At 48.8% G+C, this 286,526-nt stretch overlaps 3 protein-coding genes and 5 long non-coding RNA genes across 16 annotated transcripts; 3 read left to right on the top strand and 5 right to left on the bottom strand.

Annotated features, from left to right (window-relative positions):
• Positions 1-46: 46 nt before the first annotated feature.
• Positions 47-14,164, top strand: LOC147363962 (uncharacterized). Its single transcript, XR_015133948.1, has 3 exons — positions 47-6,986; positions 8,944-9,071; positions 13,870-14,164. It is a non-coding gene; the product is annotated as an uncharacterized LOC147363962 (long non-coding RNA).
• A 37,628-nt stretch (positions 14,165-51,792) lies between these two features.
• LOC147363961 (uncharacterized) lies at positions 51,793-69,568 on the bottom strand. The gene is made up of 2 exons (XR_015133947.1): positions 67,838-69,568; positions 51,793-53,057 (listed from the first exon to the last, which is right to left on the bottom strand). It is a non-coding gene; the product is annotated as an uncharacterized LOC147363961 (long non-coding RNA).
• A 25,063-nt stretch (positions 69,569-94,631) lies between these two features.
• On the bottom strand, positions 94,632-125,295 carry LOC147363960 (uncharacterized). Of its 2 annotated transcripts, none has more exons than XR_015133943.1 (3): positions 124,848-125,295; positions 123,046-123,364; positions 94,632-96,984 (listed from the first exon to the last, which is right to left on the bottom strand). It is a non-coding gene; the product is annotated as an uncharacterized LOC147363960 (long non-coding RNA). The 2 variants fall into 2 exon arrangements; XR_015133944.1 differs by having other exon boundaries at positions 124,899-125,290.
• An 18-nt stretch (positions 125,296-125,313) lies between these two features.
• Positions 125,314-148,439, top strand: VASH1 (vasohibin 1). Of its 4 annotated transcripts, XM_086319498.1 has the most exons (7): positions 125,314-127,007; positions 134,866-134,954; positions 136,337-136,393; positions 137,968-138,042; positions 140,717-141,098; positions 142,944-143,056; positions 144,233-148,439. In XM_086319498.1, exons 1-7 carry the CDS (start codon positions 126,705-126,707, stop codon positions 144,303-144,305), a joined length of 1,092 nt encoding a protein of 363 aa, XP_086175624.1. In that variant the 5' UTR covers positions 125,314-126,704; the 3' UTR covers positions 144,306-148,439. The 4 variants fall into 4 exon arrangements, with proteins under 4 accessions (XP_086175624.1, XP_086175625.1, XP_086175628.1 ...); XM_086319502.1 differs by lacking the exons at positions 125,314-127,007; positions 134,866-134,954 and adding an exon at positions 136,931-137,003 and having other exon boundaries at positions 136,351-136,393; XM_086319499.1 differs by lacking the exons at positions 136,337-136,393; positions 137,968-138,042 and having other exon boundaries at positions 125,363-127,007.
• A 3,716-nt stretch (positions 148,440-152,155) lies between these two features.
• ANGEL1 (angel homolog 1) lies at positions 152,156-224,112 on the bottom strand. 2 transcript variants are annotated; one of them, XM_086319496.1, is made up of 11 exons: positions 219,690-224,112; positions 175,064-175,178; positions 170,134-170,712; positions 168,523-168,749; positions 167,992-168,061; positions 166,983-167,416; positions 164,564-164,690; positions 164,144-164,254; positions 155,512-155,581; positions 154,825-154,988; positions 152,156-154,121 (listed from the first exon to the last, which is right to left on the bottom strand). In XM_086319496.1, the coding sequence occupies exons 2-11, from the start codon at positions 175,164-175,166 to the stop codon at positions 153,961-153,963; spliced, it is 2,046 nt and encodes a 681-aa protein (XP_086175622.1). In that variant the 5' UTR covers positions 175,167-175,178; positions 219,690-224,112; the 3' UTR covers positions 152,156-153,960. The 2 variants fall into 2 exon arrangements, with proteins under 2 accessions (XP_086175622.1, XP_086175623.1); XM_086319497.1 differs by lacking the exons at positions 175,064-175,178; positions 219,690-224,112 and adding an exon at positions 174,023-174,214.
• On the top strand, positions 189,209-219,882 carry LRRC74A (leucine rich repeat containing 74A). Its single transcript, XM_086318897.1, has 13 exons — positions 189,209-189,245; positions 190,744-190,872; positions 193,727-193,899; positions 196,976-197,083; positions 198,118-198,214; positions 201,520-201,569; positions 201,924-202,005; positions 206,284-206,369; positions 206,838-207,032; positions 209,762-209,857; positions 212,321-212,467; positions 216,202-216,309; positions 217,184-219,882. Exons 1-13 carry the CDS (start codon positions 189,209-189,211, stop codon positions 217,505-217,507), a joined length of 1,632 nt encoding a protein of 543 aa, XP_086175023.1. The 3' UTR covers positions 217,508-219,882.
• A 1,590-nt stretch (positions 224,113-225,702) lies between the features above and the next one.
• On the bottom strand, positions 225,703-232,458 carry LOC147363956 (uncharacterized). 2 transcript variants are annotated; one of them, XR_015133946.1, is made up of 3 exons: positions 232,334-232,458; positions 228,705-228,840; positions 225,703-226,275 (listed from the first exon to the last, which is right to left on the bottom strand). It is a non-coding gene; the product is annotated as an uncharacterized LOC147363956 (long non-coding RNA). The 2 variants fall into 2 exon arrangements; XR_015133945.1 differs by lacking the exon at positions 232,334-232,458 and adding an exon at positions 231,711-232,169.
• An 18,075-nt stretch (positions 232,459-250,533) lies between these two features.
• LOC147363955 (uncharacterized) lies at positions 250,534-285,539 on the bottom strand. Of its 3 annotated transcripts, none has more exons than XR_015133608.1 (3): positions 284,991-285,539; positions 269,072-269,242; positions 250,534-264,132 (listed from the first exon to the last, which is right to left on the bottom strand). It is a non-coding gene; the product is annotated as an uncharacterized LOC147363955 (long non-coding RNA). The 3 variants fall into 3 exon arrangements; XR_015133609.1 differs by lacking the exon at positions 250,534-264,132 and adding an exon at positions 279,314-279,480 and having other exon boundaries at positions 268,731-269,242; XR_015133607.1 differs by lacking the exon at positions 250,534-264,132 and having other exon boundaries at positions 268,731-269,242.
• Positions 285,540-286,526: the final 987 nt, after the last annotated feature.

Genomic DNA, 286,526 nt, shown 5'->3' with positions numbered 1-286,526 from the left:
CACCTGATGCAAAGAACTGACTCATTTGAAAAGACCCTGATGCTGGGAAAGATTGAAGGCAGGAGGAGAAGGGGACAACAGAGGATGAGATGATTGGATGGCATCACCGACTCAATGGACATGAGTTTGAGTCAGCTCCAGGAGTTGGTGATGGACAGGGAAGCCTGGCGTGCTGCAGTCCAAGGTGTCGCAAAGAGTCAGACACAACTGAATGACTGAACTGAACTAAGTGAAGGAGAGAGACCCACTTGGGCCAAAAAAACTCTTTCAAGGGGGCCCGGAGCAGGCAGGAGAGATTGCAGCAGAAACAAGGAAGGCAAAGGCCCTTGGAGGAAAATCAAAGTCCCCTTCAGTCTGGGCTCTCTCCTCCTGAGCCCTGGGAAGGGAGCTGGGGACTCTGGGCCTGTTGGCGACAGTGAGTGACTGCAGGGTGAGCCCTGGGGAGGGGGCCATGCCAGCTCCATTATGTTTATGGCCCTGGCTTGGCGGGTTCCCAGGGCAGTTCAGGGGGTGGCTGAGTGCCAGGTGCGGGGCTGGGGAAGGCAGCACCTGCAGGGTTGGGGGGATGAGGGAAAAGACGGAGGGAGGGGTGAAGTGGGGAAGAGGGAGAGCGGGACAGTGAGTATGTAAAAACTAAGCCCTGGTTGAAAGACTGTTTCATTTATTTTAAAGAAAGAATTAAGGATGCTGCTTGAGAAAAAACAGAGGAGAACCGAAAATAAATAAATAAATAAAAGGCCAAGACAGAACAATAGACAGAAGGACAGGAGGGGACAGGAATTAACAGGGCTGGGCACCAGATAAGAAGGGGGTGCATCTCAGAGGAGGCGGAACTTGCTTGAGTCTCAAAGAATGGCTTTGAACTTGGCTTTCCTGACCCCAAAGGCCAGACTCTTCACCAGGCCACTGGCTGTGCCTAAGACATCGTGCAGATGGAAGCAGAGAGGGAGGTTCTGGGGACCTGATGGGCTGAGGGCAGAGAGGCCCTGGGTGGGAATCACCTGAGTCAGGGAGGAACTTGGTGACCCCACGGCAGCACTGGGGACCAGCCCGGATCAAATGCCCTCTGCGGGTTCTCTTCAGCCTGTGCTGGTAACTTCCATCCCTGGTGGAACTGCCCTGCCTCTCTGCCTCCGTCAGGTGGGGCACTGCCTAGAGGTCAAGGGCTCTGGCTCTAGAGTTAGAGTGTCCGGATCCAGATCCTGGCTCTGCCATGTCAGATAACTACTTAAATCCTTATGCCTCAGTTTTCTCTTATGGAAAACAAGGGTAATGATAGTTTCCATCTAATGGAGTTGTTATAGGTACTCAACGAGGTGATGTATGTAGCGTGCTCAGAAGCAGCATTGAATAAGTGCTCAGCAAGGTTAGGTGCCATTAGATAATTCTCCTCTAGCAACATTCTTATACTGTTATATTGGGCAATGTGCCCAACTTAAAAACTACATTTCCCAGCTTTGCTCACATTTGGGACACTAGCTGGGATGTTGTTGTTCAGCTGCTCAGTCATGTCGGACTCTTTGAGAACCCATGGATTGCAGCATCTCAGGTTCCCCTGTCCTTCACTATCTTCATTATGTGAGTGTGCTCAAACTCATGTCCATGATGTCAGTGATGTTATCTAACCTTCTCAACCTCTGCTGCCTCCATCTCCTTTTTCCTTCAGTCTTTCCCAGCATCAGGGTCTTTTCCAATGAGTCAGTTCTTCGCATCAGGGGCCAAGGTATTGGAGCTTCAGCATCAGTCCTTTCAGTGAATATTCAGGGTTGATTTCCTTTAGGATTGACTGGTTGGATCTCCTCGAAATCCAAGGGACTCTCAAGAGTCTTCTCCAGCACCACAGTTAGAAGGATGGGGAAGCCTAGTATGCTGCAGTCCATGGGGTCGCAAAGAGTCAGACATGACTTATCGGCTGAACAACAAACAATTAATTAAATTCTCTGTTCAATTTTTAAAGGTTACTTTCCATTTACAGTTACGACATAATGTTGGCTCTTTTCCTCGTGTTGTACAATACATCCTTGAACTTATCTTACACCCAATAGTCTGTACCTTCCGCTTCCCCACCACTAGTAACCACTAGTTTGTTCTACATCTGTGAGTCTGCTTCTTTTTTGTTATAGTCACTGGTTTGTTGTATTTTTGGATTCCATATATAAGTGATCATACAATGTTAATCTTTGTCTAACTTATTTCAGCATAATGCCCTCCATGTCCATTCATGTTGCTGCAAATGGCCAAGGTCTTTTTTATGGCTGAGGAGTATTCTGTTGTACATCTCTGTGTGTATGTATGTGTGTGTGTGTTTTGATATATAACACGTCTTCTTTACCCATTCATCTGTTATCTGTTGATGAACACTTAAGGTTGTTTCCGTACCTTGGCAATTATCAACAATGCTGCTGTGAACACTGAAGTACATGTATCTTTTGGAATTAGCTTTTCGGTTTTGTGGATATACACCAGGAACGGAATTGCGGGGTCGTATAGCGGTTGGATTTTTAGCTTTCTGAGAAGCCTCCGCACTGCTTTCCACAGTGGACGCATCCGTTTACAGTCCCACCAACAGAGTCCGGGGTTCCGCCGTGTTCCTATTTCTTACAGCCACCTGTGGCCAGAGGCTTCCGCTGTATGCTTACTGTACTGGACAGTGCAGACATAAAACTCTTCCACCATCATAGGGAGTCCTGTTGGACAGCACTGGAGATAAAAGCTGGGGAGGGGAGCAGAGTCTCAGAAAGAAAGAGGTCACATTCCTTCACTTCAAGAAAACAACTAAGTGGAGAGCTAAGTCTTGAGCAGAAAGCTAGAAAAGCTGTCTTTCCTGTAGCCTTGTCCTTACAGTCCAGGAACACACAGTCCCCTGAGACAAGGGCAAGGGGAAAGGATTGATTGCAGTCAAATGCTCCCCAAAAGGCCAAGTCACTTATAAGGTAAATAAAGTCAAATTGTCATCGGACTTTTCAACAGCGATACTTGGTCAGTATATTAAAGATATGCCAGGACAGTAAAAGTGAGGAAAGGATGTCCCATCCATACAAACTGAGAGCCAAGCATGAAGGTTGCAGACACACTTCTGAATATCTAAAAAAATCCCCATGGATCCCTCCTAAGGATTCTGCTAAAAATGAACTAAGACAATCAAAATGATCAGAGAAACCATGGCCGAGGCTGGAGATGAGCATGCAAAATGCAAATATATTTAATGTACAGAAACATATGCTTAATATACAAACGTGGTTTTTTTGGCTGCACCACACAGCATGTGGGATTTTAGTTCCCCATCTAGGGATTGAACCCATGCCTCCTGCAGTGGAAGCGTGGAGTCTTAACCACTGGGCCAATAGAGAAGTCCTATATAAATGTAATTTTATGTTTACATAAATGCATATAAATACAGTCAAATTATCAAAAAGAAGGGAAGAATGTGAAGAGTATCTGAAAACCAAAATAACATTTCTGATTGCCTTAAAGGTCTTAATCAGGAGGAAGAAGCCACTGCAAGGAATGAATAGGGGGTCACTCTGACCTTCCTAGTCTGTCACCGTGGTCACGTAACTTCTCTGACGCTCGATTATCTCAACTGGAAGATGGCGAGAAATAAAACCTTCCTTGCCTAACTGGCACTCAATAAATATAAAATTTTATTATCCTAGGACCTGGAAAAAATACCACATTGTAGAGCCGAAGAGACTGGAGGTTTTAGCCAAGGTGTGTGAGCGGGAGGAGATGAGGATGCAGCCAAGCTGCTCAAGCCTTTTGCTTGTCCCTGGAAGACGTGAGCCCTAGCCACTCTGCAGGCTGGGCTAAGATGCGGGAGATGTGGGTTGCACCAGAAATGCGGGGAGACATGCTAGGGAAGTGAGCCCCCAGGGACCTCGGAGGAAGCATGCAGCTCTGTAAGGACAGGAAACAAGGCAAGCTGGGGGCCAAGGATGGGGTGGAAGAGAAGGGCTAAGTCAGAGGTTAGAAACCCAATTGGCAGGCTTCACATCTGAGGCTGGGAAAGCTTGTCTGGAAGGGGAAAATCAAGTAGGGGGTAGTCACTGGTTGGGGGGGCATACATAGGAGTCACAAGGTCAAGTAGATCCCGTAGACACAGAGGAGGCAAATCTAGCTTTGTGCTGATTTCAGAGACACACCCCTTCTCCTTTCCTAGCAGGTTAGAGGGGGGGAGGATGGGTGGGTGCAGATGACCCACTTACATACAAGCTAAGTCACATCCACCAAAGGCACACCCAAGACGTCCAGAGAAATGTGGACTCTGGGTCCCTACCCTCAGGGACCTGTGATTCTGGGAAGCTCTGGGGTTGTGCTAGTCCCTGACACTTGGTCATATAAAGTTTGCCCACGGACCCATCACGGCTTCCGTGTCCCTGACTCCCGCTCCAAAGAACCCTGCTCTCCATTTGTCAATTTTAAGTGATAATTTCTATTCCATCTGATACATATTATAAGAATATAAACAAATGCCTCTCCCCCTATCGGCGCCATAATCACTTTCTTTTATAGCTATCATTTATTACAGGACGACAGATGGCCAGTTCACAGAATTCCAAAGAGGCTACCCGCCGGCCAGTCACCTGGGAACACGGGCACATTTACGTTTCTCCAAAACAGATGGGAAAGGGAGGGGGGCAGAGGGGCAGATTCCTGTCAAAACTTTGGGGCTTTCCAAAGTACGTTTCTTCTGCTTTTCCCTTTTCCCCTCTGCCTTTCTCACAGATGGTACATATAGGCCTCTCGTCCCTTCCAAACCTCCTCAATCCCTCCTATTCATCCATTTCCCATCAGCAGCGACTGAAACTACCAATATGGTGACTTTGATGGGTGGAGACTGGGTGAGCTCTTGGCAGACCAGCTTCTGGGGCCTTCCAGGGCCTGCAGTGCAGTATTTCAGCATCCCTCCTGGCTTGTTATTTGGGATTCAGGCTGAGGTCAGAAGCCAGAGGAGCTTCACAGAGGGTAGATGCTGAGTTTGATTCTCAACGTAATGGCCTACCTATGGGCATGACTTTGAATGGACAGAAAGCCAACATGCCCCCACGTTTTCATCTGAGAGGGATATTGACCAAAACTAGAACCCTGATCCTGACACTAGCATCTGGGCAAAGAAGAGATTATGGACGGTGGCAGTGTGTGAAGGGATGTGGACATCTAGATGAAGTTCTCCAGAGAGGCCTGGGAAGTACCACAGATGCAGAAAATCTGTAGGAAAAGCGGGGTGTGGGTCTCCTTGCTGCCATTAGGGTATGAGGAAGGCTTGCCAAGGCAGAAACAGTGCAGTGTTTAGTAAACAGGAACCTCCCTGACTTGGCGGGGGGTCTCTCACATTCCTGAGCAGGTCTTCCATTCTAGGGGTGTTGATCCACTAGTCCCCAAGGAGTATTTTGAGAGAGCAGACTTGAGGAAGATGATTTCTGCTGTCGTGTACAGGATAGAGGGGAATAGGGAAGAATGGAAGCTGCAACAGGGGCCCACAGGGGCAGCTGGTGTGGTGGGGGTGGGGGAAGCGAGACCATCTGTGAGCCACACAAAGAGGACCCCTCCGGGCTAGAACCTGGCGGCAATGTGGGAGACCTGGGTTCGATCCCTGGGTTGGGAAGATCCCCTGGAAGCAGGCATGGCAACCCACTCCACTATTCTTGCCTGGAGAATTCCATGGACAGAGGAGCCTGGCGGGCTACAGTTCATGGGGTTGCACAGAGTCGGGGAAGACTGAGCGATTAAGCACAGCACGTTCACCGCACACGTAAGACCTGAAGCCCGGCAGGCGGTCTGTGCTCAAAAGATAGTTACTGAAGGAGTGAAATCCTGCTAATGGCTGACATGTACTGTGGGTTTCCTCTCTGACACTGAGCTGGGGAATAAAGCTAAAGGCTCAGACAGCAAAGAACCCGACTGCAGTGCAGGAGACCAGGGTTCGATCCTTGGGTTGGGAAGATCCCCTGGAGAAGGAAATGGCAACCCACTCCAGTATCCTTGCCTGGAGAATCCCATGGACGGAGGAGCCTGGGTGAGCTACAGTCTACGAGGTCACAAAGAGTCAAACACGACTGACTAACACTTTCGCTTTCACTTTCGGTTTGAGCCCTTCACACACATCACCCTGGCGATGGTCTGAGAGTTCAGTGCTGTTCTTATAACCATTGCACAGAGGAGGCAATGAAGCTCACAGCGCAGTTGGAGGTGGAGCTCGTTGTGACCTTTCTTCAGTCTGACTCCGGAACCCGGTTGCTCACTCCCCTCTGTTCTCCTTGGAATCTCCTGAGAACATATTCTAATTACCTTTTGACAGACGAAAAGGCTGAGGCAGAAGCTGAGTGCTGGCTTCTGGTCATACAGCTACTTAGTGACAGAGAGAAGGACTAGCCACGAGATTTTCGACTCTTCTTTTCCTGTTCCGCTGGGTTGCTGAGTAGGGGCACACAGTGGACTGAGGCATCTCCTGGCAGGTTTGGAGATGCCTCGGACAAGGTCATTACCCTGATGGCACTGATAGTGAGAGAGGGCAGGGCATGGACCCAGCCCCTCAGCTCCTGCTCTGTGCTTCCCGGTGGGTTAGCCCCTGTACCTCTTATTTAAAACCTCCAGTAGCTCCAGAATTGTGAATTCTCACTTCTGTTCACAAAGTCAGAACCTGGGGCAGGGAAAGGCTCGCAGCTGGTTCGGGCACTGGCACTCTGCCAGACTTTGGAGCCACCCCTTCTGTGGCTCAGGGCTCCTTCTGCAGGTTCAGAGTCAGTGTGGGAGGCAGGGCTGGGGAGCGGCGAGCCTGCAGGCTTCTTCCATACACCTGCAGCGCGCGTCTGTTTTCACATGGTGCTCTTAATTTCAGACAGGTGTGATTTGGGGCGGAGGGGTGAGCAGGAGGGAGGCAGAAGCTCTGGGTACAAGCATCCCAGTCCAGTGGTGGAGACTTAAGAAAAACCCGGCACTGTGTCCTTATGGACCTGGCTTTCCAGACAGTGCCTAGAAGGTGGAAGGTAAGTGATGAAAACTGCTGTGGGTGCCTCCCAACTCAATGAACAGAAGCTGGGAAATAGCACTGCTTTGGGAAAAACTGACTTCCTTTAATAATTTCCTCCAAGTTTCCTAAGCCATTTTCTCCTCCTAACTCCATCTGTCTCATCCCTTCCTGCCAACCTCAGGTTTGTCCTACTCGAACCATTTCAGAGGTTGGAGTATAAAGTGAAAGTCACTCAGTCATGTCCAACTCTTTTGACTCCATGGACTATACAGTCCATGGAAATCTCCAGGCCAGAATACTGGAGTGGATAGCCTTTCCCTTCTCCAGCGGATCCTCCCAACCCAGGGATTGAACCGAGGTCTCCCACATTGCACGCAAATTCTTTACCAGCTGATGATCCTTAATTTCAACACTGGTCAACTGAGAGGGTTTGAGCCCTACCAAGTTCTGACAAGCTCTCCCCTAGCCCAGAAACTTTGGGCAGAAGCCCAAGGCCTTGATCCACTGTTCATGTTGGCCCTGACTGGTTGTGTGGCTCAGGATGAGTTACTCACAGCCCCAGTTAGCTTGCTTATTATAAGATGCAGACACAGATCCTCAGAGATGTTGTTGGCTTGGTTTCTGACCACCACAATAAAACAGATACTGCAATAAAGTGAGTCACATGATTTTTTTGCTTTTCTAGTACATATGCATAAGAGTTGTTTACTGTACTGGAGTCAATTGTGTGCAATAGATGTCTGAAAAACACCTTATTGCTGAAAAATGCTAACCATCATCTGAGCCTTCAGGGGATCATGGGAGGAACATCAAATATTACTGATCCCAGGTCATCATAGCAAATATAATAATCATGAAGTCACTCGAAATAGTGTGAGAATTAGCAACATGAACAAATGCTGTTGGAAAAATGGAGCCAATAGACTTGCTTGACACAGGGCTACCACAAACTTTCAGTTTGTAAAAAAATAAAAATAAAAAACCACGGTACCTGTGAACTGCAGTAGAGTGAAAAGCAATAAAAGAGATGCTTGCAGTCATAGTGTTCTCTTCTGTGGATGCGTGTGAAGGTGACTAACAAAGAACAGCACCTGTGTGTGCAGAGCTGGCAGGGCTTGTGTTCTCTAAATGCTGGTTGGTGCCGGTAAGTGAACTAAGGAGCCATACCTAAGGAGTGGCTTCTTCCAGAGCTATTTAGACCAGGACACAGAATCTCTCAGCAGAATTTCAGGCATCAGTAGGCAATTGAGAGGCAAGGAGAGCTTTCTGGTGATGGTCAATTCATATTGCCCAGCAGCCCTGGCCTGAAGATGGGTTACTATGTGTAATAACAGTGGTTTGCACTTAGAAGCACTTCCAGCATGCTGGCGGTGTTCAAAGCCAAGGCTCAGCAGACTCCAGCCCCTGGGCAAAAGGGGGCCGCTGTCTGTTTCTGTAACCCAAGCTTTACTGGAACACTGCCACACTTGTGTGTTTACGTATCATCACAGCTGCTTTCTCATCACATTGGCAGAGTGGAGTAGCTGTACTAGAGATCAACTGGGCTGCAAAACCTAAAATATTTGCTATCTGGTCCTTTCCAGAAAAAAACCTGCTCACCGCTGTTCCAAAGACTTGGCAGGATTAATGTCATTTAATTCCCGTCATATGTGTAGAAACAGGTGATTGCTGCCTCTCTTTAACAGATGAAACAACTAAGGTCAGAGAGATGAAATAACTCACAATTCAGTTCTGAACGTACCTAACACAGTGTCAGAATCTAGGATCAAAATACCTACGTGGGGTGGGGCTTCTCTCCCTGATAGAGTTGCCCAACTTTAAGAAATTTAACAAATGCAGGACACAATTTATATTTGAATTTCAGATGAAAAATACTTTTAAGTGTTTGATGAGATATTTGAAATACACTTATATTTAAAAACTAGCCATTGTTTACCTGAAATCCATGATTAACTGAATGTTCTATATTTCAGCTGGCAATCCCAAGGAGGACCCTGGGAGGAAGGAAAGCTCAGCCAGGACCGGGAAGAAACCAGCATCCCTGGGGCGCGTTCCTGGAAACGTCTCTTACTGCAGCAAGATCTCTTACTAGAAGGTGCAGGTATGGGTGCTCTGATGCACCACAATACGTTCATCCCACAAAGGTGTCTTTCACAAGGTTCTTGGGGTATCTGGGGGGCTATTGCCATGTTGCTCCAGCTCCAAGCTGCCAGAAGCAGAGAGCAAAGTTTGGGGGGAAGCACGAAGCCCCTCTCTCCCATCCATCACCTCCCTTCCCTAGAAACCTCTGGAATCCTCCTTTCCTTTTCTCCTGCCTTTCTGGTCAAAGGCCCCACCAGGCTCTCTCTCCCTTTGAGATGGCATAGGAGTTTAAGAAAGAGGGGAAAAAATATGGCAAGCCAGACTGACAGCAATCCAAGGCCAGAGGGGGACCGGAGGCGGGGGCAGAAAGAGAGAGAGAGACATGTGAGGTGGGGGATGGGAGAGGGCCGTGTCTAATTTTTAATAGACTGAGACATAAATGCAGCATGATTCACTTTGAACAGGCCACCTGGATTAGATGGAAGTTAATTAAAACAATCCCTCATTTCTCAGCACTTAAAACTTCTTAAGTCTCACTTGGGGAAGGGTGCGGCAGGACTTTTTATTACTCTTAGATGGTGTTCAGAAGGCCCATAAATACATCTCCTCTTCCTGTGATCCCATTAATCTTGCCGCCTCTCCTGCTCCTCTCTGCCAACAATCAGATCCCAGTAAACAACCTCAAGTGAAATTTGCAACTGTCAGATAAACATTAAAAATGCTTCTCTTGTCCTTTCCCATTGATAGTCCCATTAATATTGTAATGGAACAAAAAGTTATGAAAATGAATGCATGCTGGTTTTGGAAATGAATGATGCCGACCACGGCTGGGATATAGACACACATGCATATGGATGGGCTCAGAAGATAGCGGATGCTCCCCACATCCACAGCAGGGCTGTGCGCCGATAGGCCAGGCAACACGCACGCCAGGGACCAGGGACAGCAGCCCACATCGCTGGGTACACACACGTCCACACGTGTCAGGGCCTCTAAATGGAATAAAGGAATTCCACCCCAGAAACTACTGGAGACACACAGCTCACCACCTGGCTTTATACAGAGTAAAATATTACAACGATCTCTCTTTTATCATTGCTTCTCTCCTCCCTTATCTGTTTTCAGTCAGGGGTTGGGATTCTCTCTAAAGATAATAAGATATCCCGATTGATAAGGCTCTCTTGATATTTCTTCCTCATCTATTTTCCATGCAGTGGCCTCTTTAATACACATGCATGCTCCTGTGTGTGTGTTTATCTATCTGACGAATGAAGCCTTAAAATCTGAAGGTAGAATACGTGGAAACTTTATAAGAAGAAACTTCCTAAAGGAGTATTTAGGTCAAAGAATTTTATTTGATGGAGGATATGAGTTCAAGTTTTATGTGTATTACATTCACTGTACACAATAAAACAACCGACCAAACAAAAAACTCTATGCACCAAAATCTTTTGTAGAAGGATTTTCATAACTGTCTCATCCAGGCCTGGCCATGGGTTCTTGGTGGATATGGACAACTTGTGTTTTTGCTCATTATTGTAACCCAGCCCCTAGCACAGTTCCTGGCACTTAGTAGCAGCTCAAGAAAGCTGATGCCAAAGAGAGGGGAAGGAGAAAGAAAGGAAGGGAGGGAGAGATGGCCGTGTTGCTCTTCCTCTTCAGGGAAGTCTCTCTCCACCTGCCAACCTGAGGCAGGAGATGGCACCGGGAGTTTTAACATCTGAGAAGGTTGACTTGAAGATGGAATTGATGGGGAGCAGGACCTGGCCACTCTTAACAGAAGAATGATCACATTAAAAATGACTCATCATTTGCCCAGCTTCTCTCCGTGTCTTGGGTTTTCATACTCTTTCTTCTAATTTTTCTTTTTCATGATCTTAACTGGCATATCAATTTTGTTGTCATTGTCGTTTGGTTGGTAAGTCAAGTTTGACTCTTTACGACCCCATGGACTGCAGCCTGCCAGTCTCCCCTGTCCTTCATTGTCTCCCAGAGTTTGCTCAAATTCGTGTCCCTTGGGTCAGTAATGCTATCTAACCATCTCATCTTCTGCTGCCCTCTTCTCCTTTTGCCTTCAATCTTTCCCAGCATCAGGGTCTTTTCATGAGTCATATTAATATATTTCCTAAAATCCTGAAGTGTGTCATTGAGATCAAGGCTTCCATAGACTTCTCTCCACCCCCATTCCAGCCATGCTTTTGACCACACACCTCAGCCTACTGAATTTTTACCCTCCTTCAAGGCCACTCCAGGAAACCTCTTGGCCCCTTTGAATGGGTTAAGTCTCCTTGCTATGACTTCCCAGAGTGTCTCTCTCTATTCTTTGCCAACAGCCAACATGGGTCTCCTCCAGGCTATGAGCTCTACCGTGGCAGCAGCCTGGCTCAGAGCACAAGCTCAATAAATAGTTGTTGATTGACTGATGGAGTAGTTATTTTTAAAGGAGTTATATAAACTCTCTACCCTGACCTGTAAATGCCTAACATGTCATTTGCAATGAGGAGTAGAGCAACCACTGGCATCTTAATACACAGACCAAATCCCGGCCATGTCTCTGACTCACAGAAAGACCTAGAAGAGCCAAGTAAGCTTTCTGGGCCTCAGTTTCCTTATCTGTGCCAGTGATACGGCATCACACAATGTAACTGCCAAACAGAGGAAACCAAGTGAGACATCCACAATGCTCAGTAGGATATCACATTAATACACATGTGTTATATGTATATGAAAGAGACAGGAAGGATGTAAGAGTGATGCCGAATTTCATTAAGTTCCTACCTAGCAAAGGAGACATATATAAAATTGAGAGAAAAGGAAAAGGGGGGAAAAAAGGACGATGAAATCTTGACCACCTAATTGGCAGTTGCTGGGTTTCTGGACGCATGTAATGTGGATATATGGGTATTGAGTAGACTTCACCACTACCCATTGTGAGCTGTGAAGGCATTGACATTATAGCAACCATAAATAAGATTTAGTGCATCCCAAAAGGAGCATGGATCTGAATCCAGGTAGAATCCTGGCAAAACCTCAACATCAATAACCTCAGCTAACGGGATGTCATTGTTTTCCAAGGAACACACCTCGTTCAACGCCAGGAAAATTTGAACTCAAGTAGGGAAACAAAATTTAAGGAGATCAAAATTATATCCTAATATTTTTGCATTAGCAAGTCTTTAAAAATTTAATATCCTATATATTTGCAAAGTTTAAGGAATTTTTGTCTTTGGAGTGAGTGCTTTCTACTCCAATTTAAAATGTATAATTACATAATTGATTTAAGACTTGGGATTTTTACATTGTGAAAAATGTAGCATTTTATGTAGTTAAGTGTTAGAATATTTAAGAAGAACTATACTCATATTACTAGTTAATTTCATAGATTTTTGAGAATTATTTGGCTATATTGGGAAGGTTTTGTTTGTTAAGTGAGGAAATGGAAATACTTATGGAGGAAAACAAATATATCTCATTTACAAATGCAATTTTAAATACTCAAAAGTATTTAATGAACAAGGTTTTAAAAAGGGGAAAAATAGAATTCAAGAGTCCCTTAAAGTGATTGCTAAAATAAGAATAACAAGATTTGTTAAAATGACTTAGAATAATAAAATGTGTCAGCCTATCTTAAAAGCCCATGGAAAAATTCCTGTCACATGCTACAACATGGATGAACTTGGAGGACATTATGGTAAGTGAAATAAACCAGTCACCAAAGGACAAGAATTGTGTGATTTCTCTTGCATGAGGCACCTGTAGAAGTCAAATTTATGGAAGCAGAAAATGGATGGGTGGTTACTGGGGGGCTGGGAGGAGGTAGGAAAGGGGAGTTGTTTAATGGGTACAGATTTTCAGATTTGCAACATGAAAAAGGTCTGGAGGTCTGCTTCACAGCAATGTGCATATACTTAATACTAATGAACTTGAAGGGCTTCATGGTGGCTCGTTAAACAATTTGTCTGCAATGCAGGAGGTGCAGGAGACACAGGTTCGATCCCTGGGTCCAGAAGATCCCCTGGAGGAGGGCACGGCAATCCACTCCAGTATTCTTGCGTGGAGAATCCCATGAACAGAGGAGCCTGGGCTCCTCTATTCTGGGCTACAGTCCATAGCGTCCCAAAGAGTCAGACACAACTGGAGCGACTGAGCACAATGAACTTTAAGATGGTTAAGAAGATAAATGTTATGTTACATGGTTTTTTGTTTTTTGTTTTTTTTAATCACAATGAAAACAATGGGAAAAAAAGCCTATGGAAGAACTGGAGCTTTGAATGTCTAATTTTAGTTTACTGCACATTAATGTTTAAAACTCTACATAACTATTCCCTGTATACAAAAACCACCTTCAAAAGTAGAAAAACCTCACACTAACAGTCTTTATAACGGAGATAATCACGCAGGACAAAATTACCAAGGATTAGAGGAGATAACATTCAGAACACAAGCCAAAAGAGGTTCTTTTTTGAAGGTTGTTACAAATCAAATCAAACCCACAAAAATGAATCTCTGGGATGAACTGGAGTCAGGGGCCCATCCCTCAGCCAGTCACTGTGGTTGGTAGATCGGCTGGTGTTCAACAGTAATTCATTCATATCTCCTTCCATTGGAGCTAGGGTGGGAAGCAGTGGTTTCCCAGAGGAAAATCGGGGAGCTGTTACAAAAGAATGAAGGAAGTTTGCAAGGAAGGCAAATTCAGCTGATCCCATGACAATGCCCTTCTCCACCCTTCTCATCCTCATCCTTTATAATCCAGGGTTCATCAGAGCTCCTAGAGCACCTCCCTTGAACCTTTTAAGTAATTCCTGTTTTTCTTCCAGACTGGAACCCTCTCCAGCTTCGCTGACAGAAAAAAGGAAGTGGAGCAAACACCTACAAAACAGACAGGAAAAAGGAAGTGGAGCAAACACCTACAAAACACCTTCAGGACTGGCAGTTCCAAGCCTCAGCTAGCAGCCTATAAATTTACCACCTTCACTATCAAGGCAAGGATATTTTGAGCATATGTGACCTTCTAAGGCCAACTGAGCAAATATTTCCATATCCATAAATTTTTCTTTATAAATATATATTTATTGCCTATTTGGGCAAATAAAAGATTGCAGCCCAGAGGAAGGAAATGCCTTTTATCCTGCAGATTAGAGGAAGGAGAAGTAGCCAGGCAATCCTAGCAGGAATTGGGGGAGTTAGGACTGAGTGGCTCACACTTGCAATGTGCCAGGTATTATTCTAAGTGCCTTACGTGTAGGAATGTTCTTAACCTTCCCGACCACCCTTTGAGTTTTATTATTCCCATTTTACAGATAAGAAGACCTTGTCTCAGAGTGCTTAAGTGATGTGATCAGCTACATAGCTTGTAGGTGTTAAAACAAACTGGCTCCGGGATCCACACACACTCTCACCTACTGGGCTAGACACCTTCAATGACCCTCTGTTTGATGCTGAAAATACAACTTAGAGAGATTAAGTGACTTGACCAGGCTACACAGCTGACAAAAAAAGCTGAGACTTCAGCCCTGGATCCTTCATGCTAAGCTCTTGGCAACAATGCAAACCCAAAAGTGTTGGGTCTTCAGGGAGGACCAACCATAATGATGGCTTCTTACTGCTCATTCTTGATTTGCACGTGACTCTGCTCCACTCATGAACCCCTGTTTTGCCACTAGGTTCAGCTGTGGTTGATTTTCAGAACCCACAGGGATGAAAAAAAACCATATTCCTATTTGTTGCAATTGTTCTTGGGGCTTCCCAGGTAATGTAGTGGTAAAGAACCCATCTGCCAATGCAGGAAATGCAAGAGATGTAGGTTCAATCCCTGGATCCGGAAGATCCCCTGGGAAATGGCAACCCACTCCAGTATTCTTGCCTGGAAAATTCCATGAACAGAGGAGCCTGATGGGCTACGGTCCATGGGGTCATGAAGAGTCAGACACAGATGAGCACGCATGCACAGCACAGTGGTTTTTAGTAACGGCAACTCTTAGAATCACCCGGGGTTCTTTATAATCTGTTGATGCCAAGGCTCCACCTTAGACCAGAATATCTGAGGTGGGGGACAAAGACACCAGTATTTCATAAGAACTATCCAGGTGAATTTAATGTGCAGTCAGGGCAGAGAACTACTGATTTAACCAACCCCAAACACAGAGGGGACACAGAGGATGCTGAAAAACATCTTTACTTTTTCCATTAGCTTGCCTTTCTCCCAGGCAAACTCTGCCCTAAATGGATGCCTTGGGGTCTCTTACTCCTAATTTGGACTTCCCTGGTGGCAGAGTGGATAGGAATCCACCTGCCACTGCAGGGGACACAGGTTCGATCTCTGGTCTGGGAAGATTCCAGTGCCATGAAGCAACTAAGCCCACATTCCACAACTACTGAAGCCTGTGTGTCTAGAGCCTATGCTCCACAACAAGAGAAGCACTGCAATGAGGAGCCCACGTGCCGTAACCAAGAGCAGCCCCTGCTCGCCACAGCTAGAGAAAGCCCACACACAGCAACGAAGACCCAGCACAACCAAAAATAAACAGAATTATTTTTAAAAGTAGAAGAGATTCTTACTCCTAGCTTGTATCTTTGGTTTCTTCTCTAACCCACCCCACCTCATCACTTCTCCCCAGAGTTCCTGGCTCCATCCTTGGAGGCTAAAGTGGATCCTCACAGAAGATGAGTTCATCTTTTAGACTCTTCGGTGTGAAGCAGCTGTGAGACAGAAAAGTCTTTCTCTTGCTAGTCTTGACAGATGAGGAAGGGCAAGGATGAGGAGGGTAAAAGAGGCAGACACGACCGTCCTGCTACAATTACAGCTGAGAAGTACTGTGACAGGAAGGTGGATAACATCGTGAGCAGGACAGCAGGAGCACTTGCGGGTAGATCTCTTCTTGGTTCATATTTCTACCTTTAAACCAGACTGTGATACCGAGTCATGCATCACAACTTGGGGGACACTATCAAAGTCACTGAAAACTCCACCAGCTCCTCTCCTCTGCCCCATCTGGTCACATGTTCTTCACCACATGTCGATGCTGGTTCTTCCCCAGACATGGAGACCTTCCCATACTCTCTACAAAAAGCTGTCATCTGGGTGGAAAGTTTTAGAACACAGTCATCTTTAAGAATGGACTTCCCTAGCGGCTCAGACAGTGAAGTATCTGCCTACAATGCAGGATCCCCGGGTTTGATCCCTGGGCTGGGAAGATCCCCTGGAGAAGGAAATGGCAACCCACTCCAGTACTCTTGCCTGGAAAATTCCATGTATGGAGGAGCCTGGTGGGCTACAGTCCATGGGATCACAAAGAGTTGGACATGACTGAGCGACTTCACATCTTTAAGACAGAGTAGGTAAGAATGACACCACCAGGGTGGGACCTTTTGGGAGAAATGTAGAAAATAACTCAGTGTGCATTTTCTAAGCTTTTACTTAGGGTCAGGAACTATGATGGAAGGAAGACTCTGGACCTATGGCCCTGAATATATCCCACAGAGCAGGGATACTCAAATACTCTCTTGGGGGCTGCCAGTTATCCAGAAGGGTCTTCCAGACAGGCTAATCCTCTGAAGTAGCAAGGATGGCGAAATGAGAGTACCTGCACTTCTGTTTCTGAAATGGCTAATGACATGGCACTTCAAGGGAATCAGTGCCTTTCTTCCAATTTGTCCTCCTAAACTCCTTTAGCAGCCACTGGAAATTTGGATAAAGTAGACAGATGGCACGTATACTCTCCTGTCAAATACAGTAGTCTGAACCCTGAAGAAGTTGGAGAGACCTTTATGCATTATATCCTCAGGGCAGGGCCTTCACAGGTCCTCAGGAAAACTACAGTGCTTTCTGCCACATTAACAGCCTCTCACTTCCAATCCTTCAAGAGGGAGAGCTGGAGAAGATGCAGGACTGACCTTGGACAACGTGAGGAAGTCACGAGGTTAAATAAGAAACATTCACACTATGATTGTTTGTAGAGAGGCTTCTAAGCGTCAAAACAACTCTCTGAGGCCATTATACCCATTGTACAGATCACAAAGGCAGGCTCAGTGACCTTAAGGACCATGACGAAGTAGCTTACATACAACTTGCCCTCTGATAAAGACAGCTAAAAGTCTAAAAAATATATGAAATGGCTATTTTCAGACTCTAGAGAACAGTGATCAGGACCATCTCTCGATCACAGGACCAAGGAAGGAAACAACCATCTTGCTTTTCTGCCTGAAAACCCAAGCAGAGAGCAACTTTGTTGAATTGAGGAAACTGAGATTGGAGTTGGAGTAGGCCAAGGTGGCTGGAATTTGAAGAACAGAGTACCAAAGATAAAGGAAGTAGGTATATAGAGAGAAAACTCCAGATATCTGCCTGGGGGTCCTCCTTGAGACTGTTGATCACAAAGGCAGGGAGATGTCAAATGAACACCAGGGACATTCAGTAAAGACCCCAGAAGGGTAATAACCTAATAATATAGGTAATAGAGTAAAGGCTATTTTAGATCCATCCTCACAAAGCTTAAAAACAAGTTTAGAAAACATCAAGTTGATCCACAAGTAACTCAACAATCTATCAAAACAAACTTTTCTTCTCTTTAAAGGAAGACAGTAAAATCCAGGTATTTAATAACATAACATCCAAAATGTCCAGCACCCATTCAGAAATTACTGGGCATGTAAAGAAACAAGAATGTGATCTATAACGAAGAGAAAGAAAAAAGTCAATAGAAACAGACACAGAAATGAAGAGGTGATGAGCTTTAAAAGACTTTAAAATAGCTCTTATACATATCTCAAATATTTAAAAAGAAAACATGAATAATGGGGAGAGAAATGGAAGATGTGAAAACAAACTAAATGGAACCTCTAAAGTTAAACAATATATTTGAAATTTAAAAAAACCCATTGGGTGGCCCATTGAGCAGATTAGATCTTTCAGAAGAACAAAACTTATAAAATACAGCAATTAAATAATGAAATATTTAAGGATATAGGGGGACTTCCCTGGTGGTCAGCGGTTAAGAATCCACCTTCCAGTGTAGGGCACACGAGCTCGATCTCTGGTCTGGGGACTAAGATCCCACATGCCACGGGGCAGCTAAGCCTGTGTACCACAACTGCCGCGCCTGCACACCCCACCTGGAGAGCCCACACACTCTGCAGCCCGCACACCGCAACTGGAGAGAAGCCCACACGCCGCGACCAAGACCCTGTACGCCTCAGGTAAGACCTGACAAGCCAAAGTAAATAAATGGATAGAAAAATAAATAAAGATACAAGAATAGAAACCACAGAAATTGAAACACAGAAAGAATAAAGTTATTTATACACACACACAGCACCTTAGTGACCTGGGGGAAAATATCAATTGTAGTCAAATACGTATGTAGTTGAAATGCCAGAAGTGGGAAGAGGGAGAAAATATATTTGAAGAAACAAGGGTCAAAATTTTTCTAAATTTGACGAATCCAAGTAAAAGAGTTTCAAATTCAGTCAAGCTCCTGCAGGTGTATTAGTTCCTAGAACTGCCATAGCAGATAAACATAAAGGATTGGATCAAAACGTCCCAAGTTTATTCTTTCGTAGTTCTACTGCCTGCTGCTGCTGCTGCTAAGTCACTTCAGTCGTGTCCGACTCTGTGCGACCCCATAAACAGCAGCCCACCAGGCTCCTCTGTTCCTGGGATTCTCCAGGCAAGAACACTGGAGTGGATTGCCGTTTCCTTCTCTCCAGTCTGAAAGTCCAAAATCAAGGGGTCAGCAGGGTCATGGTCCCTCTGAAACCTCCACGGAGGCTCCTCCCTTCTAGTGTCTTGTCAGACACTCCTTGGCCTGTGGTAGCATCACTCCAATTTCTGCCTCCTCTTCACATAGTCTTCTTTCTGTGTCTGTGCCCCTTCATCTCTCATGATACGGACACCAGTCACACTGGTCTAGTGAAAGGGAAAGTGCTGGTTGCTCGGTTATGTCCAACTCTTTGCGACCCCATGGACTGTAGCCCATCAGGCTCCTCTGCCCATGGAACTCTCCAGGCAAGAATACTGGAGTGGGTTGCCATTTCCTTCTCCAGGGGATCTTCCTGACCCAGGGATCGAACCTTGGTCTCCTGCACTGCAGGCAGATTCTTTACCATCTGAGCCACCAGGGAAGTCCTGTGTACTAGGGCTCATCTTAATTTATATGACTTCACCTTGATAACATCTGCAAAGACCTCATCTCCAAAAGAAGTCACATTTACAGGCCTGGGGGTTTGGGGCTTCAACGTGTCTTTCTGGGGGACACACTTAAGTCCGTAACACCAGCCCTTCTTGGCTCTGGGATAACTTGGAAGACATGGAGAGAAGGTCATCAGCTGAGGTGAAGCCCTGCACCTGCCTTGACCCCCTTCCCAGCTCTCCAGGTAAGGTCCTTTCCAACAAGGCCAGTGACATCTAGGGAGGATATCATAGCTCCTGCCTGGACCTGAAGCCACCAGAGTGAGTTACCATGCGCAGTCCTTTCGCCCAAATCTGAGGCTCTCAATCTCTGATATCTTGGATGAGTGACACAGCATCTCTTGCTCAGTTTCCTCTATTAAAGGAGACCTTGGGCGTCATTACAGGATTTAATGAAAAGATGCATTTAAGCTGCTCAGCACAGAGTCCAGAACTAAGTAGGTGTGCTTCTTGCTCCCAATAGTCAGGTTGAGGCCATGGGCCCAACTGCCTGCTTCTTCAGCACCGAATCGAGGACCAGAGATGAAAAAGCCCTCTGAGATAATGTGCCCAATTTCATCCCCACCACTAGGGGGAAAAAGGAAGACAAATAAAATGGCCATTTTAACTTATATCCTCTGCATTAATTTTCACAGTTAACTGCTGAACTGACTAAATTCTTTTCTTTTCTTAAGGACTTTTATAAATTCCATCATTAATAAAATCAGACATTCAATTAACAGGCAACTCTGATTGGTAACTGATCGTTTCCTCGATACGTTTCTCTCCCCTCCCGCTTTACAGACTCCCGGGCTCGTCCCAGGCTTGGTCCTGCTGATGGGCCATTTCCCATTTTCCCTTCTTCTTCCCCCCATGCCCATCAGTGCCCCCCAACAAAAGCCAGAGAAGAACATGGGCTGATTCCATTAACCTCTGTCACTGCTTAAATCTCTCTCTTAATTAACATGAGTTAATATGATTAATCAAAATAATGAGACAAACCTATTAAATTAGGGGGCTTTAAATGACAGAACTTGGCAGGAGAAGTAAAAGCAAGAGGAGGCATTAGAAGGGCCAGGCAGGGGGTGGGGAGCCCAGAGGTGAGGTGGGCAGGGAGCTGATGGTTGGCTCAGTGCAGACCGGTCCAGCCTGATGCTGGGGGAGGGGAAGGTGGAAGATGTGAGCGGAGGCTTGGAGAAATGGCTCTGAGGGGCATGCTCAGCATTTCCATCCATCTGGAGTAGGAAATGGCAACCCGCTCCAGTATTCTTGCCTGGAAAAATCCATGGACAGAGGAGCCTGGAGGGCTACAGTCCATGGGGTCGCAAAGAGTCAGACCTGACTGAGCAACTGAGCACAGTTAATTATAACAGTCCCCATACTTTTCTGGGGCCTGTTCAGCTCCTTCTTAGCCTCCTCCAGCTTCTGAATTCTTGGTGTCCCTTTTTGGTGTTTACTCTTACTGAAATCTCTATCCTCGCCTGAGGCCAAACTCTTGTGCAGAATTTTCAAAAGCTTAGCTCTACCTCTCACAGGCTATGAGACTTGGGAAGAGTTATTTTACCTCTCTGAGGCCCAGTGAACCCGTCTACAAGGGTAGGAATAATATTCCTGTGCTGGGATGCCAGATATGAGAATTCAGAGAGAGGTTATGTAACAGCATCTGACCTGATGCCAGGCCCACAACAGACCCCTTAGGAGAACTTCTTTCCTTCTTCCTTCCTCTGCTATGACTACGAAAATATCTTGAAAAGCTTTTTGCCCAGCAAAGGAAACTGAACAAAGTAGAAAGACAACTCTCAGAATGGGAGAAAATAATACCAAATGAAACAACTGACAAAGTATTAATTTCCAAAAAATACAAGCAGCTCATATAACTCAATACCAGAAAAACAAATAACCCAATCAAAAAGTGGGAAAAAAGACCTAAACAGACATTCCTCCAAAGACATACAGATGGCTAACAAACACACAAAGAGATGCTCAACGTCACTCATTATTAGAGAAATGCAAATCAAAACTACAGAGATATCACCTCACACCACACAGAATGGCCATCATCAAAAAATCCACAAACAGCAAGTTCTGGAGAGGGTTTGGAGAAAAGGAACACTCCTACACTGCTGGTGGGAATGTAAATTGATTCAGCCACTATGGAAGACAGTATGGAGATTCCTTTAAAAACCTAGAAATAAAACCACCATATGACCCAGCAATACCACTTCTAGGGATATGCCCTGAAGAAGCCAAAACTGAAAAAGACACATGTACCCCAATGTTCATTGCAGCACTGTTGTAAATAGACATGGAAGCAACCTAGATGTCCATTGACCGATGAACGAATAAAGAAGCTGTGGTACATGTATACAATGGAATACTACTTGGCCATTAAAAAGGAATGCACTTGAGTCAGTTCTAATGAGGTAGATGAACCTAGAGCCTGTTATACAGAGTGAAGTAAGTCAGAAAGAGCAAAACAAATATCATATATTAATGAATATATATGGAATCTAGAAGGATGGTACTGATGAATCTGTTCACAGAGCAGCAATGGAGATGCAGACATAGAGAACAGACTTATGGACAAGGGTGGGGGAGAAGGGGGAGAGGGTGAGATGAACGGAAAGAGTAGCATGGACACATATACACTAACATATGTAAATAGAGAGCCAGTGGGAATTTGCTATATGACCCAGGGAACTCAAACTGGGGCTCTGTAATAACATAGAGGGGTGGGAATTGGTGAGAGGTGGGAGAGAGATTCAAAAGAGAGGGGACATACATACACCTATCATTAATTCACAATGATGTATGACAGAAATCAGACCAATACTGTAAAGCAATCATCAATAAATTAAAAATAGATATTTTTTAAAAGAAATACCTTGAGATTCTATATTGCCTTTAAATTCTAGACATATTTCCAAATATAGCGTTCTACCACAGATCTAGGTGCTGAGCAGGACAGGTAAGAGCTTACAGATCAGCGAGGTTGTGCCAGCATTATGGAGCACCCGTTGGGTGTCAGCCCTTGTGCAAGGTCACTCAGATCCATCAAGGTCAAGAGACTCATTTGGGAGTTCTTCTAGAACCAGGATCTCCCGACTCCCAGGCCAGTGGGATTTTCATTGCCTCTAAATGCAAGGGACCAGGGCACCCACAGTGCCCCCCAGAGCTCCTTTATCTCCTGGCCACCCCATGCCTGAGCACAGTCCACCTTAGGCCTGCAGCTCTATGGCCTCCAACATGGGACATCTGATCTATGACTTGGGCTCATGGTCAGAATTTCTCATTCCAGTGAAACTGGGCTCCACGAACCTCTTCTGTGCTATCTTCAATGGTCGATCCTCACAATTCAAAGACAGAAAACTACACACAAGACAAGGCTTCCCTGATGGCTCAGAGGGTAAAGAATCTGCCTCCAATCCAGGAGACCTGGGTTGGGTCCCTGGGTTGGGAAGATCCCCCGGAGGAGGTCATGGCAACCCATTCCAGTATTCTTGCCTGGAGAATCCCCATGGACAGAGGAGCCTGGTGGACTGCAGTCCATGGGGTTGCAAAGAGTTGGACATGAGTGAGTGACTAAGCATGCATGCATACACAAGACAAGGAAGTTTCCCATGAAGAATCCAGACCCCCCTAAGACCTTAGCCCCACAGAGTGATGTGCTAGTAAGCCCCTCGATAAGTCTTGCAAAGTCAGAGGTTCTGTGTGTGTGTTTGTGTGTGTGTGTGTCCTTCAGTGGTGGTCCCCTCCTGCACAGTATCTAATCTATGTTCTGTACACAGTTAGTGCTCTCAAACACCAGTGACTGGAACTATGGATAGTTGCCTGGGACAGATTCCCAAGCTTGGGTGCCTGGGTGCTGAGTATTCCACAGACATACACACAGAGATCCTACGAATTTCACTCAGATGGTCTTCACTGGCATGCAGAAGTCATTCCCATACCTCCCCTATGATCCCCTTGCTGTCTTCCACTATAAAGTCTGGAAAGCCAAGCACAGTATTTCCCAATTTCTCTAGTTGCTAGAAATGACCATATGATCAGGTTTTGGCTATTGAGATGGATGAATTGGTAGAGGGATCTTAGAGAAACTTGCTCTCTTAACCAGAGACAGACAGATCTGGAGCTGCCTCTTCCTGCTTATCTTTGATGTGAATGACGACACAATGCTCAGAACAGCATCTATTTTATGATCTTGACACAACGCACATCAGGCTAAAAACCCAACATTCTTGGATGGTAAAGATAGAAGAACCTGGATCCTTGGTGTCATTTTGAGATTGCAGACCAATCTGGTCTATCCACATAAGGACTTCTTAATAAGTAGGCAATAAACATCCAAGGTTTAAGCTGCTTTGGGCTGGGTTTTTTATTACCTGCAGCCATAAGCATTCCTAACAAATATGCATTCCTAAATTTGTGCTTTAACTTCCACAATTATCTAAAAATTAATGTAAACATATCTTGGGTCATCTGGAAGCCCACTTAAACTAAACACTGTCAAGATAGCTTACAGTACTCATGTCTACCCTAATCCACAATTTTTTGGTCCCAAATAGTACAATAGGCATCCTTTGCTATCCAAATACTTGCCATTTGAACTCAGGAATTGAATAAAATCCAAAAATTTTTAAATGGGATTAATATTCCTTGTTATCTGAATTTTTGGTATTTGTTATCCCAAACTCTTTTTTTGGGGGGGTGTTAGTTCTAAAAGGTCTTGTAGGTCTTCATAGAACCATTCAACTTCAGCTTCTTCAGCATTACTGGTTGGGGCATAGACTTGGATTACTGTGATATTGAATGGTTTGCCTTGGAAACGAACAGAGATCATTCTGTCGCTTTTGAGATTGCATCCAAGTACTGCATTTTGGACTCTTTTGTTGACCATGATGGCTACTCCATTTCTTCTGAGGGATTCCTGTCTGCAGTAGTAGATATAACGGTCATCTGAGTTAAATTCACCCATTCCAGTCCATTTCAGTTCGCTGATTCCTAGAATGTCAACATTCACTCTTGCCATCTCTTGTTTGACCACTTCCAATTTGCCTTGATTCATGGACCTGACATTCCAGGTTCCTATGCAATATTGTTCTTTATAGCATCGGACCTTGCTTCTCTCACCAGTCACATCCACAGTTGGGTATTCTTTTTGCTTTGGCTCCATCCCTTCATTCTTTCTGGAGTTATTTCTCCACTGATCTCCCGTAGTATATTGGGCACCTACTGACCTGGGGAGTTTCTCTTTCAGTATCCTATCATTTTGCCTTTTCATACTGTTCATGGGGTTCTCAAGGCAAGAATACTGAAGTGGTTTGCCATTCCCTTCTGTCAGAACAGAATGTGGTCCACTGGAGAACTAACACCCATAAAAGATGTCCTTCTCATTATAGGGGACTGGAATGCAAAAGTAGGAAGTCAAGAAACACCTGGAGTAACAGGCAAATTTGGCCTGGGAATACAGAATAAAGCAGGGCAAAGACTAATAGACTTTTGCCAAGAAAATGCACTGGTCATAACAAACACCCTCTTCCAACAACACAAGAGAAGACTCTATACATGGATATCACCAGATGGTCAACACCAAAATCAGATTGATTATATTCTTTGCAGCCAAAGATGGAGAAGCTCTATACAGTCAGCAAAAACAAGACCAGGAGCTGACTGTGGCTCAGACCATGAACTCCTTATTGCCAAATTCAGACTTAAATTGAAGAAAGTAGGGAAAACAACTAGACCATTCAGGTATGACCTAAATCAAATCCCTTATGATTATACAGTGGAAGTGAGAAATAGATTTAAGGGCCTAGACCTGATAGATAGAGTGCCTGATGAGCTATGGAATGAGGTTCGTGACATTGTACAGGAGACAGGGATCAAGACCATCCCCATGGAAAAGAACTGCAAAAAAGCAAAATGGCTGTCTGGGGAGGCCTTACAAATAGCTGTGAAAAGAAGAGAAGCGAAAAGCAAAGAAGAAAAGGAAAGATATAAACATCTGAATGCTAATCCAAAGAATAGCAAGAAGAGATAAGAAAGCCTTCTTCAGTGATCAATGCAAAGAAATAGAGGAAAACAACAGAATGGGAAAGACTAGAGATCTCGTCAAGAAAATTAGAGATACCAAAGGAACATTTCATGCAAAGATAGGCTCGATAAAGGACAGAAATGGTATGGACCTAACAGAAACAGAAGATATTAAGAAGAGATGGCAAGAATACATAGAAGAACTGTACAAAAAAGATCTTCACGACCCAGATAATCACGATGGTGTGATCACTCACCTAGAGCCAGACATCCTGGAATGTGAAGTCAAGTGGGCCTTAGAAAGCATCACTACAAACAAAGCTAGTGGAGGTGATAGAATTCCAGTTGAGCTATTCCAAATCCTGAAAGATGATGCCGTGAAAGTGCTGCACTCAATATGCCAGCAAATTTGGAAAACTCAGCAGTGGCCACAGGACTGGAAAAGGTCAGTTTTCATTCCAATCCCAAAGAAAGGCAATGCCAAAGAATGCTCAAACTACTGCAAAATTGCACTCATCTCACAGGCTAGTAAAGTAATGCTTAAAATTCTTCAAGCCAGGCTTCAGCAATATGTGAACCGTGAACTTCCTGATGTTCAAACTGGTTTTAGAAAAGGCAGAAGAACCAGAGATCAAATTGCCAACATCCGCTGGATCATGGAAAAAGCAAAAGAGTTCCAGAAAAACATCTATTTCTGCTTTATTGACTATGCCAAAGCCTTTGACTGTATGGATCACAATAAACTGTGGAAAATTCTGAAAGAGATGGGAATACCAGACCACCTGATCTGCCTCTTGAGAAATTTGTATGCAAGTCAGGAAGCAACAGTTAGAACTGGACGTGGAACAACAGACTGGTTCCAAATAAGAAAAGGAGTACGTCAAGGCTGTATATTGTCACCCTGTTTATTTAACTTATATGCAGAGTACATCATGAGAAATGCTGGACTGGAAGAAACACAAGCTGGAATCAAGATTGCCGGGAGAAATATCAATCACCTCAGATATGCAGATGACACCACCCTTATGGCAGAAAGTGAAGAGGAACTCAAAAGCCTCTTGATGAAAGTGAAAGTGGAAAGTGAAAAAGTTGGCTTAAAGCTCAACATTCAGCAAACGAAGATCATGGCATCCGGTCCCATCGCTTCATGGGAAATAGATGGGGAAACAGTGTCAGACTTTGTTTTTCTGGGCTCCAAAATCACTGCAGATGGTGACTGCAGCCATGAAATTAAAAGATGCTTACTCCTTGGAAGGAAAGTTATGACCAACCTAGATAGCATATTAAAAAGCAGAGACATTACTTTGCCAACAAAGGTCCGTCTAGTCAAGGCTATGGTTTTTCCAGTTGTCATGTATGGATGTGAGAGTTGGACTGTGAAGAAAGCTGAGCGCTGAAGAATTGATGCTTTTGAACTGTGGTATTGGAGAAGACTCTTGAGAGTCCCTTGGACTGCAAGGAGATCCAACCAGTCCATTCTGAAGGAGATCAGCCCTGGGATTTCTTTGGAAAGAATGATGCTAAAGCTGAAACTCCAGTACTTTGGCCACCTCATGTGAAGAGTTGACTCATTGGAAAAGACTCTGACGCTGGGAGGGATTGGGGGCAAGAGGAGAAGGGGACGACAGAGGATGAGATGGCTGGATGGTATCACTGACTCGATGGACATGAGTCTGAGTGAACTCTGGGAGTTGGTGATGGACAGGGAGGCCTGGCGTGCTGCGATTCATGGGGTCACAAAGAGTCGGACACGACTGAGCGACTGATCTGATCTGATCTGATCCCAAACTCAGAAACCAAACAACTTTGGGTAATTCAGCATCCCTTACTATATAAAATCTCACTATATGGATTTTGAAATGGAATGGGTTTGAATTGTGACAAATACTTACATTTTTGTCTTGGGTTGAAGAAAAAAGAATAGTGACCAATATGTAAATAATACATTCACCCAAGTAAAGATAAAATTATGCTACTCTGTTGGGCCCAGATAAACATAGCCTTTGTAGGAATTAGAATAGGAAAGGAATGAAACAATTGAGTTATTACAGCACACAAAGAAAACTAGGCATGTGAGTTCAAAAGAACCTAGAGAGCCGCAATGTGCTGGAACCAGCCTGTTCCAGCTCACAAGAGCCAATTGCTTAATTTTCAGGTATTTTGAGAGCCAGTCATTGAACACAGCGATTGTGATGGCAGCCAAACAGAAAGTGCACCCTGGAAATCAGCAAACTCTGGGAAACAGGCTTTCTTTCTCTCTGGAAACCAATTTATCAGCACATCACTCTCAGTAACAGTCAGTGTCATACTTGCCTTGTGAGGGGCAATTTAGTTTCAGCAAACATCATTATCTAGTCCACTAACTTAATGTGGAATTTTATTGGTTTAATGCCTTTTTGTAGCTAATTTGTAAATTGGGTTTAGTTTCATGATTCATACAAAATATATAAGCGTAAGGAGTGTACACCTAGTTTGATGTCTGTGTATATCTATATTCTATTGTATTAATAATAATTTTTAAGTCAGAAGTGTTAGCAAGAAATTTTTTTGTTCACTCAAGTGTGAGAAATACCGATCAAAGCCCATTAAAGTTAATAATCCCAGCCTGGCACATAAGACCCTCTGGGATCTGACCCCAGCATGACTTTCTCCATCTTGAACTCCCACTGCAGCCAAACCGGTCCCTCCCTGTCCCTTCAGCACATTTCTCAAGAACGTGGCATTTTAATGAGATAATAGAGACCTCCCTGGTAGTCCAGTGGCCAAGAATCCACCTTTCAATGCAGGAGATGAGGGTTTGATCCCTGATCAGGGAACTAAGATCCCACAAGCTGTGGGGCAACCAAGCCCTTGGGCTGCAACTGCTGAGCCCCTCTAGCTCTGGAGCCCAAGTGCCACAACTAGAGAAGCCCTTGAGCCACAACAAAGTCCCAGTGCAGCCAAAAGTTTTAAAATAAAAATAAATGAATGAGATTAGAGAAATGGAAGCACAGCACCACCAACACTCTACCCCTCTGCCCTCTGTACCAACTCCATACATGCTGGCTCTGAGTCCTCCTCCCCTATGGAGATGCCTCTGATCATTCAGGGGGAGGTGATTCTTCTCCACACGTGCTTCCAGATACGCTTGATTTTATCAGTTGATGCCACACACCTCCTTGACTACATGCAAGGCAATAAAGTCCTAAGGGTCCTTATAGATCCTCCATCAGCTTGCCTCTCCCTCTGAATTTATTCATATTCTCGTATCTCTTTCCCTTCTGCAGCACAGGGAAGAAGTTTCTTTCCAAGCCAGATCCTCCCCCCAACAGTCCTGAGCACAACCAGTCCCACTCCTGGGAATCTGACCTTCTTTCCCTGTTTTGGGTTTTTTAAATTCTTCCTCTTCTCTGAACTTTCACCCTGAGTATTCAGCAACTCCAAATAAAATAAAATCTGATGATATCAATCAATGATGCTTTTTGCTGCATGTAACAGAAAGCTCAACAACTAAAATGATTAAAACAACCACAAAATGCTTTATCTCACATTAGTGAGATGTCTGTGTGTAGGATGGTCTGCAGGTATCATTAAAATCAGAGTTCAGCTCTCTGTCCTCACACTGGCTTCTCTCAAGGAGGTTATATTGTTGCTGGTAGCAGCCATGGCCATGGCCACTCCTTGATCAGTTTGATTGGATCACAAGGTCAAGTGCCCATTCCTGGACAGTAGGTAACAGTGGCGAAGGGAATGCCCTGCACTGATGGACTTAAGCTGATGTTCTTGAACCTATTAATGGCAAAGAAGAAAGAGATTACTGTGATTGCCTTAGATTAGTCACTATCCATCCCTGGGACTCTGAGGTCAAAAAGGTTTCAGCTGGTGGGATGGAAGCATTAACAAAGTGGGGGTTCTCTCAGGAAGCAAGAAGTGGGGAAACAGAAGTTGGTGAAACAACCGACAGGTCCATTATTCCATTTTTCTCACTCCCAGCTACTGTTTTTTGCTCTTTTTTCTCAGCCCTCTAATCTCCTTTAAGAAGACACCATATTTGCTGCCTTCACTACTCAGTGCATTGCAATTCAGTTTCCAATCCTGCCACTGCACTACAATTGCTTTTGTAAAAGTCTCTGGTGTCCTAATTTGGCTTCTATTCAGGCTTTGACGGGAGAAGGAAATGGCAACCCACTCCAGTATTCTTGCTTAGAGAATCCCGTGGACAGAGGAACCTGGTGGGCTGCTGTCCATAGGGTCGCACAGAGTTGGACACGACTGGAGTGACTTAGCATGCATGCATGCATTGGAGAAGGAAATGGCAACCCACTCCAGTATTCTTGCCTGGAGAATCCCAGGGACAGAGGAGCCTGGTGGCCTGTCGTCTATGGGATCATGCAGAGTTGGACACGACTGAAGCAACTTAGCAGCAGCAGCAGGCTTTGACACCTTCACCAACTCCCTTCTTCACCCTCTTCCACACATCATCTGACTCAATCTTCAGATAATCAATCCATCCTTTCCCACAACATGCTCCTCATCACTCAGCAATGGTTATTCCACAAACATTCTTTGAGCACCTACTATATACGAATTCAGGATATCCAGCACATAACACCTTGCAAATTAGTCTTGAATGCATGGTTTAGTCTCCTCATTTTCCACCTCCACAACTGTAATAACTTCCCAACTGGTCCTGCCGCCTCCCATCTCTCCCCATCATCAATCTGTCTTTCTTGTTCCCAGGTGTAATCTCACCAAATGCGGGTCTGATCATCAGAGTTCCCTACTTCTATTTCGCCTGCAGAAGAAAGCCCCACGTCCCCAGAATGACATTCAAAGCTATGGTAACCAGGTCCTACCAACCTCTCCTAGTCTGTAGCCCATCCTTTCACCTCTTATATTTTAAGCTCTAGGGCTTCCCTGGTGGCTCAGCAGTAAAGAATCCACCTGCAATATGGGAGACACAGGAGACTTGGATTCGATCCCTAGGTTGGGAAGATTCCCTGGAGGAAGGCACGGCAACCCACTCCAGTATTCTTGCCTGGAGAATCCCATGGACAGAGGTGTCTGGTGGGCTACAGTCCATGGGATCACAGAGTCAGATATGACTGAAGTGACTGAGCACGTAATGAACTACTCTTTTCCAAGTGCACTCTGAGCTTTCTTAATTTGGAGTTTTGCTCATATTTACTTTTAAATTAAAACGTCCTCTTTTACTTTTTCTGCCAAGAAAAACCCTAGTCACTTTTCAAGATCCTGGCTCCATGTCACCTCCACAGGGAAGTCTTGACCAAGATCAAGTCAAGAACATCCTTTGTGAGCCCAGAGCACTTTGTCCATATCAACAATAAGCTGTCCTTAAAGTGTGTTACAGTCAGGTTAATGCTTCTGCAGGAAAAACTGAATCTAAATTATTCTGTACTCAGCACAAACTCCTGGAAATACATGTGCAATATATGTTTGAAGAATGGATTGAACGAGTTATTTCATCCTATCCATTTTACAAACAGGAAAATGAGGGGTCTAGAGGAAGTGACTTGCAATGGTCATTCCATGTATTTAATCATCATACTTTCACTTCAAGTAGAAAAAAGGGGGGAGTGGATTTTTTGGCTCACTGAAATGACAACTCTCTCTTCAAGCATAACCTCTGCCTAAAGATTCAACAAGTATCATCAAGACTCAGGTTTTCTTGCTCTGCTTCCCTCTCTGCTGTTTTCGTTCTGTGGTTCTGTCAGAACAAAACGGCTGCCAACAGTTCCAGCCTGAACCGCCCCACACTTGGCTTTATATCAGTGGAAGAAAGAATGTCTTTGGACGGTCACTTAAGCAAAAGTCCCAACACTTGCTCGGACTATGACCTGAGTCAGATACCACACCATGATTGGTCAGCACTCATGGAGCTGTGGATAGCATCAATTCCACCAAAGCACGCGGACTGTGAATGGGAGAGGAGCAATGCCCTCTAGGACAACACAGCCCAGCAGAGCTTTCTGTGGCGATCCTCGTCTGTGTTGTCCAGGATGGGCAGCCATTCATCATACGTGGCTGTAGAGCACTGAAAATGTGGCTAGTGTAAATGAAAAACTCAAATTTTAAAATTAATTTAGGTTTAAACTTAAATAGTAACACATGCCAGGTGGCTATGCATTGGACAGAGCAGCTGTAGAGAAGAGGGCTGGAATTCCACAGGAATACATACAACCCTGCTTACTGTAAATGGGAAGTTCTCACAAAGGTCTTCTAGAATGGGCTGCTTCAGAATAGCCTAGGTGTTTGTTGCTGGTTTTTTTTTCTAAATACAGATTTCCAAGTTTACTCCAATCTCAGGTATTCTGATTATTAGTAGACCAAAAGTAGGACCTAGGAATTTTTATTTTATGTCTCTCTAAGTGATCGGGATGCACAGGGAGTATGTGGAGGGCATCTCTGTGGCCATACTATTATTTTAAGTCTCAGAGTTCCCAAGGCTAGAGAGCACAGAAGTCTTCCTTCCCTCCTTCTTTCCTTCCTTCCTTCCATCAGCCATACCTTAAACATCTCCTAGGTGTAATTTGCTATGCTGGATATCTTATATCATTGTTTCATTCATCCATACATTCCCTAAACATCTTCTATGTGCCAAGTGCTCGGCTCCAGAAATTTAAAAAGTTGAACAAGAAGGACAGGGTCCCCTTTTCAGCTGGAAAGTAAGACAACATTGATGAACTATTTAACCAACTTCTGAGTATTCAGAAAGGAAGAGTACAAAGCAGGGGGCCCAGCACATCTAGAGGAAGCCTTGTGGACCTTGAGTTGAGACTGGAGGATGAGGAACAGTGAGATGACTGGGGTCAAGGTTGTGTGTTCCAGGCAGAGGGACCAACGAAGCATTTGCAGCAGAGGTGTGACCTGCTCAGACTTGCATTTTCAAAAGATCTCTATGGCAATTATGCTGAACCAGGTGGTCCAACTTCCTCTCCCAGTGATCATCCATTGCTCCCTAACCCCACCTCTGTCTGTATTTCATATCCTTACTCTCCAAGAGAGATGCTTATTGGGTCAGCTTATCACAATCCAACACAGAGCACTCAGGGGCACTCATAAGCCAGGTGAGTCATGGGCCTCCCTGTGGTGATCACTGTGTCCCAAGGACCATCTTTTCCTTGGGCACTGACTCCAGCTCTCAGGTCACAAGACATGACCACTTGATTCAGACTGATTGGGACTCAGGGTTTCAGGGGTCTCCAGGACAGCTGTTAGAACTAAGCAGAGATGCCAAGGGTGGAGAACAATTGCTTTTGAAGATTCTCTCAAGTCTGTGACCAGGCAAAGAACTAGAACTAGAACTCTCCACATGCACTCTAGCTTTATTTTCTGATGAGAGGGAAGGAAAGGCTTTCAGAAGAACAAAGTTAGAGGACTAACACCATCTGATTTCAAGACTCATCATAAAGCCATAATAACTAGGAGTGTGTGATACAGTATGGAGAATCCATAAATAGATCCACACACAGGAGCAACTGATTTTTGAAAAGAGTATAAATGTTATTTGGTGGACAGAATACAGTCTTTTCAACAAATGGTGCTGAAACAATTGAATACGCACGTGGAAAAAAAATTGAACTTCTGCCCACACTGTACATCATATCCAAATATTAACTCAAAACAGACCATAGATCTAAATGTAAAACCCAAGTCTATAAAACTTCAAAAAGAAAACATAATAGAAAAACCTTTGTGATCTTGAGTTGGCAAAGATTTTTTTTTTAGGTAAGTCACCAAGAGAAAAAAGAAGATAAGTTGGACTTTATCAAAATAAAAAAAAACTTCTTGTCTTTCAAAGACACAGTGAAAAGAATGAAAAGGCAAGCCACAAACTAGGAGAAAATATTTGTAACCATACAACTGACAAAAAAAAAAAAAAAGTGTTCAGAATAAAGACCTTTCCAAATGCAATAATAAAATAACACAATAAAAAAATAAGCAAAAGATCTGAACAGAAGCTTTAACAGAAAAGACACACAGATGGCAACTAAGCACATGAGAGGATGTTCAACTATCTTTAGTTAAAAACTAAACTATCATTAGTTACTAATGATAATTAACGAGGCCTAAACTATCATTAGTCACTAGGAAAATACAAGTTACAGCCACACACCTAGCAGAATATCTAAGTTTAAATTTAAAGGAATGACCATATCAAATGCTGGCAAAAATGTGTAGCAAATGGAACTTTCAACCAGTTTGGAAAGCAGTTTGGCAGTTTCTAAAACAAAAGTCAACCAAACAAAAAATACATATATACCTAATTTTGATCCAGCCTTTCTACTCCTAGCAATGAAAACAGATGTTCATACAAAAACATATATATGAATATTCATAGAAGCTTTGTTTACAATAAATAGAAAATGTAAACAACCCAGTGTCATCGACATGTGAATGGATAAACAAATTCTGGTATATCAACACTGGAATACTCCCCACCAAGAAGAGGAAGGAAATTTTCATGCATATTTCAATGAATCACAAAATAATTATGCTGAGGGAAAGACTAAGACAAAAAAGAATATGTATTATATGGTTCCACTTACATAGAATTCTGGAAAATGAAAACTAATATATAGTGATAAAAGGCATATCTGTGGTTGCCTGGTGATGGGGTGAGGAGAAGAGGGGCAGGAGGGGTCATTACAAAAGGCACAGGAAGAGCTTGGCAGAGGGAACAGTGGCTACGCTCATTCTCTTGATTGTGGGGAGGGTTTCATGGCTATATAAATGTGTTGAAACATCAAATGTTTCAACATGTGCCCTTTTCCTATACGTCAATAAAATTACTTTTATTTGTCTTTCTCTGTCTGACTTAATATCACGTATATGTGGAATCTAAAAGATAAAACAAATAAATGAACAAAACAGAAGATACAGAAGATAAACTAGTGGTTACCAGAGGAAAGGGGAGGAAAGGAAAGACAAGGCAGGGGTAGGAGATTAAGAGGCACAAACTATCATGTATAAAATAAATAAGCTATAAGGGTATATCGTATCACATAGCACAGTATTTTATCATAACTTTTAATAGAATGTAATCTATAAAAACACTGAATCACTATTTTGTACACCTTAAACTAATATTGTTAACCAACTAAACTTCAATTTTAAAAAAGTAAAGTAAGATCAAACTAATTTTAAAAAGAAGAATCCAGGAAAAAACAAAACAAAGCCTTTCTCCCCTGTGTGCTCTCTGTCACTTTCTCTGCCCATCACAGAGTTTACCTTCTACTGAGACGTGGGGCCATGTCTTCTGTCCCTGCAAGCCAGTCACTTCTAATTAAAGAGCAGTCTTGTGGGGGATAAGCCTGAGCGGGGAGAGAAAGAAGACAGGCAAAGGATTCTTCATCAAAGTCAAGCCAATTCCTTAGCAAAATCCCTGGAATCAAATGGACATGTGTATAAATTCTGGCTCCGTGACTTAGCAGTTTTTGAATCCCTATCCTTTCCAAACCTCTCCTTCATTACCAGCAAAACAGGATCATAATACCACACAAAGGATGCTGGGAAGATTAAGTGAGATGCTATTTGGAAAGAGACATACGTCAGACCTTGTATGGAGTAAACGCTTCCATCACCCAGGGAGGCAGAATCTAGAGGGGGGAAGGGTACAAGAGGTGGAAGCTGAGAAATGTGGGTTCTAGTCCTAACTGCCACCAACCCCTTACAAGACTTTGCTGCCACTCTGAGAAGCCCTTCTGCACTGTTTGGAGAGGGAGGAAAAATGGACAGATGCTATCAGTTCACTAAGTTCTCCAAGCCCTGGATTCAGTGAGACCAAGACTCAGCAAACTATAGCCCTCAAGCCAAATCCAGCCCGGTACCTCATTTTGTCCAGCACACAAGCTAAAAATGGTTTTAGTTTTTGGGATGATTTTTTTTCAATGCACTTTGAGGAATGTGGGATCTTAGTTCCCTGACCAGGGTTGGAACCCATGCCCTCTGCACTGGAAGCTGAGTTTAGTTCAGTCGCTCAGTCATGTTTGACTCTTTGGACCCCATGGACTGGAGCACACCAGGCTTCCCTGTCCATCACCAACTCCCAGATCTTGCTCAAACTCATGTCCATCAAGTCGGTGATGCCATCCAACCATCTCATCCTCTGCCGTCCCCTTCTCCTCCTGCCTTCAATCTTTCCCAGCATCAGGGTCTTTTCCAATGAGTCAGTTCTTCACATCGGGTGGCCAAAGTATTGGAGTTTCAGCTTCAGCATCAGTCCTTCATTTCCTTTAGGACTGACTGGTTTGATCTCCTTTTTGGATATGCAATGCGGCATATCCAATATGCAATATCCATGCTTTGACAGTCCAAGGGAGTCTCAAGAGTCTTCTCCAACACCAGAGTTACAAATCATCAATTCTTTGGCACTCAGCTTTCTTTATGGTCCAACCTCACATCCATATGTGACTACAGGAAAAACCATAGCTTTGACTAGACAGACCTTTGCTGCATTGGAAGAGCAGAGTTTTAACCACCAGACCGCCAGGGAAGTCTGATTTTCACATTTTAGATGTTTGGGAAAATGTAAAAAAAAAAAAAATTTGTAACATGCGAAAGTAATATGAAATTCAAATTTCATTGTCTGTTAATTATGTTTGGCTGCTTCAGGATACAAAGGTCAGAACAGAGTAATTGCAACTCTGACCACAAGGCCCGCAAAACCTCTTTACTACCTATCCTTTTCACAGAAAGAGTCTACAGACTCCTGAGTTAGATCTTCAGAAACAACCTGCCTGTCTTGCTACTCGCTCAGCTCTCCACAGAAAATGAGTCAGTGTGTTGAGATTTAATGTTGCACTCTGATCTTTTAGGATTCATAAGGAATATTCATTTGAGGGAATTTCTGCTTCTTTTGAAATAAATATTTTCTTGAATTTTATGCCAGGAAAGAAGTTTGTCTTCAGTTGACCTGGTATATGTAATTTTTTTTAACCCCAGGGTAGCTGGCATATTGTAAGTGATAAACAGAAAAATTTTAGATGATTTTACATGATATTCCCAGACAATTCTTTATTTTAATGATTATGCAGTTATATATGTGTTTACCCTCTACTTGTGGTGAGTGATGGTGGTTTTCTATTGATGAAATTACCACATTTTTCTTTATCATTTAATTAAATGAAATAATTGTATTGATTTTTAAAATGTCAAGTAAATAACAATGGTGGCTCGGTGGTGAAGGATTTGTCTGCCAACACACAAGATGCAGGTTTGATCCCTGAGTTGGGAAGAGTTTGATCCCTTGGAGAAAGAAATGGTCACCCACTTCAGTATTCTTGCCTGGGAAATCCCATGGACAGAGGAGCTGGGAAAGAGTTGGATACGACTTAGCGACTAAACAGCAAGCAACAATGTCCTCCTCTGAGCTCTCAAGAGCAGGTCCACCAGCTTGTCTGAGGGAAGTGGGGAGATGGGGGTCAGGGGTGAGGCTAGTGGCTAATAAGAGTGATCAGCATATCCCAGACTTTGTGCCGCATCCAATATCTCAATTAATCTACATAACAGTCCTGTCCAAGTACATATTGTTATTATTCCTACTTGGTGATAGAACTTTGGCTTAGAGACTTTAGGATTTCATGGATAATAAGATATCAAAAAAATCAGAGAGAGCACCCAAACAGATGTCTTAAACATCTGTTTTCCTAGGTAAGGTCAGTAGACACAACTACCATCTCCCATCACCCTTATTTCATACAAGAACGGACATGTTAACAATTAAAAGTTGAAAGGAAATGGCCTCTGGATAAAGAGGAATTCTTTACATTAAAAAAAAAAAAGGAAAACTTAGCTTTAAAAGAAACCATCACATTGTCTTTATTTCCTCATTTCCCCAATGGTCAAAGAAAAATTTGACATGAAATTGGGTAGGATGAGTTTAGGGAGCCCCTGTAGTAGACTACAGGGCAAGGAGCTCGGGAGTATTGAGCAAAACTTGGAGGGGTGGAGCAGAGGTGGGCATGGAGACCGCCCCCCTACCCAGCACACACCTGGCCCAGCACTCAGGACAGAACCCAGAGAGGCCTCCAAACAAGACCCTGGGTGCTTGTAACCACACAAGGCATCTGCCAAGGCATCCTAGAGGAACAGGATTTCAAACCTAGACTGTATCTGTGAGATCATGCTGCCCAGCCCCTGGAGGAAGAAATTCTGTCTCAGAGAGGTTAAACAGTTTCACAGAACCATGAGGCTGCCAATTGCAAAGGCAGAATTCTAACTCCAGTCTCCACCCTCCCAACCAGTACATTTTCTACCACATTACGGTATCTGCCAGAGGACAAAACTCTGTAGAAGTACACTATATTTGGTCTGCTGCTGCTGCTGCTAAATCACTTCAGTCGTGTCCAACTCTGTGTGACCGCATAGACGGCAGCTCACCAGGCTCCCCCATCCCTGGGATTCTCCAGGAAAGAACGCTGGAGTGGGTCTATGAGGGCATAAATGCTCAGTCCTGTCCAACTCTTTGTGACTCTGTGGACTATCGCCCACCAGGCTCCTCTGTCACTGGAGTGGTTTGCCATTTCCTACTCCAGGGATCTTCCTGACCCAGGGATTGAACCCAGGTCTCTTGCGTCTCCTCCACTGGTAGGCAGATTCTTTACCACGGCACCGCCTGGGAAGCGCCAGTCTATGAGGACATCTACTTCTAAAGGTGGGGTGTGGTGCTTTACTTCTCCATGGTACTGCAGGAACACACGTCCTGGGTATTGGAAAGGACAGCCCCTCACTTCCACACACATGCATGAACAACCACCAAGTCTTGAAGGTGCTGAGGACCTATGAGGTGAGAAGAACAAATCCCCACCCAGGAGCCCCTGGGTGAGTTGTCTGAGCACAGGGCAGGAGAGACTGCATGTTTCCTGAGCTCTGCTCCTGAGACCAGCACTCACTGGCTGTGCCTGCCGATCAGAACCTGGGGGACGCAGTGGGTTGACGTGTTCCATTTCCTGTCTTCTTATTCCCCTTGAACCCTCTGACATGTGACTCCCATTACTCTCCTAAAACTACTCCACAAAGGTCCTGAGTTACCTTCAAATGGTCCAAGACAAGATGCTTTTTCAATCCTCAGGACCTGTGCTCAGCACCCGACCACCTTCACAGGGATGATTATGTATCATAACCCAATGGTGTCCCCATCCACACAAGAACATCTGTCAAACAGTTCTGCTATCCTTAACTCCTTGCTCTGCCCCAGCCTTCCTGTCCAAGCCCTTGGCCAGTCCCTTCCTTTCTTCCACTGAAGCACCTCTCAACACTCCTGTCCCGTCTGGGAGTCCCATGGCCCTCACTCAGGCCTTCTCATTACTGCCCTGGACGTGGCCTGAGCTTCAGGGTCTCCACTTCCACCATCCCCAGTCTTGTCCACAGGGAACTTTCTAAAACAGGAGCCAGCAGACTGCAGTCAGACCAAGGTGGTCCAGGTCCACCCACCACCTGCTCTTACATTTTTTAATGGCTTTACTAGTACCTACATAGCAGGGGTCCCAAACCCCCGGGCTATGGACCAGTACCAGTTCGTGGCCTGTTAGGAACCAGGCCACAGAGCACGAGGTGACCAGTGAGTGAGTGGGCAAAGTTTCATCTCTGTTTATAGCTGTTCTCCATCGTTCACATTACCACTTGAGCCCCTGCCTCCTGTCAGATCAGTGGTGGCATAATAAATGTAATGTGCTTGAATCATCCCAAAACCATCCCAAAACTTTCCCCCCAGTCAGTCCACGGAAAAATTGTCTCCCATGAACTGGTCCCTGGCGCCAAAAATGTCGGGGACCGCTGCTCTGTAGTATCCTCAGTTTCCATCTTAGCCCACAAAGCTAAAACGTTTACTCTCTAGCCCTTTCCAGAAACATTTGCTGACCTCTTTATGACCCCAGCACTGACTGCTGTCCTATTGCTCCTCGCCTGCGCCCAGCTTCAGTGCTTCTGAAGTGCCTGAGGCGCTGGCTGACATGCTAGCTAAAGATTCTGGTTCAGTGGGTCTGGGATGGAGCCCAGAATCTGCATTCCAGCAAACATTCACTGCACACAGCCCAGAAGGTTCTCATGTAGATTCTCACTGTCGGTCCCAGGCCTTGTGAAATTCTGCTCTAAGTATGGGGCAACCCTGAAGTTTCTGAGATGCTCCAGACACGGCCGTACCCCTGCTCTCACTGCTCTATCTGGAGATCCTTGGCAAATGCTTTGTCACAAGGCTCCACGTGAAGGCCATGTCCTCCCAGACCCCCACCCCTCCACAAGATAAGCACTGTCACCCCCTCCTCTTCCTTCTTCAAGAAGCACCTACCCCTCCACCACCCAGATGATGTGCGTGCATATCTCAAAAGCTACATGTGAGCTCTTCATGCAAGGCCCCACCCCCTTCACTGTTCCCCCAGCCCCAGCCGAGAAGGCAGGGAGTCAGTATTCGATGAGTCAGTGAATGAACAAATGGGCTGGCTCCAAACTGGCACGTGATGCTGTACAAAGTCAGGACTGGAGTCCCAAACTCCAAGCCCTGGCCACACGACCTTCGTCCTCATCCTTCAACAGTGAAACCAGAGTGGTTCAGAACAAGAGCTGGCCTGGGTGTGTATCCAGCTCCATACCTTCCTTGCTAGCTCTCCGACCTTGGGTAACTTGTACAAGCTCTCCGACCCTTGTTACATCATCTCTAAAATGAGAAAGATGACACTAATAGCAATTACTTCATAGAGTTGCTCTGAGGCTTCAATGAAATAATCCACGGAAAACTCTTCAGCACATCGGAAGCACTTGATCCTGTTACTCATGGTTGCTATTCCGTCATCTCCCTTTGTCCACGACAGGCAAATGCCCAAGGAGACAGGAAGCCTCAGCCTGTCACGAGGGAGGGAACAGTGGAGACTGTTCAGACTTGTCTCAGGGTTGTCACAGGAAATCACCAACCAGCAAAGCCCTGGCGAGTGACCCAGGATACCCTAGGAAGAGGCAGATGGATCCTGGAACTCCTAAAGCTCAGGGCCCCAGCTCCCAGGCCAATTCAAGAAATTCATCCCAATAGATGCAACTAGAGATAATCACACTAAGTGAAGTAAGAAATACCATATGATATCGCTTATATGCAGTATCTAAAATACAGCACAAATGAACCTATGTTTGAAACAGAGACAGATTCAGTCACAGAGAATAGAGTTGTGGTTGCCGGGGGATGTGGGCAGGAAGGACTTGGTGCTTGGGGTTAGCAGATGCAAACTATTATATACAAAATTGATAAACAATAATATCCTACCGTATAGCAGAGGGAACTATATTCAATATCCTGGGATAAACCATAATGGAAAAGACTATGAGAAAGAGCATATATTTGCTCGTAACTGGGACACTTTGCTGCACAGCAGAAATTAACACAACATTGTAAATCAACTATATCTCAAATTTTTTTTAGAGACGAAATCCATTCCACAAATATCCCTTCCCCTGGAAGGTTGTTCAGGGGATGGAGGACACAGCAGGTGGAGGAAGCGGTAAGGGCTGGGACACGCAGGGGATGCTGGCAGCAGGCCCGCCCACGGCAGCAGCGGGCCGCGCTGCACGTTTGTTGAGCCTCGTCAATGAGCAGACACAAGCAAGGGCAGATGCTGCCAGCCTCAGGGACAAGGTTTGATGGAGACGCCACAGGAGCCCCAGGTGCCCACAGCGTGACCTGCCATGCACAGAGAGCAATGTGGCATGTCCTTATGTGGCAAATCCAGGACAGGGGCTTCTCACAGCAGGGTGACCTCCGGGCATGCAGAGACCAGATTACAGGTGACCAGACCCTGTCTTAGAGCCCACAGGGCTACAGAATCAGAAAGACTTGAGTAGCATTTGGCTAAACACTCTTTTTAAGCCATTCTTCAGTTGCACGAACCAGAAATTTAGGAGTTGACACCTCTCTCTCCCTTAATCTGCAACTTGATCCTCCATCATAGAACATCACCTTTTTTTTCTTTTTGCTGCACCAGGTCTTACTTGCAGCATGCAAGATCTTTCTTTCTTTTTCTTTTTTTAATTGCAACATTTGGGCTTTAAGTTGTGGCATGTGGGATCTAGTCCCCTGGCCAGGGATTGAACCCCGGCTGCCTGCATTATCTACACAGAGTCTTAACCACTGGAACACCAGGGAGGTCCCAGAACACTACCAATTTTATCTCCCCAAAATCTCTTCCATCAAATACCCTCAGCCTCAATCTCACCAACTCTGTTCGATTTGCTTTTCTTTTCCCATTGCACATGATAAATATTTCCCAACATACTTGTCTATGTATATTATGTTTACCCTCTGTCTCTTCCTCACTGAAAGGTCAACTCTCGAGGATAGGGACCTTTGCCTGTTTTGTTTCCTGAAAAGTACCTGGCACATACTAGGTGCTGAGAAACCATTCACGGACTGGAGCTCCCTGACCACCATCTCCCTTCTGAATGACCACACGAGCCTCCTGGCAGGCCCACCGCTGACCACTCCCGGTCCATCTTCAGTGCGTCCCCCAGTGCAGAGTCTTCTCAAAATGCAGAGCTTGATCGTCTGTCGTCTGTGCTATTCACACACGCACGCACAGGCTGCAGACACACCCACGGCTTCCCACCGCTCTCAGGATGAAGTCCAGTCCCCTCTGTGGCCCTCTCCTCCTCTGTGCTCCTCTCCCTCCTCCTTCTCCCTGGCTCCAGGGCAACTATGGAGGGGGAGAGACAAGCAAGGCCCCTGCCTGCAGGGAGCTTCCCTTCTAGGAGGGGAGACGCCAAGCACAAAGCCAATTAAACAATAAAACCATCCTTGACCACAGACTGAAGTCTCAGTAAGTGCAGTGAAGAGCAGGATCGGTTGACTGCCGGAGGGATCTCTGAGGAGGTGAGCACAGAGCTGACAGCTTGAGGCACTGGGGCCAGTTTGACAGGAAGGCCAGGGTCAATGCTCCCAAACTCCTAGTAACCCTGTCCTTTTGCTATAAATCCACTTGAGGCCAAGTCTAGCGCCCCTGATGCATTTTTTTTTTTTTAAGGCTTCTCTGGTAGTTCAGGCAGTAAAGAATCTGCCTGCAATGCAGGAGACCTGGGTTCGATTCCTGAGTCAGGAAGATCCCCTGGAAAAGGAAATGGCAACCCACTCTAGTATTCTCGCCTGGAGAATCCCCATGGACAGAGGAGCCTGGCGGGCAACAGTCCATGGGGTCATAAGAGTCAGACACGATTTAGCGACTAAATCACCACCTGACATATTTCCAAGTGCCCCTTCAGCAATCCCCCAAGTGAGGAACCACAGGAGTCTCTCTCCAGACTGTGACTTAAGGAGAGTGAGTTGAGGGATCAGTGTGGCCACATTCCAAAACCTTTGGTCCTCGATGGAAAACCACACACAGAAAGGATGTGCCCCCTCCCAGGCATGATCTCCAAAACCCAGCCAAGATGAATATCTATTTCCTCCCCGAATGCGCTTAAACGCTTCTGGAGAGCAAAGGAATTACTTAAATAGAAAATAATTGTTGCAAGACCATTATTACTAATTCAAGATGTGTCAAATGACATTGAGGTGTTCTGTTTAATGTTCTGTCATTACTCTCATCTCTTAGAGAGCATAAAAATAAGAGTTCATCTGATGACCTGGAGGCCCGCACCTATTTCCCTGGTAATCTCTCACAACCACCCTCCTGGAATTCTCCAACCTTTGGAGTTTTCAAGAACATAGCCCTCAGGCTGAGGAGTTAACATCCGGGTCCTGGGATGGTCTGAGGCTACTGAAACGTCAGGTAACCTCCAGGGGGCTGGCACAGCAAGCTTGCACTCATGATTGCACTCATGCCATGCAATCCCTCTATTCTGCATGGGACGATGAGGAGAAAATTGACTGCTGGGTCCAGGATCCCAGCCGGCAGCTTGTCCTGGGTGACGCTCTTCAGCAGCGTGTGGACCGTTTCCCCAAATTTAAAGGAAACAGAGGGTGCCTCAGGAAACAGCAGAAAAATAAGGTTTGCCTGACCCCTTGTGGTGTGTGGCTCTCAGAGCCCTGTCTTAGCTGTCCAGAGAGGACGGGAGACTAGATTCTATGCCGATGCCAGTCTGTAGTGGATTGAAGAGTGGACACCCCCACACACATCTCCAGTATGTTCCCCCAGGGTGACCGTATTTGGAAAAAGGGTCTTTTCAGATGGATGAGAGATTTTAAGATGGGATTATCTTGGATTACCTGGCAAGTGTTAGTCACTCAGTCATGTCTGACTCTTTGCAACCCCATGTACTGTAGCCCACCATGCTCCTCTGTCCATGGAATTCTCCAGGCCAGAGTACTGGAGTGGGTTGCCATGCCCTCCTCCCGGGGATCTTCCTGACCCAGGGATTGAACCTGGGTTTCCTGCATTGCAGTCAGACCCTTCACTGTCTGAGCCGCCTGGATTGCACCCTAAATCCAATGACAAGTGTCCTTATAACAGACAGAAGACCCAGACACACAGAGGAGATGGCCCTGTGAAGACGGAGGCAGAAGTTGGGAACTGGACTCTGCAGCTACGAGCCAAGGAGCACCGAGGATCGCCAGCAGCCACCAGAAGCCAGGAGAGAGGGGGGAACAGAGCCTCCCTCAGAGTTTCTAGAAAGAGCCGACCTTCGTTTGAGCCTTTCGGCTTCCAGAACTGTGAGAGAATAAATGTTTTCTGTCTGAAACAACCACTTTGGTTGTCACGTGTTACCGCACCCCTAGAACATGAACACAGCGTCTTTTATGTTCAAGATGGGGTTGAGTGCTCAAAGTCAGAGGTTTCCAGATGCTGGTCTTTGGAGGGAGGGCATCAGAATCCCCAGGGCTCTTGTTAAAGCAGATTCCTGGTGCCGGTTAGATCCTTGAGATGGAGCCTCTGGGATCTGTACATTTAACAAGCTGTCCCTAGCCAATTCTCCTGCACAACCTGTTCTGGGAGCCACTGCTCCGAACAAATCCGGGATAACCTTTGTGGTTGTGATCAGCACTGCTCGCTCGGTAGTTCTAGCTCTGTACTTTCCAAACACCGGATAGGACTGCACCTCCTCCCCCACCACCCTGCCCCCAGGGGTCACTTTCAGGCTGAACATTTTATTGTACTGGCCGCCCAAGACCCTCTGGACTCTTTTCCCGAAGAATGTGGGATGGTGACAGCTCCATTGGCAGGGTCCCTGAGTGTCTGAGCAGAGCCCCCTGCCTACATGCAATGGCATCGTACCTCTTGGGGTTATTCTTGCTGCTGTTCTCCAGAAACAAGCCACTGAAATGGCAGGCTGTTTGTCATTGCAACATACTCTAGCCTGTCCTGATCAATTTTAACATGGGAATATTTAATCTCAACTTCAAGTCACTCTCCCTAAGGCATAATTTGGGTACAGATACGTCTTTTGAGCTTTGCAAACAATTTGCTTAACATGCCTCAGGCTCATCTTAGGGAATATTTCTCGTATTATAGGGGATGCTGAACTGAACTAATTCAGTATTAACTCCCAAACAAACTCCAGAACTTTTCTAGCTATTTTCTTAACTCACAAAAATGAGGAATTTTCTATTCCCTATCCAACTATGCATTTGAGTCACCTCAGGATCTTGTTAAAATTTTACATTATTAAAATTCAGTTGTCTGGGATGAGTTCTTATTGTTGTTTTAGTAGCTAAGTCGTGTCTGACTCTTTTGCTACCCCATGGACTATAGCCCACCAGGCTTCTCTGTCCATGGGATTCTCCAGGCAAGAATACTGGAGTGGGTTGCCATTTCCTTCTCCAAGGGACCTTCCTGACCCAGGGATCAAACCCGTGTCTCCTGCACTGGCAGACAGATTCTTTACCACTGAGCCACAAGGGAATCCCCTAGGGTGAGTTACACAGTTCTAATCAACTCTCAGATGATGCCAGTTTTCCTGGTCTGTGTACCACACTTTGAGTAGCAAGATTTCAGGAAAAGCATTTCATTACAAAATGAACTACTGAACTAACAGTTAAATTAATTCCGTGACATCCATAAATAGAATAGCATATATCCATAAAGTCATCTATAGCTCCACATGTCCAAATTCAGCCTCACAGTAGCCCTGTCTGTGACAGAGACCAAGCAGAAATTCTTACACCCATTTTGCAGATGAGAAAAATAAAAGCTGAGAGACATGAAGTGACTTCCTCAGGGTCATATAGCTAGAAAATGGCAAAGGTCAGACAAGAGCACAAATCATGTTTATGCTCTACCACAGCCTGGTAGATCATGGGGTCGCAAAGAGTCGGGCACGACTGAGCGACTAACACTTACTTACAGCCTAGTAATATTCCTTAAGATTTCATCAACATTTGAAAGCTCAGCAAGATTCTAAACATTGTGTGTGTGTGTGCGCAAACCACTTCAAATTCAAATTCTTTGATCATTTCAACCTAGCCTCTGAGTCACGCACCACTTTGGCTTAGAAATGTTCTCTTTCACGGGGAAAACACTGCCATCTGGTGGACTTTCAGAGCATTAATTTTTAGGACACATAAGTGGGGGCTTCCCAGATGGTGCCGTGGTACAGAATCCACCTGCCAATGCAGGAGACACAAGAGACACAGGTTCAATCCCTGGAACAGGAAGGTTCCCTGGAGAAGGAAATGGCAACTCACTTCAGTACCCTTGCTTGGAAAATTCCGTGGACAGAGGAGCCTGGAGGGCCACAGTCCATGGGGTCACAGAGTCACACATGACTGAGGGACTGAGCACGCATGCACACAAGTTTGGGTTACATCCTTGCAATTTGGGCTTCATAGCTCCAGTTCTTTGAGTCAACGCAAGTGCTAGACTCTGTGTAGGAGATCCAGACATGCCTCAAGCTGTGGTCCTTACCTTCTAGGACCTCTTGAGGCAGAGATTAACTTTCTATCTGAAACAATTTGTTCATCATATAAAGTCTGATCGGAAGATAAGGCTAAATTTTAATCTCTATTAGTCGAGTGTCCTTAAGCAAGGCATTTGACCTCTTGAGTCCTTAGTGTTCTCATCTATAAAAAGAGGATAAAAATGGTTGCCTTTCTGGATCACTCAGATGAAGATGAGAGATTTGTCTGAAAAGCCAAAAGGACTTGAGAATGGAAATCTTACAGGAACAGAGGAGCTCATGATTTCATGATGGAGCCAGGATCTGAGCCTGGTTCCCAGCGGGGACAGCAACGGAAGAGAGAGAGAAGCGGACAGCCGAGTGTGGGGAGCAGATGAAAGCTTTAGAATCCCCGGAGCCTGAAAAACCACTAGGCCACTATGGGCAACAGCCAATGCAGTCGGAAGGAGAGGCAGACTGGGAAAGGCCGGAGAAGGGAGGGGTCAGGCACACAGGTCGGGGCCAACGTCGCAGGTTTAACTTTCAACTGTTCCGCTTCCAAGCTGCCATCCCAGCGGGCTCTCTAACCCCTCGGTGTCTCAGACTGGGCACCTCTGAATGAAAATAACAGTGGCTGCTGTGAGAATGCAAAGGGTTCATGCAGGTACCTAGGCTATGCCATTTATTCAGTGCTTTCTGTTCCCTGGAATATTACCTCCATGAGGGCAAGAGTTTTCATTTATTTCTGCCTCCTGCTGTGGATCAGGCATTCAGTAGTCACTGAATAGATGAGTGAGTGAATGGATGGATAAAATAATTGCCACAGGGCCCCTGGTGGCTCAACGGTAAAGAATCTGCCTGCCAATGCAGGAGACAACAGGTTCGATCCCTGGTCCTGGAAGATCCCATATGCCGCAGAGCAACGAAGCCCAGGTGCCACAGTTACTAAGCCTGTGCTCTAGAGCCTGGGAGCCACAACTCCTGAGCCCGTGTGCTGCAACTGCTGAAGGTTGTGCATCCCAGAGCCTGTACTCCATAAAAAAAGAAGCCGCTGCCTTGAGGAGCCCGCGCACAGCAGGTAGGGAAAAGCCAGTGCAGCAACAAAGACCCAGCACAGCCAAAATAAATAGATAAAATTGTTTTTTAATTAAAAAAATAATTGCCACAGGCCTGACAAACAGAGGAGCTGTTTGAGGGAGAGGTTGAAAGGGAAACCAGGGCACAGGTGTTGTCCGGAGTTAGGGCTGAAGGCCACCCTCTTACCAAGTTCTTTGTAGAAGTATACCATGGAGGTTTTCCCCTAGAAAGGGCTAGGTTAGTGGTTCTCAAAAGGGATAATGTCTGGAAGGAGACTTTTTTTGTTGTTGTTGTTTTTGAAACTGGTGGGAGTGGGGAAAGTGTGACTGGCGTCCAGTGGGTACAGGTTCAGGATGCTGCTAAACGTTCTGCAACGTAGGGGCCAGCCCCACAAGGAAGAGTGACCTGTCCCCAAAGGTCAGCAAATGCGGAGGCTGAGAAACCCTCGGCTAGATGTAGGAGACCAAAAGATCCTGACCCCAGCTGTGCTTCTCACTAGCTTCCCTGTGGCCTTACCAATCGAATCCTTGATTTCTCTGAATTCGCTTCCTTATCTGTAAAATGGGAACCTTATTACCAACTGAGAGTAGTGGTGAGGAACGGAACCGTGTGTTCGACACCCCTGGCACAGGGCAGGGTTGTGCTGGATCTATCGAGTGATTAATAATGACTCTCATGCAAAGGGGTGCTTCACACAGATAAAGGCTCCTCTCGGGTGAACAACCGCGGCTGAATCCTGCCTACAAGAGCTTGATCCAGGTCACTTTGAAGGGGTCAAGTTCACCCACCCAGAGCCCCCACCATCCTACACACGGAGCAGTGGTGCTCACACGGGTCTGACTCCTCCCTCCATCTGCAGAGGGCAAGGAAGCACGGAGCCTGAGTGAGCCCGGACCTGCCGCCAGCCTGGAAACAAGCGGGGGCTCCTCTCTGTACAGTCAGCTCATAACCAGCTGGTAACCTTGACCCAGGCCTGATCCAGACAAAAGTTAGCCAGACTGAATTCCCCATGGAGTAGCTTCTGGAAGGGGCATAACTTGAATATCATAGAAGTTGCCAAACTTGACTGAAAACGTGAAAGACCTGTCTGCACAGTAAAAAAAAGGAAAAAAAAAGAAATCTGTGTAAATTCTTGGGAAGGCTGCACTTACTTGCTTCTAGTGAGTGTGTGGGTGGCTGGTCTGGTGTGCGCATTGCGTACACAACATACATAGACCTTCCCGCTTCTCTAAACACACCCACATAATCTTCCTAACGCTTGGGGTCCAGGGCCTGGCTGCCCTTTCTCTGCCTGCTCCTCCAAGTTTACAGGTGACTCTGGCCAGACCAACCTCACCTTAGGACAGAGACTGAAGCATCCATTCTTTCCTCTGCCCTAAAGATCTCATGAAGGATGGAAGTGGGTAGGAGAGGGGATAGCAGTTTGGACAGGATATATTGAAAGAGAAAGAATGGGGAAGAAATTAGGAGTAGGTAAGAAGAAAATGAGAGAAAAAGAAAATATGAATTAGGTAATAGGATTGCCTGTAGTTCAGTCAGTAAAGAATCCATCTGCAATGCAGGAGGTCCAGTTTCAATCCCTAGGTCAGGAAGATCCCCTGGAGAAGGGAATGGCAATCCACTCCAGTATTCTTGCCTGGAGAATCCCATGGACAGAGGAGCCTGGCGGGCTACGGTCCATGGGGTCGCAAAGAGTCGGACACAACTGAGTGTCTGATTCTACACTGCTATTAATAGGACTGCCAAGAAAAAATAGAGTTCCTCAATGGATAACAATAGCTACCATTGCCTTGGTGGCTAAGTGTTAAAGAACCCACCTGCCAATGCAGGAGATGCAGGTTCCATCCCTGGGTTGGGAAGATCCCATGGAGGAGAAAATGGCAACCCACTCCAGTATTCTTGCCTGGGAAATCCCATGGACAGAGCAGCCTGGTGGGCTACAGTCCATGGGAGGGTCACAAAAGAGTTGGACATGACTTAGTGACTGAGCAACAACCACCATTGCCTGAGCACTTACTTTATATCAGGCTCTGTGTTCACGTTCACTATTCAATCCTCCAGTGCTCCTGTGAGCTCAGTTTAAGGATACCCACTTTACAGAAGTCCAGTAAAGTGTCCTCCAAGAATTACAGTGCCCAAGATCAACTCAATCTCAGTCTCATCAATAAATATGCCCTTGGGGTAGAATGTGAAGTGGTTTCAAAGGAAGACCTGCCTTATAGGAAATCCTCCCCTCCAGGCACTTGTGTGCATGTGGTGTGGGGGGGGGGCAATATATTTTCTTCCACTTGGATGACCCGGGATGGGGAATGCCTCTGGCATTTAATGGGCAAGTCAAAAATGCTAAACACACTACATTGGAAAGACAACCTTCTGATTGAGAAACACTGGAGCTTTCTGACCCTGGGCTCCCTACCTGTGTAGACAATATCACCTGCATTATCATGTTACCGGGAGGATTCGGGGACCGTGACATCCAGAAGGCACCAGCTCCCTCCTTGCAGCAGACAGTGTCAGAGCCCCAACCACAGGCTGGGGCTCCGTACCATTTCTGAGCTGGCTGGCCTCACCTCCACCCGCCAGCACCAGTTCAGTTCAGCTCAGTCGCTCAGTCATGTCTGATCTTTGCAACCCCATGGAATGCAGCATGCCAGGCCTCCCTGTCCATCACCAACTCCGGGAGCTTGCTCAAACTTATGTCCATCGAATTGGATATACCATCCAACCATCTCATCCCCTGTCGTCCCCTTCTCCTCCCACCTTCAGTCTTTCCCAGCATCAGGGTCTTTTCCAATGAATCAGCCAGCATCTGCATCTCTATTTAGGAGAACATCTCTGGCAGTGAAAGCACACTCTACCGTCCCACGACAAGGCAAACTTGAGCCATAGCACATCTTCAGCCCAAGGACTGGCGGGAGCTGTTGTTTAAATACCCCAGGTACCTCGCTCCTCAGAGGGAGCACTGAGGCTTCAGCTCTACCCTGGTTCCAGATTCTCCAGGAGAAACCTCCAGTTCCCTGCAGCAGTGAAGGCTTCCCTTCCCCTCTGTCCCCTCCACCCGCCGCCCCACCCTCGGGCTTCCCGAAATCACCTCCCAGCTAAATCCTTGCCTCTCCTTGCTCCTCGGGAAACCCAGCCTAGGACACACACCAAATGATTGCATGTGAGTTCCATTCCTCTGTGCCCTTGTTGGTTTGCCTGTTTTTTCCGCTGAAAGCTCCCTCCGTGAGTAGGTGCCTGTCTTCCTGCGTGGGTCCCGCTCATTCTAATAATTCTGTCCTGTGAATTATGTTAGTTTTTCGCTCTGGCTCGTTAGCAACATTATTAAAAATCGGGTGGGGAGGGTGGCCCATTAAACCCCACACGCTGAAAATAACTCTTTCCCAGACAGGATGAGCGCTGCTTTGGGACTAATTTCTGCTTGAGGACTGAGCACTCCCCCACCCCCCCATCCGCCCCGCAACCAGTGAGAAGAGCGGGCCCTTGTGGGACAAAACGAGGCCCCGGGCAGCTGCGAGGGCTGTTCCTGGGGAGATGTCCCCTGCCCCCCACATTCAAGACTGACTGTGTTGGCCCAACAGTCCCTCCTGAAGGCGGCAGTGCTAGAGACTGGCAGAGGGAACCCCAGAAGGAGTGTGAGTGACCCTGCCGTCAAAAAAGGAGACAAAGCTCTGGCCAAAGGGACCCCAAGCAACGATGCGATCCCACCAGTTCATGTGAGTTCCAAAAGGCCAGCACAAACAGCACTAAGGAATGGCTGGCTGTGAAGCTGGTCCTTTGCCCCCTGAATTTACGCCTACTTTGCTTTCATTCACTCCCTGGGGCAATTCTATTTCTTCCGAGTTGATGTCCCTTAAGGGGAAGCCACATCCAAAGTCACATCCAAATGGCTTGGAAAGTGTCGTAAAGAAGTACTTATCTGCCACCTCACCGGCATTTCCCTCCTGCTGATGGCAAGGCCACACCACTCCAATGCCACCCCCGGGGACCTCTTGGTCCTCGTTGCCTGTGTGATGGGCCATGGAAGGTGGTTGCCGAGGGACACGGCTGGCATCCTGCATTGACGTATGTTGCTATTTAACCATCATGGGCTTTAGTCTTGCCCTGAGCTTTCCCTCTGTGTGTCCGAGAGTATAGCACTTGTTACTGTTTGTCTCACATAACTGCCAAGTAGCTATAACAATAACCACTTCAGAGCTGAGATTTGAGGATTAAATGAGAGCGTGCATATAAGGAACTGACGTGAGCTCCTGGTATCCAATTAATAACTATCAGGTAGGAGTCTGATGCGAAGAGTTGCCTCATTGGAAAAGACCCTGATGCTGGGAAAAATAGAAGGCAAAAGAGAAGGAGGGGCCAGAGGATGAAATGGTTGGATGGCATCACCGACTCAATGGACATGAATTTGAGCAAACTCCAGGAGATAGTGGAGGACAGGGAAGCCTGGCGTGCTGCAGTCCATGGGGTCGCAAAGAGTCAGACTTGACTTAACGACTGTAAAACAACAACAGAGGAGTCGGAAACAGTGGTTATAGCAGGAGAACAGTGGGAGTGGTGAAGAGTTGGGGCTCAACGCTGTCTTACATCTTCCCTAGTGGCTGCACAAAGCTCTTCACGTAACATATGCTCAATAAATATTTGCATGAAATAACCAGTGAACCAAGTCAGGCTGAAGATATTGTTGAAAGCTGCTATTTACTGCGCACTTACCAGATACCAGTCCCTGTGCTAAGCGCATCATACAGATTTTCTCATTTTACCTGTTGAGATTATTCCTGCTTGAGTTCCCTTCCCTGTGGAGCCAACGCCACCCACTCAAACACTCAGGCTTTCTCCAACCCCTTACTCCTTTAGGGAGCAGCTCATCTTCACAGAAGATAGAAGTTTCACAGAAGGAGAAACTGGGTATGTGCCAAACAGCATCCTCCCACCAGCCTCTCTGCCCTTTCTGGAGGGCCCACCCCTTTGCTCTCCCATCCTTTAAGTTTAACTGGGGCTATATGGGTCCAGGGATGCCGGTGGCCAGATAAATCTGTCGGTTCTGGGACTCAGTGTCAGGAAATCCTCTGGCCTTGCAGATACAAGCTGCATGTTACCTGGCCTTTATCAGCAATAAGGGTGATTTGGAATCTCCCTATGAGGACTCTTGTTTTACTGAGGAGTTGGTTCAGACTCAGGTGGAGAGTCCCCATTCAACATTAACACGACCCCTGCACATACCCCATCCCTACCCACCTTTTTTTTTTTTTTTTAATAGAAGGCTTAAGTCACTTGTCCAAGGTCATACATCTAGATGAGCTAGGATTCTAACTCAAGTGGTTTTGACTCCAAAGAATGACTCTTGCCTGCGCTGTAACCCACAGTGGAACGTTTCTGTGCCTCCCTTCACGAGCAGAAAAACGGACTTTCAGTCTCATGAGAAGAGAGGGAAGAGGACTCTGACCCAGAACTGCCCACGGTCAGGAGGCTTTGCCGACAGCCGTGTCTGTTTGCTGCGCCCACTGGCTGAGCCTTGCCTGCAGCTTCAGTCTCACTCTCAGGGGCTTTGCCCAACTTTATGTTTGCTTCTCTCCACTTTTTCATCATTGGGTAAAAGTGTGCCAAGCCCTCAAGGACACAGATTTCCAAGGCAGTCCTCCGTGAGCGAGTCTGTTTCTCCTGGTTGGCTCTTTCCCTGTTTCCTTCATTTCTCCCTGGATGCTCTCATGATGACTGGAATTTCAGATCCCATTCATTTTCCAAATGACTTGGCACTGCTGTGTGGCACTGTGGTCAGGACGAAACATGCCTCCATCTCTTTCCAGCGCAGTCCCTCCTGTGGTGCAGGATGGCCCCCTTTCTGCTGGGTGTCTCTAGAGGCAAGGAGGTGAGAGTCTGGAAGGGACTCTGCTTCTTCCTCTTTCCCTCCTCTTCTTTCTCAAATAACAGCCTAGTTTCCTGCACCTGAAAAATAGTGCCTGGCTGTAAGCTCCAAGTTCTTGGAACTGAAGAGGCCCCTACATTTAAATTTGCAGGGGCTTCCCTGGTGACCCAGACAGTAAAGAATCCACCTGCAATGCAGGTTCAGTCCTTGCTCAGGAAGACCCCCTGGAGAAGGGCGTGGCTACCCACTCCAGTGTTCTTGCCTGGAGAACCCCAAGGACAGAGGAGCCTAGCAGGCTACAGTCTATGGGATCACAAAGAGTTGGACATGACTTAGCGACTAAGCATGCTCTAGTTCCCTAATATTACAGTTGAGGAATTAAGCCACAGAGAAGTTAAAGGACTTGCCTACAGTCACACATCGAACAAGTAGCTGAGATGAGCCAGACTCTCAGGCTCTCAATTCACCATCCAGGGCTCATCCCAGGATGTCATTGCATTAAATCCATCATGGGCCTGAGGATGGCAAAACTAAACGAAGCAGTCACCTCCCATTCCCCACTGTACTGAAAGCCCAGTTCTGTTGGATCTGTCCATCAGGGTCAGACCCCCCGCTCCTGCCTCTCTGCCCCACTTTTTGGGCTCACTTTTTTCTTACTATTGTGCAAAGTCAGTTCCCCAGGACTTGATGGTCAGTCCCCTCAGACAGAACACTCTCCCAAAGCGCTTTGCATAGCTCCTCGGATCTCTCAGGTTTCTGAACAACTGTCCCATCTTACCTAGACTTGTCCCTTCTTCTCTATCACTTCCTGTGCCTCCCAGCCTGCTTTCTGTTTTTTAAAGCACTGATTGATTACTTCCGGAAATGTCATCTGTGCTTGTTCTCTTGTTTTTGTCAGAAAAGAAATGTGAACTCCGTGAAAATAGGGACTTTGCCTTGCTCAGTGCTGTATCCCTAGCATATGGCACTCAGTAGAGGAGCAACAGATAATGAATTTGCCTGTTATTAATGTATTAAGGATCAGTGGTCTTTAGAACCAAAATATAGCCCAAATATAGAACCAAGAGGAGAAGGGGATGACAGAGGATGAGACGGTTGGGTGGCATCACCAACTCAATAGACATGAGTTTGAGCAAGCTCCTGGTGATGGACAGGGAAGCCTGGCATGCTGCAGTCCATGGGGTGGCAAAGAGTCGGACACAACTGAGTGACTGAAGTGAACTGAATTGATAGAACCAAAGTATAGGGTGGCAGGCAATCAGGTGGCTGCCCTGAGACCCAGGAGCACGGCAGCGCTGTCTTGAGTGTGCCTAGATTCACACACTCTGCAGAGCACAGCACATCTGGTTCCTGGGGGAGGAGGAAGCCCCACAGAGTGGGGCCACATCTCCTCCGAAGCCAAGTCAGTGGGCTAAAACACAAGGACCTGGGCAGAACTTCAAGAAGCCCAGGCAGGATTAAGCAGGATTAATGGTACTCATTCCTGCATCCTGTTTTTATCAGATAGATAACAGATTCTCTCCATGATGAGATGGCCATGGCCTGGGACTCCACCCCTCACTAGGGCCCCCCACCCCAACCCACCAGACCACATGGCCGCCCTTACAAATGCATATTCTAGGGGCTCCCCTGGTGGCTCAGTGGTAAAGAATCCGCCTGCCAATGCAGGAGACACAGGTTCAATCTCTGATCCAGGAAGATCCCACATGCTGTGGAGCAACTAAACCCGTGTACCACAACTACTGAGCCTGTGCTCCAGAGCCTGAGAGCCGCAACTGCTGAAGCCTTCCTACCCCAGAGCCTATCGGTGCAACAAGAGAAGCCACCGCAATGAAAAGTCTGTGCACCGCAAATAGAGAGTCGTCCCCCCGCCCACCGCAACTAGAGAAACGTCCATGCAGCAACAAAGACCCAGCACAGACACGAATAAATGAAAATTTTAAATGCATTTAAAAAAGAAATGCATAGCATTGATGGTCACTCTGTCTTCCATCTGCAAAGATAAGAAGGTAACTGGCAGCCTTAGGTGAGGAGCGTGGTTAACCCAGGATTCAGCAGAGAAGAGCCATCTGCCTCTGATCATGGAATTCAGGATATCAGTGGTAAGAGGGGGCAGGGAGTTATCTTCAGGCCCAGTGGTCCCTTCTGTGACCTGTAACATCATGAACCACTGGGAGCCACAGAAATCTTTCTCCCATCTCATGACCCCTCATGTCAAGTGAGGAGGGGGTCATCGCACCAACGTGGCCCCCGTGTTCCTTTCTAATGCTTGCACTGAGAAGCTCAGTGGCAGCCCAGTTCTTTTCCTGCCCTTGGCTCAAGCCAGGAACAGCTCTGTGAAGAGAGGACAAGCCAGCCTTGGACTGACTTACTCTACAGGGTGGCCTGGGCACCCTAAAATGTCCTTGAGGCTGACCAGTGCCACCTCAGTTCAGTTCAGTGACTCAATCATGTCCGACTCTTTGCAACCCCATGGACTGCAGCACGCCAGCCTTCCCTGTCCATCACCAACTCCTGGAGCTTACTCAAACTCATGTCCATCAAGTCGGTGATGCCATCCAATCATCTCATCCTCTGTCATCCCCTTCTCCTTCTGCCTTCTATCTTTCCCAGCATCAGGGTCTTTTCCAGTGAGTCAGTTCTTCACATCAGGTGGCCAGAGTATTCAAGTTTCAGCTTCAGCATCAGTCCTTCCAATGAATATTCAGGACTGATGCCTATGCCTTAATAAAAAATGGCTTCACTATTCATGTTTTATTACATATTATTATTACTTTAATCAATGGTTAGCATTAATAATATTATATGCTAGGCACTGTTTTAAGAATATTATTTGTATTAATTTTATTGTCACAAGGCCCTATGACATAAGTAGCAGTATTACATCCATTTTCAGGTGTGAAAATTGAGGCACAAAATGATTAATTTTCACAAGATTATGCAGCTACTGAGTGGTAGGAAAAGGATTTTTCAATAGGCCATCTGGTTCTGTATCCCCAACTCCAAGTTTTTTAAGGCTATGAGTTTTCTTCTTAGTTCAGCTTTAACTGTATCCTTCACCTACAGTTTGTACATTTTTCATTGAAATAATTTTCTAAATGTTATAAAAATTCAGTTTTGACTTTACTATTGACCTAAGAGTTGCTAAGAGTTTTAAGTTTTTCAAATAGTTTGAACCCAGGGACCGAACCCAGGTCTTCACCAACTGAGCTATCAGGGAAGCCCTCCTGTGAGTTAAAAGTATCCTACTCCAAGGGAAAACCTCCAGCTGACTTAAGTAAAAGAGGAGAATTGTTGATAAGGATATAAGGCTTTGTGTACTCCAAGGGCAAGAACACAGGTGAAATTTTTAACAGACACACCTCAGTGACTGGGAAGTCATCAGGAGCCTTTCTCCGTGTCTAATCTCTACTCTTTCTTATGCATCTATTTCACTCTCTTTTTTTTTGCCAACTTATTTCTTGTGTCTTAAATTCACATGACACCTCATGGTCATGGACAATTCTCAGGTTTGTTTATTACAGCTCCAGCCACCTGGGAGATAATATGCCTCTCTCTGTGCCTCAACTCCAAGTTCCTGGAAACCCTGGCCCGTCTGGTGTCCAATCATAAATCAATTGATCAAGGCCTGTGAGGTGGGGTGAAACTGTAATAAATGGTTGTTGGAAGTCCAAAGCCAGAAGATACAGTTTTGGGGGACGGGGGAGGAACAGTTGTGACCGGAATGAACACACAAAAAGATTTTCACTACTGTTTATTTTTCTTTCTCTTCTCTTTTTTTGGCCATACAGCATGGCTTATGGGATCTTAGTTTCCCGACTCACACCCTTGGCAGTGGCGGGAAAGCACAGAGACCTAACCACTGGACCACCAGGGAATTCCCTATTTCCTTATTTATTTCTGGGTTTATTACACTGTGGACAGAAAATGCACTCTACCTTATTTTCTGCCTTTAGGAATTTATCTAGATTTCTTCAGTTATGGCTTTTTTCTTACTTACTTTTATAGAATGAAAGATGTGGTAAAGTTTCCTGCTGATACTGTTTCTGTCCATTTTTTACTATATTTTAATGCTCCATTATTTGGCACATAGAATTTCAAGTATATTGCGTTCAGTTTAAGAAGTATATTCTTGTTTTCCAGGATGCTTTAGAAGCCATGGACTCTCAGGTTTAGGAGAGACCTTGAAGTTCATTTGGTTCATTCTTCCTTTAGAAGCTTGACTTCCCTTTCTAACATTCCCCCCAAGTGTCCATTTAGCCACATCTGAACTGTCCCAGTGTTGGGGAGCATGTCCTCTCCCCCTGCCCAGAAAGCCCACTCCACTACTGGACTGCTCCGACAACCAGAAAGTGCCTTCTCAGTGAACTGGGCTCAGTGAACCTTCTCGGTCTCAGTTCTAACATTGAGCACCCACTCCCATGGGCTTCCCAGGAGGCACTAGTTGTAAAGAACCCACCTGCCAATGCCGGAGACATAAGAGATGTAGGTTCGATCCCTGGGTTGGAAAGATCCCCTGGAGAAGGGCATGGCAACCCACCCCAGTATTCTTGCCTTGAGAATCCCATGGACAGAGGAGGCTGGCGGGCTACCGTCCACGGGGTCGCAAAGAGTCGGACAGCCTGAGGGACCGAGCGTGCACACACGCATCCTCTCCCATACACATCCCTTCACATTTTCCAGATCAGTTTCCAGAAGCACAAAACCAGAGCCCCTGTTTCTGGATGCCATTTGTGACAGCTTCAAACATACGAAACACGTCTCAAACTCTGAAATGCCTGTCGGGAAAGAAATATTTGAAACCTAAAAGTCTTCTCTTCTCTCACTTTATGAGGGATCCTAAGAGAAGTTAGGCTCTGTTCACTTTGCTTCAGTTTCCCCTCACTCCACCAGAGATTTCCGAAGCAAGATTACAAACAACAATTTTAATCAGGCAGGGGAAAAGACAGAGAGAGAGAAAGAGAAAAGAAGAGAAGATGAGACGAGAGGGGAGGGGAAAGGAGGGAGAGCTGGGCTGTTTCTCTATAAGAGGATGTCTTCAGAGTCCCGGTGGGGCAAGCAGGGTGCTGAGAAACAGCCGTTCGGAGAGACCACTGACCATCAGTGGGCAAAGCTCGTGGAGTCAGAAGGAAATGTCAAAGGGAGGACTCCTGCTGCCCACATTGCTCCCCCTGCCCCCGAGCACCAGCATCAGAGATGGGCATTCGTTCTGTTTATACGTACCTGTCTCCCCCAGCTAAGATGTAAGCCCCACAATAGCCAGGGGTTTTATTATTATTACTACTATTCTTGTTTTTTTCCTCTGCTGCATCTTCAGTACCTAGAACAGCTCCTGACACAGAGCAGGCCCTCAGTGAGTATCTGTTGAATGCATGAATGAATTCATCAAGCTCAACTTGCTTTCGTTAATCAGCATGCCTCCCCACCCCCAGCTTCTGCTTTTGTCAATATAGAGGACACAGAGTTGAGCTGGTCTCTGGGAAGAGACAGTGATGAGCGAAGCTGACTGTTGTCCTCCTTGAACTCACACCCTACTGAAAGATACAGCACAACAAGTAAGTCCATTGACCCTCAGTGCTAATCAGCTAGTCAGTCACCTTGCTCCTGCCTGAATAGAACCCAGGACAGGGATTTTTGATGGGTCAGGAGGACTGATGCCTTAGGGATTTGGGGGAAGGAAGAAGGGAAACCCCAGTAATAACAACTTACTCAGCACTTGTGAATTGGACCCTGTGCCAAATGTTTAACACATTATCTAATCTCAGTTCAGTTCAGTCACTCAGTCATGTCTGACTCTTTGCAACCCCATGAACTGAAGCACGCCAGGCTTCCCTGTCCATCACAAACTCCTGGAGTTTACTCAAACTCATGTCCATCGAGTCAGTGATCCCATCCAACCATATCATCCTCTGTCGTACCCTTCTCCTCCTGCCTTCAACCTTTCCCTGCATCAGAGTTTTTTCCAATGAGTTGGTTCTTCACATCAGGTAACCAAAGTATTGGAGTTTCAGCTTTAGCATCAGTCCTTCCAATGAATATTCAGGACTGATCTCCTTTAGGATGGACTGGTTGGATCGGCTTGCAGTCCAAGGGATTCTCAAGAGTCTTCTCCAACACAACAGTTCAAAATCTAGTCCTTACAATAAACCCAGGATGTAGATCTGATTACCCCCACTTTACAGACTGAGAAGACAGGCTCAGAGTTAAAGTGGTTTGTCAAGGGTCTCACCACTAGCACGTGGCTGAGCCGAAATTAGAACACCTTGAGTCATCTGAGGACACTAACCACATTAGGCTGTGGGCACTGAAAGAGAGAGAAGGAGGTATCGATCCGGGGAAGAGCTGTGTTCTCATCCTCGTTGCTCAGCTTACAGCCTGTGTGTTCTTAAGTCACTTTATCACTCCATCCTCTCAGTTTCTTCATCTGTCACATGAATGGATGGGCCCAGATGAAATCAACGTCCCCATCTAACTCTTATATCTTCTACATCCAGAATGAAGGACTGAAATAAAAACCCCATTAAGCTCACACTTTTGCTTGGGCTGGAGGCTCACCTGGTACCAGTGATCCTTTACCAGCTGAAAGCAGTGGAGACAGTGGGTCACAGAATCCTGAACTGCATCATGATACAGTACATATATTCAACAATATACTACTCTACCATAAAAAAGAATGAAATAGTGCCATTGGCAGCAACAAGATGGACCTAGAGATTCTCATACTAAGTGAAGAAAGAAAGAAAGACAAGTCACTTATTTATGGAAACCAAAATGAGACACAAATGAACTTATCTGTGAAACCGAAACAGACTCAGACGCAGAAAACAGACTTATGGCTGCCAAGGGGGAGGCAGGGGAGGGAAAATCGGGAGTTTGGGATTAACAGATGCAAGCTATTACATATAGGATGGATAAGTAACGGGGCTTCCCTGGTAGCTCAGCTGGTAAAGAGTTGGCCTGCAATGCGGGAGACCTGGGTTTGATCCCTGGATTGGGAAGATGCCCTGGAGGAGGGCATGGCAACCCACTTTAGTATTCTTGCCTGAAGAATCCCCATGAGTAGAGGGGCCTGGCAGCAAAGTCCTGCTATATAGTACAGGGAACTATATTCAGTATCCCGTGATAATTCATAATGGAAAGGAATATGAGAAAGAATGCACAAGGTATGCATGGCTGAATCACTGAGGATGAGATGGTTGGATGGCCTCACTGACTCAATGGACATGAGTTTGAGTAAACTCCGGGAGTTGGTGATGGACAGGGAAGCCTGGCGTGCCGCAGTCCATGGGGTCGCAAAGAGTTGGACACGACTGAGCAACTGAACTGAATTGAAATCAGCCATACTTCAATCAAATAAACTAAAAACAAAAGAACTACATCGTGAGTTAGCTGTCACACAGGCAATGGCCCAGGACACTGAACTAAAGGGTTTGGAGAGGACCTTTCAGGCTATTCACGTGAGTCCAGCCTGGGTTCTGAAGACACAGAAGCCCTTATGGTCTCTCTATGAACTGCAGTGATGGGCAGATGGCTTCTCGACCTGGCTCTCCACGGGGGTAAACCAGAGAGAATGTCATGAGGCATCCCAGGACCAGAGGGAGACCCAGATTCTCAGCTCTAATCTTCACTGTTTGGAGAGTATGGAACAGTGGTTTGAACCTTATGGAGGGTCAGGGACCTCTTTGACGATTTGATTAAATCTTATAATGATCTCCCTAGAAAAATTCTCAGGGCTGTGTAGATAGCTTACATGTTATAAAGCCCATCCATTGTCAGCAGGCTAAGGATGGTACAGAGGATGAATCCTCTGATTGGATTTGCTCCAGGAATAAATCAGGAAAGGGTCAAGGCCACCCAGAAGTCCCTGTATTTTCAAATCATCTCCTGTGATTCAAAAGCTGATGTTTGTTTCAAAGAAAGGGATCTGCGAGAGAGTTGGAGGGTGACCTTTGAAATACACCTACATACAGTTCTCAGCCAGCTACTTCATTTTCTTTACTTCTGTCTTGTGAGCTGGAGAATCTAACAGTATTTCCATTTTCTTGGTGATTTGGAAGTTCATCCTAAAACAAAAATCCTGGAACAATATTGGTGTGCAAACAGCAAGAAATGTCCCCTCTCCCATGACAGTTTTCCTTGCTTTTCAGCAAGCCCTGGGTTGACCCTCCCATCCATCTGGCAACCACATTTTCTGACCCACATACACTTGGGTAAACTATCTGAAATCAGAGGCAGCCAGAGGTGTTGGAAGTCCCTGAGCAGGGCAGGCAGGGCACCCCACCCAGCACTGCAATGCCAAGTTTCGGATATCACAAGATTGAGAAATTTTTACGTTTTTCTATTGGATTGGTGGATCTTCATCCTGTGGTGGTCACTAATGCTCCTGAAAATCTGATGAAGCTACACACCCCCTCATAAAAAATACACAATGTATGTAGAAACAACGGAGAAGGCAATGGCACCCCACTCCAGTGCTCTTGCCTGGAAAATCCTATGGATGGAGGAGCCTGGTGGGCTGCAGTCCATGGGATCACTAAGAGTCGGGCAGGACTGAGCGACTTCACTTTCACTTTCCACTTTCATGCATTGGAGACGGAAATGGCAACCCAGTCCAGTGTTCTTGCCTGGAGAATCCCAGGGACGGGGGAGACTGGTAGGCTGCCATCTCTGGGCTCGCACAGAGTTGGACACGACTGAAGTGACTTAGCAGCAGCAGCATGCAGAAACAAACATGTGCAACCAATTTCAAGGGATTCACAACCTCCCTAAAGCTTATCCATGAATGTTCTAGAGCTGCATCATCCAAGATGGTGGGCACAAGCCCCACATGGACACGGAGCCCTTGAAATGTGGCTAGTTGGGATTGAGGTACACCAAAGTATATGAAGATCACCTGGAGGAGGAAAGGGCAACCCAATCCAGTATCCTTGTCCAGAAAAAACTCCCATGGACTAAGGAGCCTGGAAGACTACAGTCCACAGGGTTGCAAAGAGGAGGACACGACTGAGTGATACAGCATGCAAAACACGACGTATAAAATGCATACTGACTTTCAAAGACTTAGGATGAAAAACAGGAAATGATCTCATTAATAATTTTAAGTTGAATAGTATTTTTACATATTAAGGTAAATAAAATACATCGTTAAAATGAATTTCACCTTGAGATTCTGGATTCCTAAATTACAAATATTTGCTTTAGCTCCTGCCCCACCAGATTCCCTACCGCCCCGTTTCCTGAGGTCATCGAGGTGGCTGTGCTAGGCAGGGCTGCTCAGGCCCCACCTCCACGCCCTCTCTCGCCCACCAGCCCTGGCACTAGGAAGACATCACAGCCTCTTGGCAGAAATAGAGCACTGAGCCTCCACATGTGGCCAGGGGCCATTCAGCACAAGAAATGCCCCAGGGCCAAGGTTTCATGCTTCCTGCTGGTCCACCAGGCTCAGATGAAAATCTTCAAGCCCAAGTTCTAGGGTCTGTAGCTCCCAAAGACGTGGACCTGCCCAGCTGGCCATGTATAGAGTGACGCTCTCACATCCCCAAGGCTACGTGAAGACCATGTGGTGGTCTCCTCCACAACCCACCGTGTCCCGAGGCCATGGAGACCCCATTCCCAGCAGCATGGGCATCATTTGAAAGATCACTAGAAATGCAAAATTTCAGACCCCACTCCAAATCTACTGAATCAGAATCTGCTTATTCTTTTGGCTGTGCTGGGTTCTTACTGCTGTGCAAGTTTTCTCTAGTTGCAGCGAGCGGCGGCTACTCTTGGATGCAGTGCACAGGGTTCTCATTGTAGTGGCTTCTCTTGTTGTGGAGCCCCGGCTCTAGACACCTGGGCTTCAGTAGTTGCAGCACACGGGCTCAGTAGTTGTGGCTCCCGGGCTCTAGAGCACAGGCTTCAGTGATTGTGGTGCTTGGGCTTAGTTGCTCCACCACATGTGGAATCTTCCCAGACCAGGGATAAAACCCATACCCCCTGCATCGGCAGGCACGTTCTTACCCACTGTACCACTGGGGAAGTCCCAGAACCTACAGTTTTAATAAGATGCCCAGGTGATTCATTCACAATTGAAAATTTTGAGAAGCTTGGCTCTAATAGATAGAGTGGTGGGGTTGAGGTCTGAACAACTGGATTTGCATGCCAGCTGCATCCCATCCAGCCACTTCCTAGCTGCATCACCTTGGAAAATTTACTTATCATATCTGAGCTTCAGCATCTTCATCTAAAGAACTAGAAACAATTATAACACCCCTCTCCATCTCCTGTGAGGATTATTGGAGCATATACTGAATATTGAAGTGATTTGTAACATATCATGTGCTGTGCATTTCAGTCACTCAGTTGTGTCTGACTCTTAGCAGCCCTATGGCAACCAGGCCCACAGAGTCCTCTGTTCACGGGATTCTCTAGGCAAGAATACTGGAGTGGGTTGCCATTTCCTTCTTCAGGGGATCTTCACGACCCAGGGACCGAACCCACATCTCCTGAGTCTCCTGCACTGGTAGGCAATTCTTTACCACTGAGCCATGAGGTTCTAGATAAACGTAACATTCCATTTCTTTCCACTGCGTGCATTTTTTCAAGTAACTGCAATGCTCTATGGGCCAAGAGGACTTCAATCCGTCTCCCTTCTCTCGTGAGGATGGAGCTCAGTCCCACCGAAACGATGGCGGCTGCGTCCATAGCGGCTACTCCTTGGACATGGTCCTGGCCACTGTTTCTCAGGGTCCCATGTGGACTGCTAAGACCAGGCAGCCTCAATGTGAGTGGAAGTCAAGCTGTTCACACCATTCCTGGGAGATCTGCCCGATTAACATTTATTAAGTCATAAAGAGGGAATATTGCAAAGAATATGGGCTTCTGAGACTAACAGACACGGCTTTAAACCCTGATTCTCCACTTCCTAGCTGTGACCTTGAACAAGCCAGCTCACTTTCTCTGAGCCTCAGTTTCTTCCATTTTTACAATGGAAATAACAACACAGACTTTCCCAGACTGTTTTTGAGATCATGTATGTAAACGATCTAAGAGAGCGCCTGGCACTTATGTGCTCAATAAATTTTGCTGGATGCAGTAGTTACTGTTATAACCAGTAAGAATTATTATAATGCCCATTACAGAGGTCTGGTTTCCCAATGACCATGAGGAGCTTGTCTGAGGCAAATCTTTTGGTCAAGAATACCTTAGGAGAAACATTCAGTAAATGACTGGTTATTAAGCCCCAATGGTACGCAAGGAAGCTTTGTGTGGCAGAAAGAGTGTAGACTCTACTGTCAGAAGAGTCAGGTTTGTATTCCCAAGGCTCCTCCTCCTCCATTAGGATTCCAGAAAGTGCCCGCTTACAGTGTAAGGAGGGAGAGAAGAGGAACCCAGAGCAGGAGCAACTCTAGTGTCATAAATCAGAGAAGACTGTCCCTTTGCTGAGGGGAAAAGAAATGACTGGGGGAACAGGGATGAAAAAGGAGGGTATACCAGAGCACCCCCACTTCACAGGAAGTCAGAGATAATCTGCCGTCCAAGACAGAGTCCGCAGGGTAGTCCCCTACCCTAAACCAGAGTAACGTTTGACTTTTTTACTCTTTGAGCAGCTTGGAATGTACTGGAAGTTAAGATAATGCAGTTTGTGTGTGTGTATACTCAGTTGTGTCCAACTCTTTGCGACCCCATGGACTGTAGCCCACCAGGTTCCTCTGTCCATGGTATTTCCCAGGCAAGAAAACTGGAGAGGGTTGCCATTTCCTTCTCCAGAGGATCTTCCCGACCCAGGGATCGAACCCTGTAGAGCAGCAGTTCCCAAACCTACATGTGCATCAGTCACACAGAGAGTTCATTAAATATAGATTAGCAAGTGAAAGAAACTCTGCCTTAGAAATTGGAACCCACTTCTTCTGACTCTAAATTCTGTCCTTTTTTATCACCCTTAAGTCTCCTGGAAGGATGGATAGGCACATGGATGGATGGATGGATGGATGGATCCATCCAAGTGAACAAAGATGGACCAAGTAAATGACAGTCTCCCCCATACAAGGCCACAAAACTCTGGATGGATAACAGAAACTGGGGTCTAACTTTGTCCATTGCCACTGTGTCCTTACCATGGTTCTTAGGAAGAATCACTGAGCCCTGGAGTCCTGGCCAGAGGATTCTGGAACACAGATCAAAGCCAGCTTTATATAACAGAAATGGTGTGAGCTAGAGAGTTATTAATAGAATACATGTGTTCGAGTCTAAGTGCTGGTAGTCCCTGGTTGTATGACCACACAGGACAAACTTTTACTGAACCTTTTCTCATTTATTAAAAGAGGATATAAGTGTCCAACCCACAAGAGTGTTAACTACTCAAGTATAATAAATGCTAGTTAATGTCTCCATTAGGGACACAACCTCCAGGCCCTACTTCCTACTTGATCTGAAATCCTCCCCTGTGTGCTAAATCGCTTCAGTCGTATCTGACTCTCTGCACCCCAAGGAACTGTAGCCCACCAGGTTCCTCTGTCCATGGGATTCTCCAGGCAAGAATATTGGAGTAAGTTGCCATGCCCTCCTCCAGAGGATCTTTCCAACCTAGGGATTGAACCCAGGTCTCTTATGCCTCCTGCATTAGCAGGTGGGTTCTTTACCACTAGGGCCACTTAGGAAGCCCATGAAATCCTTAGGGGGGATCTAATTACCTCTCGCATTTATGAACACAGCACTTTCAGGTACGTGGTCTTATCTGAGTCCCACAACAGTTTGTGACTCTTGTAAGGTTGGGGGTTATAATTCCCAATTGACAGATAGTTGAGGCAATCAGAACGTAGAGAAGTTAAGTCACTTATTCAAGGTCACCCTGGCAACAAGCAAAGAGCCACAGATTTCAAGAGCATTTTTGGGCTCCAAGGGCTTCCCCTGTGACTCAGCTGGTAAAGAATATGCCTGCAACGTAGGAGACCTGGGTTCGATCCCTGGGTTGGGAAGATCCCCTGAAGAAGAGAATAGCTATCCACTCCAGTGTACTGGCCTGCAGAATTCCATGGGACTATATAATCCACGGGGTCGCAAAGAGTCAGACATGATTGAGCAACTTTCACTGCACTTCACTTAGGGCTCCAAGTCCAGTGGCCTTTTAACTACTCTCCACCGCCTTTCCCAGCAGAGGGCGCTGTCACATTAAACCCTAAAATCGCCTTTGCCATAATTTGGGAGTAGAGAGGGGTTACAGCTAAAATTAAGTTGGTTCTTCACATTTGTTCCAGGCTTCCCAGATGGCTCAACCGGTAAATAATCCGATTATAATTTGTTATAATCCAGTTATAATTTGTTACTAAATTATAACTGGAGCATTCGAATTTTCAACTCCTATTTATATCCTGCTGTTTAAGACTGACTTGGCTGAAGGCATTCCTGGAAACTCTCTGGGAATCTTCTCTTCAAGGCTGTTTCGTGGACTCTTCACCCCTCTGGCCTTCAGAAGGCATTTGCGTCAGGGTTTCCGAGAGAGGAGGCTCTGTGAGGGGACAGAGTCTATTTATCCTAACTCGCTCTGTTGCCTCTAATGTACTGTCACATGGTGACTTGCTGTGCGACGCTAGAAACAATAAAACGCACGATTAGGAGCGTGGCTAATGCCTCCCAGGGAGTCAGGCTCTCTGGAGGTCACATCTCCCCGTGAATTCATCGTCCATGACGGTTTCCCCACGGCCTTCAGAGGGGCTCTGCGGTGGGGTCCCTCTCTTGCCCTTTCTCCTCTTTTCCCTGTGGAGCTGAGGGTTGGGTGGAAAGTGGGGAGGGGGCAGCAGAGAAGGTAGCAGAGCCCTCTCCACCCACTGACCCTCCAAGGTGAGAATGGACCCGCCTCACCCTTTCCGTGGGGTTGTCGCTCCTCATTCTTGCGTTCAACCCTTGCTTTCAAGAGCCTGTCTAGCTCCGGCTTTTTTGACTCAGATGACCCAGAATAAACAGATCCCACTGCAGTATTATTCCTCTGATTTTCTAAGTCTTCCTGGTTCTTTCCTTTTTGGAGAGACTAAAGGATTCGGGTCTTCCTTGGACTCTTTGAACAAACATAGCTGACTTGACAAGCATGTCTCTTCCTCCAACCACACAGTCCCAGATATTAAAGCACTATTTTTTTTTTTAAGCACTATTTTTTATAAAGTCTCTCAGTCGTGTCCACCTCTTTGCGACCCCATGGACTATAGTTATTTTCCAGGCCAGAATACTGGAGTCGCCTTTCCCTTCTCCGAGGGATCTTCCCAACCCAGGGATTGAACCCAGGTCTCCCTCATTGCAGGCGCATTCTTTACCAGCTGTTAACCCATCCTTCTGTCAACAGATGGGAGTGGCAGGAACTCAGGAAAAAGCTACAAAGAAGGGAACCATATAATCAAGTGCTGGGCGTTTACAAGCCTACCTCCAACCTCACCCAGCCAGAGGTGGTGGAGCCCTCGTCTAGGTGACTCTAAGGCGGTTTTCTTCCCACGGTACCTGCCCTGAAATGATCCTAAATGTGGCCTTTTCTCAGGAGACCCATAAAGAGAAAGCCCAACAGTGCCATGGGCAGTAGGAGGAGGTGACACAGTCTTGCTGGGACAGTCATCAGAAATCTAGATCTTACTCAAGAAGCTGCATCCAAGTACCTGCCAGGGTATCCTTGACCTCGCTCTTGGAGGAGTCCAAGCACAGAATCCCTTATGTATCAAGGGCACATAAGGAAAAAATAGGTACTGAGTTAAGTGTGAAGTAAAGAAAGATGGTTATGAGCTCCTTTGCTCTCTCGAGCCTGGTTTGTTTCAGGCTCCCTCCTGCCTCACCTGTACCCTGTTGATGTACCTGTCCTGATCTTCAGAACACCACCCAGTCCATCTGATAAACTTACCTGCATTCCTGGATGTTAGGAGGTGAGCCAGGGAAGCAGCGTTAACTGGGATCTTCTGGAGCTGAGATTAACAGCTAGCAGGCACCCTTTCACTGACTCCAAGCCTGGGAACTTCAAGCCAAGCAGGATGGAGACCAGCCTGGACAGTAAGGAGAAGGGGCTGTTTGGCACCCGTCACGTCACATTCCAGCAGCTCAAGGAACCCCGTTTCGGGCTCCTGTGACTCCCACCCATCAGCTTATGCCCTAAGGAACTTCCTTCGAGTCTCTAGGCCTCCGACTCAGGCTCCCCTGACCGAACAGGGTGCTGAGGTCACCCCCTCCTCTGACAGCCAGCGACAGCTCTGCAGGGTGCGGGGGCAGTCACCTCCAAGATGCTACCACATCTTTGGACGTCCCTTCTCTCTCGTCCCCAGCCGTTGCTACTCCCAACTACATCTAGACCCGGAGGGAAGGGTGCAGACTTGGCCCTGCCCATCTCCTATCCTCCCAGCCAAGGAAGGTCTCTTTGAAGGTCTCAAGGAGCTCATCTGGCCCCCATCACTGAACGCTTAGGAATGGAACCCATCGTTGCAAAGGGAGCCCATTCCTGAGGAGGGCCAACATTGAGTGGAGCCAAGTCCAGTCCACTTGCCAGATAACAGAGGCTTGGATCTGGGAGTAAAGAGCTCCAGCTGAGCAGCTGCTCAGGCCCGGGGCTGGAGAAGTGGTCAGAGGAGGTGATGGGGCTTCACAAGGGAGGCAAGGTCCCCTGGACATCGCAGGTATCTCTCGCTTTCAGCGAGATCAATTAGGGGCCATCGTGTGCATCACGAAAGGAAACTACCCTTGATAAAAGAAAATTTTAAAAAAGAAGAAAGAGTAACCATAGGGTTTCTCTGAGTAGCAACCACCCCCACTCTTTCCAGACCTGCTTCCAGAGAAACCAAACTCAAGTTTGGGGTCAGTTCCCTTGGCCTTGTCTCCAAGTCCACACCTATGGTATTGGCGCACCCACACCTCCCAGGAATTCAAAGACTCCCAGGAGGTTTCAGGGCAAACCAGCCTGGCTGGATTTCAAGACACAAGGTCTGCTAAACAAACCTAGAAGGCACTTTCCCAAAGTGGTGGCAGAAATGCCACAATGCAAATCGTGAAAACTCAGACCAGCGAGCGTAAGACTGGGCACAGCATATTATTCTTCCCTTTATGTATTTAATTTTGGGGCATCTTGGGCAGTGCTGGATCAGCTGGAGCTGGAGATGGACTCACAGGCTCGGAGCCAAAGGAAGAAAGGCCAGAGGAGGAACAACCAGGGAGAAACAAAAAAGCAGGGAGACTCCATGGGACTGGCCGCTCCAGAGCCAAACTTGCAGCTCCAACAAAGCTGACTTTAAGCCGACCTTCAGCGGCGCTTCTTAGCAATGTACACCGGGCGATCGCTGGTAAATCTTTATTAATTTTAATTGGCGGCACCCATTTATAAGAACCATTAAAAAGGATAAATTGAGCCCATCCGGCGTAATGTCTTTTGTTAATTAGTTTGTCAGCACTGTTTTAATATCCCCTAATGACTTCATATTTCAGACCTGACATTAAAGGAGACGCTGTGAGAAAGGAAATGGTCTTATCACAGTGTACGGTAACGTTTTTCTTTTTTGAACAAAAAGTGTCCTTCCAAATGCTGACCAAGGTTAGATGTCATTTAATTCTCAAAGGCAGGTGCCCGAGGACTTCTGAGGTCCCCAAGTCCTGCCAGCCAATCGTTTCCCAACTGGCCCCCTTCCTCCAACCATCTCAGACACCCCCAAACCATCATTCATTTCTTCCTTCCTCCCTTCATTTATTCAACAGTTCCTGAGCCCCTCCGAATCAGGGAAATAGTTTGTTATGAAATCAAGGGAGACACAGATACTTTCTAAAAAATATAAATAAAAAAGGCTTAAACACTTTTCATTCTCCCTCCCACCGAGGGGCTTTCCTCTCAAGTTCAAGCCCATCATTTCTGTTTGGGCAGGAAACAAAATACAGGAGGGAAGAGAGAGACCGATATCTCAGATGGGCCTTGGCGGCGGGTTGCAAAGTTTTGCTCTCCAATCAGATGGAGAAGTGACACCAGGTGGTTCTTCCAAGGACGGAGAACGGGTGAGAGAGAGAGAGAGCCCTGCGTATGTCCAGGCACCCCTGCTTAGCCAGCGTTTGCTGTGGGGCACACAGGATGAAGCGCAGAAGTATTGAAAGCTTTTACAATTATTTACACACTTCTCAAGTCTAAACAAACAAAGAAAAAAGAGTAAATTAAGCTTTGCTACTGTGTAATGAAGGGTCTCACGCCTTCTCTCTGCCTCAGCCTGCATGCCCAGGGCCCCCGTGACTCAGGGTCAAGGGTGAGGGAGCAAGTCTGCGGCAGCGTCCACTTGGCTCTCTAGGTGTTGTCCTGCTCCATTTGTCTTTGCCTTGTTAAGTGAATTTATGGGTAATATTATCCAGGTTTAACTGAATTACTCTCACAAAAACCACAATTAGAGACTGAAGCTTAAAACCGCAAGATGACATGAAAAATGGCAGAGCTGAAACTTCTCTGGGTCCTGGGACAAGCTCTTTGTCAACCATATTAGGAGGCAAAAATAATGTTACTCTAATTACATCTGACAAGCAATTGACCAGGAAAAAAAAAAGTATGAAAAATTATCAAGAACAGTATTTGAAATGTGGATTTACATCCACTATTATTCACAGTAAACTTTGCCCTAGGCACATTCGGTGCCTTGAGATAGCAACTAATTAGTTCCATAATGGGATTAATTTATGCATTGTGGATAAATAAATAGACATTAACAGAGGTGCATGCAAATTCAAAAACATTCCTACTGAGAGGGTGTGCAACCATAAGTGCCTGGAGACCACCCAAGGGTGGGACTCTTGGCAAGTCCTTAAACTCCTGAATCCTCAGTTTTCTCATCTGTAAAATGGTAACAATTCCAACTATCTTGTAAGTTGTTCTAAAGATTAGAAATCAAGCATTTAAAGCGCCCAGCCCAAGGCTTCCTTGGTGATCCAGTGGTTAAGAATCCTCCTTGCAATGCAAGGGATACCGGTTCAATCCCTGGTCCGGGAAGATCCCACATGCGACTTAGCCAATGTGCCACAACTGCTGAGCCAGTGCTCTAGAGCCTGTAAGCTGCAATACTGATCCCACGCACTGCAACTGCCAAAGCCTGCACACCTAGAGCCTGTGCTCCAGAAGAGAAGCCACCACCATGAGAAGGCCGAGCACTGCAACAGAGTAGCCTCTACTCGCTGCAACTGGAGAAGGCTGCATGCAGCCAAGAAGACCCCGTGCAGCCAAAAAAAAAAAAGTAATAAATATAAATAAATAAATCTTTAAAATAAATAAATCTTAAGTGCCCATCCCAGAGCCCAGCACTGGATAGAACTCTCATCGTCATCAACACCCTTACCCTCACCATCACTTCAATAAGCAATATGTTACCATCGCTTCCAACACAGTCTACAGCAACTATGGAATCACTGAAGATTAGAAACAGACAAAACTAAAGTCCCCTTAAGAGACAATAAGAATTTCTCGCAGGGCTTAAAGCTCCCTGGATGCACTTCCTCAGAAGAACTTTATCCTTGGAGCCTTGTAGGAAGGTGGGCAGATCAGAAAGGAAGATGCCCATGGATTAAAACATCGTTCCAAGTTTTAATCCTGCATCTGTCTGTTACGGTGCCTAAAAGAGCACTTTGGAGGTGCCTTTTGAGGGTTCTTGCAGGGGGTTTGCCATAAGTGGTCCCCTAATGAAAAACAAATGTTCGTGAGTGCATTTGGTCTCAACCAACATCTAGAAAGAGATTTTCAAGTCAGGATTTTGAGAGTGAGATCGAAGCCTGGGGGCGGGGGTGGGCAGTTGGGAGCAAGGATAGAGTAAGGGAAGGGAAGGGCAGGGCTAAAAGACAAAGTCAGGGATCCTGAGAGTCTGGTTGGCATTAGGCACACCTAGCTTTGCTGAAATTGGCCCTTAGTCTCAATGAGGGGCTGGTCGACTTTTGAATATCTACACCTTCTCTTTTTCCTCCCTGCCTCTTCTCACTTCCCAACCTTGTCCAATCTCCTCCCCCTAAAACAAACACACACACATACACCTCAAAGCTTCTAGAGTTTTGAATTAAAAAAAAAAAAGAAGAAGAAAGAGTTGGGATGAAAACAAGGTTCAGAAAACCAGGGACTCGCCCTGGTGGTCCAGTGGTTAAGAATCTGCCTTCTAATGCAGGGGATGAGGGTTCGATCCCTGATCTGGGAACTAAGATCTCACATGCGGCAGGGCAACTAAGCCTGCCCGGCAGCGACTGACCCCTCACGCCCCACCTAGAGGAGCCACAGCGAAGATCCTGAGGGTCGCAACTAGGACCTGACGCAGCCAAATAAATCAATATTTAAACAGAAAAAAAAGAAAGAAACCCACTAGATTCTAATGTAGGGCAAAACTGAGAGGAAAACCATTGTGTGTGCTTGTGCATATGTGCTGTATATTGTTTGCAGTTTTCAGCAACAACTAACCCTGTCATTCTCCAAAAACAAAATTCTATTAGCCCATACTGTGAACTGCATCTCACACTGAGTGTCAAAGATACTAAGGCAAATAAGAATAATAATAAACCTTGTCTTCAAGGAGCTCACCATTTAGGTGGCAACACCAACAAGCACGGCTTTCCCGGTGGCTCAGTGGTAAAGAATCTGGCTGCCAATTCGGGAGCCACAGGAGACGAAGGTTCGATCCCTGGGTTGGGAAGATGCCCTGGAGGAGGAAATGGCAAATGACTTCAGTATTCTTGCCTGGGAAATCCCATGAACAGAAGACTCTGGTGGGTTAGAGTCCAAGGGGTCACAAAGAGTCAGACATGACTGAGCACCACCACCAATAGCAATAAGCACATCATGATAGAAAAATTGCCACACACTTTGATAGAGGTAAATCTATGGGGCGTGGATGAGAAGGGTACCACTCGTTCTGCTGGTGAAGTTGGTTTGGGGAAAGCCTCATAATGGGAGTTGTCCCATAAAATAAATAGTTCTTAAAGCTTTGGTTTTTTATTGTGCAATGCTTCATGGAAGAGTATAAATGATGCACATGTACCATTTAAAAATAACAAATGAGCATCTGTGAACCCATGACTCAGCTGAACCCGTGACTCAGCTTCCATATCTCTCAAATCCCTCTGAGTGTCCCTTTCTGATAATATCTTTACATGTAATTAATCAGTCCTTTGTTTTTACTTAAAATTTTACTACATTTATATCTCACTAAACTATACGTATTTTTGGTTTGCTTCGTTTTGAATTTTATGTAAATTATTTAATGCAGTATTATTCTTCTGAGGTGTGTTTTTTTTTCCCTCAACATTTTGTGAGGTTTGTTGAGAATTATCTATATTCATATATGTAACTACAGTTAATCAGTGTTAATTGATGTATAATAATCTGCTGTATGAACACACCCTAATTTATTGATCCATTTCACCACTGATAATTATTTAGTTGTTTCCAGTTTTTTGCTTTTATAAACAGGGACACTGAACATTCTTTTATAAGTTTCTTGGTATATATGTCCCCTACAAGAGGAACTATAGGGTTGTCACGGGTATCCAGGACTGCAGTTGGCTTAAACATTTATTTTGTATCCCGAAACTTTGCTAAATTGTCTCATTAGTTCAAAAATTTTACCTGTAATTTGTTTGGTATTTTTTATAGACAACCATATCATCTGAAAAATGGTAAGCTTGTTTCTTTCTTTCAAATCCTTACATATATTTTTTTTTTCTTATATTACTACACTTGTTAAGACCTCCAATATGATGTATGGAAGTGATGCAAGCTGACATCTATGTCTAGCTCCTGATTTTAAAGAGAATGCTTTCAACATTTTACAGTTAATTTTGACATTGTTAATATATTATTAACATTCCTTTATTAGGTTAAAGAAGATTCCTTCTATTCAAAATTTGCTAAGATTTTTTTAATCATAATTGAATTTTTAATTTTGCCAAAGTTCTTCTGCTTAAAAAAAAGTTGTATGATTTTTTCACCTTGAATCTGTTAATATGGTGAATTACCTTATTCATTGTCTAACATTTAACCAATCTTGTATTCATAAGAAAAACCCAATATTAGATAACACAGATAACACATTATCTATGTTAATGTATGTAGCTACAATTAATTAGTTTTTATTAATGTAAAGACATCACTTTGCCGACAAAGGTCCAAACAGTCAAAGCTATGGATTTCCCAGTAGTCATGTATGCATATGAGAGTTGGACTATAAAGAAGCCTGAGGGCTGAAGAATTGATGCTTTTGAATTGATGCTGTGGTACTGGAAAAGACTCTTGAGAGTCCCTTGGACAGGAAGGAGGTCAAACCAGTCACTCCTAAAGGAACTCAACCCTGAATATTCATTGGGAGGACTGAAGCTGAAGCTTAATCCTTGCCCACCTGATGCGAAGAGTAAACTCATTGGAAAAGACCCTGATCCTGGGGAAGACTGAAGGCAGGAAAAGAGGAGCGACAGAGGTTGGATGGCTGGATAGCATCACTGACCCAGTGGACATGGGTTTGAGCAACTCCAGGAGATAGTGAAGGACAGGGAAGCCTGGCGTGCTGTGGTCCACAGCGTCACAAAGAGTTGGACATAACTGAGTGACTGAACAAAGTATTTTGAACTTAATGCCTTTTAGTCCTAGCTGGCAGTATTTTTGCCAATACAATTTTCACAGAGATCTTGTGGGTTTCCAATTTATCTGATTCTGATTTGCTTTATGCCATACAGCCACACTCACAATTCTTTTTTAGATAGGGCTTTCCCTGCATTTAGAAAATGAGAACCCTTTTGTCTAGCTGAGCAGATCTAATAAAATCACTATAAACTTCAGAAGTCTTATCTAAGGGTCTGATAGCCACACTCTTGACTCAATCTTTACTCTGAAGCCATTACTTTGAAAATAATCTATTGGCTTGAGGGAATGGAATTAAGATGTAGTTTTGGTTTCCAGCCCATAAAATCCTGGCTTTTCTAGAAGTCACTCTGAATTCTTCTTGCAAACTGAATAATTCTTTTTTAGCTCATCCCTCTCTCCCCATACCTTATCACAGGCAGCCAAAAGAAACTAGCTGACACTTTCCACATTCTGCCTGAAAATCAGTTTATCAAAGTCCAGTTTCTCTGCATCATCACTAACATTTGATATTGTCACTAATTTGTATCTTAGCTGCTCTGATATATGTGCAGAAGCTTCTTACTATAGTTTTAATTTACAGTTCGTTGTGCTTAGCCATTGAATATCTTTTCATGTACTTATTTTCCATGTGTATATAATTTTCAGTGAAATGTCTCTTTATGTCTTTTTTACATTTTCTAATTGAATTGTTGGCTTTTTTACTGTTGAGTAAAACATATATATATATGTATATATACATGCATTATATAAATGTTTCATATATACATGAAACATACTGTCCTTTGTCAGACATGCAGTTTGCAACTATTTTTCCCCAGTCTGTAGCTTGTTTTTTTTTTTTTAACTTTTAAACAAGGTTTTTCTTTCACTTTTATTTCTTTGGCTACATTGGGTCTTAGCTGCGGCACACAGACTCATTAGTCGTGCCATTTGCATACCCTAAGAGTTTAAATAAGATTTTTTCCAGAATAACCTAACTGGAAAAAAATCCCAGGCTGAACTGACAGCTGCCTTCCAGCAACAGGAGACTGCTAGCAAATTTTAGAGGTCAACTTTCCAATTTCAAAACCTAAAAAAAATTTTGGAAGAAGTGTTTCTAACTAAGTGACATTTGTGATAATGTTTCCATTGAGCCACCCCCTCCACAACAGAGCAGAAAGTTTATTTGTATTTATGGCCATGCTGAGTCTTCTCTGCTGCATGCAGGCAGGCTCTACAGGGAGGGCTCAGTTGTAGTGGTGTGTGGGATTAGCTGCTCCATGGCATGGGGGATCTTCCTGGATCAGGGATCGAACCCATGTCCCCTACATTGGCAGGTGGATTCTCAACCGCTGGACTACCAGGAAAGTCCCTGGAGCATAAAGTTTTAACTGGCACTTCTGAGAAAAGTGGGCTTCCCTGGTAGCTCAGATGGTTAAGAATCTGCTTACAATGCAGGAGACTTGAGTTCGATCCCTGGCTCAGGAAGATCCCCTGGAGAAGGGAACGGCAATCCACTCCAGTGTTCTTGCCTGGGAAATCCTATGGACAGAGGAGTCTAGCGGGCTGCAGTCCATGGGGCCACAAAGAGTCGGACATGACTGAGCGACTAACACATTTTTGAGAGATGGCCAATTTACACATCCACTGCTCCTTGACCTAATACACAGACACACCGCGGTAACACGTGATGCACCGCTCACCACTGAATAATGGGGCTTCTGCCTTGGGTGCTTGCTAAGTTGCTACAGACATGTCCAACTGTATGCAGCTCTATGGACTGTAGCCCGCCAGGCTCATCTGTCCATGGAATTCTCTAGGAAAGAACACTGGAATGGGTTGCCATGCCCTTCTCCATCTGGCGTGGTTATCTGAGAATTATTCTTGGATGAAACCGGGCTCTCCTCCCACCATGGAAGCTGGAACGAGGACAAGTGACCTAATCTCAGGACCCATGAAGACACAGAGAAGTGAGAACCATGGAGATCCTGCCTTCATGGCAACATCCGGTTTCCAGGCCCAGGAGGTGGCTGTGCCCACAGCCCCACACCCGTGTCTGGCAGTAAGGCCGGGCAAATGGGATGTCCAGTGTTGAACAGTGGTGGTGACAGCTCTGTCATCATTGGGCTGGTCCATGGTGCTATCTCTGCACTTCCGGGTGCCCGTTCCCCATATCTGCCCCAACCGACTGCTCAGCCTTCCCAGACAGCCAGGGGCTTCCCAACATCCCTTCCAAAAGAGTCACTTTTGTAGCTTTCAACTAAAACCTCAGCTGAGAATACATTCTTTCCCTAAATGTAACAACCAAACCTCAATGTAAATTCAAAGCTAAGTGAGTGAATTCGTGAGAGCCAAAAACTCTAAATGAACTCTCATCAACACCAATTAATGGTTGTTTTTCACGAACCGCACATTGTTGTAGGCAATGCATTACCCTAGAAATAATTTTTTTAAGTGTAACCTTTTTCAGAAGAAAAGAAAAGATACATGGGTGATGGTTTAGGAAGACAAAATCCAAAAAAAAACAAGTAAAAGATGACACATGATATATGAACTTGAGCACATAAAAGGCATAGAAAAACAGTCTTTAAAGATACTGCACAAAAGAGAATAAAGGAAAATATTTTGCTGCTTAATTAGATGGGAACAGAGAGGAATGAGTAGCAGATGATAGGAAAAAATACATTTTGATCTGGTTCGGGCTTGATCCATATCAAAAAAAAAAAATGATAAGGTGCAGAAAAGTCTAGTTAACACAGGGTCTTGGAGAAAGAAAGGACAAAGTTGCAGACAGCTTGAAACCAGGTCAGAAGCGAAGAAAATTCATTTGAATGAGCTGAGGTCCTGTAGATGCGCATATTAGGAAACTAAGGGAAGTTATTGCCCACAAGTGCAAGCTCAACAAATGTGTCAATTATTATTATTATTATGTTTGCAGTGCTGGTAATTACAGACATATTCATTCACAATGTTTTCCAGTAAGAATTGTTATCCGTTATAATCTGCAGGTGAATAAACTGGGTCCAAAAGTCACGTGACAGGAATGGCATGGTCCTACTGCGTCTTTCTCAGAGCTACCTTCCTAGGTGGGGAGTGAGGAGAGAGACAAAGACCCTAGAAGTACCAGGGCCTAGACTCTAGGCCAGATTCAGGGTAGCAGGTGCTAGAGGTAGGAGGTGTGCCAACTGCTGGCAGAGACAGAGAAGCCGCAGTTGCACTGGGAATCAGCTCCAGGTCCTGCCTCAGCTCTGCAGCCTACTAGCTGTGTGACCATGAGAAAGTTAATCTCCAGCTCTAGGCCTCAGCTTCCCAGTGAAATGAGGAAATGGGTCCAGATGATCTTTGCCATCGCTTCATATTCAAAGTCTATGAGCTTGGCTAGGTTTCAGAAATTAATAAAGGGCTTCTAGGAAAGTTCATGAAGCCTGAGAAAGACTATCGTTTTTCATTTTCAGAGCACATATATGTTTCTCTGGATTTCTGTTGCTTTGCCCAATACCCCTTGCATCCTGAGCTTAGCATCCTACTCCCACCTCCCTGTCTTTCCTTTGATGCACTATCCTTCCCACATTCCATGGGATTCTGACAGGGCCACCAATCACAGTATTGACCCTACCCGTGGCCTAAGTGATTGGTCCAGCAGTTGGGCACATGACTCAAGATGACCAATCAGAATCTTTCCCTGAATGTTTATGTGTGGATACAGGGAGAAAAAAATGAACTCAGTCCTGGGGTTGGAACCACATTGTTTGAGGACCTCAGAGTCAGCTCCACTCAAAGCTTCTTAGCATGGGAAGCCCCAAATTCTACACATTTGGGGGTATTAGCTTCCTGTGGTTGCTATAACAAATCACTACAAACTTGATGACATAAGTCACCAAGTTATAAGATATAAGAAATTAAATATAAGATATAAGAAATTCAATATAAGATATAAGAAATTCAATATAAGATAACAGAAATTTATTCTCTTATAATTCTGAAATCCTGAGCCCGAAATCAGTATCGCTGGACCAAAATCAGGCTGCCAGTAGGGCAGTGCTCGCTCCAGAGGAGAATCTGTTCCATGCTGCTTCTAGCTCCTGGTGGCTGCCTGCATTCCTTGGCTAGTGGTGACATCACTCCCACCTCAGCCTCTGTGTCCACACTGCCCCTCTTCAGGCTGCATCCAATCTTCCCCTGCCCTCCTCTTAGAAGGACACTTGTGATGGCATTTAGGGCTCACTTGGATAATCCAGGATAATCACATCTACAAAGGTCCTTTTCCCAAATAAGTAATGCTCACAGGTTCCAGGAATTAGGACCTGACATCTTTGAGGGGCCATTATTCTGCCCATTACAAATTGTAAACCAGCTTGAATTCCATTTCTATTATTTGCTGCAGAAAGAGTTGTAACATAATATTTATTGTGAAAATTAGGGAAATACCAGATATAAAGAAGAAAATATTAATAGACTCCCACCACATCCGATCATTCAACTTAAAGAATGCCTAACATAGAACAAGAAGCTGATTAAGAATCCAGAACAAAACTGACCTAATTTCTAGCCGCTGGAGTCACATAGTCTGATGAAAGGAAAAAAAAAAAGTAAACAAGCACATACAAACTGCTTTGAGGGAAACTAGGCTAATGCTTTATTGGCTTCCATTATTTTTATGCACATTTTCGCTATTGATATATGCAGTTTTATTATCTCACTTTCTTCACCTGGTTTTATATAACTAGCATTGCCCATGCCATTAAAAGTTCTTCTAAAGCAATATTTTTATATTGCAAATATTCCTTTATCTGGACGAGCTATGTCATGCTTTGTTGTTGTTGAGTGGCTCAGTTGTGTCCAACTCTTTTGTGACCCCATGGACTGTAGCTCGCCAGGCTCCTCGGTCCATGGGATTTCCCAGGCAAGAATTCTGGAGTACATTGTCATTTCCTTCTTCAGGGGATCTTCCCAACCCAAGGATCGAACCTGCATCTTCTACATTGGCAGCGGATTCTTTATCACGGAGCCACCAGGAAAACCCATGGTGTGTTTAGTCATTCTCTAATGCTGTTTAAATTTCCTTTTTCTATCACAAACAGTAGAATGAACATCTTCACTTGAGTGGCTAATTGCTTCCACAGAAAAGTTCTGAGAAGTAGAGAGAGTTACTAGGTTAGAAACTCTTTTTTTGAATGATTCTGGATGAACACCACCAGGAGTCTATCCAGAAAGAACACTAGTTCGCATCCCTACAAAACTGTTTCACAGTGCCTCTCTCTACATTTTGTTTCAAACTTCTGTCAAGCGGATGGGTTAAAAATTATATCTTTTTTTCAATATGTATTTTCTGATTGTCAGAAAGAATGAATCTTTTTTTAATCTCAGCGATCAACTTTCTTTCTTCTATGAATTTTTTATGTCCCTTGCCATTTTTGCCATTAAATCATTAGCTTTTTTCCCTATGAATTGGCAATGTCCACAGCAAATAGCTGCAGCCCACCAGGCTCCTCTGTCCATGGATTTCTCCAGGCAAGAATACTGGAGTGGGTTACCATTCCCTTTTCCAGGGGATCTTCCCGATCCAGAGATTGAGCCTAGGTCTCCTATATCGCAGGCAGATTCTTTACCACTGAGCCACTGGAGAAGGGCAGTTTTAGAGGCCATCAAAGCAGAAATAGAGGAACCAGGTGTCTGGCAGCTGGAAAGAAACTAAGGAAGGAGTGGAGATGTTTAAAGGAGAATTTCATGAGTTTTATAACAAGGAATGTGATGCAAGCTTTCTTTTTCACCTCCTGATGAAAACTTCAGGGAAATATACATGCTCCACAGGTGTACATGGAATGGAGCCATCAGATAAGAAATGAAATGGTGAGAACAGTCTGGAGTTGCATGCTGGAAGGAGAGAGCCAGCCAAGCCCAGATGACAGAGGCCTGGGGCCCTTGCTGGCAGAGGGAAGGTCACTCCGATGATGACCGAGGGGAAGGCAGCGCTCTGGCTCAGCGGCCCACACTGGGCTGGGTTAACAGGATGGCACTCTGTGTGCCTTTCAGCTACCCTGACCAGAGTAAACTCATGCCTTCATCACTTCTCACCTGGAACTTCCCAGCAGCCTCTCACCCTCAGCAACCGGTATGGTCTAAGTCACAAGCCTGGAGCATTTCTCCTGGATTATAACCTTTGATGGCTCCCACTTGTCAGTCCTCTCCTGTGCACACAAAGGCTGGAGACACGGCCCCATCCAAGTTCCCATCTTCGTCCCTTCTGCCCTGAATGCAGAGCCACTGCCTCATCAGGCACCCATGCTCCAATCTCTGCATTCTGACACATGCCCTTCCCCACCTGGAATGCCATCCCGACTCCCAGGTCTCCCCAACAGACTCATGGGCTCCTTTCTCTGTGCTCCTAAAGCACATTAAACTTTACATAGTGAAAGTGAACTCACTCAGTCATGTCTGACTCTTTGCGACCCCATGGACTGTGGCCCACAAGACTCCTCCATCCATGGAATTTTCCAGGCAAGTGTACTGGAGTGGGTTGCCATTTCCTTCTCCAGGGGATCTTTCTGACCCAGGGCTTGAATCCGGGTCTCCCGCATTGCAGGCAGTTGCTTTACCATCAGAGCCACCAGGGAAGCACCTAAACTTACATGGGCTCTTGCAAAACCAAGTTAAATCTCTGGTAACCTATGACACACCAGGACTTCTGCTAAGTACTTTACTGTATTAACTCCCAAAGCCTGCAACCCTGCGAGCTCAGTCCTACTGTTAGCTCATTCATGGACGAGGACATGGATGGTTACCTGTTCAGGTAACCTGTTCAGAGAGGTTACCTGTCTTGCCTAAGGGCATACAGCTGGTGAGCATGAGCAGATCTGACATCTAAGCCCTGGCCTCTTAACCGTCACGTCATGTGTCTTCTCGAAGCACTCCCCACCTTGTATTTTAACTGTGTGTCTATCCTCAGGATAAACTATTCCTAGCCCACTGAATCAGAGTGTCTCTGTCATTTTTATAGAGCCATCCAGGTGGTATAGGTGCTCAGTCAGGCTTCAGAGCGGGGTGACCAATCATCTTGGTTTGTCTGGCACTAAATCTTTTTGAAGACTTGTGCTTCATCTTTACAACAAAAGCACATTTTGCATTCTATTCCCTGAGGTAGCCATCTTTGTTTTTATGTTTTAACTGATATTCGGAAATAATTGAATAAAATGAATGCTCCAAGAGGTTGGCCATGTATGTGCTATGACCTTATGGCTCCCTTGGCATACCACCAGGCTCCCCAGCTTGAGAAATGCCCATCACTTGGCAGAGGAGACGGACGGAAGCCCAAAGAGACAGGATGAAGTGATTTTCCCAAGCCCATCCAAGTTGTCATAGAAACAGGAAGTGCTGGTTTCTTGGGCTTTCTGAGTACTGATTCTAATGGGCAGCTGTGTCCTCATTCAAGTATATTTTGAGGGCTTGGGTTTATTCTCCGCTGGCTCTTCTCCGTTCCCAAGCTAGCCCTGTTGGCTTCATGCTACTTGCTGCATTTTCCTGCCAGGCTTTGGGAGGTGAAGAGCCAGCCAGCCCTACAAAAGGGATTCTGGAGAGCCACCTCCCAGGACCAGTTGCCCCCACAGACCAAGGGAAGCATCCTCCAAATTCTTCTGGGCCCCCATCCACAACATAAGAGAAGCCAGCTCTCTAGCAAAGAGGAGAACGTCTTCACAAGGCTTTGAAATCCCTAGATGGGCTGCGTGTGATGTATTGTGCCGCTATTTAGCATGAGACTTAGAAAGAGCTTAACATGAAAGGAGAAAACCTTATGCTTTGATGTTAGTAAAAGAAACAGGCAACAAAATTAAATATGCAGAGTGAACTCAACTAAACTAGTGGGGGAAAGCATAAGAAAAAGGAAAGACTACAAGGGATTAAGCCAAGAAGTTAACAATAGTAGTTGCAGGAAAATGAGATTGTGGAGAATGTGGGGATGCGGAATTTGGGCTGTTTTTTATGTTTTTTTTACATTTTCTAAATTTTTCTCTGTGTGTGCTGGGTGGAGAGGATTGAACAGAAGGTGTCCTTCTCAAATTCCCAGTTCAGGAAAATACCAGTGTGAGCACAGACTATTTTTAAAGTCTTGAAGGTGAGTATTCAATGTGTTTATAGAGAAAGCCATGTGGAACTTTCTGGGCTATTGTAGCTGCCAATTAATTAATGGTGGTAAAATAGCAAGTTGATTGTTTTGAAAAGAGTGCTTCTAAAATTCTTGAACTACTTTCAAATGGACTAAACATTCTCCATATAACTCTGTTCATATTTCTTATCATTTGGGGAACTCCTTGGATAGTTTAAAAGGAAAAGCAGCTTAACCCTTACCTAAGTCATCACAAATTCATAGAACCCATGTATTAATACTACAGGGTACATCTGTAGTATTAAGATTCCAGGGCACATCTGGCTTGACCCAACCACCCTGGCCTGAGGCAAAAGGGAGAGGGTCCTGAAGAAAATGACCAGGAGGCTCCCAGCCCAGTTGTCTGGATTCCCCGGGACCTTATAGGGGGCTGACCTCAGGACTGAGTTTCCTGACCTGTAATTTGACAAGCACAGCCCAGACATATTGAAGATCTCTCCAAGCTATTCATGTATTCACTTTTACTTATTGAGCACCCACAGGCATGGCTCCAGGCACTGGGGACAGCATTGAATGAAGAAAAATCCCAGTTTTCTTGGCATTTCCTCTTCTTCCCACACATATAGAGCTCTGACCTTCTCTAGCATCTGTCACAGACAGGGCTCCTTTCTGCACATAATCACAAACTGCCTGTCATGTGAGTTTGACCAACGTAATAGGGGAGAATCTTTTGCATTCTATTACCAGTTAATCACTAAAGGGATGTCGCTTAAATTATACATAATGATCCATCTCTGAGAACCCTGACTTTCAGGTAATGAGCATTAAGCTGCAATACCTTTGTTTAGCTCATAGAAAATATCCTGACCAGACCCCCCTGTGAATGACTACACAGAAGAAGAAATTAACACATGTCCTCTGGAGGCTGACCGAAATCAGGAAATGTCTGACTTTACTCCCTTTCCTTTTAGTATAGAAGAAGCCTGGATTCCAACTCAGGCAAGATGGTCCTTTGGGGCATGAGTCCACCGTCTTCTTGGTTTGCTGCCTTTCCGAATAAAGTTGCTACTCCTTGCCCCCAACAACTCACCTCTCGATTGGTCAGCCTGTCTATTGTGAAACAAGCAGTACAAAGCTCAGTAACATCAACTCGATTATAAGCCGCAAGGGAACAGAGACCAGGATTTCTGTTACTGTATTCCCACGGTCCTTAATGCAACCCTAGCACTTTAGTTCTCTTAATTAGGAAAGCACAGTATCTGCACATGGCAAGGACTTGACAAATGTATGTTAGATAAATAATAAAGATCATACAACATGTTGGGCCCTTACAGATACCAGTTCCTGCACTTCTCATAAAAGCCCTAAAATGTGGCAATTTATGATGGGGAGAGGTTAAGTGACTTGTTGAGATAAACAGTGGTGGATCCAGTATATAAGCCTGAGTCTCAACCTTCATGAAATAAAATGCAATATGAAACAAGACAGTTTCTAAAGTATAAACTTTACAAAATGAGAACGATGAGTTCTTCAGAGAAGGGAAGGAGTTGTGAGGTCAGAATGGACAGGGAAGACATTATGGCAAAAGTGGGGCTTCAGCTGAACTTTGAAGGATGGAGAAGAGGAGAAGGATGGCAAAAATGACAGTGTATGAATCCATCAGGGCTTCCTTGATGGCTCAGCACGTAAAGAATCCGCCTGCAATGCAGGAGACGCTAGTTTGATCCCTGGGTCAGGAAGATCCGCTGGAGAAGGAAATGGCAAGCCACTCTAATATTCTTGCCTGGGAGAGAGGAGCCTGGCGGACTACAGTCCATGGGGTCACAGAGTCAGACACGACTGAGCAACTAAGCACATAAATCCATGAGGTTCATAGCCCCCAGGCAATGGCCTGGGATTAGGCTCCGCTGACTCAGGCACCTTAGTCAAACAATGGGTCTGATGCACGTTTCTCTAACAGCTGGAAAGTGATGAGAAAATAATTGTTCAATATGTGCAAAATATCGCTAGCCTAACTAAGCATGTGAATGAGCTTGAAATGAAGCCAGACACCCTCCCTGCTGTGAACTCCAGGCTGCAGAGCAGAGCTGTTGGTGCTGTAGCACCTGAGTCTGACCCTGAGCAAAGCGCAGCGGGGCAGGGAGTAGGTGGCTCTATGAGGCCTCCAGTGTGGTAGTGGGGGCCCTTTGTACACTGCTTGTGTCCGCAGAGACTTGACCTCTGCCCTGTGCACTCTGACCCAGTGACCTCCCAGGAAGAGGTTATGTCACACCCACAAGATGCACCCACGGGCCTCCCGGGATGATGCAGGGAAGGCAGCCTGGCCTTTAATCCTGGTGACTAGGGTTCTAGACCCAGCTCTGCCATTTGTGAGTATGTGACTCTGAACAATTTATTACCAGACTCTTGGCCTCTGAATGGAACAGTACAGTGACTTCCTCACGTGGTGCAGCACTATCAAATCAGTTGAGATCAATTTAGTGCATCAAAACCAGGACTTCTTAGAATGATATGAAATGGAATAGCACAGAGAGGGTTCTGGCTTCCTCTGCCCAGACCCTCAGATTCCAGAGCTGTCCTTCATTCAGAGGCAAGAAGCACCAGAATCCTCTGACAGCAAGCCTGTCTTGGAGCTCCAAAATGAACAAACTCAACTGCAACAGAAACTGGAAGAATGCCCCCCCATCCCTACCCCCACACCCAGGACTGAGAGACTCAGCGTTGGTAAGAGAGACAGCTATTAAACTGTATTTTTGCTTTTGCTTGTTTGTTCCTCTAAAGCCACACAGTTTTACAAAAAAATAAAATATAGATCACAGTCTGTTAACAGTCTTAGAGCATGTGCTAAATATTGTTAAATTGTTCTCAAGGATAATACTAATTTAAAATATGAACAGTTACACACACATATACAGTCAGTAATATATGACACAACAGTAATTTATAAGTGACTGGCCTTACTGGGGCTTCCCAGGTGGCAACAGTGGTAAAGAACCTACCTGCTAATGCAGGAGACATAAGAGATGCAGGGTTGATCCTTGGGTCTGGAAGATGCCCTGGAGGAGGGCATGGCAATGCACTCCAGTATTCTTGCCTGGAGAATCCCATGAACAGAGGAGCCTGGTGGGCTACAGTCCGTGGGGTTGCAAAGAATCTGGACACGACTGAAGCGACTTCACACACACACACACACACACACATGCATCGTGTCAGAACAAAGATAGTGGTTATTCTTGGGTGGGGATAGTGAATGTTCCTCCTATATAAAACAGAAAAGCAAAGAAAAACAGAAAGAAATACACTACAGGGAAAATTTAACACACCATTCTCAGTATAAGATCAAATGGCAAAAATTGAGCAAAGACATAGAAATTTAGACAACCGAATCAACAAGGTAAGCCTTTAAAATCACTTAATCCTGATTTAAGTGCACACACACACATGCACACACATATTTGGATTCTGATTAGAAGGGCACTGAACTTATATATTAATTTTGCAAGAAGTTATATTTTATAAGTTGTTTCATCTAAGAGTATGAAGTAAATCTCTCCATTTGTTAATAAAGAGAAAAGCTATTAATTTTTGTATCTTTATCTTGGACACCACTGCTTTTCAAAATTCTACTAGTAATTTTAATAGTCATTAATTTTAGGGGACTTTCCTGTGGTCCAGTGGCTGAGACTTCATGCTCCCAACACAGGGAGCCCGGATTCAAACCCTGGTCAGGGAGCTAGATGCTACATGCCACAACTAAGGCTTCACGTGCTGTCACTCATGATCCCACACACCGCATTAAAGATGGAAGATCCCACGTGCTGCAGTTAAGACCCAGTGCAGACAAATTAAATTAATTAAATAATAGTCTTTAGAAATAGTTATTAATTTTAATCATTTGTTAGAGACTAAGTTTGCAATCCGGCCTGACAGAAAGATAATTTAATAACATTCATACGGACTATTTCATTTATTTTCTTATTTCATTAATGAAAATCTCTAAAATTATTCCTCATTAACAATGATAAGACAACCTTGTCCTGTTACTGATATTGCATGGACGACTCACTCTCTCAGGCGCTGCTCAGAATCAAAAGGAGCCTGTGTCCTATAGCCGCATACCCAGGAGGTTACCAAGGTCCTGATACAGTGTTCCGAAAGTGAAAGTGAAAGTCGCTCAGTGGTGTCCACCTCTTTGCAACCCCATGGACTATTCAGTCCATAGAATTCTCCAGGCCAGAATACTGGAGTGGGTAGCCTTTCCCTTCTCCAGGGGATGTTCCCAAGCCAGAGATCGAACCCAGGTCTCCTGCATTGCAGGCAGATTCTTTACCAGCTGAGCCACGAGGGAAGCCCAAGAATTCTGGCGTGGGTAGCCTATCCCTACCCAGGAGGTTACCAAGGTCCTGATACAATAGGGAATACAATACAAATCTGACTCTATATTGTATCTGTTTCTTTTGCTTTAACCTTTGTATTCTACTACTCTTGATTCAAGTTAAGAACGTTGCCTATAACCTGAAATACACAGGATAGCCCATTCTCTGAACTTCAAAAGGATAACACTTTTCCATGCACATAGAGATAAAAAGTTACAGAACAGAGAATAATATTTGTCTTGGAGGTTTATAAAACACTGTGACCAGACATATGTGGAGAGCAGCAGAAGCAATATTTTCCAGCACCAAGAAGTGTGCAGCAACCAACCATACTCCCTCTCCTTTTAAGCATAAACGAAGACTGAATTCTTAACTCAGGGAAGACTATTCTTTGGGACCCTAGTCTGCCATCTTCTCAGTCTGCTAGCTTTCCAAATAAATTCACCATTCCTTGCCCCAACATCTCTCCATTTATTGGCCTGTTGTACACTGAGAAGTACCAGCTTGGACTTGGTACCACTAACCATCACAACCCTTCACTCCAGGAGCCTACAATAGCCTTTAGCTGTGGCCCCTGGGGAAGCCTGGCAATCCCAGTCCTCTCTTCACACCCTTCGCTTCTACGTCCCTAGCTCGGACCCCCATCACCTCGCTCCTGAGCTATTACAGTGGCCTCCCAACTGGCTTCTCTCCTCCTCCCATCCCCTCCTGTGTGCTCATGCCATCCGTACAGCACAGGGAAGACGGTGTGAGCTTTCAAAAGTACAAATCGGGGGCTTCCTTGGTAGCCCACTGGCTAAGGCTCTGTGCTCCCAAGGCAGGGGGCCTAGGTTTGATCCCTGGTCAGGGAACTAGATCCCACGTGGTACAACTGAAAAGATCCTGCACATCACGAGAAAGATCCCAGATGCTGCAACCAAGGTCCAGCTCAGCCAAATAAATACATTTTCTTTTTAAAAATGCAACTCTGACCACGCCCCTCTTCTTTATCCCACTCTTCTGGGGATAAAGCTGGTACAAACCCATGAGGTGTCCTCCCATCCCCACTCTCCAGCTTCATCTCCTCCACTTCCCCATTCTCTCAGAACCCACTGTCTTTCATTTCCCCGAAAGCACCCTGTCCCTTCCTGTCTCACCATCTTGCACCTGCTTTTATTACTGCCTCACACACACCCTCCCTAACTCACACGTATCGCCAGTCAACGACTCCCCAGGTGTACACTATATAATTATTCATTCACTTTTCATCTCTAGGCTATACATTCCACCAGGATACAGACTGTGCATTTCTGCCACTCTGAACTCCAGCACCCAATACAGAGCCTGGCTTCCTAGGAAATGTCCAATAACTATTTAAAATGAGTAAACTAGTGGGGATCAGTCTAACCCGCCAACTCCTCTTTTGTCCCCCGAAGAGGTAGACAGACATAAAAACGTCTTTTATTCTTATTTTTGAAATTCAGTTTGGCCGGGCACATGATGGTACTGTAGGCTGGTTTCTTCGTAGTCTCAAGGCTGGGTGTCACAACTGTTGTTTCCCCTGCCAGACCTTGGTCATGTCATGAAGTTTCTTTACCAGCTAGAAATGGATTATCTGTTGAGATTTCATCCCTGCCTGATTCACTACAACAAGGCTCTGAGTGGGGCCAAGCGAAGGAGGTATAATTCTTAATCACCTCCAGCACCTGGCTGCTTCTTCCACCGAAACCCAGCCAACTGCTACCCAACTCAGACTTCTTCCCTGCCTCTGCCCAGAGTTTTGTTCTTTATAATAGCCCATCTCATGGGTAAACACCAGAATCAGTTGGAATACGGGACAGTCCCAACAATCCCCCTTTTAAAGATATGCTCTAGAAAAGAACTCCAGCTAGTGCCCCTCCTTGGAGGCTGAAGTCTTAAGGCAGACATAGGATCCCTTGGACACTTATAATTTCAGCCTTCCTGCTGGTCTGCCCAAAGTGCGCATGAGGGCATAGCAGAGCCTGCAGCCAGTGTTTCAGAACGATTAACTATGAACGCAACGGGCACCCCTTCTCATGTGGTCAGCCAAATCACAAGTGTATTCCCTTCACTCATTATATTGTAGCTGAGACAATTAAGTATTGTGACTGTAGCACAATTAAAACTTATGTAATTAAGGCAGGTGAGGATGAGAAGAAAAGGACTTTGCTTCCGAAAGCTCAGCCTTGAAGTTGAACAAAACAGCAATACACATTTTCACCACTAGATGGAAGGCTTCCTGCTTTATTCCCCCAGCTAGTCCAATCTGAAGTACAGAAACGATCCCCGAGCGGCCCTCCCACAAACCAGTCCTGCGAAATATCCCCATGCAGACTCATAGAAGGTTAAGGGTAGACAAAAATTTGGTGAGATATTTTTGGCCAAACCTTTACAGAAGAAGAAAGAGCCCAAGAGATCGGTAGACCTCAGGTTTACAAATTCTCCCAGGTCAACTTACTTTTGTATTATCCCACCCTGCCTCTTGACAGAAGTCATCCAAAAATCGACTTAAAAAGAGATAACAATATGGGTGTCCTCAGTTTCTGAAAAATGTGTAGAGCCATGTAATGATGTGTGCACTTTTTTGTGGGTATGTAATACTGACAGATAGCATTTAAATACCAGAGACATTACTTTGCCAACAAAGGTCCGTCTAGTCAAGGCTATGGTTTTTCCAGTGGTCATGTATGGATGTGAGAGTTGGACTGTGAAGAAAGCTGAGCCCTGAAGAATTGATGCTTTTGAACTGTTGTGTTGGAGAAGACTCTTGAGAGTCTTGGACTGCAAGGAGATCCAACCAGTCCATCCTAAAGGAGATCAGTCCTGGGTGTTCTTTGGAAGGAATGATGCTAAAGCTGAAACTCCAGTACTTTGGCCTCCTCATATGAAGAGTTGACTCATTGGAAAAGACTCTGATGCTGGGAGGGATTGGGGGCAGGAGGAGAAGGGGACGACAGAGGATGAGATGGCTGGATGGCATCACCGACTCGATGGACACGAGTTTGGGTAAACTCTGGGAGTTGGTGATGCACAGGGAGGCCTGGCCTGCTGCAATTCATGGGGTCGCAAAGAGTCGGACGTGACTGAGCGACTGAACTGAATACTGACAGAGAGAGAGGGAGAGCTAGGAATTACTCTTCCACAGACGGAGCGGGATGTTTGCCTAGATTCGTCTTGTTTATTTGTGAACTTGGCGAGCCCTTGGCTGCTGAGCACTTGGAGTCTGGGATCCTTTACGCTCTCTGCTCCCAGAAGCCCTCTGCAGCAACGGACGAAAGGACAGCTGAGGCCTCCAAGTCAATTGGAGCAAACTAAAGTGACTGCAACCAGCTGGGTGACTTTAGCCATGGGGCTTGCTCCTCAGAACCTCTATTTCAAAAAATGCAATATTGAACTACAGTATCAGCTAATCTCTGAGTGCAAATATATCAGAAAAATATCCAGCAGAGTGCTGCTGGTAGTACAATGCTGCTGGTAGTACAATGGTAGTACAATGTTTTTCAAAGTATGGTCCAGGGACTCCTAAGGAGTCCCCTTCCCTTTTCCAATCCCATATCCGTGGGAAGGCAGTTTTCTTTGCATACTTCCATCAAAACAATATATCACAAGAGATTCAATGCATAAGCACATATGAGAATGGATAAACTAAATATTAAAGAGATTTGAAAAAACAACGGCATTTTCATAAATTTCTTTACTTGAAAAAGTATTAGTTATAGTTCATAAAAATACGTAATTTATGTTAACATGCAATGGAGTTTTATTGTTTTTTAAATATATTGATAAGTATTTAGATTTTTCTGTTATACTTGATAATATGGGAAATATCAAATATATAAACAAAAGTTTTGGGGGGTTCTCAATTGCTTTTAAGAACATAAAAAGGTCCTGAGACCAAAAGTTTTGAGAACCACTATTATAGGAGCTTAATTAATCCTTTTATCAGCTCTGTTATTTATCTTTCATTCTTCAAAAGAAGAAAGTTATATATATATAACAATGTTAATTGCAGTATTATCAACATTAGGAAAAAAAAGACAAGCTGAAAGTCTAATATCAGGAGAAAGGTTTAATAATGATAAAATATGCTGCATTAACCCAATGGAATTATATCATATAGTATTACATAATAATACAATTATTGTATGACATAATGTTAAGAGTGTAAAGACACAAATTGGTTCTGCCATTAACTGTAAAAATGTGAGATTGAAATCTAATACATAAAATGAAAACACTAAACACCTATTATGTTTGGATACTGAGACTATGGGCACTATTTTTCTTTAATTAAACTACCAGATATTAGCAGTAAGTGTGCATTTTAAGGGAGAAGGCAATGGCACCCCACTCCAGTAGTCTTGCCTGGAAAATCCCATGGATGGAGGAGCCTGATAGGCTGCAGTCCATGGAGTCGCTAAGAGTTCGACACGACTGAGCGACTTCACTTTCACTTTTTCACTTTCATGCACTGGAGAAGGAAATGGCAACCCACTCCAGTGTTCTTGCCTGGAGAATCCCAGGGGCAGGAGAGCCTGGTGGACTGACGTCTATGGGGTCACACAGAGTCGGACACGACTGAAGTGACTTAGCAGGAGCAGCAGCTCATTTTAAGACCTGGCTTTCCCAAGCCTCTCTCACACTAGGGCCAAAGAAGCCATTGCCTTTTTCTATTTAACAAGCCAAAAGCTTCCTGATTTTGAAAAGCCAACTTCCTCCAGCAGACCCCAATAAAAGTCTCTGTCTCACAGGCCTCTGGGAACAATCTCTGACAAATGGCAACCCTGTACAAACACACAACCCCCCGGCAGTAGCAACATATAAGAGAACAAGTACTGAATGGGAAAGAGTCCGGCAGTCAGTGGGTCATCGAGCAACCCCCGATCTTTGTAAAGGAAACAAAACTGCCCCTGCCCCGCACCTACAGAGTCTCCAGGACACCTCCTCTCCTGTACCACTCCACCTCACAGTGTGAATTTGTTTTGTTTCATAGGTATATTTATAAACTCCCTCTTAAGGCAACTGCTTCTGAGATGTTGAAGCGAAAAACACGGCCAGAAGGAGGATGCATGCTTCAGGGAACCCTTACCTCCAGTCCATTAACTGGGTGATGTTCATGTCTTTCCCGAGACCAGCTAGGGTGATTCCCCTTCTTAACTCCAAATGTGCTTATGGTTCTATTTTAGACTCCCAGGATGGGCAGCAGCGGATAATTAAGGAGGTGATCTTATTCAGGCTCTTACAAGAGGGAGGTCATTCATTAAGGCAGAAGGACATCGCAGAGAAAAGGCAGGGGGGCCTGGGGTTTTATAAAGGCGAGAGAGTGGGGAGGACAGTGGACAACAGGTCTCATCTGAAGGGCGGGATGGATCTCATCAGGAGCGGGGTGGGTCCTATCTGAAGGGTGGGATGGGAATAAGCTGAATCTGTGAAGGCAGGGTTATCCTTGGCAATTTCTCTACTGTCTTAGCTCTCAAGCTTTCTGAAAGCACAGGGCTCAGATAAACTGCAACGTGATCAACAGATAACCAAAGATCTGGACTCCCTTGCAGCAGAGAGGGGAAGAAATAAGTGGTGAGAGTGAGGCCCCAGATGCCTCCAGGGGAGGCGGTGAGACAGAGAAGGAAGAAGGGAGAAGGGGAGAACCCAGACATTCTCCGGGTGGCTGGGATTTTGGTCCTCAAATTCAGATCGCGTCTCCTCTGCCCTCCTCCTCCTCTCTTCCTCTTTCTTTTTTGGTTGGTGGATGAGAGAGAAGAATGTCAAAAGAAAATCAGGTCATTTCTTTTTTATTCTCCCAAACACACACACATGGATAAAACTGGTCAGGAGCAAAAGATTCCAGCTAAATGCTTAGGGCTCCTTAAAGATATCTTTTGGAGAGAGAGAGAAAAAAAAAAAAAGAGTTCACATGGTTGAATAGCTACAGTCACGATGAAAAGTTATAATTTTCCTTGGCATTACTGTTATTCTTACCAGTAGACCTTTTCCTAACAACTGTGATAAAGGCAAGTCCTCCCCAGCTTCTTTGTCCTAAAGCACTTCGTGTCAACCAGTGTAGCCAGCTGTGTGAATTTTTCCATTCACAGGGTTTGAGGATGGAAGAGAGCTGTTTCCCTCATTAGTGGCTCTTTCCACCCCTGCAGGGACTGTTTGTGGAGGCTCTGTGCTGCTGGCTGTAGATAAAACAACCCAGGGAGGGGGGCTGCTTTGGAAACTGGGGGATGGATGGGATTTTTCCATCTGGAATCACAAGGCTCTCGGTGGCAGGGCCAGATGGAACCACGGTCTGTCTGTGGAGACAAAGCTCCTCTATAAACTGGTCATGCAAACAAGAATATGAGGGTTTTTGACAACACGATGGCCAAGAGAGAGGAAACTGAGATTGGTTAGGAAATGCCAAGAGCAGATGACTCCAACTTTGGCGAATTAAGGCCTGGATGTAATTCAGCAAGGAGCTTCCTTGGGCTGATGAAAGCAAGGATTGTAAAGCTCTGAATTCAAAGTGGGAACGTTAGAAAAACAACTCAGAATCAGCCAGTCTCCATCCTCTGAACTTAAGTCATCTTTCAGCTGGGAGCGAACATGCTTCCTTAACGCACCAGAACAATGTTAGGACTTAGATTACTGTAAAGAATTTTACAAATGCTGAGTGTCCCTGTCAACACTGTTAATGAACATCCTCTAAGCAGCATTTAAGCCAAATTCCAAGGTCTAATTAGGGATTCGAAACAATGATATTTAACACAGGTTGCAAGTTTGCTTGAAGCTCCCAGCATCCAAGGGCACAGGAGATGAAAACCATCTGTCACAGCCTGTTCCCTAAGTCCTTCCTTCCAGGAGAGTTCTTTGTGTCACCGACTAATGCCAAAAGGAACACTTCTTGATCCTCAAACCCCATCTTCCAACCGAAGGTCTGTTAACAAGTTCTGTGCCCTAGAGCAGGTCACTTCCGCTCTCCAAACCTTAACTTTCTCTTTGATAAAAGTGCAGTCATTGGACAAGGGTCCATGTTTTCAAACTTTTTTTTTTAGAGCAGTGGAACCTTTTGTTCTTCCCCAGGGGAAACCTTATGATGGAGCCCAATTTGTAAATATTGTGTGGCACTTGGAGGAACTATAGTCAACACGTCACAGATCAGAACGATGGAAAGAAATAGCTCAGGTTTTTGTGCCTTGAGTCCCCAAGCAGACTATCCATTCCAGTGTATTCAACCACTTCTTGCAAGTATTAAGTGCTTTATAAATATTGTGTAGGAAAAAAAAAAAAAAAAACGTGCTTCAGGGGAAAACTATGTATCGTTTAGAGCACACTCTTCCAGGTGACCTGACTGTGATGCTATGGGGACTCTTTCATGGCCTCTGAGCTATTTTACAACTCTGTAAATTGGAGATAAGTGATAGCAATGCAAATAACTCTTGTTTATGGACATATAAATAAAATCTGCCCTATGGAAGTTCAATTGACTTCCCTCTCAATTCCCCAGAAGAAAAAAGCTAATTTCCATCTATTTGTAAACATATTTCAACATTCCTTTACTCCATACATGTTTGCGTTTGACTTCTCATTTGAACAAGTTGTGACATTTCACCAGCTCTCATTAATAATGAGCTAAAGACATATATTCATATATTCATTTATATTTATTATTAGTAACATATATTCATTTATATTTGTATTGGTTTTTAGCTTGGTTTGAAAATTACCATAGTGACAGCTCTGAGAAATCGCTCCAAATAAAACTTAACCCGCAACTCTCACGTTGTGCATCTTTTTTAGTCGGCACAAATATTAAATCACAGTTCTTAGCAATCCTGATCAAACATGGGCCCTCTACATTGAAAGAGTCACCTAAAGCCAGTCTTCAAAGTCTCAGTAAATCCCCCAGCTTGGTCCTCCTGCTCTGGGTGTGGTTCTCCACATCACTGTAAGCAACAAACTTACAATGTTGCCCTCTCAACAGCTTGTTTTGATGATTTCGAGGAGATGGCATTTGAGAGAAGGGAAAAATATTTGGAGGCAATTGTGTGCATGAGCCTGAATTACTCAGGAAACTTTCTGCCCTGGTCAAGGTCAGGGGAATGATGGCATTTTTTTTTCCTGTGTGGACACCAAATCTAGAGTTTAGGGGGCTGGAAGGAATCCAGGAGATGATTTAATCGCATCCTTCCTTTATGGATGAGGTCACTGGGACACACAGGAACAGGTCAGCCAGGGGCTGGGATGTGCATTCCAAGCTGCAGCTCTAGGCCAGGCGCCCAGCTTCCATTCGTTCTCTCACTCATTCGTTTTTCAACAACCACCTCCTGCAGGCCGGGATCTGTCGTGTGTGGCGAGTGCTCAGAAGCGGGGTCACATTTTTGAGATATTTATTCCCTCCTCTTTTAGGCAAATCCTGAATTCTTTGTTCTTTTCTTTTCAAGAAAGGAGTGACAGGGGAAGAAGCTAAGACCTGCCCGTGAGCACTTCCACTTCCAACCCCCGAAGTCTAAACACTTGGGAAGAACAGAGAAGACTGTAGGCAATGACTGAAAAGTCCAGGAAAGGCTCTGCCTGGGTTGGTGTCGGAGGAGAAAGCAAGGGGGTGTCTGCGCCCTGGTCTGGGGCACAGCCCCCCAGGATGCCCACAGCAGAGCCCCGGGAGGGAGTGCCTGTGTAGACAGGGCCCCGGGGGGCTCCGAGTTTCTGGGAGGCAAAGCAGCAGAGAATCCCCCTCCTCCCCAGGGCCATGTGGATGAGACTGACAGGCAGCTCCGGAGTGACCTGGGGGGCCAATAACGAGGACCAGATGCCCCACACTATTAGGGTCTTGCCTCCATTAAGACTCTGAGATTTTTTAAAAAAATGGGGGTAGGGAAGTTGGTGCTGCAGAAGGACAGACACCCAGAGCCAAGGAGTTCCAGGATTTCACCCCAAATCGAGGACACGAGGACCATGTCTCTTTGCTCTCGGCCTCAACTAATCAAACTCCTGATCAGCACTAGGGGTAGTGGCCACTGCAGAAATAGAGGCCACCCACCCTCCAATACACTCTGGTCATAGGAAAAAGAAAAAGATGCTTCCCGCCTGGAGGTGGTTAAGGAACTCCTCGACAAAGAGCAATCCTGGAGAAATGATGCTGGGGTGGTGGACGCTGTTGATCCTTTTATCATGTCAGTGTCTGCTGGGTGTCACCACATCCCGCTAGAGCAGCATCACTGACTCAACGGACATGAATCTGAGCAAACTCCAGGAGAGAGCGAAGGACAGAGGAGCCTGTCATGCTGCAGTCCATGGGGTCGCGAAGAGTCGGACAAGACTTAGCGATTAAACAACAACAACCACATCCAGGAACTTGAAGCAGAGGGGATGGGGGGAGGTCTGCCCCCACCCCCCACCCCCCACCCCCCAGGGCAGGGAAGCACACACCAGCCTCAGTTCCGCCTTCCCAGGCAGGAGCGGATGCGACCCCTGTGTGACCCCACAGGTGCACGCTCCCCTCTTCCTTGCCAGCCTCCCAGTCAGATCCCAGATTCCAGTCCTTCCCAAAGCCCAAGAGGACCAAACTTTCAAAAGGAGGAAGGAAGGGGAGGGGAAGAAAGGATCAAAAGAGAATGGAGGGTTTGGGAGAGGAGGGACGCAGGGACTGGAGAGGAAGGAGAAATCAGACAGGAAGAAATGAAACAAGGGGCTAATTGTGAAATTGTGGCATCTGAGGCCTTGCGTCCTTTGAGGGGATCACAGGGCTCTCTGGAGGGCTGTTTCTGGGGTCTCTCATGCATGTAGTCACTCAAATTTAGATTCACAAAGACCTCCAAATGAAATACTGAGAAGCACAGACCTGCATTTTAAGGAGATGATGCTCAACCTTCAACCTGAAGCTTGCCTTCATTCTGATCACCCCAGATGCAGTGCGCCAAGAGTCAATATTGTTCACCAATTCAATGATCATCCCAGCCAGTTCCACTGCGGTGTTTCCTTTGTATTAATGGACTAATCTGTTGAAGGCAAACATTTAAAATAAATCAAATTTTATAATGTTGTTAGGGTTCTGCTCTTTGTATTTTAATTCACAGGGAGCCTTTAAAACTGGAAGCGATCCAAGTCTTTCTCAATCCCTGAGAATCCGTGGTGCCACCTTCCACAGCCCCAGGCCATTATGGGGCCTGAGTTTCTCTTGGAGGACCCCCACAAGAACAAGTAAAAAGCCCCATCAAATGCTCAGGTGGGAAGAAGTCAGGGTAGCATAACTGTTATAGAAAAAAATAATTCTGACACTTATTGAAATGAGAAGGAAGGTTTTATTTAGGACCATCATAGTAGGTGTCAAGACTATTGCAGTAGGGTAGAGAGATCAGGCCCAACTCCCAACACAAGAACAAGTGAGGATTTATAGCCAAGGAGCCAGGAGAGGGACGGGATATCAGTGGATGGGAAATCATTAAGAGGAGACATCATGAGTGGGGCATTCTTGCTAAATCAACAGGATTCTTGCTCAAGACAGCCAGAGTGATCAGCTATCAAGGGTGGGGGAATCTCCCTAAACCTACTTAGCAGGATTCTTGCTACTGCAACTGGGCTGATGCAAGCCCAGCAAGGACAGGCTGAGGTTAGGGCATAGTCATGAAGTGGGCTCAGAGGAGCCTGACTCAAGAGTCTTTGTCAGTCCCAGGCAGTCCCAAGAACACTGTCCCAGAGGGTGCCACAGCTACTGTGACACCACACGAATTAGTTCTTCACAGGAGACTAAGAGGAAGGGAGAAAGGAGATGATCTAGATACCAGCTCAGAGCAGATGTGAGCCCTGGCACTGGGCTCTGTTTGTTGGTGACCCACCCAACAGCCTTTTCCTGACTTCCTCCTCTCACAGGAGGAGCTGGAAACACCAAAGACTCACCTCTCCAGTCTCCTTGGCAGCTGGAAGAAACCTTGTAACCAGTTCTGGGCCAAAAGGGAGAAGGGGAATTCTCCATGAGCGGCTTTTGGGAAATATTTTCCTCTCTGGATGAGAGTGTGGGAAGATAGCACGCCTGGTGACGAGGCAGGCATCCTCCATGGTCAGATGCAAGCCCAAGGACATAGCGTCCTTGGGGTGTGCTGAAATGGAGGGGGAAAGAAGCCCAGGTCCCTGGTGACACTACCCACCTGCTACAGCAACCCCTAGCTGTCTACACCCAGACTTCTTAATTATGTGAGCTAACTAAGCAGCTTTTTGATGTAAACTACTCTTATGCTGGTTTCCATAACTTGCAGCCAAAACCACTGCCAGTCCCCAGGGCTGTGCTAGGATTTGTAAAGGACACCTAGGCATACAAGCCTTCTATTCTAGAAGTTATGGTCAAGGTGGGGAAACTAGACATATGTCCATGTGTTCAATGTCTTTTAACAATTTAGGATATAATCAGGGTTTAAACTGTAGTCACAATAATTCCACTCCCAGCGATCTTTCCCCTAAAAGTATATGCAAAGATATCCACTAAACTTTAACATATATTAAAGAAAATATGGCCATACCCTAAATGTTCAACAATAGGGGTTGAAATTACAGCCCATACATAATATCATTAAAGATGATGACGTTGATCTATACTTAATGACATGAAATCTCTAGATAATAATTGGGTGAAAAAAACCAAGTTATTAACTGTGCACTAGTAAATCCACTCTTGTGCAGAAAAATATCTCTGAGTCCAGGTTAAACGTGAAGCTGTGAACCATGCTTGTTGTTATATGGTACAATTATGATTGATTTTATTTTCTTTACACCTTTCTGTACCTTTTGCATTTGTTTCAAGAAACACATAATTATTTTATAATAACACCATTAAGAATTTTTAGAAATGCAACTGATTATATATATATATATAATAGCAAGATTATTGTGAAGGAAGTGGAAGTGAAGGGAAGTGAAAGTCGCTCAGTAGTGTTCAACTCTTTGTGACCCTATGGATGATACAGTCCATGGAATTCTCTAGGCCAGAATACTGGAATGGGTAGCCTTTCCCTTCTCCAGTAAGTCTATTAGTAATAGTAATATTACTACTAGTAATAGTAATATAATAAATATATATTAAGTCTATATATGGTAATAGAACTCAGTGGAGAGCTTTACAAAATCTGTCAATGAGACTTCCCTGGTGGTCCAGTGGTTAAGATGCCACGCTTCCATTGCAGGGGGCACAGGTTCAATCCCTAGTCAGAGAACTAAGATGCCACATGCTGTGCAGCGTGGCCAATATAAACTACCAACAATTTGCAGAACAATATGGTATATGAGGAGGGTGGTGGAGAACACCAAAGATGATCCACAGTCACAGACACAGTTCATGGCTTTAAGAACCAGGTGCCTACTTGGGGGCACTCTGGATCCGACCTTGGGTCCTCTCACTCACGTGCAGGAAAGCCAATCTACTGACACCAGGTAGTGGTAAAGAAAAGCGGAGAATCTACTGTCGTCATTGTTGTTCAGTCACTAAGTCGTGTCCAACTCTTTTGCGACCCCATGGATTGTAGCCCACCAGGCTTCTCTGTCCATGGGGTTTCCCAGGCAAGAATACTGGAGTGGGTTGCCATTTGCTTCTCCAGGGAATCTTCTCCACCCAGGGATTGAATCTGTGTTTCCCATTTTGCAGCTGGTTTCTTTATCATTGAGCCGCCTGGAAAGTCCAGAGCATTTATTATGTTTGTTATGTTTAGTTGTGCACTCGTGTCCGACTCTTTGCGGCCCCATGGACTGTAGACTGCCAGGCTCCTCTATCCACGGGATTCTCTAGGTAAGAATACTGGAGTGGGTTGCCATGCCCTCCCCCAGGGGATCTTCCCAACCCAGGGATCGAACCCAGGTCTCCTGCATTGCAGGCTGATTCTTTACCATCTGAGCCACCAGGGAAGCCCTAAGTAAACTAGTGTTCAAGAGTATTTATTGCAGGGCTCCAAATAAGAAGGAGCAGGTCATGCTCAAAGGACCTTAACTTCCCAATGACTTTCAGGGGAGGTATTTTAAAGGCAATGTGAGGGAGGGGTCGCAGGCTCGCAATCAGCTCATGAACAGTTTTCGGCTTGGTTGGCACGGAAGTGGTTTCAAGTATCATCAACCTTTTGGTTTCAACTGGCCTAGGGTCCATGTGCTTGTGGTCACCAGTTTTCACGTGGCAGGGAATCTGCTTACTGTAAAGACAACTTAGGAATGTATGTCAAGCCTTTATCTTCCAGGGAACTGGGAATTCGGTGATTCTGCTGTGTGACAGATTTATAGTCTAAAGTGTTACCAGTTTCCCAACCCAAGAGTTATTCTTTGTTTCTACATCTTCACATTTCCTAGTCATTAACTCTTGAACCAACCTTTTGAGACTCATGGGAGGCCTGGGAGACTGAAGCCTTTTAATTTACAAAACAGGGACAAGGGATTATATTTGGTTTCATAGACAGGTTCTGAAGTGGTTCTGTCCAGTTCTATGAACTATAGAGTATTCGTTACATATCTTACCCTCCCAGGGGTAGGATGTATATCAAAGGAAAACACTAGATTGTAAGTATTTGGAATTATGGGAAATAACCTTAAATAAAACTCTTTGTAATTCAGGCATTGTGAATAACATCTAGGAAATGCTTTTGGATTCTGTAAGTTTTGCCTAGGAATTGTTTGAAAAGTCTGATTTAACACTCTGTAATATAGAAACCTAATTCTCACCAAAACCCTTTGTATTTCTTAGAGGCACAAATACATCAAAGGAGATTTCAATTTCTAACATACTTTCAAATCATAAATAGTGCTATCAGTTTGAACTCTGTGATATCCTGGTGGGCTTATCACTCACTTGGTGTGACTCTGATGCTGCCAGTGGCAGAGCGTAATTCTTGAGCTTGACCCTCTTTCCCTGATTCCCAGGATATTCTAGCAAAATAGCATTCCATCACTCCTTAGACTAGAACAGCATTAAAGTAACTGTGATTGCATTTAGCATTTGAATACAGGAAAAGATGATGAAGGTGGCAGAATGTGTCATCTCAAAACATGCCACTTTGGGGACTTCCTTGGCGGTCCAGTGGTTCAGGCTCTGCACTTCCACTGCAGGGGGGATGGGGTTCATCCCTGGTAAGATCATGGCATCTGGTCCCATCACTTCATGGGAAATAGATGGGGAAACAGTGGAAACAGTGTCAGACTTTATTTTGGGGGGCTCCAAAATCACTGCAGATGGTGATTGCAGCCATGAAATTAAAAGACGCTTACTCCTTGGAAGGAAAGTTATGACCAACCTAGATAGCATATTCAAAAGCAGAGACATTACTTTGCCAACAAAGGTCCGTCTAGTCAAGGCTATGGTTTTTCCAGTGGTCATGTATGGATATGAGAGTTGGACTGTGAAGAAAGCTGAGCGCCGGAGAATTGATGCTTTTGAACTGTGGTGTTGGAGAAGACTCTTGAGAGTCCCTTGGACTGCAAGGAGATCCAGCAAGTCCATCCTAAAGGAAATCAGTCCTGAATATTCATTGGAAGGACCGATGCTAAAGCTGAAACTCCAATACTTTGGCCACCTCATGCGAAGACTTGACTCATTGGAAAAGACTCTGATGCTGGGAGGGATTGGGGGCAGGAGGAGAAGGGGACGACAGAGGATGAGATGGCTGGATGGCATCACCGGCTGGATGGCATCACCAACTTGATGGACGTGAGTTTGAGCGAACTCCAGGAGTTTGTGATGCATAGGGAGGCCTGGCGTGCTGCGATTCATGGGGTCACAAAGAGTCAGACACGACTGAGCGACTGAACTGAACTGAAGGGAACTAAGGTCCCATGGGCCAAGTGGCATGGCCAAAAAAAAATTTTTTTGAAATGACACGTTGGCATAAGGGCTATTTTTAGCTAAAGAATAGCAGATGCAAGAATGTCATTCTGACCTTTCCTTTCCCCCCTGAAGGCAGGAATTAATACTCCCGTGTGAAAGACCCCTCCTGTAACAGAGAAGAGTGACCTTGCCTCCACACCGGATCTACCCCTTTAGCTCTCACCTGTGTGCTCTGTTGTCTGTGCTGAGTCATGCTGGCTCTACACCTTTTGCAAAAGAATGTTGTCTGTAGCCTGAAATACACAGGATGGCCCATTCTCAAGGCTCTGACCTTTAAAGGTGTAACACTTTTCCATTCACATAGAGATTTAAAAAAAAAAAATGTTGCAGAACAGAGAATAACATTTGTCTCATTGGAGGTTTATAGGAACTTTGTGACCAGACCTACATGGACATTGCAAGAACAAAGGATTCCGGAACCAAAAGTTTGCAACGATCAGCCACCTCCCCCTTCCCTCCACTTTCTTCTTATAAAAGAAGCCTGAATTCTAACTCAGGTAAGACAAGTTCTTTGGGACCCTCGTCCTCCATCTTCTCAGTCTTGCTGGCTTTCCAAATAAAGTCACTACTCCTTGCCCCAACAGCTCGTCTCTTGATTTATTGGCCTGTTGTGCTGCAAGCCATATGACTTGACTCAGTTAACGCTCCTGATAACAGGAGGAAAGAACCACCAGAGATGGGAAGTCAAGGCAGAGAGAAATCTGTACAAAAACAGACCTTGTTAAGATTACTCTCATCTCCCTTTAGTCTCACTAGTGCTGCAATTCATGGGATCGCAAAGAGTCGGACACGACTGAGTGACTGAACTTTAGCAATTTTTCCACAATTGCTATTCTTTGTTCAACCTAGCGTATGAGCACTGTGGCCTATTGGTTTCTTGGGGGGTCGTCTTTGTCCTCTGGAAAATCTGTATACTTTTCTCCTATCAATCTGTCTTCGGTCAGTTCAGTTCAGTTGCTCAGTCATGTCCAACTCTTTGTGACCGCATGGACTGCAGCACACCAGGCCTCCCTGTCCATCACCAACTCCCAGAATTTACCCAAACTCATGTCCATTGAGTCGGTGATGCCATCCAACCATCTCATCCTCTGTCATCCCCTTCTCCTTCCGCCTTCAATCTTTCCCACCATCAGGGTCTTTTCCAGTGAATCAGTTCTTCGCATCAGGTGGCCAAAGGATTGGAGCTTCAGCTTTAGCATCAGTCCTTCCAATGAATATTCAGGACTGATTTCCTTTAGGATGGACTGGCTGGATCTCCTTGCAGTCCAAGGGACTCTCAAGAGTCTTCTTCAACACCACAGTTCAAAAGCATCAATTCTTCGGCACTCAGCTTTCTTTATAGTCCAACTCTCACATCCATACATGACTACTGAAAAAACCATGGCTTTGACTAGATGGACCTTTGTCGGCAAAGTAATGTCTCTGCTTTTTAATACTGTCTATGTTAGTCATAGCTTTTCTTTCAAGGAGCAAACGTCTTTTAATTTCATGGCTGCAGTCACCATCTGCAGTGATTTTGGAGCCCAAAAAAATAAAATCTCTCACTGTTTCCATTGTTTCCCCATCTATCTGACATGAAGTGATGGGACTGGATGCCATGATCTTAGTTTTCTGAATGTTGAGCTTTAAGCCAGCTTTTTCACTCTCCTATTTCACTTTCATCGAGAGGCTCTTTAGTTCTTCACTTTCTGCCATAAGGGTGGTGTCACTTGCATATCTGAGGTTACTGATATTTCTCCTGCAATCTTGATTCCAGCTTGTGCTTCTGTCTTATGTCAGTTTAATTCTCGGGGCCAGCAGAGACCCTAAAAGGGTAGAGATAAAGTTATGCCTCCCCTACAATATCTACACTTATTTGCCAAACCGAGCCACCCAGGATTTGGATAATATTGGTCCATCCCACGTTCCTGTGGTCACCTGCAGCTCTGAGGAACGCCCGCTGCATTACCTGACTGTAGGAATCACGTGGCGGTCCTGATGGTATGCCATTGCCCTGCGTACTATCAATTCTGGCATTGGACTTGCTGGGACTCAGAGCAGTCTGCCTCAAGCTATGACGCAGTGATTATTTTGAATTAAAGTTACCTAGGAAACAGCCAGTGGGGGGAAAAATAATATAAAAAGAAACACTACAACACCCTCTCTTTCCCCCCTGAAAGGAGGAAATAAATCTCCCATGGGAAAGTATCCTCCCTATGCCAGGAGCATAGAAAGTTTCCTTATCACCAGAGTTAAGGAATTCAAGGCTAAGAAAACAGTATAAACAATTTTTGTCACTTCTTCATTGGTCTGCTATCCCAAGCACAAGGCCCCTTGTTTAATCTTCACAAAAAAATTATTTCCTTGTCGAAAAATGATATAAACACAGTCTGCTTTAGTCATTCCAGGGGCCCTATTTCTATGAAACCTCCACACATACAAATTAAATTGCCTTTTTTTCCTTTCTCCTGCTCATCTGCTTTGTGTCAATTTAATTATTTGACCAGCCCAAAGAACTCAAGAAGAGTAGGGGGGGAAATATCCCCTTCCCCATGGGCTCAAACTACTTTTCCAATTTGCATTGTGTATGTGTATGAGCATGAGTGTGTGTTGAAGGCTCCGCTAAAAATCAGTGCATGGCCCTCTTGCCTCTTTCCTCCCACTCCCCAGATACAGGAAGTGGTTTGTCTCTCTTTGGTTGTTTAGGCACTTACTGGCCAGCCCCTTCAGCATCTCAACTTCTGTATTCATTGAAATATTTACTGAAGGCCTTCTATGGGCCAGGCACTGGGCTAGGTGCTGGGGGATGGGCAGTCATGGGCCGTAACTTCAGAGAACTTACAGCCTCATGTCAAAGACAAACCTTATTCAAAGAATCACACAATCAAATATAGTGCCTCTAAGTGCTTTTTTTGAAAAGATATTTTTATGTGGACCATTTTTTAAAGTTGTTATTGAATCTGTTACAATATTGCTTCTGTTTCATATTTTGCTTTTTTGGCCTCCAGGCAAGTGGGATCTTGGTTCCCCAACAAGGGACTGAACCCGCACCCCCTGCATTGGACAGCGAAGTCTTAACTCCTGGACCACCTGGGAAGGCCCCCTCCAGGTGCTCTTTCTTCTTACTCTGAAATAGATTTAGATTCACATAGAAATACTAAAGACTTCCTGTGTACCCTGTGCTCAGCTTGCTTCAATAATAGTACCCTATGTAGTCACAGTACAATCAAAACCAGGAAATTAATATGGATACAATACTAAAGCTATGGCCCTTATTAGATTTCTCTAGATGACACCACCCTTATGGCAGAAAGTGAAGAGGAACTAAAAAGCCTCTTGATGAAAGTGAAAGAAGAGAGTGAAAAAGTTGGCTTAAATCTCAACATTCAGAAAATGAAGATCATGGCATCCGGTCCCATCACTTCATGGGAAATAGATGGGGAAACAGTGGAAACAGTGTCAGACTTTATTTTTCTGGGCTCCAAAATCACTGCAGATGGTGACTGCAGCCATGAAATTAAAAGAGGCTTACTCCTTGGAAGGAAAGTTATGACCAACCTAGATAGCATATTCAAAAGCAGAGACATTACTTTGCCAACAAAGGTTCGTCTAGTCAAGGCTATGGTTTTTCCTGTGGTCATGTATGGATGTGAAAGTTGGACTGTGAAGAAAGCTGAGCACCGAAGAATTGATGCTTTTGAACTGTGGTGTTGGAGAAGACTCTTGAGAGTCCCTTGGACTGCAAGGAGATCCAACCAGTCCATCCTAAAGGAGATCAGTCCTGGGTGTTCATTGGAAGGACTGATGCTGAAGCTGAAACTCCAATACTTTGGCCACCTGATGCGAAGAGCTGACTCATTTGAAAAGACCCTGATGCTGGGAGAGATTGGGGGCAGGAGGAGGAGGGGACGACAGAGGATGAGATGGCCGGATGGCATCACTGACTCGATAGACATGAGTCTGAGTGAACTCCGGGAGTTGGTGATGGACAGGGAGGCCTGGCGTGCTGTGATTCATGGGGTCGCAGAGTCAGACATGACTGAGCGACTAAACTGACTGAACTGACTGAAGGGCTTTTTATTACATTAATTCTTTAGTAATTACACCAATCTTGGGAAGTGCATACTATCATCACCCCCCTTTTATAGATGCAAAAACTGAGATCCAGAACAATTACATCACTTGCCCAAGATTCCAGCTTGGAAGCGGCACAGTGAGGACTGAAAACCCCCCAGCCAGGCTGTAAGGGGTCTGCTCCCCACTGCTGAACCACACCACCTCTCAACACTCTCAACATTAGCCGAGCAGGTTTCCTTGTTCAAGCCCAAGAATCTTACTACAACAGCACTACAATAAATGGCTGGGGAGCTATTAGAAGAAGCTGTAACTCTTGGATGCCACCTTTAAAGTCAAAACATTTGCTTCTAAAATCAAAGTCTGTTTCAATGGCAAAGGCTTCCCATAGGAAATTACTGTTTCAGTCACCACAGATAAAACAATGCTCTTGAGCTAACAAAGGCTGAGCTCTCAAACATTTCCCTCTGGTTGAAAACAACTTCAGTTGAAACATTTTGACTCTCAAAAGGAAGTTTCTTTGTAAGACACTCCAAGAAATGCAGGTGCAGTTATGGCACACTCCAAACAAAGCCTTCACAAAAGCCAACTTCCTCTCAAAATCATACAGTTTCCCACCGTCTCACTCCCACATAACTCAATGCCAAGGGAACTCTGCAAGAATACAGGTCTGCTTTGCATAGGAGAACATCAATCCCAAAATGGGGGTGAGGGGGGGATCAAAAAATGTGAACAAGAAAAAACACCTTTTTTTGCTCAAGTATGCATCTGTGGGATTTGTTCTTACTATCAAAATGCAGAAGTTACTTAAATGACATCAGAGTTCCCACTTCTCCAGTGCTGAGATGAGCACTTCTGAGCCTGTCCCAAAGGCAATTGCATGACTATAACAAGGAGTCTCTTTTTTTAAGGTATCGCTGTTAACATCAACATTTCATGATTCCATCTACAGCAGATTCTAGCTTGGGTTTGCTCTCCACTGTATTTGTCTTTCCTCTGATTTCAAGCCAGAAGTCAGGCCCTTTGAAATTGCTTACCTTCTGGATTTTGCAGCACAGAAAGCAAGAGAGCTGTAAATCAATGCCTCCTTTGCTTTTTGGGGGGTGGAAAGGTTGAAGAAGAGAGAGATAAGAACTAAGAAAATGTAGTGAAGAGGTATGTCCTCATAGTAAGAGTACCAAGAGAGAATCTTCTAGTTTGCAGTGTAGAGCCTTGCATCTCTTTCCAGCAAGACCTGAAGGGATGGACGGCTAACTGGTATACCTAGGGGTGCTGAGCCCCAGACACCAAAGCTTCAAGTCTCCTCAAGAGTCCTTTGCCCCAAATGTGGCATAGACACAGCGAGGATCTAAAGGAACATACAAGACAGACACCGGGGTCTCAGAGTAGCCAGTGGGACACAGGACAAGCAGAGTATTTCAGATGAGGTTTTGGAGCTTAAGGTTTCAAGATCTAACTGGAAAAGACAGGTGCTGCGGGGGAGACTCAGTAATCACTGAAATTTAACTTCTCAGCAGTTCAACACATGGGATAAACCCAAGTTGACTTAATACAAAGAATTTAATGTTCTTGACTATCTGAGTTTGTGAACTGACATTCACACCAAGTATACATTCATCCACTGGTTCATTTGACTAATAGTTGCTGAGTTACCATCGCACACTGAGAGGGGACCTCAGGACACAGGGGTTCCCCAGGCTCCCATGATCACATACTCACACATGTCCATCCTAAAGCAAGGAGAGGCTGCTGCAGCATCACCACAGGGAAGACAAAGCCCTGGGGTGTCTTACAGCAGTTGTCAAAGAAGATCCAAGTTGCACTCGGATTTATCCATTGTTAATATATATATAGTGTATGAAGTTCAAAATGATACATGTAGGAATTCGCTCCAAGGAAATAATCATGGATAGATTCAATGATTTTGCTGTGAGAATGATTATCTTACTGTCATTTATGATAGCAAAAGCCTGGGAACAACAAAAATAGGTTCCACTCATTGGAATACTATGCAGGCATGAAGAAGGATGTTCAAAGTGTTATTTCTATAGTTAAATACTTATTTGAATTTAAGAAAAACAATTTAGAAGAGCATTTGCTAATGTGGAAAGGCATGTTAAACAACAATACATTGTTGTTAATATATATAAATCTGAGTAAATGTATTTTTTAAAATTTTTGTAAAATCAATATAAATATACATCTGTGTAAACATGTGTTGCATAAACAGGATACGGGTGCACTGGGAGCTAACAACAAAATATTAAAAGTGATTATTTCTACCAGCATCACCTCATGACATTTGTGGGCCTTAGGAAATCTTGCTTTCATGGATGTCTTCCTTCACCAAAAAAATGTTGAAAATTATATGTATTTGTTAATGATAATGTTACTTTATTTAGCTATTTATTTACTTTTGGCTGTGCTGGGTCTTTTTTGCTACAGATGGGCTTTGTCTAGTTGCAGCGAGCGAGGGCTGCTCTCTAGTTGCAGTGCGTGGGCTTCTCATTGAGGCGGCTTCTCTCAAGGTCTCGAGAGAAAAGGCTTCAGTAGCGACTCATGGGCGCTAGAGTGTGGGCTTCAGGAGTTGTGGGCACCGGCTTGGTTGCCCCAATGTCTCTGTTGCATGTTTCTTTAGATCTCCACTGTGTCTATGCCACATCTGGGGCAAAGGACTCTTGAGCAGACTTGAAGCTTTGGTGTCTCAGACTCAGCATGTGGGATCCCCCCAGACTGGGGATGGAACCTGTGTCCCTTGCATTCGCAGGCGGATTCTTAACCACTGGACTACCAGGGAAGCCCTGAAAATTATATTTTTGATGGCACCAGTATAAAGATGAATAGAATCCATGCTAGATTCATTGTTATATGTTCATTTTTTTCTTCTTATTTTAAGAGAAATTGAAATGAAAACATTTTCAGGCCCTAGGCTGTATGCTTCCCAGAACTATTCGATATGGAATTACTTGATTTTTATTTCCTTCTTTTTGTCTGAATGCATTTTCTAAATTTGTCATACTGAAGACTTATTCTTTCATCATAATGAAAAACTATGTGAACAAATAAATTGGTAAACATAAACACGTGGCTTATTTTATGCAATGCCAACACATAAAACAGCAAACGCAGCCCGAGAGGCAGTGCCTTCCAGGGACATTACGTGATGCACATGGCTTGGTCTCGCCCATCACATGGCTTCCTGCTATAACTCACCACAAGACAAAACCTCTGATTCTCAGAACAAAGTCTCTCTCCTGCCTACCAGAGTGAACGGGTCCACACTCTGTACTCCACACACAAAGATGACACAGCGAGCCCACACTGGCTTTACTGCTCCAGGGGTGGAGATGCTCAGCTATGTTCCAGCCACTCTCTGGCCCGGTCCGACAAGCATTTAGACGAGAGGGCAGACTCTGGCAACGGGGGAAAGGCCCGAAGCAGCACTTCTGGTTTCATTCGTGGCACCAGTGTGTCGTCAGCTGCTGGTCTTTGCCCAACTGTGAAGTTTGTCGAGACTTAAGAGGTTTGATTGTACAAAGTCAGCCTTTCAAGTATGAGGTTTTAATTTATGAAAGAAGTGACAGTGTTAAGTCACTCAGTCAGTGTCTGACTCTTTGTTACCCCATGGACTGTAGCCCGCAAGCCTCCTCCGTCCGTGGAATTCTCCGGGCAAGGATACTGGAGTGGGCAGCCATTCCTTTCTCCAGGGGATCTTTTCAACACAGGGATCAAACCCATGTCTCCCGCATTGCAGGCAGTTTCACTTGTTTTTTTAATTTATGCATCCATGTATTCATTCCTGTGTTTGACAGATATTGATTAAGCATCTCCTCTGTGCCAGGCACTGTTCTAGAAACCGGAAACATGTGAACAGGTGGTGAACAAGACTGATACATTCCTGTTGTCACATTGCTGGAAGGAGAGACACTGAACCAGGGTGCAGAGTGCTTTAAAGAGGGAGAAGCAATGGGTGCCTTGTGCATGTGACAAGGGGACTGTGCCCAATCTAAGGAGGCCAGGATCCACCCTCCCCAAGGAATGAAAGTCTAAACCTAAGCATGGGAGGCCAGTAAGGGTGGGCCAAACAGGGAGGCAGAGGATCAGGAGAAAGAGGAACACACCAAGCAAAAGATGTACTTACTAATGCCAGAACCCAGGACTGGAGTCTGTGAGTCGCTAAGGAACTGAAGGCGTCCAAAAGGGTTGGTGAGGGTAGAAGAAAGTCAGGCTGGAAAGGCAGGCAGGGGCCAGAAGGATTATTTAACTCCAGTTAAGGAGCTGAGACTGTCCTTAATCCAATGGGAAATCATCACAGAGTTTTAAACAAAGGGGTGCTTTACTCCAGGGGGAAATATGGATTGCCTGAATCTCCAGTAGAGCCCTGAGTCACCAGTAATGGTTCTTGCATAAACCCTATAGTAAGGTTTGCCCTAGCCTGGTTTAGACAACTGAAAGAAAGCAGAGATGTACACTGGGACCTCTATGCCTCCTACACTCTCCATCCCAGGCTTCAGAATCACACAAACAAGGAAACCTTAAAACAAAATGGAGTAGAAGTGGGAATACCCCACTGTCCTGAGTACTCCAGATTTATAATATTAATACATCTTGATCTTGCTGGCATACGTCTCCCAGCTTTCTTTTTCTTCTTCCAAATGATCTTAACTCTTCTCAGCTGTTTGAATTTCCATATGACTTTTACAATCAGCCTGTCCATTTCCACAAAATAAAATCTGCCAGTATTTTGATTGGGATTGCACTAAATCTAAAGATGAATTTGGATAGAACTGACATCTTCATGGTATTATGTCTTCCAAGCTATGAAAATGATCTAGTTTTCAATTTGTTTAGGTTTTCTTGAATTTGTTTCAATGATATGCTGCTTCTAGTGAACAGGTCTTAGGTATGTTTTGTCAAGTGACAGAGGCAATAGGTGATGTTTTAGGCAATTGTAGTGGGCAAATATTAGAGATACTAATTAAAGGAAATAATGTCTGGGGAAAGTTTGCAAAATACGAAACTTAAAACAAATCTGAGATATTCTTTCTCACCAACACTACAGGACACATCATTTTGGAAAGCCAGGATTCTACACGCCCGTAAGGCATCTTTCCCAGTAGCTATTGATTAACCAAGATGCTGAGACTATAGAACCAAGAACAGCCAAAAAAAAAAGGTGGGGGGGCGGACATCAGAGGCCAAGAAGAGAATTACTGGTCTGGAATAAACTCTCATTGAAAAAAAAAACCAGCTTCTCAGTCTGAGATTGAATTTTCCCCAATAGCCACCAGATGGCCTCAGAAGGAAAAAGAACTCAAAAAGCACATCCTTCGATCAAAACTCAGGGACTTAAGACACTTAACACAAGATGTCATCCAACCTACAAGCTCCTGAAACTACTGCTGAGAGTTAGTGTAGACTAGCGCTCAGTGCGAGCTGAGGCTCTGCTTCAGCTTCTCTGCCCCGCTCCAGCGTCACAGGAATTCCCCTGCACAGAACGCACTAAGGTCAGAGCTGGCTTCTTCCTGGGAACAGTCCCCGGCGGTGCTAATGGCCTCACTTTCAGCTGCCTCTGAGTCTGAGCTAGTGACTCACAGCCGCTTCTCCAAGGCCAGCCTCACAGGCACCCTCCCTCTCCTGGCAAGCACTGCCTGCCACAGACCACAGCTCGGGTTCCCACCTCCTTCCTCTTTCCGCTGGTCTGGGGGAGACAATGGCCAAAAATGAAATCTTCAGGATATTAACAGTACTTCTAAAACACAAAAACGAGGCAGACGTTGTTGCTTTTTTACCCCTACATCATTCCATGAGAGTCTCTCGGACTCCTCTCTCTTATGATCAGTGTAACAATACTCATTATTCATGGAATTAACAAATATTTTTTTGAGCATGAGCCGTGTACCAAGCAGTTTTTTAAGCACCCGAGATACAGAATGAATAGCACTGTCCGTTCCTTCCTGCAGCTTATACCATTGAGGGGAGAGGTGACTGTGTCCTCAGGGTGGGAGGAAAAGGGCAGGGAATTGGATTTTAGAAGCCCAGGATCTTTGTGTGGCTCCCCCCCCACCCCCTCACCGCCCAAAAGCAGACCCTAAGATAAGGATTTGAGAGCAGGTCACTTATTGAGGAAGTGATCCCAGAAGGCATATATGAGCAAATGGGGAAGTGATAGGAAAAGAGGAAGCCATGGTGTGTTAATGGGCTGGGGGGAGTGTAATAAAACTGTGGGCAACTGAGGCTCAGTCCTGGAGGTCCCTCATAGAGACTGTATAAAATGTGCCTAAAAGTATCCCATGTGGAGCAAGGAAGCTCAGAGGCTTATCCACCGACTCCCACCCCTGATCATTCGAGGGTCACTCCTAAGATCCTCACTCCCTGATAGCCCAGGCAGAGAGGCAGGAGGCCATGAGCACATGCAGGAGCTGTCTGCAGGTGACCTCTGAGATGAGAGACATGGGTGTGGGTAGCACCAGCGGTATCTGCTACTCCCGGTCATCTCGTTTCCTTAGAAGCCCAGCACCCAGAGCGGCAGGTGCACAGCAGGCATTCAGCAAATATATGTAGAGTAACTGGGTGTTTTAGGGCTTCTCGGGTGGCTCAGATGGTAAAGAGTTTGCCTGCAGTGTGGAGTGCCAGGTTGATTCCTGGAAGATCTCCTGGAGAAGGCAATGGCTACCTGCTCCAGTACTCTTGCCTGGAGAATCCCATGGATAGAGGAGCCTGGTGGGTTATAGTCCATGGGGTTGCAAAGAGTCTAATACAACTGAGCGACTAACACAGACAAACACACACACAACACACACACACACACACACAGATGTTTTATTATATAAAAATCTCTTTAAAGCGGCCCTAGAGTTATCAGGCTGAGTGCCGAAGAATTGATACTTTTGAACTGTGGTGTTGGAGAAGGCTGTTGACAGTCCCATGGACTGCAAGGAGATCCAACCAGTCCATCCTAAAGGAGATCAGTCCTGAATATTCATTGGAAGGATTGATGTTGAAGCTGAAACTCCAATACTTTGGCCACCTGATGCAAAGAACTGACTCATTGGAAAAGACCCTGATGCTGGAAAAGATTGAAGGCGGGAGGAGAAGGGGATGACAGAGGATGAGATGGTTGTATGGCATCACCGACTCAATGGACATGAGTTTGAGTAAGCTCCGGAAGTTGGTGATGGACAGAGAAGCCTGGCGTGCTGTAGTCCATAAGGTTGCAAAGAGTCAGACATGACTGAGCAACTGAACTGAACTGAGAGTCATCAGGAGGAAGGACACTGACCTTGGGAACTTGAACTTGGAAATAGTAGGCTTAAAGCACATTAAGCTGTATGATCTTGGGCAAGTCCCTTCCGCTTTCAGAGCTCAGTCGTCACAGTCATAAAAAGGAGACTCTCATATCTGCTTTGCTTGTCTCACTGGACTGTAATGAGGAGCCAATGAGAGACACGCTGTGAAAGGACCTTGGAACACCAGAACATGCTAGAATGATCTTTCTTGTGGAAAAAGCCTGGAATGGAATGGGATCTGAAAAAGTCGATTCATGGTCAAGTAAATTCTGTGTCTCTTTCCTCACTTTTAAAACAGGCACAGTGATAATCAGGCCACAGCACGTTTCAGAGTGCTGTGACAGGGCTCATGAGGCAAGACGATGGATTCCGTGGGTGCCACTTCCTTCTGAAACTCTACAAAAATGGCAACAAAGGGATGTGGATTTTTAAAGGAGGGAATCAGAAACTCACGATGACAGAGCAACAGGAGAGGAAGTGACAGCAACAAAACGTTGGACACCGGAAAGCAAATGGCCAAAGAGCTGACAGCTTAGCCAGTAGAGAAAGTTAAATACTTACATAGTGCTAGGGAAAGAAGGAACATAGCCTGCCCCAAACATCAGGCGCCAGAAATCTCTGGAAGTGAGGGTGAAGGTGGGGCAAAGAACAGGAAGATCGGCTGGAAGTCTTTTTAAGAAGTCAGAGCTCCAAATCTCCTCAACCCTGGCAGAAACTCTGGGGGTGGCCCCGGCAAGCTGTGTTTCCACAAGCCCTCCAAATGATCCAGGGGCTCTCTGGAGATTGTCAGATTCCACAAAGATGCAGGCTTATGGTTGTCCTTCTATGGTCTTAGCTAGTTTACAACCCTGTAAGGATAGACGTTTAGTTGTAGAAAAACTGAAAGTAATGCAAATGTTTCTTAGCCATGAAAGTGAAAATTAATTTCTCCTATAGAGACACACTAGTTTTTAGAAAAACTAACCCCATTCTAAAGGAGATCAGCCCTGGGATTTCTTTGGAAGGAATGATGCTAAAGCTGAAACTCCAATACTTTGGGATTGGGGGCAGGAGGAGAAGGGGACAACAGAGGATGAGATGGCTGGATGGCATCACCAACTCGATGGACAAGAGTTTGGGTAAACTCCGGGAGTTAGTGATGGACAGGGAGGCCTGACATGCTGTAATTCATGGGGTTGCAAAGAGTCGGACACAACTGAGTGACAGAACTGACTGAACTGAACCCCATTCCAGTTTGTTGCTCTATATTAAGTAGTTTTACATCCATTGGCAAATTCATCTCAATATTACTGATTATATACTGCTCCTGCTGCTAAGTCACTTCAGTCGTGTCCGACTCTGTGCGACCCCAGAGACGGCAGCCCACCAGGCTCCCCGGTCCCTGGGATTCTCCAGGCAAGAACACTGGAGTGGGTTGCCATTTCCTTCTCCAATACATGAAAGTGAAAAGTGAAAGTGAAGTCGCTCAGTCGTGTCCGACTCCCAGCGACCCCATGGACTGCAGCCTACCAGGCTCCTCCATCCATGGGATTTTCCACGCAAGAGTACTGGAGTGGGGTGCCATCGCCTTCTCCGACTGTTTATTTAAGTCTGTTCAAATTTTCCCTCTAACTGGTTTTAACAACTTCCTAGTTCTCTCGTTATATAACAAATAAATCTTTAACACATATTCATTTTATACATGTATGACAGCTGTTTTTATCTTTTTGAAAAGTATGTTTTAGCACATGATTCTCAAAGTGAAGCTCTGGACCAGCCACAGCAGCACCTGGGAACTTGTTAACAATGCAGGTTCTCAGATCTCATCCAGACCTGCTAAAGCAGAAATTCTGCGGGTGGGGCCCAGCCATTCATTCCATTAGGAGTCCCCAGGTTCTGATGCACACTCTGACACTGCTTTTGCACTTCTACCAAATGCTACCAAGATGCTCCTTTAGTCCAATCAGGTTGCTTATTGAGGAAGTGATCGCTTGAGGCATTGGTGAGCAAATGGGGAAGTGACAGGAAAGGAGAAAAGTCGTGGTTTGTTAATGAGAGGGGTAACACTGTGAGCAGCTGAGGCTCAGTCCTGGGGGCCCCTTGCGGAGATTATATAAAATGTGCCTAAAATTACCCCCCTGTGGAGCAAGGAGGCTCAGGGGCTTAGTAACCAACTCTCACCCTTGATTAGTCAAGGGTCACTCTTTTAATCTTTTGGACGAGCAGCATATGAGATCTTAGTTCCCTGTCCAGGGATTGAACCCCTGCATTAGCAGCACAGTTTTAACCTTTGGGCCACCAGGAAAGGCCCACTCCTAGGATCTTCACTTCCTGGTATCAGGCAGAGAGGGGCAAGAGGCCATGAAACCTTGGAACTTGACAGTCTATGTGGTCTCAAACATAGCTCTGCCTGTGAGAACAGGCCAGGATACTCTTTTCTCGCATCTCCAGGGATGCCTCAACTGTCCCATCACTCACCTTCTGTCTCCCTGCAGCACCAAGAAGAGAGGGAGCTGGACATAACATAAAATTCAAGATTCCTTGCGAGGAATAATTTTGGACCTACCAGCACCTGCTGGTCTGACTCTGTGGGACTAAAACCCTCAAGTTTTGGATCTAATGGTCCCAAAGGGGTCATGATCCCAAAGAGAAGGGATCAGTATGAAGGGAAAAATGATCTCAGAACCCAGCCCCAAATGTGTTTATTTATTCTCTGCCTCCTGCAATAATAATAGACTGTTATTTCATTGCTGGCAGAGGCGAGATAACAAGCCCATTGTGCGCTGCTGATCTGGGGCACATATGCCACCCATTTGTCTTGCAGCCCGACTGGGCGCTCTGCCCTGTTCATAGGAAGCCCTCCCTGACAGCCGAATGCCACACAAGCCTGATAACTGCCCTTCACGGGGCAGGCGGGGGGGAATCCACCAGAAACATGGCCTCCTCTTCCTCTGCACGATGGATGGGGTGGGAAGGGCATTCCGGCTACTTCTCACGACCACGGCCCAAGTCCTGCCGCTTAGCAGAGGTGTGAACTCGGACATGCTGCTTCGCCTCTTCTAGCCTCAGAATGCTGATGATAAGAACACTTTCCTCAAGGGGTGCCGGTGATGACTACAAAGCCCTTAACACAATAAGTGCAGGTGTTTGTACTCGGTGGTGGCATTAGCTGGGTATGGGGTGGGGGGTTGATGATGAAATAAATTTCCTAAAAGTTCCCTGGAAGGAGAGTAGGGGCCATAGGTTAAAAACTGGGCAATAAGTGCAGGCTGAACTAACTGAGGCCAGGAAGGAGCTGGCTATAGAGGACCTGCTCCATCCAGGAGAAGCCCACAGCTGGCACTGAGGTCCTGGGGCAACTCATGTGACTGTCCTTTGCTTTGTATGTGACAAGAGCGAGTCACAGGGCCAGTGGGAAGGCCAAACTGGAAAATCTGAGTGGACGTTCTTTGTCAAGCAGGAACACACTAATCAAATGATTCTTTTCCCATCCTTTATTTATCACCCAAACCCTTGTCTTATCAATGAGATTCTCCTAGGCCCAGCTAGAAGGGCTCTGCTTACCTAAAACCAGAGGTTGCCAATGGGAGTGACTGTCACAAGTGGGGACTTGCTTCTGGCTTCTAGCGGGTAGAGGCCTTGGATGTTGTGAACATCTCACAACGCACAGGACAGCTCATCACAATCAAGAACCGTGCAGCCCCGACCACCAGCAGTGCCTAAAACCAAGCACCACTGCCTGGATTAGAGAGCATCTCTCCCTCCTCAATGCTCTCCAAACACTTCGTTTGAGCCTGTGTCGGGGCACTGGCCTGACTCTGCCAGGTGTTGTGGTTAGCTGGTGGCCTCCTGGGATAGTAGAAAGGACACAGCCTCTGAAACCTGGCTCTCAGTCACCTGCTGGCGAGGCCCCAGAAACAGTCCTTTAGCTTCTCTGAGGCCATCTCCTCATCTGACAATGGAACTTGGAATCCTAATTTGCAAGGTCATGGTAAAGATGATATAGAACTCTGTAGACAGCACCTGGCACGTGGTAAGTGCTCAGCAAGTTATAGGGTCTCGTCTTCCTAGACACAACCCAGAGGGCCACAGTAATGTCTTACATATCTTTACATCACCTATAGCATCTTAGGCTATGCCATGCACAAAGCAGGTGCTCAGAAATGGTTGGACTAAAGTGAAATCTTGCCTGAAAGCCAGGGCTCAAGAAATAAGCCTAACCCTCCTCATGGACCTATAGGCCGACAACCCATAAATGGTTTTGCTTAGTCCTTAGGATGCACCACTATTTCAGAACAGGATCTGCTTCTTGTTGCCACCAAGTCTTGGGTCCTTCCAGTGAGCAGGGAGGTTGAACTTTGATTCTTTCTGTTACAGCCAGAGCCTTGGCTAGTGCTTGGGAGCAGCTGCCACCATCCAGCCATTCCCACCCAGCTGACCAACTCGATAACCTGCCAGTAGCCAAACACCTCCAGGCCACAGGACGAGGAGAACAAAGTCAAAGGAAACGCCAATTTCCTGACAAAGGAGGGAAGCAAGTCTGGATAAGTATGATTTGCTTGGAAAGTGGGAGAGGCCACCACTCCGTCCTCCAGATTGAACAGAGCCTTCCTAAACACACACTCGTCCACATCTACCTACAGATACACCCAGCTCGGCCACATTGTGGAACAAGTGTGAGAAGCCCAACTCTATCCCTTTGCACTGTAAAGCTGTCAAGGGCTCATCTACTGCTGGCTTCTTCCCTGATACCGAAGACATCAAGAGAGGCTTCCCTGGTGGCTCAGCAGTACAGAATCCACCTGCCAATGCAGGAGACACAGGTTCAATTCCTGGTCCGGGAAGATCCCATATGCCTCAGAGCAACTAAGTCCATGTGCCACAACTGCTGAGCCTGTGCTCGAGAGCCTCAGCTTCTGAGCCCACATGCCATGGCTACTGAGCCCATGCACCCTAGAACCCGTGCCCAACAACAGGAGAAGCCACTGCAATGAGAAGCCCATGCACTGCAACCAGAGAGTCTCTCTCCCTCACCACAGACAGAGAAAAGCCCGGGCAGCAACAAAGACCCAGCACAGCCAAAAATAATTTTTAAAAAAAGACATCAGGGAAGGCATATTGGACGAGAAGGGAGACGATGCCAGTGTGGTCCCTGCCAATAACAGGCTGTGCAGTTTTCAGCAAGTCTCGTCACCTCTCTGAGCCTCAGTTTCCCAACTCTGAAATGAAACCTGGACGAGCAGGGTCCTTCTGGCTGTGATATCCTTTGCTCTTTCTATGGCCAGTCGTGGCTTCACTCCCACGTAGACCTGCTGAATGCCATGCACACGAACCTCGATCCATTCTGAGTCCAGCCCTTGCTACTCTCCACGGTCTGGATCTTAAATAGGTGGCCCCAGAGAATGGCAGGGGCACGCGATCTCCCTCCCTCACTGTTAAAGTTCTCTGGAATAAGCACAATAGTCCTGCCCCTTCGCAGCCCCCCGAGGCCAGGCCAGGCTGCCCAGGAAGTATCAGGCAGGGTCTCAGACTGCAAAGATACACGGTGACACAGACACTCTGCCAGCCCCCAGGAATCCAGGCCAAGAATAGCTAATGCTCGCACCAAACATGGGCTTCTCTCTTAGCTCTGTCCGGAAAAAAAAAATCTGCCTGCAATGCAGAAGACCTGGGTTCGATTCTTGGATCAGGAAGATCTCCTGGAGAAGGAAATGGCAACCCACTCCAGTATTCTTGCCTGGAGAATTCCATGGACAGAGGAGGCTGGCAGGCAACAGTTCATGGGGTCACAAGAGTTGGACATGACTTAGTGACTAAACCAACCACCACACCAAACATACACCATAATTTCTAGGTGTTTAAGCACTAACTGCTCCAGGTACAACACTGCTCTTAGCTGCTTTCTCCAAATCCCTTTAATTTCCTTAATAAAAGGAATCCAGGCACAACCATCCGCGAAAAGGAGAACTCCAATCCAAATCCCCTCCCCTGTCTTATCTCTGAATTTTCTTCCTTCCAGGCTCCCAGGACCCTCTCTGAGCTCACTGTCTGGGTCACATCAGCTTTGGCGCTTCCCCTGACCCACAAAGGACTGCATCTCACCTGCACAAAGCTTCCTTTTCCACGCAGATCCAGAGCAGGGCACCACTGTCTGCCAGTCACCCTGCACTCTCAACTACGGGGTAGTCTCAGGTGGCGAAGGAGAAAGAGTACCAACTCTGGGATTGGAATCCCAACTGTACCAAGTCAGACGAGTTATAATTCTCAATCTTTTTGCATCTTTGTTTGCTCATCTATAAACTGATATTAGCAAACCTACCTTCAGAACGTCCTGGGGATTAATGAGCAGACCTATAGTAGAGGCTCAGGAAAGGGTGCTATCTTTATATAGGTTTTTCACCAACTTGGCTGAGTAACACAGCTCCAGGCAAAAAAACTACTCAAACAACTTAGAAGCATTTTAAAACCAGAGTTCTGTTGGCACTCTATCAGAAGTGAACTGGATTCCTTTTGGACTAAAGAAGAGCAGACTCATTCTTCTCTGAGAACTGTGCATTTGATTCAGACAGATGCCAAATGCAGGGAGAACTCTGATTCTGTTGTAAGAAGCCCAGGATGGAGGTCAGACCCACGCTGACTCAGGTTTTCAGGTTATCTAAAGCAACTCACGTCACCAGTCAGACCAGATTGCAGTGGTTCTCAAGCCCAGTTACACATTAGAATCAGTCAGGGAGCTGTTCCAACCTATGGGTGTGCATGCCCCATCCCAATTTCACCAGAATCTCTGCTGGGAAGGGTGTGGTGTGCATGTGTGTGTGTGTGTGTGTGTGTGTGTGTGTGTCTCAGTCATGTCTTTGCGACCCTATGGACCATAGCCTACCTGGTTCCACTGTCCATGAAATTCTCCAGGCAAGAATACTGGAGTGGGTTGCCATTCCCTTCTCCAGGGGATCTTCGTAACTCAGAGGTCAAACCCAGTTCTCCTGAATTGCATGCAGATTATTTACCACCTGAGCCACCAGGGAAGGGCAGGGTATCAGTACTCTAAAGAACTCCCCAGATGATTCTCATGTGAGATCCATTAGACCAAATATCTCCATGATCCCTTCCAGGCATCCTGGAGCCTAAAATAATGTATGATTCAGAGTGGACACTTAGTATGCGTTTGCTGAATAAATGAATGAAGAGTCTGACTCGCCTTTTTGGCTATTTCCATATTCACAATGTATGGAATAAAAGAAGAGCAGAAAGAGCTGGATTCCAAGTAATAATCCCAAAGCAGTACTGTCTAATAGAAATTTCAGCAATGGTGGAAATGTTCTATAATCTGTGCTGCTCAGAACAGTAACTGTAAATGGGAGGTGGCTACTGAGTCCTTGAAATGCGGTCAGTGTGACTGAAGAATTGAGTTTTAAATTTTATCTAATGTTAATTAAATTCAAATAGTCACATGACTCTGGCTACCATATTGGACAGTGCAAACATAGAGTATCCTTAATAAACACATCTACAATGGTGTACTTCCATGTCCTTCTTTTTCTGACAGGATCCCATTTTCATTTAAGGCAGCCCCTCTTCCACCACCATCTGCAGTCTTTTGGGGACAGCTAATGAAGTTGCCCTGGCCTCCTCCCACCAAGGGGTGAGCCCAAGACACAAGCTACGTCAACCAGATTCTCCTCTCCAGCAATTTTACTCTAGCTTCAGTGTCACAAGAACAGAAAATGAGTTGGAGCAAATTAATATCAGTTTTGGTGTTGCTATAAAGACACTGTGTATCGGTTTCCAAAACATTAGTCCAGAGTTTCACCACAGTGATATATGATGTGAGCTAGGCATCTGTGTATTAGTTTTCAGAACATTAGTCTGGAGTGTGATGATCACAACAGTGATACATGATGTGAGCTAGGCATCATTATCACCATCATCCTTGTCATCATCAAAGTCACTGATGTGCCAGCTCCTGAACTAAGTACTTAGGTTGCCTAGCTTCACTGTGCATCCTTTCTTCATCCGTAAAATGGGAATTAACTTGTCCTAACCTCTTCTATTTCTGCTTTATTGACTATGCCAAAGCCGTTGACTGTGTGGATCACAATAAACTGGAAAATTCTGAAAGAGATGGGAATACCAGACCACTTGACCTGCCTCTTGAAAAACCTATATGCAGGTCAGGAAGCAACAGTTAGAACTGGACATGGAACAACAGACTGGTTCCAAATAGGAAAATGAGTACGTCAAGGCTGTATATTGCCACCCTGCTTGTTTAACTTATATGCAGAGTACATCATAAGAAACACTGGGCTGGAGGAAGCACAAGCTGGAATAAAGATTGCCAGGAGAAATATCAATAACCTCAGATATGCAGATGACACCACCCTTATAGCAGAAAGTGAAGAGGAACTAAAAAGCCTCTTGATGAAAGTGAAAGAAGAGAGTGAAAAAGTTGGCTTAAAGCTCAACATTCAGCAAACTAAGATCATGGCATCCAGTCCCATCACTTCATGGCAAATAGATGGGGAAACAGTGGAAACAGCATTAGACTTATTTTTGGGGGCTCCAAAATCACTGCAGATGGTGATTGCAGCCATGAAATTAAGACTCTTACTCCTTGGAAGGAAAGTTATGACCAACCTAGATTGTACATTAAAAAGCAGAGACATTACTTTGCCAACAAAGGTTCGTCTAGTCAAGGCTATGGTTTTTCCATAGTCATGTATGGATGTGAGAGTTGGACTGTGAACAAAGCTGAGTGCCGAAGAATTGATGCTTTTGAGCTGTGGTGTTGGAGAAGACTCTTGAGAGTCCCTTGGATTGCAAGGAGATCCAACCAGTCCATCCTAAAGGAGATCAGTCCTGGGTGTTCATTGGAAGGACTGATGCTGAGGCTGAAACTCCAATACTTTGGCCACCTGATGTGAAGAGCTGACTCATTGGAAAAGACCCTGATGCTGGGAAAGATCGAGGGCAGGAGGAGAAGAGGATGACAGAGGATGAGATGGCTGGCTGGCATCACCAACTCGATGCACATGAGTTTGGGTGAACTCTGGGAGTTGGTGATGGACAGGGAGGCCTGGTGTGCTGTGATTCACCTGGAAAGAGCTGGACACGACTGAGCGACTGAACTGAACTGAACTGAACCTCTTCCAGCATTTTTGTGAAGACAGACAACGTTCATAGAGCTTTGAGCCACATAATGAGTTACTCAAGTGTTGGTTAGTAGTATTGCTCTCTGGGCATTGGTATAGGGGAATCATGAGAGGATTTGAGGCAAGACACATTATCTGGGCCCAGTTCACAAGCTGTGTGACACCAGGCAAGACACTAGTCCTTTCTGGGCTTTCAGCTAAAATGAGAGAGCGTTAGATACATCTTTTTCCAGTTTGGCCATTTTCTAACTTACTTGCATGCCCCACCCTCCTTGCCTGACACCCATCCCTCACAACTTCTAAGAATACACTACAGAAAAGTCTCTGGCCAAGACCATGCTGGCCTTGTGGCCAACTCATTTCTTCTTTCCCCAACAACCCACCTGACCAGAAAGTTGTTTGGGGTAAGCACTCCTGTACCATGCATTAAAGCATCTAGCAAAGCACTCTACTGGAATCGTGCCTAAACATCTCCTCCACTGGTAGACCACAGGCCTGCCAGGACAAAGACCATGTCCCTCTTATTCACCACTGTATCCCCAGTCCCTAGTACAGAATCAGGCACATAGAAGGTGCTCGATAGGTATTACTGTTTGAATAAATACCCCCAATCTATTTTACTATTTATCGTTTCAGGAAACCCACAGTATTTGTTACTTAATGCTGTATAATAATAAAGTATCTCAATAATAAATCTCAATGTAATAAATAATAAAATCTCAAGAGTTTCTCAAAACTTACTGGCTTAAAACATTAATGATCACTTCTTATCTCCAAGTTTTTGTGGGAGAGAAATTCAGACAGGGCGCAGTGAGGTTGGCTTGTCTCTGCTCCACATCTGGGACCTTGGTTGGAAGACTCAAATGCTGGGGCCAGAATCAGCTCAGTTCACCACCCGTCCAGTGGCTGAGGCCAGCTGTTGCCCGAGAGCCAAGCTGAGCTGAGCTGAAGGTATCGGCCAGGTCACCTCGTGTCACCTCCGCCATGCGGCTTGTGCTTCCTCACAACGTGGCGGCTCGGCTCCCAGGGTGGGCGTCCTCAGAGAGTAGGAGACAGCCTCCTTTAAGGAGAGAGACAGAGGATATGTCACCTTTTAATGACCTAGGCTTCAGGCGTCATCCCATCACTTCCACCACCTTCTATCCATGAAAAGCCTGTCACTACGTCCTGCCCACATTAATGAGAAGGGAATTAGACTCTGTCTTCTGAGAAAAGTGGTAAAGAACTTGCACATCTACTTTAAAACAACCACAACCACTTAGTTAGCACAAGAGGCAAGATGCCTGATGAAAGCTAAGTGTCTGGAGAAGCAAGAATTCAGTTCAAATTATTAGCTGTGTGACTTGAGGAAATGATTCTCTGAGGCTGGGTTTCCCCACCAAAACAATGAATAGATTGCAATTATTGGTCCCTGGTGTTATCCACCAGCTTAGAGTCTTCTTGCCTCAGTTCAGTTCAGTCCAGTCTCTCAGTCGTGTCTCACTCATTGCAACCCCATGGACTGCAGCACGCCAGGCCTTCTTGTCCATCACCAGCTCCGGGAGTTTACTCAAACTCATATCCATTGAGTCAGTGATGCCATCCAACCATCTCATCCTCTGTCGTCCCTTTCTCCTCCTGCATTCAATACTTCTTGCCTCAAGATCTTAAAAGCATTCCCTCTTAACTAGCCTTTATTTATTTTGGCAGGATCACATGGCATGTGGGATCTTAATTTCCTGACCAGGGATTGAACCATGTTCCCTGTATCGGAAGGGAAGGGTCTTATTCACTGGACCACCAGACAAGTCCTTTAACCAGCTTTCTTGAAGTCCATTGACCCTTCCCATTTCTGATCACCCCCGGTTTCTGACACTGGAGGCAGCAAGAGGTTGCTCCTGGATCTAGGGGCCCCAGGATTCAGACACCAGGGGCAACTCTAAGGAACAGATGATAAACCACTGAGTACCTCGGGATTCTCCAAGGCCTTTTCAGTCCCAGCCCTGGGGACATTGAGAAACAACAAGCAGCAATCACAGCCTAAGGAAGCTGAATCTGTCTGCCAGGGGGCCCAGGAAGCTGCATTTACTTTTTCACTCTAACTGCTGGTGGAGGGGCAAAGGGAAGAGTCTCAAAGCATGTACCGTCACCCCAGCTGTCTCATTTTGGTATTTTGGTCAAGTTCCTTGATTTTGCTCCTGGTTCAGGCCACCACTTTGTGGAATGGGGAGGAGCAGGGAGGGTGTCTTGGGTCTCCGCAGTCCTGCCCACCCCCCACCCCGCCACGCCCTGCACACAACAGGTGACCCGTACTTTCGCCATTTTTCTGGGCCGGCTGATCCTCCCTAGCCATCGCCTCCCATGGGTCACGGTCCTAAGACCCAGGCGCAGCACCCTCACCGCGCCCAACCCCCACCCCGCCACCGTCGTGTGCGACAGGGTTCCCAGAGTCCAGGGAGGCCCACAAGGGGAGAAGCCGGCGCACCCCGCTATCGCCGGTGCAGGTCACGGGGTGGAAGCGGATGGGTTTTTAAGCCTTCACTTGCAGAGGTCGTGATCCTGACCTTTGGATAGCCTCCTCTCAGGAACACGCGCGCTGGGAGGTCTCTGCTCACCCAGTGGGAAGACCTCGGCTGACAGATGGGGGAAACCGAGGTCCACAGAGGGCAGTGATCTGTTGGACGTCCCCACGCGAAATCAACCACTGAATCCGGTCTAGGACCCTGGACTTCCAGGCCATAGTCTAGTTTCTAGACCCTGAGCGCCCCAGACAGGCAGTCTCCCTAGGAAGTATCCAACAGCTAGCCTTCCAAGCCCGGAATCTCCGTGGAGTTTGCGCTCGCTTTGGCACGTTGCGAACACTTCTCACGCCCCCACCCTCCAGGAGCTCTGCTCCGGCTTCGCGGCTCCCAGAGAGGGGATAAGAAGGGAGCACACGCCCACCGGCGTCCCGGTCATGACTTGGGGGTGAAGAATGGCTGCGGGAGGCGGAGGCCCCGGCGGGGACGCGCTGGCCCTTTAAGGGGGGGACGGAGCGCATGCGCGGCGCGGGCCAGAGTCGAGCCGGGTGGGCGGCAGGCCGGCAGAGTACCCCGCCGCCTGCCCGCTCGGTTGGCCTAAGCTTCGCCGGAGCCGAGACCTGCGCGGGGACCCGCGCGCGCGCGCAGCAAACTGCTCTCGGGGGACTAGCGTAGCCGGCCCTCCCAGAGGCTTTGCCCCTCGGCTCCGGCTTCCTCCGCGGACGTGGCTGCGCGAGCCTCCAGGCTTGCTCTCCCCGCCCCGCGGTCCTGCCTCCAGCCCTTAGCCAGGGGAGGCGGGGGTTCCGCGGGAGGCCGAGCGAACAGCCGCGGAGCATCCTTTGCCCGTCGCGGCCGCGCCACCGCCCATGCTGCAGCCGATCCAGGGCGGCGACCCTGTGGCCGCAACCCGCCGCTCGGTGACCCTACGCACCGCCCGAGCGTTCCCAGCTGAGGCCCGGGACCGGGACCCGCGCCCCGCGATGGCTCGGCTGGCGCAGCGCGGCGCCGGGTGCCCGGCATCCGCCCGCTGATACGCGCCGGGCTGGGGACCGGCGGGGCCTGGGCGCTCCCCGCTTCGCCTCCCCGCCGCGCCCTTCCCGGGGGGCTCCACTGCTCCTGCCCGGGGCGGGGGTGCGAGAGGACAGGAAACCAAGACAAAGCCCACTTTGTGCGGGGAGTTGGCGGCGGGCGTGGAATGTGCGCGTTGGCGCGCGCCCCCTCCCCGCGCCCCTGCCAGCTGCGAGTCTCGGCTCCCAGACTCGTCGCATCCGAGAAATCGCGTCCCATCGCCGCCCTGCGATCCGGGGGGTCGCGACCTCGGAGCCGACTCCCGGCCTGGAGTCGCCTCGGCCCCCCACCTCTGAGCACGCACAGGTGTGAGCGTGCGGTATTTTGTAGAGGAATTTGTTGCTCTTCAAAAAACTGGGACCTGGGGCGCCCGGTCGGCGTGGGCACTCGTGCCTCGACCCTTTCGTGGCCGCAGATCTGAGCTGCCTGGCCTCAGTTTCCCTCCGGCTTTTCTCCTCGGGCAGCCCAGACTGCTGTCCGGTATTGTTCTCGCTCTCAAAGGGGGTGGGGGGTGCTTTGGTGAAAGCTGCCAAGTTGAGATGTATTCTCTACATCCCGTTTTTCAAAAAGAACCAGGCTTCTAAGGCTCACCCTGGACAACCAAGCCCCTCTGCCCAGCACTTCACTTTGAGGCACTGATTTTTACCCCCTCCGCATCAAGTAGTGTTTTATTGTACGGAGCCACGCCCTGGTTTCTTAAAGGTGCCCTGCGCTCTGTTTGGCCATGTGTTATCTCTGCAGCTGGTGTGTGGGAGGCCTCCTGTGAGCCACCTTTTTTTTTCTTTACCCCTGCCTGCTGCTACGTCCTCCCACCCACCAGTCAAGGATTTGGGGATGCCAGGGGGGAAGAAGGTTGTCGGGGGCGGCAGTACCGGCGCTGCCCCCACTGCCGCGGCTGTCCCCTCTGGGGTCCGGCGTTTGGAGACCAGCGAAGGAGCCTCTGCCCAGAGAGATGATGAGCCAGAAGAAGAAGGGGAAGAGGACCTACGAGATGGAGGCATCCCCTTCTTTGTTAACCGGGGTGGGCTGCCTGTGGACGAGCCCACCTGGGAAAGGATGTGGAAACACGTGGCCAAGATCCACCCCGATGGAGAGAAGGTGGCTCAGCGGATCCGCGGGGCCACGGACCTGCCCAAGGTGAGGGCTTTGTTTGGGGCTTGGCGGGGGGCAAAGGGTGGGGGGGAGCTAAGGTTTTAGTGACTTGGGGGCTTCCAGAGCAAAGTGCCACTTTTCCTGTTGGGGTAGGGAGTTACTGGTAAAGTGTTAAAAATATAGATAGGTTGAACCTGTCCAGAAGAACTTTTACTTAATTGCCATTGAGGCTGTTTTGTGAGGTCCACATGCCCTGTTTCTAGGAGTGTCCTCCTCCGTCTCTTAAAATGCCCATGTGTTGTGGGCAGAGCAGCAGATAAACTTAATAACACTAACGGGTGCCTTGACATCTTATTCGCTAAGCCAGAGAGCAGTGGGCAGAGAATGAATGACTGAGGACGGTCCAGGATTTCAGATATTGAGTAAATATTTTCATGTGTTTCGCTGAATTCTCCAAGAGCGTTGTGCATGAAGTGCAGTTTGAGGACCCATTTTTACAGACAAGGAAGCTGAAAACTCAAGTAGGAACTCAGGGCTCCATAGCCAGTAACTGACAGGGCTGAGTCTCTCCCCCCACAGGTCTTCCGGTTCCAGGGCCTCTGCTCCATAGGACATGAGGTTCCAGGGCAGTTAGAAGAGGGCCGTGGAGAGGGGCAAAGTTCAGGCATTTTTCTGTGCATGGCAAAAACGAAGTGCAGTGACTTTTCACGACGACTGGCCTTCAGTTGTGTCACCATGAGGGCCAAGGCAGTCTCATTCATCTTTGTCTTCCCAAGGCCTCCTGTGTGCCTGGCACAGAACCGGCACTTGTAAGCATTTGCTGAATGAAAGAGTATTTGAAACATTCTGTGCCCTATAGTACTTGGTGGAAAAACACGCCTGATTTTTTTCCCCCCAAAGTTATGGTTCAAGACTAAGGAAATACTCTCTCAAATGCAGAGACCTGAAATTCCCTAAGAAAAGTCAGTTGGACAGAGGTCGGAGCCCATGCTTATGCGTACTTGCCCAGGTGAGAAGGAAGGGACCAGAGAGTGGCAGTTAAGGTGGATTAGACATGGAAACAGGTGGCCTGTTTTGTTCTCTTTTTACTAAGTTATTGGTAGAACCATCAGAGACTATCTTCTGGGACAAGCTGAATTCAGACAATCCCCAGGTTGAGAGTTGAGCTACTGCCTTATATTTTCAAGGGAAATTGAATATGATTTGATTTTGAATGGCTACATAATCACCTTCTGAGCTAATTCAGAATTAACTAATTCCCTGTGGTTGGCCATTGTTTCCAATAATTTTTTCTTAAAATGAACACTGTGGTGCCCATTCTACAACATAAATTTGGGGACTCACCTCTGATTATTGGAGAAGGAAATGGCAACCCACTCCAGTATTCTTGCCTAGAGAATCCCACGGACAGAAGAGCCTGGTGGGCTGCTGTCCATGGGGTCGCAAAGAGTCGGACACGACTGAAGCGACTTAGCAGCAGCAGCAGCTCTGATTATTTCCTTGAGATAAATTCCTGGAAAAGGAAGTATGGCATCAGAGGATAAGGACATCTGTTCCAATCACCCGCCTAGTTATAAACTCAAGCAGACCCCTGTTTGAGCCACAGTTTTCTCATCTGAGGTTGAGAGTGGTGTTGATTGTAGTGAAGTTAAATGAGACAAAATGTGTTAAAGCATTTTTTTAATATATTAAAAAAAAAAAAAATTTGTTCCGGGTCTCAGTTGCACATGCAGGATCTTAATGTGGCATACAAACTCTGAATTCCTGCATGTGAGATCTAGTTCCCTGACCAGGCATCAAACCCAGGCCCCTTGCACTTTGAGTGGAGAGTCTTAACCACTGAACCACCAGGGAATCCCTATATTAAAGCATTTAAGAAACTGTAATGCCTCAGACTGGTACTGATTACTGGGTGTTCATTCCCTCTGTCCATACCCTTCATCAGGAGGGGCAGCTAGGTCTCACTCAGCGTTTGTCCCAGTGAAGCCAGAGCCACATGCTTCTCCCACATGAGCAAGTCAGGGATTAGCAGATGGCTCTCTAGCCATCCTGCTGATGTCTAAATCAGGCTCTGGGAGAGTGTGAATGGTCCTCTGTAGAACTGTCACCACTTCAAGGGACTAAAAACAAAATTGACGAGCTTATTAGCCACTGGTCTTGTAATGTCATCTCGTCATCTTCAACCTTCACACATAGAAAAGAAACTGATGAGGGAATAACGCTATTGTCTGTGGGGGGTGTCATGACTGACAGGAGTGTGGAAGGGATTTTGTGAGAGGATTGAGAGAATTGAAACTCTCCCTCCTCAGTCAGTTCAGTTCAGTCACTCAGTCATGTCTGACTCTTTGTGACCCCACGGACTGCAGCACACCAGGCCTCCCTGTCCATCACCAACTCCCAGAGCCTTCTCAAACTCATGTCCATTGAGCCAGTGATGCCATCTAACCATCTCATCCTCTGTCATCCCCTTCTCCCGCCTTCAGTCTTTCCCAGCATCAGAGTCTTTTCCAATGAGTCCGTTCTTTGAATCAGGTGGCCAAAGTATTGGAGTTTCAGCTTCAGCATCAGTCCTTTCCAATGAATATTCAGGACTGATCTCCTTCGGAATGGACTGGTTGGATCTCCTTGCAGTCTAAGGGACTCTCAAGAGTCTTCTCCAACACCACAGTTCAGAAACATCAATTCTTTGGTGCTCAGCTTTCTTTATAGTCCAGCTCTCACATCCATACATGACCACTGGAAAAACCATACCTTTGACTAGATGGACTTTTGTTGGCAAAGTAATGTCTCTGCTTTTTAATATGTTCCATCATAGCTTTTTTCCAAAGAGCAAGCGTCTTTTAATTTCATGGCTGCAGTCACCATCTGCAGTGATTTTGGAGCCCTGAAAAATAAAGTCAGCCACTGATTCTACTGTTTCCCCATCTATTTACCATGAAGTGATAGGACCAGATGCCATGATCTTAGTTTTCTGAATGTTGAGCTTTAAGCCAACTTTTTCACTCTCCTCTTTCACTTTCATCAAGAGGCTCTTTAGTTCTTCTTCGCTTTTCTGCCAGAAGGGTGGTGTCATCTGGAGAAGCTCTATATAGTCAGCAAAAACAAGACTGGGAGCTGACTGTGGCTCAGATCATGAACCCCTTGTTGCTAAATTCAGGCTTAAATTGAAGAAAGTAGGGGAAACCACTAGATCATTCAGGTATGACCTAAATCAAATCCCCCTCCTCAAACCACAGGAAAAGTGTGGGGGGGCAGTTTCCTCTATCTTGGCCCAGAGCAGGAGTCTTGGCCCCAGAGTCTGGGCAGAGTGGAGATGTCCAGGAGGCATCAGGGTCTGATCCCAGAGTGCCAGCAGCGTGGACCCAGCACTGGGTTGCCCCACCCCCCACCCCAAGGGGCCCTGCCCTGAAGCTAACACAGGGGCAGCAGAGGTTACACCGTAGTGGGACCAGGAGTTTGTGCTAAGCCACTTCAGTCGTATCCAACTCTTTGTGACCCTCTAGACTGTGGCCCACCAGGCTCCTCTGTCCATGGGGATTCTCCAGGCAAGAATACTGGGTGGGTTGCCAGGCCCTCCTCCAGGCAGGTTCTTTGCCACTAGCACCACTTGGGTAGTCCGCCAAGAGTTGGGGGGATAGAATAATGTTTTAAAAAGACCAGGTGAGCCAGAATTCAAAATGGGGAGATTTCACATCAGAATCCAGATTTTTTCAGGAAATGAGAAGATCTGAGAGCAGAGAATCTGTGACCCCACATGGCACAGGCAGCTGGGGCTGAGGGCTGGTTCCCCTCCCCCAGGTGGCCGCAGACCCCCACCTGCTCTCTCAGTCCGCCTTCCCTGTTTATGTCACCAGTGCGGCCCCTGCAGGTGGTTGAGTCTGAGGTCCCTGCAGTGTAGTGTAATAAAACATTGGATCCACCGTGTTGAAATCCTGGGTCTCCAGAAAGGAACACAACCTCCTCGTGCCTCAGTTTCCTCAGCTATAAAATGGGCATAAGCGCAATACCCACTTCTGAGGGGTCACTGGGAGGAATTGATGAAATAAAGCCTGTGAAGTGGGTGAGCAGTCATACGTACTCAGCAAATAGAGTCTGGAGAGACCACCCCACGGGCACTTTTGAGGAGATGTCCTCTAAAAGGGTGACACCAGTATGTTAACGGGCGACAGTTCCTAAAAGGATCGCAGATCCAGGAGCCATTTGTGTTCCTTTGTAAGACTGTCTCCTTGATGTTTCAAGCTGCCTCTAGCTTTTTTATTTTAATTATTATTTATTTATTTTTGGCCGTGCTGGGTCTTCGTTGAGGCACATGGCTTTTCCCTAGTTGCGGCCCGTGGGGGCTGCTCCCTGTTGCGGTGCATGGCTTCTCGTTGCAGTGCTTCTCTTGTTTCAGAACATGGGCTCTAAAGTGCTCAGGGGCTTCAGTAATTGCAGCACGTGGGCTTAGTTGTCCCACGGCACGTGGGATCTTAGTTCCCGGAGCAGGGATCAAACCCACATCCCCTGCATCGGTAGGTGGATTCTTAACCACTGGACCACCAGGGAAGTCCCCTGCCACCACCTTTTTAAAAGCCCAGTGGTCAGGCATCCAGACCCAGCTGCCCAGGTTCTTCTGACTGCGGCTCTAGACATTGAGCTCCTGCAGAAGGTGAATTTGGACATCGCCCCTCAAAAAGGCAGTACTGCCAGCGTCCTCATGGGCTGACCAGTGTCTGACATGCCCAGGAATAACAGCGACAGTGGGCAGGAGCCAAGTCCCTGCCGTGTGCCCGTCCCTGTCCCAAGACCTGGCTATGCAGTGTCTCATCTAGGCTCTGAGGTTGGTTTTGTTTTGGCACCCACTTTACAGGTGAGGTGTCCACGGCATGGAGACGGTAAGGATCTTGCTTCCAGACGGTAAACTGCAGGGCTGGGATTTAGACAGCGATGGGCTGGTTCTAGGCCCAGGTCTGTCAGCCTCTAGGATTTCTTGCTTCTTGTCCACACACTCAGCTGCAGGCTGCCTGACCTCCCCCAAGACTCCTTTCTGTTCCTTAATAGGACTCAGGATTTCAGGGGGTTCCTGGAGCCAAGGTAACCCTGGGCCTTGGTAGTAGAGGAGGAGTCATTCCTGGATGGATCTGGGCCAATATCACTTTCCTCCACTGTACCCCACTTAACCCCACTGCTCTGCAGCAAGGGAGCATTTCTGGAGTTCCTGGTTTGGGGTGGGGGTTGAGGGATTGCCAGCCCTCCAGTAGGTCTGATTATTTGGATATACAGACTCTCACCTGTTTGTTTTGTTTTTGTGAACATTCAGAAGAAAGATGCTGGCCTGTTGGTTGACATGAGTTAACATGTCACAGCCGTCAGCTCCCTCCAGCTATGCCACAGTGGTGGTGTCCTTTAAGGCCCTACTCATGAATCCAGGGTCTTTCTACACTTTTTTTCTGGAGCCCTTTAGTTCTTACAGAGCCTCTAGTTCCTGGGTCCTGTGTCTAGATGGCAGGTGATACCCTCATGGTACCACCCGGCCCTGGCCCAGGGTTGGCTTGTGCAAGCTTGCTCAAAGGATTCTTGGACTACAGAGCCCTCCTTGTTTGAAATGTCTCGGGGGAGGGTGTACTTACAGTCTCTACCCCAAGCTCCTAGAAGTCACTAAATGCCCTCATGGGAAGTGGAGATGACTTGCCTGGGACCTTCCACCTGAAAAAGCCAGGTGCTGTGCCGTTTATAGTAAATGGTTCCGTCATTCCTCTGATAGCTCTCCCACCCTGTATCCTTGACCCAAGGAGTCCAGCCAGGCCCTCAGAGAGTTCTGGAGCCTGTCTTGTACATGGTGGCCGGGCAGGAAGACAGAGCACTCCCCATCTGGGGCTGTTATCCCCCTGCTGATTTTAAGCAGTGGCCACAGTTTGGGCAGCAGTAGCATTACTTTGCCAGACCTTTGCCAACAAAGGTCTGTCTAGTCAAGGCTATGGTTTTTCCAGTGGTCATGTATGGATGTGAGAGTTGGGCTATAAAGAAAGCTGAGCGCTGAACAATTGATGCTTTTGAACTGTGGTGTTGGAGAAGATTCTTGAGAGTCCCTTGGACTGCAAGGAGATCCAACCAGTCCATCCTAAAGGAAATCAGTCCTGAATATTCATTGGAAGGACTGATGCAGAAGCTGAAACGTCAATACTTTGGCCACCTGATGCAAAGAACTGACTCATTTGAAAAGACCCTGATGGTAGGAAAGATTGAAGGCAGGAGGAGAAGGGGGCAGCAGGTATGAGATGGTTGGGTGGCATCACCGACTCAACAGACATGAGTTTGAGTAAACTCCGGGAGTTGGTGATGGGCAAGGAGGCCTAGCATTCTGCAGTCCATGGGGTCAGAAAGAGCTGGACACAACTGAGCGACTGAACTGAACTGAACTAGGGGGGTGTGAAAGGGGAAGTAGCTGCCTCCAGACCGAGGTGTCAGCGGCTGGGGACTGCCCAGACCGGAAGGAGGGGGCCGGCAGGGCTGGGGAAGAAGTTCATGCAGAGTCGTCTCCTGGGCAGGGCTTTCTCCCTTGCGCCTTGGCCCTTTGGGGCAAGTAGGTGCCTGTCAGAGGCTGTGGTGCCATCAGGAATCACTGGTGTTTCACTTCCTTCGTGTCAGATCCCCGGCCACCTTACTTGAGAGGCTGTGCCCGCACCGCCCCATAGGGAGCGCATCCCTCAGCCCAGCCCCGCCATGGGCTCCCGCTGGACCTGGCCCTTCCCTCCCTGTACAGATGGATGCGCTCAGCAGCCCCCATCTGCTGGGGAGTAGGCTGAGGCCTAAGGGTGGTAGGGTGGGGCCTCGTCATGTGAGGAGCCCTGAGGCCACCTCAGAGCTGCCAGTGCTGGGAGCCAAGGGGGACCCCAGGGGGCTGGGCCATGGACCTGGAAAGCTGGTTCCTCTCTACCCAGGAAAGCCCGACCTGTAACCCCAAGGACCTGGTGGGTGCTTCCCTTGGCTTCTGAGCCACACTTGACTTGTTGCAGCAAACTGCCAGCCTTCAGGCTCCCCAGGCCGGAGCGGGTGGCCTGGGGACACACACCCAGATGTGGCTGCTTTTCTGACAACTGCAGGGTTGCCGAGGGACAACTCCAGGAGGCCACAGAGCCTAGCCTGACTGCCAGCACCTGGGCAGCCCAGGCTGAGGGTTCCCAGTCCTCACCCACCCCTCCCCACCACACCCCCACTCTCCCCGTGACAGCCCCTTCTCCCCATGTCTGGCCAAACTCTGGAGAGTCTAATCCGGTGAGGAGGACTGTCCAGATGCCCGGTTAGCCATGCTGCTGTAGGTGTGGCACTGGCAAGACAGGAGAGCCAGGGCTCCTGCTGCCTCCATGGAACGCTTCCAAAGAGGCTAGTCCCCGGCAAGTCTGTCCCAAACCACATTCTCCCCCTGCACGTCCTTCTTTCTCCCAGGGGAGCAGGAAGGCCTGGCCATTGTGCTCTGATACAAAGTGCAGTGGGGCGACACCACCTGCTGAGGGTGTGCTCACCAGGCACAGGGACACCTGGTCAACTGGACTTTGAACCAGAGTTGAACCCCAAACCCAAATGAACTTAACTTCAAGATCAACATTCCTGGGGACACCTTGAAGTTCATGAAATGTAAAATTCTAAGCAGTCAGCCTGTGTTTTTTTCTAAAATTATGAAAGAAGCATAAAATTGGAATATCGACATAAACTCCAGATCAGAAATGCCGTCAAGGGCTAGGAGGGTGAGGAGTGGCCAATGGGAGGGTGGGGGTTGGGGGGGGAGAGAAGCTCAGCGAAGGAGGGAGCGGGGAGCTCCTCCTTGGGACGTGGCTTCTCTGGGGGCTAATCTGGGTGTCCAGCGGGCTGGAAGCTCCAGGGTAAGCCTCCCTCCGTGACCAGAGCTTTCTCTCTCCGTGCCCAGATCCCCATACCGAGTGTGCCTACGTTCCAGCCCTCCACGCCCGTCCCTGAGCGCCTGGAAGCAGTGCAGCGCTACATCAGGGAGCTGCAGTATCCTCCGTGGTCAGAGTCACGGCCGCCATCCGGCTGGTCCAGAGCCAGCTGGGGCTTGTTTCCAGACAGGGCCGGAGGGCACTGGGCCAAGCAGCTGCACCCCACGACTCCAGGGGGTGCCACTCACACGGCATCTCTGAACCCCCGGAGTCGTGCGCACAGCGCATGTCCTCCCGGGTATCGGAGCGGGTTTGTCTGATGAATGCCACACCTGCTCTGGCCTCCCTGCTTCCTGCGTCCTCCTCCGTGTGATGGGGTCAGGGTGTCCTGAGTGACCTGCTCGTGGAAGCCTAGTCCAGGTCCACTGGCCCAGACCTCCTCTGCTGACCCTCTGGTGCCAGCAGAGAGAGAGAAGGGGGAAGCTCCCTTGGGGCTGTTTAAAAACTGGTCTAAAAGAAGTATGTGTTGGGGGAAAGGGTGTGTGTTGGGGGGAGGTAGCAGGTAGATGTTGGAGAAGGCAATGGCAACCCACTCCAGTGTTCTTGACTGGAGAATCCCAGGGACGGGGGAGCCTGGTGGGCTGCCGTCTATGGGGTCACACACAGTTGGACGTGACTGAAGCGACTTAGCAGCAGCAGGTAGATGGAGGAGAAAAAGGACTTTTATGCTCCAGGAGACAGCTTCCACATCTTGGACGTATCCCCTAGTTCTGCGCCTTTTTCCTGCCTGGCAGAAGGCCAGCTGCCCAGCAGGGGAAGAGCCTTGGGACGCCCCCAAGCCTGGGATTCCCCGGTGTCTCTGAGCTGGGCCTCTGCAGCCCTGGGCCCTGCCTGGAGCTCTTCCACCTGGCTCCCTCTGACCCTCCTCGCTGCTGATTCTGTCCAAGATGGCAGGACCCCTAAGGGCCAGGCATGGGTCCTAAGCAGAAGAATAGTCAGACTGGTTACTGAAAACTGGGTCCAGCCCAATTTGGGGGGAGAGAGCAAGGGGCAGAGATGGGGACTGGTGGCCTGGAGAGGGGCCGGTTAGCTTGGGAGCAGCACCCAGCAACAGAGCCGCACAGGAATCCCACCCCAGCCTTCTCCTGTCCGTGTGTGCTGTTTCTCACCAATTGGAACATAAAGTACTGCTGAGAGCTGTCCAGGGCTCAGGCTTGTCTCCCGGCCCTGGCCAATGGCTGCCTTCTGCCTGGCTTCCTTCCTGGAGAGGAAAGCTGGGAACAGAGGATGAGTGAGGACAGAGAGGGGCCCTGTGGGGGAAGGAGCCAGCAGCGTGCTGTGCCCTCCTGTCCCTTCAGACGATCACACCCTGAGCATCCTCTGTGGGGTCTTTACCCGGCCTGCACCCCCGAGGAGTGCTGGACCCCCGGGGTCCGGATGGGGGCAGAGGGACACGCCTCTTCCAGATCAAGCCAGAGAGCCCTTAACCAGCACCCGCAGGTACAATCACACAGGGACACAGTTCTTTGAAATTAAGAAGAGCAGACCTCTGACAGGGTAAGTGTGGGGAGCACAGGTCCCTCTGCACCAGGTCACAGACCCTGGTCTGGTTGGGGCCCCTCTGTCACCTGTGGGTGGAAGCTTATCAGGCAGGCAGAGAGTCTTCCCAGGAGAGCCCACCAGCAAAGCAGGTACCACCGTGGGACTCCCCTTAGGACGTCCTAAAGAGGGGATTCTAGCCAAGATGGGCAGCCAGGGCTCCCTTGAGGAAAAGGAACCCCAATATCCATGCTGAGCCAGGAGGGAGAACCCCAGTATCCATTCTGAGCCAAGAGGGTGATGGCAGACCACCTGCTTGCCTTGGTGATGACAGAGGATGGTCCCAAGTGGATGTCTGTGTGTGACCCTTATCTTCCTTTTAGGAGAGGTCGGCCTCACAGGAGAGGGTCTTCCCCCTTCTCTCTGTTCCCTGGCATCACCCCCAGTTACCTTCTGGACTTGATTCTGGGCATTTGGTACAAGGCCCAGTGATTGAGCTGCAGGGACCCTACTGGGGAGAACACTGCATGTCTCACTTCCCATTCTGCCCCCCAGGTGTAGACCCCTGGCTGGATTCACCCCCATGGAAACCCTTAGGGCAGAGTGGAGTGGAGAGTGAATACCACAGGTGGGCCTGGGGGCTCAGCCCAAAGCTGTCTACAGGTTTAAAACCCTGTGCTTTTATGATGAATATGAATTTTACATCTTGCCCCACATATAATCAATCCATGATCACTTCCTTATGAAAAATGCTTTAGATGGTTTATTAGCTAAATTACTTAATTACCCCTTCTCTAAGCCCTCGGGGGGAGAGCAGCCTTCCTCACCCCAAAGCTTTGCTCTTGTTGTCCTGTGCCTGCTGAGTGTGCAGGCCCAGCTCCAGCCTCATGGGATGGAGGAGTCTGACACCCTGCCCTGCAAAGCCAGTGGCCAGGCTGTATTCCCAGGGCCAGGGGGCAGCATTTGGTGAGGAGGGAGGAACCAGGCTTCAGAGATAAGTCTGTTTTAAAGTGGCCTGAATTCCAAGTTCAAGAGCAGATGGGGGAGTCACTGGGCAGCTAATTCCCTGAGACCCCATGTCCAGGCTCCAGGGAGCTGGCTAGCCATGGAGGAGCAGTTACAACAATCAAAGGCTCTTCAGAGAAGTCACAGTTCCATCGGGTGTCCACTGTGCTCCAGAAGAAACAAGATCAGTGCCAAGGTCTCCGGCCTCTTTGGCATGCTATCCCATGCACTCCCCAAACACCATCTTTACAGGAGGCCCCCAGCCCAGTGGCTTTCAAAGACCTGCCTACCACTGCACGCCACCCCCAACCACCCTCCCCTCCAGAGGACTCTGCAGCAGGACTCTGAAGGAAGAAGGAAATGGAAGGACAGAAGGGAAAGGGGAAGGGCCTCTTTCCTTATCTTCAGTGGTTGTCTCTTCTCTGACCCCTTAGGCTCAGGAAGGATGTGAGGGGGAGGTGCTGGGCTTGAGCTGCGGCAGCTTGGAAGGCAGGGGAGTCTTTGTCCATCTAGTCTACCTCCCAATGCTCCTTCACCAGAGGGGACTGGAGCCTCTGTCCTAATGACTCTGCCTTCCAACCCCCCAGGCTGATGGACCTGGCCAAGGAAATGACCAAAGAGGCTCTGCCAATCAAATGCCTGGAAGCGGTGATCCTGGGAATGTATCCTTCCTCTGAGAGGTCTGGGAGGGGGTGGCCAGCTACTCACACCTCCAGGGCCATCTTCCTCCTCTGGAAGGGCCCTCCCAGCTCCCTTTCCCAGAAGTCACGAACTTGGCCCCAAAGTGAAGGAGTTTGAGGGGGGCTCAGTCTCTTGCACCTCAGTTGCTAACTTCCAAGGCTTACTGGGCAGCTTTTTTTTTTTGAGCAGTGGACACAGTGACCCTGTTCTCCAAACCACAAATCACGGCTCATGGTCTCATAAGGCTGCTGTGCTATTTCCAAGAACCAAAGAGTCCGGGAGAAGCAGGTTGGATGCCCAACTGTTGGCATTTCCAAGACATGTGGATCTGTGGAGATGGTGGACATCCCCTGATCTTTAAATGTAAATCTGCATATTAAAAAAATAATAAAAAGGGTTTCTCAGTCTCTCCCCCACCCAAAGGGTAGAACTGGACCTATAGCTGGATCACCAGAGTAGTTAGGTAGGACAGACGAGGCCCCTAGAGGGGGCACCCAATATCCCCAGTTAAAGCAAAGTTAGGAGACTGGCATGTGGCCATTTCTCTGTCGTAAGTGGTTCCTGCCTGAATCCTACCTTGTTTAATTACAGAAAATTTTAACCTCATATAAGCATAAATTAACATAGTGCAGCCCATGTGCCCATCACTCAGTTTTACCAATTCAAGGCCAGTCTTGACTCATCTTTTCCCACCCCACACTCTTCCCTGTACCTATCAAGGCTTGTAAATATTCCATCTACCACTCCTGGAGTAGGCACTGGGCTCTGTGCCCAGCAGGGTGAGGGGGCAGGTGCCTAATGGAACAGGGAGGAATCGTTTGCTCAGATGGGTCAGGGAGAAGACAACGCTCACAGGCCAGGAGCACAGCTTCTCTGTGGGGGATCAGAGGGGGTACTCCCCACTCCCATAGACATACCTGCCTAACCTGTACAAAGAGAGTGCAGGGGTGGCCCCAGTCCTCCTCCCTGAGGGCTAATCCCTCTGTGGCAGTCCTTTGCTGCCCAGAGAGACCCACCAGCATTGCCCTGTCCAAAGGGTTCTCTGCTGGGATGAGTGTGAGGCCAGCCCAAGGACTCCAAGCCGCTGCCAGCGCCTCCTTCACCACCCCACATTTGCTTCTCCTTCAGGACCACGCTCCAAAGTGGAGGTTCCCACCCCCTTGTAGGAGGGAGACCCTGCTCCCCTCCCCATGAGCACACAGAGAAGCTGGTCCAGATGGGATCACATGGTCCCAGAGGCCTTCCAGGGGTTATCTGCTGGCTTGTGGGCAGGAGGAAAATAGGAGTAGCCCCCCATCTGGACAGGACACCACCCTGCTGTCCCCATAGAACTGCCACGGCCCCCTCCTGAACACAAGGGACGCTCTGAACTAAGTCTGTTCCTGGTCTCATCCTCACTGCACTCAGAGTCTGCACCTGGCTCATCTGTGTTCCCAGTCATTTGCTTGCAAGGAGTCAGGCCTGGTGAGCATGGCAGTGACTGCATGCAGACTGCAGGCTCAGGCCAACCTGGACCTGAATCCTAGCTCTGCTATCCTCACTGTGGCCTCAAGCAAGTTCCTTAGCACCTCTGAGCCTCGGAGTCCTCCTCTGCAGAGGGGACAATGGCAATGCCATCCCACAAATTTGTTAATACAGTTAAACGACCAGGAGCACACTGGACACTGGACACAGTGTCGACCTGGTCTGTACACCAAGCTTTTATCCTGTTCATCTCATTCTCCCCGTTTGTTCAAAAAAGAGTTTTGAGTGCCTGTCATGTGCCATGTCTGTGCTGGGCCCCAGAGATACAGCAAAAAATAAAAATAAATGACAGACAAGGTGGTCCCCATTCTCAAAAGTTTACGTTCTAGCTAGGGAGACAAAAAATAAGCAAGTAAACCAAGAAATAAGAAAAATAATCACAGATTGTGGTGATGTGCCATGGGGAATATTAGAGCAGACTTGCTTTAGGAAGGGAGGTCAGGGGTCCCAGCCAAGCCTGAGAAGGAGCCAGCAGGGCCCGAGGAGCAGCCAGAGAAAAGAGCTGGTGTAGACGGTCCTCCGTGGAGGTTGGAGTGGACAGCTGACGGCCCCCCAGGCTGCTGGCAGCCTTGGTTTTATCAGAAGAGCAGCAGGCACAGTATCTACGCATGGAGGGGTAGGGGCGGTGAGAGAAAAGAACAGGGTTGTCTGTGCATCTGTGATGCACACGTGTGTATCAGCACGTGTGAGAGGGAGGGCAGGGGTGAAGAGGGCTGTGTGTGCGACAGAGGGGAGGAGGGAGGTGAGGGGGAGACAGACAGGCTGGTGGACGGAGGGCCTGTCTCACCCTTCCTTCACCCCACCACTCTGGAAGGCCCGGCATTTCGAGGTGCCCTACTCACTGTTACTTGGTGAGGGCTGCTTGACGTCATGGCAGCAGCCGGTAATCACTGAGCACCCTGACCCATAGAGATTGAGTTCACTGAGTGCCTACTGTATGCAGGGCCCAAGTCTGATGACAGGATGTGGATGAGCAACACCCACCGTCCGCGCTGGGGAGCTGGGGTCCGCACTGGAGAGCTGGGCTCTGGGGCGGCTCACACAGCCTCTCCCGGGTGGGGTAGGTGGGATGGGGTCGCCCAGCCCCGCTCCTGCTTCTAGCCGTTTCCTTAGCTGCGGCGACGCGGCCAGTTACCTCACCAACAGCATGCCCACCCTGGAACGCTTCCCCATCAGCTTCAAGACCTACTTCTCAGGGAACTACTTCCGCCACATCGTGCTGGGGGTGAACTTCGGGGGTCGCTATGGGGCGCTGGGCATGAGCCGGCGCGAGGACCTGATGTACAAGCCGCCGGCCTTTCGCACGCTCAGCGAGCTCGTGCTGGACTACGAGGCCGCCTACGGCCGCTGCTGGCACGTGCTGAAGAAGGTGAAGCTGGGCCAGTGCGTGTCCCACGACCCGCACAGCGTGGAGCAGATCGAGTGGAAGCACTCGGTCCTGGACGTGGAGAGGCTGGGCCGCGAGGACTTCCGCAAGGAGCTGGAGCGGCATGCCCGCGACATGCGGCTCAAGGTGCGTGAGCACTGCCCTGCCCGGGGCACCCAGGGCCTGGGCAGGGGTGGAGGTGGAAGGGCAGGGGTGGGGGGTGGTGGTGGTGGAAGGGCAAGGGTGAGGGCAGAAGGGCAGGCGTGGGGATGGAAGGGGTAGGGGGTCAATGGAAATGTAGGGCTGAGGGTAGAAGGGCAGGGGTGGGGAGGAAGGGCAGAGGTGGAGATGCCGCTTCCTAGAGGCTCACTCTTCCAGGGAAGTCCCCCCTTCCTCCCCCATCTTCCCAACCCACCATCCCCACCCCCATCTTCTTGGGAGGAGGTGGAGCCAGGAGTTGGGGAGGTGAGGGTAGGAAGTTTCTGGGCTTCGCTCAAAGGTCATTGCTGATGAGACAGCCACCTCAGGTGGGCAGCCCTGGGGAGGCTCTGTTTGGGCTGCAGGGGAGCTGGGCTTGGGCCTGGGCAGGGGTGCTGCCATCCAGGTGGAAGGGCTGCGAGTCAAGGCTGGTGGGGAGTCATGGCCTGTCTGGAGGGAGTGGTATAGTGTGGGCTGGGCAGTAGCTTCCATCACCCCTGTCATCCCGACTCTTGACCCCCAGCCCCAGGGGGAAAGTCAGAAAAGAGAAGCGGGTCAGACTCTGGGGAGACAAGGAGGGACGGCTCCTTCTCCCTCTTGCCCAGCCACAGTGAGCAGGGGTCATGAGGGGGAGCTGCTGGACCCAAAATAGTGGGCTGAGCTGCTGAGATGTTTGTCCCCCTGTACTTGGGGGTGCCTTCCGTGGGGCCTGCTGGCCCCTCCCCTTTGCCCAGTCTCTGCAGCTCTGCGCTCTGCCTCTCCGGGCAGCCTGGGGCCATAGCCGTGACAGTGGCAGTTTCACGCCCATTGCTGCTCCCCAAGACTGCAGGAGGGCTGCAGCAGGCAGGGGGGGACACTGAGGTGCAGGGAGCCCAGAGACTTGCTTGCAGCCTGTGGGCGGCAGATGGGCCTGTGGCTCAGTCTCCAGATGGGGAACCCCGGCACGTCGCAGGTGCTTTCAGGAGTCCCGGCCGCCCTGCCCCGCCAGTCCCCAGACCAAGACCTTGGGGTGACAGCTTCGGTGCCTTCCTTCCCCAGGGCAGCTGCAGGTGACCCCGCTGCTTTCGGGGGCTGCCCTCCTCCCCTCCTGAGCTGGTCCTCCCCCCTGTCCCTCCCTGTGGAAGTCTGGGTGCTCAGCTGCCCAAGTGTCACCCCACCTTCAGGGGAGCAGGTTGGATCTAGAGCTGGAGCCAGCATTACCTAACTTCGAGTGCTGTGTTTCCCAATCTGTTTGGTGCTTAAGACTTCCCATGTTATTTGCACCCCTCTCCAGCACCTGTCCTGTATACCCCACATTTTGAAAATTCAGCTCAAAGGGACTGTGTCGCCTAAGTTCACTTGCTCCACCCACCTCCTTTATTCCCCTTCATCAGAGGTATAGCCACTAGTCTGAGCTTCTGATTAACTGGAGATAACCAGTGTCACCTGTGGGTCTTGTAGGCTCCCAGCCCCAAGCTCAGACACGGGCTGCTTCTCCGGCTGGCCCCTCTGCCCGGCCTGAGTAAATGCCCCTTTTCTCGGGGGCCACCATGAACCCTCCCCAGTCACTGCTGTCCACGTCCATGCTGTTTCAGGGGCTCATGGAGTTTGGGCTGCCCTGCTGTGGAACCCCCAAGGCCCTGGCCACTTTAGCGCCTGGGAAACAGGTTCAGGAAGACCCCGAGACAGGGCAGAGCAGGGCTTGAGGCTTCCTGGGCTCTGCCCAGAGCAGCTTTGGGGCTTGTGGCTCCGTCAGGACAGGACAGACTCTGGGGCGGTCCTGGAGCAAGTCTGTGTGTCTTCCTCCCCACCCAGATCGGCAAAGGGACCGGCCCTCCGTCTCCCACCAAGGACCGGAAGAAGGATGTGTCCTCCCCACAGCGGGGCCAGTCCAGCCCCCACCGCAGGAACAGCCGCAGCGAAAGGCGGTGAGCCCTGGGTTTCCCCTTTCCTGGAGGAGTTGGGGGTGGGGGGAAGGTGCAGAAAAAGGCTTCATCCTTTCCGCTCATCTTCCCCTCCCTCTGATCTCCCCTCAAGCTCTTCGCATTCCCACCCTTCTCTTTGTCGCCCCCACTGGAAGGGTGGGTTTGTTCATATGTTGAAACAGCTACAATGAAGTCCCGTTTCTCCAGGGAGAAGGACATCTCTGGCCCACTGGTTACCCTGTGTGGGCACCCTGGTGCCCAGCAGGAGGCCGACGGGGGAAGGTCCGAGGCCACAACTGCAGAGCTGCAGAATAGGCTCTGGGGGAGGGATGGCAGAAGGGTGGGGCCCAGCCAACAGTGAGCTCTTCCAGGAATATCGCTGGAAAAGGTTTTAACCTCAGATGGCAGCCGGTTGGTGGCTTTGAGCGTAACCTTTGCCCCATGAGAGTCTGGGTTTTGCCTGTAACCGGCCGGCAGAAGCATTCGGATAAAGCACCCAGCGGCCTCGTCAGATTTGTCTCCTCTGTGTCAGTGTGGCTCTTGCTTTAAAGGTCATTCTGGAGACACCTCCAGGTTATATGGGGTTCCCTGGTGGCTCAGATGGTAAAGCGTCTGCCTGCAATGCAGGAGACCCAGGTTCGATCCCTGGGTCGGGAAGATCCCCTGGAGAAGGAGATGGCAACCCACTCCAGTATTCTTACCTGGAGAATCCCATGGACAGAGGAGCCTGGTGCACTACAATCCATGGGGTCGCAAAGAGTTGGACACCACTGAGCGACTTTACTTTTTCACTTTTCTGGAGACACCTCTCTGGTGTCAGGGGCACCTCGCTGCCTCCCATAGCCAGCCTCCTTCACTTTGACCTGGGAGGCTGTCAGAGAGAACACAGGGTCCCTCACAGGGATTCACTGTTACTTTATCACTTAACTGCAGCCAGAGTCGCTGACCTCAGTGAAGAGCAGTAGCTCCTGAGAGAGTGTGGGGCCCACACTCAGGCTCGCAAGGGGGGTTGGGGGTTTCCAGAAACGCACTTCCTCGGGGACCCTTCCTGCTGCATTTGGGACACCTTGGAGAATGGGGAGGTGGGAGTTGGGGGGCAGCCACCCTGGCTCCCTGCTCTCCCACCTCCCGGAGAGGCTGCTCACCCTTTCCCCTTCCTCTCTTCTCCCCTCCCTGCAGGCCTTCCGGTGAGAAGAAGCCTTCAGAGCCCAAAGCCATGCCAGACCTCAATGGGTACCAGATCCGGGTATAAGGCGGGTGGCAGCGCCCCCTGCCTCACCCACTTCCCTGGGGACCAGCATCCTCCAGCCAGACCAGCCTCGGTCCTGGGGAACGCGGGGCTGATGACGGGGCGAGTGTGTCCCAGCTCAGCTTCCCAAGCTGCTGTCCCTCTGCTGGGCTAGGCCCTCTACCTGTGGACCAAGAGGCAGTGAAGAGTTGAATTCTGAGGTTTTAACTTGATGACCTGAAATTTAAAGTATTGGGGAAAAAAAACTTAAAAACTAGTGGATCTGGCCAGGGGCCGGAAAGCCAGTGCTTAGAAGATTCTAAGTGTCGTGGGGCTGGGTGAGGAGGGGTTGCCGGCTCTGGCTGGTACCCCTGCCCGTGTGTCTGGGGTTTGGGTCCATCCTCCCCATGGGAAACCTCCCAGCTCCGCTCGGGCCGTGGCATGACAGGGGAGCGATGTTTCTCCAGTCCTGTCTGCCCTGGCAGCATCATGACCCAGGGAAAGGAAAGCAGGGTAGGAAGCACCCCGAGAAAGGTCTGCATGGTCCATATCGGGAGCTTAGCACAGGCCCCGTGTGCCCCAAGAGCCAGAGTGTGTGACCCAGGAGGGCCCTTGGAGCCCCATGGACAATGCTACGTGGGTGGACACTGCCCAGTGGCAGCGCCTAGTGCTGGGATGCGCTGGACGAAAGCCCGGGAGAGAGCCGCTGGGGGAAAGAGTTCCCAGACCCCTCCTTGGCCCCCTTGTTCAGCCCAGCTCTGCTTGTTGCTGCAGCTGGGGCCTCCCTGCAGAGGGGCCGGGCTTGGCCGGTGGCCCAGAGAAGAAGCACTGGGCTCAGCGTGCCTGTGGGGATCTGAACAGACCTGGTGGGTCCACAAACCATGGCTGAGGACGGGGTGGGACCCTCAGGCCTGGGTCGGGAGGCCCCCAGGGACTGCTCCCGCTTCCTGTTACCTCAGCCCTTGCTAGGGAAATGATGACCAGGCCACGGAGGCCTGTATCCCAGCCCCCGCTCCCTGTTTAGCAGCCTGGGTTAGGTGTGGAGGGCCCAGTGATGATCCGGCCTGGGGCATGAGGCAGCTCCTTAGGGAAGGGCCTGAGCTGCTGGAGTCTGCACCATCTGCCTGGAGGGCAAGGGAGAAGTTGTGGAGACAAGTTGGCGGAACTGGAGGAAGGTTCTGGAGGCTCAAGCAACAGCAGAGGTGGAAGGCAAAGGGTGCAGTGTGGCCACTGGGGAGAGGCAGAGCCCAAGAACTGGGGGTTGTAAGTGAGAAAAGAAGGTGAGGGAGAGTTTAGAACCACGGGGAGTAGTGAGTTCCCCTTTGCTGGAGATATTCAAGCAAAGATTAGATGGTTGCTTGTCATCTAGAAAGCTATAGACCGGATTTAGGTTACGGGAGGATAACTGGAAGAGATGACCATTAAGGTTTCTTAATACTGAGAGGCAACTGTCAATAAGGTTGCCTAGGAACTGAGGGCCTGACTGAGCTCTGAAAGAGGAAAAGCCCAGAGTTGTGAACTCAGATTCCCCCAGGGCCGAGCAGCTGATTGAAGGAGGGCTGCAGGGCTGGGTGGGGACTGTGGCCAACTAAAGAAGGCCAGCCTCAGCCGCTGGTGCTCAGCGGATCTAAAGGCAGGCCCTGCATACCAGATGACCAGATGTTTTTTCATTGCAGAATTCTGAATTTTTATGTGAAATATGCAGATTTTTAAATGGTGGCAATCAACTCAGAAAATTTAAAAGCCCAACCCGAAAAAGAATGACTGTCTGTAATCTTAAAGAGAGTAGTAAGAGCTTGGGCTGGGGAGATGGATGCACTGAGTTGGCGTGGAGATGGAAGGGATGGAAGTTCTAGGTGTCCCAGAGCAGGCTGGACATCCGAGGGCAGCATCCTCGCCACAGCGGCTGCTCCCAGATGAGCAGCTGCCTCCTTCCCACCCGACTCTCCCTGCAGACCAGAGACACTCAGTCGTGTCCAACTCATTGCAACCCCATGGACTGTAGCCTGCCAGGCTCCTCCATGGGTGGGATTTTCCAGGCAAGAATATTGGAGTGGGAGGCCATTATCCTTCTCCAGATCTTCCCGACCCAGGGATCAAACCCAGGTCTCCCGCATTGTAGGCAGACGCTTTACCGTCTGAGCCACCAGGGAAGAGGGGTGGAGTGGAATAAAAACAGTGCTGTTCTCAGTCTGCTGGGGAGATGGATGAGGCCTGAGGAGCCAAGAAAGGGAGAGATGGAGACAGGATGCGTCTGCTGACGCGGGTGCCCACCAGGAGAGGCACCGAGCTGGCAGCTCTTCAGACCAGCAGATCTTGGCCCAGAGTCAGGCCAGGCAGAGAAGCCGGCTGCTCACTCCCTTGGGTTCCTCCTGGCTCAGTGGACCCTTGGCAAGGTGCCTAAGCAGCCTGCTGGGCTACATCACGGCCAGAGCAGTCTGGGGGCCACTGTGAACCCCAACTCAGCCTCCCATCCCATCCTAGTTTTCAGGAGGGGGGGCCCCACGTTCACACCTTCACCTGGGACAGAGATGGATCCATTTGGGAGGCATGAGGCTGAAAACAGGGCCTTTTGTGGGTGTGGAGGCAGGTGCCTTGTGATGTCCACCAGGCAGGTGAACCACAGAGCTTGAGGGTGAGACGTGAGAGGGGGTGCTGGGGTCAGGGATGTGGGGGAGAGCTGCTCCTGGCACGGGTACCCAATGGGGTGCTCTGGTCCCCCGTCTCCCTCCCGAGCCCCTTGGGGAGAAGGAAGCAGAATGCAGCCCCAGCTGCTGTCTGCCGGGGGAGGGAGCCGACGCCCCCACCAAGAAGCCCCTAGCACCTCCCCATTTCCTCGCTGAGACCTCGGGCCTGTGGACACCCACGGGATACAGCGGTGCTTTTTTAATTTATTTTTTAACACATTTCAAATATATGTAGCAAGCCCTCCTCCCCTCCTGGGCGTATTTACACAGGCTCTGCTCCGCGCGGGGCCGGCCTGGCTGCAGAGTTTCTGGGGAGGCAGGGTGCAGGGACTTGGGGCCTTAGTCACCATCGTCAGCATCACCTCATCTCACTTCCCATGAGAGACCAGGCCCGGCTCCTCCAGACTCAGGGCTGCCTCCCAGCACTCGGTGTGGGCTCCTCTGTCCCTGGGGGTCGGGGCTTCTGGCTGGGGAGGGGTCAGGGGAGGTCAGAGAAAGCTGTGTGATGAAGGTGGGCTGGCTCAGCCGGATAGTGACTGCTCCCCAAGGCCGGGCTGCCTGTACCCTGTGCGGGCTGCCAGGTCAGAACACTGGGAACCTGGGTTTCTAGCCGTGTCCCACCCACTCACACCTGCGGGTCCTCTCCCTCCCGTGGCCTCAGCAGAGTCACCATCCCCTGGCCCCGCTCAGCAGCCACCCCATCCTTCCTGAGCGTGGCCAGGTACGGAGAGCTGCACCTCCCACCCCTAGGTGTCATGACGAAGCCTAGGGCCAGCCTAGCTGCAGGGAGAGCCCGAGTTTGGCCACATCTGGTTGCTGACCCTGGGTCATCTCACAGCATCCTCCCCTCCCCGCCGCTTCCAACTTGGACTTGACTTCCTGGCCCAAGGACTGGGTCTCCTTCTGACCAGGAGTGTGCCCAGAGGCCTGTGTGCCTGGGTCCCTTGCCTGGGTGGTTTTCAGCTTAGCTTTGTTGGCTTCCCCCAGGCCCACCCTCTGGCCTCGAAGTACAAGGAAAGTGTGAGCTGGGGGCCTAGCCTATGGACTGTGTTCTGAGTGCCAGAGTCCCGCTGTGCTGAACTCCCCACCTCCCTCGTCCCACTGAGAAACCAGGGAAGGGCAGGGAGGTGTGCCCTAAAGAGGGGTGCGTGGGGTAGGAGGGGAGGTCTGACCCAGACCAGGCAGGGCTGGCCAGGTGCTAGCTGCAAGTCTGTCGGTATTGACCCCACCCCCCTACCCCCACCCCATCTTGGTGCTCCAGAGTCCCAAGTTTCCCGTTTTCTTCCAAGTCTGATGAGAGGAGAGATCGGGTGTGCTTGGCCTGGGGCTTGGTGATGGTGTCAGCTGGCTGCCGTGTTGTACTGGACTTGTTGTTCTCGTATCAGTATTGCCCCCTCCTTCCCCTTTTACACTTCGTCTCATTCCTGTTCTCACTTTTTCCTTGAAAAGAATAAAGTCTCCCCCCAGCTCAGCTGTGTGGGCTGTAAGCCTTGTCTTCTTCCCTCCAGGAGCTGGGGCTGCAGCCGCCCCACCTCCCACTGTCAGCCACGGCAGCTCTGGGGGGATGGGGTGGGGGTTGGGGGTAGAACCTGATCAGAGGTTGAGGGGAGCCCCAAACCAGTCATCAGGACACCTCGCAGCCCCGGCAGTCATGATAAACTTCTGGGGTCCCAGACTGTCACACCCCTCAGCCTGCTGAAGCCACTTGGCCCTTTTTACTTGTCTGGGAGATCTTTCCTGCTGACTGTAAAAGAAGCCCTTTCTCCTTCAAACAGCCAGTTCCGCCCCCCTGGAGGCCCCAGGCGCATTCCAGAGCCCAGCTTGTCCTCTCCTAGTCCCCAGCCATCCACCAGGAAGGAAGGAGGAGGAAGGCTGGGTGTTCTCCTGGGAGAGGAGGCTATTTCAGAAAACCATAGCAACGGGGATCTCAAGTCCCTTCTCACCACGGTCGCCAGTGCAGAACCTATGGAGGTTAAAGACACAGCTTGGAAAACACCCCTGGTTCTACCCGTTACCCCTTCTTCCTCTGCATTGTCCGTCCAGCCCTGGACCTCTTCCCAGGCTTTAAGGCAAGTCCAAACAATTGCAAGCTGACCTGCCCAGAGGCATCTTTTCCCCTGTAACCCTTGCTCCCTACTTCTCTGCTCTCCTTTCGTTCAGCTTGAAAGGAAACCCTAGGCTTAGGAGAAGGGAGCGTATTTCCTACTTCTTATCCCAGCCAATCCCCAGAAAGCCCTAGCACAGCAAGACTCCCTCACTTTCAGGAGCGTTGTGGTGAGGCGTGGCCACTGGGAAGAGGAGAGGTGGTCTGTTGGGATCCATGAAGGGCTTGGACTGTACACCATTAAAAAGAGGCAGTTATTTACAGGATCATTTAAATCCAGCTTAAATGATACCAAAAAACGAGCCTTTCAATAAAGGTAACCAGAGTTTGTAAATAACTGGGCTTATACCCCCTTCACACAAAAGGCAGTGTGTGAAATGTACATATTCAAGTCCAGCTGGTAAAGGGCCTTGTAGGTGGGTTTCAGTGATGCGGGCTCATATACCGTGGGCCCCTGGACTGCTCTCATACATAAAGGGGCTGAGTTAAGTGCTGGGCTGAGTTGGTCACAAGTCAGCCAGGCTCACCGTGGATACCGCACGGCCACTTTCTTGGAACTGACGCAGAGCTGAGTGCCGTCACAGGCTCCCGAGAGGACCAGAAGCCAGCCTACTGGGTGGATGGCCACATTTCCTGCTGCTCCCTTTGCTTCAAGCTCGCAGCACGTGCCTGCCTAATTTAGGCACATGACTATCGTGGGTTGGACCTCTGAAGGCAGGTGGCACTTCTCAGAGCCCTGGACATGAAGAGATTGAAGCTCTGCACCCCCGTCTGCCAAGATCTGACAAGGATCCTGACCACGACTGCGGAGGGCAGTGGTGACAGGGTGCTGGTCACACCAAAGCCCAAGTCGACCGTCCCACACGCGGGCCGCCTGGTAACCCTTACCATGTTTGCCAAGGGATGAGGGGCCCGCTGAGGCCTGGCAGGTGGTGGAGACGGGCCACCTCAGCTGGCCTGAGGGGACCGCACCCTGAGCAGCCCACATGGGGATGTGCGGTCCTTCCAGTCCCCAGCCAGAAAGGACTTGGTTGTGGGAAAGACAAGACCTGGAAGGATGTTAAGTGTGGAGCCTCCACGCTAGCTGTGTGAGGACTCCGGCCTTATGGGCATGGTAACTGACGAGGGTGGGGCAGAAGGCAATTTTCCAGTTGAGGTACCTTAAGGTCATAGCCTCCTAACCCGGGAAAGCTCACCCTACCAGGCCGGTTTGTTGGGGAGAGAAATGATGGGAGAGGTGCAGGGGGAAGAGTGTGGAAGTGTAGGGCCTCGGGGCAGCTCTCTCCCTAAACATAGGGAGCAGTCGGGGGGAGGGAACTAGAGGAGGTAGGCCCCTGCCTGCTCCCCGCCAGGGGGAGGTAAGCCACGCTTTGCCTTAAGTAACCAATCAAGAAACAACCCCACCCCACCCCCCCCACCCCCCGGTGAGTAGCTACACACGGGGAAGGAGAGAAAAAAAACAGGGCTTAAGACAAGCCAGCAGTGGACTGGTTGGTTGCTTCCCTTCTCCAAGACCCAGCCCCGTGTCTGCCTTACAAGACAACCTGGCCCTCCTACTCCCAGAAGACGCTGTGTTCTGAGGAGCTGGGTGGCAAGAAATCAAGCAAAGGAGAGTCTCAGTTTCCCTCTTTGCGATCTCTGCTTCCTCAGATGTAAAGGTAAGACATGCGCACCTGAACTGATCGTGGAAAGGGAAGCGCCCTGACAGCCCTGAATCAACGCCCCGTGCAGATGCTGTGTAAATGCAGGTCACCGCGGGGAAGCCCTTCAGGCCAGGAAAGGAGTCCTGGGGACAGCCTCAGAGCTTAGGGGCTATAAAAGAATTCCGAGCCGAGAACTGTCCAGACTGCCTAGGGGAAACTGCTGCTGCTAAGTCACTTCAGTCGTGTCCGACTCTGTGCAACCCCATAGATGGCAGCCCACCAGGCTCCCCCGTCCCTGGGATTCTCCAGGCAAGAACACTGGAGTGGGTTGCCATTTCCTTCTCCAATGCGTGAAAGTGAAGTCGCTCAGTCGTGACCAACTCTTAGCGACCCCATGGACTGCAGCCCACCAGGCTCCTCCGTCCATGGGATTTTCCAGGCACGAGTACTGGAGTGGGGTGCCATGGGCATCCTTAACTCCCAACTGTTACCAATAATTGCCAATTACTGTAATTACCAATAATACTCTGGGATTCCTAGCATCCTTTCAAACAATGTAACTTCAGATCTGAAAATTCCTGATGAGTGGAAAACAATACTACTTTAATTTCCATTTCACCAAGATATCTGAAACACAGGGAGGGGTTAACTTACCCACAACCACTGAGCAACCAGGCCAAGACAACAGGCGGTGATCCTAATCCCTGGCTAAATTCTCTTTCTGCTGAATCGTAACCCAGGTGTTTCCACTGGTGCCCGGGGAGCTTTAAGTAACACAGATTCTCAGGTACTGATTTAAAGGTGTGGAGCCTGGGCTTCAGTTCAGGTGAGGCGTTAAACCCCACCTGGCCTCAGGGCTTCTCCCCACAGGCACAAGGGCTTCGTGAGGAGGCCGGGGGAAGACAGAACTCCCAGCGGACTGAGGCCTGGTAAAGGAGGGACAGCTTTCCAGCAACAGATGGCCCGCAGCTCAGGCCTGGCTCCAGAATAGGGAAGAGATGATGATCAGAAATAGAAACGCGGCGAGAGGCATCGGCCATGCGCATCACGCCTCATGCAGCTGCCACAGCTTTGACCAGGGAAAACGCTTCTCTCGTCCTGCTTTTTGCCACAGACCCTCCTCTGCTCGGACTAGGGGGAGAGACAAGGGCAGCAGATAGAATACGAATGAAAGCAGCTGAATGGACCACTCTCCTCGAGCTGGGAGAGGATAGAGAGCTGCACCCTTTGAAGGTCGGGGCAGGAGGCTGCACGCAGGCCCTGTTCCTCAGAGCAGTGGGCATCCACTCAGTTACCTAGGGGAGATGACAACCCTTTTCTGTGGTCTAGATGTAGGGTTAGAGGCCCCATCCCAGGTCAATCTCTTGCTCTCTGCCCGGCTCATTCTCCAGGCCTTCCCTTCCCCCATGCTCTTGGGGATCCTAATAAAATAATCAACAGTTGGGGGGAAAAAGGTAAACCTTTATTTGGAAAAGAGAATTCAAATGACCATTTAAACCCCCCTTTCATTTCCAAAACAGAAACAAGTAAGAAAACAAGGAAAAGATTATCTATTAAGCTCCTGCCCTCTGCCATCTTTAGCCATTTTTAAACTACACTGCCTGGCAGAAGAGAAGAGCTGATGGGCCCTAGTTCTAGGAACCAAGGAGACCACCTCAGGAGATGTCCAGGAAGAGACAAACAGAATGGATGGTGGGGTGTGGACAGATGGGCCTGGGGCTCAGACAGGCACATGCCCAGTACCCAGGAAACAATGTTTAAAAATACACACGCAGAGATAAATCCCCCAGAACCAAGGCATGGAAAGCTTATAACCCTGAATGCAGCAGCAGAATCCAAGCTGGGTCTTTGGCTCTCAAAAAAAAAAAAAAAAAGAGAAAACGTGAACCTCAGCTAACTGTCCCTAACTTTAGCCTCTCTCAGCTATATCCTCCAGTCCCGCTCTGGGGGCCACATCTGCAGGGCCAGCAGCAGCTACTCTGAGTGACGGGAGGTGTGAGGAGGAGCCGGCCAGGAACACCCCACGCCATGCCCAGCAATGAAAGGCTATAAGGCCTGCAGTGACTCGTGTGGGCGAGGGAGCCCCCTGAATGGGCCAGAGAGGGGGAAAGCAGGGACAACCAGCAGCGGAGGCTGGGCCAGCTGGAGCAAACCCTCAAGCACTGCCATGTCCGCGTCTCGGGCCACTTGTGCCCAAGGCCGCCTTTCTACTGAGAAGGTTTGGCCTGGGCTCAATCTCGGGCTTTTCTATGGGCAAAAAAAGGGAAGGGAATGTGGTCGGCAGCAAACAGTAAAAAGCAGTGGGAGGAGAGGAACAGAGAGCTGCAGCTGAGGTGTGTGAGGCAAGAGGGCAAGTCCCTGAGGTCTCGAGTCCGCTGCCTGCTCTCCTGCCCCAGGACTCCCACCCTCACCCCGGTCCTCCAGGGAGACCAGAGTTTTCTGACAGTTCTTTCTACTCAGCCTTGAAGCGCTCTGAACCTTGAACCACTCTCTCTGCCCACTGACCCTCCACCCGCCGCCACAGGGCAGCCTGGGGAAAGGGCCCAGCCCTGGGGAAAGCACGCAGGCTGGTGAGGCGCTCTGGGCAGGAGGCTCAGAGGCTGCAAAGCCCGGAAGTGCACCCAAGTCTGCGGGGCCCACTTGTTCCAGAGCCCCAATGGAGAGGACCCCCTGGCTGGCCAGATGAATGCCTAATGAAACATAAGATAAAGGGAGAGCAGAGCCCGTGACCCACGGCCCCAGCGTGGCAAGCAGGCTGGTCAGAGACAGGCGTGACCACACAGAAGAGCGCGTCTCAACATGTGCGTGTCTGTGCATGTCTGCAGGAGGGTTGGGCCCTCGGGTCTCAGGCAGGGAGAAGGTCGGGTCAGAAGGCACCACCAAGAAATGGCCTAAAAACAAATAACCAAGGAGATCAGTAGCTCCCGCAACCCTGGTAATCAAAAATCAGTGGGCAGCGCTGGATACATGGAGGGAAGGGGGGACCCCCCGCTTGTGCCTCTCCCGAGGCCACCCCCTCATGTGGCACAGGGTTAGGAAGAGGCTGGGGCGGGGCAGGGACCACAGGCAGAGAATGTGGACAGGCCTGGAGAAAATCTAACCGTGGGGGAGAAGGGAATGAGGAGGGGGTGGGGAGGGGACGTTAAGTTTCTTGGATCTAAGTTTCCAGAAGCGTGGGATATTTCCACAGTCTCATCCGATGAGCTCTTCTGGAAGAGAAGAAGCGCTCTTCCCCTGGGAGCCCATCATGGGGCCGCGATTTCCATCCCGAAGCTAGCCAGTAGGCAGAGGTGGTCTGAAGAGCAGAAGGGGTTGGGTAAGCCGTTGGCAGCCCAGAGGATCTCTTCAGAGAGGAGCGAGAGCCGGCCCAGGAGCTTGAGGGTTCCATCCTGATACAGCCTGCGATCTGGAGCACAGAGCGGAGGCCGGTGGGCGATGCAGCCACCACCACATGTCCCGGGGCGGGAGGGGGCCTGTGGGAGCTTCACCTTCAAGACGCTGCATCTTCTCAGCCACCCACCCTCCCTCTCACCTCCTGCAGCCTCTTGGACGCTCCATAATATGTCAGTGAATGGAGTGAGTGGGTTCGGGGGCTGTACCAAACTAGAGAATGCACCTCCAAGCCCAGAATTACAAGATCTTCCGATTTTCCGAGAGAAGTCAGAGAGTTTCTGTGTAAAATCTGATTTTTAAACATAAAACCCAAACACTGTAAAAGACATGCTTTAAAGAAAATAGGCGTGGGGCTGGCAGACTGCCACACTGTGACTACAGTGAGGGGCGAGAGGACAAGAAACTGGCTGGGTTTCTAACCTCACCAGACCCTCACTAGCCAGCTGCACTGAACAAATCCAATCACCTCCGAGTGCTCTATTTTCATCTTGAGAAAGGAGGGATGGCTTGTTCTGCTACAAAGATAAAAAGAGAAGCCGGGCAAAGGGCCTAAGGGAAGTACGATGAGGATGACCAGCGTCAGGCAGGTCTGAGATCTGCTCCTTTGCCAGGCAGGTCGCAGCAGCCCAAGTCATGTGATCAGATGCCTGACCTACCATCAGCTCCCAGAGACTCTTGGGGGTGGCGTCTGGGAATCCAGGATCCACCAGGCTTACCAGTTCTGTTCCCATTCTCGCAGGACTCAGCTGAGAAGAAGATGTAATCCACTGTCGTTCCCAGACCCAGGGGCATTGTGGTGACCTCTGGGCGGCCGTGCTGGGGCAGGAAATGAGTATACACCGAGGTCAGGTGTAGGCAGTGCTGGATGGTGCCTGCAGTCCTACGGGGTGGAGGGGGCGATAACCAGTCAGCAAACGCTACTGAACTTCTCCCAGGGTCACTTCTCTGTGGATTTTATAAAGCTTTTTAATGGATGACCCCAAATAACTCAACCTCAGCAAGTTCCTTCCCATGCTAACCAGAGATGGAGAGTCTTCGCTAAATCAGCCTAGAAACAGACACATTTATATTCAGCCCTGTTGATGTTCCTTATCCCCCACCCTCCTCTTGCTACCTGGTGAAGTGTATACCTCATGTACCCTTGTCTGTGGGTCAGCAGGCTCTTCTGTGAGGCCTTACGCCCTAAGGAAACGTGCACGGGGTTTTCATCTGTAAGAACCTGGGTGGATCGCCTCTGGCCTCTGCACACCTGTATGTTCCTCCATAACCTTATCACATATTAGGGGGAAGAGAAAACTCAGCAAAGTGTTCCCCCAAATCAGGCCCAGGAAAGCCAAAAGGAGCATCTCTAATACACCTCAATGGAGCTGCGATGCAAGCAGAGGGAACTGGAAGAAAATTACCTGGGGACATCCGGCTCAGACTCAGATGTATCTTCCTCAATGACAGACTCAGCCCAGCCAGCAGGTCGCTCTGTAGAAGACCGGAGAGAGGAGTTTTATCACTCAAAGACAGGGAAGGAGGGTCAGAACTTTGCACCCTGAAACGGCAGTCAGATCCTTGACTGGATTGTTCCAGAAGGGAAAAGGGAAAGAAAAAACATGAAAGGAGGAAGAAAACAATGGACCGGAGTCAGGAACCTCGGGGAGCAGACAGACAGGGGCCTCTGACGCAGACATCTCTTCCCTGGTTCAGCAGCTTTTTAAAAAATTTACACTTTAAGTTTTAGAATAGGTAATAACAGTTACATGGTTACAAAAACCAAAATGTAGAGAAAAACCTCAGTGAAAAGTCTCCGTCCTACTCTGGGGCCCTTGCCACTCAATTCCTCTCCCGAGGGGCAACCAACATTACCAAATCCCTGGTGTATTCCTCTAGAATCTTTTATCCCACACAATCCATTGTGTATTTACACATATCTACATATGTATGCACATACATATGTATGTATACCCTTACACACATATATGCATCCGTACTTACACATACCTATATATATACACACACACACTCAAAGAAAAAAAGACACACGTTACCATTATCAGGAGAGAAAGAGCGAATATTATTACAGGTCCTACTGGGCATGCTACAGTTCCTGGGGTCATAAAGAATCAGACATGACTTAGCAACGAAACAACAACTACTGACATTAGTAAGTGTTATGGACTGAATATTTGTGTCTCTTCAAAATATGTTTAAGTGCTAACCCTCAATGGGACAGCATTTAGGAAGTGGGGCCTTCAGGAGGTAATCTGGCATTGAGGGTGAAGCCTTCATGAATAGGATTGATGCCTTTTTAAAAGGGATCCCAGAGAGCTGTCTCACCCTCTCTCTGCTGTGTGCAGATGCAACAAGTTGGCAGTTAGCAAACAGAGCAGAGTCCTCACCAGAACCAGACCACGCTGGCACCTGGGCCCTGAACTTCCAGACTCCTGAACAGTGAAAAATAAAGTTCTGTTGTTCATAACCCACTCATCTATGGTATTTTGTTTAACAATCCAAACTAAGAAAATAGAATAACAAGGATCAACAAAATTGACAAACACTTAAGACAGACCGACGAAGAAAAAAAGAGAAGACTCAAATTACTAAAACCAGGATTAAAAGAGAGGACCAGCACTACCGATCTTACAGAAATTTAAAAATTATAAGGATACAGTTAAAAACGGTATACCAACAATCTAGATGACTTAGGTAAAATGGAAAAATTCCTAAAAAGACAAAAACTACATAAACTCATTCAAGAAAAAGAAGAAAATCTGAATTAGCAATTGTTATATATTATGACCAAGTATTTTTATCCTAGAAATGTAACGGTTTAACAACTGAAAATCAATTAATAGAATATTGAAGAACAAAAACCATGATCATCTGAATAGACAGAAAAAACCTTTGACATAATTCAACACTCCTTTATGAAATAAAAAACCCAAACTAAAAGCAAAACAAAACTCACAACACTAAAAAAAACTAGGAATGGGGCTTCCCGGCTGGCTAAGTAGTAAAGAGTCTGCCTGCCAATGCAGGAGACATGGGTTCAATCCGTGGTCCGGGAGGGTCCCGCATGCCAAGGAGCAACTAAGCCCACGTGTCACAACTATTGATAGTTTGATATATGGCCAAGTCTCAGGAATTTCCTGTGGATATTTTAAAAACTTGTCTTTGCTCTGCCTTTGAAGTTCAGAGTTTAATATGTATCAACGAGATTTACCATACAACATGTTACTTCAGTTCAGTCGCTCAGTCATGTCTGACTCTCTGCAACCCCACGGACTGCAGCATGCCAGCCTTCCCTGTCTATCGCCGACTCCCGGAGTTTACCCAAACTCATGTCCATCAAGTCGGTGATGACATCCAACCATCTCATCTTCTGTTGTCCCCTTTCCCTCCCACCTTCAATCTTTCCCAGCATCAGGGTCTTCTTCAATGAGTCAGTTCTTCGCATCAGGTGGCCAAAGTATTGGAGCTTCAGCTTCAGCATTGGTCCTTCCAGTGAACACTCAGGACTGATCTCCTTTAGGATGGACTGGTTGGATCTCCTTGCAGTCTGAGGGACTCTCAAGAGTCTTCTCCAACACCACAGCTCAAAAGCATCAATTCTTCAGTGCTCAGCTTTCTTGATAGTCCAACTCTCATATCCATCCATGACTACTGGAAAAATCATAGCTTTGACTAGATGGACCTTTGTCAGCAAAGTAATGTCTCTGCTTTTTAATATGCTATCTAGGTTGGTCACAGCTTTTCTTCCAAGGAGCAAGTGTCTTTTACTTTCATGGCTGCAGTCACCATCTGCAGTGATTTTAGAGCCCAAGAAAATAAAATCTCTCACTGTTTCCATTGTTTCCCCATCTGTCTTCCATGAAGTGATGGGACCAGATGCCATGATCTTAGTTTTATGAATGTTGAATTTTAAGCCAGCATTTTCTCTCTCCTCTTTCACTTTCATCAAGAGGCTCTTTAGTTCTTCTTCACTTTCTGCCATAAGGCAAGAGTCATATGTATATCTGAGGTTATTGATATTTCTCCCAGCAATCTTGATTCCAGCTTGTGCTTCTTCCAGCTCAGCATTTCACATGATGTACTCTGCATAGAAGTTAAATAAGCAGGGTGACATATACAGCCTTGACGTACTCCCTTCCGGATTTAGAACCAGTCTGTTGTTCCATGTCCAGTTCTAACTGTTGCTTCTTGACCTGCATTCAGATTTCTCAGGAGGCAGGTCAGGTGGTCTGGTAGTCCTATCTCTTGAAGAATTTTCTACAGTTTGCTGTGATCCACACAGTCAAAGGCTTTGGCGTAGTCTATAAAGCAGATGTTTTTTGAGAACTCTTGCTTTTTCAATTATTTAATGGATGTTGGCAATTTGATCTCTGGTTCCTCTGCCTTTTTCTAAATCCAGCTTGAACATCTGGAAGTTCACGGTTCATGTATTGCTGAAGCCTGGCTTGGAGAATTTTGAGCATTACACTAATAACGTGTGAGATGAGTGCAACTGTGTGGTAGTTTGAGCATTCTTTGGCATTGCCTTTCCTTGGGATTGGAATGAAACCTGTGCCAAGAGCGATGCTTCCTAAGGCCCACTTGACTTCGCATTCCAGGATGTCTGGTTCCAGGTGAGTGATCACACCATCAGTTTATCTGGGTCATGAAGATTTTTTTTGTATAGTTCTTCTGTGTATTCTTGCCACCTGTTCTTAATATCTTCTGCTTCTGCACTCATTTCACATGCTAGCAAGGTAATGCTCAAAATCCTCCAAGTTAGGCTTCAACAGTACGTGAAGCGAGAACTTCCAGATGTACAAGTTTGATTTAGAAAAAGCAGAGGAACCAGACATCAAATTGCCAACATTCGTTGGATCATAGAAAAAGCTACAGAATCCCAGAAAAACATCTACTCCTGTTTCACTGATTACATGAAAACCTTTGACTGTGTGGATAACAACAAACTGGAAAATTCTTAAAGAGATGGGAATGCCAGACCACCTTACTTGCCTCCTGAGAAACCTGTATGTGGGTGAAAAAGCAACAGTTAGAACCAGACATGGAACAATGGACTGGTTCAAAATTGGGAAAGGAGTACAACAAGGCTGTATACTGTCACCCTGCTTATTTAACTTCTATGCAGAGTACATCATGTGAAATGCCAGGCTGGATGAATCACAAGCTGGAATCAAGACTGCCAGGAGAAATATCAACAGCCTTAGATATGCAGATGATACCACTCTAATGGCAGAAAGTAAAGAGCAACTAAAAAGCCTCTTGATGAGGGTAAAGGAGGAGAGCGAAAAACTGATTTAAAACTCAACATTCAAAAAACTAAAATCATGGCATCTGTTTCATAACAAATAGAAGAGGAAAAAATGGAAGCGGTGACAGATTTTATTTTCTTAGGCTCCAAAATCACTGTGGACATTAAGTGCAGTAATGAAATTTAAAAGACACTTGCTCTTTGGAAGGAAAGCTATGACAAACCTAGACACTGTATTAAAAAGCAGAGACATCACTTTACCGACAAAGGTCCCTATAGTCAAGGCTATGGTTTTTCCAGTAGCCATGTATGGATGTGAAGTTGGACCATAAAGAAGGCTGAGCACTGAAGAATTTATGCTTTTGAATTGTGGTGCTAGAAAAGACTCTTGAGAGTCCTTTGGACTGCAAGGAGACCAAACCAGTCAATCCTAAAGGAAATCAACCATGAATATTCATTGGAAGGACAGATGCTGAATCTGAAGCTCCAACATTTTGGCCATCTGATGCAAAGAGTAGACTCACTGGAAAAGAGCCTAATGCTGGAAAAGAGCCTAATGCTGGAAAAGACTTAGGGCAGGAGGAGAAGAGGCCAACAGAGGATGAGATGGTTAGATAACATCACTCACTCAATGGACATGAGTTTGAGCAAACTCTGGGAGATAACAAAGGACAGGAAAGCCTGGCATCCTGCAGTCCATGGGGTTGCAGAGTTGGATACAACTTAGCGACTAAACAACCACCATATCCAATTAAGTGAAAGTTGCTCAGTTGTGTCCAGGCCAGAATACTGGAGTGGTAGCCTTTCCCTTCTCCAGGGAATCATCTCAATCCAGGGATCGAACCCAGGTCTCCCACAATGCAGGAGGATTCTTTACCAGCTCAGCCACAAGGGAAGCCCATATCCAATTAAAAGGAATTCCAAAAAGAGGAAGCAGAAAGTAGAAAATTATTGAAAAAATATTACCAGCAAACCATCATGAAATTTCAGAAATCAAGGGATTAGAGAGAATGACCAGTCTCAGGGAGGCAAAATATGTGACATACAAAGAAAGGATCAAGAATCAAAATAGAAGCAGACTTCTCCCAGAGTTTGCTCAAACTCATGTCCATTGAGTGAGCGATGTTATCTAACCATCTCATCCTCTGTTGGAGCCTGCAAGACAATGGACTAAATTACTTTCCAAACTAGACCTTTACCCTTACCAAAACCTCATACAAGTGTGAGAACAAAAAACAGAAAAAAAAAAAAATCAAGTGTTTTTGTTTTTGTTAGCACATGAAAAGAAAAACCAAAGAGAAAGAAAACGGATTCCCTCAGCAGCAAGTTCTCCTCCTGCAGCTCTGTGTATGAACAGCACCTCTCTGGCAGTTACAAGGGACCCACGCCTCTGCCTGCCCCACCAGGCCTCATGAGCACACTGGCCCCAGCTGCCCCCATCTGAGCTAAGACAGCTTCCTGAACCATTCAGCACTGGTAGCAGCAGAGAAAGTAAGGTCTGCAAATACTTGGGAAAAGGATAGTAAGTTGTGCAGAAATAGGCCAGTGCGAAAACTGTACTTTGAATTTTCCAGGTTCAAAACCTGATCAGGTCGCCTTTGCTCTGTGGCCATCTGGCCAGTTTGTAAATAGTAGTTGCTGCTGCTAAGTCACTTCAGTCGTGTCTGACTCTGTGCGACCCCACAGACGGCAGCCCACCAGGCTCCCCCGTCCCTGGGATTTTCCAGGCAAGAACATTGAGTGGGTTGCCATTTCCTTCTCTAATGCATCAAAGTGAAAGGTGAAAGTGAAGTCGTTCAGTCATGTCCGACTCTTAGCGACCCTATGGACTGCAGCCTCCCAGCCTCCTCTGTTCATGGGGTTTTCCAGACAAGAGTACTAGAGTAGGCTGCCACTGCCTTCTCCTGTAAATAGTAGTTAGTCCACTGTCTTACAAAAGTCATCTATTGGCAACTGTTTTTTTTTCCTAGAATGCACTTAACTAGGCTCACGGTTTATTCTTTCATGTTAAAAGACCCAAAGCTCTGTAAATAAATGGAAATATGCAAGTGCTCACAAAAAAGAAAACACAGTAACCCCTTTCGGTGTCTTTAAGAACCATACTGGAAAGAAGAAACCACTAATAGTTAAAAATATTTATAACAGGGGGACTTAAAATTTAGATTCCCATCTTATGAAGTATTCCCTCAAAAAGAGAATGAGGGAGCGTGAGAATCACAGTGTTTCTTTTTTTTCATTTGTGTGATGTAAAACACACTAGCACATCCAATGTCAACTTGTGGGAAAGTCAGACCATCACTACCTACCACTGAGCTCCTCTTGCAACTCAGATGCTTCCCATTAAAGTCAGTATCACAGTCAAGTTGGCAAGTTTTACTGTGCACAGTTGGGCTGGATGACTGTGGCAGCAGATTGGAAATATTATTTGATAGCACATCTAAACAAATCCTCCAGAAAAAAAGATGACTCACTATGATGTCCTCGTACTGAACTCGTCTTTCTACCCATGGTCTAAAACTGATGGTAGCTTTTTAGACTTGGGGTCTTCAAAAAAGATTCATCAGGAGCCTGTTCAGCCCTGGATGGGGCTACTGAACAAACAGAAAGGCATGTTCACAGTTTGTGGAGGATGGGTGTGTTTAATCTCAATTTTGAAAATACTGCTATTATTGGGCACTGTTAGTGAACTGGATATTTTCCCCCTACATAATGATTCTACTTACAAAGTGATTGTCAGTATGTATTTAAAGTTCTTATTTTGTTATTAAATCAAAATGCTTATTTTATGTTTCAAGTACAGTACTGATTTTTTAAAAACAATCTATTCTTAACATGGAATTACCTATGTGGGATCCTACTACTGTTTAACTTGAGGATTCTGAATTCTTAAAACACTCATCCACAGCTTCCCTGCCTAAGTCCAACTGATACAAGCACTTACCCCAGTTCCTGGCACATGCCAGTCGCTCTGTGAACAATTTTATTGTTACCACCACAGCTGTAATAATACATTAGAGCTTTGCAATTAAAAAAAAAAAAAAAAAAAACCCAAGCCATTGAAATGCTCACTTCTTTGTGTAAAATGCCAGTGCAAGTTAAATTCCTTCAAGAAAACAATGAGTTCATTGCTTACCACCAGTCCTTTTATTAATACTACAGTTTTTTCAGTCACTGCTTGGTCATCTTAAGTTATTCTTCTAGCATTTTCTTCAAGAATGAGTTTGGAAAAAAAAAAAGAATGAGTTTGGGTTGAGTATAAAATTCTTGAGACATACCTTCTTTCCTGGAAACTTTGCTCTCCAGTGTTCTAAAGTCGAATGTTAATTTTAAGAAATCTGAAACCTACCTAATTATTTTTACCTTTAAAGGTAGCCCGATTTAAAAAAAAAAAAAAAGGTATCCCACTCTTTTTGGTTCAGTTGTCCAAAAGATTCTTTCATCTTTGACTTCTGTTAACTTCATTAGGAGGTCTTACTGTCAATTCTCCTATGTCAGTTTTCCCTGAGATGTGGTACATCCGTCTCAATCCAAAGATTCAGATCTCTTCATCTGGGGAAAATCTTCCTTATGTCCTACCTTCAAATGTTCCTTTTGTGCCATGATATTATTGGCTTTCTTCCTTGTAAATGCCTATTATGTATATGTTCAATCTCTGTAACTCCCACTCCCGTCATATTCTCCCCAGCACTTTCTATCTTTCCTGGCCTCTGCCTCTTGTTTTCAACAATGCCTCTTCTCTCTTGTGCTGCATCTAATTTTGGCTTAATTTTAAGTGATTTTTTTTCACTTTTTATTCCACTTCTTTCCTGAGCTCAGCAGCTTACATTTCATCCTCTGGATCTGCATTCCAAGTAATGGGCATTTTCCTTATGACACAGGGTTGTGTGAGTCCTTTTAACCTTTACGTCTCCCAGCCAAAAGAAATGTGCAGCTCCGTAAGCATTTCATCTCCCCCCTGCCACTTAAACAGACTGTTTCATGCAAAGATGGCTTGATTCCTTGATCAGTCTTTCCTCCAATGCCTCTCTGGACCAAAAGGGTTCATGCAATTTCATTTCACAACCTGTGCGATCCTATTCCTGTTGATGAAACAAGGGATTCTGATTTTGTGCCTCAAGGTTCACGCCTCACCATGAGAAATGAACCCTGCTGGTCCTTTTTGAGATTCATACACAGTCCCACAGACAAGTCTCTCCACACCTCCTCCAGCTGGATTGCCAGTGCTTCTTGCAGCCATTCCACCTGTGCTGTGCTTCCCGATTTCAGATATCTTCAGGTCTCCTGGCGTTCTCAAAGATGGAGTTTGATTTTTTTTCTTTTCCATTCTCCTTGTTGCTTTGCAGTAGTAGTTTCAAAGACAAGAAGTGGACAATGTCAAGTATATACTCTGCTATGTACCATCTGAAAGTTCCCAGTAGGAGTAACTTTTTATTCCAACCAGGAGTACTGTCACCTTACGATTTTCACGTCTGTTTTCTCTCTCATGTATGCTGTACACATGCTAGGTATGTATTAGCAACTTTAGCTTACAAAGCTTCTGGCATACTCAAACCTGGTTAGAACCCAAGTCTCTTGATTCCTAGTCCATGTTCTCAACACGTTGCACATGGCCAGTGAACCTCACTGACCTTCCCCTTAAGTGTATTTTTTACCAGAAGCTGATATCTAAGAATTATACCTATAGAAGACTAAAAACCCACATAACTGACAAACATCAGAAGTGAAGAGGAAAGAAGACCAAGCTCACTTAGTTGGACAAGTCAGGGAGCAAGCTGAGCCCCCGTTACCTGGCTTAGTGTCTGTCACTCCTTCCAGAAGAACCAGTCCCACAGGTCGCCGGCAGGCCATGCTGCAGAAGCGGAAACGCAGCAGGAAGTCTCGGCTATACTTGCGTCTCTCTGTAGACCAGGGAAAGCCATACAGTGAAAGAAAGGAAGAGGAGTCACGTGCTGGGACTTCCTCAATCCCAAGAAGCTTCCAGTGCAGGGACACAGAGGGAGTCTGGCCCTGAAGACGAGGAGATTTTCCAAAAGCTATGACGGACAGTTGTCCATTTCACTGGGGGACCACGAGGAGGACGATGAAAAATATAAAGGAATGTGCTCAGAAAACTGAGGGAATTACGCCTTCTCTTGTCAATGAGGTGCCAGCTTTCTCCCAGAATGGGCAGGGAGGGACAACCAAGCGAGACGATGGCACGTGCTCACCTGAGCTCGTGGGGTGACAGGAGGTGACATACTGACAGTAGTCAGTGATACCCAGGGAGCTGGGCCACAGTGGGGCCTGCAGCTTCCTCTGATAAAGCTGATGGGAGAAGTCTTCCTGTCCAGATACCTATGAGCAAAGAGCAGACGGCAATGAGGAATCCGAGATGGAGAAAGAGAGAAGCCCGTGTTTGGGGACATGCGGACATACACACACACAGTCACATACTACATACAAAACACGTCAGTCTCAGGGGAAAGTTAAACATAAGGAACTAATTAAAGCTATTTTTTGTTAATTAGAAACACTGCAATGTCCACGAGACAGGGATAAGGGGAAAGAGAATAATGTGAAACAAAGAGAAGAGAACCATGTGAACACAGGGTCCCCTGAATTTCACCTTGGAAAAATTTACACTACTCTGCCAGGGAGTATCCGCTTTCAAGGGCTTTAATTTGCCATGGGAAAAGGTTTATTTGGATCTTTGGATCTTCTGGATCGAAGTCTAGCATCTAAAGCCCATTACTGGGAAATCACAGGGTCAAACCAAACGGGAAATGCACCAAAGCACTTTACCGTATCTACGCCACCGTCCTCGGTCAAAGCCCATGAGCAGCCTGGGAGCGGACCGAACGTAGTAGGGGAAACATTCGGCAGCATCAGTCATCTGCACATCTCCAATGCGTGTAGCAAAATCCCCTTTATTTCATTTACAAACAACAAATATTTGAATGCCAACTATGTGCAAGACACTAGCCATGTGCTGGGGAGATAATCTCTCTGCCCGCAAAGGACAAACATTTTCAGTATGCCATCAGAAGAAAACACACCTTCAACTGAACGGCCATTTACTAGCCGTGTCACTTTGGGCAAGTCAGTTAACACCTCTTGGGTTCAATATCCTCTCCTATTGAATGGGATAATAATACCACAGACAACCAAGAATCTCGACAACAATAACCACTACCAATTATTGACTGCTCCCTTTGAAGCAGGAACTGGAAAACACTCTATGTGCATTATTTTAATGAATCCACCAAAGAAGACCCTCAGAAGTAGGTCTCATCATATTCCCCAGGGTCTGATGAGGCCAATGGGGCTCACGGAAGGGAAGTAACTTGCCCAAGGTGGCAGAGCAGGGATCTGAATGCAGGACTGTCTGGCTTCCAAATGAGTGCTCTGAATCACTTTATTTAATGGCAGCTGTCATGTGGGAGGCCCTTTTCAAGTCTACTTCTCATTCCCTGAGCCCCTTGGTAACAGCAGCAGCCTCCTGGCAGGATAATGCCTTCCTCTTTGCATGTGGCAACCAGGACATCGCTGGCACTTAAGTAACCTCATTAAAATAAAAGCCCAAAGGACTCGACAATAATTCAGTCATCTTACGTCCTTTCTCCACTGCGCCTTGCCAAAAGTTAAGGAACAAATTGGATCAGCAGGGGCAAAAGAGAGAAACAAGGAGATTAAGTGACATATAAAGGAATCAGCACAAGCTGAATGCTCCTCAGCAGGGCTAAATGAACCACAATAAAACTGTAATACAGCTATGTTACAAAGATTCAGCAGTCAATAGGAATGAGATAGATACGTATGTACATTGTTGAGTAAAAAAAATAAAAGCTAGAAAATGAAATATACAGTAATATGTCACGTTTATAAACACATACAATAGATTAGATATCAGCTGTTAGAAGCAGTCTCAGCATAGTATTGGAGGGCAAGAGCCCTGAGGCCAGACCGCCTGATTACAAATCCTAGCTCCACCACTAACAACCTGCACAAACTAGAGAGAGTAAATGACCTAACTTTCTCTCTGCCTTAGGTTTCTCACTTCTAAAATAGAAGCAATGATAGAACTTGTGGAAACTGATGAGTTAACGTAGGTAAAGTGCTTAAAATAGCATCTGGCAGAGTAAGTGATTAACAAATAGAGACTATGACAGTTACATCACCACAGCAGTTTAGGTAGCACTGCAAAAGCACAGAAAATGACCTGGAAGAACACCACCAAACTCTGAACAGTTATTACATGACTCTAAGGGGAGAGGTGGGAAAGGCCGGTAATAAAGCAGGCTTTGGTCTTAAGCCTGCTTTATTACCAGCCTTTCCCACGTCTCCCCTTAGAGTCATGTAATAATCCTTGAATCCTTATAGAGAGGTACTTGTGTACATCTGTGCATTTACTTATGTACTTGTAAACTAAACATAAATTAATGATAAAAACTGAAAGGATTCCAGTATACCAAAGGCACTCAAGAGCTCCTAACTTCCAGGTGTGGGTACCAGAGCTAACAACAGGACAAGAGAAAGCCGGAGGGAGGCAGCACAGGTGTCCCTTGGGTCCCTGCCCCACAAGCAGCCCTGCATGCTGCAACCCAATCCCCCTCTAAGCCAACCCCACAGTGGCTGCTCCCATCTCACCTTCCAGGCTGGCATCCCGTGGTACTGGAGCTCCCCGTCCCTGATGAAGTTGTAGAGAGGCGAGTCGGGGACAGAGTTCAGGTCCCCACACAGGACGATGGGGCAGTGGCTGCCATCTGACAGCCTGGCCACCTTGTCCACTTCAGCCAGGAGAATGGCCATCTGGGCCAGCTTGACGTCGCCCCGCCGTGGGTTGTACAGGACATGGGTATTTGCCACACATAAGGGGGCCACCGAGACTTGCCCCAGGCCTTCTGGGACCAGTGGCTGCAGCAGCAACACTAAGCCCACGTTGTCCCGATTGAGGAGCTCCAAGCCAGGCCGAAAGTACTCCACGGGGCTGGCGCAGAGCAGACGGAATCTCGTGGGCTTGTAGCAGACAGCACAGCCATCTGTCTTACACCCGGTCCTCCTCTTGTAGAAACAGGTAAAGCCTGCAAGGAACACCCCGCCAAGGAGATGGGTCAGGGCCCTTGACCCGATGGCAGTAGCCCAGGTGTGTGCACCCAGTGACCGCTCCTGCTGCTCAACACGGGGGAGTCCGTGCCCTGACACATCCCTGGGTTCTGCAGAGGTTCCCTTACAGCGGTAACCAGATGGCTGTGCAGCTAGAAGGCGAAGGAGGGACAGAAGGGTGTGATAGGAAACGCATGGACTCCAGGGTGAGACAAGTTGGAGTCCAGGCTCCACAAGCTGTGAGCTTTTTTATTTATAGCTTTGTGACCTTTGAGCTAGCCACTCAAATTTTCTGAACCTCAGTCTCCTCCCTATAAAATGGGTATAATAATTTCAGCCTCAGAGAGTTGGTAAATAGATGTAAATAAATGGCAATGGACGTCAGAACTACTTTAAAACTTCAGGACTCTTGTTTTTCTTCTAACTCCACACGAGGGAGCTAGCTCACAGGTGAGAGGGTTTACTGAGAAGAAAGAAGAGATGGTGCATTCAAGAGAGGGCAGACAGGGTGGGAGGAAAAGAGACTGGCACACGCGCCAGGGAGCGGCATTACCCATCATTCTCAGAGAGGGCTCCAGCTGCTCCCAGTAATGATCTTCCTGGACTTCCTGGAGACACAAGATCTGGGGAAACGACACAGAGACCAGTCACTCCACGGTAACGGAGGGCACCGCAGTGCGACTCCCTCCCCATGAGCAGATGCTGAAGCCACGTGGGAAGCTGCCGTGGGTCTCAGGCTGGGCCACACTGACACTTCCTCTGGGGGCTGACTCTTCCCCGATTGCCACTGCAGCAAAGAACAGGCCCCAAGTGAAGGTGGATTTTCCTGCTCCTTGAATCCCTCAAGTCTTCCTCCCTGCACAAAGGCACTAGCGAGGGTGTACCTATGGAGAGGCATCTTAGTATCTGTCCAAAACTCATTTACACCGGGCAGCAAGCTCCCATCCTAAGCCGGGCTCCAATCACATGAACAACTGTGGGTGAACTCATTTTTCTAAGGGCACAGGGAAACAGCCAGGGTCCGGAGCAAATGCAAGATGGCACACCCCCATCCACCCCACCCTCCCCGCCCGCCTTCGCTTACGTCCGGGTCCCAGTGCTGGAATTCCTGCATGAGATTCGCAAAGCGATAGCTCCAGTTCAGGATGTCTGGGTGGCAATGCAGATAGAGCTCGGAGCTCTGCTGCATTAGGTCCTGGGCCAGGATATTATAGGACATCAGAGTGAACTGGAACTGAGGGCCATCCCCTGCCTCCAGGCCCTGAACATCTGGCTGAGTGGAGAAATCCTCCCATTCTCGCCACAAGATTTCTGCAAAGGGGTTGGGAAGAAGAGGTCCGTGGTTGAGTCCATGCTATCCACAGGGCCTACCATCTCTACTCCTGGCGCTCTGATACTGTGACAAAGTTCCCTTTCTCATTTTCCCTGTAATCCATCCCTTTCTGTGGTGATCTGAACAACACTCTAAGGACAGCCTCAGACCAGAGTAAGCTCCACAAAGCCAGAGATGATCTTGGCTTGTTCACCACTGTATCCCTAGTACCTGGCATAATACCTGGTATTTAGTACACTAAAGTCAAGGCTATGGTTTTTCCAGTGGTCATGTATGGATATGAGAGTTGGACTGTGAAGAAAGCTGAGAGCCAAAGAATTGATGCTTTTGCACTGTGGTGTTGGAGAAGACTCTTGAGAGTCCCTTGGACTACAAGGAGATCCAACCAGTCCATTCTGAAGATCAGCACTGGGTGTTCATTGGAAGGAATGATGCTAAAGCTGAAACTCCAGTACTTTGGCCACCTCATGCGAAGAGTTGACTCATTGGAAAAGACTCTGATGCTGGGAGGGATTGGGGGCAGGAGGAGAAGGGGACGACAGAGAATGAGATGGCTGGATGGCATCACTGACTTGATGGACGTGAGTCTGAATGAACTCCGGGAGTTGGTGATGGACAGTGAGGCCTGGTGTGCTGCAATTCATGGGGTTGCAAAGAGTCGGATACAACTGAGCGACTGAACTGAACTGAACTGAAAGTTCACTAAACATGGCCAGCAATTCCTCACTTTTGATAAAGCCATGGGTCTCCGGGGAATCACTCAGATGAATGCGCTTAACAGTCATCTGAGATTAAAGACATTTCTAGAGTAATCTCAGCCTTGGCTGTTTTCTGACCTCTACACCTAGAAGGGCCTATAGAACCAGAAACTGTAATGTGTCCCCTATATCCTCTGGAGCAGGGAGCTAGCTGTAGAGTGGATTGCAAACCTATGTGAGGCACAGCCCTCATTCTCCAAATTTTAACTGAAGCCCAATACGTAACACAGATAAAAATGGAGTTATCCTGTTTGGGGCACAGAGCGGAGTCCCTGAGAGCTCTCCACCCCTACCCCAGGTTCCTCCAGAGAATCAATAACACAGAGAATGAGAACTGGGGTCTGCTTTCAGTTCTACCACTACCTAGCTACATGACTTTCAGCATGTCCTGCCACCTCTCCGAGCCTTGATGACTTCATCTCAAAAGGCCACAGGGCTAGATGAAATGACCTCTAAGGCCCCTCTGGATTTGCCGCTGCAAGTCTCAGAAAACCAAAATGTGGCAGCAGAGCTCCACAAAAAAGGGCCTTCTCTTTAGCAACGGCTTTGCCCACCTCCGAGACGACCGCTGCCCCAGCTCACTCAACCGGCTGTCAAGACTCACCATGATACGGGATTTCCACTGGGGGAGGCTGCAGCTGCCCCAGACCCTCAAAGGGCCAGACGGGAGCCTCTTCCTGGGGCACAGGCTCCGGTGCGATGCTCCAGGCCACCACCGCGGGGTCCTCGTCCCACTGCTCTGTGGCCAGCGCACCCACAGGGAGGACGGCACAATCTGTGTACTGGCGGCCGGTCTGCACAGGCACTGCTGCCCACATTGGGCCCTCGACCTCCGGCAGCGGCTCCTCCTCTCCTAGCACCTCGGGAAAAGGCTCCTCCAGGTTCTCCGCTGCCCGCAGGTCACTCAGCTGCCTGCTGGACCACGTGTCCTCCGGAGTAGCATCCTGTTCTCCGGGATTATCCATCAGGAGGGCCAGGCTGCTCTCGGCGAGTCCCTTATCTACAAGGGGACCGTCACTCACAGTTGACAGCACCTGGCTCGACCCTTCTTCCCTCCACTGCTGCAGCAGGCCCTCACACTCCTCCTGGTCGGGGCCCCGAGGGGCCATGGCAAAGTTGCCTTCTACCTGGGAGGACGAGCTCTTCGCCAGGAGGACATTTTTCCGACATGTGAAGAAAGCATCTAAAAAGAAAGCCAAAATACCATGTTACAAGATGATGGCATCATTCAACTCACACTCCTCTCTCAACTTCTGACGTAAGTCTCACGTGCGTGCGTGCTCAGTCGCTTCAGTCGTGTCCGACTCTTTGTGACCCTATGGACCGTAGCCTGCCAGGCTCCTCTGTCCATGGGAATTCTCCAGGCAGAATACTGGGGTGGGTTGCCACGCCCTCCTCCAGGGGATCTTCCCGACCCAGGGCTTGAACCTTGGTCTCCTGCACTGCGGGCAGATTCTTTACCACTGAGCCACGGGAAAGCCAATAAGTCCCATATAAACAAGAATTATATCCACCGTGCTCATTGTTGTATCATCACTGAACCTGCCCGTTTTAGGGTCTGGAACATAATCATCACCAGAGCCAAGTGCTTACTATGTGTCAGGCACTGTTCTAAGTACTTTAAAAGTATTTTAAAAGTACTTTAAAAGTAATTTACATGGTAGGGATCTGATAAATACTCTGTGCGTGAATGATAAGAATGGCTATCCCATATACTCGAGAACAGAGATGATCACATATAACCACACTCCTTTTGTCTGGAGGTTAAGAATCCTATTAACTTCAACTCTCTGGTTCTAAGAGCCACATGACACTGGAAGCAGCTGCTGCTACTGCTGCTGCTAAGTCGCTTCAGTCGTGTCCGACTCTGTGCAACCCCATAGACGGCAGCCCACCAGGCTCCCCCGTCCCTGGGATTCTCCAGGCAAGAACACTGGAGTGGGTTGCCATTTCCTTCTCCAATGCAGAAAAGTGAAAGTGAAGTCACTAAGTCATGTCCGACTCTTCGCAACCCCATGGACTGCAGCCTACCAGGCTCCTCTGTCCATGGGATTTTCCAGGCAAGAGTACTAGAGTGGGTTGCCATTGCCTTCTCCCTGGAACCAGCACTTGACCATAATCATAACTGTGGGTTGTGGCCCAGCACTGAAATGAACAAAGCTGTGTGACCTTAGACAATGCCCCTAGTGAGATGGACTTACTCTTGACTGCAAAATGAGGACGAGGGAACTGTGAATTGGATAATTCCCAAGAGTATTTCTAGTTCTATAAATTTCCCCGTCTATGAATGCATTCCAATAGGAAGTAGACAAAAAGGGTGTCTCAAAATCTGGACAATCTACCTTTTAGCAAAGGCCTGGGGTCCTCTTCCCAAAGCTATTTACTCTACTCATAAATCTTCACAAATATCATTATCAGCTTTCCCATTCCATAGCGCTCTAGAGGCTGCAATCAGAAGGTGCCAACAACTCACAGCAAGAGACAGCTGCCACCTCTCTGCTACAGCAGCCACAATGACAGTCAACAGGCAAAAGAAAGTAGGTGGGAAAAACTCTAAAATTAGAAGCCCCAAAAATCCAAGCACAGTGCTGTGGTGCAAACAAAACGTCCCCCAACCAACACACACTAGGTGACTTGTTTATATCATCCAAGTGACATGGATGATGTCCCTCCATCACTGGAGACACATTTCATAAGTTCCTTTTTTTAAGGCAAGAAAAACTTCAAAATGGTTCAAATGTTGAAAGACACTCTTATTTATGGCCTGTGTGGATATAGGTCCCTCAAACCTCAAAGTGGTTTTCAACCGAGGGTGATTCTGCCCTCAGAGAACACTTCCACGTTGTCTGGAGAAACAGCGGTCGCCCCAGCTGTGGGGACGCTGCTGGCATCTAGTGGTTATAGGACAGAGAGACTGTGAGCATCCTGCAGTGAGAGAGGCAGCTCCCCAGGAACCATCAAATGTCAACAGTACTCAGAGTGGGAGACCCCGCTTTACACCCACGTGCCTGGTTGCTGGCTTTAGTCTCAGGGACTCGCTAATTCACTGCCCTTTGAAACATCCTCTATTTACACCAAATGGCAGAAGTTCTTTGATTTATATGTGTGAGGTTACTAGTTTTCAAATTTAGCAGGTTTTGATTGGTGGTGGTTTGTGTCTTTCAGCAGAATTCTTTTATTAAAAATAGAAAATCTGTAGAAGCCAAATGCACAAATACAAATGGGACTACTTTAACAGGTGTGTACCTATGAATGGGGGGAGGCCCACACCTATGGGTGGGAGGGCGGCCAAAACTCTGGCTATTGGTCAAGAAACCTCTGGACTAGAGCTCACTAAGTATAGGTCACTGAGGCTGCCATTATGAACGCTAGCAAAGCTCAAGAAACAGCAGCAACATGGTTAGAGGAATATGAGATGGTCCTCTGAAAGCAATGGCTTCTGTGGAGTTCCTCATTTCTAAGGAGTATGTATGCGTACACAAGACATTCTCGGATTCCTGAATTGAGTGCCTACTATAGTCTGGGTAGTATGTTAGCAGTAGATAACAGTGAGCAGAACAGACAGCCCTGCCTTCCTGGAGCTTGCATTCTAGTGGGCAGATACAAACATGCATGTACATACTTTAAGTGTTTTATATGAAATATGAACAGAAATCACACACACGCACACAAAAGCACAGAATGCACAAAGCTGGACCTATTTCTAAGAAATAGAAATTACTCTATTCTAAAACTCCTTCTTAGTCTGTCCTGTCCCCTAAAATGCCAGAGAGAAGTCCAGGAGTTCTGTGCGATCTCCGAGAGGAACGGATGGTCTCTTAAGAACCTCGGAAAAGTCAAAGGCCAGGGATGGGGTGCGCGGGCAAACCCTGGCAAAGTTAAACAGTAACTCTTCTCCAGGCCGCCGCTGAGCACTGCCTCCACCCACGACATGTCTAAGCGCACGGAACAATGGCTTCAAAGATGAGGTTTCAACGTGTCTCTGGATTCTGTTGTTTTGCAACCAACGACTCCGCAGAGAGGCAGCTGGGAAAGGCGACTGTGGAGTCGACCCAGGGGAAGGCAAGGCAAGTCCAGGTCTTCAGTACACAGACCCTTAAAAGGCCGAAGGGCGCCTGTCCACGGAGAATTCGGGCACTCGCCTGGGCCCCCAAGGGGGCCAACCCTCCCTGACCCCCCGAGAAGTGACTCAGCGGGCCCCGGCGCCTCTCCGCGCCCGCGGGGCCAGAAGTGGGGGAGAGGGGGGCTCCCGCCCCTCCCCCAGCCGCCTCCACGTTGTAACTGTGGCCCGACGCCTCCAGGCCACCGGCGTGAGAAGGTCGGTGGGGGGTGCGGCCCACGAGGGTCGCCGGCCAGGCCTGGGCCTCACGGAGTCCAGGATAAGCCGGTCGTGAGGCCGGCCGCGCAACGCACGCCGCCCAAGACCCCGCGGAGGCCCTGCCAAGGCAGGCCTGGAGGCTTGGCACCCGCCCTTCAGGACGCGGGGCCGGTACCTGAGAGGGCGCGGAAAAGGCGCGCGGCCGGCAGCAGCAGGTAACACAGACACGACGCAATCATGGCCGGCCGCCCGCGCCCGCCGCCCCTTCTTTCCGCCGCGGCGAGCCAGTCTCCCTTCACTAGCCCCGCCCCCGGATCCGCCCCGCCCCCGGGCCCACCCCGCCTCTCCGGCTCCGCGCCCCGCCTCCCCGGCCTTGCTCACGTGACCCCGCTGCGCCTCAACAACAACTTTATTGGGCGTGCAGGGCCAAGATTGGGAGCCAGTTCCCAAGGCAACCGAGCGGAGCCGGCAGGGCCTGGCTCCCGGAGGCGGCGGCAGCTGGTGCTCCGGCATTTGACATTAAACCCCTCCTTGCAGCCCCCGTAGTGTTATTACTAGTCCACGGTTTTATTTCCACTTCTGCCACCTGACTGAGTGTCCACCTTGGGTGCGCCACCTAACCATTCCTTCCATCGGTTACCACGTCTGTAAAATGAGGGGCTAGACTTTGTCTCTTTAAGGTCTCACCCAGCATGACTTTTGTGATCTTGCCCTTCTCTGCTTACATTGGAGACAGAAAACTCTTCCTCATTTTTCTCCTCTTCTTAACTCTCTTCCTCAGCTCAGATTTAGGTCACACATGGAGTCCATTCCTTGCTTCAGCACATACGATTTTGTCTCCTGCCTCATCCTGTTCCAAAGGGGCCCTTTCCCCCGTAATTTGGAAGAAAGGGAGTGTCCCACTGTTAAGGGAGCCAAAAAGGGAGGTGGTGAACCCTCCACAAAGGCAACCGGACCAATCTGGTTGGTTGGTTCATTTTCCTCCGGGTGTCTGTGACAATGCCAGGCACATAGTAGGGACTAGATAGTTTATCTAGTCCCGAAACCTTGTTGACAGAACAAAATATGTGTCACTAAAATAAGGCCAGTTCTTCCACCAGCTCTGTGCTACCCAGACCTCTTTAATCCTGTCTTCCCCTTTCCCACTCTCCATCCATCGCCTGCCTGACCACACTGTAAAGAAGGAGCGACCTTTCGGTATCCCCAGTTTCAGTACCCAGTGTCTGAGCCGTGCGATTTCCGGTTTGGGACTGGCGCCTTGGTTGTTCCGGGAAGCCCTCTGGAGAGTCACCAGATCCAGGACCAGCTGGGTACATCATAACACTGCAAGGCTGGAAGGAGGAAGGAGGAGTCAGTACCAGTGGCCTTCCCACCCTGGCCCCTTAGCTCTAGAGGCGGCGTGTGCCTTCCTGCAATCCTACTCTTACCTTCTCCAGGGATGAAGCAGAGGCCACTGGGGTAACCTGAAGATTGGGAAGCCTCTTAGGAACTAGCACATAACTACCTAAGGAGCCCCCCAAATCAGATTGACTTCCTTAATATGTGCTTAAATAAACCTTCCTTGCATGTCCTTCCATTTTGTCCCAATAAGTTCCAAATCAGATCCTAAATCAAGGCACTTATCTGGAGACTCTGTGTGTGTGTGCGCGTGTATTTAGTGGCTCAGCCGTGTCCAACTTTTTGCAACCCCATGGACTAGAGCCCACCAGGCTCCTCTCTCCATGGAATTCTCCAGGCAAGAATACTGAAGTGGGTTGCCATTCTCTTCTCCAGGGGATCTTCCCGACCCACGGATGGAACCTGGGTCTCCTGCATTGCAGGCAGTTTCTTTACCACTGAGCCACCTGGGAAGCCATATCTGGAGACTAAGTTATGGTTCCCTTAGCCCTTGCAAATATTTTTAAAATACAACTTCCTAAAGCTCTTATCCCAGGGCTGTGACTTAACAGGTCAGATACAGGGCCCTTAAACACTCACCAAGTTATCCTAATACATGTTCTCTGCTACAGGACCTACCCTCAGCTGGGCTATTCAATGTACATGTGGGCAAAATGTGTCAGGCCAACTGATGCCAGGTTCTTTCAGAGACTTTTCCTTAAGTCAATTAAGTGAGGCTGGCTTCATTTTTTTCCTGATCCATAGTCAGCTGTGTTGGAAAGCATCACAAGCTTCGGAGTGCAACCACCTCAATTCAGATCATGGCTCTGACTCTGTTTGAGGAATTACCTAACTTCTTGAAGCCTCAGTTTCCTCACATTGCCCAACACAGGGTAAGTTCTCAGTGTTTATTATTAAATATATCCTTTTGAACTTAGGCCAAAAACAGCTATGGCTACTGCTAACGTTAGTGTCATCTTCCACAATTCTGGGCAGAAATGAGGGTCTTCCAAACTATAATGTAGCATTGCTAAGCAAGCCATAATTGCAGATCCAAGGAGACTTGATCGGGAAAAGTGCAGCCTCAGACCTCCCCAGTCAAAGGTAAATTACAAGTATCATCTACACCATTTGCAGCCTCATGTCAGAAATATTCTGAACAAGGGACCACAATTCATTCCCAACTGTGATTATAGTGCAGGCAATGATAGACATCTGTCTCACCCACTGAATAGTTCAAGGATACCGAAGTCCCTAGTAACCGTATACTCCTAGTAACATTCTTCTGGAAGAATGTGCCAGATTGGTCTGAGTTGATGCATTCATTCATTCATGCTTTCCCTGATTTGTGCACTCAATATATTCATCAGCAATGTACCAAGCACTCATCAAAGCTTCACCCCAGTCTTTTCTTGACCTCAGGAGGCCCACTTCTCTTTCACCAAAAACTCTAGCCCCGGACTCACAGTCTGCCCTACCTCAAAGTCCTCCTATCATCAATGTGGGTAAACCACCCCAAATCTGAAAAGCTCACTGTCACCACCTCCTGGTGACCTCATTTCCACCATACTCCAAACACCCTTGATGTACCATCATCGGATACCGCTCCACCTCTGAAATCATAAATTCACACCCCCCGCTTTCATGGATCACCTCACGGCTTTCTGCCTCTCTCACTTTCACCCCTGCAACATCTGTTCTTTAACTCCATCGAACCCGTGAGCCATTTTAAGTCACTTCCTGCTATCCACAGTCTTACCCTCTGTTCTTTGACAACACCTGCCTAGGTAAGTTAAACCATATTCTCCTTCTTGGCTCTTACACCTGGGCTGCCGAGTGCCAGGGAATATAATTACCAACGGCACAAAGCAGAGCTGTTGGTGCGCTGGTCTGCAGCCTCATTTTAGCCTGTAACCTCCCCGCAGCCATCCTGTGTTCTTCCCTAGGGCTCTCCCTCCTATTTCCACAATGGCCATTCTTTTCAGACTTGCTGTTCTGTTGCTTCCCTTCCTGCTTTGAAGATCATCTCCCTACCAACTTGAGAGGAAAAAACAGAACCACTCAGTGAACACTCTGTTCCTGGTTGCCGCACCAACACGCCGGCCAGCATCAATCACCAACTTTTCCTCTTTCCCTCCTAGCACAGTGCTGACCGCTCCACCGTCTTGGGCTCCCACCCACCCCCCAACTCTTGCTTCCTCAGAGACTGTGCTCCTTCTGCTCATCCCTCTCCTTTCCTTCCCCAACTCTTGCCCATCAACACGTGAAGTCAAGTCGCTCAGTTGTGTCCGACTCTTTGTGACCCCATGGACTCTAGCCTGCCAGGCTCCTCCAACCATGGGATTTTCCAGGCAAGAATACTGGAGTGGGTTGCCATTTCCTTCTTCAGGGGATCTTCCTGACCTAGGGATCGAACCTGGGTCTCCCGCACTGCAGGCAGACTTGTTACCATCTGAGCCACCAGGGAAGCCCCATCAACATGTAATCATGCTCAGATAACTCCTGTATTATGAGACATTCCCTCAGCCCATGTCCCTCCAGCCATTCCCCCATCTCCCCACATCTCCGTCACAGCCAAGCTTCTTGAAAGAACTTGCCTGCTCCAGTCTCCTTCCTCAGCCCTCATTCATCTTGGTTTCACTGAGCTGTAGCTTCCACCCTCAGCACTCTGCTGACTCCCCACCAAAGTCCCCGATACGTTCCTCATGGATAAATTCAAAGGACACTCTTCGTGCGTCATTGTTTCTTGAAAACTCTATAAATTTGCATAACTCCCCCTACTTACAAGAGTCTCTTTCCTCGGGTTTCTGTAACATTCTTACTTTCCTTCCAACTCTGTGGGCGTTTTGTCCTAGCACCTCTTCCTTCTGTTCCTCTGAACACCCACCTTTCAATGAGGGTGTTTCTAGGATTTTATCCTTGGCCTCTCCTTCTTTAAAATGCCTCTGTGCAATTTTCATCACTGCAGCAGCTTCAGATGGCATCACATAACCCACATATCTACATTGTAACCCTTTTCTTGGGCCACAGACTCCTAAATCCTTCTCCTGTAGACCCCTCCAATGGAAGTCCCAGATGCACCTCAAAGACCCACCGCACGCAAAGTTGCGCTCACTGCCTTCCCCACCACCCCCCAGCTCTGCCGCCCTACCTCTTCCGTCCTCTGCACATTTATCAAGTTATCCTGGCCTCCTGCTTTTTCTTCCCCTCTTTTACTCTTGTATCTGTTCTGTCCCCAAGCCCAGGTGGTTTGGCCTTCTTTATATTTATTTAGTTAGTCTTCTCTGTCCCTGCAGTCACTTCTAACTGCTGTGGGCCCTTCTCCTACCCTCCGTCCACTTTCCACACTGTGACTGGAACAATCTTTCTCCCTATGCAAATCTTGTCAGGTCACCCTGCTAGGTTTGACAGGAAACAGCAAAATTCTGTAAAGCAGTTATCCTTCAATTTAAAAATAAATTGATTAAAAAAAAAAAAAACTCTTTGCAGGACTTCCCTGGCAGTCCGGTGAGTAAGACTCCAAGCTTCCCCAAAGGAGTCTTGAAAAAGAAGAATTGAGCTGGAGGAATCAACCTTCCTGACTTCAAATTATGCTACAAAGCTACAGTCATCAAGACAGTATGGTACTGGCACAAAAACAGAAATATAGACCAATGGAACAAGATAGAAAACCCAGAAATAAGCCCACACACCTATGGGTACTGTATTTTTGACAAAGAAGGCAAGAATATACAGGGAGGCAAAGATAGCCTCTTCAATAAGTGGTGCTGGGAAAACTGGACAGCTGCGTGTAAAAGAAGAAATTAGAACACTTCCTAACACCATACACAAAGAGAAACTCAAAATGGATTAAAGATCTAAATGTAAGACCAGAAACTATAAAACTCTTAGAGGAAAACATAGGCAGAACACTCAATGACACAAAGCAAAGATCCTCTATGACCCACATCCTAGAGTAATGGAAATAAAAACAAAAGTAAACAAGTGGGACCTGATTAAACTTAAAAGTTTCTGCGCAGCAAAGGAAACTATAAACAAGGTGAAAAGACAGCCCTCAGAATGGGAGAAAATAATAGCAAATGCAACAGCTGACAAAGGATTAATTTCCAAAATATACAAGCAGCTCATACAACCCAATACCTGAAAAACAAACAGCCCAATCAAAAAGTGGGGAAAAGACCTAAACGGACATTTCTCCAAAGAAGACATACAGATGGGGGAGGAGGGTTCAGGATGGGGAATGCGTGTATACTTGTGGTGGATTCATGTTGATATATGGCAAAACCAATACAATATTGTAAAGTTAAAAAATAAAATAAATTTTTTAAAAAGTCAAAAAAAAAAAAAGACATACAGATGGGTAACAAACACATGAAAAGATACTCAACATCACTCATTGTTAGAGAAATGCAAATCAAAACTACAATGAGATATCACCTCACACTGGTCAAAATGGCCATCATCAAAAAGTCTACAAATAATAAATCCTGGAGAGGGTGTGGAGAAAAGGGAACTCTCTTGCCCTGTTGGTGGCAATGTAAATTGATACAGCCACTGTGGAAGATGACATGGAGATTCCTTAAAAAACTAGGAATAAAACCACCCTATGACCCAGCAATCCCATTCCTAGGCATATACCCTGAGGAAACCAAAATTGAAAAAGACACATGCACCCCAATGTTCATTGCAGCACTATTTACAATAGCTAGAACATGGAAGCAACCTAATGTCCATCGACAGATTAATGTCCATCAACAGATGAACTGTGGTGTTGGAGAAGACTCATGAGAATCCCTTGGACTGCAAGGAGATCCAACCAGTCCATCCTAAAGAAAATCAGTCCTGAATATTCATTGGAAGGACTGATGCTGAAGCTGTAGCTCCAATACTTTGGCCACTTGATGTGAAGAATTGACTCACTGGAAAAGACACTGATGCTGGGAAAGATTGAAGCCAGGAGGAGAAGGGGATGACAGAGGATGAGATGGTGGGATGGCATCACTGACTCGATGGACTTGAGTTTGAGCAGGCTCTGGAAGTTGGTGATGGACAGGGAAGCCTGGTGTGCTGCAGTCCATGGGGTCGCAAAGAGTTGGACACGACTGATTGACTGAATTGAATGGAGAAACAGACATAGAGAACAAACTTACGGACACAGGGACAGGAGAGAAGCGGGAGAGATGTATGGAAAGAGTAACATGGAAATGTACATTACCATATGTAAGATAGATAGCCAATGGGAATTTGCTGTATGTCTCAGGGAACTTAAACAGGGTCTCTGTATCAACCTAGAGGGGTGGAATGAGGAGGGACATGGGAGGCAGGTTCAAGAGGGAGGGGACATATGTATACCTATGGCTGATTCATCCTGATGTTTGACAGAAAACAACAAAATTCTATAAAGCAATGATCCTTCAATTAAAAAATAAGTTTTTTTAAGTCTAACATGGTCAAACAAACAAACAAACAAAAAGACTCCGCAATTCCAATACTGGGGACTTGGGTTTGATCTCTGGTTGGGGAGCTAGGATCCCACCTGCCGTGGAGCTACGAAGTCCACGTGCTGCAGTTACTGAACCCGCGCCCTCTGGACCACTCAGGCCACAACTAGGGAGTCTGTGCGCTGCAGTGAAAGGACCTGAGCGCAGCAGCAAACGTCTCATGGCTGCAGCTAAGACCCGACGCAGCCAAATAAATAAATTAAAAAACCCTCTTTGGAGGATCTCTCTGGTGATCCAGTGGTGAAGGCTCTGTGCTTCCAGTGCAGGGGGTGCAAGTTCAACCCCTGGTCTGGGAACTAAGATGTCACATGCCACCCAGCACGGCCAAAACCAAAAATTGTTTAAACCCTCACTGTCCTCAAAATACAGTCAAACTCCATAGCATAGCACTAAAGACACTTCATTACTGCCCTCCACTCACCTCCCATCTCCTCTTAGCTCTTCCTTCCCACCACAATTCATCTGCAGGGAGAATCACACTCCAGCCTTGCTGGAGACTGTAACTTGCTGTAGAGACTTTTACATGCTTTTTTCTCAGCCATATATACCTCTCCTTCCCTACCGGGCCTACCCTGCCCTCTGCCTTCACCTAATTACTGCCTAACAGACCTTCAAGTTTCAGCCTAGACCTTCCTTCCTCAAGAAAGCATTTCCAGGTCTCTAACACCCACCTGCCTACAGACTCATGACTGCCCACATCTGGACTGCAGCCCTCCTTATTTGTTTCTGAAACATCCTCGCTTACTCTGGGTTCCAGACTGTCACTGTCTGCTCACTCATCAGTACCTCTCAGTATACTGTATCCTTCACAAGGTTCCCCACTCTATCCCCATCGCCCAGCGATTATCCTTCAATTAAAAAGAAATAATTTTTTTTAAAAGTATAACATGGTAAAAACAAACAAAAAGACTGCAGAGCAAAGGAAACCATAAACAAGGTAAAAAGACAACCCTCAGCATGGGAGAAAATAATAGCAAGTGAAACAGCTGACAAAGGATTAATTTCCAAAATATACGAGCAGCTTACACAACTCAATACGAGAAAAACAGACAACCCAATCCAAAAATGGGAAAAAGACCTAAACAGACATTTCTCCAAAGAAGACAGACAGATATTCAGTACCAAGATATTCAACACATTCATTCATTAATAATTAATTAATAAGAAATCCTTCTTTCTGAAGAGCTCCAGTTCTTAAGGAAATCAAGCATAATAAAACCCAAACTTGCAGAAGTAGACACATAATGGGGAACTTCTATGTATTTTGCAAAAGTTTATTTGCTTTAAAAAATAACTCTGAAAGTGCCTTTCTTTCAGAGTCTCCCACATACTTGAAATCCAATTTGATTTGCAGTTGCCATTTAAAGAAAACCAGCCCTTACATAAAACTGGATATTATTACACCTAATAATGAAGGCTCTGTTTCTTTCTGTGCTTCTGCTTCCTCCTCCCGCCTCCTTACATGATTTCTGCCTGCTATCCTTGACCCTTGGCTCTCCACTCCTTCCTACGGAATATTAGGACCTTCGGTAGTTATCCCATACTAACGGTCATCAAACACAACAGCAAACTTTTTCCTAAAGGACCAGATAGAAAATGTTTTTGGTTTTGCCGGCCGTGGATCTCTGTAGTAACTGCTTGACTTCACCATTGTAGCATGAAAACAGGCACAGAAATACCTAAGCGAGTGATCACAGCTGTGTTCAACAGAACTTTATTACAAAAACAAGCAATGGACCAGACTGGGTCCTCAGACTTTAATTTGCCAACTCTTGAAATACATAACCTGAGCACAGACCCTCCTCTGAACCATGAACAGCAGCTGCCTTGAGTGGGGGACAACCTTGTCTTGTTCAAGGAACGGCAAGAGGGTCAGTGTAGAGAGGCAGCAGCCAGACTGAATTCACTTATATCCCAGCTCTAGCTGTGTGACCTTGAGCCAGTAACTTAACCTCTCTGTGCTGTTTCCTCATCTATAAAATGGGAATAAAAATAGCATCTTATAATAGCTGTTAGAGAATTTGAATGTGTTTGTACATGTAAGGGGACTTCCCTCATAGCTCAGCTGGTAAAGAATCCGCCTGCAATGTGGGAGACCTGGGTTCAATCCCTGGGTTGGGAAGATCCCCTGGAGAAGGGAAAGGCTACCCACTCCAGTATTCTGGCCTGGAGAATTCCATGGACTGTATAGTTCATGGGGTCACAAAGAGTCGGACACAACTGAGTGAAAAATTGAAACACATATAAGGACCGTAGAACATTACCAGTATTTATAAGGGTGGTATAAATGGTTATAGGATAGTAAAGGGTCCCTCCGCCATGATCCCCACTAACGAATAGATCGTAACATGAATATTGGCAATAAAGAAGAGAATAGTCCTTCCCTTAGTATTTGGCCATACCTTGCTCTGGGTGGCTTTCTTGTTGACTCGTTTTCGATCAAAATTACAGTTCCCTCTCCCCAAAGACTGTCTCTCTTGCCCCACTCTGTGGATTGACTGTAGAGCCAGTTTACTGCCTACCCACTGAGTGCCTTAGACCCACCTCCCAGCACCATAGCGGCTTATCTCACAAACTAGTAGCTTAAAGTACATTCTGGTTAGATGCTGATTATGTGGTTTTGGTTTGTCAATTGATTTTTGACAGTGGTATAAAGATAATAAATCCTTGCCGGGGTTGGAAAGGATTGAGGGGAGGAATAGTTAGGGAGTTTGGGGTGGACATGTACACACGGCTATATTTAAAATGGATAACCAACAAGGACCTACTGTATAGCACATGGAACTCTGCTCAGTGGAATCCTAGATGGGAGGGAGCTTGGGGGAAAATGGATACATGTATATGCATGACTGAGCCCCTTTGCTGTCCATCTGAAACCATCACATTATTAACTGGCTATACGCCAATACCAGTAATGCTGAAGAAGCTGAAGTTGAACGGTTCTATAAAGACCTACAAGACCTTTTAGAACTAACACCCAAAAAAGATGTCCTTTTCATTATAGGGGACTGGAATGCAAAAGTAGGAAGTCAAGAAACACCTGGAGTAACAGGCAAATTTGGCCTTGGAATACGGAATGAAGCAGGGCAAAGACTAATAGAGTTTTGCCAAGAAAATGCACTGGTCATAGCAAACACCCTCTTCCAATAACACAAGAGAAGACTCTACACATGGACATCACCAGATGGTCAACACCGAAATCAGATTGATTATATTCTTTGCAGCCAAAGATGGAGAAGATCTATACAGTCAACAAAAACAGGACCAGGAGCTGACTGTGGCTCAGATCATAAACTCCTTATTGCCAAATTCAGACTTAAATTGAAGAAAGTGGGGAAAACCACTAGACCATTCAGGGTATGACCTAAATCAAATCCCTTATGATTATACAGTGGAAGTGAGAAATAGATTTAAGGGACTAGATCTGATAGATAGAGTGCCTGATGAACTATGAAATGAGGTTCGTGACATTATACAGGAGACAGGGATCAAGACCGTCCCCATGGAAAAGAAATGCAAAAAAGCAAAATGGCTGAGGAGGCCTTACAAATAGCTATGAAAAGAAGAGAAGTGAAAAGCAAAGGAGAAAAGGAAAGATATAAGCATCTGAATGCAGAGTTCCAAAGAAGAGCAAGGAGAGATAAGAAAGCCTTCCTCAGCGACCAATGCAAATAAAGAGGAAAACAACAAAATGGGAAAGACTAGAGATCTCTTCAAGAAAATTAGAGATACCAAGGGAAGATTTCATGCAAAGATGGGCTCAATAAAGGACAGAAATGGTATGGACCTAACAGAAGCAGAAGATATTAAGAAGAGGTGGCAGGAATACGCAGAAGAACTGTACAAAAAAGATCTTCACGACCCAGATAATCATGATGGTGTGATCACTGACCTAGAGCCAGACATCCTGGAATGTGAAGTCAAGTGGGCCTTAGAAAGCATCACTACGAACAAAGCTAGTGGAGGTGATAGAATTCCAGTTGAGCTATTCCAAATCCTGAAAGATGATACTGTGAAAGTGCTGCACTCAATATGCCAGAAAATTTGGAAAACTCAGCAGTGGCCACAGGACTGGAAAAGGTCCGTTTTCATTCCAATCCCAAAGAAAGGCAATGCCAAAGAATGCTCAAACTACCGCACAATTGCACTCATCTTACACGCTAGTGAAGTAATGCTCAAAATTCTCCAAGCCAGGTTTCAGCAACATGTGAACTGTGAACTTCCTGATGTGCAAGCTGGTTTTAGAAAAGGCAGAGGAACCAGAGATCAAATTGCCAACATCCGCTGGATCATGGAAAAAGCAAGAGAGTTCCAGAAAAACATCTATTTCTGCTTTATTGACTATGCCAAAGCCTTTGACTGTGTGGATCACAATAAACTGTAGAAAATTCTGAAAGAGATGGAAATACCAGACCACCTGACCTGCCTCTTGAGAAACCTGTATGCAGGTCAGGAAGCAACAGTTAGAACTGGACATTGAACAACAGACTGGTTCCAAATAGGAAAAGGAGTAAGTCAAGGCTGTATATTGTCACCTTGCTTATTTAACTTATATGCAGAGTACACCATGAGAAACACTGGGCTGGAAGAAGCACAAGCTGGAATTAAGATTGCCGGGAGAAGTATCAATAACCTCAGATATGCAGATGACACCACCCTTATGGCAGAAAGTGAAGAGGAACTAAAAAGCCTCTTGATGAATGTGAAAGAGAAGAGTGAAAAAGTTGGCTTAAAGCTCAACATTCAGCAAACGAAGATCATGGCATCTGGTCCCATCACTTCATGGGAAATAGATGGGGAAACAGTGGAAACAGTGTCAGACTTTATCTTTTTGGGCTCCAAAATCACTGCAGATGGTGACTGCAGCCATGAAATTAAAAGATGCTTACTCCTTGGAAGAAAAGTATAACCAACCTAGATAGCATATTGAAAAGCAGAGACATTACTTTGCCAACAAAGGTCCATCTAGTCAAGGCTATGGTTTTTCCAGTAGTCATGTATGGATGTGAGAGTTGGACTGTGAAGAAAGCTGAGCGCTGAAGAATTGATGCTTTTGGACTGTGGTGTTGGAGAAGACTCTTGAGAGTCCCTTGGACTGCAAAGAGATCCAACCAGTCCATTTTAAAGGAGATCAGCCCTGGGTGTTCTTTGGAAGGAATGATGCTAAAGCTGAAACTCCAGTACTTTGGCCACCTCATGCGAAGAGTTGACTCATTGGAAAAGACTGTGATGCTGGGAGGGATTGGGGGCAGGAGGAGAAGGGGATGGCAGAGGATGAGAAGGCTGGATGGCATCACTGACTCGATGGACATGAGTCTGAGTGAACTTCAGGAGTTGGTGATGGACAGGGAGGCCTGGCATGCTGCTATTCATGGAGTCGAAAAAAGTTGGACACAACTGAGTGACTGAACTGAACTGAACTGATACGCCAATACAAAATAAACAGGGTTTTTTTGGTTAAAAAAAAATTCTCCAATAAATGGAAAAAGGACAGGCTTTTCAACAAATAGTGCTGGGACATGTAACATCCGCATGCATTTATATGTATATTGTATACTTCACACCTTATCTAAAGATTAACTCAAAGTGGATCATAGAAAAAGTTCTGGAAATGGATAGTGGTGATGGTTATGAAACATTGTAAGTAAAATTAATGTCTCTGGATTGTACACTTAAAAGTGTTAAAATGGCAAATTTTATGTTAGTATATTTTATCATGATAAAAAAATTAATGAATCATAGGCCTAAATGTAAAAGCTAAAACTATAAAACTAATAACAGGAAACAGGAAAAAATCTACTTGAACTTGAGCTAGGTAGAGAGTTTAGATATGACACTGAAAGCATGATCCATAAAAGAAAAAAATTGATAATTTTGATACGATTTGACTTCATCAAAATTAAAATTTGTATACTCTGTGAAAGACACTGTTAAGAGTAAGAAACTAAACCACAGACTGAGAGAAAAAATATTTGCAAATCGCATTTCTGACAAAGCACTTATATCTAGAACACATTGACACTCAATGAAAAATTAAACAGTCCAATCTTAAATGGGCGAAAGATCTGAACAAATAGCAAGAAGATAAAGGAATGGCCAATAAACATATGAAAGGATGCTCAACGTCATTAGTCATTAAGGAAATGCAAATGAAAACCACCGTGAAATGCCACTACACACTTCTTAGAATGACACTCAAAAGCAAAACTGGCAATATCAAGTATTGGTGCAAATTTGAAGCAACTGATGCTCATATATTCCTTGTGGGAATTCAAAATGATACAGCTGCTTTGAATGACAACTTGACTCACCCAGTGCCCTTTCCCTCCCCTCTGTTTGCTCAGAGCCCATGAATAATATGGGCTTGTAGATGTTTATTTTATCCTTTGGGTCACAGCACAATACTATCATTTATTTTGCTCTTCAAATTCCAATTCTGGCTATGGGAGCTCGTTCAGGTTGGCTCCTGTGCGCTTTCTACATGCCCCTTTTTTTTTACTTTTGTTTTTGATCCCTTCCTTCTTTGCTGGCACCACAGAAATTACCCACCTTTCCAAGGAAAATAGAAACCTAGATCTGGGCACTGGCATGCTCGTCACTGCTAAGCTGTCTCTGCTTCTGGTCCCTTCCAGTGCGTAAAGTTAGAAAATATATGTATGTATAATAATCTCGGCATAACACATGTCTATATTTATATCCATCTATCTGTATACATATATTAGGCAAAACCCCTGAATCCACTTGTAAACCTCTGACCCCATTCCAGCATCACTCTTTGTGAGGCCATGATGCCCCCCAGCACAACCTTTATCAATTGCCAGTACTACCTTTAGAGTCAGATAAGTGGTGTCTCTGTTCAGTTGCTATTTGAGATGCCTTCCTTCAAATTTTCTAATTCACCTGTGGTACCTTAGACCACATGGCACCGTTCAGGCAGAGCACCCAGAACTTAGACCAGGATCTAAATACTTTCTGGTCACCATTTTTCTCTTTTAAGAGAGAAATACCTCACTTTCTTATCCTCTGCTCCAGTATGGGGGTTGACCAGATATCCCTAGGGTCTTCTGGACTCATGCCTACCAAGTTATCCTAGGAGGTGCCCATTTCTTCTGGCCTGTTCAGTTTCTTTCACAGAACCACAGGAGATTGGACCGCTAGAAATGTTGTCATGCTGATTTAGGATGACTCAAGTTGTTTATTTGAACAGAAGCTCTGCCAAAAGTATTTGCCCAGGACCCTCACAACCTAGGAGAGGCCATGTTGATTTCTATCTTGTATTATACACGCGCTGGAAGACCCAAGTCTTAATCATGTCTGCATTCCCCTCCCCACTGTGGTGCTTATCTTAGTGCCTTGTATGTAACAGATGCTCCATAAATTTTCAGAATGAATGCCTGGAGGAATGAGTCATGTCTCAGATTTACATATTTCTTTTGATTCAAGGTTCTAACTATGTTTTCCCTACATGCATCCCCAGATCTTCATCATTCTTCTGAGTGGCAAAGAGGGATTCTCACATCCCCAAGCCCTCCAGTCACTGACCTGCCCGTTGATGTGCTGATAGTTTATCAAGAAGGAACAAACACGCCTCCAGATTCTCTTGACAGTAAAACGCAAGTGAGCTTCAACTCCAAGGCATGTGAAAACAGCCAGGCGTGGGAATGATGGTTGAATGGTTTCAAGTTAGGCAGCCCAGCAGTTTGAACAGTGCTTTGGCTGCACCCAATTGTAGTGATAGAACATATGTTTGTCGTGCTTTGCTTTTGATCTTCTGCTCCAAGGTTGAGGATACTCTCCCAAGGGGGAAAGAAAAAAGCAAGAAGAACTGAGAAGAAGAAAACTGACCTCACCCATCACTGAAATATTTCGTACCTGAAGCACAACCACCTTGAGAGAAGAACATGGCGGTGGCTCTTCACGGTCACTTTTTTAAGGGGCTTGGGTTTGGTCCTGACTCAGAGGGAAATACAACTCCACTGAGAGGCACCTCCCCACACCTGCACACTTACAACCAAGCCTGGGCTTGGCCCCAGTGGACATAAAAGATGACTGCCAGGGTCACCAAGAGGTGGGAGGCTCGCTGTTACCAGGTCTACCCACATGGATCACAATGACTGCATGAGGTCATGGAATGCTGAAGATGAAATGAAAGTGGGTCCTAAGTCATAAAGTTGCAGGTGGTGGGCATCCTTTCAACAGGGCTCCCAGGAATAGAGCTATATCTCTCTCCCTGATGATCCTAGGAAGTAGCTCCCTCTCCCAGACAGAGTTGGGGTCAAATCCAGGCACATCCCACCAAACCCCACTCTCCCCAGGGCTTGCTGGGATGGAACGATAACTACAGGCTCCCTGCCTAAGATCTGTCTGGGTGAGGGCAGAGTACATAAATTTTGAGACAGAGGTGGATGGACCGGTAGCTTCTTAGGGAAGCAGAAGAAGGGTGGCAAGAAGCTGGCAGCAGCCCCCGAGAGGGCCCTGGCACCATGGACAATGACGAACCTCTTGAGCCTGAGACAAAAGGTGAAAATGCGTCCCATGTCTCACCACTCAGGCCCTTCCGGCTGCCTCAAGTGTAATGCCTAGTGACCGTGCAGACCCAGAAGCCCTCTTCCCTCTTCTCCTGGGACCCTATAGATTTGGGATAATGTGTGATGACTGCAGGGCTGGCCAAACAGGGAGCGAGAGAGTTTCATGCAATGCTGGGCTAGAACTAGCTCATACCAGCTCTGGATGACTTTAATTTTCATTCTGTGAGCTGGTTAATATCATGTTGGTAGTTGGGAATCTGCCATGTTGGGAATATTTACATCACTACATTGGCTAACAAATCAGGATTTTCTTTTTTTCTGGATAGCCAGTTCAACAGTTAGCAACATTCCACTGGTTGGATGGAATTCCAACATTGTGTAATGAAGAAATTAGGACACCATCACTTTTCGATGGCTATGTTTGATGGCTAAGCTGCTGTATGTCTTCTAAGTGTCAGACCACTGCTATTAATATTTCTACCCCTTGTCACACAGACCTTGACTTACAGACTGGGAAATAAATGTTGGAGCTTGGGTCTGTGGACATGGGCTGAGAAAGACACAGATCTCCATTGAGCTTATTTGGAACCCTACTCTCTAAGAACCTGGGTGGCCAAAACTTGCGACCCCTGCCATGAATGCTCAGCCCACCTAAAAGAGTAGATTGGTTGAGTTCTGACAGGGCACCTGGTGGTGCAACCTGGCTTCCCTAGACCTTTGCATCCTGCTGACATGGCATGACTAGCCCTACCTTTGTGTGTGGCTTGTAGGAAAGAGCCCAGGACTGGTTTCAGATCAGAGGCCCAGTGACAGAAAAGTCCCATCTAGCAAGTGCAGGGGCCTGGTGTGAGGAAATCCCAGGACTCATGTATTTAATCATAGCAATTAGTCTCAACCCCTCAATCCAGGGAGAGTGGCAAGCTCTTCCTTCTGCATGGTCATAAATTTGGATTGGAAGGAAGAGAAACTTTAGGTCAAATCCTTAGGAATCAAGTTAGCCCTCTGGTTCCCTGAGACTGCTTCTGTTCCATTTTATTTTACATTTGACCCAAGTCACCTGCCCTGCCCCTTGCCCTCTGTGCCTGCCAATGAGGAAGCCTCTGCATCCATACATGTCCTTTCTCTGAACGAGTAAAGCAGACCCTGAACCCCACCCAAGCCACAAAGAAGGAAAAGAGGAAGCAAGTAGTCGACATCCAAGGCTGGCCCAACCCAGGGGCTGGGACAGGGGCAAGCCTCCTGGAAACACGGAGGGCAGTTAGCACAGGAGGCTGCCCGGTGTCAGCGAAGGGAGGGCTCATAGGGTGAGGACCCCCCAAGAGGGCTGAGGGCACGCTTGAGCCATATAAGGCTGGGGTCAGTGGCTGCAGCCAAGACCCAGGTCGTTGACTAGTGAAACAGAGGGGCAGGAACGCCAGTTCTGGCCTCCATGGGAAAGGCCGGTTGATGGCTTTTGTTTCCAGAATTAAGGAGCTGAGTTTTTCTTCCAGATGAGAGCGACAGTGTGTCTGCACTGCAGAGCAGTAACGAAACACTCTACTGTGAGGCTGAAGCCCCCGTGGCTGTTGAGAAAGAGAAACCAGCCCGGGAGAGCTCAGAGACAGATCTTGAGATCGAAGGTGAGTGTAGGCCTTTGAGGGGTGAGGAGTGGCTCGCCTGCCTGCTCAGAAGCTGCAGAAATCGGTCCCTGCTGTCGACCCAGGGTCTGCCTGGAGGGACATGCTGTGGAGGGAATGTGGCTGTGCTCCGTGTTATCCCTCATCCTCCTCGAGACCGGCCTGGGGGTGGCGGTCGCCGCTACCCCATGCCCATTGCATCAGCTTGTCGAAAGCTGGACCAATAAAAGGGCAGGGGCTTCCGGTTTTCTGAATGTTTCCGCAAGTGGCCTCTATACCACCTTTGTACCAGTTCCAGGAGGTAGGCATTATTTACCTGCCTTTTATAGGGGAGGAAACTGAGGTTTAGAAAGACTGTGCAAGTGGCCGAGAAGTCTGCCAGCGTCTGCTGACTCCATGTTCACCCCATCTGGTCCATCTGCCCTCCGTATGCCATATCCCAGGGGCCCCTGGAGGATTTGGGGCCCATCTGGCATGCTGGCGACTTTCCTCTTCTCACAGGAGAGTTCTTGTTACCCCCGGTCGAGGGCCCCATATTTTCCTTCAACAAATCCAAGGGTGTCTGGGCAATGGGAGGGGGCTCTGGCTGAGGGTTATTGCAAACGTCACCTCCACCCTTTCCTCCCTCCCGGTCCCCTCAAGGAAGGAGGTGCGGAAAAAGGACACAGGAAGCAGAGCCAGAACAATGCTGGCCCCGCCTGATGCACTGGCCTTAGACTCCCCAGACTGAACCCCTTCCTCTCCTGTGTTCTGGAGCTGGGGGGGTGCAGTGTGATCAGTGGCTGCAGACACATGGGCGAGGCTGTTCTGCCGAATTCAGCTGTGTGGCTCCCCTGCGCAGTCACCTCCCCCTCATAGTCAACCTGCAACCTCACCCTCGACACAGACCTCCTCCTGCCACCCCCCGGGAATCCTGCTGTCCCTTTTCTAACTTCTTTCCCACTTCAAGGTTGCTGCTGACGCTGATCGCAACACCCAATTTTACAAGGTCAGAGGGGTGTCAGATAGAAACAATGGAGGTTGTATCCCAGTTTCCGGCTTCTATCTCTTTCCCCCTCCCCACACCCATGGCCGGCAAGTGATAAGACTGTTGCAAACGGCCTCGAAAATATAACTAAAGTGAATACAGCTAGAAGTGGTCAGCGGACTGCAAACAGAGTGAGTTCCAAGGACAAAGCTGGGGGTTACCTATCCTGCTTGGGCAAACAGGAACCTCTAAGGAGTGAATCTGGGCCCCACAGTTCTGTGTTGGATGGAAACTCAGGGCTCAGCTCCTCCAGTTTCTAGCGCCCCAGCAGCGGTGCTGAGATACTGAGGATGGTGCGGGAAGTCTCCCATGATGGCCCGAGACAGGAGCCTGGGCAGGAATAGCAAGCTGGTGGAGAGGCAACAGAAGCGAGAGAAGACGGATGTTACTTCTGCTCTTTCTGTACACCAGGCTATTTTGCACCCCAAGGGCCACTTGGCAAACTGGAGGTGGGGTGAGGGGGCAGATGCTACTTGAATCTCACGGGTAGAGACCAAGAATCTTGCTCAGGGATTTCCCTGGTGGTCCAGTGGTTAAGACTCCACGCTCCCTGACCAGGGTTCGATCCCCGGTTGGGAAAGATCCCCCAAGTTGCATGGCATAGCCAAAAAGAAATATATGAAGAAAAGCATCCTGCTAAATATTTTACATTGCACGTAACAGTCCCTCACAGAAGAGAATGATCCAATTCAAAATGTCCATAGTGCTGAAGCTCGAAAAACCCCCTGGTCTACAATCATCTGGAAAAGAAGGCCAATTTGTAGCTGTGCCTATAAAATCAACTTGCTTGCAAAGACTTTGTCTTTCCACCAACAAAGCTTTCGTTGTCCGTCTTAGAAATGTTTAGGGTGGGTTGGCCAAAGGCCCAGGGATGTGAAGGGAAAACAGATGCTGGCTTAGACCCCAGGTGGCCCTGGGAAGCTCAGCATCAGTGGAGCTTGTTCAATGAGGACAGGGTCGTGGGGCATCCCCACCGCCTGCTGCCCACTAGCCAGGCTAGTCTAAAGTCCAAGGAACTGAGCCCCCAGCCCCCAAGTGTATTTGTTTCCAATGGATTTGGGAGTCTTTTCATTCTTGCACATATAGAAGCCCACTGCATCCTACTTGGGCTTTTCCTAGTTGGGAGTTCTCTAAATCTTTCATAAATCTTTGTGGCTCACATTTTAACAGTGGCAATGAAACTAAAGGCTTTCCAGGTGGCACTAGTGGTAAAGAATCCACCTGCCGATACAGGAGACACAGAGATGCAGGTTTGATCCCTGGGTCGGGACGATCCCCTGGAGGAGGAAATGGCAACCCACTCCAGTGTTCTTGCCTGGAAAATTCCATGGACAGAGGACCTTGGTGGGCTACAGCCCATGGGGTCACAGAAGAGTCGGACACGACTGAGCACAGTGAAACTAAAACTGCGGTGGAAACTCCCTCAACTGTCAACAAACCACCAGCTTTTTGTCTGGCTGGCCTTTCAAAGGTGTCCCCAGGTGGGCACAGACGGGCTCACACATCCTTAAGGTCACCCTTACACACCCTTTCGCAGTCAACCTGGGAAGATGGGAGTGAAGCACATCGTTTCTTCCAGGTAGTTTGGAATCTAAAACCAGGGACCTTCTCTCTTACCAAAGGGAAACGTCCCCACGGGGTTTTCTGGAGTCAGAGTCTCCCACCACAGGCTGACCTTCCAGTTGGAGGAACATACACGCATAGGATCAGACCCTCAGGCAGAGAGGACACCAGTCAGAATCAAATGTGGTCTGGGTTAGCAGGAAGATAAGGCAAAGGAAGAAGAGAAACTCCGCTTCTTCCTCTGGCATCTTTTTTTTTTTTTTGCAGATACCGAGAAATTTTTCACCACTGGACAAAAGGAGCTGTACCTGGAGGCCTGCAAACTGGTGGGCGTAGTGCCCGTCTCCTACTTCATCCGGAACATGGAGGAGTCCTACATAAACCTCAACCACCATGGGCTGGGCCCCAACGGAACCAAGGCTATTGCTATAGCCCTGGTGGTGAGCATGCCAGTGCGGGCACATGAAGCCTGGCAGAGTTGGGGCTTGACAGGGTGGTGGGCCCAAGAGTCAGAGAGCCCTACTGTGGGACCTGAGTTGCCACCTCCTTGCCCACCTTGCCCTAGGCTCTGCATGGTATTGTTTAGCTGCTTAGTCATCTCCAACTCATTTATGACCCCATGGACTTCAGCCTGCCAGGCTCCTCTGTCCATGGAATTTTCTAGCAAGAATACAGGAGTGGGTTCCATTTCCTTCTCCAGGGGATCTTCCCAATCCAGGGATCAAACCTTCATTTCCTGCAGGGCAGGCCAGTTGTTTACCACTGAACCACCTGGAATCCCAGACTCTGCATCACTATCAGCTGTTTCCCCAATAGGCATGGATGCCCATTAGCTCCTAAGAAAGAGGTTACTAGAGACCCAGACCTTGAAAGTCTGTGTTCTTTCATATCCAGGAAGCAAAGGCACAAGGCTGTGGACACTGGAAAAGCAACTGATCTGGGCAAGGGCCCAAATGCTAGTGCGAAAACACAAGACAAAATATCAGCCAGGTCTCCATTCCAAGACCCCCATCTCCATTATCCTTTTCGATAAATGAGTTCACTACTGAGCCATTCAATTCTATGTCTGCCTTTGGCAACATTAGGTGTAATTCTTCAAGATCACACTGCAGAGTGAATCCTGTTTTCCCACAGGAATAATGTTCTCACTCAGCCCGGCATGAGTGAACAAGGACTTGACCTTGAACTTACTATATAGCGTTCTGCACGCACAACTGACTCCACCTCAGGAAAACAGACAATGTAGCAGGTGTATGTCAGTATAACGCTGTTGGTTCACTTAGGACAGTAAAGAAAAAGTTTGATTTAAAAAAAAACACTCATTTTTGAATCTATAACAGCATTTACACTTAGTGCGTGCTCGTTAAGAAGTCACTGAACGTGACCCTCAGAAGGAGGAGGGAAGGGAGGGAAGAGCAGAGAAAGAACAAAGCCATCTTGAAATTTATGGAGCGTTGAAAGACTGATTAATGAAGTGTTAGGAATGCACCATTACCTCATGAGCTTCATGGGGAAAAAAAAATAGAATATAATGAAATCCACTCAGGACTTGGGCCGCTTGGCTCTCAGGAACAGCAGTTTCTGTTTAGGGGGAGTTTTTCTTCTCTCTGTATCACCCCTTTGACAATTAATCATTGTGACATTCCCATGGACTGAACGTTTAATTATTACTGATATCTCTGGTACAGTTGAACTTCTCACATGTCATGCTCTCCCCTGGCTGAGATGAAGAGCGCCCCGATAGGAGGGGTCATTTTCATACTTCCTGGGATCTATCCCTCCTCCGCCGATCTCCATGCCCCTGGACTTAGTGGGCTGTGGACCCCCTGCAGAGGAGGGATGATTTCTGTTTATCCCTGTTTCCTGGGCAGCTGGCACAGAGGGTGACAAATAGATACTCGTCCTTGTGAAATGAATGTGGATGGACTTGGCGATCGGGCCCACCCGCCGCACCACACGCTGTGCTGGCCCCCAGGACGACTCTGAAAGTGGCCCTTCAGTCCCAGTTTCTGCTAAATGACGCCTAGACTGGGAGGGCCCCTGAGCTTTGCCACCACCACCCCCTCCCCGCAGAGAGCTGAGGCCAGAGGACACTTCCTGAAGGCCCCGGAGGACCTCCCTGCGTGGCTGTAATTCGCTCTGTGACACTCTCCCTTTGCTTGAGACGAGAGCTCCTACCACATTCTACTTCTCTCGTGGCTTTGTGGGCTTCGAAAGTGCTCAGATCCAAAGATTAATCTGTTCTCTCTGCCTTTCTGCACAGGGAACGAGGTGGGGAAGGGAAGGACAGAAGTTGTGGTTAGAGCTAACCCCAGTCCCTCTTGCTGCAATGCTAGTCATTTCCACTTGCCTTGTTCCCTATGGAAATGCAGACTAGCTTGCATGTAGATATTGATTTAAGATTTAGGTTCTAATACGTATCAGTACCAAAGGAGAAGGGCGGGCAAGAATTGGGAGATTGGCATTGCAATACATACACTATTGATACCATGTGTAAAATAGATAGCTAATGAGACCATATGCTATTGCACAGGGGGTCTACTGAATGCTCTGTAGTGACCTGCATGGGAAGGAACTCCAAAAAAGAGGGGGTATTGCTGACTCACTTTGCTGTACAGCACGCACTAACACAACATTGTAAAGCAATTATACTCCCATAAAAATCAATTAGGAAAGTATTTAAGCTCCAGTTCCCTCCAAACAGCCTTGAGGCAACATCCTGACTGTCAGAGAGTCCAGATAAACCTTAAGCCTAGACTAGAAGAGACGCCTCTGAGCAAGATGGCACAGGAGATGCGTTAGGCTTGAATACCGTTCTTAAATGTATCAGAGAGGCCCTGCGAGCTACGGTCCATGGGGTCACAAAGAGTCGGACACGACTGAGCGACTGAACTGAACTGAAATGTATCACTTTCTCCTTAATCCTGGAGTAGGTCACAGGCCTCTCTCCTCAAGGCTAAATGGTTAAAATCTGTTCCCCTCACCCTTGCGCCTTCCCCTTTGCAGGACTCTGTTGTCATGTCCCCCTTCTAAATCCCCTCTGGGAATCCCTTGTTGGGAAAGGAGGTGCCCAGAAGAAGCATGTCCTAGCAAAACTTCCCTGGTGGGTCAGTGGTGAAGAACCACCTGCCAATGCAGGAGACACGGGTTCAATCCCTGGGTTGAGAAGATCCCCTGCAGTAGGGAAATGGCAACCCACTCCAGTACTCTTACCTGGGAAATCCCGTGGACAGAGGAGCCTGGCAGGCTGCGGTCCACCAGGGGTCTCAAAGAGTCGGACGTGACTTAGTGACGAAGCAACAACCACGAAACAAAACTCATGGGGATGGCAGTAGCCCTGCCTTATTCCCCTGTTGCTAGCCACTCCTCCACTCCAGAACTGCTAGCCCGCACCTCCATACCCTCTGACACAGCCAGGATGTTCAAGAGGGCTGATGGGTTCTGGGCAAAGGCAGGGAACTGACTCTGTCACCATCCATCTTTCTCTCTCTCCCCCTCCCCTTGTGGTGGCTGAAGTCTAACACGACCGTCCTCACGCTGGAGCTGGCGGACAACTGCATCACGGAGGAGGGCATCCTGAGCCTGGTGGAGATGCTGCAGGAAAACTACTACCTTCAGGAGATGGTGCTGTGCCCGGTCCTGCCTGTTCCTACCTCCACACTCAGGGCCTCAGAATCCACTCGAGACAAGCCAGAGACCCCTACCCGAGCCCAGCCTCCAGGCTTTCTGCTCTCAATCTGGGGGCTCCTCCCCACTAGAAGTGACTTCTCAGAGGAAGTTCCACCCCTAAGAGGCTGACCAGGTTCCCCATGGGCATAGGAAACCCTGAGAACCTATTTCCATCTGACCTCACAAGTCCCTAAATGGACAAACTTCTTTAGAGTTGCCTTAACGTGAACTTTCTTAAAGAAAATAAAGTCACGAGATAATTTCATAAAATACAATGCATCCAGAGATAGATGATTGGCGATGGTTGGACACCAGCATGAGTGTACTTCAGCCCACTGAGCTGTACCCTTCAAAATGGTTAGGATGGCAAACGTGTGTACGTCTATTTTACTACAGTTTTAAAACTTGGAAAAAGAAGGGGGAAAAACGACCAAGATCATAATGGCAAAGTTATGTAAAGTCCCTCCCATTCGCCTGAATGGACTGTGTCCATTTATACCCCAGTTTCTTCCGAGCACAGTAATTCATGCTTCAGGAACCAGTGAAGGGAATTACAATAATTGCTTACTCTTAATTTGTTTATCAGTTGTTTCATACTAAACCCTCCAAATAGTTATCTTGGGTTTCCAAAAAAAAAATGCAATGTGCTTATCTAAAATACCAGGGTGAAACTGGGGAGGGTGGGGGGAGTCTTTGAGGTCAGCTTCAGAGAATTGAGACCAGCCTAGGGCCTCGCCATGAAACATCAGAAAAACCAAGGGTCCTCTCCTCCTCCTCTACCTCTTTCTCCTCCTCGTCCTCCTCTTTCTCTTCCTCCTCCTCTTTTTAATCTCCCTAACCCTTCCAGTCCTTCGACCTAACACCTGCTCTCTCTACCCCAACCTTATGTCCTTAGGACAGGCCTCAAGTAAGCCCCCACCCCCCATCATTTGTTAACCAGGGCCCTTTGGTGGGATTTTTACGTACAGAAGTGTTCTCTTGCCTTTTAGAATGTTTCCGACAATGATCTCGGCTTGGAGGGGGCCAGAATCCTCTCCGAGTTCCTCCAGAATAACACCTCCTCGCTTTTCAGTCTTCAGCTTTCAGGTGAGCCTATGAAGGGCTTCCCACGTGGTACTAGTGGTTAAGAAACTGCCTGCCAATACAGGAGACTCAAGAGACACAGGTTCAGTCCCAGAGTGGGGAAGACCCCCTGGAGAAGGAAATGGCAACCCCCTCCAGTATTTTTGCCTGGAGAATTCCATGGACAGAGGAGCCTGGTGGGCTGCAGTCCCTGGGGCAGCAAAGACTCAGACTCCACAGAAGCGACTTAGCACTCACGCCTGGCGCTTTCTTATATAAAAGTTTGTATATTTACTGTTGTCAAGTTCATCAGTCTTTTCTTTTACGGTTTTGATTTTTGTAGTCTTGCTTAAAAACTGTTTCCTACTTCAGATTTTAAAGTATTTTATTTTATTTTCTTCAAATATTTTTGTAATTTTTCCCACATAGATCTTTAATATATCTGGAATTTATTTTTGTTCATGGCATTAGGTAGAAATCCTATGTGTTATTTTCACCTGGCTAAAATTCATAGCCAAGTGCCCAGCTTCGTTAATTGAATAACTTATCCTTTACTGACTAACTTGAATGCCATTTTAACATATATTAAAGTGTGTGTTAGTCAGTTATGTGTGACTCTTTGCGACCCCATGGACTGTAACCCACCATGCTCCTGTGACCATGGAATTCTCCAGGCAAGAATACTAGAGTGGGCTGCCATTCCCTTCTCCAGGGGAGCTTCCCGACCCAGAGATCGATCCTGGGTCTCCTGCGTTACGGGTGGATTCCTTACCATCTGAGCCACCAGAGAAGTCCATCATATGTTAAATTGCCATATAAATATAGATTCCTTTCTAGAATCTCTATCCCATTTCATTTAGCTATTTCTATGTCAACATTGTACTGTTTTAGTATTTGTTTAAAATATTAAAATTATAATATGTTATAATTAGTTGAAATTTATAAAATATATCAAGTATGTAACATTCAATATATTAGTTTTATACTTATATGCTTATATTAGATATTTTAATATGTTTGAGCTTCCCCAGCGGCTCTGCAGTGCAAGAATCCACCTGCAATGCAGGAGACACAGGTTCTGATCCCTGGGTTGAGAAAATACCCTGGAGAAGGAAACAGCAACCCACTCCAGTATTCCAACCTGGGAAATCCCACTGACAGAACCTGGCAGGCTGCAGTCCATGGGATTGCAAAAGAGTCATACATGACTTAGTGACTAAACAACAACAATAATGTGTTTAATATTTGAGTGGACAAAGTTTGACCTTTTTCAAAGTAATCTTGGCTATTCCTGGACAGTTTCTCCTCCAGGTGAATTTTTAAATCATTTTGTCAAGTTCTATTAAAAAAACTTATTGGGATTTTGGTTGGAGTTATATTTAATATTCTAGGTTAATTCAGGAAATATCAGACATATTCAAAATATTGAATAGCTTCATTTAAGAACTTGGTTTCATCAGGTTTTTTTATGTTCTTCAATAAATTGTTATAGTTTTATTTCATTATTAGTCATGCATATTTCATATTAGCTTTATGTCTAGGTCTTTATCATTTCATTCTTATGAGAATAGAATTTTTTTCTACCACTTTTTCTAATTACTTTATTCCTGGTATCAGAGAAAGCAATGGCACCCCACTCCAGTACTCTTGCCTGGAAAATCCCATGAACAGAGGAGCCTGGTGGGCTACAGTCCATGGGGTTGCTAAGAGTCGGACACAACTGAGGGACTTCCCTTTCACTTTTCACTTTCATGCATCGAAGGAAATGGCAACCCACTCCAGTACTCTTGCCTGGAGAATCCTAGGGACGGGGGAAGCCTGGTGGGCTGCCGTCTATGGGGTCGCACAGAGTTGGATACAACTGAAGTGACTTAGCAGCAGCAGCATGAGAGCTATTAATTTTTGTACATTGAGCCTATTGTCAATCATTTTATTGAACTATCTTACTAGTTCTGACATTTTGTTAATATTCTTGATTATTTATGTAGGTGATAATGTCTGCAAACAATGGAAGTTTTTGTCTCTTCTTTCCAGTATTTATGGCTCCTGGAGAGTTTTTTGGTTGTATTGGCTAAGACCTCTAATATAACATTAATCCAGAATGTTATTTGCAAAAACACGAACTTCCCAGTCCTATCCCAGGCTGCTAAGTCAGAATCTTTAGGGGGAAAGGCTAAGAATCTGTATTTTTCATCTATCTTCCAAATAATTTCTTACAGCTGATGCAGGACAGGTAACAAATAGTATAAATACAACAATTTGAGTAACAGATCACATAAGTTTCTACACTGACTAGATTCTCATCTCATTTCATTGTACTGGTGCCAGAAACAACCAAGGAAGTATTTGTGTTTCAATGGATTCATTCATTCATTCATTCATTCAGGATTAACTGAGCACCTGCTATGTGCCAAGCGCTTTCTCAGTGCTAGAGACATACGGTTTATTAAACTTTCAAGGAGAAATTTGGGGATAAGAATTTGTGTCATCTATTCCCCGCAAATCACCAGTGTTTTATCAATGGATTCCTTAGCAGGGCCAGGGCTAGGATAAGACAAGGAAGGCACTCGCCTCAGCCGCAGAACTTAAGGGGCAACAAAAAACTCAGTAACCAAGTAAATAACATCTTAAAGCAACATTTTTAAAAGCCAAAATTAATACAAAGATAAATCCATGGATGAAGAAAAATATCAACACTTTAAATAAACCACAGAATCCCATAGGGACAGATTGGAATGAAGTACAGGGTCAGATCCTGCTTTTATTTAAACTCTGGTTCATCATAGGTGTTTTTACATTGATTTGCATTTTAAACTATTAAGATCTTATTCATCGCAATTGCTGAGATTTTTGGCACCTCTTCGATTTTGCACGCATAGTAAGTGACTCATTCATCTCTCCAGGCCCACCTCTGCTGCTTAGACTTGAATTAGCATTTTTAGAACATCACAGAGTTTAGGCACAAGGCCAGGGGTTGATGCTATCAGTGGAGGCTCAGGGCATGGTGTACCAACTCCTGAAACTCCCTGCACAGTCAGGGCAGAGAGAGAAGGGAAGGAGCACTAAAGAGATGGTAATGAGCTGCCTTTCTCCCCGTGTGTGCCTCTGTGCCCAAACACTGCTTTAAGCATTTGCGCAAACCCACCGCGCATCCAGGCTGCCACGTAACACTGAGAAGAGTTCCACATGCTATACAGTCCGTGCTTGCTGGACTTGCCACCTTTTCTATGTCCGATTGTTCCAAAGGCAAGACACTAGCAGGACTAAGATATGGAGGGTTAGGGAGCCTTAGTCTGAAGAATGTTGCTAACGCACCCCCTTCACTGCAGGGAATAACTTCAAGGAAGAATCTGCAGAGCTGTTCTGTCAAGCCTTGTCGGTAAGAAGGCAGGGGTGCGGGTGCGGCCAGCCCCGTGAGCGATGCTGCTGGGACATGGGTGGCTCTGAGCGTCAGGAAGGAGTGAGACCACTTGCCTGGTGTAGGGAGCTGCTGAGTGTTCAGACTCCAGTCCTATCAAAAGCCTCAGCAATTGGTAGGACTGTTTGGATGGTGCTAAATTCTCCTAGCAGTCATCAACAGTTCTACAGGAAATGAACGGTCCTCCGTCTAAGAACACTAGCCTACTTAATTTTCGGCATACGCGGGCCCCCATCGCAGTGTTCCAAGTGAGGCATTTGCAGAGAAGACAGAGAAGACAAAAATCACCTCTCTCTGCCCTGTTTCTTTCTCTAGAACAATTACAGAATTAAATCACTGGATCTCAGTCACAACAAATTCTGTGACAAGGCAGGCGAGTACCTGGGGCAGATGCTAGGTAAGTCCTGCTGCGAAGGGAGGGGCCCAGGAAAGGGAGGGACGTAGGGCAGGATGGCTTGTCAGAGCTCGTCTCCTGTTTCTTTATTGTTATTGACAGTTCTGATTATAAAAAGCAATGTAAACGATACCCCAAATTCATTTTGAAGGGAGCAAACATCTGAATGTGGGAAGTAAAAAAACTTCAAAATAATTAGATTAGAATAACATAAAAGTAACTCGTTTCTATGAGAAATAATACAGAGAGATGACCTCAGGGAGGCTAAAGATTATTAAACAGAAATGGGCACACACTGTAACGAAACAGTGGGCAGAAACTGCAGCAAAAACAAGTCATACATTTGGCAACAGTGAAGTGAAAACTTTCAGATGATAAAAGAAATCATGGGGCAGTGATAGAAGACACGCACTCGTTAGGGAGTAGAAATGTAGAACATTTGTAAAATATACAAGATTACTGTTCAGAATACTGACGAAAATTTCTCTAGCTCAATTAGGCAGTGATAAATACTCCCAGTAAAAAAAATAAAACAACAACTGGCCAAAGCATATGGACAGTGACCAAAGAAAACCAAGTGTCCGCACTCTTCAGTAATTAAAAACATCCAAAAGAAAACCACAAACAGATCTCCTTTGTCATCTAGCAGAGCTGTAACAGTTTCCCATCAGAGAATATCAATTGCGGTGAAAACGAACAAAAAATAGGGACACTCACAAGTCTGCTAGATAAAGGCACTTTGGAGAACAATTTGACTACATTTAGTAATATATATTACGGAGAAGGCAATGGCAACCCACTCCAGTACTCTTGCCTGGAAAATCCCATGGACAGAGGAGCCTGGTGGGCTGCAGTCCATGGGGTCGAGAAGAGTCGGACACGACTGAAGCGACTTAGCAGCAGCAGCAGTAATATATTGGAAATGTATATATTCTATGACGCAGTTCACCTCTATAGGTGTCTCAGAGAAGGTCTCGTGCATACAGAGAGAGCTGTCCGAGGAGGTTCATTATAACAAAAGTGTTATAAAAGGGGGGAAAAACAAACTAAACATTCTCTCCTGGGGAAATGAATAGAAGCAGAGAGGACTCCTAGGAGTGGGGACCGAGTGCTCATCTAGATGGGGAGGGGAGAGGAAACCGCCCAGGGAAGGCGGCTCTTTGTTGAAAACTGAAGATAAAAGAAGAAACAGCCGTGCTATATAGCTTTCCAGGAAGAAAGCCTGTTTGAGGAACTTGGGGCGACAGTGTGGCTGAAGTACAGGGAACAGGGGAGGAGAATGGAAGGGAGAGAGGTCGTTGAGGTGGCGGGCAGCCCCTCACGTCGGGCTGTTGGAGCTATGACACCCACAGAGCCTGGGCTTCATTCAACGCACGGCGTATCACGAAGGATGTGAGCGTGGGAATGATGAGGGACAGCTGGGAGGCTCAGACCCACTCCGTGACTCCTGCATCCGAGGAGGACGGGAGGGGAAGAGGGAGGCGTGGTGACTGGGACAGAATCACAGCGTGAGCTCAACCAGGGGGCTCTCGGAGGGGATGGATTCAGAATATGCTCCAGAAGTAAAGCCAAAAGGCCTTGCTGATGTGAAGAGGGAGGGAAAGGGAGAGATAAAGATAGATTCGTGATTCTTTTGTTTCAGTTCCTGGTGAGATGGAGGTGGTGTTTACTCAGTGAGGGGAACTCAGGGAGTCACAGTACAGAGGGGCAGGAGTTAGGAGTCAAGGTGTCTGCTTTTGGCCAGGAAGGGCTTTCAATGCCCATTTGACGCCGACACGGAGATGTCAGGAAGGTGGTTTGCTGGGTCAGTTTAGAGTGTGGAGAACAGGTCAGAACTGGAAACATATTTGCGAGGTATTTAAAGCCAGGGCCATGTGTCCAGATGAGGTCGTCCAGGCAAAGAGTGCAGACAGAGTTGAGTAGGGGGCCATCCTACTGCCCCCGGGGTCACTCCAACATTTTAAGGGGTCACAGAGGAGGAGGAGCTGGAGTGGGAGTGATGAGTCAAACAGCAGGGAAAGTGAGGTACCAAGGAGCCACGCGATGGGGAGCATTTTCAAGAAGGGGGAGGTGGTCAGTGGGGTGAAGTACTGCTTAGAGATCAAATAAGAAGACAGAAAAGTGACCACAGGACTTGCCAGCGTGGAGATAACTAGTGAGGGGGTATGCAAACCCAACTGGAGTGGGTTGAGTTGAAAATGAGATGCAAAGAAGTGAAAATGGCCCTGTAAGCAACTCCAGGCGCTCCACTGAGACGTGGCTGGAAAAGAAAGATGGGTGGCATAGAGTCCAGGAAGGTTTGCAAGGATGGGAAGTGCTGATAGGAAGAAGAGAAACAGAAACATGCTGGAGAAGGAGGAGGACATAATTATAGGAGCGAAGTCCTTGAAAAGACAGGAGGCGATAATATCTATAACAAACATGGAGGGGTGGCCTGAGAGCAGTAGGGACCCATCATTCACTGAAAAGAGTGGGGAGCCCAAGAGTGGGTGTGGGGGGCAGTGGGGCTGGGAGATAGCACTTTAGGAGGGCGAAGCTCTCTCACCCCATTGCTGCCGCTTCCTCAGCGAAGCAATGAGGCAAGATCTTCAGCTGGAGCGGAAGGGACGGAAGAGCAAAGTGTAAATGAACTATTGGGTATTTTGAGTCTCCCTTTGAAAACTAATTGTCAAACATTTTAAAATTAAATTTTAAAACATAAATTTAAGATGAGACAGACTAACTTCTGTTTTAATATGGTTGTCACCATACTATATTGCAGCTTTCAAAAATTTTTGTGTACTAAAGCCACCAAATATTAGATGATTGCTATGTGACAGACATCATGCTAGGCTCTTTACATCAATCTTTACAAAAAAAAACCTTTGTAAAGGTTAACATTCCCATGTTATAGATAAGAAAACAGAAGTAAGGGAAGGATAAGTAAGCCAAAGAATCCGCCTCAATGTGGGAGAACCAGGTTTGAGCCCTAGATCGGGAAGATCCCCTGGAGAAGGGCATGGCAACCCACTCCAGTATTCTTGCCTGGAGAATCCCATGGACAGAGGAGCCTGGCAGGCTACAGTCTGTGGGGCCGCAAAGCGTCAGACATGACTGAGCGAATCTCTGCCTTCTGTCTAAGGTCACATAGCTAGGAAGTGGTGAGAACAGAATTAAACTTTTAACTTTGTGGTCATTTAAGAGGAACAGGAGTGCAAAGTATAACTTAAGTGGGGGACATGGCACAAAAGAGCAAAGAAGGGTAGGAAGAGATTGAGGGAGACAGCCAGGGAGAGAATGAAAGCAGGAGAAAAGTTTGTTCTCAATACAACAGAAGGTGGTGTGCATTTTCCTAAAAGTGTGTCCTGGTGGTTGACACAAGAGAAAGACATGATCAGTACAGAGCACTCTGTCCATAAAAAAGTAAAACAGAAAAACATATTTTCCTGGGCCTGAAGGCGGTTCCTCCCACTCAGTGTCCTTCAAGAGCACTTTAGTCTCTCTTCCCAATAGTGTCCTCAGCACATCCGCCCTCCCCAGATAAAAATGACAAAGCCGATGTGTTTAAATAGAATGCTCTCCCAGCCCTATGTAGGCTGTAATCAAAAGCACCTTTAAGTTTTTTTTTAAATTGCAATTTCAGTGCAAACCCAACTTCTAGACCAGCCTGATGTCGCCCCGCTTCCACCTGGCTATATCCCTAAAGTTCTGGATGGACATTCTGTGGCCCCATTGCTCCCATAGGTCTCCATGAAAATACCACGTGATAGACCTCGCCATGCCCACTGCAGTCTCGCTACGTAAACTACCCCTGTTTCCCATGCTGTCTCCATCTATGTTAACGACTGTGTGATTTTCCACCAGGTGGATATTTGTGTTATGCTTTACCCCTCCCCTGTGAGTCACAAACCTCACTTTTGTGAGCGATGCCATGGGAAACATCTGCAAGTGTCACTCACCTTACATACTATACTGTCTACCTAGGAAGAGTCTCAGGGGTGATATTGCCCTGAGATGGAGCAAACAGATTTTAGTAGGAAAACATCTCTGACCAGACAGTTCAGAGTGTATCCCACGTTTGCCACCTGCAATGTACAAGTATCTTACCACGATTCTGTGGCGTTGGGAATCCCCTTGTCATTTTGTGTTTAAATGGATAACTGACAAGTTATTGCCTCAGTGTTCTGCTTTGCATGAGGACTGAGCCATTCTTACCCCCAATTTCATGGATCTCAGGCCAACCCAGAGCCTGGGTTCTCCGGGAGGTGGGGGAGGCTGAGATGACGCCCTCCCCTCCCTCAGCCATCAATGTAGGGCTCCAGTCGCTGGATCTGAGCTGGAACCACCTCTACATCCGGGGAGTGGTGGCCTTGTGCAATGGTCTCCGGGTAAGCCTGCGGGAGTGGAGCCAGGGTTGAGCCCGGGTGAGGATGACCAGGCCCTCTGTCCACCATCTTGAACCCCTTCTCCATGGTCACCATTGAGGACAGTGATCTGAGACCTCCTCAGGCGCTCTTCACAGTCAGTCTGCCTCCCACAACTCCTGAATGCGTGTCCTCCTTTAGTACAAATCCCTCCCAGGGAAACTTGCCCTACTGGGGCCTCATACGCACCTCTGGGGGTAACTTCAAAGGGGCAGTTTAACTCAGGGCGAAGGGAATGACCTTCACCCAAAGAGAATGAGCTCTGAGACTCTGAGCCCAGCTGGGAGGGATCTGGAAAGATCTGGCCGTCTCTCTCCCGGGGACCACTGAGCACTCTGTCTGGAAGCCGGCCAGGGACAAAAATGGGGGCCCGTTGGCTGGATGAGTTGCCTGCAGCCTTGATGCTGGCGCTATTTTCCCTTCTCCCTGCAGTCTAACGTGTCGCTGAAGAAACTCGATCTCTCCATGAACAGCTTTGGGAACGAGGGGGCTGCAGCCCTAGGGGAGGTCCTCAGACTCAACAGCTACCTGACCTACCTAGACCTCAGCAGCAATAACATCACCAACGACGGGCTCTCCAAAATCAGCAGAGCCCTGGAGTTGAATGAAAGCCTCAAAGTTCTGAAGGTAGGCTTCACCCGGGCAGGAGACAGGACAGCTTGTGTGTGCATGTGTGTGTGTGTGTGTGTGCCTCCACGTGTGTGTAACTGCATGTCTGTGTGTCTCTGCACCCATGCATGTGTGCGTCAGTGGGTGTGCATCTGTGTATGTGTCCCTGCATCCCTGTGTGTGCATGCACATGTGTATCTGTGTGTGCGGGGACAGGGGGGAGCGGGAGTGGGTTGGGATGTTGCTGGAGAGAAAAATCTACATTCTTGGCTGGCTTTATTCTGTAAACTCAGTGTCACACTCTCCACTCTCACCTGGCACAGGGTAGCAGTTTCTTCCTTTCTCCCATCTGGGTCTCCTCCAGGTTTTTTTTCTTCACAAAGTGGCTTTCGGGATCTCCGTTCCCCAACCAGGGATTGAACCTGGGCCCGGGCAGTGAAAGCGCCAAGTCCTAACCGCTAGACTGCCAGGGAATCCCCTCCTCCAGTTTCTCTCCACGCTGCAGCCAGAGTGTGCCTTTTGAGTGTAAATCTGGCTTCTAACCCCACCCCTACCTACTCTACTCCAGCTTAAGCCCCCCATCCCCCAGGGCCTCCATGGCTCAAACCCAGTCCTCTCCCTCAGTGTGTTTCAAGTTTACCCTCCCCCCAACTCCTATGCTCCAGCCAATGCCTCAGGGTCTTTTTATTTTTTTTAATTTTTTGGCTGCCCTGGGTCTTCATTATAGTGCACAGGCTTCTCATTACGGTGCCTTCTTGGTGCAGAGCACAGGCTCTAGGCACTCAGGCTTTGGTAGTTGTGGTGCAAGGGTCTAGGAGCTCCATGACATGTGGGATCATCCCGGACCAGGGATCAAACCCGCACCCCCTACCTTGGCAGGCAGCTTCTTAACCATGGGCTTCCCTGGTAGCTCAGCTGGTAAAGAATCCACCCGCAATGCAGGAGACCCCGGTTCGATCCCTGGGTTGGGAAGTCTATCCCTGGAGAAGGGATAGACTACCCACTCCAGTATTCTTGGGCTTCCTTGGTGGCCCAGCTGGTAAAAAAAACCGCCTGCCGTGTGGGAGACCTGGATTCAATCCCTGGGTCAGGAAGATCCCCTGGAGAAGGGAAAGGCTACCCACTCCAGTAGTCTGGCCTGGAGAATTCCATGGACTGTACGGGCCATGGGGTTGCTAAGAGTCCTGAGCAACTTTCACTTTCACTTCTTAACCACTGGACCACCAGGGGAGACCGCAGGGGCTTTTTCACCTCCCTCCCTGCAGGACCTTGCCCACACTGCTTCCTTAGCCCACAGTGCTCCCCTGACTGGCCTCAGTTGCTGTTCTGCCTCAGAACACAGTGGGAGCCCCAGTACCCTAGGCACCCCCAGGGAACCCTCAGATCCTGTTCACCCCTTCTCCTAGAACTCCCCAGAGTTCCTCTTTATATTCTCGTTCTGAGTGACTTGTCTGTCACGCACTAGCCTGAGAGCTTCCTGAGGACAAAGACGTATTCGGGTTTGCCCATTAATATCACCTGTACCTAGCAGAGTCCTGGGTACGGGGGATATAATACTCCGCTAGGACTCAGGACTACAGGAGTCTACAGGATAGTAGTCCTGAGTCTACAGGACTTACTAAGTCATGTCCAACTCTTGTGATCTCATGGACTGTAGCCCACCAGGCTCCTCTGTCCATGGGATGCCCAATGAATATTTATTAAGTAAATGAATGAATATGTATTTCATTTTAAATTAATTTGCTTATAGATGCTAATTTATAACAGAGAAGCTCCTCGGAAGTTGGCAATTGATGAAAAATGAGGCCTTGTATTAACAGGTCCCCTTTCTGGGGCTCCTACTTTGAGCCAAGATCTGTTTCAAGTGATTTGTCTCCTTATTCCTGGCCCAGCCCCATCAAGTGGGCTCCAGTAACCCCACTTGTCAGATGAGAAGACTGAGGCTGTGTGACCTGTCAGCTAGCAAGAGGCAGAGGGAAGTCAGCTCTACCTGGCTTTCTACTGCAGTTCCAACTCCCGCAAGATATGTAGGTGACTCAGGGGGACCACAGACGTGGGAGTGCTGGTGGAAGAACAGGAGTTAGGAATCAGTGGAGATGAGCTGCCGTTCAAGAGGGCAGTCACCCTAGAGCTGTTGCGGTGACAAGAGGGAGTCAGGTTCTGACCAGTGGAAGTAGCCTGGTGATGGCAGACCACTCCAGGTGGCCGCCTAGTGACTGGGGAAGCTGAGAGGCTGGCCTGCCTGGATGGGCACCGAGTGTGATTCAGACAGAAGAACGGACTCAGCCTGCCAAGGACTCAGCCTTGGGGGCCGACGAAGCCAAGGCAAGTTCAGAGAATCTGACTTCTAAAAGACTAAAAAACTAGCTCAGCAAAATGGCCACGAAGATTTTTTTCTGGTTAGTGAAATATAGGTGATTTTAACATTTTTTTCTACTGCTTTTAAATTTTTTCTACAGTGACCAAATATTTTCATTTTAGATCCTTGTCATGCTTGCCTGTGCTTATCCCAGTGACTGGCGTGTTGCAGGGCCCCAGTCGATGTTTGTTGGATGGATGGATGGATGAGCAGTGAGATGGACAAGTGGATGGATGACAGACAGACAGACAGGGAGATGGGTGCTTACAGAGAAATCTGGAAGGAAGACATAGACTGTGGTTTGACGGGGATATATGGAAACCGTGCTCTGAACCAGCCTTTTCTGCCCCCATCTCTGCCTCCTTCTGCCTTTCCCTTCCTCCCACAGCTTTTCCTGAACCCCATAAGTATGGATGGGGCTGTGTTACTTATCCTGTCCATCAAGAGGAACCCCAAATCCAGGATGGAGGATATTGACATTTCTGTAAGTCATCTGATGGTTCGCTCACACTCAGGGAGCATGCCAGTTGCCATGGCCACCGTGCCAGGTGCCAACAGCTCTGGCCCTCAGGGCCTACGTGCTCCAGGAGAAGAAAAGACAAAACACTCCTTTTAGGGTACAACTCTGCCCTCCTCCAGAGGTCCTTTCCATTGGAGTAGCCAGTCAGTCAGTAACATCATGGTATAAAATTATTTGCCCGATCCTGAGAACCCAGGACCTGCACCCCCAAGAGCAGGCCTGAGGGCAGAGAGGAGGAACACCAGAATCAAAGGTGGGGGACCGCAGAACAGACCTGTCTGCAGTCAGCTTTGTTGATGGATGGCTCTGGGCCTTAGAATGCTTCCACAATCACAGGATTTTTAGAATCTGAGTATGAAAACACGTCCAAATCTGTGTTTTCATTTCATGACTCAGCCTACTCTAATCAGAGTAGTATTTGAGTGTAAAAAAAAAAACCTAGATGGAGGCGGGAAGCTTGCGGAGGTGACTCCACTCTGTGGGTACTCTGGCCTGAATCATCCCAGAGGTAGGAGCTGTTGCCAACAATATCCTATACTTGTCTATCAGTTTATACTCTTTTTTTTAAGCCCCAAAGCCATTTTATAGGCGCCAACTCGTTTAGTTCTACTCTGGGAAGTAGGTAGAATGTATTTGTGACCTAGGGCTGCCAAGGCAAAGTACACAAAGCAAGTGACTCAAGTGATAGAAATGTCTTGTCTCACAGTCCTGGAGGCTAGAAGTTCAAGGTCAAGGTGTTGGTCAGGTCGGTTCCTCCAGAGGACTGTGAGGAAGAATCTGCTCCCTGCTTCTCTTCTAGCTCCTGGTAGTTTGCAGGCAATCTTCGCTGTTCCTTGGCTTGTAGAGACCTCACCCTGGATCTCTGCCTTCAGCCTCAGGTGTCACGCTCCGTCTCTGTATCCCAGTGTTCCCTTGTTACAGGGACACCAGTCGTATCGGGTTAGGGCCCACCCTAGCGACCTCATTTTTAACTTGATCATCTGCAAAGATCTTATTTCTTAATAAGGTCATATTCACAGATACTGGGGTCAGGATTTCAGCATCTTTTTTTGTGGGGATACGATTCAACCCATGACTAGTACTCGTCCTCATTGTCCTGCTTTACACGTAAAGAACCTGAAACAGAGAGGTTAGGCCACTCACCCAGGACCACGCAGCAGGTGTGAAACGCAGCGAGGAGTAAACCAGGGCTTCTGCCTCCCACTCTAGAGTTCTGTAAAGGTGAAGTGTGAAAAGTCCTTTCACATTTGCTTAATGCCACACTAATTGGGGTTTTGTTAAGACTTTAATACCTTGCAAGTCTATCAGGGATGATGTTTTGCGTTTGAAATCCAAGCTTCTTAGAACTGAATAATGAGTAAAAATTGGGTTTATATTTGCCACAGATTATAAAGTGTCATAAAAACATACCTGCTGTCCTTTTCACTTTGTTCCCTTGTCTCCTCCTCCCCAGCCCTGGCTCCTCCTTGTGCTCCTGGTTTTCCTCCTCAGAGGCCTGCTCTCTGCTTGTCCCACAGCTCTGACCTGCACCCTGTGTTGCTGCCTCTGACCTCAGCCCCTGGGTCCAGAGTTCATTAGAGTTCGGCTCCTCCCACCCCCTGCAGTGCAGGTTGGAAGGTGTGAACCCGAGCACTATCTTGGGGTGTCTGAGGGAATGTCGGAAGTGATGCTGTTTAGACCCTAAGGCGGCATATAAACCCCTGAGCTGGAGTTTCTCTTGCCACTCCACATGATGCCACCATAACTCTAAGTAGTGTTGGAATCCCTTCATTGTAGATGCTTCTAGAACTTTCTCTAGAATACCTACAAAGGAGAGGGAGTAAGTCTTCAGCCCTTAGCACGAATTGAGTTCTTTGAAAAGGCAAAAGATACTGAGAGCCGCAGCTGAGGGATGAAGCCGGTGGAGCACACCCACGGAGGCCAGGTTTCATCAAACACCATCACACAGAGCACGTGCTCTCCTGCAGCCTCTAAGAGGGCATGGAGGCCCTTCCACAAGGCGGGGGCTCCCCATGTGCAACCAGATGGCTGGAATGAGGGGCTCTCTGCTAGGGCTTCAGCTCTGAAGACCAACACTGGGGTAGAAATTGGCTTTTCAGGGCCTTTGGGGGCCAGTCATGTAACCCCACAGCCGTGCCCGTCTGTCACACACAGACACTAGGCTCACCTTCTGAGAGCAGAGTGAGTTGACAGGCGGTGACAGGCCACCAGCGCCCAGCTAGGACACCTGATCCAGATCACGTGGGAAACTCACAAGCCAAACTGCCAGTGCTAGCAAAGGACAGCCGTGTCCCAGTCTGGGAGCAGCACTGCAGAACAAACTAGAAAAGACAACACGTGGCTTTGCTTGGGGGGAGCCCGCCGGTCTGGGAGATGGCATGACGGCAGCACCCGCTGCCCGACAGGTCCCCTCTCTCCCTGCTGCAGAATGTGCTGGTGTCTGAGCAGTTCGTGAAAATCCTGGATGGGGTGTGTGCCATCCACCCCCAGCTGGATGTGATATACAAGTCAGTGCAAGCCCCCTCGGCCAAGAAAACCCACTTCACATGGACGAACCCCGTGAAACTGATCCAGGTGAGCCCTGCTTCCCTCAAAGAGCCCCCAGAGGCCCCGGAAAACGTTAACCTTTGGCTCAGCTCCCAGAATTTCTCCTCCCCCGGAGCGTGTTCATGGTCCTGTCTGACAAGGGATTCTCAGCTGCAGGATATCCCCTCTGACTCTCAGATCCATCAGCAATGCTTCCTGATTCCCAGAGGAAAGGAAGTGCATGGAACTGGCTAAAGAGGGAGGGCCGTGGAACAGGATGGTTTCTACCAGCTAGGCTCCTCCATTACAACCAGAGACAAGTCACTGAATTGCTCTGTGCCTCAGTCTCTTCACCTGTAAAATGGGCATAATAATAGTACCCACCCCAGCAGGGCTGCTGTGAAGGTTAAATTCTATACTCCACATGATGGACTTAGAACAATACTTGGCATGTGACCAGCACACAATTCACAGAGGCTCTTTCCAATAGCTGGTAAGGATGCAAAGACATCCTGACCCTGTGGTCAGCATGGGTATTTGGTGGCTTCAACTAATGAGAAATCTGTAAGTCTTTTATATCTAGAGGTCACCTGCTCCTGGCTCCAGTCTTAAATTGTGTCTGGCAGTGAGAGGAAAAAGATGTAACAGTGGAAATAAAACTCAGAGAGTGTTAGAGCTGGAAGGGATGTTATAGCTCCTCTGGTCCAATGACCTCACAGAGCAGTGACTGCCCAGGCCTGGGGTTTTCACTCCCGGCTCCGCCCTGGACGTGCAGGCGAGGGGTGTGCTGCTGGGGGCAGGACTGTTACCACCCGGGGCAGCAGGAGCTGGGAGAGTGCCCTGCAAAGGCAATTCTGCATGGCATGTGCCACAGGACCTCTGTGCCTTAGTTTCAGAACCAAATAGAAGAGCTCTTGCATGAAAATTCTCACTGTAGGAAAAGTTCTAGAAAGCAAAGCAGTATCAAGTATCTTTATATCTTTATCAGTGAATCGATGTCAGGTGAATAGAGGAGAAATTTGTTTTGCAAGTAGAGTGGGAATGGAGTTTTCTAGTGCAAAGTGCCCTTGCTCCTCGTTTTAAAACAATATAGAAAAGGAATCCCAGAGGAGAGACCCAACCACACATACAATGTAAACCATAGGCCTTCCCCTCAGGGGCCCAACAATCTGGCTGGGAAGATGGGATACAGTCATTTCCAATAGAAAATGTCAGATGATAAATAATAAACAAGTGACCAAGGTAGCAAGTGTCAGTACAATCCAAACTAGAGGTCACTGCAGGACTGGGCAAGCAGGGAAGGATGCCTCCTGGCAGAGGTGGGTTGGGGCAAGGGCCCTGACATGCAGAAAGGGTGCAGGTGAGCCCCAGAGGGAGGGATGGAGGGAGAGGGACTCCCACCAGAAAGGAGTGAACAGGGAGTCACTTGCAGTGTGTCTGGAGGGGTGGGAACAGAACCACTTGGCTCCAGTCTCACAGGGAAGCCTGGGAACCAAGGCTGCAAAGGGAGGCTGGGGCTGGACGCAACAGTCCTCAGACTGTAGGCTCAGAGTTGGGTTTGAAGTCAGGGAGCAGGGAGCCAGGGAGAGTTGTTGAGCAGAGGGTGTGATGTGAATCCAGCAGGACTGAGGGAGAGTATTTTTGGCAACAGGGAGAGAAAAGAACTGAAGGGGGTAAATATGAGAATGGGAAAATCAATGAGGACACGCTTGTAGTATTCTAGATATAGAACGGCAACTTGGCTGAAAAGGACGATGGGAGTGGAGATATCCTTACGGAACATCTCCAGGACCTGGTGAGTGGTTGTGTCTGCGTGTGTGGGTGTGGGTGTGGGTATGTGTGTGTTGGGAGAAGAGAGACCTGTGGGAAGAGGAGAGAGGTGAAGATAACTACAAATTTCAAGCCCAATGGACTAAAAGAATGATGGTAATGTTGCCAGCATAGGGAAGTCCAGTGGGGAAAAGAAGCTGCCCCTGCCCTCTCTACCCACTCTGACTTCATCCCTCCCATCTCCCCACCCTCCCATTTCAGCCCCACTGGATCTCTCCCCATTGTTTTTTGCATCCCTTAAAGTCAGCTCTGGGTCCCTCTGCCTGGAACACTGCTCCTCCTGCCCTCTGTGTCTCACCCCCTCCTCCGCACTCCCTCGGTCTGCACTTGAGTGTCCCTTCCTCGGGCAACCCTTCTCAGGTTCCCTGGTCAAGAGTCAATGCCCTTGGTACACACTACCACAGCCCTCTGCTTCACCTTTTACCACAAAACTGAACTCTTCCAGGGCAGGAACTATGTTGGGTCTTGCCAAAACACCTCCCAAAGTGACAGGCCCATCCGCCAGTCAAGCTCTAAGTTGCAGACCACAGAATCCACTCCACTAGGTTAAGCAAAGAGGAATGAATTACCAGAAAGAGACCCCAGAGACATGAGAGGGCTGAAGAAAAGCCTCCACGTTTAGATTCCAGAAAAGGTTGCCAGACACCCCAACTGGGTTACCAGGAGGGCTGTCCCTTCTGCCTCAGGCAGGAAGACACCCAACCAGGAATCACCTGCAGAATCGGGAAGCCACCCCCCCAAGCTGCCAAAGCACTCGGGTCACACATGCATCTCACCAAAGGGCTTGGTGAAACCATCTCGTTCCTACCCATAGCCTCAAGGGGGCTTGGGGAAGGCTGGTCTTTGGTTTTCCAGCCTCCGTAACACACTATAGAGGTGGGTAAGAAGGAACTGGAGTGGGTGTAGCTGCTGCAGCCCTCAGTAACAGGGATCACAGAATCCAGCTGACTCAGGCTCACTTCAGACCTGTTGGATTGAGGTGTCAGTGGGGTTCGGTATGGACTGGCAAGCAGCTGCTGGGGATGTGGAATTAGAGATGGGGGTCCGGGATTTATCCCGGGGTGGGGTCAGCGGAGTACAGCTGAGAGGGAGGTACAGGGAGAGGAGAGTGATCCCTGAGGAATTCCTCTGTGAGCAAGGGTGTCTGCAAAAATACCTGTCAGCGCAGCTGCGCCTTGCCTTCGGCTTTTGAGAGTCAGAGGGAAAGATAAACCAGAAGATACTAAAAAGAAACCAAAAGAACACTTAATGATACTGGAAAGGAGCTCACAATATATAATACAGTGCATTTTATTAAACAGTATGTATGGTAGAAAGATGTTAGATAGATAGGCAGGCAGATGAAAAAAAATGTACGTCAAGATGTTACCTCTGGGCGGTGGGATTGGACTATGGGTAATTTTTCATTTTTTTCTTTCTATTAATCTAAAATTACCTTAAAATGTGAGTAGCTACTATCTTTGAATGGAAAACAATGACATATCATTTTTAAAATACTCTAACACAGTACATCTCCATATGAGGATGTTCGAATGAAATAATGAGAATCCTATGAATTCCAGGAGCCTGCTCCGCCCGTCCCACTACATGGTTCTGGTTTGGTCTTTGGGTCTCTGAGCTGACAACAGCCCTCTCACATCCACAGAGCACCGTCTCCACTAGTCTTAGCAGGGGCGACCTCAAAGCTAAATAGTGCACATACATATGATCACCGCCCTATTCCCTCCATGCTGTGGAAGCTTAACAGCCTCGGCAACTATCCTTCCGCCCTTGGGATGTGGACCGGCAGGACAGCCTGCTCCATCCGGGTGGGACAGACACGTGGGAAGCATCATGTGTGGTTCTGCCGGACCTCAGTCTGGGCAGGTGGAGGGTCGGAGGTGGGGCGGGAGATGGGGGTAGGGGGTTCGTACAGATGTTACAAAGCTCGTGGTGTCTCCTGCTTCTCCCAGAGCTACGCAGACCAAAACAAAATCTCCGTCCTGGACTTCTTCAGGAGCCTGAACCCTAGTGGAGAGATGATGATGCCTGTGGGCGAGTTCCGGAAAGCCATGATACAGGTAGGTGGATGCCTCGTGGCCGCAGGCACTAGGTGTGCGTGTGTGCACGGTGTGTGACAGACAGAGACACGCACGAGCATTTCACAGAGCTTCCCCGCTGGCTGTGAGGAGCCAGCTGGTCCACCTCCTCTATCGAGACCCAGAGGGACAGCTAAACCTCCCTCCATCACCCCCTGACGTCATTCTCTACTGCATGGCTGGGTGCCACTGATGACCCACGATGCTGCCCAAAGACACACGTGCTTCATCTTCAAGGTCTTTCTCCCCATTGCATTTGGCTACTGGGCAGATTCCACACGGGAGTAGGATAAGAGACCACATCCCAGTGCCCCGGTATTTTACCTCAGGCTGTATCGTCTTGGCTGAAATCCCATACCTTCAAGTGCAGGATATGATGGAGGTGCTGAGGAACCCTTGAAATGCAAATGTGAACAGGTCTGGCTCCAGAGCACCCCTAGGAAGGATGGGCCCTGCAAGAATAGGACTCTGTGGGGGTCCAGAGTGGGGATAGGACCCTCGGAGCTGGGCCTGAAGAGGGCTGGCTAGACTCGGTACCAGGGAGGGAAGGATGAACTTCCCACACTGCAAAGTCACTGCCGCCCACTCCACCTGGACTGCCACCTCTTTCCCCCACAGGGCCCCCCAGATTGAAAGGAGAGGCTCGGGGGTCTGGGCAGTGACCCCCGGGTGTCGGGGGCACTTCTTCCTGCCCTGCAGGGTGTGTGGGTTCAGCTCCCTCGGATCTCTCAGTTGCCAGCTGTGGGCCCAAGGCGAGTGAGTGAAGCACTGTGGTGTGTGTGTGTATGTGATGGGGAGGTCGGGGGCGGGGAGCAGAGAGCTCCACTGACCTTGCATGTTCTGTCCACCTCCTCAGCAGAACAAGGTCCCCATAAACCGGTACCAAGTCAGGGAGCTGATAAAGAAGCTGGGCGAGAAGACAGGCATGGTGGACTTCAGGTCAGCCCGGCCCCACTGCCCAGACCTCTCTAGGCTGCCCCTCTACCCCCCGGAAGGCCCCCAGTTTCGTCTAAGGCACCCTGGCTCCAGGGGCCATGCTGGAGCGATGGGGATGCATGGAGCAGAGGGCGAGGCCCTGGGGTGGGGACGGGGTGTCAGACAGACAGACGAGAGGACAGAGGCACCATGGGGAACCACGGGTCATTCAACTCTCCTGGAGCGTAGGCAGCCAGGCAGGTGAGGAACTCCTTGAAGAGACCAACAAGGACCTTGACAATGATCATAACAGTGACCAACATCCATGGGCCCTTACCACATGCCAAGTACTCCACCAGTCAGCAGACAGGTGCCCGGATTCTCACAGTACCCAACAGGCACTAGCGTGCTCCCCACCCTACTGTGAAGGATGAAACGGAACTTCAGCGAAGGAAGGCATGGAGCCAAGTGCTTGCAGCCAGAAAGGGGCAGCTGCAGCCTTAGGACCCAGGTCTACATGGTCCGGGCACCTGCTTCCCTATGCCAGACCTCCGGGCTGAGGCTGCAGGACCCACTGGTCTGCACATGGCCCTGCAGCTGCGTGTCTTGAGGAAGCCCTAAGGAGACTGCCGGAGGAGGCCCCTGTCTGATCCTGCCCCACGGCCCTCCCCCAGAACCTCTGTCCCTGCCTCTGTCAGAGTCCCTCATGCGTGGAGGAGCCGCTGCCTCTGCTGTAATTCGGCTCTAATAGTAAGGGTGAGGCTGTGTGCAGGGCTCTCAGTCTCCAAGTGTTTAGAATGGGGTGATAACCACAGCACCCGAGAGCGTTTCTTAACAATAGAGTGGAGACAATGCGCATGAGGGGCTGGCACGTGATGTTCTTGGTCAGGAGCAACACCATCATCCAGCAAGCATCGCCCCAGCAGGGTGGTTCAGGCGTGCACCCCACCTCGAGGGCCCCCCACCCCAACCTGCCCTCTCTAAAGCACCACCTCCTGTTCCTTGGGACTGGTGGGAGGAGCCCAAGGCAGAGGGCTGAAGATCAGGTCGGGTCCAGCAACCCTCCAGTTTTCATCTGAGGCCGTGTGGCCATCAAGAGGCGGAGCTGGGGCCTCAGGACCCAAGTGGGGAGCTCTAGCGGGCACCTCGAATTCCCCTGCGGTCACACACACTGCAGCTCTGTTACTTCCGATTGAAGAGCAGAGTTATCTTTCTTTTTTATTTTTGCTTGAAATTATCATTTTTTGTTACAAATCATATCTATTTGTAAAAGGCCTAAGTCCACAGAAGTGCCGTAGGGAGAAAATGAAGGCACTCTTTCACCTGCCCCCACAGCTCCTGCTGCCCCCAGAGTGCGCTTGTGAGCAAGCCCAGATGCATGCTTCGGGAACTTTTCCCACATACTTGCAATCAAGTGTGTGTCTGTGTGTGTGTGTGCGTGTGCGTGCGTGTGCGTGCGTGTGTTCTCCAAGTGTTAAAAACATGGACTCTGGGACCGGGCCACCTTGGTTCCAACCCCAGCTCCACTCCTGTGGAACTGGGCAGTTTACCCAACCTCCCGGTGCCTCAGTCTCGCCATCTGTATATAGGGCTGGGAGCTTTCAAGGATTAAATGAGTTAAAGCCTATGAAGCACATAGAACACTAGCTGGCATGTGGTAGACTCACAGTATTTTACTATACATTATTTGACCCTCACACACACACACACACACACACACACACACACACACAGAGTCTCTTATCATAAATAGAAGCATACCAGGGCTTCCCTGGTGGCTCAGATGGTAAAGAATCCACCTGCAATGCAGGATACCTGGGTTCAATCCCTGGGTTGGGAAGATCCCCTGGAGAAGGAAATGGCAACCCACTCCAGTATTCTTCCCGGGAGAATCCCACGGACAGGGGAGCCTGGTGGGCTACGTCCATGGGGTCACAGTCAGACACGACTGACCAACTAACACACATGCACAGAACCATACTGTCACAGTCCTCTGACCTTGCTCTGCCTTACAGTATGGTTGGGCGAACTGTCCACGTTAGTATCTTTAGATCTATCTCAGCCTTTTCAACCACCGCGTGGTATATCACCGTGCAGAAAGAGACTCTCTTACCGACTGTTAGGTTATTTCCAAAGTTTTGCTGCCACAAGTAACAGTCACCAACTTTCTTTCGTATGTCGTGTCTACACACCTGTTTGTCTAACGTGGGTTGGGTGGCTCGGACCCAGGAGGAGCACGTCCACATTCTAAAATTAAATCTGCTGCCAAAGCTGACAACGTAAACCCACCCTCATCCCTGTCCGGACGCTGAAGCTCACCTCGGGCATTGCTTTGCCAAGACGAGAGAGGGGTTTACACATGGTCTCACTGGGGTTCGAGCCTGTCTAAACACTCTCGGCAATCAGCCACTACTAGGCTGCATTGGCACTCAGCGTTATCCCCTTACCTTTCAATCCAGTTTCTTGAAAATGACGAGGTCATAGCAACACGTCCAGTCTGGAAAGACGTCTCGGCGACAGAGAACTCCTGGCACGTCGGCTGGTGGCAGGGGAGGAGGCGGAGAGCTGGCTGAAACCTCGGTGGACAAACCCCAAGGCCAGGGCTGTGAGCCAGCCAATAAAGTCTGGCTTGGGTCTCCGGGCTGCTGGTGGCCTGCCCTTCCCCTGGGAGCACCCTCTGGTTTTAGGGGGCCCATCCTTGGCGGCCTCATCAAGAGCCATGAGACAGATTGGGAGTGTGTGGGGTTGCTGGGCGACAGAATGAGAGCAGTGGGGGAAAGGTCAGTGCACGCAAGCAGTTGCCACCGTGCTTGTAAACTGTGTCTGGGGGCATGGCTGAGACTCGGGAGGAAGTGGCAGAGGGAGCAGGTGCTCAGGAAGTGAGGACGGGGCCTCTGGACGCACAGGCCAGGGTGTCACCTGGAGAGAGTCCGGGCGGGAGACGGAGCGAGCTGGCATCCAGTGTAGCCTGGCACAGCCTGGCCACCTGACCTTGGAGCCTCGTGGTTCCACCTGAAAAGTGGGACAGCTGAAACCAAAGATCCCCCGCCTGTTCTAGGGATCTGCCATCCTGCATTTCTTTGTAAAATTCCTTGGGAAACTGGGGAGGCATGAGGAGCTTAGCAAAAGAAGAGCAGGTGTAGCCAAGAACAGCATACGTTGAGCCGGCGGGGGGAATGGGTGCCTTCAGGGGTTTTGATTAAGCCCGCCAGCCGCCTCTGGGACGAACAAGGGCAGGAACTGTCCTTTGTACCTGTTCAGTGCCTGCTTATAGTAGGTGCTCAATAAAAACAAGAGGGTGAGATGAAAAAACTCATGCACCTGGCAATTGCTTTGGGCAATCGAGGGAAAGCTGGGAGAGTTTGGGGGTGCCCAGGGGCCACACTTTGGAGCACCAGGGAAGTGCTGGGATGGCACCTGGGAATCAAGGCACCAGCCCTCGGGGTTCACTTTACTTCTTCATCAAGGGTGGAGGTGATGTTAAGCCCTTTCTGCACATGTGGTGGAATCATGATCTGAAAATCTGTCCCCTTCCCCACAGCTTATTTTCCCTCCCTTCCCTCATTCAGAGTCTTAGCCTAAAGTTGAATTTCTGTTAATTAGACTGTTGTATGGGCTCAGACGGAGAAGGCAATGGCACCCCACTCCAGTACTCTTGCCTGGAAAATCCCATGGATGGAGGAGCCTGGTAGGCTGCAGTCCATGGGGTTGCTAAGAGTCAGACACGACTGAGCAACTTCGCTTTCACTTTTCACTTTCATGCATTGGAGAAGGAAATGGCAACCCACTCCAGTGTTCTTGCCTGGAGAATCCCAGGGATGGGGGAGCCTGGTGGCTGCTGTCTATGGGGTCGCACAGAGTCGGACACGACTGAAGTGACTTAGCATAGCATAGCATAGCATATGGGCTCAGAGTCAAAATTAGGATGATGAAAAGAAAAGAAGGCAATAGAAGGAGTTTTTGAGCTGAAACTCACATCTACCCCACCCATCAGGGTATGTAGATATATTTGACTCCCCAAATAAATCGGATCCCCTTGAAGTCGAGGAGCTTGCCTTTTAAGACTATTATAACCCTTGAAATTCTCCATCAAGTCCATGCTCATAACTGAGCATCCAATAATTACTGGTGTCTGGGTGGAACCCAGAGGATTATGAGGCTATTACATCAAAATTTGTTACGGACTGTAGACTGTTGTTCATTCATTGTTTGGTCACTCAGTCGTGTCCAGCTCTTTGCAACCCAATGGACAGCAGCACGCCAGGCTTCCCTGTCCTTCACTATCTCCTGGAGTTTGCTCAAACTCATGTCCATTGAGTCGGCAATGCCATCCAACCATCTCATCCTCTGTCGTCCCCTTCTCCTCTCGCCTTCAATCTTTCCCAGCATCAGAGTCTTTTCCAATGAGTCAGTTCTTCACATCAGGTGGCCTAAGTACTGGAGCTTCATCTTCAGCATCAGTCCTTCCAGTGAACATTCTGGGCTTATTTCCTTTAGGTTGGACTGGTTGGATCTCCTTGCTGTCTAAGGGACTCTCAAGGGATCAATGAAAACAGCAAAGTAAGCCAGAAGGAAAAACACCAATACAGTATACTAACGCGCATATATGGAATTTAGAAAGATGGTAACAATAACCCTGTGTACGAGACAGCAAAAGAGCCACTGATGTATAGAACAGTCTTATGGACTCTGTGGGAGAGGGAGAGGGTGGGAAGATTTGGGAGAATGGCATTGAAACATGTAAAATAGCATGTATGAAACGAGATGCCAGTCCAGGTTCGATGCGCGATACTGGATGCTTGGGGCTGGTGCACTGGGACGACCCAGAGGGATGGTATGGGGAGGGAGGAGGGAGGAGGGTTCAGGATGGGGAACACATGTATACCTGTGGTGGATTCATTTTGATATTTGGCAAAACTAATACAATTATGTAAAGTTTAAAAATAAAATAAAGTTAAAAAAAATTTAAAAAGAAAATAGCAAAGTTTTCTCAAAATGTTTTTATTCACCTTTTGCCTAAAAGAGAAAAGGCAGCACATTTTATTATCAAAGTTATTTCTGCGTGTGTAGTTTTGGAGGAACGATGGACATATGGAGAAGCCACCATCCGAGACCCTCCGGCCCACCCCTTGACACACACCCCCATCACGGAGGCCCAGCTGAAACCCTGCCTGCAGCAACTCTGGAACCTGCCCAGGTGTGGTGTAGTTCCTACTTATGGCCACTAGGTGTCAGGTCAGCTTCAAAAGTCCACCTGAGGACTGTTGAATCAGCTTGCTTTGTGGTCCTTGCTCTGCCCTTTCTCTGACTTCCCAAACTTCTGCCCCCAGGAGCCTGGCATGATGTCAGAGCCCCAAAGCGTCCAGCAGCCTGATGCTTGGACAGACCTGTCCTCATTATGAAGCAAAGTCACTCACATCGACCATGAACCCTTGTGTGTGTGTGTGTGTGTGTGTGTGTGTTAGTCGCTCAGTCATGTCCGACTCTGCAACCCCACGGACTATAGCCTCCCAGGCTTCACTGTCCATGGGATTCTCCAGGCAAAAATACTGGAGCAGATTGCCATTCCCTTCTCCAGAGGAACTTCCCAACCCAGGGATTGAACCCTGCATCGCAGGCAGATTCTTTACCATTTGAGCTACAGGAAGTCTTGTAGTGAGGAAGAAAATCAGGTGCTCAGTACAAGCTCCAGAAACATTCAGGCCCCCACCCCCAGCCAGCCCACCTCGGAGCTGGACAAGACCTGAGAAAGAGCCCTGCTCCCTTTAGGGAGCACTACACAAGGAACCCACCCACTGACGAGGGACTGACTCGCGCTTTAGCAGCTTGCCATGTCAGGAGGCTGCCGGCAGGAGGACCCCAGCAGAAGCTGAGGACCAAGGTAGAAGGAGAGGGGCCAGGCAGGAGTAAGAGAGGCTGGCTGGTCAAAGATGGCCAGGCAGCAAAGGGGGTTAGCTGAAGTGCAGGTACCCAGGGCATGCCCTCCTTCCATGACTAACTTCAGTTCAGTTCAGTTCAGTCGCTCAGTCATGTCCGACTCTTTGCGACCCCATGAACCGCAGCATGCCAGGCTTCCCTGTCCATCACGAACTCCCGGAATTCACCCGAACCCATGTCCATTGAGTCAGTGATGCCATCCAACCATCTTATCCTCTGTCCTCCCCTTCTCCTCCTGCCCCCAATCCCTCCCAGCATCAAAGTCTTTTCCAATGAGTCAACTCTTCACATGAGGTGGTCAAAGTATTGGAGTTTCAGCTTTAGCATCAGTCCTTCCAAAGAACACCCAGGACTGATCTCCTTTAGAATGGACTGGTTGGATCTCCTTGCAGTCCAAGGGACTCTCAAGAGTCTTCTCCAACACCACAGTTCAAAAGCATCAATTCTTTGGTGCTTAGCTTTCTTTATAGTCCAACTCTCACATCCATACATGACCACTGGAAAAACCATAGCCTTGACTAGACGGACCTTTGTTGACAAAGTAATGTCTCTGCTTTTTAATATGCTATCTAGGTTGGTCATAACTTTCCTTCCAAGGAGTAAGCATCTTTTAATTTCATGGGTGCAATCACCATCTGCAGTGATTTGGGAGCCCAAGAAAATAAAGTGAGCCACTGTTTCCCCATCTATTTGCCATGAATTGATGGGACCGGATGCCATGATCTTAGGTTTCTGAATGTTGAGCTTTAAGCCAACTTTTCCACTCTCCTCTTTCACTTTCATCAAAAGGCCCTTAAGTTCTTCTTCACTTTCTGCCATAAGGGTGGTGTCATCTGCATATCTGAGGTTATTGATATTTCTCCTGGCAATCTTGATTCCAGCTTGTGCTTCCTCCAGCCCAGCATTTCTCATGATGTATTCTGCATAACTTAGCTTTGCTATTTTTTTTATTATGAAAGTATGATAATACATTTACTGGAGACTTGGAAAATACAGGACAAAGTTACATACAGTTCCACTATATATTACAACTATTTTTTAAGTAGATAAATTAAGATTTTTAGTTGGAACTTCAATATCAAACTCTCAAAAATTAATAGAATGAAAATATAGAAAAGTAGGATATAGTAGACCTGAAAAGCACCATGAACCAATTCAACATAATTAAGATTTATACAATTTTCACACAACAGTAGGATACAAATTCCATTCAAGTTTCCATAGACTATAAACTAGGAGACACTGGAACACATCCAGGGATATGAAACGAGGTGCAAAAATTTCATGGTCTAAAGGTATTGCAATCATACAGCCTGTTATCACTGTGGAATTATGTTCGAAATCAATATCAAAAGATATTTGAAAATAACACATATTTTCAAGTACGATGTGACATTTACCAAGAGAAGTCTTTGATTTAGCCATTGAAAGCCTCGAGAAAGTCAGAAGACCGAAAAACCAGCGAGGGTGATTGCAGAGAAGAAAAACACCTAAGTGAGAAAGTAATATCAAACATACTGTTTAAAAAACCATGTATTTGAAAATTACATGTCAACTTTTTAATGATGGGTGTATCTTAGAAACTGTAACAAGGAAAATTAGAAAATATTTGTAAAAATGAAAAGAATTTACCAGAATTTGCTGCATGCAGCTGAAGCAGCTCAATGCAACTGAATACAATGTGGAATTTTGAATAAGATTCATAAAGCAAATAGTGGACGCCAGCATAAAATTTTATGAAGTTTGAACAAAATTTGTGCTTTAGTAATAATTGTGTGTGTGTGTGTGTGTGTTAGTCACTCAGTCATGTCCAACTCTTTGCAACCCAATGGATTGTACCCTACCAGGCTCCTCTGCCCATGGGATTCTCCAAGCAAGAATACTGGAGTGGGCTGCCATTTCCTTCTCCAAGGGACCTTACCGATCCAGGGATTGAACCCTGGTCTCCCTCATTGCTGACAGATTCTTTACCATCTGAGCCACCAGGGAAGCCCATCACATGCTAATATCCTGGTTTTTTTGTTTGTTTTGGCTTGTTTTTGTACAACATAGTATTTCTTTATATTCTCAGAATTGGATTAGAAGTTTCAAGCCTCATATAATTTTTTTTAAATCACTAAGATAATAAGCTTTCCAGACTTTCAGCAGTAACACTAAATGCCAAAACACAGGGAACTATATCAAAGTTTTGAGTGAATATAAATTAGCAATTGAGCATTCTATTCATACTAAGTAAGACAAGTAGAATCAAAATGTCATAAATTTTTTAGCTAGGCAAAAACTAATATATTTTCTAAAATATATGTTTATATTATATACACTATATATATATACGTACACACAAAAGCCTTTCTACCATGCTTGATAAAGGCTTGAGAAAGAACAACAACCAAAAAAGAGATGGAGGATCTTTTACTTTTATCCAGTTTGTTTCACTTTTTCTATTTCATATTCAGTGCCCCCATTTCATCAAGTTTACATTTTTCAGTTTCTCCAACTCAGTTTGGTTTTGTGCATTAACTCTTTATTTTGTTTTAATTTGTATTGGAGTTTAGTTGATTTGTACTGCTGAGATAGTTTTGAGTGTACAGCAAAGTGAATGAGTTATACATATACATATATCTACTCTTTTTTAGATTCTTTTCCCATATGGATCATTACAGGGTACTGAGTAGAGTTCCCTGTGCTAAACTGTAGGTCCTTGTTAGTTATCTGTTGGAGGAAGAAAAATTGGGAGTTATATCAATCCCAAACTCCCAAATATAAATCCCAACTTTTCTTCCTCCTTTTTTCCCCCGTGGTAACCATAAGTTTGTTTTCTACATCTGTGACTCTACTTCTGATTTTAAATGAGTTCATTTGTTCAATTTTTTTAAGATTCCACATATAAGCAATATCATATGGTATTTGTCTTGTCTGACTTACTTCGCTCAGTACGACAATCTCTAGTTCCATCCATGTTGCTGCAAATGTCATTATTTTGTCCACTTTTATGGCTGAGTAATACTTCAGTGTATATATACCATACCTTCTTTATCCACTCTTCTGTCGATGGACATTTAGGTTGCTTCCATGTCTTCGTTATTGTAAATAGTCCTGCAATGAACATTGGGGTGCATGCATGCTTTTGAATTATGGTTTTCTCCAGACATATGTGCACTAACTACATCCTCTCAGGAACCCTGTGCGGTGAGATCTGTGATCATCCGCATTTTATAGCTGAGGGAATACAGACATGGAGAAGTTGAGCATCTCACCCAAAGTCTTCTGCTAGTAAGAAGCAAGGCTGAGATTCAGACCTACATCAGCTCTGTAACCTTGAGCTGGTCACTCATCCTCCCTGAGTCTCCATCTCCTTATCTGTTAATAGCATGATAATGGTACCCACTCCCCCACAGAGTTGCGTGTGAAACACTGAACCCCCGGCCTGGCACAGGAAGTCCTTAATATAAGCATGCCCTCATCACAGAGGAGTTCCTCTCCTCTGAGGGAGGTCTGCAGGGAGCTGAAGGTCCTGCAGGCACCTTAGGGGCCAAACTGAGCAGCCATCTTTGAAACACCCAAGTACTGGGTCTTTGAAACACGGCGGGAAGCATTCCAGTCTCGGGCTTTGGTTTAACTCTTGAGTGAAATCAAAGGAATATGTCCAGAATCTTAAGAACTAGGGGGAGACAGGAGGGCCAGGGACCAGGAGCGTGCTGTGGGCAACACGGGATGAGGTGGACATCTGGCCTTTTTCTTGGTTCCTAAGATCTGAAGCCCCTTCCTGGGCTGGGAGAGTCCCACCTTACAGGCTCTGGGAGGGGCAGCTGGGATTTGTAGCTTGGACCTACACCAGACACACGCACTCTGGGCTCGATTCAGGAGCTGGCAGCCGAAGAAGCTAAGGCCACAGAGACCTCCCTCTGGCATCTGTGTCTGTGTGGTTGGATGGAGCCTCTGAGCTGTGGTGGGGAGGAGGGGATAGTTCTGAGTGCCACCCACGGGTCAGCGGTGCTCGTGGTGGCAAGCTGTGATGTCCTCAGGGGACCAGGCTGCCCTGCCAAGCGGGGACCTGGCTTGGGATTGGTTTTGTCTGGTAGTTTTTAAACAAAAGAAAGCAATGATTGGCAAGGCAAGCCTGTGTCCTAAACACTGACCTTGAACTAAAGGGAAACGGTGACCTTGAACTAGAGGAAAGGGACAGTGCTCCTTCAGGAAGGAGACATTCTGGAGAAGAAGAGAAACTGAGGGCACTGGGGTGGGGTAGGGGAGCGGCTTCCGGGGCTCAGCGGGGCCTTTTAAGGAGGGACAGTGTTGTGATCCTGGGAGACCTCTCTGCTGTTTTCCCAGCTCTTAGGGAGTCTGTCTTAGAGAGTCTCTTGGACGGCAAGGAGATCAATCAATCCTAAAGGAAATCAGTCCTGAATATTCATTGGAAGGACTGATGCTGAAGCTGAAGCTCCAGTACTTTGGCCACCTGATGTGAAAAACTGACTCCTTACAAAAAGATTCTGATGCTGGGAAGGCAGGAGGAGAAGGGGACGACAGAGTATGAGATGGTCGGATGGCATCACCGACTCAATGGACATGATTTTGAGTAAACTCTGGGAGTTGGTGATGGACAGGGAGGCCTGGCGTGCAGCAGTTCATCCGGTTGCAGAGTCAGACAGGACTGAGCGACTGAACTGAAGCTGACTGGCTGGATGTGCCTGGGATGAATGAAACCAGCCCCCATATGCTATGGTATAATGTGAAAAGAACTGGTCTTTTCCCCAGTTCCTAGCATGTGCTTCAAAAAGCCCTTGAAATTTCCTGAGTGAGGGGAGTGCCTTTGTTATGCTAATGAGGGGTCTCAGGGTGGGCCCCACCTAGATAGCTTCCTAGACAGACCACAGGTGTGAGCTGACCGGTTGTTCAGCCAATAGAAGGACAGGGAGCTGGAGACTGAGTCACTCATTAGGCAGTGTTCAATCAGGCCCGCCTACACCGTGAGAAGTAATGAAACCCCAATGAAAACGCTGGACACGGGGGTGGGGGGGGTGGGGGATTCTGGGGAGCGTCCTGGGAGGTGACGTGCCCCAACTCCACACCCTCTCCCCCAGGTCTTGCCCTGCAGGCCTCTTCATCTGGCTGCTCCTGAGTTGTAACCTTTATAAAATAAATGAAACTGCCATCAACAGAACAGCACTTAAACAGTGAGTTCTGAGGGTTTAGGGTAGTGAATTACCAAACCTGAAGGGTCATGGGAACTCACTACTTTGTTTCTGGCTGGTCAGACATGCTGGTCCTGGAGAACCCCGCTTGTGGCTGGAAGCACAGTGGAGTAGTGTGTGGGGGACCCAGTGCTTAACCTGTGGAGTTGACGCTAACTCCATTAACTGCATTGCGGCAGACCCCAGGTGATGTCATCCCAGGCGCAGCAGAAATGGAAGATGTGTACGCAAAGACACGCTCGCATCTGAATTACAGGGCATGGTATGTGTCCTTGAATGTGTCCACGCCCAGCAGGAAAGGCTTGCCTGTGTACTAACCCCTAGACCCACCTGCCAGCATCCTAACAGCAGGGTTTCAATGCAGCTGCTCCTGAGGGTGTACCACTCTCCCGGCTGTACCTCGATCTTGCCAGCAGAGGGCGCTCCAATCCCACAAGTCCTCTGACTCAGGACCGCGGTCTCAGCTCTATGGCAGGGTTGGGGGAAAACACAAAAAGAAAACAGGATTCCAGACTGGCTCAGGGAAATCAAATCCTTACTGTTGTTTAGTCTCTAAGTCGGGTCCAGCTCTTTTGAGATCCCATCGACTGTAGCCTGCCAGGCTCCCCTGTCCTTGGATTTTCGCAGGCAAAAATACTGGAGTGGGTTGCCGTTTCCTTCTCCAGGTCATCTTTTTGACCCAGGGATCAAACCCATGTCTCCTGCATTGCAGGTGGATTCTTTATCACTGAGCCACCTGGGAATTCTTACTGGGTGCCTGCAAAAAGGCAGCAATGCAGCCGGCTTCAGCAACACAGGAGTGGCCTGGGTCAGAACCCTCAGTCTGCCCCCTCACCGTCGATGCAGCTTCTTGAAGCCTGAGCTTACAAAACAGGGGCCCTCTTTTTTTTTTTTTTAGGGGCCCTCTTTAAAAAAAAAATACAAATTTACAAATATGATGTCAGGCATAGTACACTCATCCCAGACTGGACCGTGAGCCCCTGGAGTCTGGGCTGAACTGTCCACACATAGACCCCCACGCCGAGCACCATTCCTGGGGCAGAGCAGGGGGGAAACGCAGAGATACTCAGTGGATACAGTCAAAGATGGGAGAACGAGCAAAGCGGTCCCTGCTCTCAGCAGCCCCGCTGTGGGGTTTCCTGAGAACTGTTCCTGCAGACACGCTCCCGGGCACCCTGGCAGTGCCCGCTGCAGATGCGTTTGGGGTGAACACCCACAGAGGCTCCCAACAGCAGGACGACTGGCCCCGAGCTGTGGCTCTGGCCAATCGGTGGAAGCAGATGCTGCAAGGGCACCAGAAAATCGGGGGACTGGACACCCGTTGGGAGATCCCCAGGGCGGATCCGCAGGGAAGAATCCACATGGGTGTTTCTTCCAAAAGAGGCCCCCCTGGTGACACACTCCCTGGCCCCCCAACCTCACAGGGACAGACTTCCCAACTGCCGCAACCCCCGCCTCACAGAGCTGGGGAGGCGATAAATCAGCCAGGAACCAGCCAGCTCGGGGTGGGGGGGTGTCTCCAGTGAAGGAGCCTCAGTGGTGGGCACCCTGACAGAGTGGTGAAGAGGGTGACCCCACACTCAGTTCTGCCCCCTTCCCAGCCCCTGGCCGATGCAGAGCCCCACCTGGCCCTACTCTGGTTCAGCAGGGGTGAGGGGCAGGCCAGCGGGTAGGGGTGCAGGCTGGGCGTCCTGCCGACCCGTGTGGCAACCCTGACGCAACCCCTTCCCACCTTCCCTTGTTCTTTATGGGGGGTCTTACCACATGCCAGGCCCTGTGGGTGGCACCAGGGTCAGAACCTTGAGCGTCGCCATAGGCCAGATGTGAATTCAAGGGGCAGCTCCACTCAGGGACACGGGGCTTAAGCCCAATCAGAGAGGCGGACATTGATCAGACAGGCACGCCAACAGGGCCACTCTGATGACTGCTGCAGAAGGGCAGCATGGGGACAGCGAGGCAGCCCTTTGGCCTAGAACCAGCTTCCAGCTAATCTGACTCTCACTGTGACAGTAACAGTGAGACCTGCCGCCTACAGCTTTGTGAGAGTCGATGGGACCCCGCACACAGACCGCCCAGGACCCCTGGCCAGGTCCTCGGTGCACCCTAAGCGGAGGGTGGCGAGCTTTCTCATCCCTAGGCCGGTGGGAGCCTGGGGGTGCGGCTGCAGTCAGAACGAGCTCACCCAGGCTGTGGCGGCCAGGGCAGAGGAGCCGGGTCAGGCCCACCTTCCCTCCGGACTCAGCCTTTCCCTGCAACTGGAGGGCCGGCTTCCCGCCTGCTCCCTGACCTTGGCCAGGCGCCGCTGCCAGAGCCCAGCACAATTTCCAGGTCAGTACACTCCTGGATCGGGCCCCACCATCCCCCAGGGGCAGTCATCCTGCCAGGGGGCGGCTGAGCCAGCCGCTGTGCTGGGGAGACCAAGAAAAAAGCAACCGGGCTTGGCCCGGCGGATGCCGGGTCTGCAGCTGGTAAAGCCACACTGAACACCCCCCTCGCTCCCGGCTCCACCTCCCATGCAGAGGGGACGGTCCTGATGGAGATCTGAAGTCTAGGGCGGCAACCGCCCCACCACCGAGTCCTGCCCAGAGCCCTGGGCCGCTGAGGGGAGCCTGGGCTCAGCCACCCCCACCATCCCTCCTCCCACCATCAGGGGTGGGGGAGTCCCCAGGCCCTTCTTGCTGCCTCAGTTTCCCCGGTGGGGGAGGTCAGGGTGGGGCATCACTGATGACACTGATCACAGCATGAGATGTGAAGGAGCAGAGGTGGCGGTTGGGGGGGGTCTGGGGTTTCCTGGTCAGATCTGCCTTCCAGCCAAGGTCCAAGAGACAGACAGGGTGGGGCCTCGAGGGCCCAGGACTTTCTGGGAGCAAGGCTGGTTTTATGGGTGTGGCCTGTGCGGTCACAAGGGGTGGGGGGTTCCATAATTAGGAAGCCCTGGGGCTTGGTTTCCTGCTCTGCTGTCACTGTCGTCAGACTCTTAATAATTTTCTAACAGATATAGCCCCACAGACTCTTTGTCCGGTCCTGCCTGACATTGGCACACCGAGAGCCGTCCCATCTCGGGGACAGAATTGGGGGGTGCTGGAGCGACCAACCACCACCTCCCACCCCCTAAACACTCCAGTGATGATGAAGACACCAGAGGCCTCCTCTCGACTTTGGCCAGGTGGAACCTGTGATTCTGGAGGGCAGGGGAGATGCAGAGCAGCCCTGAGCTCACCAGGGGCAGGAGAGGCCAAGGTCAGGGGAGAACTCACCCCTCCCTCTTTGCCCCCTCCACCCCCTCACAATAGGGGAGGGGGAGCCCTGACCACCTCCTTCGAGCTGAGTTCTCACCCGTCCATCAGAGGATGCTGCGATGCCTAGGCAGGCGGGCAGAGACACCGGCCCGAGGCGGGAAGGCTGCAGCCAGCAAGACCAGCCCAGGGCCCCCGCTCTGGCCTCCAGTCTCCAGCCAGGAGGTAATTCAGAAATTCCTCCAGAATGCTGCCCAGGCCTGCTGGCCTCACTGCCCCAGTCTAAACCCGCCCGCCTCGGCTGCCTGACTCCTGGTTTCCACTTCCCAGAGGCCAGCGGCTGCTCCCGCCCCCTCGCTCACAGCTGGTCCAGGGTCCGGGAAACCAGCTGGCAGGCAGGGAACTGGCCCTGGGTTCCTCGGCTCCACAAAAGAGGGCAGAGAGGAGGCCCAGCCCGGTCTGCGGGGTGGGGAAAGAGGCGAGACTGAGCCTTGGGGATCTGCCCGAGGCTCAGCCTGGAGCCTGGCCCAGTTTTCAGAAGCCAGCCCGGCGGAGTCTTGCCCTTCCTGGCAGAGGGCTCCAGGCAGGAGCCAGAAACCCTGGGCGGGCCCTAACCCAGCACCCCAACCTTCTGTGCCCAGAGGGTGAGAACTGGGCTACCCCACCCCCACCCCCACCCCAGGCTCCTTCCCCAGCATCTCCCAGGATCCCAGAATCGCTCACCCGCTCCCCATCAAGATGCAGATTTTCTCAGGGAGGCTGGGAGAGGCCGGAACCCCTGGCAGCATTTCCCTTCTTCGTGTCTGCGGGAAGCTGGGCCAGCCAACCTCAAGAAAGACCCAGAGGAAAGGGTGAGGGAGGCAATTCGGTCAAACTGGCAGTGAGACTTCTGCAGGGGAGGAAGTGAAGGGAAAGTCGCTCAGTCGTGTCCGACTCTCTCTGTGACCCTGTGAACTATACAATCCATGGAATTCTCCAGGTCAGAACACTGGAGTGGGTAGCCATTCCCTCCTCCAGGGGATCTTCCTGGCCCAGGGATCGAACCTAGGTCTCCTACCTCGCAGGCGGATTCTTTACCAGCTGAGCTACGAGGGAAGACTTTAAGGAAGGGGACAAAAGGGTCGATGAGTTTACCGGTTTCAAAACCACGTCCAGGGCAGGTTTTGCTACCAGGGCCACTAGCATCACGAAGGCCCCTCCTGGGCTGGATGCTGAGGGCGCAGAGCAGGTCAGAGCTCCGAAGTAAGAGCCCAGCTTTGCCACTGACCGGCCACAGGAGCCTGGGCGGAAGGCGACAGCTCTCGTCTGCTGCTTCCTTACCTGTAAGGGGGGAAATGGTCGCCCCCTTCCCGGGGGCGCTGTGGGTGTCACTAGGCATCCTGGGGGGCTGGGCGCCGTGCCTGGCTCAGAGGGTGCCCCCGCGGCCAGCATCGCCCTTTTCCACGGCGGTAACTCTGCTTGGCCCTGGCCCGAGCTGCGTCCCCCACATTCCCATGGCCCAGCAGCACTTCTGGGCCTGGTTCTCAGACTCAGGGTGTCAGCAAGCTGGAAGTGGACACGGCCGTCCTGGGAAAGGGCTCCTGAGGCCCCCCCAGGAACACTTGGCCCCCAGCGTGGTGGAGCCTGTCTCCGCTCCTCACCTTCCCCCATACCACGGCTAGCACCAATTCCCAGTGGCCGGGCGAACCTTCCCAAAGGACCCCCATGGTAAAGCGTCTGCCTGCAATGGAGGAGACCCAGGTTCGATCCTTGGCCCAGGAAGATCCCCTGGAGAGGGGAATGGCAACCCACTCCAATATTTTTTGCCTCGAGAATCCCATGGACAGAGGAGCCTGGTGGGCTGGCTACACAGTCCATGGGGTCGCAAAGAGTCAGACACGACTGAGTGACTGAACAATAACAACATTGAAAGAATCCAGAAATACCCTGGCTCACGTCCAGGTTTCCCGAGTCTACAAAGCTGCAGAACACACGTCTTCACTCCTCATCTCCTTGGAGAGTAAGAGGGCCCCCCCCTCTACACCCGCAGGGCCTTGAAGTTCTGAAAGTCAAGCACGGCCCTCACGGCCAACCCTGGAAGGGGTCCCTGCCAAATACTCCTGCATAACCAGACGCCCCTCCGCCCTCCACTTCCTGCTTCTCAGAAACCCCTGAGCAGAGCTTCCCCCCAACCGTATTCCCCTCCTGCCTTGACTTCTCTGTTCCTGCCTGAGGCCTGACTCTTGGCCCCCGACTTTTAGCCATGACCTCTAGGCCTCTACACCTCTGACCCCTCCCACCTGTCCCCCTCAGTCTCCCTGACATCAGACAGCGCCGCTGGCTTTGCGTGTAAAGCTTGGAAACAGCCGATAGAATGGGCATTGTCATCCCCTCGGAGGTTACAGCATTCACATTTGGCTGCTGGAAAGTACAGAGGGACGGGGTGCTGGCTCCTGGCTCCCCAACTCTGCAGGGCCTCCCCAGGGGCTGGGCAGGAGGGAAACCGGCTCAGCCTCGGAGGTCCTGAGGTCTCACCAGGCTCTGTGATTCAAGGACAGCCAGCACCTGGGAGCCGGGTGAGTCTACGGCCCTACAAAGGACAAGAGCACTTAACTCAGCAGCTCCACGACCTTGACCTCACTGGTATTCGTTTCTTCCTCTATAAACCGGGATCAATCCCACCTCGCAGGCGGAGGTGAAGAGTGAGTACTGTGTGTAGTCTTTGAGCCATGATGGGTTCGTGTGTGGTCAGTTGTCAATTACGCTTCATCAGGTTTGCGTGCACATGACATCTATTCTTCGTGCAGAATTGAGTTGATGTGTTCTTGTCTGACAAGATTTGGAAACATAGATGCTCAATATGTGCTCGGTTTCCCTGAGCTGGGCACCATGAAAACACACATTCCCCCATGGACTTCTCTCTCTCCTTTGCCCAGAACGAGCCCCCCTGCACTTTGCAGGCAAGCACCACGAGGATGAATCTTCGCTTGGCACCCCCACACAGTCCCTTTGCTCCAGGAGATCCGTGGAGATCCCAGGGTGGTCACCCTGGGGTGGACTGGAAGGCTGAGCCTCCTGGGATCCCCAGGGCAGGAATTCCTGAGCAAGGCTGGACTCAATTTCTGGACTCAATTCCACATTCCTTACCCTCTGACATGCAAACATGTAAATTTTCTTTTTCCCATTACTAAGCTTGATTTTTGTCATAAACCACATTCATCCTTCTATCATCTCAAAGAACACAGAATTTAATTTGATAACTTCCAGAGAAACTTAGTCACTGCAGTGGTTTCTAAATTGTTTCATGATTAAACTCCATTACAATCAGGATTTCGCTCATTAACCTCCTCCTCTCTGGGGCTGATTCTAACTTTGGGGGTCCAGGCAGTTTCCCAGGATTGGTGCATTGGAGTCCGTGGCTCAATCTTGATCTACCCTGTGTAGCTCATACGCTGTCCTTGGGCCTGACACCCGCACCAGATCCCTCCAGCCCCTAGCCCGGCCTCTGCATCATCCTTGCCCCTGCAGAAAGACGTAGGGGTACATTCCCATCGAGGGGTCTGGGGACTCCCGATGGGGTTGCCCAGGACTCCATGTTGTCGTCACTAAATTCTGTCCTACTCTTTGCAACCCCGTGGACTGCAGCACTCCCGGCTCCTTTGTCCTCCACTATCTACCGGAGTTTGCTCAAATTCATGTCCACTGAGTTGATGATGCTAGCTAACGATCTCATCCTCTGCTGCCTCCTCCTCCTCCTGCCTTCAATCTTTCTCTGCATCAGGGTCTTTTCCAATAAGTTGGCTCTTCGCATCAGGTGGCCAAACTATTGGAGCTTCAGCTTTAGCATCATTCCTTCCAAGGAATATTCAGGGTTGATTTCCTTTAGGATGGACTGGTTTGATCTCCTTGCAGGTGTTTCTCCTCCCAGCCATCTTGGTTCCTGCTTGTGATTCATTCATTCCAGCATTTCGTGTGATGTACTCTGCATAGAAGTTAAATAAGCAGGGAGATAACATGCAGCCTTGTCGCACTCCTTTCCCAATTTTGAACCAGTCAGTTGTTCCATGGACTGACTGTCTTCCCAGAGCTACAGCCAGAAATCAGCCACTGGTCCCTTTACTCTTAGTTACTCAAATATAACCAGGGCTTCTAGAGTCTGGCCCCGAGGATTCACCCAGCCAGGGCGGAGGTGAGAAGATGCACACTGAGTTCCCCACCCAATGCCCAGCTGTCTTCCTCCCTGGGTGATGGGGAAGGGGAACAAAGGAAGGTGGCAATTAGTCTCGCCTGATCTATGTCCCATCTGTAACCGTTAAGCAAAGTAGAAGCTTCAAGTCTGCGTCCAGATTCATCATCTCGCAGTTTCAAGCCTGAGGGGGGTCTTAGGCTTCCTGGTCAGCTAGGACTTGCCTGTTGTCTCACTGCTTCAGGGAGAGGAAGGAATATAAAGCCCTCCCACAAGAACCACTGCTGAGGTCATAACCTACAGTGTCCTCTGCTGGGAGCTGGGGCCCAGAACCACGGACAGGAGGGCCCGAGAGCCACCTCCTTCCTCTTCCAAGGAAACAGAGATGATGGTCGATCTCGCCCCCTCCCCCCCGCCAACCCCGCCATAGACCAGAAAGGGCTCCCCTGCAGGCTGGCTTTCTGTACCGTCCCTGGTCCAGCTCCTTTCAGAGAAACTCAGCTTCAGCCTGCTCTGGCTCTTCCTGCTCCCCACTCACTCCTGCCTGCACACCCTGGTCCAGAATACAAGCTTCCAGTCAGAAAGACTAGGCTGTACCTGCCTCTAGCACCCACCACCAGTGTGAGTTTGTTGGCCACATACAACTTTCGGCTTCAGCTTGCTTGTCTGTAAAATGGGAATAATAGTCACACTTCCTTCCTCGGGATGTGAGAATGAGACGAGAGGATGAGTGTCAAGTGCTGAGTTCAGCGTCTGAAGTCAAGAGTCAAGAGAAGGCAGTAATTTTTATTTCGGTTTTATTTATCATCGTGCCCATCATAGCAGGGAAACGAGTTGATGCACCGCCCCCTAACAGAGCCCACTGGTCAGGCACTAACCCAGGAGAAGGTGCAAACGCTGGGTCCAATGACCGGTCTGGGTGGCTGTGCTTTCCGGCACTTCCCAAGAAGAGGACCCATTTTGCCAAGCTGTTTTAGGGGCTGGAGAGAGAGGCCTTCACCAACGAATAAGCTCAGTACAAGAGCTGTTTACTGAAGCACCTTCCAAAGAGGACGGGCTGGTCCTGCAGGTGTTCATTGTTAGAGAGGGGTCAGCAGCTCAGGTCAGGCCAAATTCCCCGGAAGAGTAAAGAAGAAACAGGCTCATTCCTCTACCCTGCCCCGCCTCCCGCCTCAACCCCCGATCAGTCTCGCCTTCAAACTGATGTCAAACAAATAACTTAAATAACACAGTGTGAAGGCATTCTGAATTATTAATGGGCCAGGACACTGCACATCCCTGCCTGGGCCTCCTGCCTCCCCAGGGGCTACTCTGAGCAGAAGCGTAGTCAGAGAAAAAGTTGGGGGAGAAGCCCAGAAGTGGTAGGGGCGGGGTGGGGCTGGGAAGCCATGTCTCCAAGGCATCCCCTGTGGCCATCTTTTCTGCGGTTCGCCTCTTGCCTTCTAAGGCTCTCTCTGGAACGGGGGCTACTCAAAGTGCCGTCAAGGGCCCTTCTGCAAACCGCTTGCTCAGGTCCAGGGTGGGACAAGCACAGAAAGTGTCTGCAAACATTTAGATGCTTTCCCATCATTTCGGCAAAGTTAACTTACGACAGCTGAATCTAATCATAATACAAAAATTTTACTTGTATTTTGTATGTCCCTTGTCCATTTCATTTTTTTCCCAATTCTTTTGTGTTATGTTTTACAATAGAAGCCGGCCATTTTAAAAAATTTTATTGAAGTCTAGTTGATTTACAATTTAAGTTCTGCTGTACAGCAACAGGACTCAGTTATAACATATATGTATATGTTCTTTTTCATAGTCTATTCTATTGTGGTTTATCACAGAATCCCCAGCGGCTCGTTGGTAAAGAATTTGCCTGAAATGCAGGAGACGTGGGTTTGATCCTTGGGTTGGGAAGATCCCCTGGAGAAGGAAATGGCAACCCACTTCAGTATCCTTGCCTGGGAAATTCCATGGACAGAGGAGCCTGGCGGGCTACCATCCATGGGGCTGTGAAAGAGTTGGACACGACTTAGCCACTAAACAACACTGAACACAGTTCTCTGTGCTATACAGTAGGAACTTGGTTTTATCCACCTGATGCGTAACAGTCTCTGCAAACCCCAAACTCGCGGTCCTTCTCTCCCTCATCTCTCCTCCCCCTTGGCAACCACAAGTGTGTTCTCCATGTCTGTAAGCCTGTTTTTGTCTCGTATCTCAGATTCCACATATCAGCAATAGCATATATTTGTCTCTTTCTGGCTTACTTCTCTTAGTATGATAATCTCTAGATCCATCCATGTTGCTGCACATGGCATTATTCCACTCTTTTTTATGGCTGAGTAATATTCCATTGTAAATATGCACCACGTATTTTTTAATCATTCATCTGTCTATAAACATTTAGGTTGCTTCCATGTCTTGACTGCTGTGAATAGTGCTGTTGTGAACATAGGGGGACGTATGTGGATTTTATCTGGGTATATGCATAGGAGGAGAATTGTTGGATCATAGGGAAACTCTATTTTTAGTGTTTTGAGGAACCCCCATACCGTTTTCCATAATGGCTGCAACAAGTTACATTCCTACCAATGGTGTAGGAGGGTTCTCTTTTTTCCACACCTTCTCCGAGCACTTGTAGACTTCTTAATGGTGGTCATTCTGACTAGGGCCCGCCATTGATTAGAAATGACAAAGAAAACAATTGGCCCAGAGAGCTGGAGAAGCACCGCTCCAGACGCCTCTTCATCTTGGTCTTAGCAACCCTCGCATCAACAAATTACATTAAAATGCGCTGCTTAGAAAGACTGTGCGTAGGAGGCGCCAAACACCCCTTCCCAGGTCAGGTCTCCTACCTTAGTTATCCAGCTGGAAGCGTCCCTCCTCCATCAAGCCCTCCCTGCCATCAAATTCGGAGAAGGCAATGGCACCCCACTCCAGTACTCCTGCCTGGAAAACCCCATGGACGGGGAGCCTGGAAGGCTGCAGTCCATGGTGTTGCTGAGGGTCAGACACAACTGAGCGACTTCACTTTCACTTTTCACTTTCATGCATTGGAGAAGGAAATGGCAGCCCACTCCAGTGTTCTTGCCTGGAGAATCCCAGGGATGGGGGAGCCTGGTGGGCTGCCATCTATGGGGTCGCACAGAGTCGGACACGACTGAAGCAACTTAGCAGCAGCAGCAGCCATCAAATTCTTAGCCCTCTCTCCTTCCCCGGAACCCACAGGATTTACTGTCTGCACCACTCACTTGATAATTTAGCTAATAAAATATAATAATAACAATTGACTGCAAGGCTTTGTACTGTCACAGTACACACCCGTCCTTTGCGTCTTGCCTCTCGAGGCTACTTTGCAGCCTCTGTTGCAGACACTTGATTGCTGTGTGTGGACTCCTCCACTCCCAGCTGTGAGGCTCCTGGGCACCAAGCCTACCATCCACCCTCCTAGGGCCCTCCATCCTTGCTGGGCACCGCAGACGGCAGCAGACAGACAAATAGACAAATACACCAGTAGACCCAGTGGCCAGATTTGCTGGAGGAGACTTGGCAGCGGGTGGGGCAAGGGAGGAGCAAAGGAACTCCCTTCTCTTTGTTCAATATTTATTTCCAAGCACAGGGCTGTTTTCTTTTTGTTTTAAAACATGCTGATTTTTTTTTTTTTTTAAGCCATAGAGTAAAAAATGGGAAACCTCAGACAGCAGACAGCCACCAGCCTTGGGACCCCCTCTTCAGAGCCAACCACTCCTCCCCTCCCATCAAAGATGTGCGTGTATCTGCAGGCTCTTTTGTGTCCTTCTCTCCTATAATTCCAGGAATGTCCGTATGGAGCCTCAGGTGCAGGCGCCGACCTGCTGGGTCAGACTCACCTGACATGGATCTGGGGCCAGGCCCTGGCAGGGTTTATGGAAGGACACCTGGGAACTGGCCTGTCTCTAATTAAACTGAATAAACTAAGCTTGGGACTCTTCGGTGAGCCTAGTGCTCCAGCAGTTTGTTGACTCCTCTCTAGTTACAAGGGAGGAAACTGAGGCTCAGGGAGGGGAACTAATTGAAGTGAGTGGCAGGGATGGGGTAGGTAGAGGGTGTGGGGCTATGTTTCCCACGGCAACAGGCCTTAGGGCTTGTATTAGTTTCCAAGGGCTACCCTAATTACCACAAACTGGGTGGCCTAGGATAACAGAAATTTCTTCTGTCCAAGTGCAGGAGAATTTTATGGAATTGAATTTTATGGTGGCTCAGAGGTTAAAGCGTCTGCCTGCAATGCGGGAGACCTGCGTTCGATCTCTGGGTTGGGAAGATGCCCTGGAGAAGGAAATGGCAACCCAAGTCCAGTATTCTTGCCTGGAGAATCCCATGGATGGAGGAGCCTGGTGGGCTACAGTCCATTGGGTCGAAGAGTCGGACACAACTGAGCGACTTCACTTTCACTTTCAATGTAGGAAGCTGGAAGTCTGTAATCAAGGTGCCCGCAGGGCCCTGCCCCTCTGAAGGCTCTAGGGGAGGATCTTTCCTTGCCTCTTTCAGCCTCCGGAGGCTCCCAGTGTTCCTTGCTTTGAGGACACATCCCTCCAGCCCGAGCCTCTGTCATCACAGTGTCTCTGCCCCATGTTTCTGTGCGTCCTCTTCTCTTCTTAGGACACCGTGTGCTGTGCTTGGTCAGTCATGTCCGACTCTCTGCGACCACATGGACTGTTGCCCGCCAGGCTCCTCTGTCCATGGGGATTCTCCGGGCAAGAATACTGGAGTAATCTTTCTGACCCAGGGATCAAACCCACGTCTCCGGCATTACTGGAGGATTCTTTATCTTCTGAGCCACGAGGGAAGCCCCATGAGGACACGAGAGTGGATTTAGCCCCACCTTCCCAAATCTGCATGCTAAGTCACTTCAGTCATGTCTGACTCTTTGCAACTCTATGGACTGTGGCCCACCAGGCTCCTCTGTCCATGGGATTCTCCAGGCAAGAATACTGGAGTGGGTTGGCATGATCTTCCCGACCCACGGACTTAAACCTGTGTCTCTTACATCTCATGCTTAGCAGGCATGTTCTTTACCACTGGTGCCACGTGGGAAGCCAAATCTAGGATAGTTATACCTTGAGATCCTTAACTTAATGCATCTGCAAAGCCTCTATGTCCAAATATGGTCACCTTCTCAGGTTCCAGGTGGACATGAATGGGGTGGGTGGTTATCCCACCCTCTACCAGGCCTTCCTTCATAAACAGCTCCACAGGCAGACCAAAGGGCTGCTTTGGGCCCCCAGCCTCAGAGGCTCCAGGCAGCCTTAAACCTGGGGGTCGGTGGATGCAGAGGGGCAGCTTCAGGCCAGGAGCCGCATATCCAAGTTGCTTCCCTGTGCCAGGTTGGCACCCACCTCCTCCACCCCACCACCCCACCCCAACCCCAGCTGCTGTGAGTGTGAGCTGCTCTCAACTGACTCCTGAGAATTGCCCTAGCCTACTGGAGCTGTCTGGCCAGAAATGCTGATTGTTTCCAGACAGGAGCAATGATCGGATGATACCGGAATACATCAGGCCAGTCTCTGTGCTTCAGGAAGGGACAAACTCCTGGTGCCATTCATACTCCCGAGCTCCTCGTGGGACCAGCTGATGCGAGACCTCTGCCGAGCCCACCTGTTTGCCAAGCATCCTCCCTAGCCCCTTACTTCCCTTCCCTGCTTACATTTTCGCCTGACCGCCTCAGGCTCTGCTTCTAGGCAACCTGCCCTAAAAGAATGGGGGAGCGAGGCTGCCTGTAACAGCGAGGGGAACAGACCAGAAGGCTCTACTGCCTTCCTGAGCCAGCAAACCACCCAGCCGTCCCCCTCATTCAGCCCTCCCTGGCATTCACGGGGCGAGTACACCGTGGGCACCGAGCACCCCCGGGGGAGTGGGGAGCGGTGGAATGGGACTGACAGAGGAGGAAGGAATAAGGTAAACAGGTATCACCATGGAGCTTGTATTGTGGAAATAAGACACATAGGCATGAGCCAACTTGAGAGTAATTACAGAGGACATGTCAGCATTGCCAAAACCTGCCAGCAGCTCTTGGTTAGCTCACTCAGGGACAACTTGTGAAGGGTTTCCAAGCAGGAATTCACTTCTAGGTACTCCCCACCCGTGTCTCGGCCATAGTCTTTTGGCTAAAATACCAAGATGTGAAGGTCAACAGGACCAACTAGAGCCCATGCGCCACAGACCTCAAGGGCTGCTTAGGCGCTTGTTCATTCATTGGTTGGTGGGTTACTTAGCTAAAGAAAGAGAAAAAATGGGGCAACCCAGGCAGAAAGACAACATTGACTAGGCCTAAAGAGAGCCTGGCCTGGTTAAGGAAGTGCCAACAGTTCTATACGAAGGTGGGTGAAGAGGATGCCTGGAAATGAAGCCTGGGCGCTGGGCAGAGAGACACCGGGGGTGGGGGGGCGTGTGTGCTAAGCTTTAAATTAGGGCTTTACCTTGAAAGTTGTGGATAGCTACAGGATTATAAAAGGAAAATTACTTGAGTAGATTTTCATTTTCAAAGGATATCTTCGACATTGGTTTGGACAGTAATTTGGGATGCGGCGTATACATTATCTACTGCCGTATAATGGTGGTGGTGGTTTAGTCGCTCAGTCGGGTCTGACTCTTTCAATCCCAAGGACTGGAGCCTGCCAGGCTTCTCTGTTCATAGGATTTCCCAGGCAAGAATACTAGAGTGGGTTGCCATTTCCTTCTCCAGCCTCCACATAATATATTACTCTAAAACTTAGTGGCCTAAAAAAAACAAACACTTATCATCTGACGTGATAAGAAGGCCAGGAATCTGGGAGCAGACTAAGTGGTGGTTCTTGGATCAGGGTCTCTCCTGAGGTTACAGTCAAGCTGTCTGTAGGGCTGAAAGATCTGCTCCAAGATGGCTCACTCACACGATGCTGACAGAAGGCCTCACTTCCTCCCCGCGTGGGCCTCTCCTTGTGTGTGTGTGTGCTCAGTCACTCAGTCGTGTCTGACTCTTTGCGACCCTATGAACTGTTAGCCTGCCAGGTCCTCTGTCCTTGGGATTTCCCAGGCAAGAGTACTGGAGTGAGTTGACATTCCCTTCTCCCGGGGAATCTTCCCAGCCCAGGGATTGAACCCAGGTCTCCTGCACTGGCAGGCGGATTCTTTACCACTGAGCCACCTGGGAAGCCGCGAACCTTTCCTTAGGGCTGCTTATAAAGTAGCAGCCAACATCAGAGCCAGAGACCCAAGATGGGATGAGAAGGAAGCTGCAGGGACTTAATCACATCACTTATGCCATATGCTGCCTAATTCATTCTAACAGATATAGACACCTCGTCCTTCTCCATGAAGAGAATGGTGACTGGGCCTGAAGAGGACGGTAGAGTTAGAAGCCTTCTTGGCAGAGTCACAACAAATCCAGATGTCAAACGGCCTAGCACCTTTACTTCGGATCTGTGCCCTCTAGGTAGCAGCAGGTGAAGAATAAGAGCAAAGGAAGCTAAGCCAGGTAGGGATCTTACAAAGCAGTAGCCAATCCCAGTTGAAATGAACACTGAAGTCATAAGCTTTTACTTGGTAAGCTAAACTGAGTTTATACTTCCTAAAGAGCCCAAAAATGTTCCCCCTTTTCTCCAGGAGAGGTAGAATGGTCTTGGAAAGACTTAGGTTTTTACCAGGTGACTAGGCTCCAACATCAGAGTGTAGCCTTCAGTCAGAGAGTGAAAGGGAGAGAAACACCCCTAACATAGAGACTGTATGTTGCTTTAGCCCATCCAGCATCTAATTCTTTTTCCTGGTGGGACTCCACCCCTTCTCTCAGCCCTGGAAAGACTGAGCAGTCTGCCAGGCTCCAAAGAGGAGCACATGATCCAGGTCTAACCAAGGAGAACACCGGGTATCCTTGACCACCATGATTGGTCAGAAGCAGGCATGTGACCCAAGCTGGGCCAATCACAGCCCTCCTCAGCAATTTTCCTTGGAGAAAAAACTGCTGTCTCACCAGCATGGGTTGCTATGATGTAAGTCTAAGGTTGCTGATAGCTGTCTGGCCACCACCAGGCAAAAATTGGCTGAGAATGAAGCTTGCTCAAGGATAAGCAGCAGAAAGTGAAGGAAGGAACAGGCTCTTGATGACATCATCTGTGCACCTGATCCAAACAGACCTGAAAATAGCAACCTCTAAGACTTTGAGTTAACTGAGTCAAGAAATTCCCTTTTGGGGGTTGTATGGCACTTATAATTGAGAAACTTCTGAAGGGTACACCTCTTGGGAGACAACATGATAGAAGTGGGAGATCTGGAGGGAAAAGTAAAACACAAAGTCAGCATAACCAGATTATCTAATTCAGCCATCTCATCACAGCCAACCTCTGCAATTCTCCTTCTGAGGCTATCCCAGTCCTGGGAATTGTTTTATCAGGGGAGGCTTATTCCCTTCCCCATGCATGTGGGAAAGAGCCCACTGCACGATCCTGCAAAGACTCATAATTAGGAGGGTCAGGTGATGGTGTAACGGGGTTTCTCGAATGCTCAGCTATGCAGACCTCATCTGGTTCAGCCCTGTTCAAATCCAAACATTGTCCCTTCAGTTGGCCCCACTTAGTATCATTCAGTTCCTGCTCAAACTCTCCCATGGTAAGATCTGCCCCACCTCCTCGTCAGCTTTTCCACTGAGGCCAAGAACTAAGAGCATAGCTCGAAGCTTCTCCATCTTGCTAAGCCAGTTTCTGTTTCCCTGAAACTTCCACAGTCCCTGGCAACACAAGAAAATTCTAAACCCTCTTCCAAAGGCAGGTATGGAGAGTGCTGTGTCCCATTTTACTAACAGGGATTGGGTTCAGCTGTGTGAAATGGAAAGAGACCGCAGCAGCTTAAGCGAATGCAGAGGTAGCTGCTACTTCTTCACGTTATACTAGGGCCAGGCCACCCCGAGTCACTGTGACAACTCTGTGAGGTTCTTGATGTCCTCCTTCTATCCCTCTGCTCCACCACCCTTCACTAGTAGTTCCCATCCTTGTGGTTGCCTCACAGTTGCAAGGTGGCTGCTGCATCTCCAGACGCCAATCCACACTCCAGGCAGGAAGAAAGAAATGGAAAGCAATGAGAAAACAAAGCTTTTCCAGAAGCATCCAGCAGACTTCTCCTTTCGTCACATCGGCTGAAATTGTGTTGCATGGACTACACTAGCTGCAAAGAACTATAGGATATGTCTTGTTTGTTGAAATCTGGACTCATTGCGGCCGCAGCTAAAATGACAGTGCTGTTGGTACAGGAAAAAGCAAGAATGACCATTCGGTAGGCAACTAGAAGTTGCTTCAAAGGCTTTCTCTGGACAAAATTCTTCTATCGAGAAGCAACATTGGAATAAGGTCGATGCCTTGACTTGAGGGGGTGGGGTCAGATAGACCCCCCAACTCCAAGTACTGCCTGACCCCTTCCTTTCCCAAATGACTCTAGAAGATATTCTTAAGCAATCTGAGCTCCTGTTTGCTTGTTTCTTAAAGAGGATAAATGTGCTTTTCTCAAGGGTTTATGGAGTGATTAGAGCATCTCCATGTGAAGTATCTTAATACTGAGACACTCAACAAATGGTAATTCTTCTCCTACTTCCTGTCATTGCTCATCATGTGACATGTTTCTAGTTCTTTCCTCCTGAACATGCTCCCAGGATCTGCTTTAATGTCTTTTCCGAAATGTAACCCCAGTGTAGAATGTAAAACTCTACTACGCCTCCATGTGCAGCACAATGGGGATGCTTACCCTCCTTGCTTTGGGCATCGTACTTCTTACTCACGCTCCCTCATGTCTCTGGTGGTCTTGTGAGCACATGGTTAACAGCAGACGGGGGGAGCTTTGCATTCACTTCTCCCACCTTGGGCTCTTGGCCCATCAGCAGTAGACCAGAAGGAGCTAATCAGGGACCTGCATTAAGAGTCAGCTTTATTAAAGCAGAGCCGGATGCAGAACTGGCAGGACCTCCAACTCCCTTCCTCAACCCTGTAGAACCCTGATGAAACCTCCAGTCACAGGCAGAAAATCTGGAACCCAGGGATTGAGGGCCTGGCTGGACCCAGCCACAGAAGAGGACCTGCTTAAGCAGACTTAATCCAGAAAGCCCAAAGCTGGAGCTGCTCCCCCACCGCAGCTGACCATTGCCCATCCCAGGAGTGTCATGCCATCCCCAGACTATCCAATCACTTTGGAGGAAAGCAAGAAGGGTGGTGAAGGAGGCTGCGGGAAGCCAGATTATGTTTCCCCAAAGATGTCTGCCTACCCACTCCAGTATTTTTGCTTGGAGAATTCCATGGACAGAGGAGCCTGATGGGCCATAGTCCATGGGGTCTCAAAGAGTCAGATATGACTAAGTGATGAACATTTCACTTTCAAGAATGTCCACATCCTAGTCCTTGGAACCTGTGAATGTGTTACTTTATGTAGCAAAAGGGACTCTGCTGATGTGATAAAAAGATCTTGGAATGAGAAGATTATACTGGATAATACGTGGGCCCCTATGTGTTAATAATCATAAGAGTCCTTCTAAGAGGGAGACAAGAAGGTCAAAGCCTGAAGAAAGAAAGAAGGTCAAAGACTGAAAGGAGGTAATCCCATTATTCCATGGGATGGTGGCAGCAGAGGTTAGAGTAATGTGCTTTGAAGATGGAGGAAGGGGCCATGAGCCGAGGAATGCTGCTGTCTCTGGCACATACAGGGCACTCTGTCTGCATCATCTTTCTCGACATTCCAGCTCGGTGTGCAGTTTTCTATCTGCGTGTCTGTCTGACTCTGTCATCAGATGGACTGCTCCTTGGGGATTGAGGCTATCATAATTCCTCCTAAAAGTCTGAGTAGAATTAAGCCAGACCCTCCCCATCCAAGACTAGCACTACTGAGTGTCTCTGCTTTCATTTCATCCCAGCCCAGCTATTCACAGCTCATCACTCCAAATGGGAGGTCTCCCACTGCATCTGTGACAAGCTCTGGTTCAGTGTCCTGTCTTGGCCACCAATATAAGCGTCACCCTGGATACCTAGGGTTTTATTTGCATACCTACAATCCAAGTCCTTCCCTCGGAGTTTTGAATCAGAACCAAGAGGTTCCTGCCCAGATTAGTTGCTCCTTTGAAGAGAAGCCATGTTGTTTTCACTTTGCCTTTTCTACCCTGTGTTCTGTACATCCTAGAAAAACAGGCTATAGGTGGAGAGTGAGAGGCAGGAAACAGAGATGGGAGGAGAAACTCTCTGCGCTTCCACAGTGCCCCATTCCTGGTTTCAGTACATCCTTGAGGCCTAGAAGCAGGCCTGCCCTGGAATTTTTGAGACACCTCTGGGGTCTTTCCAATAGATTTCCTGTTTTGCTTAGCTCAGCCAGTGTTCATTTCCATCCATCATAAGCAAAGAAGTCCTGAAAAATTTGGAACAGAGCGTTGGCACATCATCCATGTGGTACGTTCCCAAACCAAATACGGTAAAGCCTCACTTACCCAGAGGTCACGAGTGTGTCCCCTTGCCCACGCAGAACACTATGGAAAACCCAGACAGAAGAAAGAGGGCCTGTTGTTCTGTCTTCCTGGCTGTGAGGTGAGGCCAGGAGGAGACAAATCATGGAGCAGGGTGGAGCTTGGGAAATGGCCATGGATTGGAATGTTGGGAACAGAAACCAGAGATGCCAGGATCCAGCAGTCAAAGAGAATGGGCAAAAGTCAAAGAGGAGCGGAGCGGGCCAAGGTCCAAGCTGGTGGGAGGAAGCCATCCTTCCGGCACCAGAGAGCCCTGACGAATGCGCTCTGTGAATGGACACTCCTCTTGAAGGCCCAGGACCACTGTCCCTGGCATCTCCCATCTTTGCTAGAGTCACTGAGTCCTGCAGTGAGTCTCCAAGGCCCAGCCAGGCTTGAGTCAGGCTCCCAAAGCTCATGCGCTGGCCCCATGTGTTGTCCAAGGGGCTGGATTCCACACTTCCTTTTTATTTAGGAAGCACTTAGTGTTACCAACTAGGGTTCTTGACCTTGGTCAATCAATAGAAATTGACTACAGGCCAGACAAGAAATTCAAGCAAGGCTTTATTGGGGCCCCAACTGCAGCAGGAAGAAAGAACAAATGACAGGTTCCCTTGCTTGCTTACGCCCTGTTCCCCAAGGTGAGGGGAGGCAAGCTTGTTCCTTATATGGGTTAAGTGTAGGACTGGGCCCAGGGATCAGGCCAAAGGGCTGGCTTAGATATTCTGCCCACCCCTCTGGTGCTGCTGAGTGCAGGGGACATGCTCAGTACCCTGCTTTTGTTCCTGACACCCTGTTTTTTGCTCCAGGCGCCTCAAAAGTGGCCAGTTGGGTTTTTTGATCTCTTTGTATCTTTTGGATCCAGAATTTGCCCCAACTGAGGTGCATGGAGTTATTTTTAGTCCCATACAGTTTTTTTGTATATCATTGCTCCAGGAGAGGTGTGTCCAGGTACAAGCTCTGCAGCACAGCAGCAAAGGGTCCCGGGCCCCAGCCTGTCCCACTAGCAAGCTTGATTAACCAGTTTCCCAGCCCACGGTGGACTGGAAATCCCGAGTTGGAAATGGGGAGAGATGCTATTAGAGAAATCACAGAGACAGTGGCCAGAACCAATAAGCCACAGCAGGGCTTCTCCACCGCATCGCAAATCATGAGCTGCCCTGTGCATCGCACGGCGTTTACCAGCATCCTCTGCCCACGAGATGCCAGTAGCACTCCCTCTATCTGTGTCAACGAAAAATGTCCCCAACGTTGCCACATGTCTCTGGGGGACAAACTCATGCCAGGCAGAGAACCATTGTGCTACAAGAAGAGAGTAAGAAACCATTTTAAAATATTCACAAGAACGACAACAAGGCCAATTAGTTAAAGGGGCAGAGCCCAGCATCTTTCCAGGCCCTTAAGGGTGAGTCCCTTATGGCAGATAGTCACACCATGCTTGCCACTGACCCAGAGCTGTCCTGGCCGGCTCTCCTGCCGCTCTACCATGCTGATGGAAATCCCCCCAAAGTGCCAGAGGGGAGCTGACCATCCCATTTAAGAAGGCCAGTTCTCGGAAAATGAGGGGTATTTACCCTCAAAGGGTGACAGCACTCCCTGTGGAGGACAGAACGTGGGATTCTTCTCTTCTCTTTAGCATCCTTTGCCAGTGCTTAGCAAGCACATAGTAGGCCCTCACTAAACTGAAATGAGTTACATTCAGTTTTAAAGGTTTCTACACTGACTGTAAAGAAAGCTGAGCACTGAAGAATTGATGCTTTTGAACTATGGTGCTGGAGAAGACTCTTGAGAGTCCCTTGGACTCCAAGGAGATCCAACCAGTCCATCCTAAAGGAGATCAGTCCTGAATATTCACTGGAAGGACTGAAGCCGAAACTCCAATACTTTGGCCACCTAATGCGAAGAGCTGACTCATTTGAAAAGACCCTGATGCTGGGAATGCTTGAAGGCAGGAGGAGAAGGGGACAACTGAGGATGAGATGGCTGGATGGCATCACCAACTCAATGAACATGAGTTTGGGTAAACTCCAGGAGTTGGTGATAGGCAGGGAGGCCTGGCGGGCTGCGGTTCATGGGGTCGCAAAGAGTCGGACACGACTGAGCGACTGAACTGACTGACGGACACTGACTCCATATGGCTTTGGGACTCTGGAAAGGATAAGATCCTCTCAATACTTGGAGGCCTATCTGCGATTCTGCCTCCCTGCCCGCACCCTCCCTGCTCTCCCATGACCCTTCCTGCCTTCCCAGTACCTTGACACCCCCCTCTCCCCTGCTCCCGTCCCACCCCGCCCTGTGCTTACCAGGTAGGTCCAGAGGAGTAAGAACCTCTTAGCCCGGTCAGAGCCCTTCCAGTGCTTCAGACGACCATATACATGGGATGTTTGAGGTGGGCAGCTCATGCCCCTTCTCCTTCCCCTAAAAGGGTATGGAAGATTGAGAGCTGGCCCATGGAGCCCTGATTTGTGAAGAAGTACTGCAGTCCAGGGGCTCCCCAGGTGGTGCAGAGGTAAAGAATATGACTGTCAATGCGGGAGATGGGGGTTGGATCCCTGGGTTGGGATGATCCCCTGGAGAAGGGAACGGCAACCCACCCCAGAATTCTTGCCTGGAGAATTCCATGGACAGAGGAGCCCAAGGGGCTACAGTCCACGGGGTCGCAAAGAGTCAGACCTGACAGCACACGCATCTGGAAGAGGTGAAGGGTGGGAAGATTTGCATCATGGGAGTTCCCAAAGGCTCCGCCTTAAGAGATCTGCTCTGAAATCTGGGGTCAGCTGGAAGAAGCTGGCCTGCTCGTGAGTCTAGATCCCCCTGGGAGCTAGTTTCCAGTGCAGAGGGCATGACAAACTCTTGTTCCTGCAGCCAGGAGCCAGAGACACTGAGAATGACAGTCACAGGAATGCCCTGGGACAGTTTTTCAGGCTGGCCACGATGAACCAGAAGCTCTGGAACAAGAGGCAGAAGGGGCAGCAGAGAAAAGGATGAGGGTTCACACTCAGGACACATTTTGGAGCACGCGTCTCAGGCATCATGCCAAGCGCCACGTCAATGTCAACCTGGGCTCTGCAAAGCAAAACCCCAGGGCACCGGGGTACTAGACAGTTCAGGGGACAGATAGCCCAACAAGCCGAGTCTCAGAAAGAGGAGGTGATTTTCCCGATATCACACAGCCATTAAGTAGCAGAGCCAGCGTTCAGACAAGGGCAAGAATGAGGTACAGAATGTCCAGCAATCAATAGACTGGCTAAATAAATAATGGTTTATTTATAGAACACTGGGTGGCCATTGACATTTCTTGGTAGAAGAATATTTAATGACCTGGAAAGATGTTTAAGATACATAGCTGAGTGGGCGGTGGGGGGTGGTGGGGAGGCAGGTTACAAAACAGCATGTGCAAATGGGTTGTTAAAAAATAAAATGGAACACAGGGGTGTGATTTCCAAGAAAAAAATCAAAATATTAGCAGAATTGTTTCTGTATAACAGGAGAAGGTGTGACTTCTATTTCTGTGACTGTCCATTTTTTCTTACAACAATCATTTCATAACAAGGATAAATATGACAGAGCGCACCGAGTGTTTCTCTCGGGGGAGGGGAAGGTATGGAGTCCAGACCAACACTGAAATGCAGGAGCCCGGGGCTGAGTGGACGGGAGAGTGCAGTGGGAAGCGAAACCTTTCCTCAGAACACTGGGACTTTTTCTAGACCAGGCAGCAGGTGGGGCTGGGTGCCTGCCTCTGCTGGGGGTGCCCCAGCCTGGCTCTGCGTGCCCACGCGGTTGAGGTCCACTCTTGCGGGCCTGCGCTTGCAGAGCAGGTGGAGGAGGGCAGAGGGCAGTGTTGGATCGGGTTCATCCTGGGTGTGTCTAGAGGGCAGGGAGAGAGCTGCGGAGAGTTGCTTCAACATGTGCCTCTGTGCCAAGTCTTCAGTTTAGAGGGTAGGGGTGAGACAGGCTGGGACCTGGGACCCTTTGTAGCGGAGCTACATGCTTGCACCTGGTCACACCTCTCCCTGAGCAACAAAATACAAAGAAACCGTATGGGACTAAAAATAACCCCACGCATGCCGAGGTTGGGGCAAATTCTGACCCAAAAGACACCAAGAGATCAAAACACCCAACTGCCACTTTTAAGGATCCTGGAGCAAAAACAGGGTGTTGAGAGCAAAAGCTGCTGCTGCTGCTAAGTCACTTCAGTCGTGTCCGACTCTGTGCGACCCCATAGACAGCAGCGCACCAGGCTCCCCCGTCCCTGGGATTCTCCAGGCAAGAACACTGGAGTGGGTTGCCATTTCCTTCTCCAATGCATGAAAGCGAAAAGGGAAAATGAAAGTCGCTCAGTTGTGTCTGACTCTTAGCGACCCCATGGATTGCAGCCTACCAGGCTCCCCGTCCATGGAATTTTCCAGGCAAGAGTACTAGAGTGGGGTGCCATTGCCTTCTCCGTGAGAGCAAAAGCAGGGTACTGCAAACATCCCTGGACAGACCACCGCCTAAGAGGTGGCAGTCCACCTAGGTCACCCCCCAGGCCTGACCCCCGGACACATCCCTACCTTCACCCACGTAAGGGACAGGCTCAGTGGGGAGTGGGGAGCAGGGCAAACAAGGGAACCTGTTGCTTCTTCTCTCTCCCCCCATTTGAGCAGTTCAGTTCAGTCGCTCAGTTGTGTCCAACTCTTTGCGACCCCATGAACCATAGCACACCAGGCCTCCCTGTCCATCACCAACTCCCAGAGTTCACCCAAACCCATGTCCATTGAGTCAGTGATGCCATCCAACCATCTCATCCTCTGTCGTGCCCTTCTCCTCCTTCAATCTTTCCCAGCATCAGGATCTTTTCAAATGAGTCAGCTCTTCACATCAGGTGGCAAAGTATTGGAGTTTCAGCTTCAGCACCAGTCCTTCCAATGAATATCCAGGACTGATCTCCTTCAGAATGGACTGGTTGGATCTCCTTGCAGGCCAAGGGACTCTCAAGAGTCTTCTCCAACAGCACAGTTCAAAAGTTTCAATTCTTCTGCGCTCAGCTTTCTTTGTAGTCCAATTCTCACATCCTACAGGAAAAACCATAGCAGGGCCCCAGTAAAGCCTTGCCTGGATCATCTGGCCTCCGATCATTTTCTGGTTGATTAAGGAGGCAAAGAACCCTGGTTGGTAACTGGATGGAGTGGGGGTGGGGATCTCACTCAAAAATCATAAGAGTGGTCCCGTGAGCTCAGTCACCTCAAACTTATAAGCCACAACAACACACCTGCAAACGTTTAAAAATACTGTGTAATTCTTCAATAACCTGCAAGTAAATTTGTTGATAGTATAACCTATCTAGAAACATAATATTTGTTTGTCAACCTGATGCCTTAACTGATGCCCTAGAAAGGAAAAAAAAAGTTTCTAATAAAACAAGTATTTCAACAGGTAAATTCTCAGACAAGACTACAGTACAAGACAATATCCACTCACCTCCACCCTCAAAGGTACAGGAAATTTCCAAAACGTTCCCTAAGGGAGAGTCAACCCAGAGGACCACTGAGTAAATACCACTGGCATATAGTGAGTGCTTTCTCACAGCCCAGCTCTCTCTCTCTCTCTCTGTATATGTATATATGTGTGTGTGTGTGTATATATATATACATATATCTCAGAGTCCTCTAATATATAGATGATGTAAAGTCACCTTCCATTGGAAGGACTGATGTTGAAGCTGAAACTCCAATACTTTGGCCACCTGATGTGAAGAACTGACTCATTTGAAAAGACCCTGATGTTGGGAAAGATTGAGGGTGGGAAGAGAAGGGGACGACAGAGGATGAGATGGTTGGATGGCATCACTGGCTCAATGGACATGTTTGAGTAAACTCCAGGAGCTGGTGATGGACAGGGAGGCCTGGCGTGCTGCAGTCCATGGGGTCGCAAAGGGTCGGACACGACTGAGGGACTGAACTGAACTGCACTGAAAGTCACCTACCCTTCACAACAGTATGAGGTCGATGCTCTCGTACACCCCATTTTGGATGAGAAACAGACCCAGAGAGGCTGAGTTATTTGCCCAAGGTTACCCAGCTAGTGGACGGAGGGGTGCTGGGATCTGAACCCAGGCAAACCAGCTTTCCTGGAGGAGGAGGTTCAGCCTGAGGGAAGTGAGTCAAAGCTGAGGAACACGGCCCCAGGCCCTCTAAGCTGCAGTGTTTCTGAACCTCAGCACCATTCATACACTGGGCTGGATAATTCTCTGCTGTGGGGGCCATCCCATGCAGAATAAGATGTTTTAGCAGCATCCCTGGCTTCTTCCCACCAGAGGCCAGGAGTACCCCTCCATAGGCAACAACCCAAATGTCTCCAGACATAGTGAAATGTCCCCTGGGGCGGCAAAGCAGGGTCAGAGCCACCAAGGCAGCCACTAGAGAAGGCACGACCCTAGCCGGTCTGCAGATACAGGAGAATTTCTGGAGCGAAAGGAAAGCAGAGCAATGCTCTAGTGGAAGGGCAGGCAGGACGCAGGTAGGGTGGGAGGTGGGTGGTCACACGGAGGACATGTGAAGGCGGGTCCAGGTGGCCATGTGCACAGAGATGGAGAGAAAACCTGAGATCATGAGGCCAGAGGGAGGGCAGGGCGGCTGCCTTCCCTTCTGGTTCCTCGCCCAACTTCATGTCCTGCCCCGAGTTCGGACCCCTGATGAAGACAGCACCTGTAAATGATTTGGGTTGAGAATCAGTCCCACGTTGATCAGAATTTACTATGCTTTTCAAACCTACGGCACCCCCGCTAAAAGTCTGCACAGCTTTCTGACCCTCAGATGAATCACTCCCACACATGGAGATCTGGCTCCCTGCTTTTGTAACCTCCCCTTCCCCTTCTTAGCCAGTCTCCCAGCCACACTTTCTTGGGCCCTGATAGCCATGTGCAGTCTCCTTGTCCTCAGCAGGTGGCAGATGGAGAAGGGGTGGGGGGTGGGGGCTCCTGGCCTGTAAATCCTGAGAAGGGCAAGAAGCAGGGGAGACAAATGCCTTGGGCTGATCAGCGAAGAGCCCGCTGCCAAACCCCCTCACCTCTTGGCTCTCTGGCAGAAGAGGGGATTCTCAAACAGCCCTCTGGCCACTGCCCTTGGCTCTTGACTGGAATAATTAGAGCTGGAGCCAGGAATGATGTCATGCCTTTGCAGGAGACTAGAAGATGACTTTGAGCAAGGCACTTACCGTGGCCTCAGCTCTCTTTGTCTAGTAAACTGGGGCGGACTTGATGAGCTTGAACACTCCTGCGCTGACGTTCTGATTTGTAGACAAAAAGCCTGGGCAGGTCCTTCTTGGAAGAAGGTGGCAGCCATGGCTTTTGCATATGCGACTCACTTCCCCTCCTGCTTCCTCTACTCACCCTGCGAGCTTCTCTCCTTCTCCAGGTGGTAGCGGGGCAGCTGTCAATCATGCTGCCCTACCCCCAGCTCCAGGAGATAGTGATGGACAAGGAAGCCTGGTGTGCTGCAGTCCATGGGGTCCCAAAGAATCAGACACAACTTAGCTGCTAAACAACAACCCCCTTTCAAGAGTGTAGGGATGGGCAAGTGTTCCACCACCCAGGCAGAGGTCCCTCCCCGTGCTAATTGGTTCACTGATGGACATGCTCCTGTGCAAGCCACCTGAGACTCTTCCCTGGTTTAGGGAAGACAGAAGTGATGTTTCTAGGGACTTGTTAGGTTGGAAAGATGAGTCTAAGGCTACCAGCTTAGAACAGAGCCAGTATACAGAACACAGTCTAGCGGAGAACCCAAGAGGCAGATAAAGGCTGATGACGTTGTTTAAATCCCTGGATCAAACTGTGCCTGAAAGTGATACTTTTTTTGCTTAAGCTAGTCTAATTTGGGTTTCAATAACCTACAACGGAAACAGTGCTAACTAGTACAGCCCTTTAGCAGTAGGGCTGTGAGAAGGGATATTGAGCATATGGAGGGGCAGAATCTACCAGCTTATATCTCCAGCTTGAGGCAACAAACCTCAGAACTGCCCCACACATCTCACCCGCCATGTGCTTTGACATGGCTCAACCTCAGCCCTATGAAGGGGAGATCTAACCTAACCCAGACCCAATGCCACCATGCAAGTTTTTCAAGTTCAAATTTGATACCCGCCTTGAAAAAGGATGTCCTTGCCCCAGGCTGCACAGCACCCAGGAAAATAGGCAAGTGGGATTGGTAATGCACAGCTCACAGCAGTGGATTCTCCCTAGGTTGGAGAGATGGGGAGCAGGGGTTCTTGGGGTATAGTACACATCAACATGAGCTCTGCCCTCAATATTTGGCACCCATCAGGGGAAGTCTACCCCCCTGGCACTGCAATTGCAGGGACCTAGGGCTTAGAACGCATTCTTCCCAGTGGTAAAGAATCCGCCAGCTAATGCAGGAGACATAAGAGACAAAGGTTCGATCCCTGGGTCAGAAGATCCCCTGGAGGAGGAAAAGGCAACTCACTCCAGTATTCTTGCCTGGAGAATTCCCATGGACAGAGGAGCCCATCAGGCCTGGTTGATTCCTAGCAGATTGATACCGTTCTTCCCCCTGGGAAAACCAGCTCCTGCCACAGGGCTAAAAAAAGGTCTGGGTCTCTGTGTCCCTGGCGGGTGTGCCCACAGCACCTGGGTTCTCGGAGCAGTGTTCCACTCGGCTATGGGCTGAATTGTTTCCTCTCAAAATTCATATGCTAAAGCCCTAACCCCCAATACGGCTGTGTTTGGAGACGAGGGTTTTAAGAAGCAATTAAGATCAAGTGAGGTCAACATGAAACTATCACAACACTGTTCATCGGCTATACCCCAATACAACATGTTTCTGGTGTTAAAAATATTTATAAAGATAAAATTTTTAAAAATTAAGATTAAATGAGATCATAAGAGTACAGTCCTGACCAATAGACTTGGTATCCTTTTAAGAAGAGGAGGACAGAAATCTCTCTCCCACACAGACTCCGAGGGAAGTCCAGGTGAGCTGAAAGCTAGCAGGCAGCCGTCTGCTCACCAGGAAGAGGGCTCTCAGCAGAACCTGACCACGCTGGAACCCTCATCTCAGACGTGGCAGCCTTCAGAACTGTGAGAAAATAAGTGTCTGCTCTTTAAACCATCCAGTCTATGACATGTTGCTATGACAGCCGAAGCCGACCAAGACACACTCCCCTCCACCTCCACCAGAAGGCCCCACGTGGGGGGTGGGGAAATGATTCTTAGCCGGCGTTCTCAGCAGTAATTACATGCCAGGCTGTTCCTTTTTTTTTTTCCAAATATTTATTTGGCCACCGTAGGTCTCAGTTGTTGCCCGAGCTCCTCGTTGCAGGATCTTTAGTTGCAGCATTTGAACTCCTAGTTGCGAGCAGATCTAGTTTCCTGGTGGTGGTGGGGGTGTAGTCGCTCAGTCGTGTCCGACCCTTGCAACCCCATGGACTGCAGCCCGCCAGGCTCCTCTGTCCATGGGATTTTCCAGGCAAGAATACTGGAGTGGGTTGCCGTTTCCTTCTCCAGGAGCTAGTTCCCTGACCAGGGACCAAATCCAACCCCCCTGCATCAGCAGCATGGAGTCTTAGTCACTGGGCCATCAGGGAAGTCTCTTCTAGGCTGTTCTAAGCATTTTCCATACCTTAACTCACTAAGTCCTTATAACAGCCCTGCCAAGTAGGCAGCATTACAAGCTTCTCCCACTACCTGGAAGTAGAGTGTTTCTATGAAACATTTTGTTTGCTGAAATGGCATAAAATAAAGTAGCTATCCTAGGAGAGAAATTGATGAGCCAAAGAATTGATGCTTTTGAACTGTGGTGTTGGAGAAGACTCTTGAGAGTCCCTTGGACAGCTAGGAGATCCAACTAGTCCATCCTAATATTCATTGGAAGGACTGATGCTAAAGCTGAAACTCCAATACTTTGGCCACCTGATGCGAAGAGCTGACTCATTTGAAAAGACCCTGATGCTGGGAAAGTTTGAAGGTGGGAGGAGAAGGGGATGACAGAGGAAGAGATGGTTGGATGGCATCATTGACTCAATGGGCATGAATTTGAGTAAACTCCGAGAGTTGGTGATGGACAGGGAGGCCTGGCGTGCTGCAATCCATGGGGTCACAAAGAGTCAGGCACGACTGAGCGACTGAACTGAACTGAACTAAACTGAGGAAAGGAAGAAACAGATGCTCAGACACAGTTCAAAGCTTGAAGTGACTTGAGTTTGACATGTTGAGTATAGTTTCCTGGGAACGAGCCTGGTGGGGCCACCCTCACTGTTTGGGGTGTGCATTGCCTCTATATAATGCTTGCAGCAAAACGAACGCTGAATGCTGTCTTCACTTTATACCTTTTTTATCATAAAAGCAAAAATCCTCTTTGGATTTCAGTTAGCAAAAACAGGTACTAATGGTCTTTTTCAAAAGCAAAGTGGCATAAAGCAACCTTTCAAAAACTGGAAGGTACCTGCATGACCATTATACAGATGAGGAGACTGAGGCACGAAATGGTTTGGGAATCAAGGTCACACAGTGATACTCTGAAACTGGATTCCAGCCCACCAGTCTAAATCCAGCACTTCTCAACCCAGAGTAACTGAGGAAGGAGAGAAAAGCAAGAGTGCCTATGACCTCCAGAGAGAATCGGCAGGGAAGGCCCTGCATTCAGACACCGGGCAGTGCTCTGAGGGAGGACCAACTTGGTTCCCAGCTTGGCACAGTCCACAGGAAGTGACCTGCTGCCGCCTGGCCTCCAGGGAGGGAGGTGCCCTAGGGGCGGTTCTCCATTCAGTAGCCCCATATCTTGCCTAAGTCGTGTGAAAAATAAGAGGTGGACAACCGGCTGCTCAAAGCCCTTCCCATTCATTCTGCGGTCCTAAAAGCACACAGGTGCAGCCCCTTGGTGTGTTTGGGGGTGGGGTGGGGGAATGGTCGCTGCCAGAGGAACTGTGTGGAATCAGATCACCCAGCGGGTCCCCACCAGGGTCTGTTAATTCTGGCTCAGGGCGTGGCACAGATTTCAACTCACCCCTGAGGGCAAGTTTGCCCCCAAACATTCCCAAGCTGAAGCAGAGGGCTTAACCCAGGTCAAGTCCCTCTAAGACCTTTCTGGAAACCTCATCCAATCCTACTGGCCAACAGTTACCTCATCAAAACCTGGACAGGCCCTCAGAAGTCCTTGTGACATGGAGCATTGAATCCTTCCAAAATTTATATCCTTGTCCCCCAGTGCCCAGGACTCTGGGCTGGGGGAAAATGGTGGGAATAGACTGAGACACCCCAAACACACACACACATGCACACGCACACAACCCAACCCCTTGCTCAGATGCCCAGTGGGGTGCTGGAACCAGTTCAGTTCAGTTCAGTCGCTGAGTCGTGTCTCACTCTTTGTGACCCCATGGACTGCAGCACACCAGGCCTCCCTGTCCATCACCAACTCCCAGAGCCTACTCAAACTCATCTCCATTGAGTCGGTGATGCCATCCAACCATGTCATCCTCTGTTGTCCCCTTCTCCTCTCGCCTTGAATCTTTCCCAGCATCTGGATCTTTTCAAATGAGTCAGCTCTTCGCATCAGGCGGCCAAAGTATTGGAGTTTCAGCTTCAGCATCAGTCCTTCCAATGAACATTCAGGACTGATTTCCTTTAGGATGAACTGGTTGGATCTCCTTGCAGTCCAAGGGACTCTCAAGAGTCTTCTCCAACGCCACAGTTCAAAAGCATCAATTCTTCGGCGCTCAGCTTTCTTCACAGTCCAACTCTCACATCCATAACATGACTACTGGAAAAACCATAGCCTTGACTAGACGGACTTTTGTTGGCAAAGTAATGTCTCTGCTTTTTAATATGCTGTCTAGGTTGGTCATAACTTTTCTTCCAAGGAGTAAGCGTCTTTTTACTTCATGGCTGCAGTCATGCTGGAACCAAGGACCCCATAAAAGGCTCCCTGTAATGGTGCCCAATAACCACCAGGGGTCGCTGTGTAACCAGCAGGCCGACGATGATGGCGAGAGATTTTCTCCACCCACCGACCCTAGGGGATTGGGGAAGCCAAGGCAGGAGGCCCGGGTGGAGCAGAGGGGCGGCCCTGTCCCCCGGCCTCAAGGCCAGGAGAAGCACCCCTACAAAGACACGCGTCGTGCTCCATGAGACTGGGGACAGCAGAGGTCTCATCCCAGGCCTGAATTGACACAAGGGGGAGATGATGCTAGGCACACCCCCATCCCAGCAAGCCGGCTCCAGGAGCTCTGCTCAGCTTCCTGGGGCTACCCCCCCGCCACAGAAAGGGCCACGTACACTGTGTACATCTCTTCAGCTCCAGGGAGCAGAGCCCCCGCCCCCGCCCCCGCCTCACCTCACCCCCAAGCAAAGCTGCTGTACAGTCAGGTGGGCAGGGGAGGCTCAGACTAGTCACTTCCAGCCTAACCAGAGCCCAGAAGCCAGCAGGCACCATCACTGGCTTCCTTCCCATCCTCCTCGGGCCGTGGAGGGAGACGGATGAACGCACGTGTGTTTTGTCCTCACCTAAAATGGCAATCCACTCCAGTACTCTTGCCTGGAAAATCCCGTGGACAGAGGAGCCTGGTGGGCTACGGTCCATGGGGTCGCAAAAAGTCCGACACGACTGAGCGACTTCACTCACTCATTCCAGCCTCTAAACCCCGAGGCGCCACGCACTGGAGGCCCTGGGTATTGCAGCAGGACTCGGAGCATTTTAATTTCCTCAGGCCCCACCCTCCTGAAGACTGCCACAGGCTCACCCTGCGGCTCCCAGGGGTCCGGTTACAGTTCTGGTACTTCCGGTTCCCCAGGCGGGCTTCAAGGGAGGGAATGTCTAAATGAGGAGGAGTGGGTGCAGGTTCAATCCCTGGGTCGGGAAGATCCCCTGGAGTAGGAAATGGCAGCCCACCCCAGTATTCCTTTCACTGCATTCATGGGGTGGCCTGGAATATCCCCGTGGACCGAGGAGCCTGGTGGGCTAAGGTCCATGGGGTCGCAAAGAGTCAGACACAACTGAGCGACTGAACACAGGCTCTCACCGGGTGTCTCCCACAGGCCTGGGGCTCAGCCCCTTCAGCTCCAAGCCTTTTTGTTTCTGACAGCCATGCAGAGGCCTCCACCTAGCTCTTCCCCGGAAAGGAAAATCAAAGGGGTTGAGGGGGAGAAGAAGGCAGTATGTGTGTGACTGACTCAAAGCCCTGTGTGTGAAATGGAAAAGGAAGGGAGGGGATGGGTAGAGGTCAAAGGGATGCAGGATGCACCCTTTGCAGGCGCTGGGAGGTCGGCATGGGGGAGCTGAGTGAGAAGCCTGCTTAGATAGAGGGATGAGGGATTTGGTCCCAGTACTGGCTACTGAAGGTATCAGAAGGGTGGTGGATGCATCGAACTAAAAAATTCTGTTAGCATAAATCACCCACTGTCCTTCCTTTACCCATCAAAGCACAAAGACAAACTGATCACCCAATGGAGGCTGCACCATGGCAAGCAGTATTGGGGATGCATCCTCCTCCCAAATGCGTTATGGTCTGGGTCTAGACAGGAAGACAAGACTCAGGAACAAGAACACGTGTGTGTGTCTGTGTGTGTGCAGCACTGGCTAAAAAAGCTCGTGATAACTACAAGTGTGTGAGAGCCCAGCTAGTCAGTGTTTGCTCACAGCTGCTCCCTGATCATTCCTAGCGCAGAAAATGCAACAAACACACAAGACTCCCAGAAGCCTGACTGATCTGGCGGGGTCTGTTTAAGACTTTGCTCCTTTATGTGTCTCTGCATGTGTGTGTACCTGTGTCTGCGCGTCTGAGAGCAGGCACATCGGTAGCATCTGTAACTTTGTGCTAGAAGAAGGCATTTCTAAGATCTGTTGCATGTCAGAACAACAAAGGAAGCCAGGAGTCCCATAAGCCTACGATACAGAAGGGGAGGAGACAGTCCAAGCGGCTGAAGGTCACTCTGCCTCAGGTCATTCAGCAGCGAATGAAGTAATAAAACTGGCCATGACGCTCATCTCACGAGACACCAATCTGTGGGCTCCCCGGAGGGCAGAGGCTGAAGCCGAGCTGGAAACGGACTATGGGAATAGTTTTCTGTTCTGCCCATAGCAACAGCGGGGAAGGTGAAAGTGCCTGGTGTTGCTTTGCCATCCTGGGACATGACAGTTACGGGGAGACGATAAGGGACGTGGTTAAGGTCTGGGCTCTGGAGACAAACTTCTGTGGCTGGAATCCTGGCCCTATTACTTACTAGATGCTTCTTTACAACTCTGGGCTTCCCTGGTGGCTCAGACGGTGAAGAATCCGCCTGCAATGCAGGAGACCCGGGTTCAATCCCTGGGTCAGGAAGATGCTCTGGAGAAGGGAATGGCAACCCACTCCAGTATTCTTGCTTGGAGATATATACTCCTTGGAGAAAATACTCCTCTTCCTCCATGGACAGAGGAGTCTGGCAGGCTACATGCCCTGGGGTCGCAAAGAGTCGGACATGACTGAGCGACTAACAATCTCATTCTCTTTACATTTCTGCACCTCTGTTTCCTTTATCTGGAAAATAGCTGGCCCACACCCCCAACTGCAGCCGCACTGGACAAAGCCAGCACCCCGCTTGCTAGCCTTACTCTCACCAGGAGGGGGCTAGAGCTTCTATCTGGGTTGTCAGGTTTGGGAATTACAGAGTAAAACAGTCAAAAAGGAAGCTCATGTGCCTGGAAGCCCAGAGGCTGAACTCTGGGGTCCCAGCAGTGGTCCCTGGAGTAGACGGGTCCCGCTGCCAGGAGCATTAGGCAACAGACTGATGCCTAAAGCCCGTTTTACATCTTGTCGTTGCTTTACTCTTCATTTCCACTCCTGCCCTGCATCATCTCATGTCAAAATCAGCAGGAGCCGTGAACCCGGCCTTGTCTTCATCTTAGGCCAGAGGACCCTGAGCTCAGAAAAGAGGATTTTTCCTGCGGCTGGCAGGAGCCTCGCCTCGCCTACCGAATCCAGGTTGGCCACAGCTCAACCCTCCAGGCTGGGTACCAGGCCTTCCTTAGCAACCGCCACTAAATCACGGCTGAGAGCGCCTGCTCATGGGATCTGGGCCCCCGGGGTGGGTCCCTGTAAAGAAGCCACACTTGAGCCTGAGCCCAGCAGAGCTGGCGAGAGGAAGCGCGTGGGCTCCGTGCTGGCACGGGCCCGCCTGCCCCTCCACCCCGGCGAGAACCCGTGACAAACAACCTTGCCTGGTGCCCAAGCACCCTGCCAAGCCCTGTCATGGTAAAACCCTGGCAGGCTCCTCAAGGAGTCCAATTTCAGCCCAGCGGGTGGGGAAACCAAGGCAGCAAGAGCCCAAGGTGACTAAGCTCATACGCGGCGCTGGCAACCAGAGGCTGGGTGTCCACGGCTGCACGCTGACATCCCCCCGCTCCGAGCCCTTGGACCCCCCCAGCCAAGACTCTGGGGCCCGGCAGAGCCCAGAGAAAGACCGAGCACTTGTCATCCATGAATCCTCACTGCGGTCCCCCCTCTCCAGGGCAACAGAGCCACTGGGCAGCTCTCCCCACTCCCCCACCGCCAGGAGCCCCCTGGGGCGTCAGGTCCAGGCCAGGAATCCAGCTCTAGAACATTCCAGCTCCCAGCTGAGTGCCTGGAACAGCAAACATCAAAAAAACTGGCAGGCAGAGGGAGAAGGGAAGATTAGATCATTACAGCAGAATGAAGGCCACTGAGCAACCCAGGGAGGGGAGGAGGGACAGAGGCCAAGAATGTGTTCAAGGCAACCTGAAAACTCCTTCAGATTAAAGCAGGCCCAGACACTGGCGGCCGCCCCACTGCCTGAATTACTGGCCGGGGTGGGGGAAACCTGGCGTGTCTGCGCCCTTCTTCAGGACCCTAGGGCTTAGCAGCTAAGCTAAGTGTCAGGGAATCTTGGGGAACAACAGGAGGCATGTCTGGTGACCTGGGTGAAGAAGACACACACTTGGGCACAAAACCCACGTGGGCAGGTATCCACAGGAGCGGGTGCGTGTGTTTGCGTGCAATCTACAAACATGTTTTCACCAGGCTCGAGGAGAAGTAATCAGTCATGTCCGAGGAATCTTAGCAACAGCCATCCCCAGAAAAGGCTCCTGCCAGCTGGAGCGGCGATGAGTCAGCAGAGGCAGCCAGGGTGGGAGGGTTAGGGGGGTGGGGAAGAGGCAAGCTCTCGCCCTGGAGCCGGCCTCTCCCTTCTCCCGGCCTGGCCGCCCCGCCTGGGTCACTGCTTTGGCACTGATGTCCGAGAACGCATTCCTGGAACTGGCCGGCCCAGGCCGCTCAAGGGTTTCTCCCTCCTCCTCCCTCTTCCTCTCCTGTCCCCACACCCGGCCTTTAATTTTTTCCTTCTCGCTGCAAAACCAAAACACCACACTCTCACGAGTTCAGGAGCTGCGGCCAAATGGCAGGAGCCGGCAGGGCCGGCTGCAGGACTGGGACACAGGAGCTGCCCAGGCCCCGGGATGATGTTGATGGGGACCGCCGAGTTCAGCTTCAGTCCCTCGGGGTTAGTCATTGCTCCAGGGAACAGGAGTTCAAGGTGGTGGCTCCCGGGGGAAAATGGACTGCGTCCACTTCTGTCCCCCAGAGCAGAGCCTGAGGTTGCTGACATGGATGATGAGCAGGTGGGGGAACTGGGGATGAGAGGCACCATCACCATCAATCAGGGCTCCACTGCCTGAGCGCGTGTTCGTTTTATCTTCACAGCAGCCCTCGGGATGGTAGAAGAATCATGTCCTTTTACAGACGGGGAGATGGAGGTGCAGACAGGTAAAAGGGATTTGGCCCAAGATCATGGAGCGAGTTGGAGGAAATGAAACCAGGCTGGAGCCACCTTGGGGGCTTCAACTGATGGACCACACAGCCTTTCTTCCTGGGCAGCACCTTACCCTGTGTGTGCCAGGATCACCACACCTACATAAAACAAATACAATAAAACCCAAAGAGGCTAGTGCTGTATCCCGACCCCTCTCCCCGCTCCCATGAGCCAAAAGATCTGGGTGAAGAGCCATCTGCAACCTCAGCAACCATGGTAGAGACAGGGGTGGAACAGCCTGGCCCAGCCTGAATCTCTGGCCTCTTTACTGGAGGCAGGAAATGAATAAAAGCTAAATGAGTTTGAAAATGCCAGGAGGCAGTGTTTATCCCCTCTCTCCCTCCCCCTCCCCCTGGCAAGGACCGTGTATAGTTACAGTTTAATCTTGGAAATGCCAGACAGCTGTTCCCCGTTGCTAAGAGACTGGCCCACATTATGCAGATGTCAGGGACCTCAAATGTCTGCCGGAAATTACAGATCATGTCGGAGGAGCAGAGGGACCTTCTCTCGGCCTGGGGGGGAAGCGCAGCAGGAGACCCCCACCCACCCCACCCACTCCGGGAAGGTGGGGGTTGTGGATGGCAGAAATAAGGGGCCCAGCCCTCCCCAGGTCTGCCCCCCTGAGGCTCTGGATCCTTCTTGGTCCCCCTTCTGCCGCCCTGGCTCCCTCCTTCCTGCCTACCCCGCCCCGCCTCCACCCAGGCCTTCCGCCTTGGACAACTGTATGGATGCCCATCTCCACCTGCCCCCCCAACCTCCCGTTTTCCTTCTGGAGCATCCTTCTTCACTTCAGTGTCCTCCAGTCTCTCATGCAGTCTTCCCTGCCCCCAGGACGCAGCTGAGCTTATTGAGACAGTGCTTCAGGGAGAGACAGCCCCCCACCTGGAGGCAGGGGTCCCACTCCCTGAGGGCCCCCGCCGCTCACCTGGAGCTGAAAATGGACACACAGTGCAGGCGCTCACACACGCCATCCCTGACATCAGCCCTCACCACCGCCCCCCACGGAAACCAACGGAGGGCCGTCACCATGGTAACCACAGGCTACAAGAGCCGCTGCATCCCTGGTCCCTGGGGAAGGGCAGCTGCCATCTTGCAGGGCAGGGGGGCCGGGGGGTCAGAGGGGAAGCCCTTTGCCAAACCTGTACTCTAACGTGGACCCTGACCCAAGGTGACAGAAGAATCTAGCAGGGCCCTGCAGGGCGATGAGGGGCAGGCAAAGCTCCTCACTCAGGCTGGAGAGGGACTCAGAGAGGCTGCCGGGCAGTGCCAAGGGAATAATAGCATAAGCAGGGTCTGAGGAATGACCCCCCTGGGTATTGTGGAGGTGGGAGAGGGGATGAGGCCTGGGCGCAGAGTGGGTGCTGAGGACCCGCTGTTGCCCTGGACGTCCACGGGGTACCCTTGAGGGCAGCAACTTTATCACACTGCCTTTGCATCCAGGCTCCATCTGCTCTCCCTGTTGCTGGCTGAGTGACCTTGGCTTCCTCCAGCCTCATAAAATAAAGCCAGGCATACTTTATGTGCCCTGGAAGGTGGCTGTGAAGATAAGTATGAGGTGTGTGTGTGTGTGTGTGTCTGTGAGTGAGCCCATAGATCAAAGCGCTTTATTGAAAGGTTCATGGAAGCCTCATGAAAGCAGGGCTGTATTACCAACCCAGCCAGACTTCCCTGGAGATCCTGATGGGAAGGGCATGCTATTTACACAGCTTTCCTTCCACATGGCCAGGTCTTCCTCCCTGCCAAGTGGACACCACCCTCACAGAGGGCCTCACTTTGTGCCCTGGCTCTTCAGGCCAGCTCCTCCGCCCCCACCCCACCCCAACACATTCCTCCCGCAATGCTGATGTCAGGTGGGGAAACTGAGGCACGGAGACTTCCAAGACCTTCCAGAACCATCGTAGACCATGAGCTCCCCCATGGCCCCTCAGAGCTGCCAACCCTGCACCCACATCCTGCAGCCTCAGCCCCTGCCCTGGATTTAAATCTCAGGAAGGCCTTGACCTCTGTCTCCACCAGTTAGACCCCCAGGTCCCTCCTCAGTGTGAGCTGGGCAAATCAACACCTGTTGATCAACATTTGCCCCTCTTAGCTGTCCTTTCCCTTCTGGAAAATGGAAACAATAGCAGTATGGACCTCTTTAGGGTTGCTGTGAAGATTGGATGAGATGAAACCCACAACCTGCTGAGTTCCGACTAAGATCTCAGTTCATTTCAGTTCTTTTGTTAAAGTGGAGCCTTCGGCTTGGCACTGCCTCCGAAGAAGAACCGTGTCACGTTTCAGCAGGGAGAGGAAGGGAGAATTCCTTGGCTGCGTGCACACCTGCTCAGCAACTGGTTTCTGCCTCTTTGGAAGCTTCTGGAAAGGTGGTCCGGGACAGTGCCCCTGGGGAGAACTCTGAGGACCAGGCGCTAGCCATGAAGACTTGGGAGGTTCCTTGGGACCTCAGACAAGATGCTGCTCCAGAAAAGGAATGGATGGCGGAGGACGGTGTCCCCGTGCCTCCCAACCCCCTACCACCCCCCAAAGAAATTGCTGAGCCAGAAAGGATGTGGTGCCAGGCAGGAGCCACTGAGACCAAGCAGGGCTGGCTCCCAGTGCATTCACTCACAGCCTTCCCTTGGCAGAAGGGAGACGGGGCAGCTGCTCAATCTCCTCTTTGTTCATCTTTCTCTCCCCTACCCCAGGCCGCATCCGTGCATTTCCTTCCCCTCCCCCCCACCCGCAGCTTTCTCTCTCCCTCGTTCACTTTCTCGCCCTTCCTCATCGCCCTCCCCCTTCCATCCTTCTCTTGAAGCGGATTTCTTGCTTTCTCATCCTTTCTTCTCCCTCAGAGCTCAGAATCACACTTGGCAGCCAGTCGTCCTCGCCTGCCTCCCTCCCCTGTGTCCTTCCCTCCACCCGCTCCTCCAGCAGCTTCGCTTCTCTTCCCTTCCCCTCCCCATTTCCTCCCTCCTCCTCCTTCCCTCCTGTGTCTCCTTTCTCTCCCCGCTTACCCTCCACCTCCTCCTCTCTCTCTTCTCTTCACCTAAAAGAGACACTTTGAATCCCCAGGCAGACAAAGCCAGGTCAAGGTCATCCCTCAAGCCCTCCCCAGCCCTGGCCTGGGAGACTGGGGTCCAGAAACCAAGGTCAGAGCAGAGCAGAAAATCAGAGTGGGTTGGGGAGAGTCTGTCACGGGATCCAGACGACCCCTAGGGCACCTGGAACCCTCTCCCTGCCGGGATTCTTATGCCAGGCCACCTGCTTCTCACAAATGCCCCACCTGGCTCCTAGCTCCCGGCTGCGTGCAGCCCATGGAGCAGGGAGTGTCTGAATCTTCACCTTCCCTGGTTCTGCTTACTTCCTTACTCTCTGCCCTGGTGAGTCCAGGTGAGAAGGAAGAACTTAGAAGCAATCATAACCTGCTTCAAACTGGAAGCAAAGGGCTGGGGAGGGGTGGGGGTTGTTTTATATAGGAGGGGCACATTGTAATAGAAAAAGCATGAGGCTTTAAAACCAAACAGGCTGAGCTTGAAATATTGATTCTGCTTCTTAGCAGCAGATAACCTTGAGCAAGACACTTTCTGCACCCCACCATCCACTTCTGTGCAATGGGGATAATAACAAAGGCACCTCCATCCTGGGGTGGCTGCGAGAACGCAGGGAGAGAACGCACACACGGGAAGTGCTTGGCACCGGTGGCTGCTCCTGTCTGAGCGCCAGTTTTCTCTCCTTGGAAGAAAAAAGGGTTCCTGGAGGAGATGGGGCTTGTTTGGGATGTTGAGGGATAGGTAATAATAGTAATCATACTTCTATTTTTGTTGACACCAGGTGCGATGCTAAGCATTTCGAATGCATTGTCTGCTTTAATCCCCAGCAACCTTATGAGGCATTTATTTTTTTTACCTCTTGGTTGGAAGCTGAGGCTCAGCCAGAGGAGGCAATTTGCCCCAAGTCACACAGCAAAGTGCAGAAAGAAAATTTTTAACTCCTCTGCTATCACTGGGAGTAGTGGTGGGGGGCAGGGCAGAGTGACAGCCAACAAGACCCAAGCACAGTCCCAGCACAGTCTGTAAACCAGGCCTGTGCAGGGCACAGGGGGGCCTGGGTGTGGCTGGGGGGGACTCTAACTGAGGCTAGCTCAAGCCCCTGGCTCCATCTCGGGTCAGACTCCGAGCCTTCTGGTTTCCTGGCCCAAGCCAGATTTCTTGCTGTTGAACCAGGTGGGTAGGGGATGGGGTAGGGGTCCGGGTTCCCATCTCTGGAGCATCATGTCCCAGCGGGCCCCCTTCCTTCCCACACACACACACACACACATCCTTTAATCCTGATAATCCCTGAGGTTCCGTTCCCGCCCCTTGTATGGCAAAAACTGTCTCTCTTGGGTTTTTGCCACCCCGTATTGTATAACCGGGATAATCGACTCCCTCTTTTCTGGGGAATCAGGACGGGGCTCAGACGGGTGTGGGGAAAGAGGGCAGCAGCCATGGGACCGCGGGAGGCGGGTCATCTATGGGGAAAGAGCTCTTGGTGAAACCTAAAAACAGACGGTTTCTGGTGAGAAGGGCTGAGCCCCGGAGGGCACTGGCCAAACAGGTGTGGTTGCCCCACCTCAGTTCCCAGCCGGGGTCTCTTCCCCCAGCCAGCTCTGATTCCACCAGCCTGGCTTTCAAAGAGAACTCCGTAGTTTCCATGGCAACTCACCCACGTGGTCTCCGCCTTGGAGGCTGAGGAGTGGGGTGGGGCGGTGGGGAGAGCCCAGGGCAGCTGACAAGCAGGCAAGAGGCGCTCCTGGAAGCTGAGGGCAGAGTCCCACCCTCCCAGGCCCTGCCACCCCTTAGGTCTTCACCTCTCCCTCCCGGGGGTCCCCGCACCCCCTGGCCGAGACCCCACAAAGCCCCCAAGGAGAGAGGGGAGGGACCTCCAGGGCAAGAGGCAGCAAGATCACTTCTGGCTGTTGGGTCCTTGACCTGAGCCGTCCGTGGATCACGTCCTCTCTCACCTCTGTCCTCTTCAGGGAGAGTTTGGGAGAGCCTGTCAGAGGGCACCTTCACTTACGTCTCATTGTCCCTTTCCTGTGAAACGGGGTCTTCGGCGTCTGGTTCTGGAGCTGGGGGGTCTGAATTCTAGCTCTCTGAGGCTGTGTCCTCTACTTTACAATGGGTTTGAGCACATCTGCTTCTCTTGTGTTCTCAGAGGGCAGCACATGAGATGACATTTGGGAAAGTGCTATGTGAGAGAAAGGAGAAAAAAAACATATAAAAAAGAGGAGCAGAGAAGCTCCCGGTGAACTGGGAGGGCACTCAGAGCCCCCCGCTTTGCGTCTCTTTGTGGCCGGGGGCCGGCTGTACTGCAAGGAACCTGCAGTTCAGAAACCCTTGTATTAAAGCATTGATTGTTTTTTGTTGTTGTTTTTTAAGCCCTCACCTTCTTGTAATAACTGTGTCTTGACTGATCGCCCCTGGACGGGACCCCTTACCAAGAGCGTCTCCTCCTGGCCAAATATCTAGTCTAGAACCGAGCGCCCCGTGATGCTGCCTGGCTGCCCTGCCTCCATCATGCTGATGCTTTAGGTTGAGTGAGGCTTTCCCTGGAGAAGCCAGCTCATCCTTCTCTGGGCGTTTCCACCCTTCCTCCCCTCCTGCCTTTAGACTAGGAGGCTCCCTTGTGGGCTCTGGCTGACAAGTTCTCTCCAGCCCTGCTGGTGGGGACTCATCTGGGCTTGGTCCCCTGAGAGACAGCCAAAACCCTGGAAAGCTGAGCTTAGCAGCAATGTGTGTGTGTGTCTGTGTTAGTCGCTCAGTCGTGTCCGACTCTTTGTGACCCCATGGACCATAGCCCAGCAGGCTCCTCTGTCCATGGGACTCTCCAGGCAAGAACACTGGAGTGGGTTGCCATTTCCTTTCCAGTGGATCTTCCCAACCGAGGGATAGAATTCAAACAAATCTCCTACATTGGCAGGTGGATTCTTTACCACTGAGCCACCAGGGAGGGGATGGAGTAGAGGGAGAAGAAAGAGGCCAAAACACCTGCCATACCCCCTACTCTAGGGAAAGGGGCATAAATTTGGCCATTTCTGTCTCTCTTCCCTGCCCCCATCTCCACGCACTGCCTCAAGAGGAGCCCCCAGGCTACAGTCAGCCACCAGCTAGAACCAGTGTGTCCCTTCCCTTCTCCCAAGAGCCCCTGGGTTTCCCTGAGCTGCTTCCTCCTGCCCTGGGACCCGAAGGGAGCCTCCTGCCTCCCTCCCTGGACCTCCGTCCCTCAGCCATCAAGTGGGGTGCTCTCCAAGCCCCCCTTGGCTCAAAAATACTGACTCGGCAACTCTCTGCAGCTGGCAGAAGTGCCAGGCTGCAGCCTCCTCCCCCATGGCCCAGCCCCCCTCTTTTCCTTTGTCACCTCATTCGGCAGGGCCCCCGAATCCCAGAGTGGGTGGCTTTCATTATTTTTTCTTTATTTTTATCAAAGGGTATTTTTTTTTGTCAAAAATTGTGTTTCCCCTGAGAGCGCTCAGCCTCTGAGCAGGCTCCCCTTTGTTTCCATGGTGACAGCAGCTGGCTCACATGTGTGGTTGCTATAGAAACGAGGCTGGTTCTCCTCCCCTCCCCTCTCAGTTTCCCTGCCTTCCTCATCACCTCACCACCCCTCCTTCCCCTTCACACCACTTGGGAGGCAAGAAAGAGCAACGGGAGCCCTCCCCGCCCTGGCAACTGGCATCTTGGTAGTCAACTGGGTCTTGGTCCCTGGCTCGGCTGTCGCCGTGACTCGGCCCAAGGGCACATCTACAAGAAGCCCTTCCTTCCACGCCCTGCGGTACAGCCGTCGATCCCAGGCAGCGTGGGGCACAAGGAGCCTTGAGACAAGGAGCCCTGATCATCCTGCCTCCGACAAGGTGCTGGCTGCCTTCTCCCCGCCCAGAACAGAGCCCACCCCAGACGTGTGTCCGGCACCTCATGTTACACACAAAAGCCTCTTCCTGCCACAGAGTAGATGTGTGAAACCAAAGGAAGGCTTCTGGGGAGGAAATCAATGGCAGGAGAGATGGAAGCAGAGGAGAGAGGGAGCTGTCTTGCTCGTCAGTAGATGTTACATAGGTTACGTGTCATTTTTCCCACTGACATGTGCGCTCTTAAAGCTCGGGGGCCCTGCCTGACTTGTCTCTGATGAATTCTCAGTGTCTGGGGAAGACAGAAAACATCATATCCACCAAAATGCTCCTAGTGACTTTTTTAGGTGGTGACTCTTATTAGACACCCTTTTCGCTTCTTTTCTGCGGCCATCAGATGTTGTATATAAAAAGAATAAACAACAGGTTTATTTGTTTGATCTTGAAAAAAAAAAAGGGAAAGGCACTTGAAAGACTCCAGAGACTGGAGGCTCCTCTCCTGAAAGGGGAGCAGGCGGCTGCATGACTACCCGGCCCCTTGCATCACACGCTGGGGCCCAGAGAGGTGAGAAGACGCTCCACTGGGCCTGAAAAGAGGCGGCTGGGATCTAAAGGCAGAGCAGGGGAGAAAGGCAGTCAGCCCAGGGCAGGGCGGGCCGAGCGAGACTCTGACATCTGCGGGTATCAAGGTGACTGCAGCCTTGATACCCACAGCGGCCCTGGGTCCTGCACTCACCCTGTCTCCCAGACCGGGAATTGGGCTCAACTGAGCTAGAGAATGTGTGCAAGCAGCCCACCAACAGGGTAAGTTCCAGACACCCCCGTCTAGGTCTCCAGAGAGGCAGGGCTGGTGGAAGGACTTCTCAAGGTCAAAGAAAATGTCTTGCGGAGTCTTGTCCTCCAGCCAAGGGCGACCCTGTCTCTGTCTCCTTCCCTCCCACCTGCAGTCACCACACGGGGAGTGGACCTCGAGGCACCTCGTAAATCCTTGATGGTGGGGGGGTCGGGGGGCGGGAGTCTGACGGATCACGTGAGCATCCCCACCATCCCCTCACTGGATGGACAGACGGACGACAGGGGCCCGGGCTCATCCCTGTCAGCTAATCCTGCCAGCCTTAAAGGCAGAGAAGGGGACAGGAGGAAAACAAACGGGAAAGGCAGAGGTGGAGGAAAGCAGGGTCTGGCTGTCCCCACCATCCAGCAGAGAGGCCCTCGCCTTGCTCCTCTGTGCTTCTCGGTGAGGCCTAAGGCCACCAAGAACAGACTGGGAGGCACAGAGGGTCGGGGCTGGGCAGGGGCACAGAATGCAGGAGGATCAGGATTTTTCGTGACAGGGGTTGCATTCAGTGCTTGGCGGTTTAAAAAAAAACAAACTGAATATCCGAGTTGTACTTTTAAGGTCATGAAGCCATCGTATCGTAAGGTTCCGATTTGCCCAGAAGTACCCAGTTTGAGCCAAGGCTCTGAAAGCGATGCTGTCATTCTATACCACCTCCTCACCAAAGCCAAGCAAGCAAGAGCGCCTCTAGGATACTATCAAGCTTTCCTTCACTGTGGTGTGCGAGTGGGAGGGGGACCAAGGGTCAGAAGGCCCAGCAATGGATTGTGTCCAGTCTATAAAGTCTCAGAGAAATCACCTCTACCACACCCATGATGAGAAGTTCCTCTACCCTCTGCTTGAATGCCTCCTGTGATGGGGATCTCATCTTCTTACAGCTATGTCCTCTCCCCAGTCCTGGGTTCCAATTTTCTCTCGCTAATATTTGTGCTATTCTTTTCATTAAAAAAAAAAAAAAAAAGCCATGCTTCTTATTCTTTTCTCCTTACAGAGAAGATCAACCACAAATAGCATCTGGGTGTATCTGTCATCCATGAAAGCTAAACTAGCCCTCACCCCAAGCAGGTTTTCCTGATTCTAGCCAAACTTTTAAAGCTCCCTTCTTTCCCTCTCCCCTCTCCAATCTTCTGAAACGCTGTCTTGCCCTTGGCCCTTTCTGCAAGCCTCAGCCCCAGGCGGGGTGCAGCGGGACGGGTTCTATTCTTGCCAGCTCAGACGCGCCTTTATTCTTGTCCTTGGTTCTGTGCCCTTCCTCCAGCTTTGAACGTGTCCTTCTCAGTCTGAGCTCATCCGCCAGCTCTGCGATGATGCACCTCGTCTCTTAGGCTCCTCCCCTTCTCCTTCTCATCAGAATCTGTCACGGTTACACGGTCAGAATCTCGTTTCCAGACCGGTGCAACATTCTTCTTTTAAGGCTCACCTAGAGGGTCATGCCTGGCTTTTCCTTCTGTGCTGAGTGTTACCGGCCCACGTTAGATACGTTAGCATCCTCCTCTCGGTTCCTTTGAAGTGGGACAGATTATTTGTTTCCTAAGGCTTCTGTGATAAATTACCACAAACTAGATGACTTAGAGCAACAGACGTTTATCCTCTCACGGTTTTGGGGGCTAGACGTCCGAAATCAAGGTGTTAGCAGGGCCGTGCTCTGAAGGTTTTTCGAGGCAAGCAGCTTGTTTCTTCAGCTTCTGATGGTTGCCGGCAATCCTTGTAGACTGATTACACCAGTTTCTCCTTCCATCATCACATGGCTTTCCCTGCAGGTCTCTCCGTACCTGGGCCCATATTTCCTTCTTATAAGGATACTAGTCTTTGGAACTAGGGCCCACACTGTTCTAGTATGACCTCGTTTTAACTTCACTATATCTGCAAAGACCCTATTTCTAAATAAGGTCACATTTCCAGGTTCCGGGTACGTATGACTTTTGGGCGGGGGACTCTTATGTGACTCCCTCACCCTCATCTTTTTTCTCTCTCCTGTGCTCCCACAACCCTCTAAAGCTTTCCAGTCAGCCTGGTTTTTCTTTCTTGACATCCTTTCAGTCCGTCCTAGCTCACCATCCTGACAGCCGGGCCCATTCCGCCCAGCACCGACTCTGGGACCAGACTAGGTCCTGGCTCCCCTGTTTCCATGTGGTAACCTGAGAATGTCACTTCACCCCCTGGGCCTCACTTGCATGGCCTGTAAAGTGGGGATGACAGAACCTGCTTCATAGGACTGTCGCGATGATCAAGTGAATTCCTCTTTGCAGAGAAGAGCAACGCCTGGCACAGACAAGGCCATAAGTGTGAGGTGTCATGTCAGGCCTTGGTCCTCTTGAGCAGGGGTCTCTGCGGCCGCTCCCGAGCCAGCCGCTTCCAGCTCCGGTCAGTCCTCGAGACACAGATCTTACCACGTCATTCCATGTCATCTAAATATGTTCCACCTTCAAGTCAAGATCCAGAAATTTCCAGGGGAGAACACAGGACCTTTGGCGAGGTGGCTCTAACCTACTGTGCCCCCAACTCAACTCTCAAGGTCCTGTGCATGTAGGTGCACACGCATATACCCGTGTACACACACACACACACACACACACGAACATAAATTGTTCTTAAGCCGTGCTGTGACCTAACTGTGGCTCTTGAGAAGCACCAAACTCTTCCCTGCCTCTCAGCCTTCATACCACTGCTCCTCTCCCCAGACGTCTGCTACTTCTCCTTCCAGGTAGATTAAGTCAGGTCCACCATCTCCAAGGGGCTTCCCAGGTGGAACTCATTGTAAAGAATATGCCTTCAATGTAGGACATACGAGATTCGTGTTCAATCCCTGGGTTGGGAAGATGCCCTGGAGTAGGAAATGGCACCCCACTCTAGTCTTCTTGCCTGGAAAATTCCATGGGCAGAGCAGCCTGGCAGACTACAGTCCATGAGGTCGCAAAAAGTCGGACACAATGGAGCTACTGGGTGTGCACGCACACACACACACCATCTCCAGGATACACTACCCCCGCCCCGCCAGCCTTCTAGCCTCATCTGGGCCCTGACTCCCAGGGCCTTGCCCAGTCTTTGCCCCTCACAGCTGGGGAGCTGCTCCAGGACTGGGACTGTGTCCCATCTCTGCATCTTTGGAACGTTCCTTGGAACACAGCAGGGATGTAGACATGAATGAAGCACACGGGAAGAAACAATACCGTATTTCCCAGACCTTGCCAGCACACCTTGATCTGTTTTCCCTGTTTCCCACCTGACTTGACACCCACCTGTCTTCACCAGCTTGCTGGGACCCTCCGTCTCCTGCCAGCCCCAGAGCTTCTTCCCCTCCAGCACCCTGCTCTTCTGCGGCCTTTCCTGGCCTTCTGGGCATCCCCAAACAGCCTGATTAAGATCCCATCCCTCCAATTTTCGCTGATCTTGTTCCATTCTTCCCTTGCTCGGGCGACTCACGGGCTGTCCCTCCCTGGAGGCTGTTGCTGGTCCCGTGATTGGATTGCTTGCACACCAGTGGGGACTGACGGGAAACCCCTTCCCAGCGCAGCTGTGTGTGGGCAGACGGGGCGAGAAGGCCCAGGAGCCCTTAGAGAAGGAGTGCTGGGAGGCAACTGAGAGCATAAACACTCACCCCTGGAGGGGGAGGCTTGCACTCAACCTCCACCACTGCAGGGCAACACCCCAGGGCACCCCTTGCCAGGTGTTTGCCAGGGCACCAGAGCCCCTCGGGGCACTTTGCTGGCAGAGAAGGAGGTGGTGAGGGAGGAAGGCTTTCTCCTGGGGTGTCGCCCATGGGGAAGAGCCTCATGGGGCTGCTCCAGGGCCCGACGGCTAGCAGAGGGAAGGCGAGCCTCGGAGTGCCCTGGGCTTTGAGCAATTACCCAGAGCCCCAGGCCCCAGCCAGAAGGACTTTAACGGAGCCTCACCTGGCCCCTGTCTTCCTGTGGGCTGGGGGGTGGGGTGGGGGTGTGCAGGAGCAGGGCTGCTGGTCTACCACTCAGAGGGCCCATTGCAGCAGCAAGGCCCCGTCTCCAACTCCTGACCTGATTTCCAGCTATCACCTCCCAGCTCCCTGAGCCTCTCGGGGCTTCTCTTCTGCATACTAGGCTCCCATCTCCAACCCCCAGCACCCAGTTGCCCAGGCCAGAAGCCAAGCAGCCTCCTTTGAGGCCTCTCTCCCCACCAGGCAAACTAAGCCAGTCACTTCAATGTGGTCATTTCTATCCCCAAACCCCGCCCAGCCCTCGGCCACACCAGCCCCTGGCCCTGGACGCCTCTGACAGTCCCCTCACTCCCCGCCACATTCCCGCTCTCCCAGATCACAGTGTGACCAGCAAGGCTGGAGGCAAAACTGAGTACAGAATAAACGGTTTGTTGATCTTGCAGGACACCATCCCATTATCCACATCTCCAGGTTTTCTGGCCACCCTGCAGTCTCCACTAGCAGCCCGAGTGGATTTGCTCAGTCACACCTGATCTTGTCTCTGTTCTATTCAAATCCTCCATAGATTTCCTCTAAACTCAGGGAAAAAAAAAAAAAAATTCCAAATGTGCAACTCTGAGGCCGCCTAGGGCAAGCTAGAGGAGAGCTGGGGGGTCTCCTCCACCCAAACCCCTCATGATGGGGTTCACTGTCTTCCCTTGACTCTTAAGCATCATCCCTCCCTTAGAGTTTCCCCAGTTCCCAAGCTTCTGGAAATTTGCCTGAGCGAGTTTATCTCTAAGTCTACAACAAAGGTCCATCTAGTCAAAGCTTTGGTTTTCCAGTAGTCATGTATGGATGTGAGAGTTGGACTATAAAGAAAGGTGAGTGCCAAAGAATTGATGCTTTTGAACTGTTGGAGAAGACTCTTGAGAGTCCCTTGGACTGCAAGGAGATCCAGCCAGTCCATCCTAAAGGAAATCAATCCTGAATATTCAATGGAAGGACTGATGCCGAAGCTGAAACGCCAATACTTTGGCCCCCTGATTCGAAAAACCGACTCATTGGAAAAGACCCTGATGCTGGGAAAGACTGACAGCAGGAGGAGAAGGGGACGACAAAGGATGAGATGGTTGGATGGCATCACCAACGCGATAGACATGAGTTTAAGTAAACTCCAGGAGTTGGAGATGGACAGGGAAGCCTGGCATGCTGCAGTCCATGGCATTGCAAAGAGTCAGACATGACTGAGAGACTGAACTGAACTGCCCTGCTTAGAAGAGTACTGATGGCTAGGCACTGCCTCCTGCCCTAACCAGCTGCAAGGCCAGGCCAGCAGTCAGGCCGGGTCTGCAGTCCCCAAGCTGCTCTAGGTGCCATGGGGAGATCCATGCAACCCCAGGACCAGTGCAGGGACAGCGAGTCTCAGCCCAGAGCCCCAAGGGCAGCGCCAAGCCCTCCCTTCCCACTCCAGCCCCCAGGCTCCCCTCCACTCTGTATTCGAGGCCCACTTTCTGCTTGATGGGCTGGTGACCATTTTCTAGTGGCCCCAAGCTACTCTCTGCATTATTCATGGGCTCCACTCCCTGTGCTACTGACACAGCCTCATCTCCTGCTCCATTCAGAGAGAGAGAGAGAGAGAGCCAGGCCCCAGGGAAATGGTGCCCCTCCTCACCCCCGCCACCCCGTTCCTTTTCTGCCCTTTTCTTAAGGCAGGAGGGTCAAGAAGAGCGTCTGTGATGACCACACACACCTCAAGGATCACCAGGGCCTTTTAGCCATTTGCTGATTTTCATCCAGACCCACGGCCTGCTCTGCGTGGGTTTCAGAAGAGGCCTCTGGTCCAGTCTTCTCTACTCTACCCCAGGCCTGTCTCCCAGCCCCCAGCTACACATAGGAGTGGGGAGGGCACCAAAATGAGGAGGCAGGGCTGGACCAGTGCCTGCCTGGCTCCACAGCCTGCAGTCCCCAGGCTGCTCTAGGTGCCACGGGGAGGACCACACACAGCTTCCCTGGAGGACATGGACAACAGGGTCCACAGGGGCCCGACTGTAGCAGGTGGGGGCAAAGGGTTAAGGTCACCGTGCTCTGAGCACTCAGCTAATCATCATATTTACTCTTTAAACCACTCTTTGAAGCAGAGAAACAGGCTCAGAGAGGTTCACAGGACCAATGTCAAACAGCCAGCAAGTGGCAAGGCCCAGATTCTCTGAGTGTAAAGCATCACTTTGAGCCAACTCCTGGCAAAGGGGGTCTTTTCCTCAGTGCGCCCCCCACCCCAATCCCTGCCGCCTGCCTGAATCCTCCTTCACCACCTTTCCAAGAGCTGGTTCAGCCAAGCCTGGGGATACCACGCCCAGCTGGCTGTGGATGCGCAGCTCCGCCTGCCCCAGAAGGACCTAACTGCTAATCAGGAGCTCTGGTATCCAGGCAACCAGCCTCCCTGGCTTCAGATAAGCAGAAACAGCTGGGAGCTGCCCAGGCTGGGGAGCTGTCCGTGGGGAGGGAGAGGGGGGCACCAGCCAGCCAGCCGGCATTATTTTTGAGTCTGCTCTTCTCACCTTCCTTTCCGGCCCCCTGTGGCTTGAGCAAGGGCCTTTCAACAAGCTCATCCTTGCCACTGTCGAAGGGGAGGGGTCTCCCGAGACTCGGCCCAGCACAATTGAGGGGAAGTGGGTGGGAAGCTAGTGACCATCCCTCTCTCTGTGAGGAAGGAAGGGAAGGAAAATCGCTCACAGGCGATTTTGGGGCTCACAGGCCCCAAAATGCAGGGGCTCTGGGTCACCTAAGAAACAACAGTAGTTGCGGTTCACTTTTCAAGGACTCCAGGCCCTACTGGGGCTTCCCAGGTGGCAAGAGTGGTGAAGAACCCGCCTGCTAATGCAGGAGGCGTAAAGACATGCAGCTTCAATCCCTGGGTCCGGAAGGGCCCCTGGAGGACGGCGTGGCAACCCTCTCCAGTACTCTTGCCTGGAGAATCCCACGGACAGAGGAGCCTGGTGGACTACAGTCCATGGGGTCGCAAAGAGTCGGACATGACCGAAATGACTTAGCAGCAGGCCTCAATGACAGGATTTCCTCTTCCCTCATGTCAGACCAGCGGCAAGTGCCAGTTCAGCTAAATATCCCCACCCCACAACACCCCAGCAAGGTGGGGTAATTAGGAACAGGAGGGGGCCCGGAGGCATTGTAGAGGAGTGGACTGCCAGGCCAGCTGGGATTGGTTCAGTCCCAGTTCTGCCGATTACCAGCCTGGCCACACCCCCTCTGAGGCTCAGTCTTCTCATCTGCGAAATGGTGATGCCAGTACCCGCAGGCTGGAGAGGGGGGCGGGTGGGAATAAGTGAAAGTGCGTGAAATGCCAGCACAGTGAGTGTCTGGAGCAGCGCTTTCTTCCCTTTCTTGTGTCTGGGCCTGCCCCTGCCCAGCCTGGACACCTCCCCGCATGGTTCTCTTCTCCTCTCCCCAGCTATTTCTGTCTCCTGTTCTAAAGGTCAGTGCCTTTCCGGGGACAGCAGCTGCTGCCTCTCCTCCGTCTCTAGGTGGTGTCAGGCCCCCTGCCCGCCCCGGGGACAGTGGGCGCCCCAGATGGTTCCCTCTCCCTCGCCTGCACCCAGGACTGCTCTGGGCAAGCCCACCTCGCTTTGCGCACAGTTTCCAAGGCTGCACAGCCATTTATCAACTGACTCTCTGACCGCAGCTAGTGGCCAGAATGCCTCTGCTGCTCCTTCAGCATCCCCAGGAGGACCAAGGCTCACTGCTGACTGTCATCGTGGGGGCCTCTTCCCTGGAGTTCCGGTTCCAGGTGTCGCCAGGCCCTCTCTGAGGGCTGATGGCCTGTCCCTAGAAGGCGGCTTAAAGGAAAAGACAGGAAGAGACAGTGCACCCACCTGACTCAGGAAAAATCATCGTGGAAACTTCAGGATTAAACCCCCCTCCCCTTCCCATACCGCCCCCTCCCCTCTGCTGGCAGGAGGTGGCTATCTTCTGGAAGCCCCCGCCTCTGGCAGCCCATGCAGGTGTTCCCTGTCCCCAGCAGGGTGCACACCAGCACCCGAGAGGCGGGGGAGGGAGAGGAGCAGGTGGGTGAGTGACACACGCCTGTAACCAGAGCTTCAGCAGCCAAGCAGCGACTAAGGGAGGCTGTGGGGAGGCAGGTGGCTTCCTCCAAGCACTGCTGAACCGCCTCCCCGGGAGGCCCCCCATGGGATGCGACTGACCCCCTAAGCACAGACTCGCAGCTTCCCCTTGGTGTCAGGACGGCTTCATATCCATCTCCTGCAGCCCCCGACAGTCCCCTCACAGAGAGGAGTGGCTGTCGTTCCCATTTTACAAGGACTGAGAGCCGAGTTCACCCAGTGCCCCTGCCCACGCCATTTTCACAGAGGAGTTCCTTCAGGGGATCCCAGAGTGTCCTGACCCAGGGCCAGGGGTTGGGGGCTGTCCCTTCCCACCCCTCATCTAGGTCTGACCTCACCCAAGGTCCCAAGGAGACGGCTGAGAGGACGGGACTGCCCAAGGCCTAGGCTGACGACAAGTGTGTGTATCGGGGTGGTGGAGGAGGAGGAAGGCTTCCTGGGGGCCCCGACCCCAAGAAATGCAGAAAAAGAGAAAGATGTAGCCCCTGGGCGAGGGGAAGGGGCGGGCTGGAGCTGCACCCACCTTTTCCTCCAGCCCAGGCCCTCACCAAACTCTCCCATTCCATCAGCCCCCCTCCCCAATCTCCTCCCCGCTTCCCTCCCTTTATCCCACTCCTGCTGCACTGGTTTCCTGGAGAGGAACACAGACACAAAAGCAAGATAAACAGAACAGAAGGGGGCTTGGGAGGAGCATTCCAGAGCTAAAAATAACAGGGTCAGCTGGCCAGGACAACCTGGAGGCCCCACTGCCACCCCACCCTGCAGGGCGGCCCCAGCCAGCACCCCCACCCACCCACCTACAACCTGTCTGCTCTCAACTGGGCCTCCAATCTGAGAAGTCAGGAATGCTCATCTGCTGTTTCCACACTGGCCCCCAAGTGTGGGGCCACAGCCAAGGGAAGGGGAAGCCCACCCCAGCTAGGTGACCCCCTCCCCTCCCCATGGCAGCTCCTCCAGCAGGGCCACTCATACCCTCCCTCCTGCCTGGCATTATTCCTTTCATTACCATCATCAGCGCTTTGACAGAAGAGGAGTTTGCAGTCCTGTCCCTGAAGGACAGCTCCTTCACACCAAGGATCCTGGTTCCCCTACAAGCAGGACACCATGGCCCTCCCCGGAGGGGGGCACTACGTGCCAACTCTCTTCCATCTGGAAGCTCAAAGGGATTCACTGCAGCAGCTGAGACTGGCCCTGGAGCCAAGCAGTCACGCCTGGCAGAGTTCAGAGCCTGCTGGAAGTGTTAACCCACCCTCCGCCGCAGCTGGGACCAGACGGCCTGTAGTCTCTCCGCCTGTGCGGGTCCCAGGCCCCCAGGACTCGCCGGGTAGAGTTCTGTCCATCTAGGGGTGCTGATGGGAGAGGTCAGGGAGCTGAGGTTGCCCCCCATCCCTTAGGGCAGGAGAGCCCCCTCCTCATATCCACGAGGCCCCTGGAATGCCCCCGCAGGAGTCTGGCGAGCACGCCCGGCTGCAGTAGCCCTGCAGACGGAGGACACCCTTTCCTGAAAAGCGGAGAGGCCTCGGACAGGCCTGCAAGGCATCAGCCGGGCCCCACTGCTCCACCCACGCTGGGGATTGCTCTTCCCCTGGCCACGACAGGCAGGGAGAAAGCAGAGATTGTTAAACCCAGAGCAAGCAGGGTAGGCTTAGCTGTGACTTAGCTGCTTAGTCTTAGCTAACCGGCAGAGGGGTTTTTGTGCCCACCATGGGAGGCGGCAGCTGCTGAACTCCTGAAATGTGGGTTGCAGGGCGGGGGGTGGCGGGCTAGAGGAAAGGGGTGTTCACAACCACAGGAACCCAGTCTCCTTGTTGACTAGGCTCCTGGGTTGACTGGCTCTGCTTGAATACACCCAGAGATGGGAGGCTCATCCCTGTGAAAACGCTCTGGTTATCAGCCATCTCTTCCTTGCTCTGTTGAGCTAGAATCCACATCCTTGTGCCTCCCAGCATCTGGTTCTGCCCTCTGGAGCCTGAAGCTGCTCCCCTTCAGCAGAAAGGCCCTTGAGAGGTAGAGCACTCTATCTCCAAACCACTGGGTCCAGGCATGCTTTCAAACGCCAGAACTGGGGAAAGAATTAGATGATTCAAAGCCATGCAGCACGGTGGATAACACCAACACTTAACAACTCTGCTCGTGACCCCCACGTCGTGCCATGCACATGGGGGGCTCTTTATGTAGCAGAAGTGGAATCTTTTCCTGCCCAGCCCTAGTAGACTCTGGAGGGACACCAGGTCTTTCTCTGACAGCAGCTGAGCCCTGTGTTGCTCACCAGATTGATTGGATTCCTCAGGCCAGAGAGCTGGGCATCGTGGAGACTCATCTCATTCCCTCCCCGTCTCCACCCTGAAGGGTCCTCTCAGTTCCCACCCCCGCCCCCAAAACCTGCCTGGTCTCTTTTCCACCCACTTTGCTTGTGGCCAGCACCCTAACCGAAGTTGCCACTCACTTCCTCTCTCCACTTCCAGATCCTGCTTTCCACCCCACCCCCAATTCACTCTCTATCCAGAAGCCAAAGCGTGAGTCAGAACCCATCGTTCACCTGGGAAAACCTGACAGTGGTTGTCAGTGTGTTGTTGTGTTGTCGCTAAGTGGTGTCCAACTCTTTCGCAACCCCATGGACCACAGCCCGCCAGCCTCCTTTGTCCATGAGATTTCCCAGGCAAGAATACTGGAGTGGGCTGCTATTTCCTTCTCCACAGAATCTTTCTGACCCTAGAATAAAACCTGCTTCTCCTGCATAAGAATCCACCTGTCAGTGCGAGAGAAGTGGGTTTGATCCCTGGATTGGGAAGATCCCCTGGAGAAGGAAACAGCAACCCACCCCAGTATTCTGGCCTGGGAAACCCCATGGAGAGAGAAGCCTGGCGGGCTACAGTCCATGGGGTTGCAAAAGAGTTGGACCCAACTTAGCGACTAAACAACAACAGTCTTTACCACTGAGCCACTAAGGAAGTCTGGTTGCCAATATACCTCAGTTAAAAAACCAAATTTCTCACCATAGGCTATAAGGCCCTTCAACACCAGGTTCTGCCCCATCTCCCTGACCACCGGCCTTCTGGAGCACACCAAATCTCTTCCCACCTCAGGGCCTTTGCACTTGCTGGCCTCGCGCCCTGGAACATCATCACTCCGTTATCTCTTCACAGGCCTGGCTCCTTCCAAACCTTTAGGTCTCAGCTAGAGCATTACCTTCTCAGAAAGACCTTCTGTGACTACCCTGCTTTTATTAGATCCTCCATTACAGGGCTTTTTTCATTTCATCTGTGTCACTTACAATGTATTTAGTCACTCATTCGTGTTATTGTCTGGCTGCCACACCAACGTATCAGCTTCACGAGAGCGGGAACCCTGTTTGTCTTGCTCCGTTGCTGAACTTGCTGCATTTCACAGTGGGCCTGGCATCCACGGGCACACAACAAATGTGTGTTGGATGATAAATAATACCCTTGCCAAATACACAGGAATATCTGGAGTCCAGCCCTCCTTGGAAACAGAGAGATGAACATGGGAAAAAAAATCACCCAAGGGCCTCCTGAACCCCATCAGAGGAGGAATGCATTGAAGAAAAACTGGCCAGTTCTCTTGGGTTTGTCTGTCCACTCATTCACTTAGTAATTCTTCCTTCACAAAAACTGAGCACTTTCTGATGGCCAGAAACCATTCTAAGGGATTGAAACTTTAGTGGTGAACCATACTGACAAAGTCCCTGCTTCAAGAACCGTACACTCACACCATAAACCTTTGATAATAATCACGTTAACAACAAAATAATTACAGAAGGTGGTGAGAATACAGCAAAAGCAGAAACTAGGTCTTGGGAGTAGAGTTAGAGGGAGGTAGGATATTAGAGAAGGTGATCGGGGAGGTCTGAGAGCTGGGAACACAGAGCTGCCCTGGATAACCCAAACTCCCCCTTATCCGCCACTATTTTCTCACCAAGAACCCAGGAGTTATGAGTAGAAAGACAAGAGTAGGTGGGAGGGAGCCAATGAAGTGCACCCTTGGCTAGCTGGGTCCCCATAAAAACGACATAGGTAGCTGTGTCCCTGGGAAGTTCTGTATCCACTGAGCCCTTTAGACACAGAGGTCTGTTGCATAAAGGAAAGTGGCAGAGATTCCTCCTGTAGAGCCCAAGGTCAGCACAGCCAGGTCCTCCGTGTTCAATGCCCACTTGCCCCATTCACTTACTTAGAACAAGGGAGGGGGCTGCAAACAGATACTCTCACAGGTAGACCTGTCTCAGGGCACAGGAAACAGGGTTCCACCCTGACACAAGCTTTGTAAAAGGAATTCCGCAGGGAGTAAAAATAAAATAGAACCGTAACAAATGATTTGGATACCAAGATGACCAAAGCAAGACAAAACAGAAAGACTGCACTTGTTTGGTGACAAAGTGGTGACAAAATTCCACCAGATACCCATCTGCATTTGAGGGGTCAGCACCGCTTGGTCTGAGCACCGGCTCCTTCAGGTTGCACGCATCCAGGGGACAGTGTGTCTTTTGAGACAGGCTGGGACATGGGACGCTTTGCTGCAGAGCTGCAATGCTTGCACCTGGACACACCTCTCCTCCAGCAACAAAATACAAAGAAACCATATGGGACTGAAAATAACTATCTGCTTGGGCAGTCCCAGACAAACTCTGGACAAAAGATACAAAGAGACCAAGAAAACCATCTGCCAGGTTTGAGGAACCTGGAGCAAAAACAAGGGAGTCAGGAGCAAAAGCAGTTTATACTGCACATGTGCATGCCCCCTGCATATGATACCACCTAAGCGGTGGGCAAATAACCTAAGCCACCCCTCAGGCCTGACCCCTGGACACATCCCTACCCTCACCCCAAAAAGGGAACCAGCTTACCCCCTCTCCAGGAGCAAGAAAGCAAGGGAACCTGTTTGTTCTTGCTCCCTCTGCTGAGGCAAGAGCCCCAATAAAACCTTGTGTAAATTTCATGTCTGGCCTCTGTGGTCAATTTCTACTGGTTAAGGAAGCCAGGAACCCTGGTCGGAAACAATCAGAGTGGAGCGCCCTTGTATATTTTGTTTCCCCCACTTTCTTATCTCTTCCCCTTTTGTCAAATGTAAACAACTGTGCTGTGATCTAGTTCTTGGTGGGCTCAGAGGCCGAGGGAGAAGCTAGATAAGAATGGTATGAAGGAGTTCTCTTCTGAAAGGGTTCCTCTCCCTATTCTCCATGTTGGAGACATGGAGACAGCCCCACCTACCTGCCGCTCTGGGAGATGTGCTGGGCTCCTCCAGTTCATCACCCTTTGCATCCAAGCACCAGATACAGTCACTTCTTAAAGAGCTCTCATCTCCCCCGGCTCCTGCTGGTGCCCTAGGTCAGGCCATTGTCCCTCTGCTGGATTTCCCTGTAACCTCCCCTTAACCTCTCATCCATCCAACCCTAACCAAACCTCTCACCTCCACCAACCTCATCCATCCTCCAGGGCCCTCCAGAGGCATCTTTAACAAACACATCTGGCCTGGCCCTGTCTCCTGAAGGCCCACCGGCCCCCGGGGTGCGGGGGAGGGGCGGGGAGGGAGCTGGGGAGGGCCTGGTTTGTTCTTGTCCATGGCCCCATCCCCAGCTCCTGTCTGGCTCCATGGCGTGCCGTGTCTCCATCCCAGCCTGAATAAAGCCTGGGCATTATCCAGAGGCTTGTAGGGCAACTTCCTGGACCCCATCTCCCCCAGGGAGCGGCAGCACTGGTGCCTAGAACAGGGTGGCACCGGCTGGTGACGCACGGGGCCAAGGCGACCTGTCAGATGCGTCCTCCTCTGCGAGCTGAGTGGAGGCGGCCAGGAGCCTGGCCCCAGCCGCAACTGGTGTTGCCATGGAAACTGTGCCGCGGCAGCGCCACCCGGGGCCTAGCCTTTTCCCTCTGCCTTTTTGGCAGGCTTCCTCAGCCACCCGAAACCCATTCACCCGAGCGAGCCGGGGCCTCGCCCCTGCGCCCCAGCCCCAGCCCGCCCTTCGGTGGTCCTAGGCTGGGTCTTCCCCCGCACCCCTCCTTCCTCCCCCTCCTCTTCCTCTCCCAGCCAGCCTTTGCCAAAGCGCTGGGAGGAGAGAGCTGGGCCAAGGAAGAACTCAGATTTTCAATTCTAAGCAGATTTCCCCTCCACAGGCAGCGAGCCCTTTCATGCATTTTTTTTCCCCCTATTGTCCTAAACGCAGAAACTTGCATTAGGATGAATGAGCAGAAACTCCTGTCTTTGTCAGAGCCTTGGCAGAACGCCAGGCATAGAATGACCTAAAACATTCAGAACTAAATGGAGCTGGAGAGGGGGTGGCGATCGCTTGCCGGAGAGAAATGGAATAGTGCTCGGGTGGGGGCGGGGAGTGGTGGGGAGGAGCGATGGTAGCCCTTGTTTCTAATTATAATAATAGTGTTCTTGGTGTCCCCAGAGACACCGGGCTAGACCTTTTGCAGATTCTCCTTTAATCCTCCCCAAATTCCTACGCCCTATATATCCACCCCTTCACCCATTTTCGGCGGTGATGAAACCGAACCAAGGCCCAAGATCAAAAGACTGATGGAGTGGGATTAGAACCCTTCAAACTCTGGAGCCTGAACCACAACTCCAGGGTCACCTTCTTGTGGGCTGATTCATGACTCAGGCCACCAGTTCCCATCACCCAGCGCCCCCCCCACACCCTCCCCCGACTCCAAGCCCCTACACACCCTGCCTTCCTGCGCCCCTCCCCCTCCTTCAACAGTTCGCCCTCATTTCCATTTGTCAATGTAATTTGTAAATCA

The sequence above is a fragment of the Bos grunniens genome, chromosome 10 (assembly GCF_055505025.1).
Source record: "Bos grunniens cultivar Pamir isolate PY7600 chromosome 10, Bosgru_T2T1.0, whole genome shotgun sequence".
In the NCBI taxonomy this organism is placed as follows: Eukaryota; Metazoa; Chordata; class Mammalia; order Artiodactyla; family Bovidae; genus Bos; species Bos grunniens.
Note: the sequence above shows the minus strand (reverse complement) of the source record. Positions and strands in the feature narration are given on the sequence as shown.

Coding starts and splice junctions, on each gene's coding strand:
- VASH1 (XM_086319498.1), top strand. CDS start 126,705: ATGCCAGGGGGGAAGAAGGTTGTCGGGGGCGGCAGTACCGGCGCTGCC. Junction 138,043..140,716: donor GAAGCGGTGATCCTGGGAAT/GTATCCTTCCTC, acceptor CGACGCGGCCAG/TTACCTCACCAACAGCATGC. Junction 141,099..142,943: donor CCCGCGACATGCGGCTCAAG/GTGCGTGAGCAC, acceptor CTCCCCACCCAG/ATCGGCAAAGGGACCGGCCC.
- ANGEL1 (XM_086319496.1), bottom strand. CDS start 175,166: ATGATGTACCCAGCTGGTCCTGGATCTGGTGACTCTCCAGAGGGCTTC. Junction 170,713..175,063: donor TCGCACGGCTCAGACACTGG/GTACTGAAACTG, acceptor CTTTCTTTTTAG/ATGCTTTCTTCACATGTCGG. Junction 164,255..164,563: donor CTGTCACCCCACGAGCTCAG/GTGAGCACGTGC, acceptor CCTGGTCTACAG/AGAGACGCAAGTATAGCCGA.
- LRRC74A (XM_086318897.1), top strand. CDS start 189,209: ATGGACAATGACGAACCTCTTGAGCCTGAGACAAAAG. Junction 193,900..196,975: donor CTATTGCTATAGCCCTGGTG/GTGAGCATGCCA, acceptor TGGTGGCTGAAG/TCTAACACGACCGTCCTCAC. Junction 209,858..212,320: donor TGGAGGATATTGACATTTCT/GTAAGTCATCTG, acceptor TCCCTGCTGCAG/AATGTGCTGGTGTCTGAGCA.